This window comes from Zootoca vivipara, chromosome 3 (genome assembly GCF_963506605.1).
Source record: "Zootoca vivipara chromosome 3, rZooViv1.1, whole genome shotgun sequence".
Classification (NCBI taxonomy): domain Eukaryota; kingdom Metazoa; phylum Chordata; class Lepidosauria; order Squamata; family Lacertidae; genus Zootoca; species Zootoca vivipara.
Genome location: NC_083278.1, coordinates 119,139,171 through 119,421,237, shown reverse-complemented (window position 1 = coordinate 119,421,237; position 282,067 = coordinate 119,139,171). Strand labels below are relative to the sequence as shown.

At 49.5% G+C, this 282,067-nt stretch overlaps 8 protein-coding genes and 1 non-coding gene across 13 annotated transcripts; 6 read left to right on the top strand and 3 right to left on the bottom strand.

The window, feature by feature from the left end:
- Positions 1 to 21,462: 21,462 nt before the first annotated feature.
- On the top strand, positions 21,463 to 45,523 carry RAB10 (RAB10, member RAS oncogene family). Of its 2 annotated transcripts, none has more exons than XM_035110745.2 (6): positions 21,463 to 22,011; positions 37,755 to 37,815; positions 39,623 to 39,761; positions 41,163 to 41,252; positions 42,078 to 42,179; positions 42,987 to 45,523. In XM_035110745.2, the coding sequence occupies exons 1-6, from the start codon at positions 21,885 to 21,887 to the stop codon at positions 43,068 to 43,070; spliced, it is 603 nt and encodes a 200-aa protein (XP_034966636.1). In that variant the 5' UTR covers positions 21,463 to 21,884; the 3' UTR covers positions 43,071 to 45,523. The 2 variants fall into 2 exon arrangements, with proteins under 2 accessions (XP_034966636.1, XP_060129211.1); XM_060273228.1 differs by lacking the exon at positions 21,463 to 22,011 and adding an exon at positions 27,401 to 29,276.
- Positions 45,524 to 54,697: 9,174 nt separating this feature from the next.
- GAREM2 (GRB2 associated regulator of MAPK1 subtype 2) lies at positions 54,698 to 80,588 on the top strand. The gene is made up of 6 exons (XM_035110744.2): positions 54,698 to 54,812; positions 63,018 to 63,158; positions 71,906 to 72,036; positions 73,862 to 75,076; positions 76,593 to 76,759; positions 79,709 to 80,588. Exons 1-6 carry the CDS (start codon positions 54,698 to 54,700, stop codon positions 80,586 to 80,588), a joined length of 2,649 nt encoding a protein of 882 aa, XP_034966635.2.
- A 3,463-nt stretch (positions 80,589 to 84,051) lies between these two features.
- HADHA (hydroxyacyl-CoA dehydrogenase trifunctional multienzyme complex subunit alpha) lies at positions 84,052 to 108,017 on the bottom strand. Its single transcript, XM_035110742.2, has 20 exons — positions 107,852 to 108,017; positions 103,799 to 103,840; positions 102,076 to 102,146; positions 101,661 to 101,794; positions 99,260 to 99,398; positions 98,840 to 98,959; positions 98,620 to 98,722; positions 97,559 to 97,681; positions 97,313 to 97,431; positions 96,210 to 96,266; positions 93,541 to 93,650; positions 93,266 to 93,400; positions 91,645 to 91,816; positions 91,422 to 91,508; positions 90,172 to 90,312; positions 88,399 to 88,467; positions 87,925 to 88,120; positions 86,813 to 86,927; positions 85,561 to 85,706; positions 84,052 to 84,562 (listed from the first exon to the last, which is right to left on the bottom strand). The coding sequence occupies exons 1-20, from the start codon at positions 107,934 to 107,936 to the stop codon at positions 84,417 to 84,419; spliced, it is 2,310 nt and encodes a 769-aa protein (XP_034966633.2). The 5' UTR covers positions 107,937 to 108,017; the 3' UTR covers positions 84,052 to 84,416.
- A 168-nt stretch (positions 108,018 to 108,185) lies between these two features.
- On the top strand, positions 108,186 to 133,866 carry HADHB (hydroxyacyl-CoA dehydrogenase trifunctional multienzyme complex subunit beta). 2 transcript variants are annotated; one of them, XM_035110741.2, is made up of 16 exons: positions 108,186 to 108,366; positions 112,249 to 112,323; positions 113,020 to 113,061; positions 114,117 to 114,213; positions 118,756 to 118,800; positions 119,778 to 119,877; positions 123,149 to 123,236; positions 124,685 to 124,872; positions 127,498 to 127,678; positions 129,556 to 129,677; positions 130,721 to 130,800; positions 130,919 to 130,966; positions 131,859 to 131,946; positions 132,268 to 132,342; positions 132,954 to 133,118; positions 133,342 to 133,866. In XM_035110741.2, the coding sequence occupies exons 1-16, from the start codon at positions 108,201 to 108,203 to the stop codon at positions 133,375 to 133,377; spliced, it is 1,596 nt and encodes a 531-aa protein (XP_034966632.2). In that variant the 5' UTR covers positions 108,186 to 108,200; the 3' UTR covers positions 133,378 to 133,866. The 2 variants fall into 2 exon arrangements, with proteins under 2 accessions (XP_034966632.2, XP_060129199.1); XM_060273216.1 differs by having other exon boundaries at positions 118,753 to 118,800.
- A 1,258-nt stretch (positions 133,867 to 135,124) lies between these two features.
- Positions 135,125 to 154,468, bottom strand: ADGRF3 (adhesion G protein-coupled receptor F3). Its single transcript, XM_060273215.1, has 10 exons — positions 153,492 to 154,468; positions 149,466 to 149,609; positions 149,138 to 149,334; positions 145,214 to 145,405; positions 143,094 to 143,858; positions 141,029 to 141,655; positions 139,247 to 139,288; positions 138,121 to 138,168; positions 136,268 to 136,325; positions 135,125 to 135,167 (listed from the first exon to the last, which is right to left on the bottom strand). Exons 1-9 carry the CDS (start codon positions 153,664 to 153,666, stop codon positions 136,287 to 136,289), a joined length of 2,229 nt encoding a protein of 742 aa, XP_060129198.1. The 5' UTR covers positions 153,667 to 154,468; the 3' UTR covers positions 135,125 to 135,167; positions 136,268 to 136,286.
- A 27,512-nt stretch (positions 154,469 to 181,980) lies between these two features.
- Positions 181,981 to 188,301, top strand: LOC132591936 (sterile alpha motif domain-containing protein 12-like). Of its 2 annotated transcripts, none has more exons than XM_060273214.1 (4): positions 181,981 to 182,171; positions 183,939 to 184,113; positions 186,022 to 186,313; positions 187,794 to 188,301. In XM_060273214.1, the coding sequence occupies exons 2-4, from the start codon at positions 184,030 to 184,032 to the stop codon at positions 187,796 to 187,798; spliced, it is 381 nt and encodes a 126-aa protein (XP_060129197.1). In that variant the 5' UTR covers positions 181,981 to 182,171; positions 183,939 to 184,029; the 3' UTR covers positions 187,799 to 188,301. The 2 variants fall into 2 exon arrangements, with proteins under 2 accessions (XP_060129197.1, XP_060129196.1); XM_060273213.1 differs by having other exon boundaries at positions 181,990 to 182,171; positions 183,963 to 184,113; positions 187,794 to 188,296.
- Positions 188,302 to 189,835: 1,534 nt separating this feature from the next.
- SELENOI (selenoprotein I) lies at positions 189,836 to 257,298 on the bottom strand. 2 transcript variants are annotated; one of them, XM_035110738.2, is made up of 10 exons: positions 257,106 to 257,298; positions 213,902 to 213,970; positions 213,055 to 213,163; positions 209,425 to 209,499; positions 206,963 to 207,225; positions 201,121 to 201,229; positions 199,154 to 199,202; positions 197,856 to 198,036; positions 195,446 to 195,628; positions 189,836 to 194,272 (listed from the first exon to the last, which is right to left on the bottom strand). In XM_035110738.2, exons 1-10 carry the CDS (start codon positions 257,160 to 257,162, stop codon positions 194,150 to 194,152), a joined length of 1,218 nt encoding a protein of 405 aa, XP_034966629.2. In that variant the 5' UTR covers positions 257,163 to 257,298; the 3' UTR covers positions 189,836 to 194,149. The 2 variants fall into 2 exon arrangements, with proteins under 2 accessions (XP_034966629.2, XP_034966630.2); XM_035110739.2 differs by having other exon boundaries at positions 194,207 to 194,272.
- Positions 254,768 to 254,875, top strand: LOC118083278 (U6 spliceosomal RNA). Its single transcript, XR_004692357.1, has one exon. It is a non-coding gene; the product is annotated as a U6 spliceosomal RNA (small nuclear RNA).
- Positions 257,299 to 259,248: 1,950 nt separating the features above from the next.
- Positions 259,249 to 267,953, top strand: PBK (PDZ binding kinase). The gene is made up of 8 exons (XM_060273212.1): positions 259,249 to 259,330; positions 260,040 to 260,111; positions 260,761 to 260,857; positions 263,060 to 263,202; positions 264,461 to 264,630; positions 265,809 to 265,938; positions 266,815 to 266,985; positions 267,378 to 267,953. The coding sequence occupies exons 2-8, from the start codon at positions 260,054 to 260,056 to the stop codon at positions 267,581 to 267,583; spliced, it is 975 nt and encodes a 324-aa protein (XP_060129195.1). The 5' UTR covers positions 259,249 to 259,330; positions 260,040 to 260,053; the 3' UTR covers positions 267,584 to 267,953.
- The last annotated feature ends 14,114 nt before the right edge of the window (positions 267,954 to 282,067 follow it).

The window sequence follows — 282,067 nt, the reverse complement described above, 5'->3', positions numbered from 1 at the left end:
TTACCTTCCTGCTGCAGTGGTACCTATTTATCTACTTGCCCTGGCGTGCTTTCGAACTGCTAGGCTGGCAGGAGCTGGGACAGAGCAATGGGAGCTCACCCTGTCACAGGGATTCGAACTGCCAACCTCCTGATCTGCCAACCCAAGAGGCTCAGTGGTTTAGACCACAGCGCCACCCACGTCCCTATGCAACTGTATCCCCACTTTTGGGCCACCCTGTATGTGCAGAAGCTGCCCTGGGGCATTGGACCGTTTAGAATGGTTCTCTTCTTCTCTCCTAGAAAAGACTACACAGGACATGTTGTGTAAAGTTTAAAGATGGCACATGACTTTTACTTGGTGCACTTAAACATGCACCCCCATCCTCTTGGGGAGCTTCTCCTCCACCAGCTGCCCATTGGACGTGAGAGACTCCTCCAGGTGGGCGGCCAGCAGACAGACCCCCAGCAAGGTATGCCTCCCTTCTGTCTTGTATGCCTCCCTTCTGTCTCCTCTACTTCCCCTATGAAACCCCCTGTGTTGCATCCTCACCTCACCTCCCAGTTCCCTGGTCCCCAACTGCTTCCCAAGGCCCCCAGCCAGATTCCCAGGACTCCCCCTCATCCTCCCAGCTGCTCTCGTCCCAGACCCTCTCCACCCGTGGGATCCCCAAGGAGTGCCGTCAGACCAGCTGCAAGTACCCGGCCATCTTTGACAAGCCCAACGAGCCCTCGGCCGAGCTGCCAGCCAGCAAATACGGTCCCACAGTCCCTGCTGGGTGGCTTCTCCTCAAGTTCTGCCAGTTGATGGAATGAAGTTGATTCTTTGCCCCAGCTGGGCCTGGAAGCTTCCTGCCTCCTTATGAGGGTGCTGGGTCTCATCCCGAGGCAGGTGGGGAACTTCAGCCATGCATGTAACAGGGTCCGTCCTCCTGTCTCCTCGCCCCGCAGGGGTGTCACCACTTGCCTGTGAACACAAACCAAAACCTCAAAGCGGTTTACAAAACAGCAAAAGCAAGGAAATCAAGGGAAACTGACCCCCTATGAAGTAGAGATTAAAACCTGCAGCGGCATCTCTGAGCACCCACGCCCAGGGCGGGCAGGCCTACGTGGGGATGTTCATAGCAGGCGCTGAAAAGGACCCAAATTTGTACAAATGCAGAAAAGAGGTGTTAAGTGGCCAGCGCCAGTTCCACCAATCAAAGTGGCCACATGTGGGGGAAGGTTTATCAACTGCTTTTATCGCAATTATTTGCATGGCTTTAATAAGTGTGTGTGTTTCCACATCTGGACTCCGCAGATCGCCTTCTCTTCCAGCTGATCTCCCGGCCAGTGGCGCTCTGCCATTTCCTCACATTCCAGGCAAAGACTTGCGCCTCGGACCCCTGGCTGTGGCCTCCACCACCACCACCCAGGTTTCAGCCACAGAGGCCCCTGTTTGTTTGTTTAATTTTTATATGCTGCTCTGTACTCGGGGGGCTTCAGGGTGGCTCACAGAAAAGATCACAATACATAAAATAAAAATAAAAGCAGTTATCCAATAACACCCCCCCCAAAAAAAAACCAGCCATATTTTAAAAGGGTATAGGATGCCAATCAGGTCAACCAAAGGCCTGGTTAAAAAGGAATGTTTTTGCCCCATCCCACCCCAACCCTCAGCCTCTCGAGGGCCAGGGCAGGGGCGGGCGGGCGGCCCTCGGCGCGGAGCAGAAAGGCCGTCGGGGTGCGGGGAAGCCCGGGTTCAGCACCAAGGCCAGCGCCCGAGAGACGACCAGCCGGGCCTGCCTGCGCTGGGGGTCGAAGGGGATGCGCGCCGCGTGTGGAGAGCGCGCTGGTCTCAGGCGGGCGCCGATCCTGACCCCCGGCCGGGGGCCTTTTCTCTCCCGCCTCCCACCCCGCAGGGAGCCCCGGCACTTACTTGCGCGCACGAGGCACAGGTCGCAGGCAGCTGACCAGCACCAGCGCGGCCGCCGGGCCGAGGCACGCGGGGAGCGGAGCCCTTGCTCATGGAGCCCCCCGCAGTCTCCGCCGGACGGATCAGTGCCAGCGCCACGCTCCCGGCTGCGGAGCCTCCTGCTCTTCCGCCGCCTCGCGGCTCCATCCAGGCGGGCCGAGGAGTCCGCAGAGCCCAGCGGAGGAGCCCTGCCCAGCGGCCGAGGCCCGGTTCCGCTGCGGAGAGTGCCTCCGCCTCTCCTCTCCGCGGAGCCCGGGAATCCGGGCATTAAGGAACTCCCGCCGATGCCAGAGTCGTGGGGACGCTCTTTGGCGGGGTTCCGACCTGGCACCCTGTCCTGTGGGTGTCTTTCTTTAGGTCTCCCATCTCTGCCTAAAAACTTCCAAGGAAGGAGAGTTCACCACCACCTTCCGAGGGAGCCCGTTCCACTGTCAAGCAGTTCTTACCGTCAGAATGTTCTTTCTGTTACTTAGTTGGAATCTCCTTTTTTGTAAATTGAAACTTTTGGTTCGGGTCCTACGCTCTGAATCAGGAGAAAACGAGCTTGCTCCATCTCCCATGGGACAGACCTTGAGATATTTGAAGATGGCTCTCCTATCCCCTCTCAGTCTCCTCTAGGCTAAATATATCCAATTCTCTCAAGCGCTCCGGATAAGGCACAGTTCCCAGACCCTTGATCCTCTTGGTCGCCCTCCTCTGCCCACCTTCCAGCTTGTCAATATCCTTCTTAAATTGTGGCGCCCAGAACTGGACACAGGACTCCAGCTGGAGTCTGAGCAAGGCTCCTCGATCTGGAAACTATAGTTCTGTGGCTGCAGTCTAGAATAGCTTTAGTTTTTTTTAGCTGCTGCTTCACACTGTTGACACGTTAAGCTTGTGGTCTACTAAGACCCCTAGATTCTTTAAACGTGCTATGGGCAAGGCAGGCTTCCCTCATTTTATATTTGTGCAGCTGGTTATTTCTAAGTGTAGATTCTTACATTGTCCCAGTGACCTAATTGGCCAGGATGTTTGGGTCCCCTTGGACAGTCTCTAGAAGAGTAGAAATTTTGGTGAGATATACTGACGTCTCCCCAACATCTCAACAGGCAGGGATAGATCAGATCAGGTCAAATGATTTAGACATTTCATTCAGCTATAGCTGTAACAGGATTAACAGAGTAAGAAATAACACACACGAAGGAATAAAGCGTTCTGAGCTTCTCCTCAAATGCTTCGTTACTGTTGTTATTAAGTTATTTAGAGCAGTGTTTCCCTAAACTTGGGTCTCTAACTACAATTCCCATTATCCTTGACCACTGGTCTTGCTAGCTAGGGATGATGGGAGTTGTAGTCCAAAAGCAGCTGGAGACCCAAGTTTAGGGAAACACTGATTTGGAGCATTTGTGCCCTGCTCTTCGGCCAGAAAATTCTCCCAGAGTGGGCGGCTTACATAAAATCATAACAAAATGCTCCCCCTACCCAGAGGGTTACAATCTGAGCAAAACACAATGCACAAAGGAGCAAGGAGGAAAGAGGGACTCAGGCACCCATTTCAATTGGCCAGCAGCACAGTTCAGGCTTGCAGTGGTGTACGAACTTTTTTCAGAGGGCCAGATTTGATGAAGTGAAGGGCCGTGGGGGCCGACCAAAGTTGTTAACCTTTTTTTTAGGATTGAAGTTGTTGACCTTTTTTAGGGTTGGAGTTGTTGAAGGGTTTTTAGTATTTTACCCCAGGAAATAAACTGCCATAGGGGCCAGATTAAACAGACCGGAGGGCCAGATTAGGCCCCCGAAATGGACTTTGGACATGTCTGGTTCAGAGGCAGCAAGTCCCTGGTGGTGTTGCGCCTCCTTCTAAGAAGCCAGAAAGTCCTGCCCCCCCCCCCGCCTCGGACCTTCCTGGCTAGAAAGTGGAGCAGCAGCAGCACGGATCATGAATCAATAGGAGTATAGCATCTAGATCAAGGGAAGTAATAGTACCACTGTATTCTGCTCTGGTCAGACCTCACCTGGAGTACTGTGTCCAGTTCTGGGCAGCACAGTTCAAGAAGGATACTGACAAGCTGGAACATGTCCAGAGGAGGGCAACCAAAATGGTCAAAGGCCTGGAAACGATGCCTTATGAGGAACGGCTTAGGGAGCTGGGTATGTTTAGCCTGGAGAAGAGAAGGTTAAAGGGTGATATGATAGCCATGTTCAAATATATCAAAGGATGTCATATAGAGGAGGGAGAATGGTTGTTTTCTGCTGCTCCAGAGAAGCGGACACGGAGCAATGGATTCAAACTTCAAGAAAGAAGATTCCACCTCAACATTAGGAAGAACTTCCTGACAGTAAGAGCTGTTCGACATTGGAATTTGCTACCAAGGAGTGTGGTGGAGTTCTTTGGAGGTCTTTAAGCAGAGGCTTGACAGGCATCTGTCAAGAATGCTTTGATGGTGTTTCCTGCTTGGCAGGGGGTTGGACTGGATGGCCCTTGTGGTCTCTTCCAACTCTATAATTCTATGATTCTATGATTCTATGACCTTCCTGGCTAGAAAGTGGAGCAGCAGCAGCAGCACTTGGATCATGAAAATGTGGCACAGCCCTGACAGAATGGTCCCTGGCTGAATACTGTACAGGCTTTGTGTTTTCAAGCAGGAAACACAGAGTTCAGAGGGTGTGTGTGTGTGTGTGTGTGTGTGTGTGTGTTTGCCTAGTACTGTGCTGCGAAGCCCTTTCTTTGTAGTCAGCAGCAGAGAACATGATGCAGCAAGGAATGGATAGAAGAGCAACTGGAGCCTGGGCTTCTCTCCTGCTGGATTTCCCTCCTGTAGCACCTCAAACAAGGGCTAAAACCGGCTCTGGGGTGAGGAAGTACAGTAATCCCGGGCTGGCTGGCTCCTGCCTTTCGCTGAGGAATCTGAGTCACGGTGATGCGGCCCTGGGCACACCCAGCATTGCACAAACAGGGACTCCTCCTTTGCGCCGGCTGCAGTTTTTACAGCCTGGGTGAGATCCATGAAGCCAGAATCACTCCGAAGCAGAGCTCGGCTGCTGGGCCTGTGCTTGGGGCCCATTTGGCTATGCCAGAAATTCCGGAATCGCCACCTTCTCAGGCATAGGACAGCCGAGTGGCAGTGATGCGCCCTCCCCAGACCCCTGACCATGTCATCATCTAGGCTAGTTCAGCTATGGAACTCCCTGCCGCAGGAGGCTGTGGCAGCTACCAACTTGGATGGCTTTGAAAGAGGATTGGACAGATTCATGGAGGAGGAGGAGAGGGCTGCCAATGGCTAACCAGCCAAGATGGCTCTGCTCTGCCCTCCATGGTCAGAGGCAGCAATGCTTCTGAATCCCAGTTGCTGGAAACCACAGGAGGGGAGAGCTGTGTTTGAATCCTGCTTGTGAGTTTCACACAGGCATCTGTTTGGCCGAAGTGAGAACAGGATGCTGGACGAGGTGGGCCACTGGCTTGATGTGGAACGGCTTAGGGAGCTGGGTATGTTTAGCCTGGAGAAGAGAAGGTTATGATAGCCATGTTCAAATATATAAAAGGATGTCATATAGAGGAGGGAGAAAGGTTGTTTTTTGCTGCTCCAGAGAAGCGGACACGGAGCAATGGATTCAAACTTCAAGAAAGAAGATTCCACCTCAACATTAGGAAGAACTTCCTGACAGTAAGAGCTGTTCGGCAGTGGAATTTGCTACCAAGGAGTGTGGTGGAGTCTCCTTCTTTGGAGGTCTTTAAGCAGAGGCTTGACAGCCATCTGTTAGGAATGCTTTGATGGTGTTTCCTGCTTGGCAGGGGGTTGGACTGGATGGCCCTTGTGGTCTCTTCCAACTCTATGATTCTATGATTCTATGGTCTGAGCACATTTTACCTTTACCTTGCGGTTTCTATGCAACCCGCCACAGAAAAACCGGAGCCATGGCCAGAGCTTAAGGTGACAGCCCAGGCAGGCAGCAGCCCTTGAGGAAAGTGGGTGGAGCAGGGCTGTTGAGAGGCGTGGCCTGGGCAGAATCCCAGGGGCCACAGAGAGAGAGAGGCCTGGTGGGCCACATTCACCCCCCCCCCAAGTCTGATTCTGATTTTACATGCTGGCTAATCTGAGATTCCTATGTAGAGCTTGAAGCCCCAGTCCAGGAATGGCTGCCTGCCTGCTGCCTCACCCACCTCTTCCTCGCTGGTGCCTCCAGGGGCCACAAATCAGTAGCACCAGCGATGCTTCTTCCCTTCCTGATATTCTGTCCTGCTGCTGCCGCCCCTCGCTGGATGCACAGCGGGGGCAGGAGTGGATGGGAAGGAAGGGACAGGGGGACCGTATATTTGCTTTCTGGCACACAAAGGCCCCTTTCAAGTCCTCCTTCTGCTTCCTGGGAGAAAGTGAGGAGGGAAGAGCTGTGGCAAGAGGCACATGGCGAAAAGGTGTGAGGGGAAGTCATGAGACGGAGGAAGCATGGAGATGCCCAGGCCTACCAACGAGGAGGGCACCGGGCCAGCTGCCCTGACCCTCCCCCCACATGCCCGTGCTGTGCAATGGGTGCAGGTGGGGGCAAAACGGCACCTCCAGGGTGCAAGGTCATACAAACATAAGTCGAGCCTGCTGGGTCAAGCCAAAGCAGGCCAATCTTGTCCTGCATCCTGTTCTCACAGTGGCCAACCAGGTGCCTGTGGGAAGCCTGCTTGCAGGATCTGAGTGCGAGAGCTGTCTCCCCTCCTGGGGCTTCCAGAATCTGGTGTTTGGAAAAACTGATGATTGTGGAAGCACAGCATAGTCATTGTGCCTAGCAGCTATCAACAGCCCTCCCCACTTCCAGAAATTTGTGTAATTCTTTTTTAAAAGTCGTCAGTGCCTCCTGTGGCAGGGAGTTCCGTAGTTTAACCGTGTGCAGTCCTTCCTTTAATTTGTCCCAAATTTTCTAATGTCCAGCTTCACTGGATGTTCCCCAGTTCCAGCTCCAGAGAGGGAGAAAGACTTTTCTCTATGCACTGACCAATCTCCAAATCTTCCTTGTCTTTTCTCCAAATTAGGTAAAGGTAAAGGTAAAGGGACCCCTGACCATTAGGTCCAGTCGTGACCGACTCTGGGGTTGCGCGCTCATCTCGCATTATTGGCCGAGGGAGCCGGCGTATAGCTTCCAGGTCATGTGGCCAGCATGACAAAGCCGCTTCTGGCAATCCAGAGCAGCACATGGAAACGCCGTTTACCTTCCCGCTGTAGCGGTTCCTATTTATCTACTTGCATTTTGATGTGCTTTCGAACTGCTAGGTTGGCAGGAGCTGGGACCAAGCAACGGGAGCTCACCCCGTCACAGGGATTCGAACCGCCGACCTTCTGATCAGCAAGCCCTAGGCTCAGTGGTTTAACCACAGCGCCACCTGGGTCCCTACTATTTTAATTCTCCAAATTAAAATATCGCAAATGCTGCAACTGTTTTTCATAGGGGAGCCACTCCATCCCCATGGTCCTTCTGGATGCCCTTTCCTGAACCTTTTCTAACTCTTCCTCATCCTTTGAGGAATTGGCCTGGAATTCTCTGTCAAGCTGGTGGAGGAGGAACGAGATCCGTTTTGAGGATGGGCCTCCCTCCCTCCCTCCCATTGATGGGTGCATTTTCTCTGCTTCGAAGGCCAGGGGCTGAGAAGAGGTGGGTTGCAGGCGAGAAAGGGTCTCTTTGTGCCCATGACCCACCCACCCCTCCCTCGATTTCCCACTTCCTGGGTATATCCCTGGTGTCCGGGAAGGTTGCCTCAAGGTCAGCTGTGGGACGCAGCAGCTGGCAGAGGGCGGCTCTCTGGATGTGCAGAAATTAGCAACAGGGAAACAAAAAGCCTGTTGAATAATTGACTGGCTGCAACATCCAACCCAACCCCCCCCCTTTCCTGCCTTTTGAATGGGCTCCACGACTCACGGCACCTCATCGGACGGATGCCATGGACCGTGGCACTGACCTGGGGGGTCACGTTTCGGAAGCTCAGCCTCTCCATCCCAGGCAGAAGGTCTCCGCAGGGCCAGGTTACCCAACAGGCAGAGTAAGCAATGGCCTAGGGGCCCCATGCCTTTTAGGGGCCCTGAGAGAAAGGGTCAAAAGAATAGGGATTTGATCTTGAAAGAAAATTTCAACCCAGAATAATAATAATAATAATAATAATAATAATAATAATAATAATAATAATAATTATTATTTATACCCCGCCCATCTGGCCGGGTCTCCCCAGCCACTCTGGGCGGCTTCCAACAAAAGAATAAAACACAATAATCTATTAAACATTAAAAGCCTCCCTGAACAGGGCTGCCTTCTAAAAGTCTGGTAGTTGTTTTCCTCTTTGACATCTGATGGGAGGGCGTTCCACAGGGTAGGCGCCACCACCGAGAAGGCCCTCTGCCTGGTTCCCTGCAACTTGGCTTCTCGCGACGAGGGAACTGCCTGAAGGCCCTCGGTGCTGGACCTCAGTGTCCGGGCAGAATGATGGAGGTGGAGTATTAAGAGACAATCTGTGAGGGGGCCCTCAAGGTTTCAACCGCCTAGGAGCCTCCACAAAGTTTAATCCGGCACTGGGTCCCTGGTTCAATCCCCAATATCTCCAGGTAAGGCCTGAGGGAGATTCTCTGCCTGAGCGAGGCAGCAGTAAATTACAGCGTGCCGGTTGGGAGTCACCTCTTCTTTAGCAAAACCCGCTCAGCACAGGAGTGTCAAGCTGATTTAGTGTCAGGGACTGGACTGAGGGGGACTAAACGGAGGAGGAATGGTGGAGTGGAGACCCCCCCTCCTCCTCTTGAACCTTCCAGAGGAGAGGAAGGCAGTATTGATTTACAGCAGTAGTTTGAGGAAGGTCACAGCTCAGAGACAGGTGAACAGAAGAGTGGGGAGAGGTGTTGGGGAAAGAGAAGGGGGAGACAGAGACAGAGCAGCCAGCTGACACATTATCACTGGAAAGCATTCCCGACCCACCCACCCCCTTCTCCCAGAACCTGGCAAGCATTGAAACAGAGACAATTAGCCCCTGGCAGCCACCGTAAGGGGAAGTGCTGTTGCTAGGAAGGGAGCGGGGAGGAGCTCAGTTGGAGCAACGCCATTATCCGAACGGCTGCACCCTACATCTCTCTCTGTGATTCTTGAATAAATACATGGGTAAGAACGTCTTGTTTTTCCCATTTCTGGCATCCAGCCGTGAGGGAGGCGGATCAGATTCCCTTGAAGTCTAACAATGTCTTGCCCCCATGGATCAGTTGCAACCGCCTAAGTCCCCTCCTCTCGGGGGTTTCCCCCAAGCAATTGGAGACTGTGCATACATGCAGCAAACCTCTCCTCCACCCTTTTCATGCCTCTTCTGGTTCTGGGAGACAAGTGGGAGGGGAGGAGAGCTTGTCACAGCAGGAGGGGGAGACCCCCGTGACTCTTCACCAGCCGGACTCATCTCTGCCTCTGGGCCTCCTTCCTCCCACTTGCTGGCTTCAGCTTCTGCCTCCGATTCTGGACTTTGCTGGACATTTTTGAGAAATACTTTATACTACCTTTTTCTCTGTGTGTGTTGTGGGTTTGGGGAGGGGGTCAGTCTTGATGATGCTCTGAGACCTTTCCCGTCCTTGGAGTGCTGTGCTCAGTGTGGCTTCTAATCTAATAAAGATTCTATTGCAGAAACAGCCAGACAGGCTTCTTTGCAGGGGCGTAGCCAGGATGAAAATTAGGGGGGCCAAGGGGCGGGGCCAAGGGGCGGGGGAAGGGCCACAGTGGGGCAAGGAAAGCTCCCTTCTCCCTTGCCAGCTTTCCCTCCACCCGTCCCGGCGATCGCGGAGGGGGAGGAGGGGATCGGAGCAGCCCGATTTCGGGCTGCTCCGACTCCCGACTCCCCCTCCATGATCGGCAGGGGCGAGGGGGCGCCAGGATCAGCCCGAAATCGGGCTGCTCCGATCCCCTCCTCCCCCTCTGCAATCGCCGGGGCGGGTGAAGGGAAAGGCCCAGAGCTGCGCAAAGCAGTTGCCTGGCTTTCCCTCCGCCCGCCCCACAACCAGCCGGCTAGAAGGGACGTCTCCCTTCTCCCTTGCTGGCTGTGGGGCGGGCGGAGGGAAAGCCAGCCAAACGCTTTGCACGGCTCTGGGGCTTTCCCTCCACCCACCCCACAGCCAGCCAGGGAGAAGGGAGACAGCACCGGGCGGGCAGCAGGGCAGACTGGCCAGCGGCCCTGCTTCTATGGGGGGGCAACTGCCCCCTCCTGCCCCCCTGCCTACGCCCATGCTTCTTTGTGAGACAAAGACACTCAGGTGGCCATTTCAGTGTCCTCATCAGCATCCCAAAAGGAGGAGCAAGAGCTACAACTAAGTGATGGGGCCCTCCAGGCTCATGGGTGGGCCTTTCCTCCCCTCCCCCCTCATCTACCTGCCAGGTAGGAGAACATGAGCCAGAGTTTCTGGCTGTGGGCTGAGCTGCAAGCAGGATGAGAGCTGGAGACACAGAGACCTGCTTCCTCTGGGCTGGATCCAAAGCTAGGACTAATGGAGAAGCAAGATTAGTTGGGGTGTCCATGCTGCGAGCCCCTCCATCTTAGGCTCAGGTTGCAGATGAAACCCACACATCCTTAAAGGCACCAAAGTCTCTCTTGCTGCTCAGAGAGTGGGGTGACATGTAACTCATTTCTATATATCAATGAAGCGCTGTGATCACTTTGTTAAATGACTCCTCCTGCGGCAATTCCACCACCTGGCCCATCACCAGCACGGTGAGAGCATCCACCTTCCTTCCATCAGGTGGCATCATAGAATCATAGAGTTGGACGAGACCACAAGGGCCATCCAGTCCAACCCCCTGCCAAGCAGGAAACACCGTCAAAGCATTCTTGACATATGGCTGTCAAGCCTCTGCTTAAAGACCTCCAAAGAAGGAGACTCCACCACACTCCTTGGTAGCAAATTCCACTGCCGAACGGCTCTTACTGTCAGGAAGTTCTTCCTAATGTTTAGGTGGAATTTTCTTTCTTGAAGTTTGAATCCATTGCTCCGTGTCTGCTTCTCTGGAGCAGCAGAAAACAATCTTTCACCCTCCTCTATATGACATCCTTTTATCATGAATTGTATTCCTCCCTCGTCCACAGCACAGCATTTTCCCCGTTCGCAGATGACTGATGTCATTCTTGATAGAGATGGAGGTGTCCTTGCATGGAGGGATGGCTCATGATAAATGGGTGTGCGTGTGAAATGAATAAAGAAAAAAGGGGGAGGGAGGCTACAGCTGGTCATCCTTGGCAGCATTGGCCCACAAGGTCTACCTCACAAATGTAGGAGAGGCAGTGAAGACATACCTCCTAATAGAATCATGGAATTGTAGAGTGGGAAGGGACCCCAAGGGTCATCTAGTCCAACCCCCTGCAATGCAGGCATCTCAGCTGAAGCATCCATGAGAGATGGCCATCCAACCTCTGCTTAGAAACCTCCAAGGAAGGAGAGCTGTGCTCTTACTGCCCGAAAGTTCTTGCTGGTGTTTAGTCAGAATCTCCTTTCTTGTAACTTGAAGTCATTGGTTCAGGTCCAGATCAGATCCAGCTCTTTCACAGGTGGACTAAATTGGCACTATAGATCCGTATCACACAGGACACGTGTTGATGGGTTTACACATGGATCGGCAAACTAAGGCCCGCGGGCCGGATCAGGCCTAATTGCCTTCTAAATCTGACCCGCGGACGGTCCGGGAATCGCCAGATGGATTGCCAGCGCGTGGATTGCCAGCGCGCACGTTCTTTCCCTCTCCCTCACATGGCGGCGCCGGCAGCGCGTCCTCCCTCCTCCTGGCTTCTCCCTGGCCTGCCTAGGGGAGGAAGGGGGCTGGACTTTGTTGGTGGCAGCCCATCTCCGGAGCCCTTTCGCGCACTGCTCATCGTCCCTCCGCCGCTGCCACCAGCCCCTGCCACTCGCAAGACACAGAAGCCGCAGTTGGCTGAGTGACTTTCTCAGGTGGCCACCATTTAAAACAGCCTCTCTCTGGAGCCGTTTTGTGCGCCGCTCATCATCCCTCGTTTATTCCCCCCCAAAAAAATATAGTCCAGCCCCCCACAAGGTCTGAGGGACAGTGGACCGGCCCCCTGCTGAAAAAGTTTGAGGACCCCTGGGCTTACCAATGCCACGATGTCTGTGTTATCAACACAACCAGTCTTTTTGTGTGTCTGTGGCCACTGCTAATCGTGTAATTATCATTCTCGGTACTTCTCTGAATTTCCTTTCCTTCCTACCCCATTGTACAGCCCTCCTCTGCCAACCACACATGCAACTTAGAATAACCGCACACCTGATGAACTAGGCTGCAGCGGACAAAAGCTTACACCACAAGAAGATTCCTGGCCTTTTAAGATGCCCACAAGATTCCTCGTTGTTTTTGCAAAGCATGAAATACTCCGAGGTCAGCCCGGGACATTTCAACGTGCTGCTTTTGGTAAGGTAGATTCTCCCTCCATAAATACCATTTTGCTGACAGAATGCACTTTTAAACTCTTTAATCCCCTTGAGCAGGAATGCCGATCTGCTCACGCAGAGTCTGTGTCAAAACCCCAAAACAAGACAAAAGCCAGGAGTGTCTCCCTGACACACAGGTAACCTGCTGAGCTGGAAAAACACTTGGCTACGCGGCCGACAGCATCACATTCCTGGGCACCAAAATCACCCAAAGCACCGGGGAAAGTTCTGCCCAAGAGCATCAGAAAAGAGGCAGAACGAGGAACCCCAGCAGGACAGGCAAAAAGCCAAGCTTGGGTAATGAGGCCTCTTGCAAAAATCTATGGGGGTCGGGAACAGTTATTTTGCGATGTGACTTAGCTTCCAGTGGGGCATTGGAGGGTCCTGCTCGAGCACATGTCTTCTTGGAAGTCATAATGATCATATGTAGCATATATGAACATAAGATCCTGCTGGATCAGGCCAATGGCCCATCTAGTCCAGCATCCTGTTCTCACAGTGGCTGACCCTGACTAATAATAATAATAATAATAATAATAATAATAATAATAATAATAATAAATACCCCACCCATCTGGCTGGGTTTCCCCAGCCACTCTGCGCGGCTCCCAACAAAATATTAAAAATACAATAAAACACCAGAAACATCTAGAAATAGGATTGGAACACTCTCCCCCCACCTGCGGTTTCATTCTTATTCTAATTATTATTAAAATAACTGACATGTCTCCACAGGAGACATAATGAAACTCTTTCCCTGCTCAGGTCAGACCCCAACACACCTCAATTATATATGCTACAGTTGCAAAGTAAGACCTATTTGTTCTGCGGGGAAAGCACACCAGTGCAAGTAAATAAACAGGTACTGCTGTGGTGGTATTCATAGAATCATTGAATTATAGAATAGAAGCATTTCTTCTCAAACAGTGGAGGCAGGGCATAGCCATCCTGGCTAGCAGCCATCGATAGCTCTGTCCTCCTCCATGAATTTGTCGCATCCTCTTTTAAAGCCATCCAAGTGGGTGTGACCATCACAAACAGTCTGTGAGCACCTGGAAAGAAACTCTGTGACCACTAAAAGTCAGCATGGGTTTCTGAAAAATAAGTCATGTCAGACTAATCTGATCTCATTTTTTGACAGAATTACAAGCCTGGTAGATGAAGGGAATGCTGTGGATGTAGCCTATCTTGATTTCAGCAAGGCCTTTGACAAGGTGCCCCATGATATTCTTGTAAAGAAGCTGGTAAAATGCGGGCTAGACAATGCTACCATTCAGTGGATTTGTAACTGGCTGACTGACCGAACCCAAAGGGTGCTCATCAATGGCTCCTCCTCATCCTGGAGAGTAGTGACTAGTGGGGTGCCACAGGGTTCTGTCTTGGGCCCAGTCTTATTCAACATCTTTATCAATGACTTGGGTGATGGGCTTGAGGGCATCCTGAGCAAGTTTGCAGACGACACCAAATTGGGAGGGGTGGCTAACACCCCAGAGGACAGGATCACACTTCAGAATGACCTTAACAGATTAGACAACTGGGCCAAAGCAAACAAGATGAATTTTAACAAGGAGAAATGTAAGGTACTACACTTGGGCAAAAAAAATGAAAGGCACAAATACAGGATGGGTGACACCTGGCTTGAGAGCAGTACATGTGAAAAGGATCTAGGAGTCTTGGTAGACCACAGACTTGACATGAGTCAACAGTGTGATGCAGCAACTAACAAAGCCAATGCGATTCTGGGTTGCATCAATAGGAATATAGCATCTAGATCAAGGGAAGTAATAGTACCACTGTATTCTGCTCTGGTCAGACCTCACCTGGAGTACTGTGTCCAGTTCTGGGCACCACAGTTCAAGAAGGATACTGACAAGCTGGAACGTGTCCAGAAGAGGGCAACCATAATGGTCAAAGGCCTGGAAACGATGCTTTATGAGGAACGGCTTAGGGAGCTGGGTATGTTTAGCCTGGAGAAGAGAAGGTTAAGGGGTGATATGATAGCCATGTTCAAATATATGAAAGGATGTCATATGGAAGAGGGAGAAAGATTGTTTTCTGCTGCTCCAGAGAAGCGGACACGGAGCAATGGATTCAAACTTCAAGAAAGAAGATTCCACCTAAACATTAGGAAGAACTTCCTGACAGTAAGAGCTGTTCGGCAGTGGAATTTGCTACCAAGGAGTGTGGTGGAGTCTCCTTCTTTGGAGGTCTTTAAGCAGAGGCTTGACAGCCATATGTCAAGAATGCTTTGATGGTGTTTCCTGCTTGGCAGGGGGTTGGACTGGATGGCCCTTGTGGTCCCTTCCAACTCTATGATTCTATGATTCGTGGGGGAGGGAGTTCCATAGTTCAGCGATGGGAAGAAGTCCTTCCTTTTATCTGTTCTGAAAATTCAATGTTCACCTTCATTGGATGTCCACGAGATCGAGCATCTCCCATCCTGCAGTTCACAGAATCATAGAATTGTAGGGTTCGGAGGGACCTTGAGGACCATCTAGTCCAGGTCTGGCCCTCCAGCTGTTTTGGGACTGCAACTCCCATCATCCCTAGCTAAGAGGACCAGTGGTCAGGGATGATGGGAACTGTAGTCCCAAAACAGCTGGAGGACCAAGTTGGTCCATACCTGATCTAGTCCAATTCCCTGCAATGTAGGAATCTCAGTTGTGGAGGTGGAGTAGAGGACTGAAGGTAGCAGAGAGAAACTGTTGCCTATGGCTCCCAGTACGTTTCTGAGCACAGTTCAAAGTGTTGGTGCTGACCTTTAAAGCCCTAAATGGCCTCAGTCCAGTATACCTGAAGGAGCGTCTCCACCCCCATCGCTCTGCCCGGACACTGAGGTCCAGTACCGAGGGCCTTCTGGCGGTTCCCTCATTGCGAGAAGCCAGGTTGCAGGGAACCAGGCAGAGGGCCTTCTCGGTGGTGGCACCTGTCCTGTGGAACGCCCTCCCAACAGATGTCAAAGAGAAAAACAGCTACCAGATTTTTAGAAGACATCTGAAGGCAGCCCTGTTTAGGGAGGCTTTTAATGTTTAATTGTTTCATTTCATTTTTCTGTTGTAAGCCGCCCAGAGTGGCTGGGGAAACCCAGCCAGATGGGCGGGGTATAAATAATAATTATTATTATTATTATTATTATTATTATTATTATTATTATTATTATTATGGCGACTTAGGGTTGCCGTATTTCAAGACTGAAAAATCCGGACATATTTGTAGGTGGGCCATTGTTGAGCTCTGGGTGAGTTTCAAACCAGGGAGTTCCTGAATCATAGCTCAGTGTGTTCTAAAACATAAAAAAGCAAGATGTACCCAAACCAGGGAGTCATGTTCCAACAAGCCTGTTACATATTCTCTCTGTAGGTGGAGACTGTTCTGGAGGCACAAACCAGGAGCTGGATGGAGGTTTTGTCCCTGGTGTGCGGTCAAGGAAGGGAGAGAATGGATGTTGTGGGTATACCACCCATGCCGCTACCCAGCAGCCTCAGACTGTGGAATTTACTCCTTCAGGAGGCACTGGATGGCTTTAAAAGCTCTACCTCTCCTTTCCACCTGCAAAAGAGGCAGTGGAAGTGTCGGGCCATTGTCTTGCCTTGGTAATGGACTGGATGAAAGCCAACAAACCGAAGCTCGATCCGGATAAGACTGAGGCAAGGCTGTCTTAAGCATATGCGGCACTGGGGTGCAAAGATCCGTCCGGCACCCCCCCACCCCGGTTGCCCAATCTCAGGCGCTCGAGGGTGGAGCCGGCTGGCCGGCCGGCGCCTCAACATCTTGCTGGCTTGGTTGCCCCCCAATTCGCGGCGCAGAGCCACCTGCAGCAGAAGAGCCCGCTGCAGCGCTCTGACCAATGGGCGGGCTCTTCCGCGAACTCAACTCTCGGGCCCCGGACTCTCAGCCTGGCGCCCTTAAGAGCCCAGAGCCCGGGTGCCCCTCACCCCTAGCACCTATGGGTAAGACGGCCCTGGACTGAGGCACTGTTAGGGGGTGGTTCCCTAGACAAAATGGATGGGAGGTTGCCTGTTCTTGATGGGGGTCACACTCCCTTCTGAAGGGGCAGGTGCACAGCTTGGAAATACTACTGGATCCTTTGCGGTCGCTCTATTCGCAAAAGTGAAAATCCAGACAGTTTTGAGATTCTTCTTTTTGTGTGTGTCAAAGTTGTTGAGTTTTGGGGTTTCCCTGAACGTTTTCCCGGACGTATGGCAGCCCTATGAGGCTCAGGTGGCCTTGGCAGTGTGGAGTACCATCAGTCAACTTTGGCTGGTGGCCCAGCTACACCCCTATCTGGACAGGTAAAGGTAAAGGGACCCCTGACCATTAGGTCCAGTCGTAACCGACTCTGGGGTTGCGCGCTCATCTCGCATTATTGGCCGAGGGAGCCGGCGTATAGCTTCCAGGTTATGTGGCCAGCATGACTAAGCCGCTTCTGGCAAACCAGAGCAGCACATGGAAACGCCATTTACCTTCCCGCTGTAGCGGTTCCTATTTATCTACTTGTATTTTTGACGTGCTTCTGAACTGCTAGGTTGGCAGGAGCTGGGACCAAGCAACGGGAGCTCACCCCGTCACAGGGATTCGAACTGCCGACCTTCTGATCAGCAAGCCCTAGGCTCAGTGGTTTAACCACAGCGCCACCTGGGTCCCTTAACTGGACAGGGATAGCCCTAACGACTGTTGTCTATGCTCTGCTAATGTCCAGGTTAGGTTACTGTAGGTAGGGCTGCCTCTGAAGGCGATTTGGAAACTTCAGCTGCTGCAAAATTGTATTAGGAAGATTTGTAGCTGGCTGACTGACCAAACCCAAAGAATACTTATTAATGGTTCCTCCCCATCCTATATAATAATGTGCAAGTGTCTCTGCGTCCAGTATTCCCTGTGTCCCTGGGTTTGCGCTACTGCGCATGTGCCCCAGGGACACAGGGATTGGACGCAGAGACTGGACGCACACGCGCGTGCTCTCCCCACCCCCCACCTACCGTTTCGCTGCGGCTGCCAACCGCCGCTCCCGGCCGCACTAAGCGTTGGCGGTGGGGAGCTTGTGTGTGTGCGTCCAGCAAGGACAGGTGGAGGGGTGCGGAGAAGCGCTGCGCAAGCGCTTCTCCGCACCCCGGGAGTCTCCTTCCTGTCGGCGGCTGGGGGAGAGGAACGAAGGAGGAGAAAGCAGCCCTTTCTCCTCCTTCATTCCTGTCCCCCTGCCGCCGACAGCAAGGACAGGCCCGAACCCCGGGATGTTCTAGCGCCCGTTTATTGAACGGGCTAAATTACACTAGTCCTGGAATAACAGGACAAGTGGGGTGTTGCAGGGTTCTGTCCTGGGCCCGTTGTTGTTCAACATCTTTATAAATTACTTGGATGTGGGAATTGAGGGGATGCTCATCAAATTTGCAGATGACACCAAGGTGAGAGGGTTAGCTAATGCCACAGAAGACAGAATCAGGATTCAAAATGACCTTAACAGATTGGAGAGCAGGGGGCAAATGTAGAAAATGAATTTCAATAGGGACAAATGTAAGATTTTGGACTTAGGCAGGAATAACCAACTACACAAATATAAGATGGGGGTAAGGTAAAGGACCCCTGGACGGTTAAGTCCAGTCAAAGGCAACTATGGGATGTGGTGCTCATCTTGCTTCAGGCTGAGGGAGCCGGTGACACCTGGCCAGCCGGTAGCGCATGTGAAAAAGATCTAAAGGTCTTAGTAGAACATAAGCTTCACATGAGTCAACAGTGTGATGCAGCAGCAGCAAAAAAAAGCTAATGTTATTCTTGGCAGCATCAACATCAATTTCATGTCCAAATCATGGGAAGGAATAGTTCCACTCTATTCTGCCTTTGTCAGAAAACACCTAGAAAACTTTGTCCAATTCTGGGCACCACAATTTAAGGATATTGACAAACTGGAAGGTGCGCAGAGAAGGGCAACCAAGATGATCCAGGGTCTGGAAACCAAGCCTTGTGAGGAGCGGCTGAAGGAGCTGGATGTGTTTAGCCTCAGAAAGAGGAGACTGAAAGGAGATATGAGAGTCATCTTCCAATATCTCAAGGGCCACATGGAAGAGGGAACAAGCTTGACTTCTCCTACCCCTAGAGGGTAGGACTCGAACGCATGGCTTCAAGTTGCAAGAAAGGAGATTTCGTCTAAACTTTAGGAAGAACTTTCTGACAGTAAGAGCTGTTCGACGGTGGAACGGACTCCACGTCCCTTGGAACTTTTAAAGTACCTGTCATGTGTGCCTCAGCTGAGATTCCTGCCTTGCAGGGGGCTGGACTAGATGCCCCTTGGGGTCCCTTCCAACTCTACAGTTCTACCGGTATGAATCTGATACTGAGTCAGGCCCAGCACTAGGGAGGAAGGCGGAGCTCCCCTCGCGGCAATATGTTGCTTAATGAAAACAGAAATGCAATAAAATAGATACACAGTAAAAGTATTTTAAAGATCAATTGATTTTCAATTTGCTACTTAATGGGGCTGAGCTCAGGCGGACTTTGCGCCAGGCTTAACGCCACGTGTGCGAGAGTCTTGCAGCAGCACAAGTCTGAATATCTAATTTACATGTTACAGGTAGGTAGCCATGTTGGTCTGGATCGAAGTAAAATAAAAAAATTCCTTCAGTAGCACCTTAAAGACCAACTAAGTTTTTATTTTGGTATGAGCTTTCGTGTGCATGCACACTTCTTCAGATACCACCGTATCTGAAGAAGTGTGCATGCACACGAAAGCTCATACCAAAATAAAAACTTAGTTGGTCTTTAAGGTGCTACTGAAGGAATTTTTTTATTTTAATTTACATGTTGTTGTTGTTTAGTCGTTTAGTCGTGTCCGACTCTTCGTGACCCCATGGACCATAGCACGCCAGGCACTCCTGTCTTACACTGCCTCCCGCAGTTTGGTCAAACTCATGTTCGTAGCTTCGAGAACACTGTCCAACCATCTTGTCCTCTGTCGTCCCCTTCTCCTAGTGCCCTCAATCTTTCCCAACATCAGGGTCTTTTCCAAGGATTCTTCTCTTCTCATGAGGTGGCCAAAGTATTGGAGCCTCAGCTTCACGATCTGTCCTTCCAGGGAGCACTCAGGGCTGATTTCCTTAAGAATGGATAGGTTTGATCTTCTAGCAGTCCATGGGACTCTCAAGAGTCTCCTCCAGCACCATAATTCAAAAGCATCAATTCTTCGACGATCAGCCTTCTTTATGGTCCAGCTCTCACTTCCATACATCACTACTGGGAAAACCATAGCTTTAACTATACGGACCTTTGTCGGCAAAGTGATGTCTCTGCTTTTTAAGATGCTGTCTAGGTTTGTCATTGCTTTTCTCCCAAGAAGCAGGCGTCTTTTAATTTCGTGACTGCTGTCACCATCTGCAGTGATCAAGGAGCCCAAGAAAGTAAAATCTCTCACTGCCTCCATTTCTTCCCCTTCTATTTGCCAGGAGGTGATGGGACCAGTGGCCATGATCTTGGTTTTTTTGATGTTGAGCTTCAGACCATATTTTACGCTCTCCTCTTTCACCCTCATTAAAAGGTTCTTTAATTCCTCCTCGCTTTCTGCCATCAAGGTTGTGTCATCTGCATATCTGAGGTTGTTGATATTTCTTCCGGCAATCTTAATTCCGGCTTGGGATTCATCTAGTCCAGCCTTTCGCATGATGAATTCTGCATATAAGTTAAATAAGCAGGGAGACAATATACAACCTTGTCGTACTCCTTTCCCAATTTTGAACCAATCAGTTGTTCCATATCCAGTTCTAACTGTAGCTTCTTGTCCCACATAGAGATTTCTCAGGAGACAGATGAGGTGATCAGGCACTCCCATTTCTTTAAGAACTTGCCATAGTTTGCTGTGGTTGACACAGTCAAAGGCTTTTGCATAGTTAATGAAGCAGAAGTAGACGTTTTTCTGGAACTCTCTAGCTTTCTCCATAATCCAGCACATGTTTGCTATTTGGTCTCTGGTTCCTCTGCCCTTTCGAAATCCAGCTTGCACTTCTGGGAGTTCTCGGTCCACATACTGCCTAAGCCTGCCTTGTAGAATTTTAAGCATAACCTTGCTAGCGTGTGAAATGAGCGCAATTGTGCGGTAGTTGGAGCATTCTTTGGCACTGCCCTTCTTTGGAATTGGGATGTAGACTGATCTTCTCCAATCCTCTGGCCATTGCTGAGTTTTCCAAACTTGCTGGCATATTGGGTGTAGCACCTTAACAGCATCATCTTTTAAAATTTTAAATAGTTCAGCTGGAATATCATCACTTCCACTGGCCTTGTTATTAGCAATGCTTTTTAAGGCCCATTTGACTTCACTCTCCAAGATGTCTGGCTCAAGGTCAGCAACCACACTACCTGGGGTGTATGAGACCTCCATACATATTCTAATTTACATATTTACATATTGCTAATTATTATTATTATTTAATTATTGCTAATTAAATAAGCGCAGCGCAGCCAAACCCCCGCGGCGTGAGAACTCCGTCTCGCTCTGCGCATGCCCACTCCTCTTTCCTCCCCTTGACGTCATCCCCACGGCTCCTGAAGTTGCCCGCAGCTGACCAATCGCGGTCGAGGAGCCTCAGCCAATCCGGGAGGGACATGGGCGGGGCTTCTTCGCCTCATGTTTTCGAAAACCGGCCTTTTTAAGGCGGCGCATGCGCGCAGGAGACAAAGTGGGGGAACAGGGAGCGCCCGACAGCTCCCCCCCCGCGCTATGTCTCTCTCTTTCAGATCCGCCAGCTCGCGTGGCCGCTGGCGTCACTTCGCCGCTCTCCCATTGGAGGCGCCGAACGCAGCGTTACGTACGATGCGTGCGTGCGTGAGCAAGCCCTTCCCCGCCTTCTTTCCCTCCCCGCGCACGCCTAGAAGGGCCACGGGGGCGAGCCGAGGGGGGGGGTCGGTCTCCGCGCATGCGTCCGAGGAGCTCCGGCGGGTGAGGCGAGACAGCGAGAAAGCGCACGCCGGCCTTGCCCTCCGACAGCCTGCGGCGGCGTCGACGTCAACGCGCAGCCCCGCCCCCTCCGGCGCCTTGGCGAGAGAGGGTGCCAAAGAAAGGCAAGGAGGGGCCCGGCGGCGTGCGCGCTCCCGCCCGGCCCGCGCGTGCGCACACGGCGCCTCCGCCCAGTCCGCCCGCCCTCCCTCCCGCCCGTCAGTCAGTCAGTCGGCCCGTGCGTGCGTGCGGCCTGCTCCTCTTCTCCTCCGCCGCCTCCGGAGCGTGCGCGCGGGCGTTTCTGAGGGAGGGTATGAAGCCGGGCGCTGCCACCGCCGCCGCCGCCCCTTGAGGAGGAGGAGAGGCTGCAGTCCCCGAGCAGGAGGGCCCTTGCGCCGCCGCCTCCGCCCGCTCCGCCCAGGCTCGCCCATCCCGGCCGCCGCCTGAGCAGCCATTTTGTGCCTCCCGAGCGCCGTCCTGCGCTGCCGGGGCCCTGAGGGAGAGAGACCGAGAGAGAGAGCGAGGGCGGCGGCGGCGGTGCCCGTGAGGGGGGTCCGTGCCGGGCGGGGAGGGAGGCCTGTGGAGGCGGAGCCTGGCGAGGGAGGGGCGCGTGGCGCGGCGGGGGGGCCCCCATGGCGAAGAAAACCTACGACCTGCTCTTCAAGCTGCTGCTGATCGGCGACTCGGGCGTGGGCAAGACCTGCGTGCTCTTCCGCTTCTCCGACGACGCCTTCAACACCACCTTCATCTCCACCATCGGTGAGGAGGGGAGGGGAGGGGAGGGTGGAAAGGGGGAGTCCCCTCCCCGCCGCCGCCGCTGCTTCTTCCGGGGTCATGGCCCCTTCCCGCGGCCTCCTCCCCCGCTGGACTCCCCGCCGGAGGGGCGACCCTCGGCCACCGGCACAGTTGCTGGGGGCATCTGCCTGGGGGGAGCAGGATGCTGGGACTGGCCTGATCCCGCTTCGTGGCTCCCCCGGATGACTCCCCTTCTCTTCCGCCACCCCCACCCCTGTGTCTCCGTCACCATGCATCCCTCCCACCCACCCACCACCCTCCATCCTGGAAAGGTGGGCTCTCCCCCTCTCACCTCCCCACCTTGTTCCTCTTTCCACCATGCCTGCAGGACCACCCTCCCCATCCTGCTCCATATCTGTCAGCCTCCCAGCGTCATCTTTTGTTCCTTGTGCTGTATCTACTCCTCCCCCCGCTTGGCCCTTGTAGTCTTCATATAGTGTGTCTGCTTTGCCATGCTCTGGTCATAGCAACCCCGCCTGTCACTCTGGCTGCACAGCGGGATTATATTGGTCCAGCTTTGTTTTCTGAATGGGAGGTGCTGGAGGAATGCCCCTAATGCTTTGACCTGCACTGCACAGCAGCCTTTGACTCCTTTGCAGCCCTGCGCTGTTTTGCTCCCTTCACTCTCAGTTGGCACCTGCCCATCCAACGCTACATCTTCCAAAACACCAGGCTGACTTCTTGGAGTGACCTCAGCATCGTCTGAGGGCTCTTACTCATACCACACCCCCTAGTGTTAAGGCTACTCTTTGCTCATGGAGTATCACATTTTATGCTATTATCTGTGTCTGCTTCCAGCTATTGTGCCTCAGATGGAGGAATAGCTGACTATGAATACGGACTGTCAATTTCTTATCTTCAGAGGGGTGAAATTCTAGAAGACCTTTCAAAGAGAAGGTGTTGATTTCAGCACAGAGTAGTAGAAATGTGAGAAATATTTTAGGATTTTTCCAGTGCTGAGTTTGCTGTACTCTTAAGGCGATGGAGACTGTCAGGCTGGGAATGGGCGTGGAGGACTTACCAGAGACCAAAGAAGCATTATCTTGGAGACAACTGCTGCCTGCATTTTGCTTTGTTTGATGTCTTAACATTGCTATAGTAGATAGGTGTGGCTTGAGCCAACATTAATCCTACTGTCTGCTTTGAGCTATACCCAGGTTGTCTATATGCAGCGTAGATGGAAAACTTAGTACAGTACAGGAAGTCTTAACACTGGCCTATATAAATTATACAGATGCCCCCACCTGTTTTTTTAGAATTCACCAGGCTTGAGGAAGTTTGTGCGTTGGAGGAGAGGAAGCCATATTATATTGGAATCCCTAAGGGCATGCTTTTGGAATAATAATAATAATAATAATAATACCTTTATTATCAGTGTACAACCTGTGTACAGTGAAATTAACCGAGCCTCCCCCCCTTCCCCACAAACACTCAATCTCATTGCACCCTGTGTGCTTTGAAATCCTTAATGGGCTGGACTCAAGACCCAATACATTATCTGCCCTTGTTAGGGTTTTAGTCTTGTTTGAAGCGGATTTGTTGTTTTTGTATTTTTAACTGTTTTATATGCAAGTGGCCTTGAGATGGTGATTTAGAAGGTGATTTCTAAATCACTGTCAATAATGTTGGCAATTCTGATTCAGGAAATGAAGTCCCAGGAGCCCTAATAGAATATAAACCTGTTTGTTTCTCTTTCGCCCAGCCTCTCATGAAGATGCTTGCAATTTTTTCCTGTGGATAGGATATTTTTGCTGCACATTATTCTGACATTGGTTCAATTTAATTCTTTTGCAATCTCTGAAGATCAACAGTTTCACATGCTTTGCTTCCCTTATTATGCGAACTCATTTCCCCCAAGATCTCAAGTTACAAGCAGAGGTTTCATGGTAGTTCCTGGACAGGGCAGCAGTGCCTCACAGCAATACACTCCCAGGTCTCTGCTAGTTACAGCTCTGTGATCCTTGTTTAATATTTTCATACACTGCTTGTCATACAAACTGCACAAAACCTTTTATATTAAAACACAGCAGTCAATTTTACAATACAGTAGGTGGCAATCTGTCTGTCTTCTAGTCAAAGTATTAATCTGCTTTTTATGGCCAAACTCTCCCAAAGCGCAATGTACATAAGAAACATGCATAGATGCTTCAGATAGGTGTACAGTTATTATGAAAAACCTGCTCTGAATTTCACAAGCCTTTAACAGTCTCAAGGAAAGGCAGGAGTGAAGAGAGGATTTCAACACCCTTTTAAAAGCCTATATTTGAAGAGGCCAAGCACAAATAGCGGCTGCCCCCCAGGATGTTTCTGTTGCTTGCTGTCTCTCTTCCTTCTGCTTCCTGGATGGATCCTGGAGACAAACGTTGATACACTTCAGTCTACAAATTGTAAGACCCTTAGTTGCTGTTTAGGGTAGATTAATTAAGCTCTGATTATAAGGCTTTGCGCAGTAGTTCAAGTACTTGCTGAGCACAGTTACACACTTCAGTTCTTCTCCTGACATAAACTGGAAAGATGGGATTTGTGCTACTATTCTATGTGACCTTGTCCACTCATAACTCCAGGTTTAAATGTATTTCACTACTAAACTGCAGGGAAAGGTAGAAGACAATCATTTGTGAATCACTTACCTTGAGGAGGTTTCTCCCTCTCTAAGATTTAATTGATCAGAGTTGCACAGGGTTATACTCAATTTGCATGATAGTTAATATTTGATGTCTCTTATCAGGTTGCCTGTGTGTTATGAAGATTTGATTACTCCGTAAACACTTGCCTGTGGTGGGGGGATATTTTATCCGAGTTCTGAAGGTCAGACATCTTAGAGCTGTTTCACACACCGTACAGATGTAAACATGGGATTGCCCAAACAGGGAGCTGCAGGTTGTTGCGCCTTGATTAGGATAAACATGTTAACGCTTATTTTACATTTGCAATTTAAAAATATAATTTTATTATTTTATTTAATTACATTTATATCCCACCTTACTCCAAGGGGTTCCAGGTGGCAGACATAGTTCTCCTCCCAATTTTATCTTCACAACAGCATTGAGAGGTAGGTTAGGCTGAGTGGCAGGGACTGTCCCAAGGTTGCCCAGTAACATGGCAGCGTGGGGATTCAAGCCCTGGCAGAACTGGTATTGAAAAGAGCCCTGAGATGTACAGTAGTTGGCATTTTTTTCTTGCTCTGTGGGCTTAATTTAGGTCCTGTTTAAAGCTGGCGGTTGCTCTGCAGGCATCTGGCTTCACTGTTCTAAAATTGAACCATATTTTTTTAATGTTCAGTCTTTCTAGTAACTTTGTGTCAGCTCAGGCTTATAAATAGTCATTTGCAAGGTTGCCTGTGTCAAAAAGTCACCCAAAGGAGATTCTGAAGCATGGAAGTTGGTTTACAAAGGTCCCCACCCCTGTTTGGGGGGCTACAGATGGCTTCGTGTGTGCATGAGTCAATCTGGATTTCTTTCATAGAGATGGGACCATCAATCTGACAAACATTAGAGGTATGCTATTCAAACACTGAAGCCTGCAGTGAAGCTGCTTATTTCTAAGCCTAGTAGAAGAACACTAGGGTATGCGGGTGGCGCTGTGGGTTAAACCACTGAGCCTAGGGCTTGCTGATCAGAAGGTCGGCGGTTCGAATCCCTGTGACGGGATGAGCTCCCGTTGCTCGGTCCCAGCTCCTGCCAACCTAGCAGTTCAAAAGCACATCAAAGTGCAAGTAGATAAATAGGGACCACTACAGCGGGCAGGTAAACGGCGTTTCCATGTGCTGCTCTGGTTTGCCAGAAGCGGCTTTGTCATGCTGGCCACATGACCTGGAAGCTGTACGCCGGCTCCCTCGGCCAATAATGCAAGATGAGCGCGCAACCCCAGAGTCGGTCACGACTAGACCTAATGGTCAGGGGTCCCTTTACCTTTAGAAGAACACTATCTCTGTAGCAGTCATACATACAGTGGCAACTTTTCTGCAAGGTACACGGCTGGATTATCAAACATTACTCAGCTAAAAGTTTGTGCAGCTTGCCACTGTCTGCCTGCCAGTAGGTAAATCCAGGACACTTTCCTCCACCACCCCATACTTTGGTTCCTTCAGGCTTTGTGTGATGGCTCTTAAACAAGTCTTGACAGATTTGTTCATTCCCAGGTTGAGCAAAATTCAGAACAGGCTTACCCTATTCAGCAATGGCTGAGTTCCTACGCTTTCTAGTTTATTGATCTTGCACAATGAATAAGATGCATTTCTACTTCTGGGCAACGTTGGATCTTCAAAAATAAGGGCATGGTGCTTTTGGCAGTGTCGTGGCACACCTTTTAGCTTGCCAATAATTTAGGACACTTTGTTATTTTTAGTTGTGGTCCAGCTTCTATTTGAAAAGTAAATTGCTGAGGGGAGGGCAGATGACTTCAGTACCCTAGCTAGGAATACTATAAATAGCCTCCAGTGTGAAAATCCCCAAGTCATCATAACCTCCCTGAATAGAGCAGAGCATTTGTCTTCAAAGGCAAGATGTGACATTTAAAGTTATCCAAGAAAGCTCTATTGCACTACATGCTGAATAATGCTCTGAGTAGTGCTTATGTATTTGTGTGTTGATTGCAGCATTTGGTTTACCAATGTTGGAGAGAGCTCCTAAGAATCCTCTCTTCCCAGTCTGCTCCAACTGTCATGGGTTTAATTTGATTGGCAGGTGCCTGTTTAAAAGTGCAGGTGATGCTTTCGTGGAGCACTTCTGGGGTTCATTTGCCATGGGACATGCACATGGTCCTGGAACGTTTAGGGGTAGATATTAAGTTCCTATTTGCTTAACATGGTGCAAGTGCTCCTTGTTGGCAGCTGGTAAAACACACCAGATCTGTCACTTGACTACTAGCTTGCCATTCAAAAATTATTTCAGCTGGCCTGTGACACAGATCTCCTGCGTTGGCTGAACTACGTGGGGCTTCTGCGCATTACTACTCCTTGCTGGTATCCTGCTGGCTTTGTAGGTGCACATGATATGGAGCTGTATCTCTGCCTCTCTCTCTTTCTCTCTCTCTCTCTCTCTCACCAGCAATTTTGAGAGAGTCTGCCTGTGTGTATAAAAATCGTCCCAAGAGAGAATGTGATGAAATAGGATAGCTGTGCAGCCAAGAAGGAGCCATATCCATATCCTTAATGTCCAGAGCACCTGGCTGGAAAGAGCAGTTCTTTCAACAGCAGCAGTGCTCAGAGTTAACCAGCAGGCAAACTGAATATCTGTGGGAGTTTGTGCTACTAAATTAAAGATACAGTGGTGCCTCGCTTAACGAATGCCCTGCTTAACGAAATTTCCGCTTAACGAAAGGTTTTTTCTAGCGGTGGTTGCCTCGCTAGATGAATGCGTTTTACGAAAAATTCGTCTAGCGAATCGCGGTTTCCCATAGGAATGCATTGAAATTCAATTAATGCGTTCCTATGGGCAAAAAAAAATTCAATGCATTCCTATGGGATTCGCTAGACGAATTTTTCGTTATAAGAAAAGACCTGTGGAACGAATTAAATTCGTCTAGCGAGGCACCACTGTACTGTGTGGTTGGATGTGATACGTTTAAGGTCTTAAACTTAAGAAAGACGCTGTAGTCTTTTTTTCAACTTTGGGCATCCTGTATGGTCAAGGATGGATGTCTCCAAAATGCTCAAATCTGAATGTGCACTTCCCGGCTCAGTGGGCCAGTTCAGACAGTTTCCTAAGCCTAATGTGGTTTATTATCCTGGTTTGTTTGAGCTAACTTGGATTGGTTGGAGCAAACCGCAGTCCTTAAGAGTTGGCACTGCTTGGTGGGTGCTTTCACTTTCCTTGTATGCAAAGGAGGAAGAGTGGGAAGTGGGATTGCACAACCTGGGACTTTTTGCGACTCATACCCTGATCTTTCAGGAGTTTGGTCTGAATCAGACCAAAGTCTCAACAGCTGCAGCTCAACATCTGTCGGTATTCTTATTTTTCCTCTCTTGGTTTTCTTGCTCATATGACACTTTGTTCTGTAAGGGCCAGTGGTTTTTTCCAAGAAAAATAGGTAGGTGCTTGAACTTACGATGATGTTGATGTAGTAAATCGCTAGGTGACTCGGGGTAGCCCTGAACAGATGCCAGTTTGACAGCAACTGCGTTCACTGCCTGCAGAGGTGCTAAAAACTATGGCAATCTGTCTCCTTAGCTGATTTGGGGGGTCGTCCCTAGTTCTTGTGCAGGTCAAATGAATGCGCCCCCGCCTCCTTAGATTCAGACGGATGGCTAGGGCCTGGCACAAACACGCATGTGTGCAATAGTAGAGACCTGGCTGGAAAGCTTAAGGAAAAGTGTACACCCACACACACTTGCCAGCTTCCGTTTTTACTTGAAATGTCCATTTTGGGCATAAAGGCAAGAAATGGGCAAGGGGAGATGACGGCCCACCATGGCACCCGTCAGAGAGGAGCCAGAACTGCACTCTGGCTGAAAAAAAAGCCCCAATAAGGTCAGATTGGGAAATGTGTGATCGCAGGCATCCTTGCTACTGCCCTCCGTCTTGGATGGGTGCAGCTCTGTTTCATCCTGGTCCCGAATTGCTGCCAGCTCCAGCAATTCTGTGTGTGGTAGGAGGTAGAGGACACAGAATTTGCCACGAACACCCTTCTCACTGTTCCATTTTCCTTTGCACTCCCTGCTACTCCCTGGTTAGATGTGAAGCTCAGCAAGGCACCAGATCTGCTACAGCAGCCAGTAAGTGGGAAATGGTCCTGGTGACACCAGAGTGGTTCAAACTCCTTGCCAAAGTACCAAAAGGTTTGTTCAAACCTGCCCTTGTCCTCTATTCATTCTGTTCAAAACAACTCTTGACACTTTTCTCTGGCCTCCCAAAATAGCTGCTCATTTACAGGAAAAGGAATGATGATATTCAGAGATTGTGATTCCTTTAAAAATGTATAAATCACACTTTATATCAGGCAGGCAGTGACCCCTTGAAGTATTGTACACTATTTTGTTTTTTACAGTGAATTCATCTTTTTAACCGTCAATAAATACCAGCTGCCTTCTCTTCCATCTCAAATCCTTACAGGCATGGACAGTTGAGTTCCCTTTGGTGTCTTGAAAGGAAATTTCGGGACCAACCATCAAAATGGCTCAAAGAATGATAGGCCTTTGCAGCATACATTTTGTGAAATGTTGAAAGAGACTGTGAAAACCAAGAAATTGCTGTTAGCTCTTTTGGAGTGGAAGAATGGGAATACAAAAGGTAGAATTGTTGAAGAGGCCACAGTGAAACTTGCATTTCAGTGCTTGCATTTACTTATCTTATAAGATCTGATTAAACCCTCTTGTTAAATTTAATGGGCTATATGGTGTATTCTGAGTTTTGGGGGTATGTTAAATTATTCTCTGGATGACAAATTGCAGGATTTCTCATCCTCTGCTAGAATGCAGAATAAACCAGCATTTAAATTTGGTTTTTGGGTTCATCAATAGAGCCCCTTGAATATTTTTTATTAAGTGGCATAAAAATTATAAATATAAAACAACTGAAAGTTCTTGTCATGAAGAAAGTCACAGCATAAATCTAAATAAGATTTGTGTTGCTATATTTGACTGTCAGATACTATTTAGAAGTTACCTTGATATGTTTGAGCATTTTACCGTTCACTGCAAACTTGAACATTGATGTGGCAATATAGAAAACATGACCAAGTCCTTGGTTTCCCTTTCCAGATCTCTTAGTATTTAAGGGGGGAAGAGTTGTACGGTTTTGATGGAAACTAACCATTGAGAAAACAACCCACCAGAGTAGTGAGAGTCACAGCCAAGCCATTGCAGTAAACCTCTGGTCATCCTCGCACCCGAAACCCCCCACCAAGGTTTATTCTGTTTTATAGGAACGACCAGGGCTTAGTGGAAGGGCACATGCCTTGCATGTAAAAGGTCTCGGGTACAATCCCTGGCTGCTCCAGGTAGGCCTGGGAGAGACCCCTGCCTGAAGCCCTGGAGAGCCACTGCGAGTCAACATAGACAATACTGAGTTTTGTAGATCCCAGATCATAGAATAGTAGAGTTGAGGGTCATTTAGCCCAGCGTTTCCCAAACTTGGATCTCTGGCTCATTATGGGCTACAGTTTCCATGATCCCTGACCACTAGTCCTGCTAGCTAGGGATGATGGAAGTGGTAGTCCAAAAACAGCTGGAGACCCAAGTTTGGGAAACACTGATCTAGTCCAACCCCCCCCCCCCACAATGCAGGAATCTTTTGCCCAACGTGGGGCTCCAACCCATGGCCCTGAGATTTAAGAGTCTCATCATGCTCTACCGATTGATTGGTCATACCTGGGAGAGTTGGGTGGACTCTTTGTCCCCAGTGTAAATATCGAAGCTGAATTGTTGCTAGAGGCATAGAACAAGCCTTTAGTGACTGTGTTGGGAGAGGAAGGAGTCTGTTTTCCAGTTTTCATAATCTGAATTAATAGTGATTTTTACGAGATCCCTATCCATTTACTTGCAAAGTTAGATGTTGGAAAGGGTGCTACTTCATCGGCTGCTGCTGAGACCAATGCCAAGTGTGTTCAAGCTGTGATAGCATTGCAGTTTTTGTGGCAAACTGTTAACTTTTCTAGCTCTTCACGCTCCGGTGACCTTGGCGCCTTTTGCTTTGCTTGGATGTTCTCGGGCCCTCCCTCTCTTGACCATGGGAACTGATGCACAGTTGTCTGTGAGTGGTGTCCTTGGGCCCTGTGCAAAGCTTCTCCCTTTCTGGAACGGCTCGTTGCAACTGTGCTTTTTGTTAAGACCTCTGCAAAAAGTGGTATATTGCAGCAGTAGGTCACGATAAAAAAGTTTATCGAGGCATCACCTGCTTATGTGGGGGGGGGGTTACATTCTGGCCCCTGCATGCTTAAGTGAAATCACACAAAGTGGAGAGCACCCTCTTAAAAGCCTCTAAATGCCTATGTGTCCCTGATCTCCAGGTTCCTGGGAGGGTCTCTTTGTGAGCCACGAAGGCTCTCCAACTCTCTCCTCCCATTTCCTGTTAGGATTTTATTTATTTATTTCCTGCCCATATATGCAGTTGTGCGCGAGTAGAATGCCTAGAAGTGGGGTGTGTGTGTGTGTGTGTCTGCATTTGCCACAGTAGAACAGTGAGGTGCTGAGGATCTGCAAAGTTTCAGGAAGAACTTGATGGGCTGTTCGGGACTACCAAATGCCTCAGTTGTTTGAGCATAAAAAATGTGAGAAATGTCTTTGCGGATAAAATCTAAGGGCCCTCTCGTCCAGCAGTCTGTTCCCAGCAGTGGTCACCTAAGAAAGAGACCCTGAGGAGGGGGAGACAGTGGCCTCCTGCTTGCCTCTGGTTATCAGGTGCTGGAGACAAACTGCTCCTGAAGATGGAAGCTCTACTCACAGATATTGGGGAAGTACCGTAACTGCGATCTTGAAAACTACCTCTGCCAGAGGTAACCTCACCCTTTGGATAATGAGTTCAGTAAGTAATGCATCACTTGTGAAGAACTAGGTGTTGTTTCTTCTAGAGTGTGGTGTTTAATCCCGCTGTGCCATAATCTTGATTTATTTCCATATTTTAAAAAAGTGGTGTACATCTTTCCCATTGTTGACGTTCATACAATTTTCAGAGTAGTTTTTACAGTTATATCAAAAATTTCTGATTTAGAATCATAGAATCATAGAGTTGGAAGAGACCACAAGGGCCATCCAGTCCAACCCCCTGCCGATGGAAACACCATCAAAGCATTCCTGACATATGCCCGTCAAGCCTCTGCTTAAAGATCTCCAAAGAAGGAGACTCCACCACACTCCTTGGGAGCAAATTGTTTATCCTCCATTTGGATTGACTCGCTAACGTTGAGGGTTCTGTTATGGAGTTCAAACTACAAGAAAGAAGATTCCACATAAGCATTAGGAAGAACTTCCTGACAGTAAGAGCTGTTCGGCAGTGGAATTTGCTGCCAAGGAGTGTGGTGGAGTCTCCTTCTCTGGAGGTCTTCAAGCAGAGGCTTGACAGCCATCTGTCAAGAATGCTTTGATGGTGTTTCCTGCTTGGCAGGGGGTTGGACTGGATGGCCCTTGTGGTCTCTTCCAACTCTATGATTCTTCTGGGACGACGTGGGGAAGTATCTTCCTCTTGGCATATTCTGTAAACGGACATAGATGGGAGAATTCCAGTTTGAATCAGTTCTTCAAGTTGGGTGTCATCTGAATCGGGCATTGAGGCAGCTTCTCCTTGAGGCAAATCTTGTTGCAGTTATTCTAGATGGGTGCTGTTTACTATGTTAGACCTGAAGTGAATTATAAGCGGGGCATTGTTTCAGCTGTGAATATTCTGTGTGGCTCGCAGTGTGTTTGGATTCATGTTGAGGTTTTGTTTTTTAGAGCTTGTTTCTGGAATGTTGTGATTATGGGTGGACTAGATGACCCTAGGAGTCCCTTCCAACTCTACAATTCCAATTTTATTTCCTTGATCCTTCCCCCCCCCCCCCGCCGCCCCATTATTCACTGAAGTGGGTAGAATAAAGCTAGACCAGCTTCCCCACTCATCCAGCTTTTGTACATGAGTGTGTAAATTGCCCCTTTTAAATTAGCCAGATCAAAAGTTGTCAAAGGGTTTTAAATTATTTGGATACTTTTTAAAATCCCAAATGACTGTGGGCCCTGGAGAAAGGAGTTGGATCCAGGCTTTGGGTCAGCCACCCCTGCCTTAGGTTAGTAATTTTTGACCTTGGTGTGGAAGGCCATGCTTTGTCTATGATTCATTTTTCAGAATACTTCCTTTTTAATAGCACATATTTTTGTTTTGCTGACACCTATATGAGGGTGGGACCCAGGTGGCGCTGTGGTTAAACCACTGAGCCTAGGGCTTGCCAATCAGAAGGTCGGCGGTTCGAATCCCTGTGACGGGGTGAGCTTCCGTTGCTCCGTCCCAGCTCCTGCCAACCTAGCAGTTCGAAAGCACGTCAAAATACAAGTAGATAAATAGGTACCGCTCTGGCGGGAAGGTAAACGGCGTTTCCATGTGCTGCTCTGGTTTGCTAGAAGCGGCTTTGTCATGCTGGCCACATGACCTGGAAGCTATACGCTGGCTCCCTCGGCCAATAATGTGAGATGAGCGCGCAACCCCAGAGTCGGTCACGACTGGACCTAATGGTCAGCAAGAGTACAAGTCCCGTTAGGAGAACTGAAATGCTGAGCCCGAACGTAGCCAGTGGTCTCATGGCAGGACACATTCTGTCTCCTGCCACACTTGGCCTAAACTGCCTCTTCAACATAGTTTGGAGCAACTGCACAGAACATTGGCTGTATGTCCAAACACGAGAACGATTCTGTTCTGTTCAGAGTAAAGAATGAGTAAATGCCTTCCTGAGAAGACGTCCTTGCATCTGTTAGGCGTGGTTTGCAATGTTCAAATAAACTTGTGCATTGCCCCAGAGCAGTGCTATAATTTGTGCTGTTTCAGTGGTGCCATGGAACAGTTCTGAAGATGGCATCTCAGTGGAGCTGATCTGCGTCTCTCTCTTAGGTTAGAGCTGACCGGTTCTGCTCCTCCCCCCCCCCAGGCCAGAATGCTTGGATCAGGGCTGCCATCTGGCCTTCTTTGCAGTCCTGAGAGTCAGAGGCAGAAGAGGGAATTAAAACTATTGGTAGGAACAGCCAGTTCCCTCTTGAACCATGCTTGAGAAACTGAAGGTGGGAGAAGAGTTTTAGGTCTGCTAAATACTTGCCAGCTTTCATGCTACTGGTGTTGTAAGTATATTTTAGTTTCCACATTTCATCGGGCAGGAGAAACAATAGCTATTGGGTCAGTTGGACAGCACTGGAATCCCTTGTTGCCTTGCATCCAGCCCTGCAAATCTCTCTGCTATATCTTTCTTGTGAATGCATAGTGGCCCTGCTCTTTCTGCTAGGATCTTGGATCAGGCCAGTGCCCCATCTAGTCCAGCATCCTGTTCTCACAGTGGCCAGCCAGGTGCCTCTTCTGGGAAACCCCCAAGAGCACACCAGCAAGCACTGCCCACTGGCGATTCCCAGCCATTGGTTTTCAGTAGGGTTCAGCCAGCCTTCTGGGCTTGGGTGCGGTTCAGAACAGATATGCTAGGTGTGGCATATGCAACTAAATACACATTGGATGACTCCGATTAACTCATGCTGTACTTGTAGTAGACCTGTTGAAATCAACAAGTTTAACTTCCCAAATACATTGATTTTGTTGGGGTCTATTCTGAGTATCACTGATGTTGGATCACTCAATAACTTCCCTCGCTATAATGTGATGTTTTGACGCAACACATAATATGAGTGGTGTTTTATTGTTTATTGTTTATGTTTACTTGTTTAGTACACCGTTTGCTTAATTGTTCCATATCATTTGTTCAAAACCATTGGTTTTTCATGTAAATTATCAACATGTTTTATCTTAAATAAATAAATATTGCAGAAAATAATAGTATGCAACTATTATTTCTCTACATAAAATCTAAAATTTATGTTTATTAGTTCACAATTTAACATACTGAGAATGAGTCAAATTCCTATGTTTTCATCACTCGTAGTGAGGCAAAATTTCAATCTATAGGAGCAGGGTCTAAATATTAACCAATTTGTCCCAAATTTGAAATTTGACTATGTTTATACCATACGCCTGATATAATATCAAGGGAGGAAACATTTTCCAAAAAATGTTTTTTATGACCCACCCTAATGGGTACTCCCCAGCACAAAAAAAATTTCACCTCTGTGTTTGCTAGCAAAACTAGTGAAGGTCGGTTGTGGCACCGTTGCTGCTGTGTTTGTAGAAACCAAAAGAGAAACGAGGTTCACGTGAGGTGGTGCTCGAGGCCTTGGAGACATTCATTTAGGCTGGAACTGGAAGGAACTTATAGGCGTCCTTTATTCTATAGGTGTGCTTTGAGGAAGAGCAATAAGTTGTTGTTGTTCTACAGAGATTACTGGCAACTAAGGGGTGTCGCTCCTGTTCAGGGTTCCAGCAGCCAGAGGGTCCCTTTCAGGGAACTGCACCCCTTCCTTTAGTTTCCTTCCTGCCTTCTCTACCACCTCTCAGGCAGGCCGTCAGCAGGCTCTGAATATTTGTCTTTGTTGTGCTGTAAGCCTCAGGTCTCCTGGTGCCCCCCTCTTGTGCACAAGGATCAGCACTCATGTTGCGAGGCATCCTTACTTCCTAGCCTGGCTGCCTCATTGGCACACATGGTGTGCGCGTGAGCACTTCCTGCTCTCCTCACCACAGTGCAGAATCCCTCATATTTTGCATAAGCTGCTCCTGAACGTCCTGCAGTGATTCATATATTTTCTGAAACCCTGTAAGTTTGATTGACACTTGAGACAAAGTTGGTCTTGGTTTGGAGCGGGGGGGGGGAGGCGTGAGTGAGCGTATTGGAATGGCAGTTCAGCTTGTGACTGCTAGCTTGGGATTTCCATAGTGTAGCTCATAGAATCTTAGTTGGAAGGGACCCAGAGGGTCCTCTAGTCCAACCCCCTACAATCCAGGAATCTCAACTCAAGCATCCATGACAGGTGGCCATCCAACCTCCGTCCCAGTGATGCTGTTTCACTTCCAGTGTTCAGTTTGTTGCTTGCAGTAGAGGTGGAGGAACTCCCATCTTGCTCCAAGAAAGGAGAAAAACCCACCCCTGGTTCCTCCTTCCACCAGCAGTTGCTTGGCTGCAACAGCAGCTGCTTCATCAAGTTGTAGCAGAGGAAAGATGGGAAGCTCAACAACTTTCCACTCCTCCTCCTCCTCCTCTCCTTGAACTCTGCTCTGGTTATTGCAAGGACTCTGTAGACACAGGGCCCGAGCTGCCCTTTTCCTCCAGCCTTCCCAACCCCCTGTTCTTTTGCCATCATGCCCTTTAGGTTGCAAGGCTGAAGGCAGGGACTGTCTTATCTGATCTTTGTAAGCCACTTGGGGGAGCTTACACTTTCTCCCCATATGTAAAAGGTATCTTCACATGCTGGACTTCCCATATCGAGAAGGCCCTGGGCTTGTTTTCCATAGTTTGAAAGTTTGTTCGCCTTTACGCTGCCACTTGGTGTTAACTACTGCTGCTGCTCCAAGATCATGTTACAGCTCATTAAGATTTCACAATATTTTATCTATTCCCAGTAACCGCTATGCTCATATGCATGTAGCTTTGACATTTGCTCGTATTGCACTCAGATTCTGAGAAGGTTCAGGTTTTGGTTTGAGACCAATGTGGGCATTTTTCTAACAGGAAGCTTTTGCAAAATCTTGTGTTGGCTGTAATTCTGGATTGTAGGAAGGGTACTGTGGGAGAGCTGAAGCTGATAACCATAGTGCTCCTGATTTAGGTTCGTTTCTCATGATGCTACATGTTGAATGATGAATGCCAGGCCCTTAATCCTGGTACCTGACTATGATGTAGCCGCTGCATCCTGCACCCTTGTGAGCGGAACATATACATTCCTTTTGAACACATATAATTATTGACTGTTATCATTATTAAACTACCCTTTTATAGAAGTTCTCAAACAGCATATGCGCAAATATTTTTGTGGGTGCTTTGTGAGTCTACAGTATTTGGACAGCAGAGAGATTGTCAGTGCTTAAATGCATCTGTGCTTAAATGCAAATATGAATTGCATGAGAAATTGATGACTTCCTTTATTTATCATTTTAAAAAATTCACGTTGATGAAACTTTAAGATAATCCTGAAGAGGCAGAGGACCAGGATGAATGAGATTGACCTCAAATTGAAAATACTAAAATAGGACAAACTTTTTGTTTCCACTTCCCCTTTCCAACCTTTTGTTCTGAACCTGCAAAGCAGCTTCCAATAAATTAAACACACCCACCTATAATGAGCATAATAACCGAAGCAGAAACTGTGAAAACTTTCAGATTAACTCTCAGCAAATGATACAGAAGAAAGTCAGCATAATCAAAAAATTAGGAAAAGTCAGCCATGAATCAGAACCCCAAACACTCTAAAAAGAAGAGCATTTTGCTACCTCAAAAGGGCTACAGTTCAAGAGAGGCCGTGTGCATAGGCCTTAGCTCTGGACCCTCGTGTTACCTGGGCTGCCTGTGGCCCTGTTTTCACATGCTCAGAAACTCACGTGTTACAGAAGTATTCACAGAGAGAGACTCTGCCTTTATGTCCTGTATTAAATTTTTCTCCCGGCCCCAGGGTGGGTCCCATAATAAATCAAAAACGCATATGTAACTGTCAGGTCGCATAAACTAACATTCGCAACAGAGCACCTTAACTGTCTGTATGACAGCACAGCAAACAATAAAAATAAAAAATACAGACCACACCTCCTCATGTGCCTTATGAAAAGCCTGGGTGAAGAGACTTGACCTACTCTTTAACCTGGAAGTTGCTGTGTACTATAGCTGTTATTGAACTGCACTTATGCACAGCTTAAGGACTTGGAGGAATCTGCAAAAAGACAACTCAATTTCAGTATAAGTTGGAATAAACTATAGGCACTAGTCAAATGGCTTTGTAGCCTGAAGCACCAAATGCCATGTTAACAGGAATGGCCAGGAGATTGGCTAAAATGTAAGGTTATTTGCAGGTTGTATGGACTGGTGATTTGTGGCAGGTATAGAAGCAAGGTGTCAAGATTTCCCATAGTTTGGGGGGGTCTTTATGATGGATTTGCCATAATTGCACTTTTCAGTATAGCTTTTTTCTGGGCATGACATGACTTCTGTTGTTTCTTTTAATTTTTTAGGGATAGATTTCAAGATCAAAACAGTTGAATTGCAAGGAAAGAAGATCAAACTGCAGATATGGTAAAGTGGCACTTCAGAATTTGGGGGGGGGGTAATGATGATGCGAAAAGGGAGGGTGAGATGCTTTTCTTACTCTATCTGGCAATGTCAAGAAGTGCTCTGTGACTCTCATAGCTACAGTGAAAAGGGTTGATTAGCAAGGCAGTATGCAACATAAATAACATTCAGTGTGTGCCCTGTGACTAAATTGAGGAAGACAAGGCAATGAGAAGAGATCAGCCACAGCAGGGAGAGAGAGATCTTGCAACTCAGGCATTTGCAGGCAGTTCTTCTGCAGCCCCAAAGTCTCCCTTTGACCTAAACAGACAAGCATTTGGTGCAGCTTGCTTGCACTCTGTTCTTCCTCCACGCCTGGCCTAAAAATGCCTTGGGTTGCTCTGGGAGAGCCGGCACAGGTGGGCACAGCTGACCTGCCGTTAGGAATTCCCATGGCTGTGCTTGCTAGGTTTCCTATGGGCGATGAGATTCTGCCGTGGTGAGGGGGGGGGGGGCTTTATTGTCATGCTGTCTGGTGAAGGCATCTATTGGGCAGAGGGTGGGGGGGGAAGTATCTTGTGGGGGCTCAAATGGTAATGAGGGCTAGAGCTGGTTTTCATTCTCACAATATATCACCAGCTAAACATTGCAATATACTGATATATGAACAGTGCCTGAAATAAAGGATGGAGCTATGTGGAGGCATGGGCCGGTTTCACAGTTTCCCCCACATTGTGATTTTTGCATAGCGCGTGTACACACACCATGATTTGTGGTACATTGCCAGGTCAAAAATCATGAAACCGGTATCATGAAACCAATATTGCTTCTCCAAAGGGGAGCCACCAGGTGTCTTCGAGGGCAGTAGAGCATTGAGTGCTGAAGGCCCTTTGCGGCCGCATTTCTGTGCTTCCCCCTTGAAGTTTGGCTGCTGCATAATAATAATAATAATAATAATAATAATAATAATAATAATAATAATAATAATATTTATACCCCGCCCATCTGGCTGGGTTTCCCCAGCCACTCTGGGCGGCTTCCAACAGAAAATTAAAACACAATAATCTATTAAACATTAAAAGCCTCCCTGAACAGGGCTGCCTTCAGATGTCTTCTAAAAGTCTGGTAGTTGTTTTCCTCTTTGACATCTGTTGGGAGGGCGTTCCACAGGGCAGGCGCCACCACCGAGAAGGCCCTCTGCCTAGTTCACTGCAACTTGGCATCTCACAACGAGGGAACCGCCAGAAGGCCCTCGGTGCTGGACCTCAGTGTCCGGGCAGAATGATGGAGGTGGAGACGCTCCTTCAGGTATACTGGACTGAGGCCATTTAGGGCTTTAAAGGTCAGCACCAACACTTTGAATTGTGCTCGGAAACGTACTGGGAGCCAATGTAGATCTTTCAAGACCGGTGTTATGTGGTCTCGGCGGCCGCTCCCAGTCACCAGTCTAGCTGCCGCATTCTGAATTAGTTGTAGTTTCCGAGTCACCTTCAAGGGTAGCCCCACGTAGAGCGCACTGCAGTAGTCCAAACGGGAGATAACCAGAGCATGCACCACTCTGGAGAGACAGTCCGCGTGCAGGTAGGGTCTCAGCCTGCGTACCAGATGGAGCTGATAAACAGCAGCCCTGGACACAGAATTGACCTGCATCTCCATGGACAACTTTTGAGTCCAAAATGACTCCCAGGCTGCGCACCTGGTCCTTCAGGGGCACAGTTACCCCGTTCAGAACCAGGGAATCCTCCACACCTGCCCGCCTCCTGTCCCCCACGAACAGTACTTCTGTCTTGTACTTCTGCAGTGCTAGAAGTTTCTCTGCTTCTCTCCACAGGGACACAGCAGGACAGGAACGGTTTCACACCATCACCACCTCCTACTACCGAGGTGCCATGGGAATCATGCTAGTGTATGACATCACCAATGCCAAAAGCTTTGAAAACATCAGCAAATGGCTCAGAAACATAGATGAGGTGAGTTGTGGGGGGTGGGGACCTTAATGCTGCCCATTTCGGGAGCTGTGTGTGTGTGTGTGTGTGTGTGTGGCAAAAAGTCCCCCTTGGGGGAGAGCAGGGCAGGGTAGGTTTGCCTCAACAGAAAGTGCTTATGTTAAGAACACAAGGAAAGCCTGCTGGAAGTGGAGCAGGGCCCTCCTGCCTAGTAGCCTCCGATAGCCACCTCCTCCATGAAATTGTCTAACCCTCCTTTGAAGTACCATGTAGCTCTCCCTCAAATCTACTGCAGCCCAGGCAGGGCTGGCTTGTTACCTGATACACAAAATCAGTCCAGTGAGGCACGATTTGGACCTAGTGGCTGATGCTTAGGTGCCTTCACTTGGCCCCGCTCTCTGGAAGCTTCCTCCCATTCAGAGCTGGGAGTTGGCACCTGGAGGCCTCCTTCCCCTTCATTGGATAACTGGGCACATCAGAGCCATACTTGCCTCCCTGCATGAACTTGGGAGGTGGGGCAGAGGGGGTCGTGGAAATGGACTAGCATTGTAACAAATAAACTCTTTTTTAATGCTGTTTTGATAAAGTGAACCACCTTGAGTAGACTGTCCTCAAAAAGGTAGCAGGGAAATTATTTTAGAGACAAAGCACTAAATGGAGCAAATTGACGTAAAATAGTTTTTTCTCTCCCTATTTTCAAGACATTGGCCTTCTTAAATAATACATTTATTCTTATTACTATTCATAATTATAAATGTATTGCCCACTCTCCATTATTGCTGCATTGCAGGGGGTTGGACTGCAGCTCTGCAGTTCTATTATTCTGTGTTAACCGTTTGAAACAGATTATGTTCACAGGAGAAGGGTGGGTCCCAGAAACACACCTCAGGGGTCAAGGGTCAGGGGGTAGAGGTGCATCTTCAGCATTCACCAAAAGCTCCCCTGGGAAGGTGCCAGAGGTGCCACCAAGAAGACACTTTGCCAAGCCACCAAACCCCCAGCTTCTGAGGGTTAGGTAACTGCTTAACCTTAACACCCAAGAGGGTCTATGGGAATGGATGCAGTCTCCCAGATATTTGGGGTGTCAGTATTTGGGGGCTTTGGACACTAATGGTAGCACCTTGAATTGGGCAAGCTGTTTTAGAACAGGCTATGAGTTCTAAAGGCGACCCCAGCCAGTACTCTGACCACTGCACTTTGGACCTGTTGAAGTTTCTGATCCGTCTTCAAGGGCAGCCCCACGTAGAGCGCACTGCAGTAATCTAATACGGAAGCCGAATCGCACAACAATCCACCATTTATGATTGCATGGTTCTCCCAGATGCTGTTCTATGTGACAGGCCACTCAGCCTTGCTTTCTGGAGGGAGTAGGAGCCATGCAGTGAGGAAGAACTTACTGTGCTCTTCTCTGGTTCCGCCCTCTAGCATGCCAACGAAGATGTGGAGAGGATGCTGCTAGGTAACAAGTGCGACATGGATGACAAGAGGGTGGTGCCCAAAGCAAAAGGCGAACAGGTGAGTGGCAGCTCTGCTGGACTCTGCAGGTGGGGAGACCCCTGGGCTTGGAGTCACCTGTGGGCACCTGTCACCAGGTGGTCTGCCTTCAGGTTGGAGGTCTGTGGCTAATCTGCATTTGACACAGATTCCCACAGGCCCAGGCCGCTGTCTTAACTCACGTTTCAAAACCTGTTAACATTTGTTACGCTGAGTTGTCCTTTCGTTCTGCCCAAACACATAGGCCAGTCTTTGAAAAGTTTTGTGAATGTTCCTGTCTGTCTCCTCTTCCCCACCCCTTCAAAGCAGAGTATCCCCGGCTTCCGGAGGGAGCTCAGGGTTACCCTAAGTGGTTATGAGTTGCCTGCGGAACCTCTCTTTTGTCACCTTAAGTAAGCTAGCCCAGTCTTATAAGAAGAGCCGGCTGGATCAGGCGAGAGCCTCATCTAGTTGAGCATCCTGTTCTCACAGGGGCCCCCTGAATGTCCTCTCTGCACATCCTCATGGTGGTTCAATATCGGCTCCTTTGCTGGATTAGTTTTGTGTCTTTCTCAATTTTAGCAAGCAAAATAACCCAAGCTGGAAAAGGCCTCTGCTCACCCCACTGCGCTCACTTGAGCATCTAGCAGACACGCCACATATATCAAATGTTTGATGTTCTTGCATGCAAACTTCTTTGGGAACATTTCTATACTGCCTTGTCATTTTCTGTTGCTGAGGTTGAAGGATCTCCTCTCGCTGCTGTGAGGTGTGTTTGGGCCGCAGGCAGAGGCAGCCGGCCATTTCTGATATGCAGCATTTGCCATCCTCACAGGTTTGTCTGTTTGTTTTCCCTTTTTCCCCTAGATCGCAAGGGAGCACGGTATTAGGTTTTTTGAAACTAGCGCAAAAGCAAATATTAACATTGAGAAGGCATTCCTCACGTTAGCAGAAGACATTCTTCGAAAGGTAACTGCGGGCTTGGTTGCTCGGGGGAAGGTGGGGCAGGAGCTGAACAGGACAATGGGAACTGGACTGAGAGCCATTGAGGCTCAGGAGCACAAATGGGCCCCCAGTGGGTGCTTCTCCTTCCCTCCCCCCCCCCGACTTTTGCCTGTAGATGCAATATCGGCCTCCTGAGCCTGGATAGCTCATTGGATTAAAATGTGGTGCTGAGAGTGCCAAGATTGCAAGTTCAGTCTCCGTAAGGGACAGCTGCATATTCCTGCATTGCAGGGGGAGGACTAGATGCTCCTCAGAGTCCCTTCCAATTCTATTATTCCTTTCCCCAAGTATAATAGCCTGCACGGTTGCTATAGAAATCAGTGTGTGGCTAAATACCATGGATGTTGGTGCAGGAAAGCAAGGAAGAACTGCTTTATTTCAAGTTAGGCTACTGGTCCATTGCGATCAGTACTGTCTGCCCTGACTGGCAGCAGTGGCTCTCCAGGGTTTCAGGTGTGGCCCGTGATAGGCTTAGCTGGAGATGCTGCTGGCTGCACCTGGGACCTTCTGCTCTGCCAGGCCCAGCATCCCCTGAGAAACAAGCTCTTTGCCCATTAAGTACTTTCCTTCAGGGTTTCCCTAAATTTGGGGTCCCCCTGCGGCTTTTGGACTACACTTCCCATCATCCCTGGAAGTTGTAGTCCAAAAATAGCTGGAGACCCAAGTTTGGGAAGCCCTGCATTTGAACCCCAGTCACGGTGGTGTTGATGTTCACTGACTGAAGGAGCATTGCAATGTTGACTTAACCCCTGTCTTGCTGCTTTGTTGCAGACCCCTGTAAAAGAGCCCAACAGTGAAAATGTAGATATCAGCAGTGGAGGTGGCGTGACGGGATGGAAGAGCAAGTGCTGCTGAACGTGCTCCCCTCCTCGCCAAGCGCCATCTTCTTCTTCCTCCTCCTCCTCCTCCTCCTCTTGCTGTGGAATAAACCACTTTGCCCATTTTTAACCTTATAAAAAAATTTTTTTTTTGTTTTTTTTTTTGTTCCTCATCTTAACATGGCTCCACTCTTCCTTTGTTCTTCTGTTTCGGGAGAACTCGCTGACGATAATTTTCTGGAAACTGTATTAAAATCATGTCTGACTCTTTTCTTTTAATGTACCAGCTCAACTTGGCGTCACATCCTGGTTGTATTATAGCCCAATCTTAACATTAAAACTTAGAGCAAATCATTTCAGCTCCAGTCTGCAAATTGTACAAGAATAAAACTTAGCATCAACTGTTTGTTTTGTACAGCAGAGGGGTTTTGTTAATGAATACTGTGCTTAAGTCACCATGTTTGCATTGGCAAAAAAAAAAATCCATTCGCCTTGAGTATGTAAATGGGGTTTTATTATTTTGTCCTGTGCCTTATGTGGAAAGGAACTTTGGTTCCCCCCCTCCCCTTTTTCTTCTTCTTCTTCCCCTCTTCCTGCTCTGATGGAAGCAGGACGGGAGAGTTGCCACCCACACTTGACTACGCCACATTTAAACTATCAAACTCTCCTGTGATGACTTTACTGTGATCGATGTAGTGAATTGAGGGCAAGGGGGGTTAGAGCAAGAGATTCCAGTCTGCTTGGTGCCTCCTTCCCTGGGGAGGGGAAGGGGGGGGGCTTTAAATGCTGACCAGTTCCTGCTGCCATTTTCTTTCTCTCTAGCAATTTCCTCCTTATTTCCTCCCTCTCTTTCTCTCTCTCTCTCTCGCTTGCATGCCGGTTTTATTTTATTTTTTTATTTTATGGTGTGATGTGTTAAGAGGTGGCAATACAGTACGTTTGCCAAATTTAATTCGAAGCACTGATCACGGATTCTAGCTTTCGGAGGTAAAACGTGAACTATCTACTAACCTTTGTCTAGCAAACGTCAGGCCCGCTACTATTCCCCCCCTCCCTCCCTCCCTCCTGCGTAGTTATTGGGGTTTATGGTAATAATGGAAGAATTAATTGCATGCACTAGTTTTCTATGGAGGATGATGATGATGATGTGGCTGTTGTTGACCTTTATGTATGACTGTGCCAGGCGGTTCACAAATCTACAGCCCTTGACACAGAATTGGTTCTCTTTGCTGCTGCTCCAGGCAGGTGACTCGGTAGCCTAGTACATATTTAAGACGGGTGGGGGTGGGGGTGGGGGAAAGAGGGCAGGTGAGTCGAATGGTCACACCCCTAGAATGCTCTCCTTCTGTGTTTTGAGTTCTTCACAATAAAAAACATCCCTTGTTTACAACCCTGGGCAATTGTAACTTCTTTCAACGGGTGCGGAAGAACGGCTGCGAGCAAACGCAGCACCTCGTCTTTTCCCTTTTCCTGTGGCACGAGCAAACGGGCACACGCTCTGCTCTTGGGGGGGCCCTTGGGGCCAGGACTTGCTTTTCCAGTTTGCTGCCTTGCCTCTCGCTCCGGCTCTGCTGCGACAGGGCAGCCGCCTGGAAAGCGCGGAGAGGAGGGGTGGCCTTTGCTTCGGACAGAGCCGGAGTCAGGACAAGAGCTGGTTTCTCTAGAGGCACGTGCTGAGCGGGGTGCCTTACTGGGACTGCCTTCTTCCCACCGCCAAGCCTGCCTGCAAACCCACCGCGGGAGGGGGCTCTTGCAGCACAGTCTCTCCTGCGGCCCCCTCCTCCGCCTCCTCTCCCCCCACCCCATGGGTGCTCCAGAGGTTGGCTTGAGGGTGAACTTTTTTGCCCTTGTTTTTAGGAAACTTCCTCTACTAATTAAATCAGCTGGTGATGCTGATTTTAATTTTAATTAAAACCACACACACACACACACACACACACACACACACACGAAAGTGTTTGGAACTCTTGCCTTGCTCTGGTGTCACCTGCGTAGTAACTGTCCTTTCTCCTTCTCTCTCTCGCTTTCTCTCCTGTGTTGAGCAGTCTGTTTCTTCCCGTGCTTGTTAACCTCTCCCAGCTGAGTGGCTGTTGAAGCAAAGGCAAAATAACTGGGTGACTTGAGGGGACAAAACAAAAAAACAGTGCAGTTTTTTGTTCCTTGCGTAATGGTGTTATTGATTAGTGTTGTAAATAGAAAATGGCTGGCTACCTTCTCAGAGCTGCACTTTCTGACGTTATCAAGAGAGAGAGAAAAGGGAATGCGGAGTCTGCGTCGAAATCCTTTTTGTATAACCTTTGTTTAAAAACGTGCGCTTTTTTTATTTGCTTCCTGGGCCTGGCCCTCCTGTATGAGTCTCTTTGAGATCCTTTGTAAAAGCTGTGTTCATTAAGCACCAAGCAGTTAAAAAACAAAACAGTCCACTCTCTGGTACTACTAGCTAAAAATTCATATTCTACTTAACAAGTTAAATAAACTGAAATATTTCTAGCTGGTCTATTTCTGTTCATAATGACAAATGTGATGTGTGGGTTTTGTATGTTTCAGAGTATTTCCTGCAACAGCAGAAGGCCTCCCTCCTAGCTGGGAGTGTGGAACCCCTCTTGGCTGCCCCTTTTGGCCAGGGCATCTCTCCGCCTCTCACTGCCCAGCCGTGCTTCGGAAGAGTGCAGCTTCTTCCCACGATCCAGTTGAAGCAGCCTTTCCCCAACCTTGCGCCCTCCAGCCCCCCCCCTCAGCCACAGCCAGCAGCTTGCTCTTAGGGTGGTGCTTTGCCGTGTCTTCTCCAAGCCAAGCACTCCCCTTAGTGATGGCAAGACCTGGTTGTACTTCAGCCATGGAGCCCCCTTCATTCCAGAAGCTGAATCCAGTCCACAGAGCCAGCCAAATCTGGGCTTTGCGGGGAGATCGCCCACCTTTCCTCAAAGTGGCACTGCAGAGTTCTCTTCCTCCCCATTTTATCCTCACAACAACCCTGTGGAGTAGGTTAGCCTGGCAGGCTGCCTGGCTCAAGGTCACCCAGCAAGCTTCATGGCTGAGCAGATCCTTGAACCCTGTCCTCTCAGGCCCCAGGCCAAGACTAACCACTACAGTGTACTGACCTCTTGGTTCTCTCTGCCTTGCAGCTGGTGGGTCATTTCCCCTTCCTCCTTTTGCTGGTGTAACTCTTGGGACTTGACCCTCGATGGGCAGGATCAGCAGGTCTACTGATGGAATATGGACCACAAGGCCTGGCTTGTGAGGCTCCATCAAGGCCATGCTAGCATCTTAACGCCCTCCTCCTGCTTCCTGGCATCTTGCTTGCCTTGCCTCCCTGGCTTATGGGAATCTCTCCCCCCGGCCCTCTCCTGTTTAGTCACTTTTACAGACCTGCCCCAGAGCCCCCAGTGCAGGACAAGAACAGGAGATGACAGCTGGCGCTCCTGCATCTGGCAAATAACAGGATCTCCCAGTAGGACCTCCCTCTGTTGTACCACAATCCCCTGCTTGGCTGGGGAACGCGGCTGCTGGCACTACTTTCTTTGATAAATGCACAAATAAGCTATGCGCTTGACCCTTCATACAAATGAAATGGGGGGGAAATCATACTGCTTACATCTGTGGTTTCCAAACTTTGGGCAGCTGCTCCTTTGCTTCCATAAACTCATCCCCAGTGCCCCCTGCAGTAACAACGGATTGCACATTTATTCAAAATTCAGTTAAAACTATTTAGTTGAATTCAGCCAAATGGACGGACTTGATCCAGTGATGGCAGCTTTTTTAAAATCCAAGAGTCACTGGCACCTCCAGCGCCCCCCTGCCCCCTGCTTTCCTCTTCGAGCCCCCTAGGTCATCCCTCTGCCCCCCAGGGAGCGCTGCCACCCACTTTTGAGAACCCCTGGCCTACACAGCAAAACTTTCTGACTTTTAAACTGGTCTCCATACACCACATGCTTCCTTGAAGCTTCCAAATAGGCTTTGGATAAATTCAATTGAGCAGTCTACTTTGTCACCCACTCTGTTTTAGAGGCTGATTTCCAATATCTCCCATTCACAGCAGGAAGGTATTTGTACCTGGGGGTGAGGTTTTCAATGTAAAATCAGTGACTGGTTCTAATTGAAGCAGCTGGAATGTTTCAGGGTTTTTGCAGCTTCTCTCCAGGTACAGTAGCAGCCCTGCGGGGAATGCCAGCAAGATAAAATCCATTTACCTTCCTGTTGTGCTTGATCCCATTTTCTCATCTCCAGCACGCACCTGTCCCCTTCCGTACAACAGCATTTGCAACATTGCTCATATCTGCACTACTGACATTTCCATGGAAAAGTTGGAAGAGGCACCTCCATGTGAGACTTCCAGTTGGCAAATGGTTTTTGACCTATTGAGGCATTCTGGATTAGTTGTAGTTTCCGAGTCACCTTCAAAGGTAGCCCCACGTAGAGCGCATTGCAGTAGTCCAAGCGGGAGATAACCAGAGCATGCACCACTGGTGAGACAGTCTGCAGGCAGGTAGGGTCTCAGCCTGCGTACCAGATGGAGCTGGTAGATGGCTGCCCTGGACACAGAATTGACCTGCACCTTCATGAACAGCTGTGAGTCCAAAATGACTCCCAGGCTGCGCACCTGGGTCCTTCAGGGGCAACAGTTACCCTGTTCAGGACCAGGGAGTCCTCCACACCTGGCCGCTCCTTGTCTCCCTAAAACAGTTCTGTCCTGTCAGGATTCAACCTCAATCCATTAACTGTCCTCTATCCTCCATCTCCAGACATTCACACAGGACGTTCACCACCCTCGCTGGTTCCGATTCAAACGAGAGGTTTAAACCACGAAGGTGCCTGTCTGATATCAATAGGCAGGGAGTTCCAAAGTGTAGGTGCTGCCGCAATAAACGACCGATCTTTCAAATGTGGGATGAGTATTACGTGGCGCCCGTAGTTGTGCCACTGATCAAAGCGGTTGAGTGGGCACATTTGGGGGTAAGGGGATCTCATAAGTAAACTGGTCCTAAGTTGTAAAGGGCTTTATATCCGAACAGCAACACCTTGAACCTGGCCTGGTTGCAAATCGGCTACCAGTGCAGGTGTTCTATCCTGACAAGGCCTCTCACAGCAATGCTGCTACATTCCGAACTAACTGCAGCTTCTGCATCTGCCTTGTGCCCCATGACTTCCAGCTTGGCTGTGCTGCTGGATTCCTTCCGCTACCTCTAATGGTCTAGCCCTTATAGGCTCTGGTCATTCCTGACGCCGCTGATTGACCACTGTCGACAGCAATTCAGGGGTGAAGAATTGTCCTTGCTTTCTGCAGAATCTCAGTCCCACAGTAGAGGGCGCTCCTCTGCCATTGATCACAAGGCAAATGTTTGCAAAGGTACCGGTACTTCGGCTTCACATGGCTCATGTTGGGCTTCTGCTGAAAAGTGAATGGCTTGCAGTTCTGTTGCCCAGCCACACACCAACTACCTGCTGGAAATGTCCCCAGCCCGCCACTCAGGTCTGCAGATTGGCTAATGCACAGCGTACATGCTCAGAGGCACCCTTGTGCTGCTCTAGGGTGACCCAGTTCTGTGGCAACATCTTTCTTTATAACCTGTTCCAGCCCTGTTCGGTGGCAATTTTGCTTTGAAGAATGCAATAATTCATCCTCCAACAGAGAATTGCTTTTCTTGACATAACGGAGGGGAGGGGCCACTGGGGGGGGGAACATGTCAAAATATAAACAGAAAGAAGACCTATCTAATGAAGAACAGCAGAGATAATAAATAATAATAATAATAATAATAATAATAATAATAATAATAATAATAATTTATTTATACCCCCGCCCATCTGGCTGGGTTTCCCCAGCCACTCTGGGCGGCTTCCAACAGAAAAATAAAACACAATAATCTATTAAACATTAAAAGCCTCCCTGAACAGGGCTGCCTTCAGATGTCTTCTAAAAGTCTGGTAGTCGTTTTCCTCTTTGACATCTGTTGGGAGGGCGTTCCACAGGGCAGGCGCCACCACTGAGAAGGCCCTCTGCCTAGTTCCCTGCAACTTAGCTTCTCGTAGCGAGGGAAGCGCCAGAAGGCCCTCGGCACTGGACCTCAGTGTCCGGGCAGAACGATGGAGGTGGAGACGCTCCTTCAGGTATACTGGACCAAGGCCATTTAGGGCTTTAAAGGTCAGCACCAACACTTTGAACTGTGCTCGGAAACGTACTGGGAGCCAATGTAGATCTTTCAAGACTGGTGTTATGTGGTCTCGGCGGCCGCTCCCAGTCACCAGTCTAGCTGACGCATTCTGGATTAGTTGTAGTTTCCGGGTTACCTTCAAAGGGAGCCCCACGTAGAGCGCATTGCAGTAGTCCAAGCAGGAGATAACCAGAGCATGCACCACTCTGGGGAGACAGTCTGCAGGCAGGTAGGGTCTCAGCCTGCGTACCAGATGGAGCTGATAGACAGCTGCCCTGGACACAGAATTGACCTGCGCCTCCATGGACAGCTGAGAGTCCAAAATGAATTGTGCTCGGAAACGTAATGTGACTTTTCTCCTGTGTAAGTTCCTGCCTCAGCCTTTCCTCTTTTGCTGGTTGACACAGGAGGCGTTCTGCAATGTGTAAAAAACTGAGGTTGGAAGGAGGAGCTCAAGGAGGTGGGGGGGATCCTCAGATGCTTCAGATTCTGCAAAGCTGCTCCTGCTGTCTTGCAAAATGTTTCCCTAGGGCTATGTCTAGAAGAAGGTGACTACCCCAGCTCCCCAAAATACCACAGCTGGAGCAGGGATACTATGGAAGGCTGTTTTATGAGAACAATAAACAGAGAAAGACCCAAGGAGATAAAAAGATTCTGGCCTAAGGATCATATAATAAAGTTGGGGAAAATATTCATCAAATAAGACACTCTGTGGATTTTAAGATGGAGAAGCTGCAGGATTTAAGCTTCTGAAGGGCACAGAACTCTGCCTCCAAGGATAGGCACGTCAAAGTTCCTTGGCTCCTGACAGTAAGAGCTGTTCGGCAGTGAAATTTGCTACCAAGGAGTGTGGTGGAGTCTCCTTCTTTGGAGGTCTTTAAGCAGAGGATTGACAGGCATATGTCAAGACTGCTTTGATGGTGTTTCCTGCTTGGCAGGGGGTTGGACTGGATGGCCCTTGTGGTCTCTTCCAACTCTATGATTCTATGATTCTATGAATTAGTGGTCACTGACAGCCAGTGTAGCAATGAGAGTATCAGACATGACCTGGAAGAGACCAGGGTTTCAGGCCATCCTGAAGCTCCCTGGGTGGCCTCTCCGCCTCACAGGGTTGTTGTGGGGATTGAAAGAGGAGGGGGAGAGCCAGGCACACCACCTCAAGCTCCTTTGAGGAAAGGGTGGAAGACAAAGGCAAGAATAAATAACGGTCAGATCAGAAATTAGTTAAAGAACAGGAAGCAGAAATAAAGGGGAAATGCTCCTATATTAAATAAGAGTCATAGACCACCTTATGGCATAAAACAGACATGGAAACACCAACTCTGAGAAGAAGATCAATTCCACAAACTCCAAAAATCTCCATACAAATGCTGCAAACAAGCTAAATAATAATTATTTATTATTTATACCCCGCCCACCTGGCTGGGTTTCCCCAGCCACTCTGGGCGGCTTCCAACAGAAATATTAGAATACACTAATGTCTTAAAGATTAAAAGCTTCCCTAAACAGGACTGCCTTCAGATGTCTTCTAAAAATCTGGTAGCTGTTTTTCTCTTTGACATCTGGTGGGAGGGCGTTCCACAGGGCAGGCGCCACCACCGAGAAGGCCCTCTGCCTGATTCCCTGTAACCTGACTTCTCGCAGCGAGGGAACCGCCAGAAGGCCCTCGGTGCTGGACCCCAGTGTCTGGGCAGAACGATAGGGGAGGAGACACTCCTTCAGGTATAAAAACGTTCCTCTCTTGCCAGGCCCGTGGCCTTTAACTAAGGGTGGCCTTTTGAAAGTGGGTGGGATGTTTCTGATGTAGTTCCCACCCCCCACCCAGGCTTTGGCTTATTTTTATTATGATTAAATCTGAATAATGCCCTTCCTCTGTTGATCTTGTTATAAGAATTATGAGGTTATAATATATAACCTCAAAATGAAGCAGGGCAAAGGCTAATAGAGTTCTGTCAAGAGAACAAGCTGGTCATCACAAACACTCTCTTCCAACAACACAAGAGACGACTCTACACATGGATATCACCAAATGGGCAGCATCGAAATCAGATTGATTATATTCTCTGCAGCCAAAGATGGAGAAGCTCTATACAGTCAGCAAAAACAAGACCTGGAGCTGACTGTAACTCAGATCATCAGCTTCTTATAGCAAAATTCCAGCTTAAACTGAAGAAAGTAGGAAAAACCACTGGGCCAGTAAAATACAATCTAAATCAAATCCCTTATGAATACACAGTGGAAGTGAGGAACAGGTTTAAGGATTTAGATTTGGTGGACAGAGTGCCTGAAGAACTATGGATGGAGGCTCGTAACATTATACAGGAGGCAGCAACGAAAACCATCCCAAGGAAAAGGAAATGCAAGAAAGCAAAATGGCTGTCCAACGAGGCCTTACAAATAGCGGAGGAGAGGAGGCAAGCAAAATGCAAGGGAGATAGGGAACGATACAGGAAACTGAATGCAGATTTCCAAAAAACAGCAAGGAGAGACAAGAGGGTCTTCTTAAATGAGCAATGCAAAGAAATAGAGGAAAACAACAGAATGGGGAAAACCAGAGATCTGTTCAAGAAAATTGGAGATATGAAAGGAACATTTCGTACAAAGATTACCATAATCAAGGACAAAAGTGGTAAGGACCTAACAGAAGCAGAAGACATCAAGAAGAGGTGGCAAGAATACACAGAGGAATTATACCAGAAAGATATGGAGGTCTCGTACACCCCAAGTAGTGTGGTTGCTGACCTTGAGCCAGACATCTTGGAGAGTGAAGTCAAATGGGCCTTAGAAAGCATTGCTAATAACAAGGCCAGTGGAAGTGATGATATTCCAGCTGAACTATTTAAAATTTTAAAAGATGATACTGTTAAGGTGCTACACCCAATATGCCAGCAAGTTTGGAAAACTCAGCAATGGCCAGAGGATTGGAGAAGATCAGTCTACATCCCAATTCCAAAGAAGGGCAGTGCCAAAGAATGCTCCAACTACCGCACAATTGCGCTCATTTCACACGCTAGCAAGGTTATGCTTAAAATTCTACAAGGCAGGCTTAGGCAGTATGTGGACCGAGAACTCCCAGAAGTGCAAGCTGGATTTCGAAAGGGCAGAGGAACCAGAGACCAAATAGCAAACATGCGCTGGATTATGGAGAAAGCTAGAGAGTTCCAGAAAAACGTCTACTTCTGCTTCATTGACTATGCAAAAGCCTTTGACTGTGTCGACCACAGCAAACTATGGCAAGTTCTTAAAGAAATGGGAGTGCCTGATCACCTCATCTGTCTCCTGAGAAATCTCTATGTGGGACAAGAAGCTACAGTTAGAACTGGATATGGAACAACTGATTGGTTCAAAATTGGGAGAGGAGTACGACAAGGTTGTATATTGTCTCCCTGCTTATTTAACTTATATGCAGAATTCATCATGCGAAAGGCTGGACTAGATGAAACCCAAGCCGGAATTAAGATTGCCGGAAGAAATATCAACAACCTCAGATATGCAGATGACACAACCTTGATGGCAGAAAGCGAGGAGGAATTAAAGAACCTTTTAATGAGGGTGAAAGAGGAGAGCGCAAAATATGGTCTGAAGCTCAACATCAAAAAAACCAAGATCATGGCCACTGGTCCCATCACCTCCTGGCAAATAGAAGGGGAAGAAATGGAGGCAGTGAGAGATTTTACTTTCTTGGGCTCCTTGATCACTGCAGATGGGGACAGCAGTCACGAAATTAAAAGACGCCTGCTTCTTGGGAGAAAAGCGATGACAAACCTAGACAGCATCTTAAAAAGCAGAGACATCACCTTGCCGACAAAGGTCCGTATAGTTAAAGCTATGGTTTTCCCAGTAGTGATGTATGGAAGTGAGAGCTGGACCATAAAGAAGGCTGATCGCCGAAGAATTGATGCTTTTGAATTATGGTGCTGGAGGAGACTCTTGAGAGTCCCATGGACTGCAAGAAGATCAAACCTATCCATTCTTAAGGAAATCAGCCCTGAGTGCTCCCTGGAAGGACAGATCGTGAAGCTGAGGCTCCAATACTTTGGCCACCTCATGAGAAGAGAGGAATCTTTGGAAAAGACCCTGATGTTGGGAAAGATTGAGGGCACTAGGAGACGGGGACGACAGAGGAAAAGATGGTTGGACAGTGTTCTCGAAGCTACGAACATGAGTTTGACCAAACTGCGGGAGGCAGTGCAAGACAGGAGTGCCTGGTGTGCTATGGTCCATGGGGTCACGAAGAGTCGGACACGACTAAACGACTAAACAACAACATATATATATATATATATATAATTGTTCATAAAACATGTACATGAATGTACAGGCACATGTCTGAAGCAGCACAGGAAGACAGGCCTTTCTGACACCATTTTGACTCTCTCTGACCAGGTGTTCCTCTGCAAGGAAGAAGTGGGGTGGGGGGAAACTTCTCATTGTCTCAGGAATTAAAGTGATAATCCCTGGCATCCTGATACCTGAGTGCCAGACAAAAGGGTGTGATTAACTTGGCTGGGAAACAGGGAAATGTAAATATCTCTCAATTTTGTTGATTAGGTTTTGGGGGCAGGGGGCAGGGTCCAGACTGCTCAGATTACTGCCACCAGACCTCCCCTTTCATGATGTACCTATGATGAATCTAGGGAGGGGGGTCTTGGGCTACACCCCTTCTGTGACATATGGATGATGCTTCTGGGGGGTGGGCTGAAACCAATTTCAAATTTCTTTTTAAGGGCAAGACACCTCTGTTTGGTGTTCCTTCCTTGTTCTCCTGCGTGAGAGGAAGGACCCTGTTGCAACAGTTTTTATTCTTTAATAAACTGTACTTTGCTTTTGACAGCCTTAGTTTGGTCTCTGTCATTCTACGGCCAGCGGCAACATCGTGCCTGCTTGCCTGGATCCTTGGGCTCTCCCTGGGTCAGGATCCATTTCTCTGGGTTCATAGGAACCAGCTTAAAATTTTACTTCAATCTCAGAGTGGTTCACAAGAGAAAAACACAAAACACATACCGGTAATAAAAAGAACGACCCCTTCTCACAAACCAAAAGCCCCCCTCCCTCTCTGTGGGGGAGGGGTGTTTGCAAGTCTCTTTGAGCTGCTTTGGGCAAAATAAAACGACTAGTAATTTGAATCAATTGATTGATTAATGATGATGTAAGCAACGCAGGCATGGCATCCAAAGAGAAACTTGCTACGGTAATCCTGCGGCCCCTGAGCGCCCCTCCAGGCTGGGGAAGGGGCTTGTCGTCCTTTGCAGCGCCCGCAGCCGGCGTGCGAGGTCTCCCCTGGAGTAAGGGGCAGGGGCGGCGCGCGCGGCCGCGGCGTGCAAGCGGCCCCTCCCGGGGGCGTGCCTGGCCCATCCCATCCCGAGGAGCAGCCAGCTCGGCGGCAGCGGCGTCCGGAGCGCGAAAGGAGCTCGCCTGCTGCTGCTTCCCCGACGGGGCGGACGAAGCGGCGGCTGCTCGGGCGCGTCTCCGGCGGAGGGAGGGCGATGCCTCGGCGGCGGAGGAGGTCAGCATGGAGCGACTGGCGGCGGCGCTGGGCCGCATGGCGTGGAGCTCCGGGCCGCCGCTGCCGCTCGACCTCATCGTGGCCAAGTGCCGCCTTCCGGCGCTTGTGCGCCCCGGGCCCGGTGCGTCTCCGCGGGCTGCGCGCGCTTGGCACGGGGGAGGGCTGCTGCCTCTTTGGCACTTCGACGGAGTTTCCCCTGCAGCTCAGGAGCATTGCGGGGACGGATCCAGGAGCCCCGAGGGACCTTCTCCTGCGTAGCCCCTCGGGGCCGCCCCCCACCCCGGTGCTCGGAGGCTCCTGCCTCGCTTTCCCTCACGGCGAGGCTGCTTCGTTACGCGCGGCCCCCGACCCGAAGCGAGGCGCACGTCAGACCTCGGGGCGCCTCCGACGGGCGCGAACCGACCAGCAGCGTAGCAACGCGCTCTCGGCGGCTTATGTATTGATTGTATTGCATTCGTATCTCGTCTTTATCTCCAAGGAGCTGGAGGGGGGATTAAGGGTGGTCCCCCTCCTCATTTAATCCCCGCAGCAACAACCCTTCGAGGTAGGTTAGGCGGAGAGGCAGCGGCCGGGTCCCTAAGGTCACCAACCCAGTGAGTTCTATGACCGAGTGGGGATTTGAACCTGGGTCTCCCCCCAGGTCCTCATCCTACCTGGAAGATCACCATCTTTCCTCTCCCTCGTCTCCCTTCTTGGTTTTGCGCCAGGCGCCAAAGAGTCCCGTCCCCGCGTATATTTTACTTTGGGACAAGGCGACCCGTCAGTTCCTTCTGCCGGGCTGTTGGAGGAAGCGTATTCTCGTCTTGGTGGGGGGCTTCTGTAATCTGCTTTTTTCATAAGCCGCCTGGGTTTGTCTTTTTTTGGGGGGGGGCTGTGCCAATGTGAAACTTCGGCTTTGTAAACTGGTGCGTTTGTCTGTTGGGTGGGGTGAGAGGGGACGTATTAATGGTTTGATCGTGTCTCCTGCTAACTCTCTTTCTCTCCCCATGCCCTAGAGTCACCCGACTCCCTCCCGCTGCCCCACTTTCTCTCCCTGTGATTGCTGGGGAGGGTTTGCCCGCAGATGTCCGCCCTGCATAGGGAAAGGGGGGGGCGCTTTCCGTGGCAGGATGCCCGGCTGGCTTCGGGTTTTGTACACCGTGAGAAGAATGGGGAGTTGAGCCGTCGGTGGTGTCTTGCATACTAATGCGGTGGGGGGGGGGAACCGGCTTGTCTCTTTTCTGCCCCCCCCCCTTGCTACTGAATGAATTTCAGAAGCGGGGAAAGGATGGGAAAACAACAGCAGACGATACAACCTCTCCCCCCCCCACACGCCTTTCTCTTTCCCAAGCTGTCTGATTGCTGAAAAAGGAGGCAGCAGGATGAGGCCCTGGGCACTGTCCCCCCTCCGCCCCCAAGATCAAGGGAGACAGACAGATGTCACTTTCTGTGCCTGTTTGCTTGGGGGGGGGGAGAGAGGTGAGGGACTCCTCTCTTCTCTGTGCCAGCCTGGTCAGCTGCTTTTGTGGTCCTCTTGCAACCACAGAATTCCCAACCTCTTGTTTCTTCCCGGGCAAGCTGGCATGGTGGGTTTCTGCTGAGTTTATCAATTCCGTTGGCACACAGTTAAACTCTGGAACTCCCTCCCGCAGGAGGCAGTGATCACCACCAACCTAGATGGCTTTGAAAAAGGATCAGTTATTCACAGACAGCTTCTGATGCTTGAGACCTCGGCCAGAAGGGAGCTTCCCAGCAGGTATCCAAGGACCATAGAATTGGAGAGTTGGAGGGGACCCTCGAGGGTCATCCAGTCCAACCCCCTGCAATGCAGGAATCTCCGCTAAAGCACCCCTGAAAGATGGCCTTCCAACCTCTGCTTGACAACCTCCAAGCAAGGAGAGTCCACAACCTCCAGAGGGAGACCACTCCGCGGTCAAACCGCTCTCACTGTCGGAAAGTTATTCCTGATGTTCACTCGGAATTTCCTTGTCCTTTGAATCCACTGGATTGGGCCCTCCCAATGAGGAACGGCTTAGGGAGCTGGGTATGTTTAGCCTGGAGAAGAGAAGGTTAAGGGGTGATATGATAGCCATGTTCAAATATATAAAAGGATGTCATATAGAGGAGGGAGAAAGGTTGTTTTCTGCTGCTCCAGAGAAGCGGACACGGAGCAATGGATACAAACTACAAGAAAGAAGATTCCACCTAAACATTAGGAAGAACTTCCTGACAGTAAGAGCTGTTTGACAGTGGAATTTGCTGCCAAGGAGTGTGGTGGAGTCTCCTTCTTTGGAGGTCTTTAAGCAGAGGCTTGACAGGCATATGTCAAGAATGCTTTGATGGTGTTTCCTGCTTGGCAGGGTGTTGGACTGAATGGCCCTTGTGGTCTCTTCCAACTCTATGATTCTATGATTCTCCCCTCTGGAGCAGCAGAAAACAGGCTTGCTCCATCTTCCTTGTAACAGCTCCTCAGATATTTGATGCCCACGGCTGGAGCTTGTTCCCTTCCCAGCACAGGTGGTTTCCCCTTCCCTTGGGGAAAAGGTTTTAGGTGAGGAAGGCCAATGCTGGCAGGAGGAGGGTGGACTAGATGACCGCAGGCTTCCTCTCCACCTGTAGGATTGATAAGTGTCTCTTTCATGATATATGTGCAAAAGCTGTGGCGAAATGCACCCAATGGGTCCTGTGGTTAATATTTTGGGTTCAAAGGTTTGATGCTTAAGACTACTGGCAGAGGGGCCTTTCTAACATGCCCCCTGTTTTGTTTTTTGTTTTTAAATATATTTTAAAGACTTCCCAGGTTGGCAGGAGAGGAATTTCATTCCAGCTCCTTTCTTCCACCCAGCTGCCGGATTTCCAGTTTCCTTGTCACCGACTTGCTCCTATTTTTATATAAAGTTTTATTAACACTTTTCACAATACAATAAAATACAAGCTAATCTACACAGAGAATAATAAAAAGATTTTTGTTCTGTCCTCTTTCAAAGCCATTCGGCTTTGTAGCCACCACTGCCCCTTCCACACTGACCAAGTAAAAATACTTCTTCACATAGCACAGGGTTAACTGATGGAACTCATCACCCCATGATGTAGGGATGATCACTGACTTAGTCAACACCAGGCTTCTCGTCCTTAATTGGTTTCCCTTTCAAACCAATGACTGCTGAATTGAACCTCCAGGTTCCAAGACAGTCTACCCTTGAATGTGGATGTTGCCTATCTTGATTTCAGCAAGGCCTTTGACAATGTGCCCCATGATATTCTTGTAAAGAAGCTGGTAAAATGCGGGCTAGACAATGCTACCATTCAGTGGATTTGTAACTGGCTGACTGACCGAACCCAAAGGGTGCTCATCAATGGCTCCTCCTCATCCTGGAGAGATGTGACTAGTGGGGTGCCACAGGGTTCTGTCCTGGGCCCAGTCTTATTCAAGATCTTTATCAATGACTTGGATGATGGGCTTGAGGGCATCCTGAGCAAGTTTGCAGATGACACCAAATTGGGAGGGGTGGCTAATACCCCAGAGGACAGGATCACACTTCAAAATGACCTTAACAGATTAGGCAACTGGGCCAAAGCAAACAAGATGAATTTTAACAAGGAGAAATGTTTTTTTTTTTTTTAAATACATTTTATTCCAATTTTCCAAATTCAACAAATTAACAAAACCAATCTTTTATACAAAATCTTATATTCACATCTTTTACCTTGCTCCGCCGAGCTATGACTTCCCCCCCTCCCTTCATGCGGGTTTCTTGTTAATTCCTTTTTTTTGCAGTTCCTTTTTTAACATATTGGTCAATTCGTAAGGTTTATTTTAGTCCTGCGAGAGTTTTTAATGATCTACAGTTTTTCTCCATATAGTCCACATATTTACTCCAGTCCTTTTGAAACCTTGTCTCCCCCTGGTCACGAATCTTGCATGTCAATCTAGCATGTTCAGCATAGTCCATCATTTTTATCTGCCACTCCACAATTGTAGGTAATTCCTGTAATTTCCATTTTTGGGCTAACAAAGTCCTAGCTGCGGTTGTTGCATACATAAACAGTGTTTGATCTTCTTTTCTAATCTCTCCTCCTATTATTCCTAACAAAAATGCTTCTGGTTTTTTTGGAAAGGTATATCTAAACATCTTTTTCAATTCATTATATAAACTTTCCCAAAATCTTTTAACTTTTTCGCATGTCCACCACATATGATAAAATTCACCATCTTTCTCTTTACATTTCCAGCAACTTTTATCACCCATTCTATACATTTTAGCTAACTTAACTGGAGTTAAATACCATCTGTACATCATCTTATATACATTTTCTTTCAAGGCAGTACATGCTGTAAATCTTAAAGTTTGATTCCATAATTTCAACCACGCATCATATTCAATATTATGCCCCAAATCTTTTGCCCATTTAATCATCACTTCTTTTGTCAACTCATCTTTTGTATACCACTCCAACAACAGATCATACATCTTTGCCAAAAGCTTTGTTTTGCCTTCTAGCACTTCTATTTGAAATTTGGATCTTTTATCCTCAAAACCTATTTTTCTATCTTCTTTAAGCACATCATTTATTTGATGGTATTCTATCCATCCTAACAAGGAGAAATGTAAAGTACTACACCTCGGCAAAAATAAATAAAAAATGAAAGGCACAAATACAGGATGGGAGACACCTGGCTTGAGAGCAGTACATGTGAAAAGGATCTAGGAGTCTTGGTAGACCACAAACTTGACATGAGTCAACAGTGTGATGCTGCAGCTAAAAAGCCAATGCAATTCTGGGCTGCATCAATAGGAGTATAGCATCTAATTCTAGATCAAGGGAAGTAATAGTACCACTGTATTCTGCTCTGGTCAGACCTCACCTGGAGTACTGTGTCCAGTTCTGGGCACCACAGTTCAAGAAGGATACTGACAAGCTGGAACGTGTCCAGAAGAGGGCAACCAAAATGGTCAAAGGCCTGGAAACGATGCCTTATGAGGAACGGCTTAGGGAGCTGGGTATGTTTAGCCTGGAGAAGAGAAGGTTAAGGGGTGGTATGATAGCCATGTTCAAATATATAAAAGGATGTCATATAGAGGAGGGTGAAAGGTTGTTTTCTGCTGCTCCAGAGAAGCGGACACGGAGCAATGGATTCAAACTTCAAGAAAGAAGATTCCACCTAAACATTAGGAAGAACTTCCTGACAGTAAGAGCTGTTCGGCAGTGGAATTTGCTGCCAAGGAGTGTGGTGGAGTCTCCTTCTTTGGAGGTCTTTAAGCAGAGGCTTGACAGCCATCTGTCAGGAATGATTTGATGGTGTTTCCTGCTATGCAGGGGGTTGGACTGGATGGCCCTTGTGGTCTCTTCCAACTCTAGGATTCTATGATTCTATGATTCTATGAATGCCTTCATTCCCTGCTGGGGGAGGGACTTCCTGCTCGCATCTTGCTAGCCACTCTTGGATGGAAGCGTCCTGACTAGATGGGCCCTTCCCAGGCGCTCACCAGGAAGGGGCCCCCAATGGTCCTCTAGTCCAACCCCCCGCAGTGCAGGAATCTCAGCTAAAGGTTAGCATGGCGGGATACTGGCCCAGATTTGAATTGGGAAAGAGGTGTTGAGTGTGCAGGTCTCCTTGGTTGTTGGTGCCTCCAGGAATCTGCTTTCTTTGGTTTTGCTCAGCGAAGGGTTTTGCACTGTTGTTCTGTCTGGCTGAATGTGGGGTGCGTTGGCTTTTTAAACTTTCAAAATAAGCAGTGTGCGTTTCTCTCTCTCCCCCCCCCCCCTTTGCACAGCCTCGTTCCACCCCTCTGCAGCCCTACAAAGGGATCCTCTCCTCAGTGTGACGGCTGCCAAGGCTTTTGAGCGGAGCGGATTTCCCTGGTTACCGTGGCTGGCATGCGGGGAGGGGGGGTCCATTTGGGGAAGCGCAGAGGCCACAGCTGGCCTCCCAGCACCCCTTGGCTCAGCCCCCACCCACCCCCGGAGACCAGCCGTCTTACTTCTCCCGCAGAGAAAGCCCTGGGATCATAGAATTGTTGGGTTGGAAGGGAGCCAAAGGGGTCATCCAGCCCAACCCGTAGGGGCTTAAGGGAGGTGGGGCGGAGATCCTTCCTGGGTGGGCCATTCTGTGGCTAAGGGAGCCAGCATCAGAAAGGCACAAGGACACACACACCCCGCCAGCTGAAAGTGCCCATATGGTCACTGGGGGTGGTCTTCAGCAAACCATTCTCTGTCTCTCTCAAACCTTGTCTCCCCACTGCGATCCAGAGGTGACATTATTGGCCTGCCTTCAAGGGATGTTGTAAATGAAGTGTCTTGAACGTTCTAAAATCGTTTGTCGACTGGCGGTGGTGATGCCCAACTGAACGAAGGGCACGGGGCGCCCCTTGCAGTCCTTGAACTGGCCCATGAAATGGAAAACTAAAAGCAGGCATGCTTTAGCTGTGATTTCTGCTGCAGGGGGTTGGACTAGATGACCCTTGGGGGTCCCTTCCAACTCGGCAATTCTGTGGTTCTCAGCTGGACTTGAAGCTGGCCGTGGCTTTGCAGAGAGGCACAGGTTGTCTCCGAGGGTGGTGCCTCTGTTTCCTCAGGTGGGAGGGGCGTACCTCTGAAATGTTTGCCCACTCCTGCCTCCCCTCTCTCTCTGGGAGGCCTCCGTCCCGGATACGGTGTCAATAAGGCGGCTGTTGCAGGCGGGCCTTTGGGCTGGAGCTCTGGCCATTGAGCACGGACAAAGAGCAAAATGTTTCCAGGGCAACCTGCCTCTCTCTTGGCAGCCAGAGCCAGAGGCCTGCTCCCTTGGGCTTGGCTGGGGGGAGGAGGGGGAGGATGAGGGAAGAGCAATCCGGAGGGCTGGAGGGGAGGCCAGAGAGGCTGCTGGCTTGGCTACCTGTCCTGCCCTCCAAATTCTCCCTGTGCTTTCCTGGGAGGCTGGCCTCGGACATGGAGACAGATGGGTTTGCATGCATGTGGGCTTTGGCATTTGGCGTTTTAATAGCGGGCAGTCCCTTGCAAATGCCCCCTTCAGCCAGCCATGCAGCTGTCCTGCAACCAGGCAGCCCCCCCCCCCAGACTTCGGGCATGGAATAGATCTTCTGTGTGGCACCAATCTGCTTCCCTTAATGGTTTGGGGAGCAGCAGGGCTTGCAAAACTGGCTCGGTGGGGAAGCGCTAGTCTTTTTATCGGCTGGCTCTTTGTGGTATGAAAGTCCTTGTGTATTTTGTTGGATTCAGGGCAGAGGAAAGAATAGACTTTCTTCACGCAGTGCAGAGTTGAACTGTGGAACTCACTGCCACAGGAGGCAGCGATGGTCACCAACTGGGGTGGCTTTAAAAGAGGACCAGTCAAATTCATGGAGGAGGAGAAGAGGGCTCTTGGTGGCTTCTAGCCAGGATGGCTGTGATCTGCCTCCACAGATGGAGAAAGCAGTGCTTCTGAATGCCAGGAGGAGAGAGTTGTTCTTGTGCTCGGATCCTGCTCGTGGGTTTCTCATAAAGGGCATCTGGTTGGCCACTGTGAGAACAGGAAGCCAGACTAGATAGACCATTGCCTTGATCCTGCAGGCCCTTCTTGCATCCTCAATGTGCTACTAGTAATGCCTTTGGGGAGATGGGCTTGTAAAACTTGGTTGGAAAGGAACGTTATACTATAAAGGTGCTTTGCGACTGGTGAACTGAGCTGTGGTTCTCGAAACCGTGTGTCGTCATAAATGGCCTTTAAGGTGCTTTTCTGATCTTGCGCAGAGGGATTCTGTTGCATAGTGCTCGGTGTCCCAGAACAGGACCTGGGTTTGAATCCCCATCCAGCCATGAAGCTCCCCTGGGTGACGTTGGGCCAGTCACTGCCTCTCTGCCCAGCCTACCTCACAGGGCTGTTGTGATAAAATGAGAAGGAGACTGCATAAGCTGCCTTCAGCTCCTTGGAAGAAAGGTGGGATATTAATGTCGTAATTTGATTTATTATATTAATTAATCACCGTTGTCGTAATACTGCACGGCGACTGGGGAGGGAAGTTGCTGCCTTCTTGAGAGGGTGGCTGTCCCTGTTTGTGGGGTGCAGGGTTCGTGGAAGTCCCCCTTTATTTTCACAGAGCCATAGAGTTGGAAGGGACCCCGAGGGTCACCAAGTCGAACCGCCTGCAATGTGGGAATCTCTGCTTTTGTGTAAACCAGACCTGCCACCACTCAGGCAGCGAAAGCTGCTTCCAGAATCCCGAAAGGATTCTATTGTGGTTCCTGCATTGCAGGGGGTCAGACTAGATGGCCCTTGGTGGTCCCTTGCAACTCTGCAGGGAGACCCTTGGGGAGGGGACACATTGCTGGGACCCTGTGCTGATGTCTCTCTCTGTTCCTGCCACAGGAGAGTACGTGGAAGGGGTTAGTGACCAGGACGTGCTCCTTATCCACTCCTGCCGCCAGTGGACCACAGTGACAGCCCATAGCCTGGAGGAGGGACACTACGTCATTGGCCCCAAGATTGACATCCCTCTCCAGTATCCAGGTAACGGGGCAGGGGAGGGGGCACAGCTGGGGAAGGGGCCAGGAAGCCCCAGGGGCCCAGAACGTGGTGCAGGTCTCGTAAATAATAATAATAATAATAAATTTTATTTATACCCTGCCCATTGGCTGGGTGTCCCCAGCCATTCCTCCACAGATCCACCAGTCACAGGACGGTGATGCAGCAATAAAACTGCCAGCACATTTGCAAAGCTAAGCAGGGTCTGTTATGGTTTCAACTTGGATGGGAGACCGTGTGTTGAGATTTCCTGCATTGCAGGGGGTTGGACTAGATGACCCCCTGGGGTACCTTCCAACTTTGTCAGCCCGAATAGCTCAATTGGTTAGACCATGGTGCTGATAACATCAAGGTTGCCACAGATCATTGAGTGTCCCAGTTATATATATATTAGTTTGGTCCGGCTACATCTCCTCCACAATCCATCATTTGAGTTACCTTTTAGTCAGCAGCCTCAGGAATCGCGACGATAAGCCATTAAGCCTCCGCCAGCTGGGCTGATGGGATATCATAAAATGTTAGAATTGCTGAGTTGGAAGGGATCCCGGGGGTCATCTAGTCCAACCCCCTGCAATGCAGGAATCTCAGCTAAAGCATCCATGACTGATGGACTGCTTAAGAACCTCCAAGGAAGGAGAGTCCACAACCTCCAGAGGGAGTCCATTCCACTGCCAAACAGCTCTTTCCATCAGAAAGTTCTTCATGATGTTTATTCTGAATCTCCCTTCTTGAAACTTGAAGCCATGGGTTCGAGTCTTGCCCCCCAGAGCAGGAGAAAAGAAGCTTGCTCCCTCTGCCCTGCGACAGCCCTTGAGATATTTGAAGAAGGCTCTCCTATCTCATCTCGGTCTCCTCTTTTCCAGGCTAAACATCCCCAGCTCCTTCAACTGCTCCTCATCAGGCTTAGTTTCCAGACCCTTGACCATCTTGGTCGCCCTCCAGCTTGCCCACATCCTTCCTAAATCGTGGTGTCCAGAACTGGACACAGTATTCCAGAATAGAGCGGGACTTTGATTTCTCCTGATCTGGACACTAGATCTCTGTTGATGCAGCCTAGAATTGTATTAGCAATTGAGTTGTGGCTCAAAACATCTGTGAATCCTGCCTTGCAGGGGGTTGGTCTAGAGCAGGCATCCCCAAACTTTGGCCCTCCAGATGTTTTGGACTACAATTCCCATCATCCCTGACCACTGGTCCTGTCAGCTAGGGATCATGGGAGTTGTAGGCCAAAACATCTGGAGGGCCGCAGTTTGGGGATGCCTGGTCTAGAGTCTAGACAACCCTTTTGGTCCATTCCAACTTTGCAATTCTATCTGGAGGGCACCCAGTTGTGTACGGGTGGCCCAAAATTGGGCCACAAAATATCCCAGGTCCTCCCCCACCTCTGTGTTTTGTTGGAAGCCCCCCAGAGTGGCTGGGGTAACCCAGTCAGATGGGCCGGGTATAAGATAATAATAATAATAATAATAATAATAATAATAATAATAATAATAATAATAATAATAGGCACTGGCAGCATCACACGCATGGGGGCCTCTGGGTAGGTTGGCATTCAATGCTTGCTCCCTCTCCTCCTTGGTCCTGCAGGTGTAAAAATAATACCCAGAATAATGCAGAATTAAGGACATGCCTGGCCTAGTCCTGGGCTTGCAAGAGGTTGGAAAGAGGTGCCTGGTGTGGAAGGTCAGCGGGGTGGGGGGTGGAAGTGTTGGCGCCGGTCTGGAAGGCCCTGAACTGAGGAGGAGGAGGAGGAGGAGGAGGAGGAGGAGGAGGAGGAGGAGGAGGAGAGTGACCCAAGTGGGAGTTGGGAATTAACAGGGCTGAGATCATCCCCGGCCCTTAATGAGCCGGCTAAGTGCTTCCCATCTCTGGTAATGATGTGCAAGGATGAATAAATCATGGGAGCCCCAGCTAATCGCTGCTCCTTGGGGAGGGCAATGGGACAGGAGAGGAGGGGAGCCAAGCAGGGAAGCGTGTTAACCTGCTGGGCTGGCCCATTCATAAAATCGGAGCAGATGGTGCCAGGCAAGGGAGGGAAGAGAAGAGGCTTCTGGCTGCCCCCCCTGTCTGAAACACACAGAGAGAGAGACACACGGCCAGTTTGGGCTCGGAGGTGTGCAAATGGCTGTCCCTCACTAGAACCTGTAGACATCCCATGAAGCTGAATGTTGGGAAGATTCAGGGCAGATCAAAGAAAGTCCTTCTTCATGCAGTGCGGACTGTGGAACTCACTGCCACAAGAGGCGGTGATGGCCCCAACTTGGATGGCTTTAAAAGAGGATGAGAGGGCAATGGGTAGCTCCTAGCCAGGATGGCTCAGCCACCCTCCTGGATGCTCCTTGCTGGATCCTGTGCTCGGATCCTGATCGGTGCTCTAGCTTAGGGCCCCACTCTCTTGGGGGCCCCACAAAAATATAAAGGGGAAAAAACCTGGATGTACATTTTCAAAATATAAGATAAAAAACAAATAAAATAAAACCTATATACAGTTAGAGCTTAATAATTATTTCACTATTAATATACTTCTTAATTGTATTTCAGTTCAACAATTACTTAGATAAAATACATATTTTATTATGTGCAAATGGCTTTAAATACCTACGAGGTCCATAAATGACCACATAGCATATATTCAAGAAAAAACAGTGACCATTTATTGTTGACAAAGGACAGCTGGACATAGAAAGGGCCCCGATACCTTAGGGCCTCATCAAACCTAAATCCGGCCCTAATCCTGATTGCTGGCTTCCCACAGGGATCAGGTTGGCCCCTGTGAGAACAGGATGCTGGGCCAGATGGGCCATGGCCTGATCCAGCAGGCTCTTATTTGTTCTTGCATTCATGTGGGATGACAATACCAGGCAAGATTTGTGGGACTGGAGTCGTGCACCCCACAGTAATCTTGAGCGCCCCCCCCCCAAGCAAGCACCCACCTCTCCGAGGGAGGGGCTCCTGCAGACCAACGCTTTACTCTGGCAGAGCTGGGAGGTGTGTCTCCCCCCAGCCATGGGCCAATATGACCCAACCTGTGGCTAAATGCCTGAGGAACACCAGCTCTGCCTTGCTCTGACTCCTTGGGAGTCTGGCTGGGACAAAGCGGGGCAAATGGGGACGGACTGGGTGGCAAGTCTCTCCCCCCCCCCCAATCCCGCCTTTGCCCCTCTTCCAGCTGGTGCCACGACGCCCCCGCCTGCCTTGTCATTGCTCCAGCCTGTTCCCACATCTCTGCTTCCTTGGGGAGAAGACGGACACAGCTGTCTCCAGAATAGTGGGGGGGGGCCCTTCTCCGCTTCATTGCTGCCTCCCCCCCCCATCCTCATAGCAGCTTTCCCCATCTGCGCATCCTGTCTTCGACCGCCCTCCTTGTTTGCTGGAGTCGGGGGGGGGTGTGTTTTGCAGGAGGGGGTGGGCTCTGGAGACCGACATGTTTGCCTTTGCCTGGCCTAAGGCACAATCTTTTTTGGGGGGGGCAGTGAAAGTAAAGAAGGCTTTTGGCCCTGGGAAGTGGGTGCGAGATGCCTGGAATCGGGGAGTAGAGGCAACCTAGGACCTGAAGCCGGGGAGGGGAGGAGAGGGGGCTTCTCAACAAACATAGCCAGCCCCCCCCCCCCGGTTTCCCTGCACGGCTGAGTAAACCGTAGCCAGTTCCCACATCCTTGAAGCGAAGAGCTTTGTTCCTAGGGAGTCCCGGTTTTAGGAATCCAGAGGAGGCAAGAATCTCATTGGGGTGTCTGTGTGTGTGTCACAATTCCCTCCTGATACAGCGTCCTGTTCTCGCCTCTTCTGGGAAACCCACAAGCAGGATCTGAGCACGAGAGCAACCCTCCCCTGGCTTCCAGCATCTCATATTCAAAAGCATTGCTGCCTCTAATTGCGAAGACAGAGGAAAGCCAGTGCAAGGATTTACGTATAAGCTAAACAAGCTATAGATTAGGGCCCCACTCTCTTGGGGGCCCCAAAATAATTTAACCAAAAACAACAACACTGGATGTACATTTCCCAAATATACGATAAAAAAACAAATAAAATAAAACCTACATAGAGCAGCAGTGTTTTGTGTTGTGCAGGCTCCTATAATGTAAGTCATGGGCCCCGCCTGCTAGCCTGCTCCCTCAAATATCCCTGGTTTGCTCCTTTCTAAATAATAATAATAATAATAATAATAATAATAATAATAATAATAATTTATTATTTATACCCTGCCCATCTGGCTGGGTTTCCCCAGCCACTCTGGGCGGCTTACAACAGAAAAATGAAATAAAACAATTAAACATTAAAAGCCTCCCTAAACAGGGCTACCTTCAGATGCCTTCTAAAAATCTGGTAGCTGTTTTTCTCTTTGACATCTGATGGGAGGCCCTCTGCCTGGTTCCCTGCAACTTGGCTTCTCGCAGCGAGGGAACCGTCAGAAGGCCCTCGGTACTGGACCTCAGTGTCCAGGCAGAACGATGGGGGTGGAGACGCTCCTTCAGGTATACCGGACCGAGGCCATTTAGGGCTTTAAAGGTCAACACCAACACTTTGAACTGTGCTCGGAAACGTACTGGGAGCCAATGTAGATCTTTCAAGACTGGTGTTATGTGGTCTCGGCGGCCGCTCCCAGTCACCAGTCTAGCTGACGCATTCTGGATTAGTTGTAGTTTCCGGGTTACCTTCAAAGGTAGCCCCACGTAGAGCGCATTACAGTAGTCCAAACGGGAGATAACCAGAGCATGCACCACTCTGGAGAGACAGTCAGTGGGCAGGTAGGGTCTCAGCCTGCGTACCAGATGGAGCTGATAAACAGCTGCCCTGGACACAGAATTGACCTGCGCCTCCATGGACAGCTGTGAGTCCAAAATGACTCCCAGGCTGCGCACCTGGTCCTACAGGGGCACAGTTACCCCCATTCAGGACCAGGGAATCCTCCACACCTGCCCGGCTCCTGTCCCCCACGAACAGTACTTCTGTCTTGTCAGGATTCAACCTCAATCTCTTATCCGCCATCCATATATATAGGGTGCCCACATTCTGCATGGCAACATGGGCTAATGGCTTGAGATACCTATGAGGTCCATAAATTACCCTATAGCATATATTCAACAGACCATTTGTTGTTGACAAAGGACAGCTGGACATATAAAAGGGCCCCGTTACCTTCAGTAGCTTAGGGCCTCATCCAACCTCAATCCGGCCCTATTGTGGCTGGAAGCCATTGAGATCCCTCTCCTCCTCCTCCACAAATTTGTCTAATCCTCTTTAAATGCCATCCAAGTTGGTGGCCATCACTGCCTCCTGTGGCAGGGAGTCCCACAGTTTAACAATGTGCTGAGTGAAGTGGGACTTCCTTTGATTTGCCCTGAATCTACCAGCTGCATTGGATGCAGGCGCGGTGCTAGGGCTTTTTGCGCCCTAAGCAAAACACTTTCTGGCGCCCCCCGGGTGCATGCGTCATGACGCACACACGCCCCAGCACGCCTGCGGAGCTTTGCGTGGGGAGTGGGAGGCTGAGGCCGCCTCAACTGAACAGCTCACGCTCCCGGCGTGAAGTTCCGGAGGTGCGCGGGGATCGCTGGGAGCGCGAGCCTGGGGGCGGGGCTGCCTCCCCCAGCTCTCTGCTCCGCTGCAGCCTGCAAGACCCTGCTGATCATGCTGGCTGGCGGGCCCCGCTCGCCCTTCTGCCGCTGCCGCTTCTCTGCCGCTCCCCGCGCACATCCGGAACTTCTCGCCGGGAGCGTGAGCCTGGGGCCACCTCACCCGCCTTTTAGCTGTTCAGAGGAGGCGGCCCCAGGCCCGCGCTCCCCGCGCCCCTCCGTACAGCGGCCTGAGGCAGCACCGGCGGGCGGCGGTGGGCGGCCTGGTCAGCGCCCCCTCCATTTTGGCGCCCTAGGCCGTGACCTAGTTCGCCTTAATGGAAGCGCCGGGGCTGATTGGATGTCTGAGAGTTAAAGAATTTCCAAGCATGATGATTTCAAGGCCCACGAGACACACACACACACCCCGGGTAGTATGTCGGGGCTGCCCAGCGCTCCAGTTCTCGGAGGCCATTGGGGGGGACGGGACACAGCCCTGTGTCAGCAAGCTTAGCTGGCGGCTCCGGTTGATTGGAAAGCAATTGACCCATTGATCGGGACGTCTCTTGCTCGCTTCCTCTCTGTTCTGGGATGTCCGTGTCTCTCTCTCTCTCTCTGTCTTCAGGAATCCTTCTGGAGGCCGGGGGGGGGGGGGACAGAAGGAAGCCCTTCCGATAAACGTAGCTGTGTCCGCCTCTGCTGCCGCTGGGGGAGGAGGGGGGGGGCTGATTTAATTCATTATATTGACTCCCTGCAAAATAGGTGCAATGTGCTGGCCACGTTCCATGGGGATACCTCACAGAAGAGCATTGTCTTCAGCGCAAAGAGGGCTACAGAGCATGTGCAGAGGGACTCAGCCCCACTTTCAATGCACGTGAAATGACCGCCATCACTAGCCATCCTGTAGCCTTCTAAAATGTGGCTCTTTTCGGGGGGGGAGTGTTATTGGGTTGTTGTTTTTATTCTGATTATACGTTTTGATCTTTTGTGTGAACCGCCCCGAGACCTCCGGGTATAGAACGGTGTATAAATTCAATAAATATTAATATTAATAATAATAATCAGGGTTAGTAGCCAATGGTAGCCTTTCCCCGCCCTCAATTTGTCTAACCTACAAATTGCTGCTAACTATCAGGTGGCGCTGTGGTTAAACCACTGAGCCTAGGGCTTGCTGATCAGAAGGTCGGCGGTTCGAATCCCTGTGACGGGGTGAGCTCCCGTTGCTTGGTCCCAGCTCCTGCCAACCTAGCAGTTCGAAAGTACATCAAAATGCAAGTAGATAAATAGGTACCGCTACAGCAGGAAGGTAAACGGTGTTTCCATGTGCTGCTCTGGTTTGCCAGAAGCGGCTTTGTCATGCTGGCCACATGACCTGGAAGCTATACGCCGGCTCCCTCGGCCAATAATGCGAGATGAGCGCGCAACCCCAGAGTCGGTCACAACTGGACCTAATGGTCAGGGGTCCCTTTACCCTTTTTATCAGTACAGAACCAGATTAGTTGCGTGATACCCTTGCCCCACATGCGCCCACTTGGCCACATCCATCGGCAGCTCTGGCAGCGTTGCAGGGGCCCCACCTAAGACCCTCCCCACCCTTGCAGCACCTGCCCTTTGGAACTCCCTGCCTATTGATATAAGCCCTTCGCTGTACTTCTTTCAGTGCCTGCAAAAAAACATTTTTGTTTAGAACAGCCTGCTCAGACATGTAGAATGTGGATGCATGCTGTTATCCGTTTTTAGTTTATAGCTGGTTTTATTCTTTGAATGTTTCAATGAATTATTTTTTTACTGGTACCTTGGTTTTCAAACGTCTCCGTTGATGAACATTTCGGTTTTCGAACGCCGTAAACCGGGAAGTAAATGCTTCAGTTTTCAAACGCGTTTGGGAAGTTGAACGTGCCTCGCAGCTTCCCTATTGAGTTTTCCATTCTGAGACTTCCGCATTGAGTTTTTGGTTTTCAAACGTTTCGGAACTCGAACGGTCTTCCGGAACGGATTACGTTCAGAAACCGAGGTACCACTGTAATGTTATTGTTTCGTTCTCTTTGTGTTTATTTTTAAAAAAAAAACATTCAAGTTTGTGTATAAAAATGTATGAAAGAAATAAACAAGAAATAGATGGACCACAATGGCTGTTGGCTGTCCGCCCGGGTCAGAAGCATTAGGCCTCTGGAGAGCACTTGCCGGGGGCTAACACACTCCTGGCATTTTTTTGGGGGGTGGAACCAGCGCCGTCTTAAGCGCCCCTGTCGCCATGGTGCGCCGGATCTCTCCGGCGCCCTTCCGCCCCGTTTCCCAACGTGGTGAGCGGGTGGGCGCGGCGCTGCTGTGCGGCGGGCGGACGGGCAGACACAGCGTGATCTCTCCGGCGCCCTCCCGCCCCGTTTCCCAGCGCGGTGGGCGCCACACACAGCTGCGCAGCGGACCGACGGACCGGCTGGCCAGCGGGCGGGCGCAGCTCGCGGCGCCCTCCTGGCGGGCCGGCGCCATGGTGCCCTGCGCCACCGGGGGTCTACGATGAGCCGGCCCTGGGTGGAACCACTGTAGGAATCAGGAATGCTGAATAGAGCAATCTTTGGTCTGACCCAGCCGGGCTCCCCCTACATTTCCCCCCCAGAAGAATTGCAAGGAGTGCAAATGCAAGGAGGAGTTTTCCCTCAATGGTTATCAGCCATAAAAGTTTGAAGAGACAGCTGCATATTCCTGCATTGCAGGGGGTTGGAACCAGGGCCGTCTTAACCGTTGGCGCTAAGGGTGCACGGCACATCCTGTTGTGTTCCTTTGCTGGCTTTTCCGCTGTCGGTGCACAAATGACTTATGCTGAAGACAGCCCTGGTTGGAACTTCTACAATTCTATGAAGCTGAGCTTCCAAGTTCAAGGGCAGGATACTTCTCATCAACAAGGGGACCAAGTGCCCGTTATGTCAGGCTGTGGAGTCTCCTCCCTTGGGCACTGTCCACCGTTGGAGGCAGCGATCTGGGCTAGGCAAATCTGGGTTTGGCCGGGCCCAGCAAAGCATTGTTTCCTTTGGTGTTCCTCTTCTCTTCTCCTTTCCGTCTGCCAGCCTCATTCCTCGCCCTCGCCTGCTGCGGAGGAGGAGGAGATGCAGACCCCCTGAGCTGACCCCTGGAGCAGCAGGTCTCCCTTAACCGAGCTGGCGTGTGTTTCGCACCCTGCAGGGAAATTCAAGCTGCTCGACCAGGACAGGGATGTCCGGGAGCCTGTGCAGTACTTCAACAGCGTGGAAGAGGTGGCCAGTATATTCCCGGACAGGGTCTTCGTCATGGAGGCCATCACCTTCAGCGTCAAGGTCAGTGGCGCTTTCAGGGGACCGGGGGGGGGGGGAGATCTCGGTCCAGGGTGCAAGTGCAAAAGGGATGGAGGGGAAGCCCCTTCCGCTTTGAGAGGCAGTCCCTAAGTCAGGTCTCTCCATCTCTACTTGAAATCCCACCTCTTCGCCGCAGCAAAGAGCTGAGGCGTGTTGGGGATCCTTCCTGCCCCATAATAAGGTGGGGAAAGCGCCGCAAAACCTGAGCTGCTGGATTACAGAATTGTAAAATTGGAAGGGACCCCTGAGGGTCATCTAGTCCAGCCCCTTGCAATGCAGCAATTGCAGCTGCAGGATCCCTGACAGATGTCCACCCAACCTCTGCTTAAAAACCTCCAAGGCGGAGAGTTCACAACCTCTTGGGGGAGACCTTCAGGGCCAGATTTAGGCTGGATGAGGCCCTCAGCTCCTGAAGGGAATGGGGCCCTTTCTATGTCCAGCTGTCCTTTGTCAACAACAAATGGTCACTGTTTTTTTTGTGTTGAATATATGCTATGTGGTAATTTATGGACCTCATAGGTATCTAAAGCCATTTCACATAATAAAATATGTATTTTATCAAAGTAATGTTGAACTGAAATACATTTAAGAAGTATATTAATAGTGAAATAATTATTACGCTCTAACTGTATGTACGGTAGGTTTTATTTTATTTGTTTTTTATCTTATATTTTGGAAATGTACATCCAGGTTTTTTTTCTTCAAATTTTTTTTTGGGGGGCCCCAAGAGAGTGGGGCCCTAAGCTAGAGCTTGTTTAGCTTATACGTAAATCCGGCACTGGCAGACCTTCCCACTGTCTAACAGCTCTTACTGTCAGAAAGTTCTTCCTGATGTTTAGTCAGAATCTCCTTTCTTGGAACTTGAAGCCATTGGATTGGGTCCCACCTTCTGGAGCAGCAGAAAAACAAGCTTGCTCCATCTTCCTTGGTTCAGCCCTTGAGATGGCTCTCCTATCTCAGTCTCCTCTCTTCCAGACTAAACATACCCAGCTCCTTCAACCATTCCTCATAAGGCTTGGTTTCCAGAGCCTTGATGATCTTCTAGCAGTCCATGGGACTCTCAAGAGTCTCCTCCAGCACCATAATTCAAAAGCATCAATTCTTCGGCGACCAGCCTTCTTTATGGTCCAGCTCTCACTTCCATACATCACTACTGGGAAAACCATAGCTTTAACTATATGGACCTTTGTCGGCAAGGTGATGTCTCTGCTTTTTAAGATGCTGTCTAGGTTTGTCATTGCTTTTCTCCCAAGAAGCAGGCGTCTTTTAATTTTGTGACTACTGTCACCATCTGCAGTGATCAAGGAGCCCAAGAAAGTAAAATCTCTCACTGCCTCCATTTCTTCCCCTTCTGTTTGCCAGGAGGTGATGGGACCACACATGTGCTACTGGCAAGCAAGGTTTTCCCCCATCCTAGAATCATAGAATCATAGTTGGAAGAGACCACAAGGGCCATCCAGTCCAACCGCCTGCCAAGCAGGAAACATCATCAAAGCATTCTTGACATATGCCTGTCAAGCCTCTGCTTAAAGACCTCCAAAGAAGGAGACTCTACCCACACCCCTTGGTAGCAAATTCCACTGCCGAACAGCTCTTACTGTCAGGAAGTTCTTCCTAATGTTTAGGTGGAATCTTCTTTCTTGAAGTTTGAATCCATTGCTCCGTGTCCGCTTCTCTGGAGCAGCAGAAAACAACCTTTCTCCTTCCTCTATATGACATCCTTTCATATATTTGAACATGGCTATCATATCACCCCTTATCCTATATTTGTGCTTCTTCTCCTGGCTGACCCTCTTTTTCTTTCCAGGTGGTGTCGGGGGAGTTCAGCGAGGACAGCGAGGTGTACAACTTTACACTGCACGCCGGGGACGAGCTGACGCTCATGGGCCAAGCCGAGATCCTGTGTGCGAAAGCCGCCAAGGAGAAGTCGCGCTTCAACACGTTGTTGCGGAAGCTGGGCAAGGCGGGCGTCGTTGGCAGCGGGAGTGGCGCTGGGGCCGGGGGCGGTGCCGGGGGCGGAGTCGGCGGGGGCAGCCGCCCGCTGAAGGGCAAGATGCCCTGCCTGATCTGCATGAACCACCGCACCAACGAGAGCCTCAGTTTGCCCTTCCAGTGCAAGGGGCGCTTCAGCACCCGCTCGCCGCTGGAGCTGCAGATGCAGGAGGGCGAGCACACCATCCGCAGCATCATCGAGAAGGTGCGGCTGCCCGTCAACGTGACGGTGCCCACGCGGCCCCCACGCAACCCCTATGACCTCCACGCCATCCGCGAGGGCCACTGCTACAAGCTGGTTAGCATCATCTCCAAGACGGTGGTCCTCTGCTGCATCCTGCGCAGGGAGGCCGTGGCCCCCTTCCACTTCCTCCTGCTGACGGACATGCCCCGCTTCCTCCTCCCCGAGGGGGCGCTGTGGGGCGGAGGGGACGCCCGCCTGGAGAAGCTCCTCCGCGAGAGCGCCGCCCTCTGCCAGGAGTGCTTCGACCCCAACGAGTACTCCAAGGCGGTGCGCGAGGCCAAGGCGGACCTGGCGGAGGAGTGCGCCAGCCCCCGGCGCGTCCGCCTTTGCCTGCAGGGCTATGCCCGCGACGAACTGGCGCACTCCTTCCAGCGCCTCTCGCTCTGCCTCTACAGCACCTCCGGGGGCGCCCGCCAGGACCCCGCCTCCGGGGGGAGGAGCCAGAGGACTCTCCTACCTTCCCGCCAGGAGCACCACGAGGCCCTCTTCCCCGACGGCCCGGACACTGAGCGGGAATACACGACGCCCGACTGGACTGAGCCAGCCTTCCGGGCTCCAGAACTGCCCTACGAGGAGCTGTGGACCAACAACCAGAACCGCGGGAGCTACGCGGAGCCCAGCGGGAAGCCAGCCGGCCTGGAGAGCGCCAACCCGGCAGGCCAGAGAGACCTCATCTCCTTCACCGGCCTCGCCTCGCCCCTGGGGTCCCCACCATGCCAGCAGGGCCTGCTGGGGGAGGAGCCTGCGGGAGATGCCCCGCCCCCCGTCCCGCCCAAGTCTGATGCGGTAAGGGACGCCTTGGAAAGGGGGAGCAGGGATGTGGAGGAGCTCAATTGGATCGGTTTGGGGACACAGGCGCAGGGGGCGGGGGCGTTCACGACCCACGGGGACATATCCGGAATACTGCATTCGGAAGGAGTGTCCAGGCGGAAATTGGGAAAATGTCTGGGAAAATCCATTTGTATGGCAACCCATGTTGGCAGTGTTGTTTTTGCTGATCTCTTTTAAAAATAGCTCAAAAAACAGCAATATATCTTTATTATTGTTATTATTATTATTATTTATGATTTTTGTGTCTGGATTTTCACTTTTGGGTTGGGGCAGCTCTGGAGTCTCTCCCCCTGCCCCACCAGCTGTCCTGCAGAGCTTTGCTTATGGCCTAGTATTGGGGTTTTTGGCTAGAGGAGGTTCCATACCTGGAGAGTCAAGTTTTAGGATGAAATGACAGATTGCACAGAATTTGGCTCCCTGCGGTGAAAATGGCCTTGCCCCATTCCCTGGCCAGCTGCTTCCCTGCCTCCCATCTCTGGCTGCTACCTATGGGAATGTTAGGGATGTGGATTAGGATATATTATTAGATAGATCCTATCCAAGCTTGTGTTAGCAAGCTTCCAATATTAGCAGAGTGACATTCCCCTTTTGTGCGCAGCAAAGCATGTGCGTTAGATTCGCTAGAATCTCTATAACAATATTACACTTCCTGGCAAAGGTCCCCTTTGTCCCTCTTAAAAGAAATACACAACACAGTGTTTATAAAATAAGATAGAGTTTACTTACAGTTTCATCCTGAGTTACAGCATAATCTCAGAAAGGCAGGCTTGCTTAGAAAAGTTACAAGTATATATACATCTAGAGACTACTTAGTAAAGTAAGACTCCATTTGGTCTCACTCTTGGCTGCAGGCCTAGAGTGAGAACCATGCTAACTGGAGATTCTCTGGAGATGTGTTCCCATCGAAGGGAGGAAGTAGCTAAGAGAGAGAGTGATTTCAGGCTAGGGCTTTTGTCTAATCCAACTCATTTGCATGTCTGAGGGAACAGGAACTGACCTGTAGTCAGGTGTCCCTCCAGGTGAGTTCCTGTTAGTGGACACTCTAGGAACTGTTGTGACTTGTCTGCCCCAGTGTTCCATCCCACACTACCAGTCCAATATCTTATCAGTTGTGCGGAAAACCCAAAGAGGGATTTTGCGCACCTGCAGGCAAGATTGGGTTTTTGGCAAGGCAGAGATGCGGAATGAGAAGAAATCCTCTTGGATTTGGGGGAATTAATCAGGACACAATATGATCGGGCGAAGGGGTGGGTGACCCCTGAGTTTCCCTCCCAAGGCAAATGCAGAGAGAGGGGCTTTTAGGGGTGAATTAAATTAAAGTTGCTCCCCCCTTTGGGACTCTTCCTGTGCCCCCATTTTGAAGTGCGTGTTCTGCCTTTCTGATCGCTCTGGTCTTGGCTTCCAGCTGGCTATCACCACTGCAGAAAGCGGATGAATCTCTCTCTCCCCGCCCCCACTCCATCTTTTCCAGGTGAGAGAGGAGTGCCGCCTTCTCGTTGCACCCCCAGTGCCACCCCGGGGTGGCCATGTGCCAGCCGCTTCCAGCCCTCCGGTGCCTCTGCGTTTCCCGAAGCTCCAGGGAGCAGCTTCTTCTCCCAGCTCCAGCCTCTCCTACTATTCGCCTGGACTGCATGAAGGGTAAGTTGCTCCCCGGGAGAAGGGGGGGGGCTGAGGACCCTGGGCTTCTCCCCTCCCTCCCAGAGAGCTGGCTGGGGCTTCTCAGTTGAAACCATGCAAGAGCTCCGTGCTCCAGAGTTCTCCCATTCTCAGTCTTCCTTTGTGTAAGTTTTAGGACAGGGGTCAGCAAACTTTTTCAGCAGGGGGCCGGTCTACTGTCCCTCAGACCTTGTGCGGGGCCGGACAATATTTTTTTTTGGGGGGGGGAGAATGAACAAATTCCTATGCCCCACAAATAACCCAGAGATGCATTTTAAATAAAAGCACACATCCTAAACATTAGGAAGAACTTCCTGACAGTAAGAGCTGTTCGGCAGTGGAATTTGCTACCAAGGAGTGTGGTGGAGTCTCCTTCCTTGGAAGGTCTTTAAGCAGAGTCTTGACAGGCATATGTCAAGAATGCTTTGATGGTGTTTCCTGCTTGGCAGGGGGTTGGACTGGATGGCCCTTGGGGTCTCTTCCAACTCTACGATTCTATGATTCTATGATTCTACTCATGCAAAAACATGCTGATTCCCGGACCGTCCGTGGGCCAGATTTAGAAGGCGGTTGGGCTGGATCCAGCCCCCGGGCCTTAGTTTGCCTACCCATGTTTTTGGCACAAAGGAATGCCTGGTTATGAACCCGGCAAGGCCTTGAACCAGCCACCTGCCAGAGGCTCTGGACTACAATGCCCATGAGCACCAGCTCATGGGATGCTGGGAGTTGTAGTCTTTAAAAAAAAAGCTAATGCTCTTTTCGGCTGAATCAACAGAAGTCTAGTGTCCAGATCAAGGGAAGGAATGATCTCACTTTATTCTGCCTTGCTCAGACCACACCTGGAATACTGTGTCCAATTCTGGGCACTACAATTTAAGGAAGAGGTTGGCAAGTTGGAAGGTGGGCAGAGGAGGGTGACCAAGGTGATCAAGGGTCTGGAAACCAAGCCGTATGAGGAACGGTTGATGGAAATAGGTTATGTTTAACCTGGAAAAGAGGAGAGAGGAGAGCCATCTTCAAATACCGTACTTTTCCGTGTTTTTTTACTCTAAAATAAGGTTCAAAACCAGGACTCGTCTTATACATGGATAGTATCTCCCCCCCCCATTTTCTTAAATTAGAGTCCCCAAAAATAGAGGGTGTCTTATACATGGGGGCCTCTTATAGACGGAAAAATACGGTATCCTTGGAAGAGAGAGCAAGCTTTTCTCCTTTTTCTCCTGCTCCAATTCAATGGCTTCAAGTTACAACGCAGGAGATTCTGAGTGAACACCTGGAACTTTCTACCGGGAAGAGCTTTTCAACATTCGGGAGGTGGTGGACTCTCCTTCCTTGGAGGTTCGTAAGCAGAGGTTGGCTGGCCACCTGTCAAACATTCTTCAGCTGTGGTTCCTGCATTGCAGGGGTTGGACTACATGACCCTCAGGGGTCCCTTCCAACTCTATGATTCTATGATGGGCAGCAGATTGGTGCCAGCTGCTTTAAATGAAGCACTGAGTCAGGTGTTGGGGCTTCATGGGGATGTGGGGAGAGCCACTTGGTCCTGGGTCATAAGGCTGCCGTGGGCATGATCTAGGATTGGTGAAAGCGGCATTTCTGGCTGGTCCTCCTCTTGGCACAAAGGCGCCCCCACGTGGCCACAGACTTGGTCTCCTGAGACATTGCTCTGCCGGAAAGTTGCCACTAAGTTTGCTTTTGGGGGTGCAAAAATCCAGGTGCTTAAAAATATTGCTGCAGAGTTTGGAAAGACGCTGGACTTCTCCTGTCTGGGTGCTAGAAAATTGCGCCGGCTCTCAAGCTTTGCAAAAAAGGAAAAACAGCAGCAGGTGACCTTGGAAGAATTCCTGAGACCTTTAGTCCTGGAAGCGAACCTGTCTACCCTGCTGGGCCTTTAAGACATGGTGTAGCCAGGATTTTTGTGGGAGCAGGACTTTTGTTAGCAGAACTGACATGATTGGTCAGTTAGTTAAGTATTTCTGTTGTTTTATTTGATGAGGGAAGCATGCTTTAAGAGTCTCAGTTCTGAGTGCCTGTTAGTTCATTGAATCATAAAGGTAAAGGTAAAGGGACCCCTGACCATTAGGTCCAGTCGTGACCGACTCTGGGGTCGCGGCGCTCATCTCGCATTATTGGCCGAGGGAGCCGGCGTACAGCTTCCAGGTCATGTGGCCAGCATGACAAAGCCGCTTCTGGCAAACCAGAGCAGCACATGGAACGCCGTTTACCTTCCCGCTGTAGCAGTTCCTATTCATCTACTTGCATTTTGACGTGCTTTCGAACTGCTAGGTTGGCAGGAGCTGGGACCAAGCAACGGGAGCTCACCCCGTCACAGGGATTCGAACCGCCGACCTTCTGATCAGCAAGCCCTAGGCTCAGTAGTTTAGCCCACAGCGCCACCTGGGTCCCTCATAGAATCATAGACTCATAGAATTGTACCATTGGAAGGGAGCCCCCAAGGGTCCTCTAGTCCAGACCCCTGCAATGCAGGAATCTCAGCTCAGGCATCCCTGACAGATGGCTATCCAACTTCTGCTTGAAAACCTCCAAGGAAGGAGAGTCCGCCACCTCCAGAGGGAGACAGCTCCACTCTCCAACAGCTCTTACCATCGGAAAGTTCATTTGCTTCCAGGTTCCAAGTAATTATGGGGGAAAACAAAGTCTTGTGGCTTCCAGTGGCTTCTGCAAAGGGAACTCCTGCCTGGCTAACTTTTTGGAGTGAGTGGGTAAAGGCGATCTAGAACCCTGGCATAGCGTGGGGCTTGCCAGGGAGGCTCTGGGTGCAGGATCGTGGGGGGGGGGCAGACCAGGCACCCTCTGACCCCTGCAGAGATCCCCGTGCCCTGCCTGGCTCCAGCGCCGGAGGCTTGGTGTCTGTGAGCTTGCTATGCCTCTGACTTCTGGTCTCCCTTCTCCTCTCCTCTCCTCTCGCAGGTCGAGGCCGCAGAGTGGCAGCTGCTCCCCGTCTCCCGACTCCTACTCCCTGTACTGCTACCCCTGCACCTGGGGAGACTGCAAAGCAGGAGATTCCTCCGGCCGCCCGCTGGCCAGCCCCCCGGCCCAGCCTCAAGCCCAGCCCGCCCAGGGGTCCTCATGGTCAGATCCGTGGCCCTACAGCGACCTGAGCGTGGCCACGGGGAGGCCCACCACCCCGCTGCTAGGGGGCAGTGACACCAGTGCCCTCAAGAGCTACTGCAGCTTCCCCCGCCTGAAGCCTCCCCAGGCGCCTCAGAAACGCTTTGCCCCCTTTGGGGCGCTCAACCCTTTCTCCAACCCGGCCTCCTCCGAGTGGCTGGAGCCCCTCGAGTGGCAGAAGACCTCTTCCCCCGAGACCTTTGACCCCTTCGAGGCCACCGCTTCCTCCTCCTCCTCTCCGGAGGGCGAGCCCCGCTACAGCCCCGTGCCCCCGCCACGCCCTGCCAAGCAGGCCTTTGAGCCCCCTGAGCACGTCGCCCTCCGGACGCCCCTGGGCCCCCTGCCGCCCTCTGTCACCCGTGGCGCGGAGTCGGGTGCTGCCCCCCGCCTCTACCTGGCCCCGGGGGTCATCGAGGTGCCCCCCGCCCGGCTCAGCGGCGACGGCTCGCCCTGGCAGCCTCCGCCCGACCTGTCCGCCCTCTCTCTGGAAGAGGTCTCTCGCTGCCTGCGCTTCATCGGGCTCTCGGAGGACGTGGTGAGCTTCTTTGCGCGCGAGCGCATCGACGGCAGCATCTTTGTGCAGCTGACCGAGGAGATCCTGTCCGAGGACTTCCGCCTCACCAAGCTCCAGGTCAAGAAGATCATGCAGTTCATCAAGGGATGGCGCCCCAAGATCTAGAACCGGGTGGGGTGGGAGGAGGAGCCTGGGACGCCGCAGAGGGTGGACCTGCAGGCGAAGGGGGGGCGCTTTGCCTGGCAATGTGGGGAGAGGCCTCTGGATCTGTCGCAAGAGGGCAGTGGTGGTGGTGGGGGCACTTTGCGAACAGGTCTCCCCCACCCCAAAGAGCGCTGGTGGGCAGAGAGTAGCAAGGGCATGAATGGAGGGGTGGCTTGATCGGTGGGTGAGCATTAAGCATAAACCCAGTGGAAAAGGAAGGAAGGAGCCAGGAGGTTAAACTGTGGAACTCACTGCTGCAGGAGGCAGGGGTGGCTTTCAAAGAGGATTGGACAAATCCATGGAGGAGAAGGCAATCGATGTGAGGGCTCTGCCCTGCCCCCATATTTAAGAGGCAGCAATGCTTCTGAGTGCCAGGTGCTGGGAGGCGCAGGAGGGGAGAGGGCTCATGGTCAAATCCTGCTTATGTGATTCCCATGGGAGGGGCATCTGGCTGGCCACTGGGAGAACCGGTTGCTGGACCGGCTGGGCCATTGGCCTGATCCGGCAGGCTTTTCTGTTCATGAGGGTCTGAAGGAGGCCCACGAGTGTTTTGGGGGACTCTGCTTGCCCTGGCCCAGCGCTAGCGCATTGGCCATTCCTGCATGTGGTGTCCGGTTGTCCAATGCGGAGGGGAAGAAAGCAGTCCAAAAGTGGGCTGGGAGGAGTTCTGATGTGACCCCCATTTCTCACCCAGAGCTCCACCTTCATTTGGACCAGTGGGAGCCCCTCTGAGCTGCACAGCTCCCATTTTTATTCCACCAAACAGGCCACTCTTAGATCGGTCTAGGAGCTTCTCTGATTGCTGTGGGGCCGCCAGTTTGAAAGATGAGGCACACGGGGGCCAGGGAGCTTTTCTGCGCATGGGAAACAGAGGCAGTCGCCGACTGTGGTGGTGGCCCCCCCCTCCCTGGATGAGGGGAGTGTGGGAGGCAGTGCTTTAGGTCTACAGCATCAGGGGCCTGCCCCCCCCCCAGCATCCGCTGCCCCATGGAGCCAGATCTTCTCGTCCCCAGCTGGTATAGCGGTGGGAGCTTCTTGTGGTGAGTCTGGGGGCCCTGTCATTATTATTTATGAAATTAGCACACCGCCCTTCAGCAAGAGACCACAGGGCAATATACAGCCTAGAACACTAATTACGTAACAATAGTAAAAAAAAGGGGGGGGATACCTTCCCACAATCGAAAAGGCCGTAGATTTAACAGCCAAAGGCCTGGGAGAAGAGGGATGTTTTTGCCTGGCACCTAAAGATCTGTAGTGAAGGTGCCCTGGGGAGAGCAATCCACAGACGGGGAGCCACTGCAGAAAAGGCCCTGTTCTCGTGTTGCCACTCTCCGGACAGTTCTAGCGGAGGAACGCAAAGAAGGGAATCGGAGGATGATCGCTTTTTCCTACAGCTTCCCCCCCCCCCCCGAGTATTCCATTTTGGAATGCAGGCAAGGTGAGCAATTACCTGCCTGAATGCAATCTATGGGGAAATCTTGCTGCCTACGGAAGGGCAACATGCTCAGAAAGTTCCTGTGCGTCTTGAAAGAGGTGCCTTTGCTCGACATTGGATGGGAGATTCAACAAAAGCTGCCCTCGTGGATTTGGCTGCATTACACGGAACGCCGGAGCTGCTCCCCTCTTGCCTTCACCACAGACACTGCCTTCCCCCCCCCCACCTTTTAAAACAGGTCTCCACTGCCGTGAAGTCTAGAACCTCAAAGAATGAGTGGCAAACTCTCAGCTACAAACTCTACGTTTGGGCTGTGCGATTGCAGATGAATTCCCCAGCAACTCCTTCATTTGTCCACGGAGAGGTTTGGGGGCATTTCCTGCCTGTGCCAATTTATTTGCTCCTGGCACGAGGCAGCCAGAGTCCAGTGTGCCCCTCCCTGGCAGGGGGGCAGCTAACGGCACTTTAGCACAACCTGTGGGCAGCTGGGTTGTTTTCATCCCAAGCCCCTCTTGTAAGCTGGTGTGTTTCACTAATCCGGCCCTGCGGTTCAGCTCTGCTGCCTCCTGGGAGACGCTCTTGGCATCGCTCCCCCAAGAACGCCACTGCGACTTATTCCCGTAACTTCTTAGCAGAGGGCGGCGACTTCGGGGTTCCAGCCTGGAGGCCTGCAGAATGCTCGTCTACGTTTCGACTGCCGTAGTCAAATAAATCATTTATTTAAAAAAACGAAGTCGTGCTCAGGATGTGATTGTTTAATAGGGTTGCTTTAGAATACTGGGTGCGGCACCAACCATATTTGCGAGGGTGGGGGGTGTGAAGTAAGGAGAAATGGGACTGGCAGCGGGACAGCAGGAGCCCCCCAGCCCAGGTACAGTCCTTGCCAGGGGCATAGTGTGTGTGTGGGGTGTGTGTCAGGGGGGGCTGTGGCCATGGCTGCACAGCTTTGGGGGGGGGTTCAAACCAGCTGTCGTGGCAGCCCAGCCCGCTGCTCCTCTCCACCCACAAAGGGCCATGTTGGGCAGCCAGTATCCCCCGTGAAGTGGGCAGGCGGCTCAGCACAACCCCCTTTGCTCTGGTAGGGGTGGCATCACTCCGGCACCATTGGCGGTGGGGGCCGGGCTGGAGCCTCCCTGGTGCATCTGCTTGCCTGTCCTGGGGGGGGGGGGCTGGCAATCAACGCTACACCACTGGTCCCCGCTGGCAGGATCTGCATTGGAGGGCGGGAGACCACCTGGCAAGCTGCTGCAAGGAGGAGCCCACAGTGGGAAGCTGGATAGAGCAGGGGGAGAGCGCTGACAGAGGCAGGACCCATATCCTGATGGCATAGGCTTCCGAATTCACCCCTGGCCATCTAAGCCTTGGCAGCTGGAGATCTGCAGGAGCCCAGGGGTAGCTGGAGGCTGGCAGAAGTGGATGGGCCCCCATAGGGGTGGGGAAACAGGACGCAGCTGCCTGGCCAGCGTGATGACCCTAGGTGGGGAGGAGCCCTATGAGCTGGGTAAGGAGCCACGGCAACAATCCTGCCATAGTGCCCCCCATTGCCATTATGATGTGTTGCAGCCAAGCAAGGGGGGTCTAGGGAGAAAGGGGAGCCACCCGCACCCTCCCCACATGAGCGCACAGTGCAATTCGGACTCGGATAGGCTTTGTCTCCCCCCGTGGTTCCCAAGTACCGCAGGCCTCCTGTTTTTCAAAAGCCAAGCCATGAACCCCTTTGTTTTTGAAAATTTGGATATATCTATGGCAGTTTTGGTTATGTGAATGGTGCCCTGGACCCCCTGGGAGGGTTATGCAGACCCCTTGGGGAAGCCCTGGCGCTCCCCACTGAAGACGGCATTCCTGCCTAGATGACACTCTGGGTCGTCCCCCCTTCCAGGGACGCTCACCAAATCCAAGCCCCCTGGGAACTGGACTATGCTGATGGGACTACTCTGCGCCTCCCCTTTAGAGGTGAAAATTCAGCCACAAATAAATGACCAGAGCTCATCCGCAGAACAAGACGCTGGGGCTTTATTGTTAGGGGTTCTTTGGGTGCGGCTTACGACCACAGGCCAGTCCTGGGCCAGAAACAGCTGCCGTTGGTCCGAGACCCGAGGCCGGTGGTGGGCTTGGCAGGGCACCAGGCTGAGGCCGGAGAGAGAAGACCCTGGATTAATCGGAGGCTGCCCTTCAGCCTGACGAGGGGGTCGGAGCCAGGGTTGGGGAGACAGTGCCGGAGCGGCTAAGGCACTTGCGAGGGTTAAGACCCACAACCCCCTGAGCTACAGGCGGGAGACTCTCCTGCAGGCCTCCTGCCTCCCCCCCCCCTGCCTTTCCCGGGGGTCAGACGGACGGTGGTGCTGGAGGCATGTTCACTTGTGGAACTTCTTGCCGGAGTCCTTGGCGTGGTCCAGCAGCAACTGGCAAGGCGTGAACTGGCTCCCGTAGACGTCCTCGTACTTCCTCATGCGATCTACCAGCCGCTGGGCCCCGTAGAAGTCTGTGTACCGGAAGGGACCTGCGGTGACATATGGGGGGTGGTGGTTAAGCAAGGTCTCCTGTGCAAGTGGGGACCCCCACCACCCGCAGAGGGCTCTCCCCTGAACTGCAAATGTCCTCGCAGATCCAACGGCTGCAAGGTGCAAGACCTCCTCTCCCATAGGGGAACTGGGGAAACAGGAGGGGGGGCAAGAGGGACTGGAGGGCTCCCCATCTTGGTCACTGGAACCATGGGGCAACTAGACCGCCAGCCTGGCCCCCCCCTCCCCAGGGGTCAAGGCATTTCCATATGGCTGCTTCAAAATCCTTCATGCCCGCACAAGGGACTTATCAGGCTGCCTCCCTTCTTGGGAGACCCGTTTAGGGAAGTTTTTAATGTTTGATCTTTTATCGCGGTTTTAATATTCTGTTGGGAGCCGCGCCCTGAGTGGCTGGTATAAATAATATGATGGGTGGGGTATAAATAATAAATTTATTATTAGTAGTAGTACTATTATTATTATTAGGAGTGGGCAGAAGGCAACCTCTGCAGCTGACCCCAAGCTAGCAGCTGAGATAAGGCAACCCTGTTAGCGCCAAGGCTGCTGCTCTCAGGCCCAGGTCATTTTCGCAGCACAGAGTTAACCTGTGGAACTCCCTCCCCCAGGAGGCAGTGATGGCCACCAACCTGGGTGGCTTTAAAAGAGGACTGGACAAATTCAAGGAGGAAGAAAGGGCTATCGATGGCCACTAGCCAGGAAGGCTGTTTTGCCTGCATGGTCAGAGGCAGCGATGCTTCTTAATCCCACTTGCCCTCTTGGGCTCAAATCCTCCTTGCTGGCTTCCCCTGATGGGCATCTGGTCAGCCACGGTGAGAACAGGACGAGGGAGCCAAGGGGCTGTTGTCCTGATCCAGCAGGCTCTTCTTAAGCCAGCAAGTTTTCCTCTGAATGGTAGGCAGCCTAGCTGAGGACGAGCGAGCAGCGACTGGAGATACACAGTTAGCAGAAGCACGAACGTGTGCCTGGGCCTGCTTACCTCCCAGGCAGGGTGGGAAGCCCAGCCCGAACACAGCCCCGATGTCCCCCTCCACGGGGTTGCTGAGGATGCCCTCTTGCAGGGTCAGGACCGCCTCGTTCACAAACCTGGCCACCAGGCGCATCTGAATGTCTTCCTCCGAGGAGCTGGAGAGAGGGAGAGCAAAGTCGGCCATTAGACGGGGGGGGCGGGGGGAGCCAGGCAGAAGGTCCCCGGAGGCAGCAACTCCAGCTCAGGGAGCAGGGGAGGAGAAAGGCCACTGGGGTGAAGAGTTGGAGGGGGACGCCAAGAGTCATCTAGTCCAACCCCCAGCAATGCAGGAATAAATTTCCAACATCTGGTGGTTGAGACAAGGACAACCAAAGAACTCTCCTCTTCCACCCCCAAATTTGTTTTCCAAAATGATGGGGACCAGGAATGGATTTGTGTGTGACAGGACTGTCAAATGGTCCTGAAAACAAAGGCCCTGGGCTGAGTCCTGAACCCTCATACTGAATCCTACCCACCCACCCAAACTCCACTTTTGCACCTGGGTCCAGGGGAGGTATCCTCATTTTAGTAGGCTGAGGTTTTAGGTTACATTCACACGCAATGCAGTCGCATCTCAAGCAGCGGTTCGGTCGAGAGGGTTTCGCACGGACATGGAAAAAGTGCGTAACTGAATGCTCAGAACTGCCCCGTGGCTCGTGGGTGAGGTGGAGAGAGAGAGAGAGTCTGCCCACCACTCCCGGATCTCAAAGCCTTGAGAAATCCTTGCCCATTAAGTAAGGCAGGCAGCTTTAAAGCTCTTTCTTGCACCAGGTAACCCCGAGGGGGACCTGGCACCAAGAAAGCTTTAAAGCGCTCAACCTTGCCTGGGTTTAACTTGCACAGTCTCAACCGGTCTACCTTCGTGTATGGCAGAAATCGCGCATGTCAAACACACATGAAGATGCGATTGCACCGTATTGCTTTCTTCTAAGAAAGAAGCCTCCAAGTGATTTAGCACCAGGTAAATATATATATATATGTCTGGAAGACCTCCGACAGGACAGGGCGAGACTGGGAGAGGTCCTTCTCGACCTGACAGTTTGGAGAGCTGCTGCCAGCCAGAGTGGACAGAACGAGCCAAGATAGACCGCTGCCCCAACTCAGAATAATCCAGCTGCACCTGTTGGTTTGGAGTTGGGGAATTAGGGCAGACCAGCATCCTGGACCTTCACCCCGGAGCTCTCGTCTTTGCCTCAGGAAGGCCTTCCTTTTTTGAACTTACACTTCCGGCTTGGCGGGCACTTTGAACCTCTCCAAGATTTCGTCCATGCCGGTGTTGATCTGCCGTTTCTTTACGCCTTCCTGGTAAAGGTAGAAGCCCTTCCCGGCTTTGCGGCCTGCGAAAGAAGTTGCACAGAGGTGTAAAGGAGTGGGGAGAGGTGGGGGGGCCCCTCTGCCCCTCAAGGGACAGAAGTGAAATGGCTCAGGACCGCAAGACCTCAAGGACTTCCTCTCTCCATATGAACCTACCCAGACCCTGAGATCACCTTCTGAGGCCCTCCATTGTGTGCCTCCTCGAGCTTTGGAGGGTGGCAACACGAAAGCAGGGCCTTCTCTGCAGTGGCTCCTCATCTGTAGAATGCTCTCCCCAGGGAAGTTCACCTGGCGCCTTCATTATACATCTTTGGGCGCCAGGAAAAACATTCCTTTTTAACCAGGCCTTTGCTAATCAACATCCTATACCCTTTAAAAGGCGGCTTTTTTTGGGGGGGGGGTGTTATTGGATTATTTTTATTCTTGATGTTATATATTGTGGTTTTTATTGTGAATCAGCCCAAGACCTCCGGGTACAGGGCTGTATATCAATTCAATAAACGAATGAATGAATGAATGAATGAATGAAGTGTGTGGGCAGAGGAAGGAGGCGGCCTGGGAACTTCCTCCCACAGCCATTGATTCCAGGCTTGTTTGCAGAATTAAAGACTGAACCCGGAGACTGGGAGTCAGTTCAGAAGTGTTTGTATTGTGGGTTTGAAATGCATCCCTGTTTCTTTGCCGTAAGTCACTTTGAGCATGATTTTTTTTGGTGGAAAAGCAGCATAAAAACAAAACAAATGAGAGAGGCAGTGACCAGCTCCCAAACTCACCCAGTGAGCTTCACGGCTGAGTGGAGATTTGAGCCCAGGTCTCTCCCAGGTCCCAGTCCGACACCCTAATGGCCCTTTGCCACTCAACGGTTGCCCAGTGTGGTGACTGGGTGGGGCCGAGGTGGTCCCGGAAGAGGTTGGTTCCCCAAACAGAAGCCAGGAGGGTGTGTGGGTTCCTTGCCTGCTGTCGATACAGAAGTTCCCCTTGCGAGGAGTTCCAGAAAAAGGCCCTGGCTCAGACACTCACCTAGAAAGCCCTTGTCCACCATGGCCTTCATCAGCTCGATGTTGCCCCCTTTGAAGCGCTCGCCAAAGGCCTTGCCCAGGTCCTCTGCCACGTGCGTGGCCACATCAACGCCCACCTCGTCAATCAGCGTGGCAGCTCCGACGGGGAAGCCAAAGCCCGTGGACAAGGCGTCCACTTTCTTGGTGTCGTTGCCTTCCTGCGTGGGAGAGAGGGGGGTCAGCAGCGGGTGGAAAGCAGGGGGCACTTGGGGAGGCGGGGGGGAGGCATTGCTGCCAGTGATGTTGCAGAGGGGTGGGGGAACGACCGGGGAAGGGAGAGAGGGCAGAGGAAACCAAACGCAACAGCCGCTGTGCTGAGCCCACCTGCTTGCAAGTCTCCAAGTGCAGAGGCTTCTCCCCCCCCAAATCCACATCTCCCCCAAAGCACCATTAGGAAGATGCTCCAGAAACCCCACCCTTTGCAGCCGACACCCACCTGGAGGACTCGGATGATTTCGGCCAACATGGGCGCAAGACACCTGGTTGTGTAGAAGCCTGGGCCGTCCTGTGGGGGGGGGGGGAAGCAGGAAGATGAAGCTAGGAAGGGTTGTAGCTCAGGGGTGGGGGGGGGGCTGCCTTGCAAGAAGAAAGCGCCAGGATCAATCCCCAGGTGCCCTGCCTGAAACCCCGGAGAGCTGCTGCCGGTCAGTGCAGCTAGATGGAGCAATGCTGACGGCATGGCAGCTCCCTACACTGCTAAGCCCAGTAGTCTGCCAGTAGAGACTCTGTCCACCCACAGGACACTATTCTTGGTAGATGCAGAACCATCTGCTCCCAACACACCGGGGGGGGGGCAAGGGGCGGTCAGCTACTGACAGGGGCAAGCAATACTAACAATAAAAGAATTATCTTTTAATACATTTGCTATTCAGCTTCTTCGGCTAGGCCGACCCTCTTTTTAAGTGGATGGGGTGAAACTAGACTTGGGCTGGAAATTCGAAGCAAGCAAGGCTTCTTCTGTTCTGGAAAGCCTAACAATGCACAAACACCCCTGTAAGTAGGAGCAGGGGGGGGTAGACCTTGCCTGAAGTTGCTAGGGGGTTGCTACATCAGGGCAGGAGGGCGAGAGGGCGCTTTCACACCACCCAGCAGAGCAGGCACACTTCGGCCTGGGCCTCTGCAGAAGCTCCTGCAGCTCCTTCCTTGCCCTTGAGCAGATCGAGCAGGGCTTCCTCTTGCCTCGCCAGGGAAGTCTGACCCACCCAGTGGTTCCCAATTATTTTCTTGGTTCCATAAGCTCATCCCCAGTTCCCCCCACCCTAGCCTACACAAAGCATTGTTCAGAATAGCAGTGTCACCCACTAAGGAATCATAGAATCCTAGAGTTGGAAGAGACCACAAGGGCCATCCAGTCCAACCCCCTGCCAAGCAGGAAACACCATCAAAGCATTCTTGACATATGCCTGTCAAGCCTCTGCTTAAAGACCTCCAAAGGAGACTCCACCACACTTCTTGGCAGCAAATTCCACTGCCGAACAGCTCTTACTGTCAGGAAGTTCTTCCTAATGTTTAGGTGGAATCTTCTTTCTTGCAGTTTGAATCCATTGCTCCGTGTCCGCTTCTCTGGAGCAGCAGAGAATTTTCTTGGTTCCATAAGCTCATCCCCAGTTCCCCCCACCCTAGCCTACACAAATCATTGTTCAGAATAGCAGTTTGTGCCACCCACTAAGGAAGGCTGTTGGCATCCGTCTGTCTCGAGAGACAATGGAGTGAGCCTCTGGGGGTGAAGTCAAACTGCCACGTTAGCAGCCCTGAGCTGTGTGTCTGGAGGTGCTGGGCTGCCCAGACAACAAGACCCGCCTCTCAGCCTCACTGATGTCGTCCAAAAGAAAGCAGAGCAAGACTTTTGACACCTGCTGGGCTGCAGGAGTTGCCGGAAGGAGGCGTACAAGGCGCCATCCAGCCCCCTTAGGGACTCCACTCTGGATTTGCATGGGGTTCATTCCTGAGCCGTTTCTTCTCGCAAAGATGTCCCGCAAGGAGGTTTAGGGTCAGACTCTTCCTTCTCCTAGATGGGCTACCTTCCCAGGTAATTCCACAAAATGGATGAACGAGATCTGGCAATACCAGCTGCCCCTCAAGTGCCCCCTTGCCAACCCCCCTGCCTCTTAGCGTCCCCCCTGGGTATTGGAATCGCTGGTCTGACCTCTGCCCTTCTTGATCCACCTGGAAACTGCTCCCTGAGAACCAGAAGAGAACCGTGGCTCACCTTCACGACAATGATGACCTTCCCTTGCTTGAGGCCCACGGCAACGGCAGCGGCTGCCGTGTCCGGGGACGTTTTGTCTGTGGTGATGATCTCAAGGAGTTGCATCTTGTCGACGGGGGAAAAATAGTGCATCCCAATCACCTGGAGGACCAAGACAGGTAAGGTCAGGGCAGGATGAGGCACTCACAGGTCATGGGAGGAAAGGCACCCCGCAGCAGATTCATCGCCCGCAAGGCAGTGTGGTGGAACGGTTGGAGTGCTGGGCTAGGAGCTGGCAGGGACCAGGGTTCAGGTCCTCCCACTCAGTCACGAAGCTCATTGGGTGTGACCTTGGGACGGTCATGATCTCTCAGCCTAGCCTACCTCACAGGGTTGTGGTGAGAATAAAATAGGGAGGAGACGTACGTACTGTTCAGTTTCTGTTAATTGGTTCTCATGGGAAACTTACAGATTCTTGCTTCATACAATTAACTCAAGGCAGTGTCAATTTACTCTTGGCAGAAAGCCAAGGTCTGCCTGGCCTGGAAACTACTCTCTGATTGGTTAATGACCAGCACTGAACTCTTTTATCTAGGAATGCTAGCACAGTTGTTTCTTGTTGGGTGTTAGGAGTAGGAGTGCTGCGTATGGTTGGAGAGAGAGAGACAGATAGGATTTATTTTGCTTTGCATGCAGAAACTCTGCTGCTTTTATTTTCTTTTAATAAATCCTGTAAATAGTTATTCTGCGTCTAGCCGACTAGTCATTTCCACCTCAACCAGCTTCTGCGCTCTGCAGGAAAACTCTGCTACGTTTGGGCTAAAGCCACTAGAGCTATGCCTGACACTTCAAAATTCTAAGAGCTCCTTGGAGGAAAGGTGGGATAGAAATGCAATGAATGAATGATGTATGGCATAGGGTTGCAAATTAAGGCCCGCAGGCCAGATTAGGCGCAACTGCCTTCTAAATCCGGCCCATGGACGGTCTGGGAATCGCCACATGGATCGCCGGCGCACACATTCTTTCCCTCTCTCTCCGTCCTCCTGGCTTCCTGCCCTGCCCGGGGGGGGGGGGCTGGGCTTTGTTGGTGCCCCTTCACGCCCCACTCATCATCCCTTGCTCATTTTTATTTTTTATTTTTGCAAAATATAGTCCGGCCCCCCACAAGGTCTGAGGGACAGTGGACCAGCCCCCTGCTGAAATGGTTTGAGGACCCCTGAGGTATGATGGATGGATGGAGACAGCAGAAGGCAGCCATATCCAGGACTCACCTTTTCCGGCCTTTTGCTGGCGGAGGCGATCTGACCGATGGGGAGAGCCGACGTGTTGCTGGCGAAGATGCAGTGAGGGGGGACCAGCTGGGGGAGAGAACGCACAGGTTAGGTCCTGGGGAGGGAGGCATCCCCCTGCAGCCGAGGAGCACTTAAGGGCAGCCTCTGGAAGATGGCCCCGGTCTCTCATGCGAGTGGCCCCTCCGCCCAGCCTCCTACTCACCGCCTCCACTTCCTTCACCACTTTGTGCTTGATGCTGATGTCCTCGAAGACGGCCTCGATCACCATGTCCACCGTCCCAAAGTTCTTGTAATCCAGCTGCCCCGTCAGGCTGCTGAGGATCGTGTCCCTCTCGAACGTCGTCAGGCTCTTCTTCTTCACTTTGTCGTTCAAGCTGGGAAAGGAGAAGGGAGGCGGAAGGAGCCTTGAGCAAAGGCCTGGCTGGGGAAGGAGCCGGCCAAGTGCTGCGACCCCTCCGTCTTGCAGGGGGTTGGGCTAGATGACCCTTGGGGGTCTCCCTTCCAACTCCACAATTCTATAATTCTTATAATGAAGGAGGCTGGCCTGGTGCCCCCCTCCTTCTAGGTGTTCTCAGCTCTAGGCAAAGACTTCTCCATTTCCCCAGGCTCTGATTTTGGGCTCCGCTCTGAGTTTTTCTGTTTGGGGTCAGTTTGTGGCTGTGACGCCACACACTCCTGTCCCCTCCAAGTGCGGGGAAGTGAGAAAGGATGGGGGGAGAGAAGGGGGAACCAAGCCAAAGCAAGACCACACCTGAGAGAGGAACTCCTGGTGGTAAGTAAAAACAATATACTAAGCAGCATCCTCATGCTCTCGCCTCTTAGTTCACTTTTTAGCTTTGCAGCTTCTGGGATATTTTGTCAGTGGGCGAACGACCTCTGTGAGGGCACACACTGACCTCTGTGCAAGCTCAAGCCGGAATAGTGGAAGAGAGGACCCTCCACACATCAGAGTTAACCCACCAGCCCCTTGGCAGGGGGCAAACAGCTCCAGCCCCTCTTTTGTGGGAGAGGTAGGAGCTTTTAATGTTGAATAGATTATTGTACAGTGGAACAGTTTGGCCGCAGTTTGGGGATGCCTGAATTACACCCATGCTTCGGGTTAAGTACGCTTCAGGTTGAGTACTCCACGGACCCGTCTGGAACAGATTAATTCACTTTCCATTACTTTCAATGGGAAAGTTCGCTTCAGTTTATGAACCTTCAGTTTATGAACAGACTTCCGGAACCAATTACACCAGGCATCCCCAAACTTCGGCCCTCCAGATGTTTTGGACTACAATTCCCATCTTCACCGACCACTGGTCCTGTTAGCTAGGGATCATGGGAGTTGTAGGTCAAAACATCTGGAGGGCCGCAGTTTGGGGATGCCTGAATAACACCCATGCTTCGGGTTAAGTATGCTTCAGGTTGAGTACTCCGCGGACCCGTCTGGAACGGATTAATCCACTTTCCATTACTTTCAATGGGAAAGTTCACTTCAGTTTATGAACGCTTCAGTTTATGAACAGACTTCCGGAACCAATTGTGTTCATAAACCGAGGTACCACTGTATTTTAATATTCTGTTGGAAGCCGCCCAGATGGGCGGGGTATAAATTATTATTATTATCATTACTACTACTACTACTACTACTATACAGACCAAGTTCTTAAAGCCCAAAGCAAGAAATGAGCAGCTTTCCCTAGCCTGGAACTCCCCTGTCCCTCCCTACAGTGCTACATTTTAGACATGTAGAACTGCTGAACTGTCCTCAGCAACGAGGGAGGTGCGTTCTGCACATGCTCAGCTGCACCCCACCACTTCTAGGCCGCCAAGGAGCCTACCCTTTGTAGACCTGCTGCTGTCCTCTGCTCAAGCCCTCCAGGGCTGTGTCCTTCAGAATGATCTTCATCCCCTTGTCCATGGAGACCTGGGCGATTCCGGCGCCCATCAGGCCTGCCCCCAGGACGGCAAGGTTCCTGCAGAGAAGAGGAAGGCTTTTTTTGTGTGTGTGGGGGGGGAGGGATAAAAAGCGACTGACCACTGAACCTGAGCCTCTCCCCCGTCCTGCAGAGGCAAATGGGGGCCACAGATCTACCCCACCTGGAGCTGGACTTACTGGACGGGCTGCTTTGGCTGCCCAAACTTGTTCTTCTTGCACTGCACCTGTCCGTGGTATAGTCCTATCAGCGCCTTGGACTCAGAAGTCATCCCGAGCTCCCCGAAATTCTGCAGGGGAAGGGAGAAGAGAAGGCCGCGGTCAGAGGGCCTGCCCACCTCTGCCTCATGCCCCGGGGAAAGCAACGAGGGGGAAACGGACAGGCCCACCGAGGCATCAGCGACAGCGGAGGCCAGAGGGCGACAATGGCTGAGAAAGTCAAGGACTCGGAGAAGGACCAGGGATGCAGCTCAATCCTGTCTCCAGTGGGATGTTGACATTAAAGACCCAGGGCAGGAGCTCAAAAGAAGAGGCCTCTCTGTATGTCCCCAAGCTATCTGGAAATCTGCAAGCACAAATTTCCAGATATGTGAACACAGGCTTCATTTATACAGCAAATTCCGCAAGTGGACACAATATGCAATGTTTATATTGAGCTGCTTTCGCAGCCCCAGGTCCCCCACAAAAGGGAACTGAGCAGCCAAGGGGTACGAATAAAGAAAGGTGGCATTCTGGATCCAACCCTGCATCTCCCAAGGCAAACGAAACAGGGGGAAGTCAAGTGACAAGTGGGTGAACAGTGGGAAAGCCAGGAAGTGGCAAGGGGTGACGGCAAACCTCCCACACCAGTCACCCGGAACGAGAAGAACAGCAGAGGAAATGGAGTACTGACAAGGTGGATGGGGAGGGAGACTGGAAAAAGCAGGGGGCGCCTTTCCCCCATAACATTACCTTTCCGTATCTGGAGGCCGGCGGCTCAGGAGGAACGTCTGTCCAGCGTAAGTTAAGTGGTCAAGAGAAGCCAGCCACAAATTAGGACGCCCAAAGAGAAGGAGGCTACAAAGCTTGTTTGTCTGGGGGGGGGTCTGTGGAAGAGGGTGCCAGCCGGCCAGCCCAGCCCCATGTCTGCCCAGGGCAAACTGTACTTGGCCCGGCAAAGGTGGCCCCAATCCCCACTGTAATTATTCTTTTCAGTCCAGGGGCTTCTAAGCAGCGGTGAGAACGGCTCACTGAAGTTCAGGGTGAAGTGACCAGGGCCAACGGCTTCCGCGTTCAAGCCAAGGGGTCACCGAGGATGCCAGACACGATTTGCTACAGGGGCCAGACATTGGGGGAAAAGCTATTCCCCACCTCTTCCCTGGGACCGTTAAAAGGAGGAAGTGCCCTTTAAAAGACTGGTTCTGGCGTTCCCCTTAATGTTTTCGTGGGGAGTAATCTGCTGACCGAATATATGTGCAACAGCAGGAAATAATTAAACAATTCAATTCAAGCATGGAAATAGTGGGAGAGAGACCCTCTCATGAAGAGGTCCCCCCGGAGCCCAAAGAGGGTGTCAGTGAGAGCAGAGGAAACCTGGAAGAGACCTGACATGCAGAAGCCTTTGTTTCGGATGCTTGGCCTCCCTACCTAACAGCCAACGCAGGACCAGCTGCTTTCCCACACATCCTCCAGCCTCCGGCTTCAACTCTAGTTTCAGATATTTTGGGATACGGTATTTTTGGTATGGATAGAAGAGAGAATGGCAGAGAGGGCGTTTGAAGGGGGTTTAGAATAAGGTTACCAGACGTCCCTGTTTCCTGGGAACAGTCCGCAGATTTACAAATCAGCCCCCTGACAAAATCCATCTCTTTAGTAGGAAGTTGAAAAGTGTCCCCAGATTCACTGGGGAAAAAATCTGGTCACCTTAGTTTAGAAGGTGCCCCCCCAATTCACACGATTCTGCTTATGTGCGTGGGAGCCTGGAACGTAACCCCCGCATAAGTGGGGAGTCGCCTGGGCTTTTGTAGTATTAAGTTTTTGTTTGGTTTTTATGGTATTGAATTTCCATTGGTATGCTTGCATTTGTATTTGTGCTGCCTGGGGTGTCTTTTTCAGCTGAAAGGTGGCATATAAATAAACTGCAACGAAACAAAACAATTTTCTGCTCCCCTCCAGCAACAGCTGCTTCCCTTAAGTCACTCCAAATGGGAGCTTAAGTGAGCCATTTAGCTACCGCAGCCCTAGATGTTGCCATCATCTCCCCAAGCACTCCTGGGCTCCCTTTCTTTCCTTTTCCTACACACCCTGCCCCTCCTTGACCCATCACAGTGGCCTTGTATTCCCAGCCTGCTCTTGCCCTTCCGAGTCTTCCCAAGTCCCCCTCTTTGGTGTGGCATTTGGCACCGAGACAATGCTGTGGCTTAATGGGATGCCTAGGGACCCCCAGAAACCTCAACAGGCCCTCTGAGCACCCAGATCTTGTGATCAGACACCATGTAAAGAATGCAGGCCTTGCTGTGATTCGAACGGGATGCCTCTCGCTGAGAAGCTCTTGCAACCGTGAGGTGGGCATCCCCCTGGAGAAGTCCTAAGGGAAGGTTGCTAAGGGGGGAACCAAGTCTTCTTCTGAGCCTCCACCCCTTGCCATGAGAAAACCGGGCCAGCCGCAGATCAGGACTTCATGCAAAGGTGTTTTGTCGTTTGTGGTTTAAGTTGTTCGAGGCATTCAGAGGTGATATTTTATACAGCTTGCTGGCGAGGGTGGAGGGACCTGTTCTTACCTAACATTACATCTCTCAACGGAGTCCGTCTCCCTTTAAGCACAGACTACAAAGTTCAATGTTCAAAGTGACGGGCAATAAAAGGCTTACCTGGGATTCTGCAAGGTAGCCGGCTTCGTTGCCTTGCTCCAGGCCTGTCTTCACAACCTAAAGTGAAGAGGAACAACATCTTGGGTTATCTGAAACATTTCTATACTGCTCTTCGGTTTGAAACGTCTGGGGTGGTGGTTAACATTTATTTATTTCATACAATGTATGCGCCGCTTGATTGCAAAGCTGCCTACAAACACCCCCCCCCCCCAAGCAACAAAATTATCAATAAGAAGAACAACTTAAAACTTTCAAAAAGATAAAATAACAACAGACTCAAAGCAGATTAAAAACTCACATCGGTTTTCTAAATATCTGGGTAGGCTTGTCTAAACAAGAATGTTTTTAGCAGGCACCGAAAAGAGTACTGATATCTGCCTGATATCAAGAGGCAGGGAGTTCCAAAGGGTAGGAGTGGCTTGAGTGGGTGTAAATGCGGTAAGGCAATCTTGAAATTTTACAAGTGAAGAATAAAAACAGCAGGAAAGGAACGGAAAAGGGCAGTGCAAGGTAGGTGGGGTGGCGAGTGGATGGGTAGGGGCAGGAATGCCCCAGAGACCCTTTCAGCCAGTGCCAGCAAGGCACCCACATACGCTGGCAGACCTCCCCCTTCAGCTGGTGCTGATGAAGACAGACCCCGCAGCCCAGCCCTCGCTCATCCCTTCCTGCCTGCACTTCAGGATGGTGGGAATCATGATAAAAAAATCACTATGGAAGCCGGCGGGAGGGCCGGCTGTCTAAATGGCCAGACTTCTTAAATGCCACAGGAATCAAATGGAAAAGTATTAGACCAATGGAAATTCTGAGTCTGGGGGGGGGCATAGCACTCTGCAATCACCAGCCGCTGGTATTCTGAAGCATTGCTGCCTCCTAGAATTGCTGAGTTGGAAGAGACCCCAAGGGGCATCTTAATCCCACCCCCTGCCAATTGGCTACTGGCCATCCAAGCTGGGCGGGTCCTAGGTCAACTCGTCCAACCCCACCTAAAGGCAGGCAGGACTAGAGATGCCAGTGTTGTGCCACACGCAGGGCAGAAACCGAGTGGGCTCACACCCTGGCACAGACACCCCTCTGCCCTCCCTCGTGTGCACAGATGGCCTCACCTTGATGATCTTCAGGGGAGCCGGGTAGAGGCCTTTCGTTTGCTTCTGCACTTTCCCCTCCACCGTTTTGTAGACTTGCTGCCGCACGAAGGCAATGCCCATGGCATAGTCCGTCAGCTCTGCAAGGCAACGCAAAGCAGGTTCACGGGAGGAAACAGCCCAGGGGCCAAAGCTGCCGCCCGACTCCAGGGAGGCCAAGGGTCAGGACAGCTTGAACCCGACACCAGGCCAGGCCAGGCCACTCACTCTGCATCAGCCCCTTGTTCCTTTTCTGAGAAATGGTCTTCTTGGCGAGGCCTCGGGCAAAGGTGAGGGCCACTTCCTCCAGGTACTCCAGCGTCCGCTCCTCGGGGCTCTTGATCCCTGGCCCTGCAAAGGCAGAGGCGCTGTTTTAGCAGGAAGCAAAGATGCATTCAAAGGAGACAGCCTTCCTAAGGGAGAATCCTCTTAGAATTTTGAAGTGTCAGGCATAGCTCTAGTCTAGTGGCTTTAGCCCAAACGTAGCAGAGTTTTCCTGCACAGCGCAGAAGCTAGTTGAGGTGGAAATGACTAGTCGGCTAGACGCAGAATAACTATTTACAGGATTTATTAAAAGAAAATAAAAGCAGCAGAGTTTCTGCATACAAAGCAAAGCAAAATAAATCCTTTCTGTCTCTCTCTCTCCAACCATACGCAGCACTCCTACTCCTAACACCCAACAAGAAACAACTGTGCTAGCATTCCTAGATGACAGAGTTCAGTGCTGGTCATTAACCAATCAGAGAGTAGTTTCCAGGCCAGGCAGACCTTGGCTTTCTGCCAAGAGTAAATTGACACTGCCTTGAGTTAATTGTGTGAAGCAAGAATCTGCAAGTTTCCCATGAGAACCAATGATCAGAAACCGAACAAATCCTGCATCCAGCTCTGTCACTGGAGCCTTTGGTCGACTGTTAAGGCCGCCACAGACATTCCTAGACTGCAACGGCTTGACCACATGGCTGAATTACTGCAATGGTTGGCCCACCAGCTGGGGCAGAATGTGGTGGCGAGATTGCTCGTGGTAGCGGCTGCAGGATATGTTGCCCCCCTCCCAGCCTCTGGGGCTTTTGCCCCTGCAGGTGTTGCTGCCCTACAAGTCCCGTCGGCATCCTGGCCGCTGGCTGTTTTTGCCGGGACCGATGGGAGTTGCAGCTCAGCAGTGGTTCCCCGTACCTGCCTTGGGTGAGTTGCCAGCACCGCCGGGGCCTGCAATGTCCCAGACCCCGCTGAGCCAGGTGCAAGGCCACGGGGCGGGGGGGGGGGTGCACCTAGAAACATCTCCAGCTAACCTAGAGGATCCACCAGCTGGTCCACCAGCCCCATCTTCTTCGCTCTGTCAGCGCGGATGTTTTTGCCGGTCAGCATCATGTCAAAGGCAGCAGGAAGCCCCACCTGAAATGCGGAAGGAAATGAGTTTCGCATGCCAGAAGAGCAGGGGTGCTGGAAAGGCAGCCTCCCTCCCTCCCTCCCACTATGGGGTGGGCTGGGGTGGGATGTTCACCCACTCACCATCTTGGGCAGCCTCTGGGTGCCTCCTGCCCCTGGCAGCAGCCCCAGGAGCACCTCTGGGGTTCCCAGGACAGTCCTCTTGTCCTTGGTTGCTATTCTGTACTGGCAAGCAATGGCAACCTGGAAAGGGAAGGCAGAGAGTTTCCTGAATGCACAGTCAGACGGTTGCATTCATCTGGCTTAGGATGGTCAAGGGCTCTCCAGAGGTTTGGACAGGACCAGGCATTCCCAGCCCTGCGTGGAGATGCTGGGGACGGAGACCAACCAGGGCCTTTTGCACGCAGAGCAGCGGCTCTGGAGGCGAGCCAAGATCCTTCCCTTATGGCAAATGCAGAGAACACACGTCACACGCACACACCATTCTCCCTTTCATTTGGAGAAGAGAGCACAGGCTTTCCCGGCTGCAGAACTGCTCCCTACCTCTAGTCCTCCCCCAAGGCAGGACCCGCTGATAGCAGCAACGATGGGCTTTGGCGAATTCTCAAGCTTCTCCATCATCTTCTGTCCTTCCTGAGAAAGTAGAGTTATTTCTTGGCTGGACTGGCAGGCCTCAATCATGCTACAGGCAGGACAAAGAGAGAGTTTCGTGGCTGTGAACGAGGGGCACCGCCGCCTACCTTACAAAGTCACCTATCCTCTACCTCTGCAGAGAAGCAATTGAAGCTGCCTGCCCAGTGACCCAGGGCTCCTCCTTCACCCAACTCTGGGTGACTGCTGCTAGGGAAGGAGGTGGGTGCTGCAACTGGGCGCAACCGTCTCCTCGCCTTATCAGACTCTCTGCTGCAACACAGATCTGCTGGCCCAAACCCTGGTGCATGTGAGGGAGTGTGTGGTGTGTGTGTGTGTGTGTGTGTGTGTGTGTGTGTGTGTGAGAGAGAGAGAGAGAGAGAGAGAGAGAGAGAGAGAGAGAGAGAACTGGCCCAACCTCTCAGGGGACTTCCTTTCTGCAGGCATTTCCTCAAGAGTCAGGTTTTGTTCCTACAGGGTCCTAACATCTCACTTGTGAAGAGATAGCTACCTGTCACCAGCTAGACGCAGGTGCTACTGCTTTCGGTCCCAAGTATACCTCTGTGTAACCAAGGCTCTGCAAAACAGGCACCCTTCACCAGCCAACTATGGCGAGGGCACCAGCTGCTCCAATATGAAGCAGTGGCAAGCGGGGATCCCATCTAGGCCATTGCTTTGATTATGTCCTGTTGCTCGTCTTGTCCTGTTTGCTGTTGGGGTCTGACTCTGAATCTGTGAGAATCAGGGGAAGAGGCTGTGGGTTAGGCCCAGCAGCGTCAACTAGCATGGTGACAGTGTTAGCAATAGACACTGCGTTACTTTGAACTGTATGGGAGAGGAGCTTTTCCCTTCACTGGGAACTCTGGAAGAAGGGCCTCCGCTTACTCTGCTGATGCATCACACAGGCGGAGGTGTGGTAAACTACTGACTTCCACAACTCAACACCTACAGGGTCCCCTCCACCCCACCACCAAAATGAGGCTTGAAAACCAGCAGGACAGGTTGCTGTGTGTGTGTGTGTGAATAATTTATTAAGGTCGGAGACCAGCTTTTAAAACACATTTAGGGGAACAATCCCAAAGGACAAAACATTCATATAAAACTTTATACAATGATAACTGTCACAGTGGCCGGAGTGGGCTACTTCAGAGTAACGACGCTACGCAGCTCTGCATTTTATTCTTTTATTGGTGCTGCGTATTTACAGTGCTGAAGTCATTGCTATTTACACGGAGTGATGTGGTCAGTCGGTTTCAGAACCTCCGAATGGCTTTTGGCGCGTCTTTCTCCAACACAAAAGCTTTGGCAGACCCATCCTCTTTCCCCTCCTCTTTCTGCGTAATTCCGGAGTTGGGGGGATGGGTCTCCCCCCCTTATTCGCCCCTTCCTGTCCCACCTGGGACCCTGGCTCCTCTACCTTGCCTGAGCCTCGGACCCGACTTCCTGCTTCCCCACTGGCATCGGAACTCTCTCTGCTTTCCCCTGTGCTCGGGGATGGGCTTGAACTCAGGAGGGGAGGGACTTCGCGATATCCCCTGTCCCTCACAATAACATTAATGTTCATAGTTACAGGTAGGTAGCCGTGTTGGTCTGAGTCGAAACAAAATAAAAAAATTCCTTCAGCAGCACCTTAAAGACCAACTAAGTTTTTATTTTGGTATGAGCTTTCGTGTGTATCTGACGAAGTGTGCATGCACACGAAAGCTCATACCAAAATAAAAACTTAGTTGGTCTTTAAGGTGCTACTGAAGAAATTTTTTTATTAATGTTTATAAATACGGTGAGCGTAAAGATACTTAAAACTTTAAGATAAGCTGCCGCAGAGAACTGGCCCTGGGTCGCTCGGGGAACCAGGTTTAGGGACTTTTAAACGAACTAGTTTGGCTCAGGGGAAGGTGTATGTCTGCAGATCTGAACACAGAATCTGGCGACCGTCCGGGTTGTCTTCTGATCTTTGCCTAACAGGAGCAGATTGTATATTTGCTTTTCTGTGGGGTCAGCTAGCCTCACCAGCGTTTTGTGTTGTGTGTTTTGTGTGTGTGTGTGTGGGGGGGGGTGTCCATAACATCCAGTCCCATTGGCAAATGTGCCCACAGACCCGAAAAAATTGGGAAGCCATTCCCCAAAGCAGCCTTTGCCCGCCTGGTGCACCCCGATGTTCTGGACCGCAGCTCCCACTAGGGGAGGCTGTGGCTGATGGGAGCCCAGCACATCCGGAGGGCACCAAGCAGGCAAAGGCTGCCCCAAAGCACGTGACCGGTTTGCCCATTTCTCCACCCAACAGGACCCCTCTTCCCGCCCCGGTGGAGCTTACTTGATGTCTGCGCCAGCAATGAAGCAGCCGGGTTTCGACGAGATCAGGACGGCGCTACTGATGGCCTCGTTGGCCCATATTTCGTTCATGACGGCGGTGAAGTCCTCTTGCAGCTGCCTGGAGAGGGTGTTGACCTGGGGGAAATGAACAGGCAAGCTGAAGCCAAGGCAGGCAAAGGGCAAGCTCCCACTCTGGAAGGAGAACGGCCCTTGCTTGTCCCCGCCAACATGGAAGAGCGTCGGGAAGGCGGTGGCATGCCAAATGTCTTCTCGTAAGCAGCCGGCAGAACACCCTTCTATTTGGTCTTGCATACCATGTCCCTCCTTTCAATCTCCACGACTCCCAGGCACCCCTTTAAACCTCTCTGCACAGCTTAAACCGCTTGAGCCCACAGAGAAGCGACAGGAAAACCTACCTTGGAATTTGGAGAGTTGAAGCGCACCACAGCAACATCTCCTTTGATGTCATAGTTAACATGGCTTCTTGCTGGAGCGGGGGAAAAGAGAGATTTATAGGGACATTTCAATAGGGGCAAATGTCAGGTTCTGCACTTAGGCAGGAAGAACCAGATGTACAAATATAGGATGGGGGGGGACACACCTGGCTTACTAGCAGGATCGAGGGGGCTTGGTGGACCACAAGCTGAGCATGAGTCAACAGAGTGATGCAGCAGCAAAAAAAGAGAAAAGCTAGCGCTATTCTAGGCTGCATCAACAGAAGTCTAGTGTCCAGGTCAAATGAAGGAATAAGGTAAAGGGACCCCTGACCATTAGGTCCAGTTGTGACCGACTCTGGGGTTGCGGCGCTCATCTCGCATTATTGGCCGAGGGAGCCGGCGTATAGCTTCCAGGTCATGTGGCCAGCATGACAAAGCCGCTTCTGGCAAACCAGAGCAGCACATGGAAACGCCGTTTACCTTCTCGCTATAGCGGTTCCCATTTATCTACTTGCATTTTGACATGCTTTGGAACTGCTAGGTTGGCAGGAGCTGGGACCAAGCAATGGGAGCTCACCCCGTCACAGGGATCCGAACCGCCGACCTTCTGATCAGCAAGCCCTAGGCTCAGTGGTTTAGCCCACAGCGCCACCTGGGTCTATTCTGCCTTGGTCGGACCAAACCTGGAGTCCTGTGTCCAATTCTGGACACCACAATTTAAGATGTCGACAAGCTGGAAGGTGGACAGAAGAGGGCAACCAAGGTGATCAAGGGTCTGGAAACTAAGCCTTATGAGGAGCACTTGAAGGAGCTGGGGATGTTTAGCCTGGGGAAAAAGGAGACTGAGAGCAGATATGAGAGCCATCTTCAAATACCTCAAGGGTTGTCACATGGAGGATGGGCCATGCTTGTTTTCCCCTTGAAACAATGGCTTCAAGTTGCAAGAAAGGAGATTCTGACTAAACATTCAGAAAAACTTTCTGACTGTAAAAGCTGTTCGGCAGTGGAACGGACTCCCTTGAGAGGCGGTGGACTCTCGCTTTAGTGGAGATTCCCCGCATTGTGGGGGGTTGGACTAGATGACCCTTGGGGTCCCTGTCTAAGATTCTACCGTATATTTATTAATTCTCCATGCAGGACTAGGGCAGGGGCCACCAACCATTTTAGGCTCATGGGCACATCTGGATGCCGTGGGTGCCAGCCTCTCTGGTTATCACCGCCTTTGGACCTCACTGCTGCTGCTACCACCCAGCTCCCCAGAGAGACAGAAGGAGCATCATGTGCCCCTGCTGGCACAAACCCACTTAATGGAGAAGCAGAGCCAAGCGCTGTTTGAAATAGGAGAGGGGGCGATTGCTTCAAAGGGTGCTTTGCAAGGCCAGGGAGGGGATTTAGAGAGGTGGGGGCTGCACCCACCTGTCAATCATGTGACTTAATGACAGCGTTGTGTGACGACATGTGGGGGGGGGGCCTATCCACCTATCAAATTGGGCCTGCAAGGTTGATCCTGGAGGCAAAAAGGTTCCTCACCCCCGCACTACACTGAAGTCACTACGGTCTCCTTGTTATTACTACAAGGGTGAAAAGGGCAACCTGAAACACCGTCCCCCAGCAAATTTGCCTTCTCTGCCATATTTCTTTCAACCAGGACAGAACCCTTGTCATCGCCACCAACCCCCACCAGACCCAAGAACTGACTTACACTTAACAGGGGAGGACGTGCTGAGGTTTCGGCAGGCGTAACCTGAGACAGAGAGAGAGATTTCCGGAGTTACATTGGACCAGCAAATGAATCAGAACATTTCCCATCCCTGCTGGTGCCTTCAGGCAAAGTCTCTTTCTGAGTGAGGAGGCTCAGTTGAAAGCAGGGTGGATTTGATTCAAATCCAATCGATTTAAATCATGTTCTAAATCACTAGGCAGTAAGACTTGATTTAAATCATATTTTTACAGAAAGACTCATTCTTCTTGCTGGTATCATCTTAATATTTACAACCAGATGAAGGTTTCATTTTTGGAATAATAAATTTTCAGAGTAGCTTTCACAGTTATATCAAAAATTACTGATTTGGTTATAATATTAGAAATACATCGACAGATAATTATGAAATTATTGTTTTATTTGGACAACTTTTCTGCTGTACTTTATTGGAAGGAGAAAAATAATCATTTCCTTAATAACAATTTATTTAACTAAAACAATAACATTATGGCATAATGTATCCATGTTTGTTAACTGATATGGTTAAAGGTTTTGTTTTTTTAAAAAAACTTAGACTGAGTTTTAGCACACATGAAAAACTTAAAAGAAATCCTTATTGCCTGATGAATAGCCTTAGGACTATAACGTAACTTAAATAGAAAATTATATTTAAAAATATTTTTCTTCCAAAAGCATTTTATTTTTTAAAAAATCTGGTTTAAATAAAAAAATAATCTGGTTTAAATAAAAAAATCTGGTTTAAATAAAAAAAACTGATTTAAATCAAAAAGGACTTGAAAACTCAACATCGCTTTGCACATGGTTACACAAGCCTGTATGGCATGTTTGCCATTTCGTGGTGTTTGCTATGTGCCTTTTCCAAGCATGGCTTCCCAACATACATCTGGAAGTTTAAGCATTGCTAATTAAGTGAAACTCTGAAATTTGATCTGATCTATCCATTGTGTTAATAAGACACAGCAGCCCGTTCCAGAGGGTCCCAAGTCCATCTGAGGGGAGGGGGAGTCACACATCAGAGGCCAAATATGCTGCGTTGCGCAAGCCGGTCATGTGACCCAGCCCCAAAGCTGGAGGTGCGCCATGTCCTTTGGCCCACATTTCCAGAGTAGAAAGGAAAGGACCTTTCACCTACATCCTGCCATGCCCATAAATACCGGCACTTTGGAGGTTGGACACGGCACCTGATGAAATTGCCAGCAAGTCTCTTCTGGGGAGGGCTGGAGGACTCCTGCTATCTTGAGCAGAGCCAGCTCAGAAAGATGCCAGTTATGTTTCACATATTCTGTGCAGACGAAAATGCACTGCTCACAAATGCTTATTGGGATGTGAAAGACCTGCCCCTTTTTTGTCCGGGCGCTCGAGCTGGCATCACAAAAACCAAGCTGCTTCACTACAAAGGTCTCACCCACACTTTTGCTCGACCCAAATTTTGATACTATTTAATCATATTTTGTGTACAGATTATTTTCCCCCGGGGTCCAAAAACTTTCCTCTTTGTTCTGTCCCTGGAGAAAACCCAGTCTTGCCCACTGAAGTGGATCTTATCGGATACACAGAAAATCCAAAGAGAGATTTTGTTTAACGGAACTTCAATTAAGCAAGCAATTTCGAATTTCCGTAAGGCAGAGCTGCAGAACAGGGAGAAAAGCTGTCGGACCCTGGGGAACTTTTTGGGACACAATATGGTCAAAAGACGGGTCAAGCAACAGTGTGGATGAGCCTTTAGGCAGGCCAAATCAGACCTTTTCCGCAACACAATACAGAAGCGCCAACATGGTGCCTTTTTGCTACAAAGCCTTATACTGTTTTTAGGGTTGCTAATACTTACTGCTTCTCTGGCTGCTTATATACATGCGAGGTAGCAGGAAAGAGGATCATTCATCTCATACGAGCAAATATCATTAAGCTCAAGCCCAGAGCGGCTTATGAGCTTGCCACAACCTGACAATGAACTAAGAGGCTCCAGACTGTAGGCCATTTCATGGCAATCGCCAAATGTTATGTTGCAACACAGCGTTCGGTATGACTACATCAACCCTTCTCCCCACCTTGTTTTCCAGAAACTTCCCTTTCCCAGAAATACAAATGCTGGAGATCAAGGGCCTTTCCCATGCAGCACCAAATATTTCTTGTACAGTGGTACCTTGGAAGTTGAACAGAATCGGTTCCGGAAGTCCGTTCGACTTCCAAAACAGTTCGGAAACCAAGGCATGGCTTCCAATTGGCTGCAGGAAGCTCCTACAGCCAATCGGAAGCCGGGACGGATGTTCGGGTTCCAAAGAACGTTTGCAAACCGGAACAGTCACCTCCGGGTTTGCGGCACACGGGAGCCAAAACATTCAATTTAAACTCTGCAGAAACTCTGCAGAAGTGTGGGGTTGTTTGTTTGTTTGTTTTTAAGTTGCACTTTAGGAGGGTATGGCTTTAAATGCAACTGTAACAAAAAAACATACAGACCTGGGTACAGAGGAAACCTGGGAAACTGCACACATTTAACAGGATTAGAAAATGTCCTTCAATTTGCAGTTAACCAAGGCCTGGAAGATGTCCAGCATGTTCAGACAACAAAAGGATGAAATTTAGAAAGGAAGCAACCTGACTCTGCCCATACAATTAAGACCCCTTTTGAAGGACACATGGAGGTGAAATGATCTCCCCAGGTAGTCTAGACAGGCACCCACAATGCTTTTTTTTCTGATGCAAGGCAAATACTGTCCATCTCATTTTTCCAGAACAAGCAATCCTAAGACATGCACTTTTGGGGATCAAGCCAAAAGCTCCCTCTGGTCCAGGCACACTATGCACCCCCCTTAAGTGCCATGGGGGTTTCACAAGCAGGGTGTGAAGGAAACAGTTCACCCCGTGTGTCTCACACACACACCCCAAAAAAATTCCTCACAACTTGATACTCCAAAGAACACACAAAGCTACACTAGTCCTCAACTTCTTTCCTTGTGAACTTTGGTTGTGTGTTTTTTTAGCAGAGAGCTGTGAGGACTATCTGTCAGGGAAACACTCTGCTGTAACTGAATTTAATCTTTTTTGTTGAGAGAAAGTGCAGTTCCAAGTATCAGTTACTCAACTGGCAGAGAAGGAAGGTGTTGTCTTCATGCTCTCTTTGTACATTTCTCCAGTAGAATCTGTCTGATCACAGCTGGGTATGGAAAGCTGGATTATATACCTGCTTTGTCTGACCCAGCTACACGCCGGTCCCAGAATAGTAGAGTATCTTGAATGGCTTTAAAAGGGGATTACATAAATCCATTGGTAAAAGACCTACCAACAGCTATTAGCTGTGACAGCTGAGCAGAAACACCAGGTAAACCTTTCAGATTATGGGGATATTCAGCCAGGAAGGTCTGCAGCCTTCAAACCCTGCTTGTGGGCTTCCCAAAAGTATCTGGTTGGCTGTTATGAGAAACAGGATGCTGGACCAGAATGCACTCAAATCTGATACAACAGTGAGGCACTTCTACATGTCCCATAATCCTGCAGCACTAGCATGAATTCAAGGCCTCCTAGTTCCATCTGGGCAGAGCCCCCAAATTCTTTAGAATAGGAGAAGCTAAGGATTTTGATCCACTGGACATACTTAAGAGTTGGCCAATCATCCAAAGGCCAAATGTGCCTCTCATGCACATATACAAGGCCTGGCAAAGTCAGTCACCACATCACGGTGCTGAGCTGAAAGATTTCAATCTCTCAGCTCAGCTCAGCACCACATTTGGGTGCCCAGTTTTGCCCAAAACAGCTGACAGGCTCACCACCTCTGCTTTTGGAACAGTCACTCTTACGAAGCACCAGTCAAGGAAGAACACCGTAGGAAGGGAAGAGGGGGGAAGGGAAGGGGAGGGGGAAGGGCTGGAGTGGCAGATGACCTTCAGGGGACCCCCTGCCTCTCAGCAGCAGCAGGGGGCAGAGAACAAGGTCTGGAGGGTGCGGAGGGGGAGCGGGGCCCGGGGGGCCCTTCCCCGTCCCCTCCCCCCCCCGGGAGACGAGGCGTGGGCGCCCCCTCCCCCCTCTCCGCCTCACCTGAGCGGCAGCACCGGGCCCGGCAGTACTTGACGGCGGCCGTGAAGCGCGTGAGGCTCCCGATGGCCCGGACAGCAGCCGCCATCTTGGCCGAGCGCGGAGGTCGAGCGAGAGCGAGCGAGGCAGGCGGACGCGAGGACGGAGGGCGGGAGGCGGCCCTGGCCGAGGGGACGGGACGGGGCCTTCTGCGAAGCCCCGGCGCTTCTTCACCACGACAGGGGTGCCCTTGGCGGTGCCTGCTCGAAAACTCCCCCCACCCGGCCACCCCCGGCCCTCCTCCCCATGCGATTATTTGCTTCCCACGAAGGCGCGCTTCGCCCTTTCTTCCCGGGATTTCTTCCTCCGCAGAATGCGCTGGGGGAAGCGTCGCGTGCCGTCAGGCGGTGCCGTGGGCAACCCCAAGGAGCGGCCATGGAGGCCGGAGGGGGCTTTCCTGGCTGAGGCGCACTCTGAGGGGGCGTGGCCACGCCTGAGGGAGAGAGTCGGAGGGGCGAAGGAGCTGCCGGGCGCGTCAGGTGAGGAGGAGAAGGGCCGCCGGTTGTCTCCTTTGCTCTCCGAGCTCCGTGGGGCGCCGGGTTCGAGTCCTGACGGGGGAGTGGGTTCGGTGGGCGGGGCTTGGGGTGGGGTGGGTGGCGGCTGTGTGACCCGCTGGTTAGAGCCATGGATTGAGGGCCTTGGGAGGGGGAGGGGAGGGGGGCCAGGCCTCGAGTCCGCTCGCTGGGTGGTGACATTGAGCCGCCCTCTGCACCTCTTAGCTTCAGCCCCGTGCATTGCATCGCAGGGGGTTGGACTAGATGACCCCTGGGTCCCCCTTCCGACTCTACAGCTCCAGGATCCCTCACAGGGCAGTTGTGAAGGTGAAACTTGGGCGGGGGAGAAGAGCCGTGTTCGGAGCCTGGAGCTCCTTTGGAAGGAAAGGCGGGATGAGATAAAGTGGATCGGGGAGGATTTATGGCTCCCGATGGATTACCAGGGGCGACAGGAACACGACTGACGCCACCACCCCGTATTGTTGGGCTGAAGAAAGTGGGGTGGGGAATTTCGTGGGGGAAGGGAAGTGAGCTCAGTCAGCGCAGTTCTGGTACAGTACAAAAACTCCTGTCGTCAGAATTAAGGCCCTAAGAGAGATATAGGCAAACACGGCCCTCCAGATGTTTTGGGGCTACAACTCCCATCATCCCCAGCTAACAGGACCAGTGGTATGGGATGATGGGAATTGTAGTCCCAAAACATCTGGAGGGCCGAGTTTGCCTATGCCTTCCCTAAGAAGAGCCCCTGCAGCTGGATCAGGCCAAACCCCGGGGCCCATCTTGGCCAGCCTCTTGTTCTTGCAGTGGCCAGCCAGGTTCTCTAATGGGAAGCCCACAAGCAGGGCCTGGGGGCAGCCTTGATAGCCTTTATCCTCCATTTTTGTTAGTGTTTATATTCTGGTTGACAAAAGCCTGCCCTGGCACCTTAAAAGCTTCCAATACACTGGTCCGGAAAGACCTGCATTGGCTCACAGTACATTTCCGAGCACAATTCAAAGTGTTGGTGTTGATCTTGAAAGCCAACGGCCTCGGCTCAGTATACCTGAAGGAGCGTCTCCACGCCCATCGTCCAGCCCGGACACTGAGGTCCAGCTCCAAGGGCCTTCTGGTGGTTCCCTCCCTGCAATAAGTGAGGTTACAGGGAACCAGGCAGAGGGCCTTCTCAGCAGTGGCACCCGCCCTGTGGAAAGCTCTCCCACCAGATGTCAAGGAGATACATAACTTTCCAAGCGCTTCTGAAGGCAGCCCTGTATCAGTTATTTTTTAATGTATGATCCTTTGTTATGTTTTTTTATGTGCTGGAATCCACCCAGAGTGGCTGAGAAAAGTGGAACCCCAGCCAGATGGGAAGGGTATAAATAATTAGATTATTATTATTATTACAAACTTTGACAATGAGGAAAGGACATTCTACAATACAGAATGCTTCATGGCCTCTTTAGAACATTCAAAGTGCTTAATGTTCACAGTCCTATTGTCATACCGTGTTTCTCCGAAAATAAGACACCGTCTTATATTTATTTTTCCTCAAAAAACACACACTATGGCTTATTTTCAGGGGATGTCTTATTAAACACAAAGGAAATTCAAATGCAATGGCAAGGGTTTTTTTGGGGGGGGGGAGTAATTTAGTCCCAATCCCAATAGTTTAACCTACAAGGATAGGGTCCTGCTGGAGCCTGGTGAACAGCCTAGCAAGTCCCCTGTCCAAAGTGTTGTGTCAAAGTGGTGAAAGAATATACAATACAGAAATTAAAAACCGTTTAGCCATGGGGGGGGGGGAGATACCCACTTCACTACTGGGACTGATAATAGGTGAAGAAACCAGCTGCTGCTGCTGGGTCCTGCTGGCTCACCGTGGCGCTGCTGGGCGCTTTGTCGGCTCTGCAGCAGCAGTCGGTTCCGGGCCAGGAGCCGGCAGGACTCCTCCTCTTCCTCCTGCCGCAGCCGGCGTTGCTGCTGCGCCTATCACTATGTCTTATTTTCAGGGTATGGCTTATATTCCTTGAATGCTTAAAAATCCTGCTACGGCTTATTTTATGGCTACGTCTTATTTTTGGAGAAACAGGGTACTTACAACAGCCCTGTGGGGTAGGCAATTGTTGTTTTCCCCATGTTACACTCTTGGGAGAGGGAGTGGCTTACTTAACTACGGCCTCATGGCAGACATGAAATTCAGACCAGGGATTTTGTAATTTGTAGTCCAGTCTCCTGAACCGCCGCACAGCTCCAGCCTCACATGTTATGAAACTACCTGGGCTAGTAGTGTGGTGTGTGTGATTATTTTTATTTGGTTGTAGCTTAATTTTATTTGGTTGCCTATTTTCTTTATGGATAGTATATTTGCCAGTTTTGAAACTTGATGGATACTATGGCTCTTATGGAGAGCAAGGGAGGGCTTTGTGCTGATGGCAGATGCTGGAGGCCAAGAAGAAGCTGTTCATTTTGTTAATATTATGCTGGCACACAGGAAGCTGCCTTATGCTGAGGAAGATAGCTGGATCATCTAGTTCTCTGTTGACTGATAGTGTCTCTCCAGAGTCTCAAGTCTTTTCCAGTTCTACCTATAAATGTTGCAGATTCAGCCTGGGACCTTACACATGCAAAGAATATCATAGAATCATAGAGTTGGAAGAGACCACAAGGCCCATCCAGTCCAACCCCCTGCCAAGCAGGAAACACCATCAAAGCATTCTTGACATATGCCTGTCAAGCCTCTGCTTAAAGACCTCTAAAGAAGGAGACTCCAGCACACTCCTTGGTAGCAAATTCCACTGCCGAACAGCTCTTACTGTCAGGAAGTTCTTCCTAATGTTTAGGTGGAATCTTCTTTCTTGTAGTTTGAATCCATTGCTCCGTGTCCGCTTCTCTGGAGCAGCAGAAAACAACCTTTCTCCCTCCTCTATATGACATCCTTTGATATATTTGAACATGGCTATCATATCACCCCTTAACCTTCTCTTCTCCAGGCTAAACATACCCAGCTCCCTAAGCCGTTCCTCATAAGGCATTGTTTCCAGGCCTTTGACCATTTTGGTTGCCCTCTTCTGGACACGTTCCAGCTTGTCAGTATCCTTCTTGAACTGTGGTGCCCAGAACTGGACACAGTACTCCAGGTGAGGTCTGACCAGAGCAGAATACAGTGGTACTATTACTTCCCTAGATCTAGATGCTATACTCCTATTGATGCAGCCCAGAATTGCATTGGCTTTTTTAGCTGCTGCATCACACTGCTGACTCACGTCAAGTCTGGTTCCTGGAATGAAAGAAGATTAGGGAAATGGACGGGTTGAGCAACATGGTTATGAGCCGAACACTTATGGGGTTTTTTGTTGATGCATTTGACTTTTAATAAAGCTGAATTTCTTGTCTTGGAATGGTTTGAGCACAGTGTTAAACAACATAGGCTCTTTACAGTCTTAACCTGATGTGCAAAGCTATCATTTGTCATTTCTTAAACATGCTAAATGCCTGTTCAGGCAGAGATTTAAAACAAATAAAAACAAAGAGACAACTGTAGCAAACTCTGTTTACTGGGATTTACCAAAGACGTTGGGCTACTTTGCCCTTTGGGCAACATTGCTGCAAAATGCTGGCGGAAATCTGCAGTCATTTAATCTGTTTTGCATCTTTGCACTGTAGAGAAAGAGCCACATCATTGTATCTCAGGTTGTGGTTTCTGCTTGTCCAGTGATCTGTCCGAAGAATTGGCAGTGGCTTTGGAAAACAGGTGGGGGGGGGACTGATGACCTTGACTTTCCTGGACCGAGCATGTGAGCTGAATTGGCTGACCAACATGAATGTTGCTAACAAGCCAAGCAAGATAAATCACTGGCTGTCTAAACCCCACCCCCACCCCCATTTCAGATTCCAAAATGACATCCATGCTGACCTGCTCTGCCAGAACCCTTCCTGCTATCTCATCATGGGCTGCCCGACTAGGTAAGTTCAGCTGCTTCTGGTTAGGCACCAAATTTGTACAAATACAGTGGTACCGCTGGTTAAGAACTTAATTCATTCCGGAGGTCCATTCTTAACCTGAAACTGTTCTTAACCTGAAGCACCACTTTAGCTAATGGGGCTGCCGCGCCGCCGGAGCACGATTTCTGTTCTTTTTTTCCCTTTTTTTTACAAACCTGAAGCGTTTGTAACCCGAGGTACCAATGTATTAAAAGATTAGTCATAGTGGGTTGTAGCTAACTGTAACATTGACAGTATGAATCATTTATCTTATTTGAAGCTTTTGCAGCGTCTTGTAATTGTGTCTACATCTGTCGTTCTGTTTTTATACTTCATGTTTATTTCAAGCTGTCATAGAAAACTTGCACTATAACTAAACTAGGATGCCAATTGCCCTGCCTAAATTATTCCTTTTGTTTTAATGCCTCATCATCTGAACATCTCTGCCAGATTGCTTTATCTGTAAACCAGGACAATCAATTGCACAATAGGCCAGTTGCACATTTGGAAGTGATCTGAACTCGAAAGCACTGTAATCCAAATTGACTCCCGAGAAAAGCTGCGGCGTGATATTCCTGCCGCTGTTCCTTAGAGTCTCTTTGAGCTTTGGTAATTGAGATAATCTCTGGTGCTGTTGCTTTGTTCTTACACTTGAATTTTGTTCTGCTTTTCTTCCAGCTGTAAGATCCCTCAGCTGTTCGCCCCAGTTACAGACAGCAGGTAAACTAATAACATCACCAGTAGAGCAATCCTAAGGTGGAGGTGGGGTGGAGAACATGCTCTGTTGGAGAAATTGTCCTTCGTAAGCCCTGCCAGCTCATGCTGGCCAGAGCAGAAGGTGGGAAGAAGTGACATTTTCTTTTTTTCCTGCTGTGGTCTGGGGGGTTTGTTTTTTAATTCCCACCCACAGATGGCAAGCAGTGGCTGGGGAATAAACTACATCAACTCCAGGGCTCGTGTAGTCTTGCAACTACAGTAGCTTGGGAGTGTGTTGGAGGCTTAGGATCATACAGATCCCCGGTCAAACTTGGAAATAAATCCCACTGGTTGATTTCAAGTAAGTGTGTTAAGCATTGCAGCTCTCAGTTTATTCTGATTTGTCTTCTAAAAACAACAGCAACAAACTGAGAGCAGAGAAATCCTTTCTAGATCCAGCAATAGTCTTGTTTTGCCTTTTACATTCTTACAAAACTGTTAGGAATCTAGTTGCAACTCTCTGTGTGCTATTTGTCATTAATAATGAGTTTCTAGACAAATTTCAAGATTGCCCTAATATCTAATAGGCCATTTATTGTTAAGTTAGCAAACGTGTCCATAAAAGTTCTTTCTTTCTTTATACTGAGGTCCTTCAACTTTTTAACATTTGGGAGTAGGTATTAGCACTTTTCGGCGTTCATGAAGCTTTGTGTGTGTTGTTTCAGGAGTATGTTTTGCCAATAGATTGGGCATAGCTGAACACAAACCCTTGAATGCTTCTCAGACCGAATGGTGACTGTGATGGGGAATTAAACTCAGGTTTTATTTGAACCAGGGATGGAGAACTAGGGGCCCTCCAGGTCTTCCATCAGCCCCAGCTGGCACGGCCAATGGTCAGGGATGATGGGAACTAGACGCCAGCAGTATCCGAAGTGCCCAGAGTTCCCCCTTCTGGCTTAAACTCAAAAAGGGCTCTCGCTCAAAGATCCATGCATTCTTGCTTGCCTTTTAATAACAGAAACGTTGCTCTTGATCTGCACTGTCTCTATCAGTAGCCATTTATCGTTCTCTTTCCGCAGCTCAGCCCAAGACTAAAAAAACCTTGGCTAAAAATGGGGTGAAGAATATTGTGGTGGTGGATGGGGTTCGTATTCCATTTCTGCTGGCAGGAACCTCGTAAGTATTAAATGCTTCCTTGTAAAGTCTGGGGGAACCTGGTGTTGATGGAGAAAATGCCTGTGCAACTTACTGTTAATCAAAATCAACTTAAAGTTAACTGCAGATGATGCTCTCACTATCCTGGCATGTAAATAAGTGACTCGAGGAGACAGCTGCCATTGTCCTGTGCCCATCTGTAGAGCAGTGAGTGGCTGAAAAGTTATGGGGCGTTGCCAAGATTTACCAGGCAATGTCCACTTTTGCAGTGGACTTTTCTTCCATTAAGTAATTCAGTATATTTTCTTTCTTTTTCTTTTTTTCTTTTTAATTTTTTAAAATTTTTTAAAATTTTTAAAATTTAATTTTTTAATTTTTTAAAATTTTTTAAAATTATCTTTATTTCTTATTAAAAAATGACAAATCCGCACAGATCAACACAACACAACAAAGCATAACATAATCAAATCAATACAAATTCCGCCAATTATATACAAAAAGGGGAAAAAAAGAAAAAAGAAAAGTGGAGAAAGAAAGAAAGAAAGAAAGAAAGAAAGAAAGAAAGAAAGAAAGAAAGAAAGAAAGAAAGAAAGAAGGGGGGGGGAGAACAACAACAAAAATACAGATTAAAAAATTAACTTCCAAACATTTTAACATCAGTTCCCTTCTCACATGAAATTTCTACCAGGCTTCTCCCTTATCAATTGAATCCTATACCATATCTTATTTTCCTTATATTAATTAATTAATTACTCTATCAACTTGTGCATTTTAATCAAAACAAATCACCCACTTCGAACTTATACCTTCATTATAAAAGTATTCCTCCACATAACTCCACTCTGCTTTAATTTTTTGTTTGGGGACTCTCCCCGGCCAGATGGGCGGGGTATAAATAATAAATTATTATTATTATTATTATTACTAATTATTGCCGTCACCTTTGCTAAATTCATATATTCCGCCAATTTAATATACCATTCCTGTATAGATGGAACTTTATCTCCTTTTCAATTCTGGGCTACCAACATTCTGGCCGCTGCACACTCATATAAGAGGATGTTCCTTCTATCACTCGGCATGCTTTCCAGAATTAAACTTAATAATAAAATTTCTGGTTTTTCCCCAAATGTACATTTTAACATCTTTTTCATTTTATCATATACCTCTGTCCAAAATATACTAATCTTCTTGCAAGTCCACCAGCAATGAAAATAGTCCCCTACTTTCTCTCTACATTTCCAACATTTACAGTGGAACCTCAATTTATGAACACCTCGGTTTACAAATTTTCGGTTTACGAACGCCGCAGACCCATCTGGAACGGATTCATTCACTTTCCATTACTTTCAATGGGAAAGTTTGCTTCAGTTTATTAACAGACTTCCGGAACCAATTGTGTTCATAAACCGAGTTACCACTGTATCCTGATCATTTTTATATATTTTTGCTAATTTTGCTGGCGTTAGATGCCACCTATATACCAATTTCCACATATTTTCTCTTATACCCATACAGGCCGTAAAATTTATATCCTCCCTCCATAATTTCTCCCATTGGTTGCTGTATATTACCCTTCCAATATCCTGTGCCCATTTTATCATTGCATGTTTAACTTCCTCATCCTTCATTTCCCACTCCAGTAAAAATTTATAAATTTTAGCCAATGGTTTCGTGGAATTCTCAATTAGCAATTCTTGCAATTTAGTCTTCTTTTCCAATAATCCTATCATCTTATGTTTTTTGAAAATACTCTGTACTTGGAGATAATGCAGCCAACTTTGACAATATTGTTCAATCTGTTGATATGATTTCAATACATATTGATCATTAATTCTCACAGTCAACTCTTTATATGTTAACCATCTCCCTCCCTTAGGTTCATTATTCATTGCTGTCATTTCTAAAGGTGAAATCCACCATGGCACTTTGGGTTCTAATAATTTTTTTAATTCTTCCCATGTGATATACAATGACTTTTTAAATATATGATCCAAAAATGAATTATACTCCCCTTTTTTTTCTTTTAGCAGGTAAGCGTACCAGCCTTCTACATTCCTGAAGCCTTCCAATCTGAGCAGCTCCAGGTCATCCAACAGGAACCACTCCTTCATCCATCATAGACGTGCTGTGGCATGATATAGTTTCAGATTAGGGACCCCGCATCCTCCCCTTTCCTTTATATCAGTTAATATTCTGAATTGCACTCTCTCTTTCCCCCCCTGCCAAATATTTCTATGAAATTGCTGAGATCTTTCCTCCATATCTCGAATGTTTAATCATTATTTTAGTTTTTTTTATTATGAACTTTAAATCCCGCTACCTCTCCATAGATTGCTAATTTCTTTTTCAACTTAATTAATGTCTCCATTGGATCCTCCATCATTATTATAATATCGTCGGCAAAGGCCCTTAATTTATAATTGCTCTTACCCACCGCGATACCTTTAAACCATATTTAATGTCCCTTATCAGAAACTCTAACGACCATATAAACAACAATGGAGATAGCGGACACCCCTGTCGCGTTCCTTTAGATATTTCGAATTCTTCTGTTATTCTTCCATTAATGATCAATCTTGCTAATTGTTTACTATAGATTGCATTAACTCCTTCCATAAATCTGCCTGCTATCCCTAATTTCTTTAATGCTCCTTTCATGAATCCCCAAGCTAGGTTATCGAAAGCCTTTTCGGCATCCAGGAAGATGAATGCTATTTTCTTACTGGGGTTCCAATCTGCATATTCAAATAGGTTCAATAGGGTTCTTATACATCTTCCTTTTCGGTAGGAAGCCTTGTTGTTCCTGACTTATAACTCTGTTTAACACCTCTTTAATTCTGTTAGCCAATATTCCAGCAAATAATTTATAATCGATATTCAATAGTGAAATTGGCCTATAATTCCCAACCTCTTCTGTACTTCCTTTTTCTTTCGGTATCAGGGTTATATATGTATTTTGCCACGTCCTGGGTATTACCCCTCTTTCTAAAATATCATTTACTAGTTTTTCATACACCTCTGCCAATTCATTCTTAAATATTTTATAATGTTTCCCAGAAAGGCCATCTGTTCCAGGTGATTTCCCCAATTTAAGTTTGCCTATAGCATCTTCTATTTCTTGCCTCGAAACTGATTTATTTAATATTTCACTCTCTTCGGGATTAATGGAAATTCCCTTAAAATTGTTCAGATACTCTTCCAATTTATTTTTATTAATATCTTCCCCTTTATACAACTTCCTATAATATTTAACAAAACACTTCTGTATTTCATCTGGGTTGGTCCATCTCCTTTCCCCTTCCTTTATTGACGTGATTAACCTTTCACTTTGTTTTTTCCTCAGCTGCCATGCCAATAGCTTCCCTGATCTGCTTCCAAGCTTGAATGTCCTTTGTTTAGCCCACTTAATCCTATTTTCTATTTCTTCATCCACTAATTGTTTCAAATTATTCTGTAATATTTTTATTTGTGTTATTAAATTTGGATCTTTTGGATCTATCTCTTTTAATTCTATCTCTTTTTTTATTTTCTCTCATTTTTCTGCCTTTTCTTTTTTTATATTTGCTCTTTTGTTGTATATACAATCCTCTAATGAAGGCCTTGCTGGCATCCCAAACTGTTGTTAATTCCACCTCATGTGATACATTAATTTGGAAAAATTCCTTTACTAGCTCTCCCATTTTGTTTACAAACAAATTATCATCTAATATCCTATCATCCACACGCCATCGCTTGGCATTTTTGTCATTCTCTTTAAGCCTTATCATAGTTGGGTTGTGATCTGTTAAGGATTTTGCCATTATCTCGCATTTTTTAATATATGTTACTAGACCCGTCGATAACCATATTATATCTGTTCTTGAGGCCGATTTCTTTGCTCCTGAATAATAACAATATTTTCTTTCCATCGGGTTTCTAAGTCTCCATATATCTTTCAGTTCATAATTTTTGACTATCTGAATTATTATTATTATTTTGCAATTTCCCTCCTCCCTTCTTTACTTCATTTGTCCTATCCATCTTTGGCAATACCACTCCATTAAAATCCCCCGCTAATTCAGTATATTTTCATGGACCAGCCTTATGATCCAAAGCAGCACTCGTAGCAATGTAGAATTGCTTATAATTAGTTATTGGTTGGTTATATTATTTTGTCGATTAAAATTCAACGTTAAGAGGTTGCTGGTCACCTCATTTTTCTCTGTCCACAAACTAGATTTAATGAACACCCATATTAGAGTGCTTTGTAAATTGATAGTCATAGCCTTTTATATACTAACCTTTTATGCTCTTCCACATCTGTTTAATGTTCCTAACCCTTCTTTTAGAATCTTTAAGCTTCTTTTAGATTCTTATAGTCTTTTATATATGCCTTCTGTTTTAATAACTTTAGCTTTCCAGAATGGTTTTGCAGATTTTAAATGATTGTACCCCACCCTACTTATGCTGGTCTGTGACCGTAATAAAGATTTGATTGATCTGTTCATCCTGCACCGAGCTAAAAACAAAATCCTTGCATTGCTCAGGCCGTAATGTTTTCCTTTCCTCTCTAATCGTCAGGTATGCAGACTTGATGCCACATGACTTGGCCAGAGCTACACTGAAGTAAGTAGCGAGTTAATGGGTAAAACAACAACAACAATTGGATAGTTCCCCCCCCCCCTGAATGTAGGAGTTACTCTAGATTTACTTGGAGTGACAAAGCAAATATGTTAGTGGGCTAACATGGCTGCTATGAAAGCTGTGGATCTGGGTGTACACAGCACCTGGATCTCTGCTGCTGTGTTGTTGCTGAGCAAACAGGGTTGCCCTATTACAAACAGTGCAAAGTTGTTGAGCTTTTTCGGCAAAATCGCAAAATAAAATTGCCCCTTTTGAGATATTTTTTAATGGAAAACGGCACTGCCAACATGGGCAGCCGTATGTCCAGATTTCCCCAGACATTTGACCGATTTCCGCCCAGATGCCGGATAGGTCCAGAAAATTTGGGCGTATGGCAACCCTAAAGCAGGTTCATCTTCTAAACCCAGCTGCAACCCGACTCATGTGAAATGAGAAGGTGAAGGGGTGATACGATAGCCATGTTCAAATATATAAAAGGATGTCATATGGAGGAGGGAGAAAGGTTGTTTTCTGCTGCTCCAGAGAAGCGGACATGGAGCAATGGATTCAAGCTACAAGAAAGAAGATTCCACCTAAACATTAGGAAGAACTTCCTGACAGTAAGAGCTGTTCGACAGTGGAACTTGCTGCCAAGGAGTGTGGTGGAGTCTCCTTCTTTGGAGGTCTATAAGCGGAGGCTTGACAGCCATCTGTCAAGAATGCTTTGATGGTGTTTCCTGCTTGGCAGGGGGTTGGACTGGATGGCCCTTGTGGTCTCTTCCAACTCTTTTGATTCTATGATTCCATGATTCTAAGCAAAGCAAGATTTGAAACCCTGCATCGCAGGGGGTTGTACTAGATGACCCTTGGGGGTCCCAACTCTACGATTCTATGATTCTATGAAATAACCACCAAGAGGGTAATGCTCTTGGCTTGGCCTGCCTACCACTGATTTTTCCCCCTCTGACTTCTTCCCGCAGAGGCTTGCTGAACCGGACTGATGTGCCCAAGGAAGTTGTGGACTACATTGTGTTTGGCACCGTTGTCCAGGAGGTGAAAACCAGCAATGTAGCTAGAGAGGTATGTTAGATTATTGAAAGAAGCACTAGGCAAGCTACACAGCAGAACATCTCTCTGCGGCCGCTTGAATACCAGTTGTGTGTTTTATGAACGGGCGGATCATGGTGGGTGTCAACCTGTTCATTCCCTTTGTTAGGAACCCAGGAAGCTGCCTAGTAACAAGTCCTTGGTCCATCTGCCTCAGTATTGTCTACACTGACAGGCAGCAGTGGCTCTCCCCACCTTACCTGGAGAGGCTGGGACCTTCTGCTTGCAAGGCAGACCCTCTGCCACGGAGCCACGACCCCTCCCCTAAAAGAGAGCCCATATCAGCAGACTTTGAACTTGCCAGCTGGGATCCCCCTTTCGTTTTACAAAATATTCGATGTTGCCAGCGCGCCTGTCTGCGTACGTGTAGATTGTGAACTTTGGAGATCGTCAGTATTGATCAGCAACCCTTGACAATCCTCCACCAGTGACCTTTTGTTTTGCGCGCAAATGATCCCCGGTTTCTGACCGAGGCCAGAACGTCTTGCAATATCTGCACCTGCTCTCTAAGGCCAAGCAACCGCTTGTGTGGCTGTCTGGCAAGGAAGGCCCAATGCCATCGGACGCTGTGTAGAGCTGCCTGCTCCAGCCTGGCAGTGCTGCTCCAGGATCCTGCTTCATTTGCCGCAGCCTGCTGGCTCCCATCTCACGGGCTGCTCAGCCCAGCCCTTGTTTTTAATTTTAACTTCCAGCTCTGTCCTGAACTTTCACCCACTTGGCTGTATCTCAGGAGCAGCATTCGGTGGCAATGTGTATCCAAGCCTCCATGACTCAGGTGTTTTCCTGCTGTGTCATGGGGCTGCCTTATCCCGTAGCATCACGGAATTGTAGTGTTGGAAGGGAGCCAAAGGGTCATCCAGTCCAGCCCCCTGGAAATCCTCAGCCAGGCCAGTGGCTCACCTAGCCTAGGTCTGCTCTGCGGACTCTGGCTAGCAACAGTTTCCCACTACACCAGCCAGTGTGGTGTAGTGGTTAAGAGTGGTGGACTCATAATCTGGTGAACCGGGTTCGATTCCCCGCTCCTCCACATGCAGCTGCTGGGTGAGCTTGGGCTAGTCACACTTCACTGAAGTCTCTTAACCTCACTCACCTCACAGAGTGTTTGTTGTGGGGGAGGAATGGAAAGGAGAATGTTAGCCGCTTTGAGACTCCTTAAGGCAGGCATCCCCAAACTGCAGCCCTCCAGATATTTTGGGCTACAATTCCCATCTTCCCCGACCACTGGTCCTGTTAGCTAGGGATCATGGGAGTTGTAGGCCAAAACATCTGGAGGGCCGCAGTTTGGGGGTGCCTGCCTTAAGGGGAGCCTGGTCATAATTGTCATTAGGCTGAGCGCCATGACCTATTAACCATTTATGCAACTTCTTTTTCAAGATAAATGCAAGCATTGGTGGTGCAATCTTTTTTTATTTTTGTAAATTTGTTTATTTGGTTTTCAAATCAGAGTTTTACACTCACATATCCAACATGCAACATAAAAACAAGATTCCAAGGAATCTCTTGGACTTCGCTCCTCCCCTTTGTGGGTCCTATTATTAATCATTTCCTCTGCATCTTGTATAATAATTCAAATCTATTACCTCTCCATTATGTCCAAAATTCACCATTAAACTACAAGTGTTATTCCAGTCCTAACAGCTTTAACTCTTTACAATTGTTTTTAAGATAAATTATAATTTTTCCCCATTCCTTATTAAAGTTTTGGTCTTCCTGATTTCTGATTCTTCCGGTCATTTTTGCCATTTTTGGCATTGTCCATCAACTTGATGCAGTCAATCTTAATATTTTCCTCCTGACAAATGTAGAGTTTCCCCTTCTGTCAGCTTGATTTTAAATGTATGGAGTAAAAATAGGATTTATTTATTTGCTTCATACCAGGCATCCCCAAACTGCGGCCCTCCAGATTTTTGGCCTACAACCCCCATGACCCCATAGCTAACAGGACCAGTGGTCAGGGAGGATGGGAATTGTAGTCCAAAACATCTGGAGGGCCGAAGTTTGGGGATGCCTGCTTTATACCCCGCCCTTCCTCTCGAAGGAGCTAGAGTGGCAATTACATGTTATTTTATTCATTTTATTGCATTTATACCCTGCCTTGTTCTCCATGGAGCTCAAAGCGGCATACATGGTTCTCTCCCTCCTCATTCAATCCCCACAACAACCCTGTGAGGTAGGTTAGGCTGGGAGGCAGTGTCTGGCTCCAAAGGGTCACCCAGTGTCCAAGCAAGGATTTCAATCCTGGTCTCCCAGGCCCTAGTCCTGCACCACTGGCTCTCAATGTATATAACTTGTCACATTTTACGGATATTTTGTCTTCACCCTCAGACCAATAGTAGTCTCTTCTGAAATGCTTAAATCTTAAAGCGCAATTAGGTGAGTGCTCCCAGTGAACAAGCAGAGGCTCCAGAATGTGTGCTATGGGGCCAAATGGTTTCATCGGCCACTGCACTGCTTTTGAATAGCAACACAATAATAATTTCTGCAGGCTTCTTGTGCTAGCAAGTGGTTGTCTGTACGGACCCAAAGAGCAGATTCGCCTCCCTGCTCAGCCACATAATATGTCAAGTGGCCTTTGGCAAGACCCAGCTGCCCCTCACAAGATTTAATAATAATAATAATAATAATAAATAAATAATAATAATAAGTAATGATTTATTATTTGTACCCCACCCATCCGGCTGGGCCTCCCCAGCCACTCTGGGCGGCTTTCAACCAAGATTAAAATACATTAAAATGTCATACATTAAAAACTTCCCTAAAGAGGGCTGCCTTCAGATGTATTCTAAAAGTCAGATACTGTAGTTGTTTATCTCTTTGACATCTGATGGGAGGGCGTTCCACAGGGCGGGTGCCACTACCAAGAAGGCCCTCTGCCTGGTTCCCTGTAACTTGGCTTCTTGCAATGAGGGAACCGCCAGAAAGCCCTTGGCGCTGGACTTCAGTATCTGGGCAGAACGATGGAGGTGGAGATGCTCCCTCAGGGATACTGGACCAAGGCCGTTTAGGGCTTTAAAGGTCAGCACCAACACTTTGAATTGTCCTCGGAAACGTACTGGGAGCCAATGTAGGTCTTTCAGGACCATTGTTATATGCTCTCGGCGGCCGCTCCCAGTCCCCAGTCTAGCTGCAAAGTCAACTGATACACAAGTCACAGCCTGCTTCCCACGGCAGGAAGTGTTGTAAAGACAAGCTCTTTCTCAGCACTCTGTTTGCTAAGCTTTCTGCATTGTGTTCCTCTCTGTAGGCTGCCCTGGGAGCTGGCTTCTCTGACAAAACACCTTCCCACACGGTCACCATGGCATGCATCTCTTCAAACCAGGCGCTAACAACAGGTACCAATGTTGCCGGGGGGGGGGGCATGGTTAAAGAAGAAAGGGGCATGCAGCAATTGGCTTTAGAGTTGCAAAGGACCTGTAGGATGCTTCTCCAGCAGGAAGCAAGGCCTTGCCCTGGATCTCCTAAGTGGGAGTTCATTGCTCTCCGCTCTGTACTGAAACAACAGCCTCCTCTTTCAAAAAGCACCTGTTTTTCTTTCTTTATTTATTTTTTAAAAACTGTTAATGTTTGAACACATTTTGGCAAAAGCCAAAAATGCTGCTCTCTGGTAAGCAGCACTGTTTCTTCTTGTGGATTGATGACTGGACATGTGCCTGGTCAGTGGTTCCCAGGTGGGTGGTACCACCTCCTGGGGGTCAGTGGGATTACCTAGGGGAAGGCTAAGAGGCAAGCGGGGGGCAGGGGGGCACTGGAGTGGGCCCCTCTTAGCGCCTTGATCTCTTATTTACAACTGACCAGGCTGGAGCCCAGAGCGGAACAGCTTCCTTGCTTTGTTTTACTCTTCTTATCGCTTTCAATTTGATTTCCCTTTGGTCACTTTTGTATTTACAATTCTGATTCATCACAAGATGGCCAGCTGTTGGTAATGGCGGGTTTCACTGGATCAAGGTCTTCCATTTTGTTGAATCAATTAAACTAAATAGTTTTCATTGGATTTTGAGTAATTGTGCAATGGATTGTTAATGTTATGAATTTTATTGTGTTCTCATCTTCATCAGCAGGTTGTGCAGAGCGGAGTTCTGAATCATGCTTTTCATAGGGTAGGGTAGGGAGCACTGGGGTGAGTTTGTGGAACCAAGGGGGCAGCAGTCCGACAATGTTTGGGGACCACTGTGCCTGGTCCTATGGCAGGTTCTTGCCGCTGTGCCACTTAAGACATCAAATGGGTGGGATGTAACCGAGACAAAGCAGGAAGTAGACCAAGGAGGGTGAGCATGGAAGGAAGAAGGTTCGAAACAGCCCATAGAAACACACACCCCCTCCACTTACAATGGGAGCAACTAGGGGAAGAAATTTTCGCAGTTGCATTAGACACTGCGCTCAGTAAAAAGGGATGGAAATGGTAGGTGCTGAGCAAAGATTTCAAGTAAGAATTGGCAAATTGGTGTTCTGAATCTGGAAGACTGATAACTGTTCTGTAAATAAACGCTCTAGACGGACTGGGCTGGAGTCTGCGTAAAGAGGCCCTGAGGCCATTTCCCCCAGACCACGGCCACCTGCTGCCCTGCTGATATCGCACAGGGCAGGTAAAGATGTGGGTGCAAAGGACCCTCGGGAGCTTAAAGGGAGTGCCTGGCCATTCCTTGGCAAGTGGGAGCTCCCCCTGGGCAGGAACATAAGGGCAGGGGCAGGAGGGCATTTCTCACGCAGGAGGCGATGCTGCCTTTTCTCTTCTGCGAAGTGTGACTCCTCGGTGACGCCTCCTTCCTCCCAATCTCTGCAGGAATCGGTCTCATTGCATCTGGCCAGATGGATGTGGTGGTGGCTGGTGGCGTTGAGCTGATGTCCGACATCCCCATCAGACACAGCCGGAAAATGAGGAAGACGTTGTTTGGATTCTCGAGGGCAAAAAGCTTGGGCCAGAGGCTGTCCCTGATCGCCAGGATCCGTCCCGATTACTTTGCTCCAGAGGTAAACACAATGAACAAGGCTAACCCCCTTTCTCTCTCCTCCTGCTTGTTCGGTGAGGACAAAAAGAGGACAAACCAAGTGACATCAGGCCGGCTGGTGGCTCGTGGGGTGGGACAGTTGAGTGTCTGTGTCCTCTGTTCTTCACGTCTTCAGCTCCTAAAACAACCGTTAGTCTGGTGTTCAGTTCCCAGCACTCAAGGAAACCAAGAAGCTGAATGTTGGAAAATTCAGGACAGACCAAGTCCTCCTTCCCAGGAGTGCATATAGTTGAACCATGGAACTCACTTCCACAGGGGGCAGTGATGGCCACCAACTTGCCTTTAAAAGAGGGTTATACATTCATAGAGGAGAGGGCTTTCATAGAATCATAGAATCATAGAGTTGGAAGAGACCACAAGGGCCATCCAGTCCAACCCCCTGCCAAGCCGGAAACACCATCAAAGCATTCTTGACATATGCCTATCAAGCCTCTGCTTAAAGACCTCCAAAGAAGGAGACTCCACCACACTCCTTGGGAGCAAATTCCACTGCCGAACAGCTCTTACTGTCAGGAAGTTCTTCCTAATGTTTAGGTGGAATCTTCTTTCTTGAAGTGATGCTTCTGAATACCAGTTCCTGGAAACCACAGGAGAGGAGAGTTACGAACCTTCCTTAACAGGGCTGCCTTCAGATGTCTTCTAAAAGTCAAATAGTTGTTTATTTCCTTGACATCTGATGGGAGGGCGTTCCACAAGGCGGGCACCACCACCAAGAAGGCCCTCTGTCTGGTTCCCTGTGGCTTCGCTTCTTGGAGGGAGGGAACCGCCAGAAGTTCCTCGGAGCTGGGCCTCCGTGTCTGGGCAGAACGATGGGGGTCGAGACGCTCTAGGTATACTGGGTCGAGGCTGTTTAGGGCCACTGGCCTGGTTGGCCACTGTGAGAACAGGATGCTGGACTAGATGGGCCATTGGCCTGATCCAGCAGGCTCTTCATAGGTTCTTTTCTTAGGGGTTGAAGAAGTTCCCCTTGCCCGTCCCCAAACACCATGAGAACTGCTGTTGGGGAGGGCGCAGAATCTTGGGCTGTAGGGAAAGAAGCAGCTGCCAGTGAGCAGAGAGCTGTGCTTGGGGAAAGGGGAGGAGGAGAGACAAGACCAAGGCTGTCCATTTGTGGGTGGCAGAAAACACTGCAGTGTGTTGTGTTGGTGAAGGAAGCAAAAGGATGAGCTCATGTAGGGTCCAGAAGGAGAGATTGCCAGAGCTGGAGAAGCTGGCTGGAAGTGCTAGGAATGTTAAAACTGCAGGTGTTTGTGGGAAAAGGAGATGATGATAATAATTAATAATAATAATAATAATAATAATAATAATAATAATAAATTTATTATTTATAACCCGCCCATCTGGCTGGGTTTCCCCAGCCACTCTGGGCGGCTTCCAACAGAAAAATAAAACACAATAATCTATTAAACATTGAAAGCCTCCCTGAACAGGGCTGCCTTCAGATGTCTTCTAAAAGTCTGGTAGTTGTTTTTCTCTTTGACATCTGATGGGAGGGCGTTCCACAGGACAGGCGCCACTACCGAGAAGGCCCTCTGCCTGGTTCCCTGCAACTTGGCTTCTCGCAACGAGGGAACCGTCAGAAGGCCCTCGGTGCTGGACCTCAGTGTCCGGGCAGAACGATGGGGGTGGAGACGCTCCTTCAGGTATACTGGACCGAGGCCATTTAGGGGCAGTTAGACAACAGGGCTGGGGGGAAATATGGAAGAAACGTACATTGAAAATGTTGTCTATAAGAATAAAAGAGAATTATTATAAATTAGTTTGGAGACAGTATTTAACACCAGTCAGGTTAAATCAAATAAACAAGGAATATTTGGTGTTATGTTGGAGGGGATCCCAGGAAATGGAATTATCTATACATGTGGTGGGGGTGTGAATATGTTAACAAATAAATAAATGGCAAAGGGTGTTTAAGGAGATAACATAAATCACTGGGTTAAAGCTGACCAAAAGTCCAGAGGTGGCATTATTATCAATTTCCGATGGGGTGGAAGGTTCACAGGCTAGGAAGGACTTGCTTGCAAATTTATTGACAGCTGCATGAATTATTATAGCTAGGAAGTGGAAGGGGCAAGCAGAATATAAAATGGAAGAATGGTATAAAGAGGTGTGGGGTATAGCTATTAACGATAAATGAACATGTGCCATTAAGGTAAGATGGGGAATATGTGGGAGAAATGATTTTGAGAAGATATGGAAGATGTTTGTAGAATTTGCACTGTTACAATGGAAAGGGGTCAAACCATTGCAAGAGGTGTTGAAATTTTGGAAGGTTGCCTAGTTACAATGGAATGGTCTCGGTGGTGGGGTGCACATTATTATTCTTATTTATTTATGATTATTTGTGTTGGCGCAGTCTGCATGTAGCTCAGGGGTAGAGCATCTGCTTTGCAAGCAAAAGGTCCCAAAAGGTCAGTCCCCGGTGGCATCTCCAGGTGGGGCTGGGAGAGACCCCCGTCCCAAACCCTGGAGAGCCACTGCTGCCAGTCAGTGGACACAATACGGAGCAAGGTACCGGGCGCCTTGATTTGGTACCGGGCGCCTTCCTAGGACCAATTTTCAGCAAGCCCTCTCTGGCTCCCCCCAGCTCCCCGCCGTGGCCGAGTTCTCCACCAGCGAGACGATGGGCCACTCGGCAGACCGCCTGGCAGCCGCCTTTGCCATCTCACGCGTGGAGCAGGATGAGTATGCCGTGCGCTCCCACAGCCTGGCCAAGAAGGCCCAGGACGAAGGGCTCCTCATTGACGTTGTGTCCTTCAAAGTGCCAGGTACCATGGTGGGGGGGGGTCCTGTTGGGAGGAACCCGTCCGTGGGCAATGCATGGGGTGTTGCTTGGGAACTTGCAGACGGGGAGGGGGGGGAAGAGTATCTCCTGCAGGAGGGAGAAACCCAGTTCCCTTCCACCCACACCCAGTCGCTAGAGCAGTGTTTCCCAAACTTTGGGGGGGGCACTGCCCCCTTGGTTCCATAGACTCATCCCCGGTGCCCCCTACCCTATAAAAACCATTAGTAAGAATTGTGGTTTGCATGGCCCACGAAGGAAGATAACACAGTAAAATTCAAAACAATAACAATGAATTGCATAATTTATTTGAAACCCAATTAACACTATTTAGTTTGATTAATTCAACAAAATTGATGGACTTGATCTAGTGATACCAGCCTTTCAGAGCCTGAGAGTCATTTGCACCTTCAGCGCCCCCTGCCAACCCCTTGACTCTTGGTGTCCCTTAGGAAACCCCCCCCCCCGGTGCGTGTGTGACACCACCCACCATGGGAGCCACTGTGCTGGAGACTTCCCTCCCTTCCTCTTCACCCTTCTTTGGTTCTCTAGGTTCTCTTAAGACCTGAATCTTAAATATCCCTCCCTTGCACAGCTGCACCCAAATGGGAAGAAGAAGCACTTTTGCCATTCTCTTCCCCCCCCCCCCAGGCAGGGGTGTTTAAGAACCACAGCAAGAGCAGCCCCCCCCCCCCCCCGGGCAAACCTGCTCAAAGAGCCACGGACGTTTTGACGTGGTGGGTGTTGTGATGCAGCGAAGCATTACATTTATTTATTGCATGTGCACCCCACCTTTTTCTCCAAGGAGCTCAAGGTGGCATGCAAAGTTCTCTTCCCTATTTCATCCCCACAGCAACCCTGCGAGGTAGGTTAGGCAGAGAGGCAAGGACCGGCTTCCAAGGCCATCCAGGGAGCTTCATGAGATTTGAACCCTGTTCTCCCTTGCCCTGGGCTGACACTAACCACTAGGCCACACTGGCTGTCACCAGAGTACATCCAATTCTCTGATGTGAATCAATGGGCAGCTTTCATTCATCTCCTTGTGAGTCGCTGCAACATAAAATCGCAGTCTTGAAGTCGATACAGCTGAATCTCAAGCAGCACACCAATGTCTAGCATTAACTTGTTCAAAAGCTACCATCACATGGGTAGCTTGAGTCCCCATTTTTTTTTCCGTTTAAAAGTTCTTTTTAAATTTTGTGTTTTAACCTGATGAGGTCATATAAGCAAAACCACAGGATGTTTTCTCCTGGAAAGGTTGCAGCAAGTCAGTTCAGCAGACCACAAACTAGCTAGCAGCCTTTGGTGAAAGCTTTTGGGCGCCAGCTTGTTTCTCAGTGTCACAAGCCAAATACCCTCGTCCCCGGACAGAAGCTTCCCTTTTCCCCCTCCCTTCCTGCTACCTTCTTAAAGAAATTTGGGTTTATTTGCTTTAAATCAAAGTGTTACCCTTTGCAGTGGCATCTGGGCTACATAGAGCAACGAGCCAAGAGGTTTTCAGTGATGGGGTTGACATCTCTGGCAGTGATTGGCTAGGGTGCTTGGTTGTCACAGAAGGGGGGGCTTCTATCATTTGGCCGACTTTGATCCTGAATCTGGGTGTACCCCTTTGGCTGCTGTGACCCCAGGCAGCGGCAGAAAGTCCTAGCGAAAGGAAGGGCTTCTAGGAGCAAAAGGGGTGGGGGGGGTAGGGTGGGGATAGGGAAGAGAGGGCCTGTAGGTATGGGAGAGGTTGGTGAGGAGAGGGTATCCTTGGGCACCACAGAAATGAGGAAGACTGAAGTTTATATACAGGTTTGAAAATAGCTAGCCAAATCTCGGGACGCTGCAGGGCTCTAAAAATCCTTGGTTCTGCTTTGTCAGGCAGGGAAACGGTTGTGCGGGACAACGGAGTCCGCCCGTCAACGATGGAGCAGATGGGGAGGCTGAATGCTGCGTTTGTCAAGCCTTACGGGACGGTCACAGCCGCCAACTCGTCTTTCCTGGTAAGGCACCACACGCAGCGACATTAGAACAAGGGATTTCCAGCTGTGCTAGAATCGCGGGAATCATCGGCCCGAGTTGGAGGCAGCAATGCTTCTGAATACCCAGAAACCTCAGGAGGCAAGAGCAGCTGTCTTGTGTTCGAATCCTGCCTGCAGGTTTCCCCCAGGCATCTGGTCAGCTCCTCTGTGAACAGGATGCTGGACAGGATGGGGCCCCATGGGCCTGATCCAGCTAAAGGCTCTTCTTGCATCCTTGGAGCGCTCTGTGGCCCAATATTTAGCTGATCTGTATTAATATGTATATGATTTAAAATAGATAGATAGATTGGGCTAAAAGAGGTAAAAGAATTTGACTTTGGAGAGAGAGAGAGAGCGCTGGCTTCTGGTTTGCCAGCAAACTACAACTGGCTCTGTGCAGACATACAGCGTCTCTCTTTTGGCCTGTCCCCAGGGGGGCAGGGGGATGGGAGGAGAGGCTGCCAGTGCCTGGCACTCACTTGCCTGCTGCCAGCCTGTTGCTTGGCATTGAACGTGAATGGAGCATAATCTCTAATCAGGCCCGGCCGGGATGGCCTACGTCATTGGGGATGGGAGTTATGGCCCAACAACAGCAGGAAGACCACCTCGGCTTTCTCTCCCCCCCCAACCCTTCCTGCATTAGGCCCTATGTATCAATGCCCCCCACCAAATAAATAAACAGCTGTCTCTCCCCTTCCTTGGCACCACAAGCCAGAGGGCTACAGATGCAGGCTGACTGGCTGCCTCTTTGAGAAGGAAGCTTTGATCTCGGCATGTCATAGAATGACAGTGAGTTTTAAGCCCCCCTTTTGAATTCCCGAGATTGAAACTCACTAAAAAGCAACACCCTTCTCCCGATTGTGATTGCTGCATTGCAGGGGGTTGGGTTGGGTGACCCTTAGGGGTCGCTTCCAACTCTACAATTCATTTGTAGTGCAGCTGAATAGAGACACAGGCAGATTGTGGGGGGTTGGGGTGGGGTACCTGCTCTCGGCTGACGGAATATTCTTGGCTCCTTTTCCCAGACCGACGGGGCCTCGGCGGTGCTGGTGATGTCCGAAGAGAAGGCTTTAGCACTGGGGTACAAACCAAAGGCCTACCTCAGGTACGCGGGCACCCACCTTCTGCTTTTCCACGCCATCCCTTTTGAAATTGTGGCAGGCCTTTCCCTCTGCTGTCTCCTCCCTCCAAGAACCCCCAACTTACTTGCTTTTCTCCCTCAGGGATTTTGTGTACGTCTCCCAGGACCCAAAGGACCAGCTCCTGCTTGGGTACGTTGCAAATGGTTGTTCCTCTCAGTTCTGCCCTCTCCCAAAGCCTCCTGGCTACATCCTTTCCTGGTTTGCATGGTTCTCCCCTTCCTCATTTAATGCACCACAACAACCCTGTGAGGCAGGTTAGGCTGAGAGAAGGCAGCGACTGGACCCAGGTCACCCTGTGAGCTTCATGGCTGAGTGCGGATTTGAACCCCGGCCTCCCAGCTCCTAGTCCAGCACTCTAACCACTAGGCCACACTGGCCCTCAGTGGGCAGTTCCGATATTCCTGGGGCGATTGGGGCTGGGCAGTTTGCAGGCCCTGCAAGTAGCAGGGGACACTCATCTCTTGGACTCTTGGGCATGCATGGTGAGCCCCTTCTGCTCTCTGCGTGGGGTAGGACCCGTGGGGTTGACATCAGCCCCATCCCAGAGTCATTCAGGGGAGGCGGCCAAGTTAGAACAGGTAAATGCTGATGTGTGGCAAGAAATACCAGTTTGCCAACAACACCCGCGCCCCAGTTTGGGTGGCTGGATTTTGGATCTGAGCCTTGCAGAGGCCTTGAGGGAGGGGGGCAAGCCTGAGTCCTGGCAGCTCAGAGGAACTGCATAAAACCTTATTGCACTTAGGTGTGGTTCTGGTTGGGGTGTCACGATTCCTCCTGCCCACCCACCCCCATCTCAGTATTGCAAACCTAGTGCCTTGTAGGCCTTAAACAACTAAAAATAGCCCTGAGCATCTTAGCAGAGAATGGGGTGCAAATTCAACACGGAGGGGCTTCCTGGGGGCTAGCAAGACGGGCAGCTGCCCCCAGAGCCAGCCCCTGCAACCCTCCTCCCCAGGCGGGCAGCTCTCTCTGCACACACAGCCCATTCTGAATGCCAATCTCTGTTTTGCTCTCCTCCCAGGCCAACCTATGCGACGCCCAAAGTCCTGGAAAGGGCCGGCTTAACAATGGCAGACATTGATGTGTTTGAATTCCACGAGGCCTTTGCAGTGAGTATTTCTGGAGAGGGGAGGCAGAGAGGCGATAGGACAGCCGTCTTCAAACATCTGAAGGGCTGCCGCATACAGGGTGGATCAAGCTTGTGGTCTCCTGATTCAAAGGGTGGGACCTGAACCAGTGGTCTCCAATGGTGGACCCTCCTTCCTTTGAGGCTTTTAAAGAGGTTGCGTGACAGGGATTCCTGCCTTGCAGGGGGTTGGACTAGATGGCCCTTGGGGGATTCTTTCCGAGCCTATATTTCTAGGACTCTTATCTGTTTTTGCTGTTTGCTGCCCCAGAGCATCATCCTTCCTCTCCCTTTTCCCTCCTAGGGGCAGATTCTAGCTAATTTGAAAGCGATGGATTCGGATTGGTTTGCCCAGAACTACATGGGCAGGAAGTCTAAGGTAAGGGGCCGATGTTGGCAGTTTCGCTGTGAGTGTGTGTGTGTCCCCTCCTCCTTTATAGCCTGCAAGCAGGATTCGAGCACAAGAAGAACTCTCCCCTTCTGTAGTTTCCAGCAACTGGGATTCACACACATTGCTGCCTCCATGAACACATCTAAATCTCTTGAGGACGACTTCCGGCTGTTGTAGCAACTGTAATGCACTGTGCTTGAAGCTGTGTGATTTTTAATGTAGTTTTATTGCTTCTTTTATTTATTTCATTGTATTTTATTGTATTACACAGTGAATTCTATGGAACTCAAATTGAACATGTGCTTACCGGCACCCCATGCACCAGCTGAATGAAGCTGGGAGGCCACTGGTGGCCTGAGGACCACAGTTTGGGAACCCCTGAACTCAATACCCAGTTTTCAAGGCCAGGGCTTTCCCTTCCCACTGCCCACGGCTTGCCAGATCTGGGAGCGTTTGCTCCTTTGGAGGTCCTGATGTGGCCGACCTGGAAGGACCCTGCCCCCTTGATCTTCCGCCAGGAGCTGATCCTTCCCCCGCGTTGGTGGTGGGTTTGGTAACTCGCACTCAGGGCCCTACTTTCTCTCGCCTTCTCCTTGCAGGTCGGCACTCCCCCTCTGGAGAAGTTCAACAACTGGGGCGGGTCCCTGTCCCTGGGACACCCCTTTGGGGCCACTGGCTGCCGCTTGGTCATGGCTGCTGTCAACAGGTTGAAGAAGGAAGGAGGACAGTATGGCCTAGTGGCCGCATGTGCCGCTGGAGGACAGGTAAGCTGAAGGAGCACCACCACGCCCTCCCAGTGGGACTGCCGCCTGCCTGCCTTTCCGTCGGCACAATCTCAGCCCTTGCCGGGTCTTGCTAAATAGCAGCCTTTGCTGTCCTCCTTTCCCAGAAATCCCAACCCCTTCCTCCTTCCTGCCTCTCTGTGGGAAGGGAGAGGTTTGTTCCTCTTAATGAATAAACCCTTTCCTGTTCCTCTTCTGCCTGCAGGGCCACGCTATGATTGTGGAGCGTTACCCACAGTAGCCCCATCCAGGACTGCTGCTAAGGCGGAGAGCTCTTCCTCTCGCCCTTCCCGCCACATCCGTCCCACTTCAATGCGCTGATGCAAGAGTCCCTCCCTGGTCCTTCCTCGAAAGGACACCCAACGGCCTTTGTACATATTTTCTAGCAGCAGGTGGACCCTCGGAAGTCCTGCCTCCTCCGTAGAGGGGCTTCTGCAGTTTATCTTCTGAAATGCAAGACACTTTCCCCTTTGATTCTTGCATGAGAACGGTAAAGATTTGGAGTGATCTGACTCCGAAAGCAAGAGGAAGTCCAGCGATGAATGGTTCAATTTTAAAAGTTAAGTCTGTTGCCGTTTTTTTAATAGGGTTTTCGATCTGAACTGCAGTCAACAAGGATATTTAATTTTCCCCAAGGGGGGGGGGCTCATCACAAAGAAGTGGACTGTTAACAAAGATGGAGTGCTTGTGTCTCCACACCTGTGCCTTAATAAATGAGAGATACAAGGTGCGGATGGCGAGTGTGGGTCTATTCTCTCCAGTGATTTCCACAGTCCTTGAGGGGGCAGGCAGCCTGCAGCAGACCCCCCCCCCCACTACCAATATTACAATGGGGATTCATCAATACTCAGGTTTCTTGGCTCCTACAGGGATGATATTGCTGGGCAAAATACGCACCAACCGAGTGGCAACAGCGGCAGGGTCGACAAAATAACAAAGTCATCTTCAGTATCTTTGCTTGCTTTTATTTACAATTATATACACCACACTCCTCTACTCCATTCCTCTCATTTCACAATACATCACCACCACCACCACCCATGAACCATTTGGGTAGCTTAAATACGGAATTCAAAATAGTCAATTACCCAATCACATGACAGTAAGCAAACTCTACCTTCAATTATTCAAATTAGCAAAAGCTCACAGGTGTGTTAATATTCAGATCAAGGTTACAAACACACATCTCTGTGTAGCACCATTGACCACATCAGTCTTAAAGGAAAAACCTAACAGATATTGGCTCATTGGGGGGGGAAATCTGTTTGCTTCAGCCATTATTATACCCAACCATTCCATCCATAGGGGTTCAGCTATTCTTCTACCATCATTTAATTCTTGCAAGCGCTTACAGTGTTATTCATTCATTTATTCATTCATTACATTTCTATCCCCATTTTTTCTTCAAGGAGCTGAAGGTGGCACACATGGCAGGTTCCCCCCTCCTAATTTAATCCCCACAACAACCCTGCGAGGTAGGCAGTGACCAGCCCAAGGTCACCCCGTGAGCTTCACAGCCGAGTGGGGATTTGAGCCCTGGCCTCCCAGGCCCAAGCCCCACATGCTAACCACTATAAAGCAGCTGTTTTAACACCAGCTTGCTCTTTATAAAGTTGTTAAATTTATATACTGCCTTCATCCATAGATATCAGGTCGACACCATAAAAATGCAAGATAAAAACACAAAATATATAAGGGGGAAAAAACTTGATAACTGCCCCTCCATGCACAAAACACATTTCAAAGGATATAGGAGGATAGTCAGCCAAAGGCCTGGTTGAAAGGGAACATTTTCACCTGGCACATGAAGGTGCCAGGTGGGCCTCCCAGGGCAGAGCATTCCACAAACTGCAGAAAAGGCCGGTTCTTGTGTTGTCCTTCTGAAGTCCCACTGCTGGGCTTGGTGCTCCTGGTTTCCCACATTTCATAAAAGGAACTTTTGCTCCTGGTTTCCCAAAGCTGCAATATGTTTTTGACGGGGGGGGGGAGTGGCAAGCCGAGAGCCATTTTCTACTGCCAAAAGCTGTGGGGCTGGAAGAATGGCAAGAATTTGTTTTTTACTTTAAAAAAACACACAATACACAGCCCTCTTCTGTCTTCAAAGCCAGCTTTGCTCTCTTAACTTCCAACCCTACACCCAAAGCCAGGCATCTTGTTTACAATCCAAAAAGGGGGGGCTTTGTACTGGGCCCCCAGACTTGAGGGACGACTCAATAGATTTGAGATTTGCAAGGGAGATGTGTAGGAGAGTCACTGCTTTGATATCCCTTTCTTTTCCTCCAAGGAACTGAAGATGGCATACACAACGACCCTGTGAGGTGGGTCTCCCAAGCCCTAGTCTGCCTCTCTATCCACAACACCACCCTGGCTCTCAGTGTCTAATGATGGTTGCCAACCCCAGGTGGTCATAGAAAGGAGAGGAGCACCCTCTGCTTCTCAGGGTGTGATCATCTCTGCGTTGAGAGAGCTTAGCCCTCTTCCTTTGCCCAGCTGACTTCCAGGCAGAGCAGAATCGCTCTGCACCTTTTACCAGTCAAGCGCCTTGAGGGGAGTTGAGCTCTGTCGCTGCACCCCTTTATAATAATATATTATTTTCTACCCCTCCCATCTGGCTGGGTTTCCAACAGGAGGTTAAAAGTACATTAAAACATCAAGTCATTAAAAAACTTCCCTAAACAGGGCTGCCCTCAGATGTCTTCTAAATGTCATAGAGTTGTTTATTTCTTTGACATCTGGTGGGAGGGCGTTCCACAGGGCCGGCGCCACCACCGAGAAGGCCCTCTGCCTGGTTCCCTGTCACTTGGCATCTTGCAAGGAGGGAACCGTCAGAAGGCCCTTGGAGGTGGTCCCTGGTGTCCGGGCTGAACAATGGGGGTGGAGACGCTCCTTCCGGTATACTGGACCGAGGCCGTTTAGGGCTTTCAAAGTCAGCATCAACACTTTGAATTGTGCTGTGAAACATTCTTGGCTGCTGTGAGCTTCAAAGAAGGGTAGGGTTCTCAAACTGGGCTGGCTCTGCAGGCCTTGCCTGCCCACATACCCCCCTGAAAAGTTGTTCCTAATGACATGGAATCGGCTACTCTTAACAATTCGGTTGGCCGGAGGAGACCCCCACCCCCCTGCTTGCTCACCTGTGCAACTTCCAGCCTCTCAGTTGCTGAGTTTGGAGTCCAGCGTTTCGCTCTTGGTCTGTGGACCCAATGGGGAGAGACAGGAGGGTGAGTAAACCAGCCCTACCATTTTACTGTTGTCCCTGGATTCCACCTGGCAGCACCCCAGGAAGCAGTGGGGAGCCCCTGCCTTGGCTCCACTGTCTTCCCCTGCCCCCCAAAGCCCAGGGGTGAGAGAAGGTGCTTCGCCCAGCAGCAAGGAGGACAGCCGAAGAACCTGATGGCTCGGGCCATCTAGTCGAGCATCCTCTTCTCACAGTGGCCAAATACTCGTAAGAAACTAAGACGGACTTGGAGGTTCTGTAAGAGCATAGGAAGAGTCTGCTACATCTTATTCAACATCTTTATCAATGACTTGGACGATGGGCTTGAGGGCATCCTGAGCAAGTTTGCTGACGACACCAAATTGGGAGGGGTGGCTAATACCCCAGAGGACAGGATCACACTTCAAAATGACCTTAACAGATTAGACAACTGGGCCAAAGCAAACAATATGATTTTTAACAAGGAGAAATACTTGGGCAAAAAAAAAATGAAAGGCACAAATACAGGATGGGAGACACCTGACTTGAGAGCAGTACATGTGAAAAGGATCTAGGAGTCCTGGTAGACCACAAACTTGACATGAGTCAGCAGTGTGATGCAGCAGCTAAAAAAGCCAATGCAATTCTGGGCTGCATCAATAGGAGTATACAAGGGAAGTAATAGTACCACTGTATTCTGCTCTGGTCAGACCTCACCTGGAATACTGTGTCCAGTTCTGGGCACCACAGTTCAAGAAGGATACTGACAAGCTGGAATGTGTCCAGAAGAGGGCAACCAAAATGGTCAAAGGCCTGGAAACGATGCCTTATGAGGAACGGCTTAGGGAGCTGGGTATGTTTAGTCTGGAGAAGAGAAGGTTAAGGGGTGATATGATGGCCATGTTCAAATATATGAAAGGATGTCATATGGAGGAGGGAGAAAGGTTGTTTTCTGCTGCTCCAGAGAAGCGGACACGGAGCAATGGATTCAAACTGCAAGAAAGAAGATTCCACCTAAACATTAGGAAGAACTTCCTGACAGTAAGAGCTGTTCGACAGTGGAATTTGCTGCCAAGGAGTGTGGTGGAGTCTCCTTCTTTGGAGGTCTTTAAGCAGAGGCTTGAGAGGCATATGTCAAGAATGCTTTGATGGTGTTTCCTGCTTGGCAGGGGGTTGGACTGGATGGCCCTTGTGGTCTCTTCCAACTCTATAATTCTATGATCCGGCCAATGGCCCATCTAGTCCAGCATCCTGTTGGCTGGCCATATGCCCGTGGGAAGCCTGCAAGCAGGATCCGAGCACAAGAGCATCACTCTCCCTTTCTGTGGCTTCCAGCACCTGGGATTCAGAAGCATCGCTGCCTCTGATTGTGGAGGCAGAGCAGAGCCATCCTGGCTAGTAGCCATCGATAGCCCTCTCCTCCTCCTCCACGGATTTGTCGCATCCCCTTTTCAAGCCATCCAAGGTGGTGGCCGTCCCTGTCTCCTGCAGGATGGAGTCCCACAGTTTATGAACTGCGTGAAGAAGCGTGCTGGCAAGGTTTTTGATGGAGCTGAGCCTCTGGAAAAGCTGTAGAAAAGGGTTGTGGTGAGAAGAAGCCCTCGAGGCTTCTCCAGAGGGAGAGGTGGCTGCAAGTGGCAGGTGAGCGGATCCTGTATAAACAGGAGGCTGAAGAGCAGGGCACCAGCAAAAGATCCACAGCCTCCAAGCCTGGACACCAGGCAAAAGGGGAGGTGGCAGTTCATTCCCAGCGAAGGCAGGGAAGTGGAGGCCAGCTGGGACCTTGCTTACCTGAGCTGCAGGTGACTTGCGCAGACGCTTGCAAAGCGCTCCCCTCACCTGCAAGGAAGAGGCAATGACTCCTGAAGCCATCGGAGGAACACGCATTGGACAGTCCTGGCCACAAACACCCACCCACCCTCTGTTAGGGAGTTTTTGCAGTATGAACCAGCATACCTTTCACCTCTCCATTTACATGTCCTGTTCTGGGAGTCATTGGCCCAAAGCGGCAGTTTCCATCACCTATTTTGTGATTGTAAGTTGCATGGGCGTACCCAGTGAGGGGTGGAGGGGCAGCTGCCCCCCCCCAGAAGCACAAAAAAGTACCGTATTTTACGGACCATAACCCCCACTTTTCCCCTCCAAAAACTGAAGGGGGAAAGTAGCTGCGGGTTATGGAAATCGGGCTGTTTCCACCCCCTCCGTGGCTGCAGCCAGTGACAGGAATGTGGGGGGGGGAGGAGCAGCCTGAGCTGGGGGGGGGGCGGGCGGATGGGAGCTCCTTCCTTCCTTCCTTCCTTCCTTCCTTCCTTCCTTCCTTCCTTCCTTCCTTCCTTCCTTCCATCCTTCCTTCCATCCTTCCTTCCCCCCTCCCTCCCTCCCTCCCTCCCTCCCTCCCTTCCTTCCTTCTCCCTCTCTCTCCCACCGCTTCCTTCCTTCCTTCCTTCCTTCCCTCCCTCCCTCCCTCCCCTCTCTCTTCCCCTCTCTTGCCCCCCCCTCTAGTTTTGATCCTGGGTACGCCCCTGGTAAGTTGTCTTAAACTGTTTTCAAAGTTCTCACCTGCCCTGGGGAGTGAATGATCACCCACAGCGTGTTTTTTAAAAAGGAGCAAAATCAATCGGGTGGTGCTCAAAGGCAGCAAGCGGCCTGAAGAGACCACTTGTGGGTCACAGCCCCTGCCCCAAAGATGTAGAAGAAGCTTCCCCCCCCCTAAGTGCATCTCCCACCCCCATTGTGGGTCTCGGTGACTGGCGCTTGGACTGGCAAATATCCTTCTCTCCTGTAGGCGATGCAGTCAGAAGCCCCTCAAACTTTGTGCTTGGAACAGCCTCCACACCACACACCCCTCCAGGTCTCTGAGACCCTCCTGGTTGGAAAATAAACCCACTGCCAATTGGGGGAGGGGGGTGCTACTTACTTTCTTGTCCATGAGGCAGCCAAAAATCAGAATGAAGACCCCCTGTAACAGAGAAGAATGTTGCTTAGTGAAGACCCTTCAGCGGTCTTAAAGTACTTCAGAGTCTGCCCTCTGGAGAAGCAGAAAACAGGATTGTTCCCCCTTCCATGTGGCATCATTTGGGATATTTGAAGATGGCTCTCCTATCTCCTCTCACTCACCTCTTTTCCGGGCTAAACATCCCCAGCTCCTTCAACTGTTCCTCATCAGGCTTGGTTTCCAGACCCTTGATCATCTTGGCCACCCTCCAATGCCCACCTTCCAGCTTGTCAATAGCCTTCTTAAATGGTGGCACCCAGAACTGGACACAGGACTCTAGGTGGGTGTCTGACCAAGGCAGAATAGACTGGGACTATGACTTTTCTTGATTTGGACACTAGACTTGATGTAGCCTAGAATAGCATTCGCCTTTTTTGCTGCTGCATCACATGGTTGGCTCATGTTCAGCTTGTGTTCTGCTAAGACCCCAAGATTCTTTTCACATGTGCTGTTGTCAAGCCAGGTGTTCCCCCGTCCTATATTTGTGCATCTGGTTCTTCCTGCTTAAGTGCAGACCCTTGCATTTGTCCCTATTGAAATTAATTCTGTTAGTTTGGGCCCAGTTCTCTAATCTGTTAAGATCATTTTGAATTCTGATTCTGTCTTCTGTGACATTCGCTCCCCTCCCAATTTCATGTCATCTGCAGATTTGATGACCATCTCTCAGTTCCTACATCCAAGTAATTTAAAAAGATGTTGAACAACAACAACGGGCCCAGAACAGAACCCTGCGGCACCCCACCTGTCACTTTTTTCAAGGATAACGAGGAGTCATTAATGAGCACTCTTGGGGTTTGGTCCGCCAACCAGCTACAAATCCACCTAACAGTTACCTCGTCCAATGCACATTTTACCAGCTTCTCCGCAGGAATATGATGGGGGAATGTGTTGAAAGTCGTACCAAAATCAAGATACACTACACCCACAGCATTCCCCTGATCCACCAAGCTGATAACTCTTATCAAAGAAAGAAATGAGATTCATCTTGCAGAACTTAGAATCATAGAATCATAGAGTTGGAAGAGACCACAAGGGCCATCCAGTCCAACCCCCTGCCAAGCAGGAAACACCATCAAAGCATTCTTGACATATGGCTGTCAAGCCTCTGCTTAAAGACCTCCAAAGAAGGAGACTACCACACTTCTTGGCAGCAAATTCCACTGTTGAACAGCTCTTACTGTTAGGAAGTTCTTCCTAATGTTTAGGTGGAATCTTCTTGTAGTTTGAATCCATTGCTCAGTGTCCGCTTCTCTGGAGCAGCAGAAAACAACCTTTCACCCTCCTCTATATGACATCCTTTTATATATTTGAACATGGCTATCATATCACCCCTTAACCTTCTCTTCTCCAGGCTAAACATACCCAGCTCCCTAAGCCGTTCCTCATAAGGCATCGTTTCCAGGCCTTCGACCATTTTGGTTGCCCTCCTCTGGACACGTTCCAGCTTGTCAGTATCCTTCTTGAACTGTGGTGCCCAGAACTGGACACAGTACTCCAGGTGAGGTCTGACCAGAGCAGAATACAGTGGTACTATTACTTCCCTAGATCTAGACGCTATACTCCTATTGATGCAGCCCAGAATTGCATTGGCTAACTTGTTTTTGAGAAACCCACCTACCAGTTACCTTGCTTCCGAGCCAACCTGTGTGGCAGCACTCTGACACAAACGCGCGCACACAATTACCTTGGCCCCTCCACACCCACCTGGAGCGAATTGAGGATGGTAAACATGTAATGCGTGAATTGCGAGGCGTCCGTGGTCATTGTGATGACACCCAGTCCCCACGTCAACCCGAAGGCGGGCGTGAGGATGAGCAGGGCCTTGAAGATGCTGACCAGAGCCTTCCACTCCTCCCCCTGGGGCCCCTCGGACACCGAGGGCCTCATGAGTTTCAGCAGCACCACAAAGAGGATGAGCGCGTTGGCCGACACGACGGCCAGGATGGGCACGGAGAAGGCGTAGATGGCTTTGCTGCGAGAGGAGAGCCAGCAGACGGCCTCCTGGAGGTAGCCCCCCTGGGGGAGGAAGGCGGCCACGGTGGCTGCGGCGATGGTGAAGGGGCACAGGTAGCCCAGTGAGACCATGGCGGGCAGGGCGGAGCGGGTGCTCAGCTGGTGGAAGACGAAGACCAGCTGGTGGAAGAGCATCAGGGCCTGGACCAGCATCCAGAAGAAGGTGGCCAGGTAGCAGAAGTGGGTGAAGAAGGCGGCCGCCACGCACAGCTTGCTCTCGGGGTCAGCCGCCAGCTGAGAGGCGCCCAGGAACCAGAAGCTGCCCATCAGCAGAGACAGGGCGATGTTGACCAGCGTGGTGTAGCGGAAGTAAGCCACCTGGGGAACGGGAGAAGGCTGGTCAGGACGAGAGGGGGCCAGGCGGGCCTCAGGGGGCCATGGAATCGCAGATTTGTAAAGTTGGGAGGGACCCCCAAAGGTCATGTAGCCCAACCCCGCAACGCAGGAATCACACCGCTGAAGAATCCCTGATAGGTGGCCATCCAACCTCTGCTTAAAAACCTCCAGTGAAGGAGACTTTAATAGTGCTGTGCTGTTTTTTTTAATTGTCTGCATTTTAATAGGTGTGCTTTTTATATTGTTTAAATTCTATTGGAGTTTAATTACTTTTTAATGATTATCTTTGATATGTTTTTAGCTTTTTGTACTTTAGCTGTGCTGTTTAACTTTGCACTAGTCTCCTTGAATCCCAGACTGTGAAAAAGATGGGATATTATTATTATTATTATTATTATTATTATTATTATTATTATTGATTGTAATGCATTGCAGAAGCTTGGAGTAGATGACCCTTGTGGCCCCTTCCAACTCTACGATTCTTTGATAATAAGTGGCTTGGCTCACTTGTTTGAGTCACCCAGAACAGCTGTGCTGCACCTCCCTCTAAAAGGTGCCCTTGCTGTCCATTTGGACCTGGATTTTGCCATTTGAGAGGTGAGGTGGGAGCAGGGAGTTCAATAGATTAAGTCTGCACTGCATGGAGAAGGACGGTCTTTTATTCATCCTGAATAATCCAGCTTTTCTCCATCCACCGTCTCCCTGCCATGCACGACTTTAAAAAAACCTTCTACCATGCCTTTCCCCAATGCCAGATTGACGTATAAGCTGAACAAGCTATAGCTTAGGGCCCCACTCTCTTGGGGGCCCCCAAAAAAATTTAAGGGGAAAAAACCAGGATGTATATTTCCAAAATATAAGATTAAAAACAAATAAAATAAAACCTACATACAGCAACAGTGTTTTGTGTTACAGGTAGGTAGCCGTGTTGGTCTGAGTCGAAGCAAAATAAAAAAATTCCTTCAGTAGCACCTTAAAGACCAACTAAGTTTTTATTTTGGTATGAGCTTTCGTGTGCATGCACACTTCTTTGAAAGCTCATACCAAAATAAAAACTTAGTTGGTCTTTAAGGTGCTACTGAAGGAGTGTTTGGTGTTGTGTAGGCTCCTATGATGTAAGTCCTGGGCCCTGCCTGCTAGCCTGGTCCCTAAAATATCCCTGGTTTGCTCCTTTCTATATATAGGGTGCCTACTTTCTGCATGTGCAAATGGCTTGAGATACCTATGAGGTCCATAAATGACCATATAGCATATATTCAACACAAAAAACAGTGACCGTTTTTTGTTGACAAAGGACAGCTGGACATAGAAAGGGCCCCATTCCCTTCAGGAGCTGAGGGCCTCATCCAGCCTAAATCCGGCCCTACCTTTCCCCCCCTAACTCAAAATCCCCGAACGGTGCAGCCTGTTTGCCTCTCACCTTATTCTTCACCACCGAAGTCCAGACGAGGTAGTAGATGGCGAGGGTGGCGACGAGAGCCAGGATTGAGGCGCAGACCCCAAACGTGCCCAGGAAGGTGAGGGCGAAGCTGTCGGGCACAGGATGGGCCGACATGAGAATGGAGAAGGAGGTCAGGTGGCGGCAGCTGCACTTGGTGGTGGTTTCGTTGCCGGAGGCCTGGCACCCCTCGGTTGACCAGCCGCCGACCCTGTCATGTAGGCTGTGGTCCCAGAACACACACTGCGCCACCCTCTCCTCCTCGTCCTCCTCCTCTTGCCCTCCGCTGGTGCCATTCCAGTGGCCAAAGGTCATCTCCACCTCCACCTGCGAGACGCTCCCGTTGGAAGCCGTCACAGAGTTGGACATCACTAAGCTGCCCAGCCTGGCCTTGGGGCCACAGCAGCCTGGCAGGATTCTGCCCAGCTTCTTCAGCACCAGGCTGGTGACGGTGACGTTCTGCCCGCAGCGAAGCAAATCCTCCTCCCCGATGTGGACGCGGAGAGGGGGGTCCGTGTCAAAGCCCCTGTTGAAGTCCTCGAACTCAGGGCCCATCTGGGAGCTTTGGAGCTCAATGTTGGGGAGCGTCAAGTTGTACGGGCTCCCCGAGGGTGGCAGGAGGAGGCTGGCGAGGTTCTCGATGGATTGCAGGAGCTTGGAAGCGGCTGACGGGCTCAGGGCTTCCACCGCAGACCACTCCGGCCCCGGGGCTACGTCGAGCATCGTGTTGGCAGCAGCCAGCAAATTCTGAAAGCAGAAGGAGGCATTTCCTCATCAACCTTGGTCACGCTTAGAATTAAGGAAGAGTTGGACGGGACCCCTAAGGGTCATCTAGCCCAACCCCCTGCAATGCAGGCATCGCAGTTAAACAATCCCTGGCTGATGGCCAAGTCTTGCAGTGAGAGGTGGTCAAGGAATCAGTGAGGGAACTTTCCCTGGGGTGAGGCTGGGTGCTCAGCGAGAGCCTCCCTCCCTCCCTATTCCAGGGTGCCCCACTGAGACGACTGGCTCCTTATGTATGTATTTAGTTCACAAAATGTATTTAGTTCACAGCATGATTGCTATCCTCCTCCAAAGCAACTACTCTATTCCGAACTTAAAAATGGAAAGCGTAATGCTGGTGGTCAACAAAAGAGGTTCAAAGACTCTCTCAAGGCAAATATTTAAAAAAGTATAAACCCTGACAACTGGGAAGCACTGGCCTGTGAGCGCGCCAGTTGGAGAACAGCCTTTATCAAAGGTGTCATAGGCTTTGAAGACGCTCGAACTCAGGACACAAGGGAGAAACATGCTAAGAGGAAGGGACGCTTGGCAAATCCACACCGTGATCAACTCCCGCCCGGAAACCAATGTCCCCACTGTGGAAGGACGTGTGGATCCAGAATTGGCCTCCACAGTCACTTACGGACCCGTGTTTATGGAAGACAATCTTACTCGGCTACGAGGGATCGCCAAAGAAGAAGAAGAAAACAAACAAACAAAAATGAAAGCATTTTAAAAGCAAGATAAAACAATAATGTTATCAGCAAGATAAATTAACGAACAATAATTTAAAACTTTCAAAAAGTTAAGGAAATGACAGACGCAATACAGATTAAAACGCACTCCAGCTTCCTAAACATCTGGGTAGGCTAAACGAGAATGTTCTTAGAATATCAAGAGGCAGGGAGTTCCAAAGATTAGGTGCTGCCACACTAAATGTTATTACGAATGCATAATAATAATAATAATAATAATAATGATAATTTTATATGCCCCCCCTCTCAGTGTTGCACCTGTAATTGTGCCAATTCCACATTTTAACACTGTAGATGTCTAGTATGTAGGGAAAGGTTATCTCTTGGGTAAACTGGTCCCAAGTTAAGGGCTTTATATGCCAACAGTAACATATTGAACTTGGCCCAGTAGCCAATCAGCAGTCAGTGCCGATCCCTGAGGACAGGCGTTGCTGTGCTGACAAGGCCTCCCACCTGCCAGCAATTGTATTGCAGCATCCTGCACTAATTGCAGCTTCCGGATCAAGCCCGAGGATAAGCCCCACGTCGAGTGCTTTGCAGGAATCCCGCCTGGAAGTCCTTCCCTCCCTGGGTGCTGCTACTCACAGACACAGCGCTGGGCTCCAGGCGCATCTGGGCTCCCAGAGCCACCTCCGAGATGATGTCCATTGTGTCGAGCACAGCCAGGAGGTCCCGGGGGTTTCTGCCCTGGATGTTCCCGGACTCCGTCTCCACCTTCAGCCAGTCTATCATCCAAGGGACCTCGGTTTGGGGGCTGCCCAACCCTGCCTGGAGCAGCTGCACACAAGCAGAGCAGTGAGAGCATTAGACCGAGGGCGGCTTCCTATGGAACTCATTGCCACTGGATGCCACAATACCCACTGGCTGTTAAAAAAATATACAAGCTGGAACATGTGCAGAGATGGGCGGTCGAGAACACAAAGGTTCTGCAAACCGAGCCTTATTGAAGGAGTTGTGGATGTTTTGCCTGAAGAAGAGGAGGCTGAAAGGAGATATGAGAGCCATCCTCAAATATCTGAAGGGCTGTTGCATGGAAATCGCTTGGAGGTGTTTTTTCGTTTTATTACAAGCTCTGCTGAAAAATGTAAAAATCATTACCAACCACAAACTGTTGGCAAACAGGACAAATGCATATTCAGATGTTTAAAGCCTTGTATGCAGTAGTAGTAGAAGTAATAATAATAATATTTCCATCCCACCCATCTGGCTGGGTTTCCCCAGCCACTCTGAGCAGTTTACAGCTGTTGTGACTGAGAAGGAGAGGAGATTATGGTTAATGAACGACATAGATCAAGACCACACAGAGTGAAACCTCTCTTGCCAACTTTGCTGCCACACACACCCGGACAAAACTATTACTGGCCCCAACAACATCCAACATACCATCTCAGGACTATTTAATTGCTCATCTTCTAACATTGTGTATGCCATCAAATGCCAACAGTGCCCTTCAGCTCTCTATATTGGACAAACAGGCCAAACCCTACGCCAAAGGATAAATGGACATAAATCTGACATTAGGAACCACAAGACAGAGAAACCAGGAGGAGAACACTTCAATCTCCCAGGACATTCTATACAAGATCTCAAAGCAGCAGTTTTATTACACATACTTTTTATTAATTTTACAAAATACAAAAAAAAACACGGTACATACATAAACACCTTTTCCACCTCCTTCCTACCCACCCACATGGGTCCTCCCCTGCCACAGAAGTATCCCATGTATGTGAACAGTCAGAGATGGTCCATTTTATGCTTGGATTTCTGTCCTCCCCCTCCCCTGACCCCAAAGCCCCCCCCTGCCACCAGGGAGCTCCAGCAAACCAGGGCAGTACGCAGGAGGCCATCCATCCAACCATCTATTGTCATACCAAAAAAAGAGAAAAAGAGAAATAGGAAAAAAGAGAAAAAAGAAAGGGCAAAAAAAGAGAAAAAAACAATACAAAACAGAAAAAAATTTCTTACATTCATAATTGTTAAACCATATTTTGTGGGCTTCCCCTCCCCCCCCTTCCCCGGTTTTCATCCCTTTTTTATCATCTGCAACAGTTTCTTACTTTATAAAAATACACCTTTGTATCTTATACAACTTATAAATCAATTGTTAACATTTTCATCTAATATTCAACTCACTGAAAAATCAAACTCCCATTTTATCTTCCCGTGCCTAATTTTTTCTCCCTCTATAAGCCTCCATATTTTCGCATTTTTCCAAAATCCATTCACTTTTAAAACTATAACTATTCTCAATTTAACCTTACATCCCCGATTACCGGCTCCACCCCCCCAATCCAGCAAATTCCATAATCAGCAGACCAGTTATAAACCTGTTAATCCATCCTTATAATCACAACATCACTTTCCCTTCACCCCACCCCCTGTTTACAGTCTTTTGCCATCCAGGCCACCATACAGGACCCCTGAATTTCTTCTCTTCTCTGCATATTTTTTCCTTCTTCCCTGTGGGCGTTCTGGAGTTCCAATAATACCAATCGTGCCCCCCTCAAAAGCAGGGCACTCCATCCAACTTTTTGTAGAGTAAAGTCATCATTTTTTTCGTGGTGTGCTTCATTTTGTGTTGAATCATCACAGTCCTCATCTTCATCTTTTCCTTCCAAATCACAGTCACCATCATTGTCATTCTCACATTCATCTTTTTCAGTGTCAAAAGCTTCATCTTCTAAAAAATCATATTCTGCCATCACCATCTGAAATTTTTGCTGTAACTCTTGCCGTCGTGTCTCCTCTTGACATAGCTCTATTCTTGTTTCCCACATTAAGGTCAAAACAGACCGCTGGAACTCAGGGGAACACTTTTTTGTTGACATAGTTCAATCCTGCCAAGGTCAAAACTTGTCACGTGGGGTGGAATATGATCACAGTTTATTTTCTCAACTCCATTTTAACAAGCTGGCTGCATTCTTCAAGTCTTATTAACAATAAAGTTCGAACTCACATTTCACAAACATTTAAACCAAAAAAGAAATTATTACAGAAAAATTTCAGGAACAGACTGGAAAGAGAAGTTCCTGAATTGGAACTCATTACCAAGCTTAAAACCATGGAGCCACCTGGGATGAATAAAGACATTGGATTCTTATCTCATTATGCATGATCAAGCTTTCTTTAGCACCTCAGCCCTTGCTCCCCCCCCCAGGACCAATTGCAGTCATCAGCAGCTATTAACAGCCATCTACAGGTTTACTACTCCCATCAGCCCATCACCCATTCCCACCCCACCCCCACCACCCTCTGTATATACATAAGGGTCTGACTCTTCTGTTTCAGTGTATCTGAAGAAGTGTGCATGCACACGAAAGCTCATACCAAAATAAAAACTTAGTTGGTCTTTAAGGTGCTACTGAAGGAATTTTTTAATTTTACTTTCTTTGTTATTCATGAGTTAAGCATTGTAAGTGCTAGATGCCACATATCTTGGGTCCAAGTTCCCACAGTGGGGGTGGGGTGCTTCCACCCCGATTGGAAGCAACTATTTGTCTCACAGCTGCCATAAGAAGTAAGACCAACCTTTTGGCTCAGCATTGGGACTGATATTGTTTCCCATTGATAGCAGAGCTAACCTGGGAACAGGTACAACAGGTTGGCCTCTAATGATGGCAGAGAACAAAGGCAGACCATAGAATCATAGAGTTGGAAGAGACCACAAGGGCCATCCAGTCCAACCCCCTGCCAAGCAGGAAACACCATCAAAGCCTTCTTGACATATGCCTGTCAAACCTCCGCTTAAAGACCTCCAAAGAAGGAGACTCCACCACACTCCTTGGCAGCAAATTCCACTGTCGAACAGCTCTTACTGTCAGGAAGTTCTTCCTAATGTTTAGGTGGAATCTTCTTTCTTGTAAAATAAAAAAATTCCTTCAGTAGCACCTTAAAGACCAACTAAGTTTTTATTTTGGTATGAGCTTTCGTGTGCATGCACACTTCTTCAGATACCCTTTCTTGTAGTTTGAATCCATTGCTCAATGTCCGCTTCTCTGGAGCAGCAGAAAACAACCTTTCTCCCGCCTCTGTATGACATCCTTTTATATATTTGAACATGGCTATCATATCACCCCTTAACCTTCTCTTCTCCAGGCTAAACATACCCAGCTCCCTAAGCCGTTCCTCATAAATACTGTAAATAATACGCTGTACAGGGCTTGGTATAACACAAGAGCGTTTAACCTGGCCTGGTAGCACATGGGTGCTCTCTGCCCATCTCAGTTAAAGAGAAGCCCAGAAGAATTCGACAAGAACATTGGCAGGATCATTGTAATAACCTGCAGTTTCATAAGAGTGTATATTGTAAGAAGATGAATAAAAGAGCAAGTTAGGTTAATTTGGATATGCAGAAGATATTAAAAATAAATGTAAGGAACCGCAGAAAGAAGGGAAAGGAAGTCATGTTTTGAAATGTCAAAATGATTGTAAAATCAGTGAAATTTATAAATCTGAAAAGTATATATATATATAGGGGGGGGGAGCCCAGAAGAATCCACCCCTTACCTGGGCCTCGTACAACCCAGACAGCAGTCGGTGATTTGTGCAGCTGTCTTGGACATATTCCCAGGTGCCTCCAGGTGAGCAAGACCGGAGCATCTTTCCATCGGTCCCCTCGGGACACAGGAGCTCAGCCACCTGCCCCGCCTTTGTGGAATCCCACCTGCCTGTCGAGTTCTCGCTGGGGCAGAAGCGATCTCCGGCTGTGGCACAAGAAACATACATGCACAGGCAGGAACAGCCTTCGTGGAACACGTCTAGCTCTCAAAGGAGCGGCAGAAATGCATAGACTCTCTGGCTGCCAGTTCCCCCACCTCCCCGTCTCCCCTGTTACCTTGAATCGGGCCCACCGTCACTGTAGTCTGCACAGATCCAAGGTGGTCACTTTCAAATGTGCACTGATAGGCGGTGTCACCGCTGGGGCAGGAATTCAGGGTGAGGAAGTAGCAGAGCGGGTCTCCGTTGCCCCCCAGGCGAACTGCGGAGAGAGAGGGGGCCAGATGCTCAGGGTAGGGAGGGAGGGAAGGAAGGAAAAGATCTGGCAATGGTACAGCTTTTTGGGAATTCCATTCCACCCTTGCTGCAGGTATGTGGGATTGTTACATGTTACATGTCTGTTTACAGTCCCGTGAGCGGAACATCCACTCTGTATTGCTTTTGTTTTCTCTCTCCGAGAAGAACGACAAGGAGAGGCCATGTTTTTATTTGTCCTGATTTATGTGTAATAACTGATTGGTTCAAAATTGGGAAAGGAGTACGACAAGGTTGTATATTGTCTCCCTGCTTATTTAACTTATATGTAGAATTCATCATGCGAAAGGCTGGACTAGATGAATCCCAAGCCGGAATTAAGATTGCCGGAAGAAATATCAACAACCTCAGATATGCAGATGACACAACCTTGATGGCAGAAAGTGAGGAGGAATTAAAGAACCTTTTAATGAGGGTGAAAGAGGAGAGCGGAAAATATGGTCTGAAGCTCAACATCAAAAAAACCAAGATCATGGCCACTGGTCCCATCACCTCCTGGCAAATAGAAGGGGAAGAAATGGAGGCAGTGAGAGATTTTACTTTCTTGGGCTCCTTGATCACTGCAGATGGTGACAGCAGTCACGAAATTAAAAGACGCCTGCTTCTTGACAAACCTAGACAGCATCTTAAAAAGCAGAGACATCACCTTGCCAACAAAGGTCCGTATAGTTAAAGCTATGGTTTTCCCAGTAGTGATGTATGGAAGTGAGAGCTGGACCATAAAGAAGGCTGATCGCCAAAGAATTTATGCTTTTGAATTATGGTGCTGGAGGAGACTCTTGAGAGTCCCATGGACTGCAAGAAGATCAAACCTATCCATTCTTAAGGAAATCAGCCCTGAGTGCTCACTGGAAGGACAGATCCTGAAGCTGAGGCTCCAATACTTTGGCCACCTCATGAGAAGAGAAGAATCCTTGGAAAAGACCTTGATGTTGGGAAAGATGGAGGGCACAAGGAGAAGGGGATGACAGAGGACGAGATGGTTGGACAGTGTTCTCGAAGCTACGAACATGAGTTTGACCAAACTGCGGGAGGCAGTGGAAGACAGGAGTGCCTGGCGTGCTATGGTCCATGGGGTCACGAAGAGTCGGACACGACTAAACGACTAAACAACAACATGTGTAATAAATGTGTAGTTTAGTATAGTATCCACGCCTGGAGCCTGATCTCTTGTGTGTTTGCTCTGCTGAGAAATATGTACTCTTGCATGCATATCAGCTGGAGTCGCAGGCGCACGTCGGAGGAGGATGACTGATGGATCTCCGCAGTGGCAAGGCTGAGAAGGGAGACACTCCGGCTGGGGCCAAGAAAGGTGGCTTTCCATCCCACAGTTCCGACACAGCTATCACGGTGAAGGGGACTTCTAGCCATATTCTGCCTCCACATCGCTGAGCATCAGTTTCTGGAAACCGCAGGAGGGGAGAGTCCCGTTGTCCCACTATGGTCCAGTTTGTGGGTTTCCCATAATGGGCACTTGGTCAGCCCCTATGAGGACAGGATGTGGGCCTGACCCTGCAGGCTCCCCTTATGTTCTTTGGGGTTGCGATCCAGGAGGCAAAGTCACACGGGAACAGGGGCGGATTTAGGTTGGATGAGGCCCTAAGCTACTGAGGGTAACGGGGCCCTTTATATGTCCAGCTGTCCTTTGTCAACAACAAATGGTCACTGTTTTTTGTGTTGAATAGATGCTAGATGGTAATTTTTTATATGGTATCTAAAGCCATCTGCACATCACAAAATATGTATTTTATTAAATTAATTGTTGAACTGAAATACAATTGGAAATGTACATCCAGGTTTTTTCTTCCTTTAATTTTTTGGGGGGGACCCAAGAGAGTGGGGCCCTAAGCTATAGCTTGTTTCGTTTAGACGTAGATCCGGCACTGCAAGGGAACCTCATGGTCAGCCAAGCAGCCTATGTTCATACCCTCCAACACTCCTCAGATGAAATTGACCCTCTTCGTCTCCCCATCTTTTGTCTGCCCCCCATGCCTCCCCCAATGTAATCCAATGGAGCAGTCAAGTGCAATATTACATGTTTGGCTAGAGTGGACATGCAGGGGATGTTGGTCCAGCCAGTTTGAACTTCCTGTTACACCTGGTCTGGAGCATCCTTCCTTTGCAGGTGACCAGTAGGTGGGCGTGACCGTATCGGACCTGGTAAAAGGCCAAGTCACATAGCCACCCTCCCTTCTTTTTCATCCTGCCTGCTTCCTGCTTCACCTGGACTCTACCTGGGTTAACTCCCATATGGGGTAAACCTGTTTATACCTACATGTATTTGTAACTTTAAGCCTAAAGCCTGCCTTCAGGGATCACACTGTACTCTGATTGTAAGTAGACTTATTTTCGTTACTTATGAATAAGACTGTTGCATCTTTACTCATTTAGGAGGGATTCAAAAGGGGTCTTGCCGGGAATAATAGAACATATCTCAATCTGGGCAAGCCAGATGGAATTGCTTATTGTCTTAAGAAACTCACACGAGTCTGCAGCCCGCTTCCTGATGTGCGATAGGGGAATGCACTCTTGCTATATCAAGAAACTTGCTAGCGCAAGTTAGGAAGGATAATATTAATCAACATATCCTCTCCTGCTACCCACAACATTCCCACGAGCATTTCCTCCACCACAGCACCAATGGGACACAACACATACACCCTCCACATTTTTAGAAAATCAAGGCTCAAAAATCATGGATTCAAACTACAAGAAAGAAGATTCCACCTAAACATCAGGAAGAACTTCCTGACAGTAAGAGCTGTTCGGCAGTGGAACTTGCTACCAAGGAGTGTGGTGGAGTCTCCTTCTTTGGAGGTCTTTAAGCAGAGGCTCGACAGGCATATGTCAAGAATGCTTTGATGGTGTTTCCTGCTTGGCAGGGGGTTGGACTGGATGGCCCTTGTGGTCTCTTCCAACTCTACGATTCTATGATTCTATTCTATGATTCTATGATTCTAAGGCTCCTTGCGCCCTGCTCTGCTCTGTGCTGGGTGGCAGTGGGAGAAAAGGGGTCCTTCCGGGATCAGATCAGAAGCTGTGATGGCTTTGATCATTCCGGAACTCTCCCTGGGAAAAAGGGACACTTGGAGGGCATGCTCAGTGCCTGGAGGGTATCCGTGGCCACTGGCCACAATGGCTTTGTTTCCCCATGGCTGTTGGAGGCAATAAATGCCGCCTCTAAATGCTGGCAAACCCAAGTGGGGAAAGTTTCTGCTGCGCTCAGGTCCTGCTTGCTGGGCACCCGGTTGGCAACTCTGGGGAGGGAGTTCCACAATTTGGGGGCCGCCACCGAGAAGGCCCTTATCTGGGCCACACACATGCACGAACTTCCGAGGGGGGAAGGACTAGCATGAGTTCCCCCTCTGCTATCTTAACACCCTTCTTGCGAGGTTGCATCACCCCCCCATGCACCCACAAGACCCCTGCAACCAGCAGAACTGGCCTTACTTCCAGTGCCACATTAGAACTGTTTCCCACTTGCAAGAACTTGGTTGTTGAGCGTGGCAGCACCTACACTTTGGAACTCCCTGCCTATTGAGATCAAGCAGGTGTCTGAAAACATCTTTGTTTCAACTGTTTCCCAGATGCTGAGAAAGTTGAGAATCTTAATCTGTTTTAGTCTTTTAATTTTTGTACGTTTAAAAGCATTGCATCCCCCCCCCCCGTTTTATCCTTTTGTAAACCACTTTGAGTTTTGCTCGCTGTTGTTTTTTGTTTACCGTCAAGCCGTGCATTAATTTTATGAAATAAACAAAACAGCTGCGCGGAATGCCCATCCCAGGCTGACAGGCCTCACCAGCCGCTCCCTCTCCCCCCCCTCACCCACCTGGGTCTGGGGCACCTGGATTCCAGGATGCTCTGAGCTCTCCTCCTCTGTTCCGGATGCAGCATTGCAGAGTCAGGCCCTCGGGGGAGCTGCAGTTCATGGAGAGCTGCGACCGTGTCCGGACGAGGTCTGCCGCGACGAGGGGAACGATCACCTCCTTGGTTATCTCGTGCATGGCGTTTTCGTACAAGTAGCGGCAGATGTATTTTCCTGTAGGAGACACGTGTCAGAATTGGGAGCCAGAATCCTAGAACTGCAGCATTGGAAGGGGTTCCCCAAGGGGCATCTTGCCCAACCCCTTGCATGTCAGGCATCACAGCTCTTGGAAGTTCTCTCCTGGTGTGGAACTGGGAATCACGGGCCACCCCTGCGTATGGGCGGTGTCCTCGGCTCCAGGTAAGATCCTGCACATATTTAGGAACGCCAACGCCCCTTAGCAGATGTCAAAGAGAACAACTACTACCAGACTTTTAGAAGACATCTGAAGGCAGCCCTGTTTAGCAAAGCTTTTAATGTTTGATAAACTACAGTACTATGTTTTAATCTTTTGTTGGAAGCCGCCCAGAGTGGCTGGGGAAACCCAGCCAGATGGGCGGGGTAGAAATATTATTATTATTATTATTATTATTATTATTATTATTATTATTATTATTTTATTACAGTGGGACCTCAGTTTATGAACACCTCGGTTTACGAATTTTCGGTTTACGAACGCCGCGGACCCATCTGGAACGGATTAATTCACTTTCCATTACTTTCAATGGGAAAGTTCGCTTCAGTTTATGAACACTTCAGTTTATGAACAGACTTCCGGAACCAATTACACCCATGCTTCGGGTTAAGTACGCTTCAGGTTGAGTACTCCGCGGACCCGTCTGGAATGGATTAATCCACTTTCCATTACTTTCAATGGGAAAGTTCGCTTCAGTTTATGAACGCTTCAGTTTATGAACAGACTTCCGGAACCAATTGTGTTCATAAACCGAGGTACCACTGTATTATTATTATTATATTACCACTGTATTGATTTTTGTTGATTATTGGGGGGGGAGCTGCCCCCTCCCTCCCTCCCCCCGGCTACGCCCATGCACAGACACATATTTTGACGGAAATCATTCCTTCCCTAGAGAAAGGGAAGAGCAATACAGCACCAGCCCAGTCTGGGGAGACGGAGGAGAGCCTCAGCTCCACTTCGGAGCCATTCTGCAGCAGAGTCACTTGAGTCCCGTTGAAGATTTCCTTGGCTCCCTTGGAGCCGAGCAGGTAGAACTTCACCTCCGTGGCTCCTTCCTCCAGGCTGAAGGAGAGGGTCAGGTCTTCGTCCGCCTCACCAGAGGCCACTTCAGGAGGCAGCTGTTGGCTGTCTGCAACTGGAAGAGACGGGGTGTCAGTGTGACACAGCTGTTAGACTGAGTGTCGGACTAGGAGAGGCCCGGGTTCAAATCCTCCCACTCGGCCAGGGAGCTTCCGTTGGGCGACACTGGGCTAGTCCCTGCCTCTCTCAGCCTAGCCCACCTCGCAGGGCTGTCGGGGGGATTAAGTTAGGAGGGGAAAGAAGCATTCTATTCCTCTCCCCCTCCCCTTTAATTACCATTATTACTAATTATTCGTTTTATTTGTGTGTGTGTCCCGCAACAACTCAAAGCCGCTTACAAATAAACACAAAACATAACATTAAAACCAGCCTTAACAATTAAAGCAAAGGGGGGGGGAATCCAACCACTTATTTAGTTATTTATAAAGAGGTTTATGTACTGATGTATCACAAAAATATATCACGGTGGTTTACAACAATAAAAAAAGCAGGCAGTGGAATCATAAAAAGTCAAAAACAAGTTAAAACATCAATTAAGCATTGTGGTCTCTTCCAACTCGGCAGCTTGGAGTGCAGCGACTGAGGAAGGAGCAGAAGGGCTGCTGCCTCTTGGATTTGGGTGACTGTCCAGGCTTGTGTGGGTGTTTGTTTCTGGCTGTGACCTTGTTTGTTTCTGGCTGTGACCTTTCACCTAGAAGTGTGAGTCAGGAAGTTCAGGTGATTAGCTGTGGGCGGAGCTAGTCAGAGCTTGGAGTGCAGCGACTGAGGAAGGAGCAGAAGGGCTGCTGCCTCTTGGATTTGGGTGACTGTCCAGGCTTGTGTGGGTGTTTGTTTCTGGCTGTGACCTTGTTTGTTTCTGGCTGTGACCTTTCACCTAGAAGTGTGAGTCAGGAAGTTCAGGTGATTAGCTGTGGGCGGAGCTAGTCAGAGCTTGGAGTGCAGCGACTGAGGAAGGAGCAGAAGGTGAGCTGAGCTTGGGAGACACTCTGTAGGTTTTGTGGTTTTGTCTTTTGGGGCTGTGTGTGAGTAAGTTTGTGTGCTTATTTGTTTTCTTACTTGTTTGTGTGCTTGTGCTGGTTTTCTAGGGCTGCTGCCTCTTGGATTTGGGTGACTGTCCAGGCTTGTGTGGGTGTTTGTTTCTGGCTGTGACCTTGTTTGTTTCTGGCTGTGACCTTTCACCTAGAAGTGTGAGTCAGGAAGTTCAGGTGATTAGCTGTGGGCGGAGCTAGTCAGAGCTTGGAGTGCAGCGACTGAGGAAGGAGCAGAAGGTGAGCTGAGCTTGGGAGACACTCTGTAGGTTTTGTGGTTTTGTCTTTTGGGGCTGTGTGTGAGTAAGTTTGTGTGCTTATTTGTTTTCTTCCTTGTTTGTGTGCTTGTGCTGGTTTTCTAGGGCTGCTGCCTCTTGGATTTGGGTGACTGTCCAGGCTTGTGTGGGTGTTTGTTTCTGGCTGTGACCTTGTTTGTTTCTGGCTGTGACCTTTCACCTAGAAGTGTGAGTCAGGAAGTTCAGGTGATTAGCTGTGGGCGGAGCTAGTCAGAGCTTGGAGTGCAGCGACTGAGGAAGGAGCAGAAGGTGAGCTGAGCTTGGGAGACACTCTGTAGGTTTTGTGGTTTTGTCTTTTGGGGCTGTGTGTGAGTAAGTTTGTGTGCTTATTTGTTTTCTTCCTTGTTTGTGTGCTTGTGCTGGTTTTCTAGGGCTGCTGCCTCTTGGATTTGGGTGACTGTCCAGGCTTGTGTGGGTGTTTGTTTCTGGCTGTGACCTTGTTTGTTTCTGGCTGTGACCTTTCACCTAGAAGTGTGAGTCAGGAAGTTCAGGTGATTAGCTGTGGGCGGAGCTAGTCAGAGCTTGGAGTGCAGCGACTGAGGAAGGAGCAGAAGGTGAGCTGAGCTTGGGAGACACTCTGTAGGTTTTGTGGTTTTGTCTTTTGGGGCTGTGTGTGAGTAAGTTTGTGTGCTTATTTGTTTTCTTCCTTGTTTGTGTGCTTGTGCTGGTTTTCTAGGGCTGCTGCCTCTTGGATTTGGGTGACTGTCCAGGCTTGTGTGGGTGTTTGTTTCTGGCTGTGACCTTGTTTGTTTCTGGCTGTGACCTTTCACCTAGAAGTGTGAGTCAGGAAGTTCAGGTGATTAGCTGTGGGCGGAGCTAGTCAGAGCTTGGAGTGCAGCGACTGAGGAAGGAGCAGAAGGTGAGCTGAGCTTGGGAGACACTCTGTAGGTTTTGTGGTTTTGTCTTTTGGGGCTGTGTGTGAGTAAGTTTGTGTGCTTATTTGTTTTCTTCCTTGTTTGTGTGCTTGTGCTGGTTTTCTAGGGCTGCTGCCTCTTGGATTTGGGTGACTGTCCAGGCTTGTGTGGGTGTTTGTTTCTGGCTGTGACCTTGTTTGTTTCTGGCTGTGACCTTTCACCTAGAAGTGTGAGTCAGGAAGTTCAGGTGATTAGCTGTGGGCGGAGCTAGTCAGAGCTTGGAGTGCAGCGACTGAGGAAGGAGCAGAAGGTGAGCTGAGCTTGGGAGACACTCTGTAGGTTTTGTGGTTTTGTCTTTTGGGGCTGTGTGTGAGTAAGTTTGTGTGCTTATTTGTTTTCTTACTTGTTTGTGTGCTTGTGCTGGTTTTCTAGGGCTGCTGCCTCTTGGATTTGGGTGACTGTCCAGGCTTGTGTGGGTGTTTGTTTCTGGCTGTGACCTTGTTTGTTTCTGGCTGTGACCTTTCACCTAGAAGTGTGAGTCAGGAAGTTCAGGTGATTAGCTGTGGGCGGAGCTAGTCAGAGCTTGGAGTGCAGCGACTGAGGAAGGAGCAGAAGGTGAGCTGAGCTTGGGAGACACTCTGTAGGTTTTGTGGTTTTGTCTTTTGGGGCTGTGTGTGAGTAAGTTTGTGTGCTTATTTGTTTTCTTCCTTGTTTGTGTGCTTGTGCTGGTTTTCTAGGGCTGCTGCCTCTTGGATTTGGGTGACTGTCCAGGCTTGTGTGGGTGTTTGTTTCTGGCTGTGACCTTGTTTGTTTCTGGCTGTGACCTTTCACCTAGAAGTGTGAGTCAGGAAGTTCAGGTGATTAGCTGTGGGCGGAGCTAGTCAGAGCTTGGAGTGCAGCGACTGAGGAAGGAGCAGAAGGTGAGCTGAGCTTGGGAGACACTCTGTAGGTTTTGTGGTTTTGTCTTTTGGGGCTGTGTGTGAGTAAGTTTGTGTGCTTATTTGTTTTCTTCCTTGTTTGTGTGCTTGTGCTGGTTTTCTAGGGCTGCTGCCTCTTGGATTTGGGTGACTGTCCAGGCTTGTGTGGGTGTTTGTTTCTGGCTGTGACCTTGTTTGTTTCTGGCTGTGACCTTTCACCTAGAAGTGTGAGTCAGGAAGTTCAGGTGATTAGCTGTGGGCGGAGCTAGTCAGAGCTTGGAGTGCAGCGACTGAGGAAGGAGCAGAAGGTGAGCTGAGCTTGGGAGACACTCTGTAGGTTTTGTGGTTTTGTCTTTTGGGGCTGTGTGTGAGTAAGTTTGTGTGCTTATTTGTTTTCTTCCTTGTTTGTGTGCTTGTGCTGGTTTTCTAGGGCTGCTGCCTCTTGGATTTGGGTGACTGTCCAGGCTTGTGTGGGTGTTTGTTTCTGGCTGTGACCTTGTTTGTTTCTGGCTGTGACCTTTCACCTAGAAGTGTGAGTCAGGAAGTTCAGGTGATTAGCTGTGGGCGGAGCTAGTCAGAGCTTGGAGTGCAGCGACTGAGGAAGGAGCAGAAGGTGAGCTGAGCTTGGGAGACACTCTGTAGGTTTTGTGGTTTTGTCTTTTGGGGCTGTGTGTGAGTAAGTTTGTGTGCTTATTTGTTTTCTTCCTTGTTTGTGTGCTTGTGCTGGTTTTCTAGGGCTGCTGCCTCTTGGATTTGGGTGACTGTCCAGGCTTGTGTGGGTGTTTGTTTCTGGCTGTGACCTTGTTTGTTTCTGGCTGTGACCTTTCACCTAGAAGTGTGAGTCAGGAAGTTCAGGTGATTAGCTGTGGGCGGAGCTAGTCAGAGCTTGGAGTGCAGCGACTGAGGAAGGAGCAGAAGGTGAGCTGAGCTTGGGAGACACTCTGTAGGTTTTGTGGTTTTGTCTTTTGGGGCTGTGTGTGAGTAAGTTTGTGTGCTTATTTGTTTTCTTCCTTGTTTGTGTGCTTGTGCTGGTTTTCTAGGGCTGCTGCCTCTTGGATTTGGGTGACTGTCCAGGCTTGTGTGGGTGTTTGTTTCTGGCTGTGACCTTGTTTGTTTCTGGCTGTGACCTTTCACCTAGAAGTGTGAGTCAGGAAGTTCAGGTGATTAGCTGTGGGCGGAGCTAGTCAGAGCTTGGAGTGCAGCGACTGAGGAAGGAGCAGAAGGTGAGCTGAGCTTGGGAGACACTCTGTAGGTTTTGTGGTTTTGTCTTTTGGGGCTGTGTGTGAGTAAGTTTGTGTGCTTATTTGTTTTCTTCCTTGTTTGTGTGCTTGTGCTGGTTTTCTAGGGCTGCTGCCTCTTGGATTTGGGTGACTGTCCAGGCTTGTGTGGGTGTTTGTTTCTGGCTGTGACCTTGTTTGTTTCTGGCTGTGACCTTTCACCTAGAAGTGTGAGTCAGGAAGTTCAGGTGATTAGCTGTGGGCGGAGCTAGTCAGAGCTTGGAGTGCAGCGACTGAGGAAGGAGCAGAAGGTGAGCTGAGCTTGGGAGACACTCTGTAGGTTTTGTGGTTTTGTCTTTTGGGGCTGTGTGTGAGTAAGTTTGTGTGCTTATTTGTTTTCTTACTTGTTTGTGTGCTTGTGCTGGTTTTCTAGGGCTGCTGCCTCTTGGATTTGGGTGACTGTCCAGGCTTGTGTGGGTGTTTGTTTCTGGCTGTGACCTTGTTTGTTTCTGGCTGTGACCTTTCACCTAGAAGTGTGAGTCAGGAAGTTCAGGTGATTAGCTGTGGGCGGAGCTAGTCAGAGCTTGGAGTGCAGCGACTGAGGAAGGAGCAGAAGGTGAGCTGAGCTTGGGAGACACTCTGTAGGTTTTGTGGTTTTGTCTTTTGGGGCTGTGTGTGAGTAAGTTTGTGTGCTTATTTGTTTTCTTCCTTGTTTGTGTGCTTGTGCTGGTTTTCTAGGGCTGCTGCCTCTTGGATTTGGGTGACTGTCCAGGCTTGTGTGGGTGTTTGTTTCTGGCTGTGACCTTGTTTGTTTCTGGCTGTGACCTTTCACCTAGAAGTGTGAGTCAGGAAGTTCAGGTGATTAGCTGTGGGCGGAGCTAGTCAGAGCTTGGAGTGCAGCGACTGAGGAAGGAGCAGAAGGTGAGCTGAGCTTGGGAGACACTCTGTAGGTTTTGTGGTTTTGTCTTTTGGGGCTGTGTGTGAGTAAGTTTGTGTGCTTATTTGTTTTCTTCCTTGTTTGTGTGCTTGTGCTGGTTTTCTAGGGCTGCTGCCTCTTGGATTTGGGTGACTGTCCAGGCTTGTGTGGGTGTTTGTTTCTGGCTGTGACCTTGTTTGTTTCTGGCTGTGACCTTTCACCTAGAAGTGTGAGTCAGGAAGTTCAGGTGATTAGCTGTGGGCGGAGCTAGTCAGAGCTTGGAGTGCAGCGACTGAGGAAGGAGCAGAAGGTGAGCTGAGCTTGGGAGACACTCTGTAGGTTTTGTGGTTTTGTCTTTTGGGGCTGTGTGTGAGTAAGTTTGTGTGCTTATTTGTTTTCTTCCTTGTTTGTGTGCTTGTGCTGGTTTTCTAGGGCTGCTGCCTCTTGGATTTGGGTGACTGTCCAGGCTTGTGTGGGTGTTTGTTTCTGGCTGTGACCTTGTTTGTTTCTGGCTGTGACCTTTCACCTAGAAGTGTGAGTCAGGAAGTTCAGGTGATTAGCTGTGGGCGGAGCTAGTCAGAGCTTGGAGTGCAGCGACTGAGGAAGGAGCAGAAGGTGAGCTGAGCTTGGGAGACACTCTGTAGGTTTTGTGGTTTTGTCTTTTGGGGCTGTGTGTGAGTAAGTTTGTGTGCTTATTTGTTTTCTTCCTTGTTTGTGTGCTTGTGCTGGTTTTCTAGGGCTGCTGCCTCTTGGATTTGGGTGACTGTCCAGGCTTGTGTGGGTGTTTGTTTCTGGCTGTGACCTTGTTTGTTTCTGGCTGTGACCTTTCAACTAGAAGTGTGAGTCAGGAAGTTCAGGTGATTAGCTGTGGGCGGAGCTAGTCAGAGCTTGGAGTGCAGCGACTGAGGAAGGAGCAGAAGGTGAGCTGAGCTTGGGAGACACTCTGTAGGTTTTGTGGTTTTGTCTTTTGGGGCTGTGTGTGAGTAAGTTTGTGTGCTTATTTGTTTTCTTACTTGTTTGTGTGCTTGTGCTGGTTTTCTAGGGCTGCTGCCTCTTGGATTTGGGTGACTGTCCAGGCTTGTGTGGGTGTTTGTTTCTGGCTGTGACCTTGTTTGTTTCTGGCTGTGACCTTTCACCTAGAAGTGTGAGTCAGGAAGTTCAGGTGATTAGCTGTGGGCGGAGCTAGTCAGAGCTTGGAGTGCAGCGGCGCGCGCCTAGCGGCGCGCGCAGTTTGACCCATCTTTTTAACCTAGGGCGGCAAGTCTCATACGTTTGCTAGGGGGGACCTAGGCCTCTTCCTCTTTCCCCCTTGACCTCAAGGTTTTCAAGATGGAGGTGGAGGGAACAACCATTGTCACCTGCAATTCCTGTGCAATGTTTGTTTTCTTGCCAAAGGATGTGGGTAGCTACACCTGCAACAATTGCAAGTTGGTTGCCCTACTAGAAAACAAGGTTGCCCTTCTGGAAGAGAAGGTGCAGCAGCTTCAGGGGCGTGTATCTACGCTCCAGAGAATTAAAGAGCTGGAGCTTTTCTTGGATGCAGCAGAGCACACTGTCTGCACCAAGGAGGAGACAGGGGATCTCCCTGAGGAGGAGGTCAGTTCCCCAACACAGCAGCCAGATGTATGGAGGAACGTGACTCATAGAAGTAGAAGGCCCAGGGATCGCTCTGAGTGCTTAGAATTACACAACCGTTTTGAAGTGCTCATGGAAGACGAGGAACAGACTCCACCTGAGGATCTCTCCCTCATCACAGTTGATGAGGAATATGAAGACGAGCAACCAAGTCAGTCCTCTGGAAATATGCAGGTAACCTTGGAAGGGACAGCACATAGAAGAATCCCAACCAAGCCTATGAAGAGGCGTGTAGTGGTGATTGGGGATTCCCTACTGAGGGGTACAGAAGCAGTGATCTGTGGGCCTGACAAGATGTCTCGAGAGGTGTGCTGTCTACCTGGGGCCAAGATCAAAGATGTAACAGAACGGCTGCAAGGAATCATAAAACCCACCGACAAATACCCCTTCCTTTTGGTGCATGTGGGAACCAATGACACTGCAAGCCATAGCTTACAGAAGATCAAAAATGATTATGAGGCTCTGGGCAGGAAGTTGAAGCAATTAGATGCACAAATTGTCATCTCTTCTGTCCTCCCAGTTGAACGACATGGCCCAGGGAGAGAGGGAAAAATAGGGGAAGTGAACAACTGGCTTCGCAAATGGTGCAAACAGGAACGGTTTGGATTCCTAGATCACGGTCCGCAGTTTCTTGAAGATGGACTTCTGGCAAGTGATGGACTGCACCTCACAAAAGTTGGGAGGAATGTTTTTGCCACAAAACTCAAAAACCTCATCAGGAGGGCTTTAAACTGACTTATGTGGGGGAGGGAGACAGTGGTCCTGAAGGTAGGAGTCTATCAAATGCTGAAGATGATCATCCAAATGTCAAGGACCAAATGGAGCAAGCAGCATGCAGACCTAGTGGTGGGACGAAAATATCCTTAAATAAGAGACATGGGGGAATGATCAACGGTCTTCAATGTCTGTATACTAATGCACAGAGCATGGGAAATAAACAAGATGAACTTGAGCTCTTGGTACAGCAAACTAAATATGACATAATAGGCATCACTGAAACCTGGTGGGATGAGTCTCATGACTGGAATGTAGTAATAGAGGGATACAATCTATTTAAGAGAAATAGACCAAACAGGAAAGGAGGAGGAGTAGCTTTATATGTTAGGGATATGTATACCTGTGAAGAGATCCAGGATTTAAAACTTCAAAGCCAAATTGAGAGTATCTGGGTCAAAATTAAGGGAGAGAAAAACAACAGTGACCTCATTGTGGGAGTTTACTATAGATCCCCAAGCCAAACTGAGGACACAGATGATGCCTTCCTGGAACAGATGGCCAAGCATTCCAAAGGAAGTGAGATAGTAGTAATGGGGGATTTCAACTATCCTGATATTTGTTGGATGTCAAACTCAGCCAAGAGCATAAGGTCAAACAGATTCCTCACTGGCCTTGCAGACAACTTCATTGTCCAGAAAGTGGGAGAAGCAACAAGAGGATCAGCCATTTTAGATCTGGTCCTAACCAATAGTGATGACTTGGTTAGTGGGGTAGAAGTGGCAGGATCATTAGGTGGGAGTGACCATGCTCTTCTGGAGTTTATTATCCAGCGGAAAGGAGCAACCAAGCATACTAAGGTCCAAATTCTAGACTTTAAGAAAGCCGACTTCAGAAAACTTAGGGAAACGCTGGGTGAAATCCCATGGACAGTAATACTAAAAGGGAAGGGAGTTCATGATGGTTGGGAGTTTGTTAAAAGGGAGATATTAAAAGCACAACTTCAGGCAATACCAATGAGACGGAAACATGGAAGGTGCCTAAAGAAGCCAGGGTGGCTATCTAAAGAACTTTTGACTGAGTTAAGATTTAAAAGGGATATGTACAAAAAATGGAAAAGGGGGGAAATCTCCAGAGAGGAATTCAAACATATAGCCAGCACGTGTAGAGACAAAGTCAGAAAAGCTAAAGCACAGAATGAACTCAGGCTCGCCAGAGAGGTTAAAAGCAACAAAAAGGGCTTTTATGGGTATGTCCGTAGCAAAAGGAAAAACAAGGAAACAGTGGGGTCACTCAGAGGAGAAGATGGTGAAATGCAAACAGGGGACAGAGAAAGGGCAGAACTCCTCAATGCCTTCTTTGCCTCAGTCTTCTCCAAGAAAGAAAACAACGCCCGACCTGAAGAATATGGAGCAGATGATTCAGCAGGGGAAACACAGCCCAGAATAAGTAAGGAGGTAGTACAAGAATACTTGGCTAGTTTAGATGTATTCAAGTCTCCAGGGCCAGATGAACTACATCCAAGAGTATTAAAAGAACTGGCAGAGGTGATTTCAGAACCACTGGCAATAATCTTTGAAAATTCCTGGAGAACAGGCGAAGTTCCAGCAGACTGGAGGAGGGCAAATGTTGTCCCTATTTTCAAAAAGGGGAAAAGAGAGGACCCAAACAATTACCGCCCAGTCAGCCTGACATCAATACCAGGAAAGATTCTAGAGCAGATCATTAAGCAAACAGTCTGTGAGCACCTAGAAAGAAACTCTGTGATCACTAAAAGTCAGCATGGGTTCCTGAAAAATAAGTCATGTCAGACTAATCTGATCTCATTTTTTGACAGAATTACAAGCCTGGTAGATGAAGGGAACGCTGTGGATGTAGCCTATCTTGATTTCAGCAAGGCCTTTGACAAGGTGCCCCATGATATTCTTGTAAAGAAGCTGGTAAAATGTGGGCTAGACAATGCTACCATTCAGTGGATTTGTAGCTGGCTTACTGACCGAACCCAAAGGGTGCTCATCAATGGCTCCTCCTCATCCTGGAGAGTAGTGACTAGTGGGGTGCCACAGGGTTCTGTCTTGGGCCCAGTCTTGTTCAACATCTTTATCAATGACTTGGATGATGGGCTTGAGGGAATCCTGAGCAAGTTTGCAGATGACACCAAGTTGGGAGGGGTGGCTAACACCGCAGAGGACAGGATCACACTTCAGAATGACCTTAACAGATTAGACAACTGGGCCAAAGCAAACAAGATGAATTTTAACAAGGAGAAATGTAAAGTACTACACTTGGGCAAAAAAATGAAAGGCACAGATACAGGATGGGAGACACCTGGCTTGAGAGCAGTACATGTGAAAAGGATCTAGGAGTTTTGGTTGACCACAAACTTGACATGAGTCAGCAGTGTGATGCAGCAGCTAAAAAAGCCAATGCAATTCTGGGCTGCATCAATAGGAGTATAGCATCTAGATCAAGGGAAGTAATAGTACCACTGTATTCTCTGGTCAGACCTCACCTGGAGTATTGTGTCCAGTTCTGGGCACCACAGTTCAAGAAGGATACTGATAAGCTGGAACGTGTCCAGAAGAGGGCAACCAAAATGGTCAAAGGCCTGGAAACGATGCCTTATGAGGAACGGCTTAGGGAGCTGGGTATGTTTAGCCTGGAGAAGAGAAGGTTAAGGGGTGATATGATAACCATGTTCAAATATATAAAAGGATGTCATATAAAGGAGGGAGAAAGGTTGTTTTCTGCTGCTCCAGAGAAGCGGACACGGAGCAACGGATTCAAACTACAAGAAAGAAAATTCCACCTAAACATTAGGAAGAACTTCCTGACAGTAAGAGCTGTTCGGCAGTGGAATTTGCTGCCAAGGAGTGTGGTGGAGTCTCCTTCTTTGGAGGTCTTTAAGCAGAGGCTTGACAGCCATCTGTCAGGAATGCTTTGATGGTGTTTCCTGCTTGGCAGGGGGTTGGACTGGATGGCCCTTGTGGTCTCTTCCAACTCTATGATTCTATGATTCTATGAACTCTATGAACTCTATGATTCTATGGCCTGCCTTTGTTCTCTGCCATCATTAGAGGCCAACCTGTTGTACCTGTTCCCAGGTTAGCTCTGCTATCAATGGGAAACAATATCAGTCCCAATGCTGAGCCTAAAGGGTTGGTCTTACTTCTTATGGCAGCCGTGAGACATTGTGGAAGGAGGCCTGGTGGAATAGAAAGGTTCTCAGCAGGCACTTAAAAGCTGGCACAGAAGGTGCCTGCTGAATTCCCAGTGGCAGAGAGTTCCACCGGACCAGGCCATTGACACCAAAGGTTCTATTTCATGAACCTGGCTGGGTAGTAAGTGGGCAGCTGGTGCCGCTGCTTTCACAATGGGGTCCTATGTTCCCGGACAGAAGTCCCGCAGCACTCTGCCCCAGGTGGAGCTTCTAAGCGAGACCCAAGGGCTGCCCCACCCAGAGCGCATTGCAGTGTACTGACGCCGCCACACCAGGAGGAGGGGGCCTGGTGGGGTTTTGCTTACCTGTGGCCGCCTCCAGCAGCGGCAGGCAGTAGCCAGGGTCTTCGGAAGTCCAGCGGAGGCAATCGCAAGGGGGAGAGAAGACCAGGGAGGCCGCAGCCTGGAAGAGGCCCCCACAGCCCTGGAAGCGAGAGCAGTTGCTGTCGCTGTACTGGTAGCCAGGGAGACAGCGGCAATTCCGGCTGTAGCCAAACACCATCATCTCCCACTGCCGGGGGTCACACTCTGGGGGGGAAAAAGAAGGAGAAGGAGAAGGAGAAAGGTGGGCTCTCCTTCCTTGGAGGGCTTTAAGCCAGGGACGCTTTAGCCGAGATTCCTCCATTGTAGGGGGTTGGACTAGAGGACCCTTGGGGGTCCCTTCAAACTCAACACTTCTATGATTCTGTGCTTTGAAAGCAATGAAAGTCTGAACAGAGACCTGCCAAGGTCACGGCACTGGAGGCAACGCTGTGAAGGGTCGTTTTGCATACATTTAAGCTCTAAACTGAATTGTTACAGGCATACTTGCCACGTTCCATTGCTGTTTAATTCCAACATTTGCATTTCCCCCTTCAAACTCATGTGCATATATACAGGTGAAACTTGTAAAATTAGAATATCGTCGAAAAGTGCATTTATTCCAGTAATGCAACTGTCAGAGGGCCTGGTATGGCTACTCTAGAGTAACGACTCCAGCATGGTCTTTTAAGGTTTTTATTAAGTGCTGATTATTTACAGTGTTCAGAGCAGTAAAAATGCATCCTTAAGGTGAGGTGTCTGAACTCCCGAATGGCGATTGGCGCGTTTTCTTCCAGCACCACAGCTTTGGCAGACCCAACCTCTTCCCCCTACGTTTGCGTCGCAATTCGGGAGTTGGGGGAATTGGCCTCCCCCCTGTGCGTCCAACTTCCTGTCCCACCTGAGGCATGGGCTCCACAACCTTGCCTGAGCCTCGGACACCACTTCCTGACTCTCCGCTGGAGGCAGAGCTCTCCTTACTCTCTCCCGCGCTTGGGGATGGGCTGGAACTTAAGATGGGAGGGACTTCCCTGTATCCCTCGTCCCTCACATCCATCCCCCTCCCAGGCTCCTCTCCCCCCCTTCCTAGTGGCTCTCCGCTTGCTGGGGACGAGTGAAACCCCAAGAAGTCTGTGGCATCCGAGCCTGTGGGTGTAAAAATTTCCCCCCAATCCTGCGATCTTTCTCCTTCCCCCTGAGAAGACGGGAATCCCAAGAAGTCAGTGGCGTCAGAGCTGGTGGGAGTAAAAATGTTCTGCCAGTCCTCTCCTGCCTCTGACGTCGTTGACCTCGGTGAAACCCACACCTCTTCTTCCGTGTCCTCAAATTCCGCTTCCCATCTCCATGGAGAGCTGCTGCCTGCTATCCCTTCCTCCTGCCCCTCCCCCTCTCCCTCCCTTTCCATGTGCCAGGGCTTGGGCCTGTGGGGGAACAGGGCGTGGAACTCTTCTACTAAAAATTCCTCAGGTACTTCTGTGGCCGGTATCCACTCATTGTGGGACGGCGGAGTGTCCTCCCATGCTATCAGGTACTCCAGCCCTCTCACCCCTCTCCTTGAGTCTAAAATCTCAGTTGCCTCATTGAGCTGACGGGCGTTTCCCGTCTCCCCTCCTCCCTCTGGAGGCTGATCGCTGTCCCTGAACCTGGTACTTTCCCTGTACGGCGACAGCAGCGATCTATGAAACACTGGGTGCACTCTCATGTCCTCCGGCAGTGCTAGCCTGAAGGCTACCGGGTTGACCTGTTGCGTGACCGTGAAGGGGCCCAGCCTCCTGGGTGCTAACTTCTTGCATCGCCCCCTGGTGGGAAGACCTTCCGAGGATAACCAAACCTTGTCCCCCACCCTGATGACCTCTCCCGGTCGCCTGTGGCGATCTGCCCCCTTCTTGTACGCTTCCTTGGCCCTCTCCAAGTGTTCTCTGAGCTGCTGGTGCACCGTCTCCAGGTCCTCTGCCCAATCCTCTGCCTGTGGGCCCTCTTCCTCCTCCTCCCCCTCCCTCTCCGGGAAAGATCTGAGGTCGCGCCCGTAGTTGGCCTTAAAGGGCGACACCCCTGTGGAGACGTGCACCGCATTGTTGTAGGCAAATTCTGCCAGTGGCAGGCGATCCACCCAGTCCGTTTGCCTCTGGCTGACGTAACATCTCAGGTACTGCTGCAGAATGGCGTTGACCCGCTCCGCCTGTCCATTGGTTTGCGGGTGCCTAGCCGTCGACAAGCTGACCTCCACCTGCAGGAGGTTCATGAGCCGCCGCCAGAACCTGGAAACAAATTGGCGGCCACGATCCGAAATAACCCTTAAAGGCAATCCATGCAGTCTGAATACGTGGTCAACAAACAGTTTGGCCGTCTCTTCTGCCGAGACCGCCCTGGCACACGGTATAAAATGGCACATTTTGGACATGAGGTCCACCACCACCAACACTGCGGTCTTGCCCCTGGACGACGGCAGGTCTGTGATGAAGTCCATGGACACTACTTCCCACGGCCTGTGCGGTGTGGCTAAGGGCTCCAGCAAACCTGCTGGTGGCGCTCTGACCACCTTTGCTCGCTGGCAGGTGTCACATCCCCTTACATAATCCCGAACATCCTCCCGCACCCCTGGCCACCAGAAGTGTCTCATGACTAGGTGAGTGGTTTTGTCCCTTCCAAAATGACCCGCCGTTGGGTTGTCGTGCATCTGCTTGAGGGCCTTACCTCTCAGCTGTTTGGTTGGCAGGTACAGGGCTCCCTTGTAAAAAAGCAAACCCCTCCTTTCCTCAAAGTCTTTGGCCTGCTCCCCCCCCCCCTCTCAGTTCTCTGAAGATGCGGGTGGCAAATTCATCAGCTGCTGTCAGTGCTGTGAGTTCTGCCTCGCTCACCACTGCTGCTCCGCAGGACCATGCTGATGGGGGGAAAATATGCCTGGGTGCCGGTGGCAACTCCTCCTCCATGTACTCTGGCTTGCGGGAGAGGGCATCCGCCCTGACATTCTGCTCTCCCGGGATGTAGTGGATGGAGAAGTTGAAGTTCGAGAAGAACTCTGCCCACCGTATCTGCCGCTGGTTGAGCACCCTGGCAGTTCTCCAGAACTCCAGGTTCTTGTGGTCTGTGCACACCTGGATGGGGTGCTTGGCGCCCACCAGGAAGTGTCGCCAGTGCTGGAACGCAGCGTGGATCGCGAGAAGTTCCCTGTCGAACACTGTGTAGTTGCGTTCCGGCTGGGTCAGCTTCCTGGAGAAGAAGGCACAGGGTCTCCACTCTCTGTTGGCGTCCAGTTGCAACAGAATCGCTCCCAGAGCCTTGTCCGAAGCATCTGTCTCCAGGCGTAGGGGCGCATCCTGCACCACGTGGAACAGGTGCTGGTCTGAAGCGAATACCCTCTTGAGGCTTTCGAACGCTGCTTGCGCCTCTGGTGTCCACCGGAACTTCCGCTTGCCTCTCAGGCAGTCGGTGATAGGAGCCGTGACGCGAGAGAAGTTCTTGATGAACTTCCTGTAGAAGTTCGCGAAGCCTAGTAGGCGTTGGGCATCTTTGCGCGTCCTGGGGCTGTGCCAGTCCAGGATGGCCTGCACCTTGTCCTTGTCCATCGCCAGCCCCTTGTCTGAGAGCTTGTAGCCTAGGAAGTCCACTTCTTTGGTGTGAAACTTGCACTTCTCCAGCTTCACATACAGGTGGTTGTCCTTCAGGCGCTGCAACACCTCCCTGACATCCTTCACATGCTGCACTGGGTCATTGGAGTAGATAAGGATGTCATCCAGAAAGACCAAGCAGTTCTTGAAGAGGAGGGACCCCAGGACGTGGTGCATGAAGGCCTGGAAGCATGCTGAGCCCCCTTGCAACCCGAAGGGCATCACCAGATATTCAAAAGAGCCCAGAGGCGTGAACATCGTGGTTTTCCATTCATCACCCTCCCGGATCCTAATCAAGTTGTACGCCCCTCTTAGGTCGAGCTTGGTGAAGATCTTGCCCCTGCGTGCCGCTGTCAGGAGATCATCCACTCTGGGCATGGGGAAAGCCACTGGCTCTGTCACCGAATTCAGCCGTCTAAAATCCACCACCAGACGGCGCTGTTGCGTGTCTTTCTTGTCCACCCAGAAGACCGGGCTGCCCCCTGCTGCCTTGCTTTCTCTGATGAACCCCCGCTTGAGGTTCTTGTCGATGAAAGCGCGCAGATCCTCCAGTTCCTGATCTGACATGGCGTACAGCTTGGCTGGGGGTATAGTTGCCCCTGGCACCAGGTTGATCTGGCAGTCAAAAGGCCTGTGTGGGGGTAGGTGGTCGGACTCCGCTTCGCTGAAGACCTCCTGCAGGTCCCAGTACGGCTTGGGTATTGCCTCACCCCCCTTGACGTGCATGGTGGCCACCGTGGCTATCGGAGGCCCCTCCCCTGGTTGGTGCTGCATGCAATGTTCCAGACAAAAGTCCGATCCAAAAGTGATGCATCTCTGGTGCCAACTTATGGAGGGGTCGTGGCGCGTCAGCCAGCTCATGCCCAAGACGATGGGGGGGTCTGAGATGGTTGTGACGTTGAAAGCCAGTGTCTCTGAGTGCCTTCCCACCGTCATTCTCATGGGGGGGGTTTGATGCGTGATGGCCCCTCCCAGCAGCTCTCTGCCGTCAATAGTGGCCACGTGCAGGGGAAAATCCAGCTGCAGAAGTTGGATCTGGTGCTCTTCCGCAAAGTTTCTCGAGAAGAAGTTGGCTGAGGCACCACTGTCAATTAAGGCGAGGACTGTCAGGGGATAGCCATTTGGGAGCGTGAGCGTGACTTCTAGAACCACTCCTGCTCTGGGAGGGGTGGGCTGGCTCTGCTCCTCTCTGTGCGGGTGGGCGGGCGGGGGCTGTTGTCTGCTGACTGTGCCTGGCTGCTGCCCCTTGTCTCCTGCAGCCAGGCTGTCTCGTTTCCCTGCTGTGGTGCTGCGTCAGCTGGGGAAGGTACAACCGTTCCCGCCTTTCCTTGCCACTCTCTGCGATGAGGGCAGTCTCTGACGCGATGCCGGGGGGAGTTGCAGAGAAAGCAATTCCCGCCTCTTCCCTCCTTGCGTCTTGGCGCCGCCGGGGTTTGAAAAGCCCGCGCGCGCGCTCCTCCGATCTCCATCGGTTCCGGCTCTGGGCTTGGCCTGGGCGGGTGTGGGGGCGGCCCCTGGGGTGGGGTTTGGTGATGTGGTCTGTCCTGGGAGCGTGGGAACCAAGGTTTTGCTGCGCGCGTCGCTTGTTTGTCATTCCATCTGGATTCCTGTCTCACCCCCACCGCTAGCGCCGCTTTGCTTAACTCATCCATAGTTCGCGGTTTGGGACCTCTTGCCAGCTCATCCTTAACGTCTGCGTGCAAACCCATGTAGAAGGCTGATTTCACTGGCTCACTTTGCAGATCCCACCCCAGTTTGTGCACCAGCATGGTGAATCTCGCCCAGTAGTCCCTAACTGTCGATTTTCCTTGTGTTAAGTTATGAAGCTCCTCTTTAGTGGCCTCCATTTCACTGTCACTAGCGTACATTATTTTTAAAGCTTCTAGAAATAATTTTGCGTTCTTCATGCAAGGATTTTTTTGCGCGATGAGCGGTCTTACCCATTCTCGGGCGGCCCCCGTCAAATGCTCTATGATAAAGGAGACTCTGTGCGCGTCATCTGGGAATTCTGCTGCATGCAATTCCAGCGCATAATTTATTTCTGTCTCGAATCCTAGGTACTCCCTAGGGTCGCCGCTAAACTTGGTGACTAGGCTCTGTCCCCTTCTCACTTGGACTAGCTGCGGCTGGGGCACCCCCCCACCTCTAGCGGCTTTCTCCTCTTCCAACTTTTTCTGTAGGTCCAAAACCATCACCCTTAGCTGTTTCTCAGTCTCCTCTTTTGTCCTCACCTGGTCCACCAGCTTGTTCAGCTCCTCCTGCGCCCCTCGCGCTTCCTCCTGAGCGGCATGCAATTGCTGCTGTGCGTGCGCTGTGAGGTTCTGCAGCTCCTGCTTCGCTGCTTCGGCCTCCAGCCTCCAATGCTCAGCCTCTTGAGCGCTCATCGCTGCACTCCAAAGTAGCCAAAAAAAGATTCGGGAGTTGCTGTCAGAGGGCCTGGTATGGCTACTCTAGAGTAACGACTCCAGCATGGTCTTTTAAGGTTTTTATTAAGTGCTGATTATTTACAGTGTTCAGAGCAGTAAAAATGCATCCTTAAGGTGAGGTGTCTGAACTCCCGAATGGCGATTGGCGCGTTTTCTTCCAGCACCACAGCTTTGGCAGACCCAACCTCTTCCCCCTACGTTTGCGTCGCAATTCGGGAGTTGGGGGAATTGGCCTCCCCCCTGTGCGTCCAACTTCCTGTCCCACCTGAGGCATGGGCTCCACAACCTTGCCTGAGCCTCGGACACCACTTCCTGACTCTCCGCTGGAGGCAGAGCTCTCCTTACTCTCTCCCGCGCTTGGGGATGGGCTGGAACTTAAGATGGGAGGGACTTCCCTGTATCCCTCGTCCCTCACAGCAACTTACTATTTTTTCTTTTTCTTTTAATTTTTACAAATGCTTTCTTTTGGAAATTCCACAGTAATAAAACAAATAGTTACAATAATACAAAAATAAACAAAAATAAACATTGCTATTACATTTCATTAATTACATCCCATTTATAATTGACCCACCTAACAACAAATAATTGCAATTACAACAAATAAAGGCTTGACATAGCTTGCTTTGCATGTCATGCATCTATCTCATATATTGGTTTCACCTTTAAAGTTGCGTTACTGAAATAAATGCACTTTTTGACAATATTCTAATTTTCCGGGTTTCACCTGTATCTGACAACTGAGGATTCACAGCCTAACCCTAACCCTGCCCACAACTAGCACTAACGGGAGTTATAAACATATAGTAGAATAAGATGAGTAATCTATGGTGTCTGCAAAATGTGGATGAACAAAATGTGGATAGAAACACCACCAAAGCATTCTTGACATATGTCGGTCAAGCCTCTGCTTAAAGACCTCCAAAGAAGGAGACTCCACTACACTCCTTGGAAGCAAATTCCACTGCTGAACAGCTCTTACTGTCAGAAAGTTCTTTCTAATGTTTTAGGTGGAATCATCTTTCTTGTAGTTTGAATCCATTGCTCCGTGTCCGCTTCTCTGGAGCAGCAGAAAACAACCTTTCTCCCTCCTCTATATGACATCCTTTCATATATTTGAACATGGCTATCATATCACCCCTTAACCTTCTCTTCTCCAGGCTAAACATACCCAGCTCCCTAAGCCGTTCCTCATAAGGCATTGTTTCCAGGCCTTTGACCATTTTGGTTGCCCTCTTCTGGACACGTTCCAGCTTGTCAGTATCCTTCTTGAACTGTGGTGCCCAGAACTGGACACAGTACTCCAGGTGAGGTCTGACCAGAGCACAATACAGTGGTATTATTACTTCCCTTGATCTAGATGCTATACTCCTATTGATGCAGCCCAGAATTGCATTGGCTTTTTTAGCTGCTGCATCACACTGCTGACCCATGTTATTATTATTAATTGAATTTATATACTGCCCTATACCCAGAGGTCTCAGGGCAGTTCACAGAAAAGATCAACATAAAAACCACAATATATATAATCAGAATAAAAACAACAACCCAATAACAACCCCCCCCCCAAAGAGCCAAATTTTGAAAGGGTATAGGATGTCCATACCCATGCGAAAGGCTGGACTAGATGAATCCCAAGCCGGAATTAAGATTGCCGGAAGAAATATCAACAACCTCAGATATGCAGATGACACAACCTTGATGGCAGAAAGTGAGGAGGAATTAAAGAACCTTTTAATGAGGGTGAAAGAGGAGAGCGCAAAATATGGTCTGAAGCTCAACATCAAAAAAACCAAGATCATGGCCACTGGTCCCATCACCTCCTGGCAAATAGAAGGGGAAGAAATGGAGGCAGTGAGAGATTTTACTTTCTTGGGCTCCTTGATCACTGCAGATGGTGACAGCAGTCACGAAATTAAAAGACGCCTGCTTCTTGGGAGAAAAGCAATGACAAACCTAGACAGCATCTTAAAAAGCAGAGACATCACCTTGCCGACAAAGGTCCGTATAGTTAAAGCTATGGTTTTCCCAGTAGTGATGTATGGAAGTGAGAGCTGGACCATAAAGAAGGCTGATCGGCGAAGAATTGATGCTTTTGAATTATGGTGCTGGAGGAGACTCTTGAGAGTCCCATGGACTGCAAGAAGATCAAACCTATCCATTCTGAAGGAAACCATCCCTGAGTGCTCACTGGAAGGACAGATCCTGAAGCTGAGGCTCCAATACTTTGGCCACCTCATGAGAAGAGAAGAATCCTTGGAAAAGACCCTGATGTTGGGAAAGATGGAGGGCACTAGGAGAAGGGGACGACAGAGGACGAGATGGTTGGACAGTGTTCTCGAAGCTACGAACATGAGTCTGACCAAACTGCGGGAGGCAGTGCAAGACAGGAGTGCCTGGCGTGCTCTGGTCCATGGGGTCACGAAGAGTCGGACACGACTAAACGACTAAACAACAACAGGATGTCCATCAGACCAACTGAAGGCCTGGTTAAAAAGGAATGTTTTTGCCTGGTGCCTAAAGGTGTGTGATGAAGGTACCAGGCGAACTTCCCTGGGGAGAGCATCCCACAGAATGGGAGCCACTGCAGAGAAGGCCCTGTTATCGTGTTGCCACCCTCCGGACCTCTCATGAAGGAGGCACACAAAAAAGGGCCTCAGAAGTTGATCTTACCAGATAAGGCAAGCCTGGAGATATAGAGTCAAGATACAATAATCCCAACCCCTTGAGGACTAGAAGCTTGAAGCAGATAGAGAGCAAGATGGTTTGTGAAGGTGACTCTGGAACAGCCCCAGGAGGCTCTTTCCTTTACTCACTGGTAGTGATGTCCAGGCTGGCGATGCTGCTTGATGTGCCAGCTACCTCCCGGGGGACGCTCACGGTCTGGAGGAACTGCTGCACCTCCACAGAGTCCAAGGGCGCGGAGGACCCTGGGGAGAGCTTGAAGTAGGCAGCGCCACGGATCAGGCCTGGAGGAGAAAGCAGACAAGCGTGGACAAGGCAGAACAACGCCTCTGCCCCATGAGAGCAGAGCCAGTGAGTTGTAGGGGGGGGGTCCTGCCTCAGCATCCCCCACCCCGGGTGGCCCCTGGGCTTCCTCTGTAGACACATGTCAACCCCCTCACTTGGGGGGTAACAGATCTGCGCGCTTAATGGGGTATCAAAAAGCGCCGGGCTCCTTTTTGCGGGGAGGGGGAATTGTTACACCTTTTCCTTGACGTCAGCAAAAGGCATTATAAAGGGGGGGCGCCGGTAGAGTTCCCACAAGCCACGATCGCCCCTCGTGCGCTGTAGCAGCGACCCTAAGGAGCAGAGACGTTGCAGCAGCAGCAGCAGCACCATTCCACCGTTGCTTCCCGGCTCTCGTGCGCTCTTCGCCTCCTTTCTTCGCTCGCTTTCCCCGGGAAAGAGCCTGGGGCTGCCTCCTCCGCGCCTGTCACTCAACAGCTGTTGAGCGGCTTCAGGCCGCTCTCCAGAGGCACACACGCACCTCAGGATAGCAGCCTGAAGCCGCTCAACAGGTGACGGGCACAGTGGAGGCGGCCCCGGGGGGCAGCAGGCAGGCTGGCCAGCGCCCCCTCCATTTGGGTGCCCTAGGCAGCTGCCTAGTTTGCCTAAATGGACGCGCCGGCCCTGCCGTGGGTAAGTCAGCGCAACACTTCTTATTGCAACAGGCTTTGGGGGACAGATTGCTTTTTAAGAAATGGCTGGTGGGGCTTCGATGTTTTTCTTGTAATGAATGACCTGCATGCTTTAATACATTGTGCGTGTGTGCGCGCATATATTCGACACTTGGGCACAGAGCTGGATGTAGGTTTGATGAGGCCCTAAGCCATGGGTAGGCAAACTACGGCCCGGGGGCCAGATCCGGCCCAATTGCCTTCTAAATCCAGCCCATGGACAGTCCTGGAATCAGCGTGTTTTTACATGAGTAGAATGTGTGATTTTATTTAAAATGCATCTCTGGGTTATTTGTGGGGCATAGAAATTTGTTCATTTTTTTCTCTCCAAAATATAGTCCAGCCCCCCCCCCCACAAGGTCTGAGGGACAGTGGACCGGCCCCCTGCTGAAAAAGTTTGCTGACCCTTGCCCTAAGCTCCTGAAGGGAATGGGGCCCTTTCTATGTCCAGCTGTCCTTTGTCAACAACAAATTGTTGCTGGTTTTTTGTGTTGAATATATGCTATATGGCAATTTTTATGGCATCGAATGCCATTTGCACATAACAAAATAGTATTTTATCAAAGTGATTGTTGAACTGAAATACAATTAAGAAGAAGTATGTTTTTTGGGGGGGCCAAGAGAGTGGGGCCCTAAGCTTCTTTAGCTTATACGTAAATCTGGCACTTCTTGGGCAGGAAGAACCAGCTGCACAAATATAAGATGGGGGACACCTGGCTCGCCATGTGAAAAAGATCTAGGGGTCTTAGCAAGCAGACCACAACCTTCATATGAGTCAACCGTGTGATGTAGCAGCAAAAAAAGCTGAAATTTGAGACGCCAAGTTCTGCCTGCATTGCAGGGGGCTGGACTGGATGGCCCCCGGGGTCCCTTCCTTTTCTAGGATTGTGTGAGACCTTATGCAATGTGGGTGTTTTGATTGGGGGCGCATGCCTGGGCAGAGGGAAGCAAGGAGGTCGGAGGTGCTTCTCTGGTCTTCAGCAATGTGCCTTGGACTCAACCTTTGACTCGAAGGGCAGCGGTTGGGGGGGGGCTCTGTTTGGCCAGCCAGGGGCAGGATCCAGCCGCCTCCACTGCCCCAGCTCAACCCACACGGAGTCCAGCCCTGCCTCTGAGGGTCCCTTTTTACTCACCAGCTTCTCTCTTGACTCGGGGCCCACAAGAATCGACACCCTCCGTGGGACGTCTGAGGCACTAGGAGGAAAGAGAGGCAACACTTTAAGGTTGTGCCAGAAAGTGGCCTTTTGTGAACTGGAGCCCAGTTTCACAGATGCGCAAAACATTGGGGCCACATATACTATACATTTAAAAGTGAGGGGACACAGGTGGCGCTGTGGTCTAAACCACAGAGCCTAGGGCTTGCCGATCGGAAGGTTGGCGGTTCGAATCCCCACGATGGGGTGAGCTCCCGTTGCTCTGTCCCAGCTCCTGCCAACCTAGCAGTTTGAAAGCACACTAGTGCAAGTAGATAAATAGGAACCGCTGTGGCGGGAAGGTAAATGGCATTGCCGTGCGCTCTGGTTTCTGTCATGGTGTCCCATTGCGCCAGAAGCAGTTTAGTCCTGCTGGCCACATGACCTGGAGAAGTTGTCTGTGGACAAAAGCCGGCTCCCTTGGCCTGAAAGCGAGATGAGCGCCACAACCCCTTTGTCGCCTTTGACCGGACTTAACCGTCCAGGGGTCCTTGACCTTTTACCTTTATGTTACATTTAAAAGCACATGCCCCCACCCCCACTCCCAAAAACAATCCTGGGAAGAAAGTCCTTCTTCACGCAGTGCATAAACTATGGAACTCCCTCCCACAGGAGGCAGTGATGGGCATCTGGTTGTGAGAACAGATGAGCCGCTGGCCTGATCCAGCCTTCTCTTCTTAACTATGTCCTAACTATGGTTTAACCCTCAGAGAGCTACAATTCCCTGCACCCTTAAACTACAGTTCCCAGGATTCTCGGTGTGTGTTTGTGTGTGTAGCCTCCATCTTTCCCCTCTTCCATGGGGTGTGTGTCTCCCTCTCCAGTCCATGTTTTGGGACCTACAAGCCTTCCTTGCCAGCCTCATTGGGATCACGACTCTGCTCACACAGACTCATCAACCTGGAAGGGAACACATCCCTACATGAGTAAATCTCAGAGAGCAAACATCCTTTGCAGGAAGATTTACATGTGTTTCTTCCTGGCTCCTGGAAGGGCAGGATATGTCCCCCCACCCTGCATGCAAAACTCATTTTTTTGCAGAAGAGGTGGGGCAGCACTGGTTGGGGGGAAAGGCCTGGCATGTTTTCCATGGGGCAATGCTTGAAGGGGGTCAAGTGGGGGGAGCAACTCCTGGTTCTTGTGAGGCAGCATCCTCTCTAAGGTGGCTCTGGGCTTAGCCACAAGGTTCTGAAGGCTTCCCTTCTCTGCCCCCATAATCCTGGGGATGGGTGCTCTGTGAAGCCCTCCAGCCTGCTTCAAGGGGTCCCCGTTTGGGATCACTCTCTCAGCACATCCCACCACCAAGCCACAGCCCCCCAGGATGGTTGGGGGAGGCACAGCCACTCCGGTTAAAATGACCCAAAGTTTCGTGGTGAGAATAACGTTGCTTCCCCTCCGTCGGCTCCGAAGCCCTTGGCCAGCCCCTGCACACATCTTTTTTCTTTTAACAGTCCACCCCCCCCCCCGAATTTCCAAGTTATTAACAAATACAAAAGAGAGAAGAACAAATTTCTCAAGCATATACGAATAAGGGATTCATCAAAAACGCATTTCATAGAATCATAGAATCATAGAATCATAGAGTTGGAAGAGACCACAAGGGTCATCCAGTCCAACCCCCTGCCAAGCATACGGTAAATATAACAGCAGCAGCAGCAACAACAACAATTCACAGCAGTGACTTTGGCATGTGAGATCATCGAGTACGGCAATTTTAATCAAAATTTGAGATGTAGTAGGGGTGTTTGTTTGTTTTACAGAATTGTGGTGATCAGTCGTGGAACAACCCCATTGAAGAAGATTACTGGTTGCCTAGACCTCATTACTGGTTGCAAAGGGCCCCCCCCCGATAACCAAGTTTTAGGACCCCCAAAACGTAGGGGTAGAAGAACACCCTGGGGGAGAATGAATGCAAGAGACTTACCGCGGGGGCTTCACCTCCATCCCAAGCAACTCCCAATACCAAGGGCAGGCAGCTTGCAAGCAGCACAGAGAGGGAAGGGACCATTGCGATGTCTGCGTGGTCCAGCCTGGCAGAGAGCATCCTTGGCCAGGTGTCCCCAGGAGGCCGCACCTGGTATCAGGCATGCAAATGTTTGGGCTGGGTATCCAAGATCCAGACAGGATGCAGCCGCAAGGCTTGTGTGCTCAAGGTGGGAGCTCCTTGTAGGCGAGGCTAGAGCACAGGTGTGAGTGATGGGGGGGGGCAATGGCATTGGAGCCAGGCTGGGCTTGGCAAAAGAGAATATAAGAATATAAGCCGAGCCTGCAGGATCAGGCAAAAGGCCTATCTCGCCAACATCCCGGTCTCACACATATCATCTTATTCTCTTTTATAGCCCTCCTGTGGGAGGGAGTTCCACAGTTTAACTCTGCAGGGCGTGAAGAAGTTCTTGCTTTTATCTGTCCTGGAGCTTAAAGTATTCAGCTTCATTGGATCTCCAGGAGTTCTGGTGTTAGGAGAGAGGGAGAAAAGCTTCCCTCTATCCATTTCCCTCTATCCAAGAAAGCTGTGCTTTCTTGTCGTGCATTCCAGCTTGCCTTTTCTCTAAACGGAAAAATTCCAAACATGGTGAGTCTGTAAGTGACTGTGGAGGCAATTCTGGATCCACACATTCCTTCCACAGTGGGAACATTGGTTTCCAGGCAGGAGTTGATCCTGGTGAGAGTTTGCCAAGCGTGCCTTCCTCTTAGCACGTTTCTCCCTTGCATCCTGAGATTGAGTTTTTTCAAAGCCCATGACACCTTTGGTAAAGGCTGTTCTCCAACTGGAGCGCTCGCAGGCCAGTGTTTCCCAGTTGTCAGTGTTTATACTGCATTTTTTAAGATTTGCCTTGAGACAGTCTTTAAACCTCTTTTGTTGACCACCAGCATTATGCTTTCCATTTTTAAGTTCGGAACAGAGTAGTTGCTTTGGAAGACGATCATCAGGCATCCGCACACTATGACCAGTCCAACGAAGTTGATGTTGAAGAATCATTGCTTCAACACTGGTGATCTTTGCTTCTTCCAGTACACTGGCATTAGTTCGCCTGTCTTCCCAAGTGTTGTGTAAAATTTTTCGGAAACACCGTTGATGGAATCTTTCAAGGAGTTGGAGATGGCGTTTATAAGTGGTCCATGTTTCACAAGCAAATAGTAAGGTTGGTAGTACAATAGGTTGTGTGAGGGGCAAGGGGTATCGCGAAGCCCCTCCCCTCCTGAGTTCCAGCCCAGCCCAGAGCACGACTGAGAGCAGGGAAAGCTCCAGCTCCAGTGGGGAAACAGGAAGTGGGGTCCAAGGCTCTGGCAGGGTAGAAGAGCCAGCGTCCCAGGTGGGACAGGAAGGAGGAAAGAGGGGGGGCAGACCCATCCCCCCAACTCCGGAACTTTGCAGAAAGCGTCGGGGGAAGAGGATGGGGCTCCCCAAGTTGTTATGCTGGCGCAAGACGCGCCAAAAGCCATTCGGAGGTTCTGATGAAAGCTGAAAAGATGTGTCTCTGTAAATAGCTCTACCTTTAGCACTGTAAATACGCAGCACCAATAAAAAGATAAAATGCAGAGCGGTGGAGAGTCGTTACTCTGAAGTAGTCCCATCCGACCACTGTGACAGGTTGTAAATAAGCACTTTGGTTTCCCTGCGAATGTCCCGGTCCTCAAACACTCTGCACTTCAATCGGGAGAAAGCTGCACTCACAGAGCTCAGGCGATGCTGGATTTCGGCATCAATGTTGGCCCTTGTGGAAAGGTAACTGCCTAGGTAGGAGAAGTGATCAACATTTTCCAACGTTACACCACTGAATTGGATTTGTGGCGCTGCACAGAGGGGTTATTTTGTACTTGTTGGTGCAGCACTTTGGTTTTTTGGATGTTGAGTGATAGGCCAAGCTTCTTGTAAGCTTCTGCAAAGATATTTAGGATGGTTTGGAGGTCATCCTCCGAGTGTGCGCACACTACGTTGTCATCAGCATACTGAAGCTCTATGACGGAGGTTACGGTAACCTTACTTTTTGCTTTCAGCCTGTTCAGATTGAAGAGCTTTCCATCTGTTTGATATATGATTTCTACTCCGGCGGGGAGTTTCCCGTCGACAAAGTGTAGGATCATGGCAATGAAAATAATGAATACAGTTGGGGCAATAACACAACCCTACATTTATTCTGTAGTGATTATAGCAGACCATAACTCAGTCGGCAGAGATGTGCCTGTTTTTGGAAATTTTGAATAGGGTAGTTGCTTTGGAAGACGATCATCAGGCATCCACAAAACATGACCAGTCCAACGAAGTTGATGTTGAAGAATCATTGCTTCGACACTGGTGATCCTTGCTTCTTCCAATACACTGGCATTAGTTCGCCTGTCTTCCCAAGTGATGTGTAATTTTTTTCGGAGACACCGTTGATGGAATCTTTCGAGGAGTTGGAGATGGCATTTCCACTATGACCCCAAGTTCATAGTGAAAAGCCTGCCCTTCCGGCTAGGCTTCCCCAGCCACTCTGGGTGGCTTACAACATATATAAAACATAGTAAAATAACAAACATTAAAAAAATCTCAATACAGGGCTGCCTTCAAATGTCTTCTAAACGTTATGCAGTTCTTTAATTTTCCTTTGCTAGCCCTGGGTGCATTTTAAATGTTGGAGGTAGTCCATGTTTCTGGAAAGTGCAGGAGGGGAGAGTTGCTCTTGTGGTCAAATCCTGCTTGCAGGTTTCACGCAGGCGTCTGGTTGGCCGTTGTGAGAACAGGATGCTGGACTAGATGGCCCCCCTTTGGCCTGATCCTGCAGGATCATTTAAATGGCAGTGCCCACAGCTTTTGGATATATAGTGCAGTAATAAATAAGAGAGCTCCTCTGAGAATGAGCAGAGGGCCTTCTGCTCCTCAGGGATTCCTCATGTCTGTTCCTCAGACATGGAGTTTTGGATAGTGCTGTGCCTGGTTGGGCTATTCACTTAAACATTGCCCCATCATTAAAAGGGATGTGATATTGTGTGCTCACACATGTGGGTGTGTGCATTGAAGACTCTGCATGAGTGAAACTCGGATGCTAATCTGTGTCCGATTAGGCAAACTTTCACATGCCGGGAGAAGAGGAGGAGGAGGAGGAGGAGGGGAGCCTATTACCACATTTCTGCAACACTTGCTCTATCAGGAACACAAAAGGGCATGTCTTTGGCTTGGCAGAAAGCCAGGAGACAGAGTCCTATCCTGCCTGGGCCTGAACTCCAGGGAGGAGCATGCAGAGGAAGGCAAAACAGCTGAGATCATTTCCGAGGCAGGTCTGGAGACGGGCAGGAGGAGATCTGCGGTGGGGGGCACAGCCGAACGAAGCCCCCGGAGCCTTTGCTGGGGACGGATGAGAGAGCTGGAGTGGGGAGCCAGGTGAGTTCACGGGCTGCAGGCTGTCAGGACCAGGTGCTCAGCCTGAGTCCCCCATGATAACAAGAGCAAGGCCATTTCCCACATCTATTTTTGGCCCTGGAAATGTCTCCGGAACCAGCTGGGCGGCGAGAGGCTCCTCTGCAGAGGCCCCTCCCTCAAATGCCGGGGCTTCATTTCATTTGGCATCTTAGGGCAGCTCAGACGGCCCCTGGGCTCCCGAGGGCTGCTTGAGACGGATGTGCGGCTCAGGACAACCTGTGCTGCGCAGCCTGTGATATAAGAATTTTAGGGTCTCACATATAGAAGATCTTCATAAATGAAAACATAATAGATCAGGCATCCCCAAACTGCGGCCCTCCAGATGTTTTGGCCTACAATGCCACCCCTGTAGCCCAAGTGGTGGAAGCCAAGTGAGGAAGCCTGATAGAGTGCTTATCAGAGTGGCTCGTGTTTGACTAAGGCGTTGGGTGTGAAGCAGGGACCAGGCGGTGGTCTAATAAAACGTTCCATGGAACAGGAAGGGGAAAGGAGAAACTTGACCCTGCCTACGGTAGCTGAACTGTGGAACTCCCTCCCACAGGAGGCAGTGAGGACCACCAGCCTAGATGGCTTTAAAAGAGGATTGGACAAATTCATGGAAGAGGAGAGGGCTCTCGATGGCTGCTCGCCACCATGGCTGTGCTCTGCCTTTCACAGTCAGAGGCAACAACACTGCTGAATGCCAGTGGCTGGAAACTGCAGGAGGGGAGAGTTGCTCTTGGGTTCGGATCCTGATAAGGGGTTTCTCAACATTGGGGCATTTGGTCAGCTGCTGTGATGACAGGAGGCTGGACTAGGTGGACCACTGGCCTGATCCAGCAGGGACTTGTTATGTTATAATATATACGCCATCTCCAACTCCTCGGAAGATTCCATCAATGGTGTCTCTGAAAAGGTTTACACATGACTTGGGAAGACAGGCAAACTAATATCAATGTACTGGAAGAAGCAAAGATCACAAGTGTCGAAGCAAGGATTCTTCAACATCAACTTCGTTGGACTGGTCATGTTGCGCGGATGCCTGATTCGTCTTCCAAAGCAATTACTCTACAGTATTCCGAACTTAAAAATGGAAAGCGTAATGCTGGTGGTCAACAAAAGAGGTTTAAAGACTGTCTCAAGGCAAATATTTAAAAAGTAGCATAAACACCGACAACTGGGAAACACTGGCCTGCAAGTGCTCCAATCGGAGAACGGCCTTTCCCAAAGGTGTCCTGGGCTTTGAAGACACTCGAACTCAGGACGCAAGGGAGAAACGTGCTAAGAGGAAGGCACGCTTGGCAAACTCTCACCATGATCAACTCCCGCCCGGAAACCAATGTCCCCACTGTGGAAGGACGTGTGGATCCAGAATTGGCCTCCACAGTCACATATGGACTCACTATTAAAACCGTGTTTACGGAAGACAATATTCCTCGGCTACGAGGGATCGCCAAAGAAGAAAGAAGATTATGTCAACCATCAAAAAGAGACTGGAGTGGCTGGGGCAATCCAGCCAGATGTGCAGGGTATAAATAGCATTATTATTATCATCACCACCACTGATAAGCCAGAATTTCACTCACTGGTTGAGACTGCTTTAGAGGGGAATGTTTGGCAGCGGAGATGGGAGAGGGGTCCCCCCCCCTTTTTAGCTCTCTCTGTTACAGCCCTTTGCATTTACTCCAGCCTCTGATGGGGGACAGCTCAGGTGCCTCTTCTTCCACCCCTTTATCTTTCTCTGCTTAGATCTCTTTCCCGCCTTGTCTGCAGGTAGCCCCCCGCCTGCCCCCGCCAGCCTGCAGCCTCCGACCCCTGCCTCTTCCCCCGCAGGGTCCTCATGGAGACCAGTCCCAGGAGTGGCTTGGCGGGGGTCCTGAATGGCCAGGCAGCCCAATGGGGAGAGCCCACAACTGCGGACACGGTGAGTGCCTTTATTCTACGCCAACCTCTCAACGCAGCCCTCCCTCGGAACCCCACCCCCCCAATTTGGACTTTGTCAAACCGCCCAGCCGCTGAGAGTGAGCCTTTCCATGGCGATGTCCTTCAATGCGGCACGGAGTTCGTCTACGGAACTCCCTGCTGCAGGAGGCAGTGATGGCCACCGACTTGGCTGGCTTTAAAAGAGGACCGGGCAAATTCAGAGAGGAGCAGAGGGCTATCGATGGCAGGGCCCATGAGGCAAGGTGAGACGACCACCTCGGGCAGCAGGACCCACCGTGGCAGCAAATTCGGCCTCCGAGGAAGGCATCGCCTGCTACTGCTGCTTCCATGGTGACAGCGAACGCTGTGGTGCGCTCCTTGGAGACTGGACCTGCCTCATCCTCTGGGGTCTCCTGTGGGCTGGACGCGCCCTGTCTGATTCGGAGTGGGCCTCTTGCCTCTGCAATGCCCTCTGATTCAGCCGTTGGGTAAGGCTGACTTTACCTCCCTCTCTTGTTCCTGATGTAGACCTTCAAATCCCCCTTTCCCCCCTGGAGGGAGGGGGCGGGTTTCTTTTGTGGTTCGCCTCGGGTGCCCAAATGCCTGGGAGACTGCTCTCGCACTCAGATCCTCCTTGCGGGTTCGCATCACGGGCATCTGGGCTGGCGCAGTGAGAACTGCGAGACTAGATGGGCCGTTTGCCTGATCCAGCTGGTTCTACTTATGTGCTTAAAGATCGAGCTTTGCTAAAGTGGAGGATGCAGGGTGTGGATTGCAAACCAAAAATAATTTAGGGGGTGGAGGTGGCGATAAATCATAGAACTGTAGTGTTGGAAGGGATATGAGGGTCATCTAGTCCAACCCCCTGCAATGCAGGAATCTCAGCATGCAGTTCCCCTCCCAATTTGGAACCCTACTGAACCCAACTTAGCTTTGCAATTGTGCTAGCAGTTTTATAGCTCCTATTCCTGCTTGATGTATTACATGTGTCACCCTGACATCTTTATTATTTTGTACAGATATTTTTCTTGAGCAGGCACCCCCAAACTCGGCCCTCCAGCTGTTTTGGGGACTACAATTCCCATCATCCCTGACCACTGGTCCTGTTAGCCAGGGATAATAATAATAATAATAATAATAATAATAATAATAATAATAATAATAATAATTTATTATTTATACCCCGCCCATCTGGCTGGGTTCCCCCAGCCACTCTGGGCGGCTTCCAACAGAAAAATAAAACACAGTAATCTATTAAACATTAAAAGCCTCCCTAAACAGGGCTGCCTTCAGATGTCTTCTAAAAGTCTGGTAGTTGTTTTCCTCTTCGACATCTGTTGGGAGGGCGTTCCACAGGGCAGGCACCACCACCAAGAAGGCCCTCTGCCTAGTTCCTTGTAGCTTTGCTTCTCACAGTGAGGGAACCGCCAGAAGGCCCTCCGTGCTAGACCAGGTATACTGGACCGAGGCCATTTAGGGCTTTAAAGGTCAGCACCAACACTTTGAATTGTGCTCGGAAACGTACTGGGAGCCAATGTAGATCTTTCAAGACCGGTGTTATGTGGTCTCGGCGGCCGCTCCCAGTCACCAGTCTAGCTGCCGCATTCTGGATTAGTTGTAGTTTCCGAGTCACCTTCAAGGGTAGCCCCACGTAGAGCGCATTGCAGTAGTCCAAGCGGGAGATTACCAGAGCATGCACCACTCTGGCGAGACAGTCTGCAGGCAGGAAGGGTCTCAGCCTGCGTACCAGATGGAGCTGATAGACAGCTGCCCTGGACATGGGATGATGGGAGTTGTAGTCCCAAACAGCTGGAGGGCCAAGTTTGGGGGTGCCTGTTCTTGAGAATAAATAGAAATAAACAAGCAAAACACTCAATTTTTTTTACTTTACCAAACTTCTGCCCTACAGGGCTTGGAGGAGGACTTGGAAGAGGTGGTCGAGGTGAGGCGGCCAGTGGCCCAGTGGACTGTCTCGGAGGTCTGCTCCTGGCTGAGCCGAGGGTCCCTGGGGGCTCAGGGGAAGCCCCTCCTGGAAGCGGCACACAGCCACGCCATCTCCGGAAAGGCCCTGCTGCGCCTGACGAACGAGACCCTGGAGCGCATGGGGGTTGCGCCCTGGAGCCTGCGGCAGGAGCTGCTACGCCAAGTCCTGCACCTCCGCATTCAGCAGGAGATGAAAGACTTGCTGGACATTACAGGAGGTGAGGAAGGGCACCCAAAGCAGGGGTGGGTGGGGAATTTCACGGGTGCCCCATAACTGTCCCCACCTGCTGGGTGTTGTCAACTCCTTATTGGGACTGGAAAGGAAGCAGAATGTGTAGGGTTGGGGGTGGTGAGATCGAGGGCATGGGTTTATTTAATAAAATTGATCCCCCACATGTGAATTTTAATTGAAAACTTAAAATTATAAGGGGAAAATGACAGAAGGAAAAATAAGAAAGAAAACCGGGGGGGGGGATACCAGGGGATAAAAAAAGAGCATTTTGCAGTATCAGTGCAGACATGGAACATGAATTCTGCAGAATATTGCTCAGGGTTAACAAAATACACATTTGGAAAGGAAAATTCTGCAGCGAAAGCCAGTACAGTGGTACCTCTGGTTACGAACTTAATTCGTTCCGAAGGTCTGCTCTTATCCTGAAACTGTTCTTAACATGAGCGCGCCTCTCGTGGCGTGCAATTTCCGTTCGCATCCCAGGGCAAAGTTCGCATCTGGGAGAAACTACTTCTGGTTTAGCGCAGCTTGTAACCCGATGCGTTCGTATCCAGAGGTACCACTGTATGCTGAATGCGAGGGGGATCCATTTATCTTAATTCCCTTCCTTTTGTATCATGTGTACAACTGTAGGAAAACAGCTGTAAGGAAATGTGGCAAGATAAAATAAAATAAAAAAGCAGGGGTGTAATAAAATTTATACACTCTTAGATTATTTAAAAAGACCCTCAAAGTGGCTTACAAAACAGACAAAACAATGAAATGATCAATAAGAAAGATTAACAACACTTTGGAGTGTTTAAATAACAATAGGCTACAAACAGGTTAAAACTCGCATCAACTTTCTAAGCATCTGGATAAAAAGGTAAAGGGGCCCCTGACCATCAGGTCCAGTCGTGTCCGACTCTGGGGTTGCGGCGCTCATCTCGCTCTATAGGCTGAGGGAGCCGGCGTACAGCTTCTGGGTCATGTTGCCAGCATGACAAAGCTGCTTCTGGCGAACCAGAGCAGCGCACGGAAACGCCATTTACCTTCCCGCCGGAGCGGTCCCTATTTATCTACTTGCACTTTGATGTGCTTTTGAACTGCTAGGTTGGCAGGAGCTGGGACCGAACAACAGGAGCTCACCCCGTCACAGGGATTCGAACCACTGACCTTCTGATCAGCAAGCCCTAGACTCTGTGGTTTAACCCACAGTGCCTCCTGGGTCCCAAGCATGTGGATAGGCAGATAGTTTTAGTGGGTGCCGAAAAGAGGAGAGGGAAGGCGTCTCCCTGGTGTCAATAGGCAGGGAGTTCCAAAGTGCAGGGGCTGCCATGTTTAAGTCTGAGTTCTTACAAATGCGGAGCAGGTGTTCATCGCACCTGTAGCAGTGCCAGTTCCACCGATGGAAGCGTTTTAATAAGCTGTCTTGCAATATTTCTGAAGGAAACTGAACCATCCCTTCTCCGTTCTTCCACACACAGCGTGATCAAGGGAGGTGAGCTGCTCTGTCTGGGATGCAAAAAAAGGAGCTCGCTTTGGTGCCAGCCTTTCGCCGCAACTGGACCTCCGAGCAGGACGGTGGAGCCCAAAGTCCAATGCCAGGCCAGGCTTCAAGGACTGTAGAATGGAAGGAGCTGCTTTGCAGTTGGGACTCAGCAGTTTGCAGCCCTGGGGGCAAAGGCTTTCGTGGCAGAATGTGGGTTTTCTTGGGGAAGGGGGCTGCCCCCCCCCATGCCTGTAGCCTCCCAGGGGCCTCCTGCAAACATCTGGTCAGAGGAGGATGGCCCACGCTTTGTAGGTGAGGCGAAGGGTTGCAGCTCAGCAGCGGAAGGTATGCTGTTTGCCATGCAGAAGGTACAAGGCTCAACCCCTGGGAGCTGCAGGCTGGGGGGGGGGATTCCTGCAGAGATTCTGCCAGTCAAGGTGGGCCATACTGTGAGCTGAAGATGGAGATGAACTCTCCCGGTGTGAGCTGCCCTAAGCAATAAATCTCTTTGTTTTAATGAACAAGGGAGTTGACGTGAGTTATTTCACAGGCATGAAAAGTTGGATAAAGCTTTCGCTGCTACGGACTGTTATCTAAACTTAGGAGGAAAGTTTTCTGGACGTTTTAAAACAGAAGCAAAGACATTTGTGACGGAGCGTACTGGGCGAGTATTTTTTGCAAGTGTCTGGAAGGAACACAGCTAAAGTTGTTTGTAGGCAGATAGATTTCTCTGCTATCCTTCTGTCTCACAAAGCTGTGTTCTTGATAATTGCCAATTAGACAATTGGACAATTGGAGTTAGGTGGACAATTGGACAATTGGAGTTAGGTGGACAATTGGATAATTGGAGTTAGGTGGACCAGGGGTCTGACTGATTTGCCAAGATGTAAAACAACAAAACTGTTGTTCAAGAAAGTGTTTTGTCATTTTGAATCCAACCAGGACTTGCTTCCCGGAAGCCCAGTATGATGCTACAAATAAAACAGATACCGTACGTCACCTGTTTCCTGCCCTGAAAAATTAAAATACCTTTTATTACAGTGCACCATACAAAAATATTACTTTAGAATATATGAGGCTGAGTCCTTGCGTGTTTAAATTTACTGTATCTTCACAAGCTTGAAGCATGCACGGACTGTTGCTGGAGCTGGGATGTTGTGCTGCAGTTTTGTTCAGCCACAAGGTGGCGAGCGAGAGAAAGAAACCAGCAGGCAGAGAACATGGACGAGTATTAGGGACCAGCACTGCGTTTGAGGCCTTCTCGCATCTCTGCTCCCCTATCCTAAAAAGGCACCCCTACAATTAAATTCATAGGATGCTAGATTTGGAAGGGACCCCAAAGGTCAATTAGTCCAACCCTCTCTGGCCAGGACCCACCAAGGTCCCTTCGCAAATTCCTCTTTGGTCTTCGCCGTTGTCTCAAAACCCACTCTGCTGATCCTCAACCTCCTTGGGCAGCCTTTGAAAGGCATTTGACTCTGCATGTAGCACAGGGTGGGCGCCACCACCGAGAAGGCCCTCTGCCTGGTTCCCTGTAACTTCGCTTCTCGCAGGGAGGGAAGCACCAGAAGGCCCTCGGAGCTGGACCTCATTGTCCAGGCTGAACAATGGAGGTGGAGATGCTCCTTCAGGTGAACACACCTGAAGCTCCCGTTGGGCTAGGGGAACACACATGACAGAGATGGCAAACACTTTCCAAGCAGCAAGACAAGCTATGAGCCACCCTCTCTCTGGCTTCCCCCAAGCCCAGAACACAACAGGAGCAAGGATCTCGCTTGGTGGCTTAGGACCAGGACGTCTGAAACAGCATTTCCCCCATATGAACGAGCCCAAGTTTTGAGATCTTCAGGGGAGGCTCACTTGGTTCCAAGGGCAACTCTGGAACACTCCTCCTAGAGAAGCCAGACGGGCTCTCTCCTTGTCTTTCCACCGTTAAGAGAAGATCTTGTTCCGACAGGCCTTTCTTGGGGAACCCCCCTCCCCAAACTGCTTCCACGGCAGAAACACCCACAGAGATGAGGAGACAGAGATGTTAAAAAGCTTGGGAAATTTTTTAATTGAAGTTTTATTTCATAATAGGTTCTCTTTTTTGAAGCTTTGTTGTTTCCGTTTTTAAATACAATAAATATTCACCAATAGCATTTCATGGAATGGAATCCAACTCCATTTGCAAGACTGTCAACCTCCAACAATGTACATATGAGACAGACATGAATCCTGATGGAAGCGTGAAGAAAGAAGGGGTTGCGGGGATATCTGCCGTGAGAAATGTACAGGTTTCCTATTGCAATTTTCTTTCACTAATAATAATAATAATTATGGTCTGTACAGTCCGTTTGCTTTGACGCAACCCAGCCCTTGGCAGAGTCTGGCGCAACCAGTGCTTTGCAGAATAGCGGCCGGAGAGACCCTCCTTTTGTCCGAGGAGGGTCCTTCCTGGCAGAGAGCACCAACGAAGGCAGAGGCAACCTGCGGAGGCCCAAGGGACTGAACATTCGCCCTCATATTTAGCGGGGGGCAAAAGAAGCAGCGATCAAAGCCCCTCATTCAAAATGTGACCCCCCTCCACCCCAGCACAATACAATACATTGGAGAGAAGGAAGGATTCCAACCTCGCCTTTCACGTGATAGCTTAAAAATCAGCTTCTAAAAAAAAGGGAAGTCGCCAGGGCCACAGAGACCCAGAAGCTAAACTGGTACAAAATGCATGCATGGTTCGTTCCTGGTCCCAATTGCCTGCACTTTCAGAGTAAGGCTGTAATGCAGAGAAAAGGTTCCGGCTACTTTCCTCCCCAACCGCGAGCGATCTGAAGTGTGCCATTGCCCTGCTCTGGAAGCCTTCCAGGTGTGTCTGTCTGTCCTACCCAGAGAAACAGACCAACCCAAGATAGCAGTGGGGCCCCTTTAGTGGGGAGATCAGAAACAGGAGTATCTAAGTTAGGGGCGGGGAACCTTGTGGTGGGGCCCATATCTTGCTGGACTCCTGCTCACATCACTCTAGACCGCTGACACAAGTCCAGCAAGATTGGGGAGGGGGCACACAATTATTCCCCACCCCCCACCCCCTGCTCTACGTTATCACAAAATATCTTACTTCCTAGGAGCGCTTTTCAAATGAAAACGACACTTTGGAATAGCTGCCCAGCCCCTCACACATAAGTGCACGCCTACGGCAGTGGAGACTCATGTGCCGAACACCCTGCTCTGAAATCAAGGCGAGGGGACAGCCGAGGAGCCAGCTCTGATCCATCTTATTCATGCCTGCAGTTGGGCTTGGGGTGGGGGAAGAGGTGCTTCTTCAAAGCACAGGGACTTTCTAGATCCAGACCTCTCTGCCTGCCAGGGAGTTGCTGAGCAACGGGGAACGCTGGTCGTGTCTCCGTGCAAACCACTGCTTGGACCAAAGGTCGCCACTACCAAAGCCTGAATCTTTCGGGATTGCAGAGTGCTGATTTGGGGTGGGGTGGGGTGCTAAGCTGCTCCCTGCAGCTCCTTTGCCCAGGCCTCCGGAGAACTGCTTCCGAGGTGCGTCTTAAAAGGTCGAGCAAACCAGCAGCACATCCGCAGCTACCCAGGCAGCAGTGAATCAAGGCAGAGAAAGGAAGATTTTGCTCTCAGAACGTACAAAAACACGGGGCAGTTATTTCCGACGGCAACAAAGGACTGCAAAATGTGGAGCGAGTAGTTTAAGGAAGTGTCACGGGCGCTGCCTCAAATGCCCCTTTTAGTCGCAGAGGGAATATCGGGAGGAGGAGGCGGGTTCGGGTTCAGAGAGGACTCCTCGAAGCGTTTTTACAATCCCTTCCCGAGAGTGGGCAGGGAGTGGCAATGGGCACACAGTCACCTCTTCAACATGCAAGGCCTTTATTTGAGATGAACACACACACACACAAAACCCTCTGATGCCACCAACACCTGAGACAGAAATAATAATTGTTCCATGGCGCATCGGAGTTCCTACCAGATTGCCAAATGAGCTTTAAACAACAAAGATGACGAAACAGCAGAAATTAAACCCGTCCCCCCAGTTTCTGCAGCTGAAGATGCTACGCTGTGCTCCCTTTAACTTGGACAACTACTTTTCCAACATTCTGCTTGAGACAGCCGACCTTTTCCTCAACTTGAGGCAAATCTTCTTAAGGCACCAGGTTCCTTATTAAGAAGCCTAGATAGGTAAGGGAAACAGAACCGGGTTCCTTTTGAGAGGCGACAGCCAAGCAAAGCCTGCCTTGGGAACGGCCAGGAAGTTAACACCTTTTGTCCATTTGTCCACTCAGTGCTAGCCTGCCCCCCCCCCCCCCGGACATGCATCCTTGGAGCATGGAGCATGTTCCCAAGGCAGCACTTCAAGGAATGATCTAGTGAGTCACATCATTATGGTTCGTCATAGGCAGGCCTAGGATGCACATCGCCCCGACTTCACTTCAAAAAGCCGTCATCTCGTCTTATGCCATCAGGGCCTGTGCAATTTCGCCACCAGTTACTGTCAATTTGAGAACCCCTGCTTCCAAAGCAAGGAGGGAAAGTGAAGAGGAACTCGTGTTCTCACAATGATTCATTAGTCAAACACACACACACAATAAAGGAGACTCTCCCTCTGACTCAGCCGCCTCCAGAATTGGAAAGCGGCCTGGGGTGGGTCTAACTCAGTGCACCGTTTCTTGAAAAATTATCAACTGATTGCTGCATTTCATTTCGGCTGTGATAGCGTCAAGTATTCAAAGCACGTCTCCATTCCTCTGTACACCCAAAATTTTCTGTGCAAAATCATTTAATTAAAAAAAAAGCGAGCGAGAGAAAAGTCTCCCCAAATCCCCATCTCTGGTTCACCTTTTACAGCCATGAAAACATTCACCAAGCGAAGAATTTCGTCCTCCATGCCCATTGGCCAGAGCTCTTTCCTGCTGCTTTTTTGAGAGGTGCATCACTAAGGGTCAGAACAAGCTCTTCCCTTGCTCATTAATACGCCAAAAGAAAAAAAAAAGAGGCATTTAAAGTCAGGTGTGAGAAGAAAACAGAAAAGAAAAGGATCTATTTACAAGGAGCAGAGAGAGGAAAGAGCTAAGAACTGGCTCCTGGATTTTTCACATTGCTTGTTGACATAATGATTTCAGCTTACAAAAAGAAATGTTAAATAGTCATTTCCCAATTCCCAATTTCTCTCTCTCTCTCCCCCCAGAGTGGAATGTGTCATCCACAAGAGGTGGCTGCCCCCTCTCATTTTAGAAGCAGAAGCCATAAAGCAGCCCCTGCCCTGGAATAACGTCGGAACATCCTTTGCTTTGCTTGGGTTTCCTCCGGGTGCCGCCGTTCCAAGAAAGTTGGGTTTAGGCAGCACCCTTCATACCAGGACGCACGGGCATACCCCCCCCCCCCACCCAAAACACAAATACAAGGCTTGTTCATGAAATCAAACGGAAGAAGGGAGGGGGAAATCAGCGCCGACTTCACCACCACACGGTTCAAGCAGGGTTAGGGTAGCTGAACACAACATTTCCAATTGGAGAACAAACACAGCGGGAAGCCACCTTCATCTACTAGAGCTGGGCATGGAGGCAAACACCGAGCTCGGCTGCCGTTTCGACGAAAGGAGACCTGGATTCTTTCCTCTAGAGGGAAGCAGAGCTGCATGGAATGGACCCGCCCGCCCGGGTTCTACGCCTGACAAAACGGTTCTTGGAAACGGATGGTCGCCGTCCCCCCCACCCCGACAGCGAGCGCAGAGGCTATCCCACAGAAGAGTGCTGCTTGCCACAACGTAATCCTGTCGGAAAATGTGGAGACGGCACCTGACGAGTTCAACATCTGGTCTGGCCATGTGGAAGCCACAACAGGGGAATGGAGGGAGGAGGAGAGGAGGGGATGGAGGGATAATATAACCGACATATAATAGTCCTGTTTTCACTGTGTGATTACTGCCACCAAGGCCCCTTACTTAAAGCAGCTGATTTGTTCCAGCCACACACAAAAACCCTCTTGCGTGGCTGGGTCCATGGAGAGCGGGCCACGTTGTCTCAGCGTAAGCTGAAGATGTGTTGCGGCAATCGTGTGGTTTCAGAGACACGGCCAGCGCCCCTGTCTGTGGTTTTTTGGGGGTCTCCCTCGAGAGTTCTGGGTGGCATGAACCCATGCTTGGTCTGGAGGCTTCATGCTGGTTCAGCACATGCTTGCGGTGGTTCAGTCGTCGTCGTCCCCAAGCCACCTGCGCATCCGTGGGAGAGGGGGGGGGGGGAGAGGCAGGGCAAGAAGGGTCCGTCCCTCTGCAAGGCTGCCAGGCCTCGTTGCTACCCAAAGTGGGTCAAATTTAGTTCCGTGGTGATGGCTGAAGTGTATTTACACGGGCGGCTGCGTTCACAGAGGCCCTGCAGGCGGTGGGCCGACTTTCTTCTCTCCCGCCTCCACGTCTAGTCAATCGGAGCTGGGCTTTCGTAGCGAGAAGGGGCGGATGTTGAAGTGCTTGCTCAGCTGGCTCACCTGGGAGGGGGAGAAAGCAGAGGTAGAGAGAAGGGGCAAGGTGAGGGGGGCGGGTTGCAGGAAGGCAGACTCCTGACCGTGGCCCCCTCCCCTCCAAGAACCATCTTTCCTTCTCCTCGGCCTGCCTTTTAGTTCTACATATAACGTGCCTTCTGCCAGACACCTCCACTTATCCCCCCTCTGCCCACCAATTTCCCCCGTATCATTTTCCTGCTGTGCTCCTGGGTCAAAAGACAGGGAAGCAACACCTAAGCTGTGATTCCTGCCTTGCAGGGGGTTGGACTAGATGGCCCTTGGGGGTACCTTCCGAGCCTATAGTTCTAGGACTCTTATCTGTTTTTGCTGTTGCTGCCCCAGAGCATCATCCTTTCTCTCCCTTTTCCCTCCTAGGGGCAGATTCTAGCTAATTTGAAAGCGATGGATTCGGATTGGTTTGCCCAGAACTACATGGGCAGGAAGTCTAAGGTAAGGGGCCGATGTTGGCAGTTTTGCTGTGTGTGTGCCCTCCTCCTTTATAGCCTCCCCTTTGCCTTGCCTGCAAAATGGATGGGGCGTGGGGCGGAGGCAACATTGTTGAGGAGGAGATGGTTGGAGCTGGATCAGTGGCTCCTAAACCTTTTCCCCAGGACCACTTGAAAAGTGTGGAGAACATAGAACGTAAGAAGAGGCTGCTGGATGAGGCCCACGGCCCATTCTAGCATTTCTATGACCTTCCCTCCTGCTTGCTCAACAGCTAAGAAGAAGGGATAAGATAGCAAGCAGAAGCAGTTAATATGTTATAAACCAGAAGGGGAAGTCGGGGGAAAGGAGGTAATCTGGAATTTATTTTGTGATTATATTGTCAGATGTGATTATGTTAAAAACGTAAAACCCAATAAAAACTTTTAAAAGAAAAAAGAATGGGCTGGGTCGACAGGTGAAACCACCCAGGGTCTGTTGCAGAAGAAACAAGGAGACTCTGGCGGCATTTTGACCTCTGCCTGCCAAACCGCCGCTGGGTCCCTTGTCAAGGCTCAGGTGAAGAGGCCAGCCCCCAGCTCAGCTTGCCTAGGAGACTCTGCTGCCGCAGGAGCAAACCAAAGGTGAGCCCAAGCCGTCGAGAAGAGATGGGAGGCCTTGGCTGGGCTCTGCGGCGAACTGCAGCGGGCAAGGGTGGCGCCGAGAATCACTTACCACGCCGACTCCGTAATGGATGTGCGCCACGGTGATGAAGGTGGTGAGCAGGTAGAGGAGGAAGGTCTCGCTCTCCGGCAAGGCGCCCGTCAGCACCACGAAGAGGACCAGGGCCAGCGGGAAGAGCATCCAGTTGATAGGCTGGCACCGGGTGCTGCTCATCTGGCAGACGATCAGGCGGCACTGGGAGGAGAGGAGGAACAGCTGGTAACGGAGGACCAGGATGGCAGGAGAGGTCCGCCCAGCACCTGCCCGCCCCCCCAAGGCAAGGCAATGCTCCAATCCATCCAGGGCTGTTTCCTGGAGCACGGCTGAGGGTGCTGCTCTAGAACTTCACCGCTCTAGGGCTACTGGCAAAACTCTACTGCTGCAGCGTGGACGGATCCTCTGGAACAGAGACTCAGTCCCACAAGTGGGCAGGAATCCAAGGGCAACGCTGGAGGGCAGGCAGCCCAAACACCTGCTGGCACGGAGATGCTTTCTGCACAAGCAAACCCATATAGTCTGACCCCTGTGTTTTCCTCCCTCATGGGCTTGGATTGATGGACTACTTGAAATGAGGCTGCACTTTAAATTTTAATACTGTATTTTAATCTGTATTTTAATTCATTGTTTTTATGTTTTATTGTAATTCTGTTGGTGTGAGCCGCCCTGAGCCCGGTTCTTGACTGGGGAGGGCGGGGTATAAGTGGAAGTTTATTATTATTATAGTTGTCGTGGGGAATCTGGGAGGCTCTGCTCCTTGCCCCTTGAGCAAACTCCCCAGTACAGGTAACCTGAAAAGTTAGACCAAGGATAGGGAAGTTTTTCCTTTTAAAAAAGAAGGGGGAAAAAAAAGAGGGTCTGGCTTTTCCTAAAAAGCTTCTTCCTTAAAAAGGTCCACATTTTCTTTTGGCAAAGGGTGTTTAAGGAGATAACAGAAATCACTGGGTTAAGGCTGACTGAAAGTCCAGAGGTAGCGTTATTACCAATTTATGGTGGGGTGGAAGGTTCACAGGCTAGGACAAATTTATTGACAAATCACAAATTTATTGACAGCTGCACGAATTATTATAGCTAGGAAGTGGAAGGGGCAAGCAGAATATAAAATGGAAGAATGATATAAAGAGGAGTGGGATATAGCTATTCATGATAAATGAACACGTGCCATTAAGGTAAGATGGGGAATATGCAGGAGAAATGATTTTGAGGAGATATGGAAGATGTTTGGAGAATTTGCACTGTTAAAACGGAAAAGGGGTCAAACCATTGCAAGAGGTGTTGAAATTTTGGGAGGTTGCCTAGAATGGTCTGGGTGGTGGGGTGCACATTCTTATTCTTATTTATTTCAGTCAGCGGAGTATGGGACTCTTAATCTCAGGGTGGTGGGTTCAAGCCCCACATTGAGCAAAAAGATTCCTGCATTGCAGGGGGGTTAGACTAGATGACCCTCATGGTCCCTTCCAACTCTGTTGTTGTTTAGTCGTGTCCGACTCTTCGTGACCCCATGGACCATAGCACGCCAGGCACTCCTGTCTTGCACTGCCTCCCGCAGTTTGGACAAACTCATGTTCGTAGCTTCAAGAACACTGTCCAACCATCTCGTCCTCTGTCGTCCCCTTCTCCTTGTGCCCTCCATCTTTCCAAACATCAGGGTCTTTTCCAGGGAGTCTTCTCTTCTCATGAGGTGGCCAAGGTATTGGAGCCTCAGCTTCAGGATCTGTCCTTCCAGTGAGCACTCAGGGCTGATTTCCTCCAGAATGGAACTCTAACTTCCAACTCTACAGTTCTATGATTCTATTATCCTATGATCCTCAGCGGATAGCCTTCCAGGGGCCATTGTACCACATGACTCTTATTTATGTATTTCATAAAAATTAAGACAGTGCTTGATTGGGGGGGGGGCAGAATACAACAATGCTTTAAAACAAAACAAAAAAAACTTAAAATACTGAAACAGATTAAAATCCACATCAACCTGTCTATCATCCAGGTAGGCTTGTCTAAACAGGAATATTTTTAGCAGGTGCCGAAAAGTACAGCGAAGGCTCTGCTTGATATCAACAGGCAGGGAGTTCCTAAGGGTCTCGTGTGGCGCCTCTTGCAGGGCAAAGCAGTCTCCTGGGGGAACTCTTGCGCAAGGAGGTTAGAGTCCAGCCACAGGGAAGCCAGAGGTTTCGACATGCGCATCTCGCCACTGGAGGAGGAACTGATTACAGCTCAAGGACGTAAGGGGAAGCCAGGGGGGAAATGCTGGAGGAGGGTTGGGGAGCAAGCCCAGAGAGGAGCGTGGCCAAGGGAGATGGCTGAGGGCCGGGTAAAGAGGGCTGGGGGGCCACACCCAGGGTTCCCCACCCCTGAGGCAAAGCAGCTTTGCTCCTGCCCCGCCAAGCCCCTCTGCGCGCGCGTCTTTGCAGCAGAAGGAACTTACGGAAATGTTGGCGAAGGCCGTGCCGACCATGAAGTAGAAGAGGCGGGGCTGGGTCTCCAGGATCTGCGTCGGCGAGTGGAAGATCCAAATGGTGCAGAGGATGAAGAGCAGGACCGGCGAAAGGAAGGGCAGCATCGCCTCGTAGATGGAGTGGTGTTTCAGGGTGTTGCTTCTGTAGGCTCTGAAAGGCGAGAGAGGCGTCAGCAAGATCGCCCCGCACTAGCAAGAGGTCCCCTGCAGGAGCGTTGCTGGTCAAGAGCTGGTGAGGCTCGTTTGACAACAAAAAACCGAGCCTTTACTGTCACCCGCCCAGTCCTGTGGAACTCTCTGCCACTGGAGACTGAGCAGGCGCCTTCTGTGCCAACTTTTAAACATCTGCTGAAAACTTTTCTATTCTGCCGGGCAATTACAAATGCATTCTTCTGCAATGGTTAACTGATGTTCGTTTTTAACTTTGTATGGTACCACTTTGATATTTTAAAATGACACAGCGGTATACGAGTCTTTCAATAAATAAAATTTTCAAAAAAAAAATGTGGGGGGGAGGGAGTCCTGAAAGGCATCTGGGAGCACCATCAGACTAACTCTGAAGGAGGCAGAACCCGATATAGTTCTTCCAACGGGGCCTCATCTGCAGGGCTGCAGTGTGGCCAGCAAAAGGAAGATGGGGAATGAGAAGCAGAGCCCCCTCCATCCCCATCAGGCCTCCTTTCCCCTCAAAGGTCACCTGGGGGCAGCCAGTGCCTCAGTGGGAGACAGAAAAGCAGTAGGGCTCATTCCACCAGCTCTGCTGGAGGTCCAGTTCCTCCACCGGGCACCTCCTGCCCCTGAACTGGGCCAGCCAGTCATTAGAGGAACAACTATTTAGAATTCGGTGCCTGAGTTTTCATTTTCCTCTTCCCTCCCTGTCCCTTTCTCCTTGCGTGTCGTGGGTTTTTTTTTAGGAGGGCAGTATAAATCTGCGAGACAGTCTCGTTTTGATAGTACGTAAGCGCCACTGTGAGCCTTCCTGGCTGAAAAGAGGGGGCACAAAATGCTCAAAATAAATAAAATAAAATACATACAGGAGGCCAGGCTCTGTCCAAGAGGCCTGGCCCAGCTGGTTCAGAGAGAGGGCCCAGCCAATCTCTTGGCTCCATAGTCTCAAAAGCAAAGGCTTGCCCCTGGCATCGCTTGTGCCCACTTTGCTTTCTCAAAACTCTCCCCACTGGGGAGACACTGAGGGGCACTGACCCCCCAGCAGAAGTGGGGCAGCCAACCGCATGGGGCCCTGACAACCGAGCTCAGACAGGACTTACTTGTAGTAGTTCAGCAGGCTCATGGGAAGCGTCACAGTCAGCGCGCAACCTACGGGAGAGAGGAGGGCCAGGTTACGACTCAGAGCACGCGATTCCCTTCACAGCAAAGACAGGCGCAGCCACACAGCAAAGTCTGTTCCACAACCCTCACTTGGATCTGTAACAGCAACTTGAGGCAGGGGAATGCGAGGAGTGTCTCCGAAAAGGGGAGAGCAGCTGCTGGTGAAAAAGGAAGCTTTTTCTGGGCTGGTGGGATGGCTTAGCAGCGTCACATCCTGCACTGCTGGCCACTTTTATCATTCGTGGAAGAATGCAACTGCTTCGTTCTGTTCTGTTAATACTCAGCGTGTTGTGAGTTGCCCTTGAGGACCAAAAGGCAGGCTATAAAAATAAATACAGTGGAACCTCAGTTCTCAAACCGCTCGGTTCTCCAATGTTTCCGCTTGAACGTCAAAAACCTAGAAGTAAGTGCTCCGGTTTTCAAACGTTCCTCGGAACCCGAATGTCTGACACAGCTTCCGAGCTGCAAAAAGCCAATCGGAAGCCGCACCTCGGAATTCGGATGTTTTGGAAGTCAAACGTCTTTCTGGAAAGGATTATGTTTATAATAATAATAATAATAATAATAATAATAATAATAATAATAATATTTATACCCCGCCCATCTGTCCGGGTTCCCCCAGTCACTCTGGGCGGCTTCCAACAAAACATTAAAATACAGAAAATACAGTTTGACTTCCGAGGTTCCACTGTACTGCACATTGTGACTGTTTGGATTTCATTTTGTTAAACAACACTACAGCAAACCCCCCCAAAAGCTGAATCAGTGCAGCAACTTCCCACCCTGTAAATCTATCTGTTGAATGCTTTTATCATTGCATTCTACCTTTGAAGGGGACCCGGAAACTACAACTAATCCAGAATGCGGCAGCAAGACTGGTGACTGGAAGCAGCTGCCGGGACCATATAACACTGGTCCTAAAGGATTTACATTCAAAGTTACAGGTAGGTAGCCGTGTTGGTCTGCCGTAGTCGAAACAAAATAAAAAAAATTCCTTCCAGTAGCACCTTAGAGACCAACTAAGTTTGTCATTGGTATGAGCTTTCGTGTGCATGCACACTTCTTCAGATACAATTCAAAGTGTTGGTGCTGACCTTTAAAGCCCTAAATGGCCTCGGTCCAGTATACCTGAAGGAGTGTCTCCACCCCTATTGCTCACCCAAGACACTGAGGTCCAGCTCCCGGGGGCCTTCCGGCGGTTCCCTCACTGCGAGAAGTGAAGTTACAGGGAACCAGGCAGAGGGCCTTCTCGGTGGTGGCGCCCGCCCTGTGGAATGCCATCCCATCAGATGTCAAGGAGATGAAGAACTACACTACTTTTAGAAAACATCTGAAAGCAGCCCTGTATTGGGAAGTTTTTTGATATTTGATGCTTTACTGTGGTTTTATAATTTGTTGGAAGCAGCCTAGAGTGGTTGGGCCAACCCAGTCAGATGTGCGGGGTACAAATAAAATCATCATCATTGTATGCTTTGTGGCTTATTCATTATTTTGCATTTTATTTTATAGGAATCAGAGTTGGAAGCAACCCCCAAGGGTCATCTAGTCCAACCCCCTGCAATACGCACTCTATGTAACCTTACCCAGGACCTTAAGATGAAAGACCAAGAAAAAACAAACAGCACATAAAAAGCTAGGCAGATTTTTTACTTACGTTGTAATTATACAACACATTTGCCCCAGACTGGCCTCAATGAAATCTTGCCACTATCCACAAGTCCAGAATACCTCGTTGATCTTAAATAGGGTCTAAAATTCTGGAGCAAGCAGTTTCTCAATTGTGACCCTTGTGTACTCCAAAGAAAGGGGGTGGGGGGAGCACATGGCGAACAAAAGAAAACATAGAAGGGCCAACCTGGGATTATGGCACCGTATGGTATTAGGAAATTTTAAAAGACAGGCTTACCAAAGATCATTGCAGTGAATAGGTCTCTATACAAGAAATTGAAGAGGAAAGGGTTGTACCAGGCCTCCACGCCCACAATAGACGTCACAATGTACACGATGGAAATGGTCTGAAAAGTAATCAGAGAGAGAGGCAGAATTGCGGCATCTGGAAAGACTCATCCGGCCAGCTGGTGTTTGGATAGAAGGGCTTAGTGATCAGAAAGCTCTTAGCCATGTTATGACACTGCCAAAAGGAGCCCGGGCTTATGCCCCTGGGGTGGAAAAACAGTCCCCGCAGAGCCAGTTCCCCCTCTCCATCCCACCCTGTCCCTACAAATGCACCCCCAGTGGCAACTGCTGGCTGCAAACAGAAGACCCCAAAACCTGCCCGGCTTGCAGCTCCCCTGGGATGTGCCAGCTGAGCCTGGTGGGAGCTGAAGCCTGAAAAATCTTGAGGGTGCCAGCTTGGCCACGGCTGGGATAGTCACCCGCAGCCTCGGCTGGAACACGGCTGGGATTGTCCTGGTCTGTATCACAGGTTTGCCCTTGCAGAGACCGTCACAACAATGTGAAGTGGTCTCTGAAGAGGCAGGCAGGCACACACTTCTTTATAAAGGTGCTAGGAACCATCCAGCCACTCCTTTGGGTTCTTGCTTTTGGTAAGAGGTTGTTTTTAACCTGATTCACCTCACTTTCCACCACCAGACTTGCAGGGGAGAAAGCGGGACAGGGCTTCGATGAGAGGAAACCAGGATTCAAATCCCTACTCAGTCACAATGCCCACTGCCTGGCGACTTCATGGGAGGGGTGGATAGAAAACCACTTATATTGGTCCTGAGCTTTTTGAAGAAAGAGATCACAGAGCTGGAAGGGATCCCGAGGGTCATCTAGTCCAACCCCCTGCAATGCAAGTAAAGCATCCATGACAGAGGGCCATCCAACCTCTGCTTAAAAACCTCCAAGGAAGGAGAGCCCACAAACTCCCGAGGGAGACCGATCCGCTGCCGAATGGCTCTTACTGTCAGAAAGTTCTTCTTGGTTTAACGTAATTCGCAAGGGCTGGCTCAGAAGATGTAAAAACACACTGCACAACCCACAGTGCTCCTAGGGTTGTGCTCTCTGGCCCCCCAAGGGCACCACTTCAATGCCTTCCTGCTTGGACAGGGATTTGAGCCCGAAGTATTAGCCCTCTGCGGGAGTTAAGTCCCATGGGCAATTTGCACAGCCTGAAAAAGTTACCGTATTTCCCCCCCCCAAAAAAAAATAATGTGAAAAATTAGGGGGTGTCTTATACATGGGGGCATCTTATAGACGGAATAATGTGGTAACTCCCTTGAGAGGGAGAGATCTGAATTCATTCGAGTCTTAAGAACATAAAAAGAGTTTTGTCGGATCAGGCCCAAACGGGCCCATCTGGTCCAAAATCCTCTTCTCACAGGGGCCAATGAGATGCTCCAAAGCAGGCATAGGCAAACTCGGTCCTCCAGAGGTTTTGGGACTACAACTCCCATCGTCCCTAGCTAGCAGGACCAGTGGCCAGGGATGATGGGAGTTGTAGTCTCAAAACCTCTGGAGGGCCGGGTTTGCCTATGCCTGCTCCAAAGGGAAATCTATCTGTAAGCAGGACCAGGGCACCACAGCAACACTCTCCCCTTCTGCAGTTTCCAGGAAGTGGTATTTCCAGGACAGAGGCAGAACAGAGCCCTCCATGGCTGCCTCCTCCTCCATGAATTGGTCTCATCCTCTTTTAAAACCATTCAAGTTGGTGGCCATCCTTGCCTCTTGTGGGAGGATAATTTAACTCTTGAAAACACACAACCAAAGGGGGACAGGAAGAGGGACACTTCAAGCTGCTTCTTCCCTTTTGGCTCAGGAATGAAATTTGCCCCAAGTGCCTTACGTTCCCACCTGCAAAATCTATTGACAAACGCAGGTACACCCTCCCCTCTTCTCCCGCCCCAGTGCAATTTACGGGACAGCATCGTGCAGAGGTCTCTGCTCCGCCACGGAAATGTTCAAGTCCAAGTCAACAAAACCTCTCAGACGGGAAACATCCGGGGGCAAAGGGCCCTTCCAAGGCTCCAGCGTGGTGAGAGGCTGTTCAGAAAGGGATCAATGGTCGTGGGCTGGGGAGGGGAGGGGAGGCACAGCAGGGAAATGCCAAGAGGGAGAGAAGGCAGAAGCTGCGTGCCTGCAGATGATCACGGGAGGCAGAGATGGTCAAAAGTTGTTGTTGTTTAGTCGTTTAGCCGTGTCCGACTCTTTGTGACCCCATGGACCAGAGCACGCCAGGCACTCCTGTCTTCCACTGCCTCCCGCAGTTTGGTCAAACTCATGTTCGTAGCTTCGAGAACACTGTCCAACCATCTCGTCCTCTGTCGTCCCCTTCTCCTAGTGCCCTCAATCTTCCCCAACATCAGGGCCTTTTCCTAGGATTCTTCTCTTCTCATGAGGTGGCCAAAGTATTGGAGCCTCAGCTTCAGGATCTGTCCTTCCAGTGAGCACTCAGGACTGATTTCCTTAAGAATGGATAGGTTTGATCTTCTTGCAGTCCATGGGACTCTCAAGAGTCTCTTCCAGCACCATAATTCAAAAGCATCCATTCTTCGGCGATCAGCCTTCTTTATGGTCCAGCTCTCACTTCCATACATCACTACTGGGAAAACCATAGCTTTAACTACGGTATATGGACCTTTGCTTTTTAAGATGCTGTCTAGGTTTGTCATTGCCTTTCTCCCAAGAAGCAGGCGTCTTTTAATTTTGTGGCTGCTGTCACCATCTGCAGTCATCACCTGGAGAAGGAACTGGCAAGCCACTCCAGTATCCCTGCCAAGAAAACTCCATGGTCAAAAGAGGACTGGACAAACTCATGAAGGAGGCTAGCAATGGGTACTAGCCAGGGTGACTCTGCTCTGCCTCCACAGTCGGAGGCAGCCAGTTGCTGGAAACCACAGGAGGGGAGAGGGCTCTCGTGCTCAGGTCCTGCTCGCTGGTTCCCCACAGGCTCCTGGTCAACCACTGTAAGAACAGGAAGGTGGACTCGGTGGGCCAATGGCCCAATGGGGCCCAGCAATTTCTTCTTGTGAGCACAGCTGACCGAGATGCTGGTGGCTGGCAGAACACATTGTCCTCTTCCTCCCCACTCCAAGGCAACTGCGCCTGCCAAGTAATTAAGTCAGAGGGACTCTGCAGATCTTAGTCGATGAATGTTGACTGCTTTGGCTGACAGACTCCTCTATTAAAATGTGGAGCAGCAGGAAGGAAGGAAGGAAGGAAGGAAGGAAGGAAGGAAGGAAGGAAGGAAGGAAGGAAGGAAGGAAGGAAGGAAGGAAGGAAGGAAGGAAGGAAGGCAGGAAGGAAACCACAGATGCCACAGACATTTGAGAAGCGACTGCTGTGTCGCAGTGGAAGGAAGGCAGAACAGCCTCTTCCAAGATGTTGCCTCTTGCCTGGCAGCTTTGGAAATTAGCTTCCATTCCTCAGCTGCCTGGCTTATCACTGGCACAAATAAAAAACTGATCCAAAGTGTTGTGAAATCAATAGCCCCATAAAATGTTGCAGCCCTATTCTTTGCACTTCATTCCCTTCTAGTGCAAACCCAACTGACCGGAATTCCTTGCAAGAGACCTTCTTGCACTCCAAGTGCCTCCGCTGTACAGTGGAACATCGGTTTATGAACACCACGGTTTACGAATTTTCGGTTTACGAACGCCGCGGACCCAGCTGGTATGGATTAATTCACTTTCCATTACTTTCAATGGGAAAGTTCGCTTCAGTTTATGAACAGACTTCCGGAACCAATTGTGTTCATAAACCGAGGTGCCACTGTAACTGTTACCCGCGATGTTTTATTTTCATTTATTTCATAAAAATTTATACACCACTTGATTGCAAACCAAACTAAAATACCTCAATGTGGTTTTAAAAAAAGATAAATCAAGGAAATCAAGGGAAAACATTTTAAAACATACAAGAAGTTAAAATACTAAAACCTGGTTAAAATCCACACCAGCTTTCTAAAGATCTGGGTAGGCTTGTCTAAACAAGAATGTTTTTAGCAGGTGCCAGAAATAATACAGCGAGGGTGCCTGCTTGACATCAATAGGCGGGGAGTTCCAAAGATTTCCATGGCCATTTTGTAATCTTTGGAGGGGAACACTCTGCCATTTCCAAACCAGCAAAGCAATAAGCAGGCATGGCTTGCTCAAGCTGGCCTGGGGCCGATCTTTAGTCTTTCCCGGCACTGAAATTCTGTTGTCACACTGACTAGCCCAAGGCAACCCTCCTTAAGAGGAGGCGCACTGTGCCACTGTGACAAACACTCCACCCACTCTGAGTGCAGCAATGCATCCTTGGAGGCGCAATAACTACACAGCCCTCCCGTCTTTCCTCTCACCTCGCTCGCTGTCACAGAAGCAGCCCGAGAGCCGGTTTCCCGCTGCGCGTGGCTCTGGCTCTTAGAATCCTAGAGTTGGAAGAGACCACAAGGGCCATCCAGTCCAACCCCCTGCCAAGCAGGAAACACCATCAAAGCATTCTTGACATATGCCTGTCAAGCCTCTGCTTAAAGACCTCCAAAGCAGGAGACTCCACCACACTCCTAGCACGGGCTCTGGCATTCGCTCCATAACACGCAGCGACTTTCCCCCTTCCGCTTTAGGAGGGGGAAAGTGCGTGTTATGGTCTGAAAAATACGGCGAGTGTTTCTTTTCAACCCTCTTCCTCTCAAATGAGCTCCTTCCCCACATTGGGTTTCACAACACCAAAAAATAAAAATAATAAATATACTCAATTGTCAAAACAAAACAGCACATGAAAAACAAACCAATAAAAGTAAATCCACATGCAGGAAAAGGTTATAGGCAGCCACTGCAGTGTAGTGATTAGAGTGCTGGACTAGGACCTGGGTTCAAATCCTCCCACACTGAGAGCCAGTGTGGTGTAGTGGTTAAGAGTGGTGGACTCGTAACCTGGTGAACCGGGTTCGCTTCCCCGCTCCTCCACATGCAGCTGCTGGGTGACCTTGGGCTAGTCACACTTCTCTGAAGTCTCTCAGCCCCACTCACCTCACAGAGTGTTTGTTGTGGGGGAGGAAGGGAAAGGAGAATGTTAGCCGCTTTGAGACTCCTTCGGGGAGTGATAAAGCGGGATATCAAATCCAAACTCCTCCTCCTCCTTCACTAGGTGTGACTTTGGGGGCCAATCACTGCCTCTCAGCCTAACCTATACCTCACAAGAGTTGTTGTGGGGTAAAACGGGGAGGAGGAGGAGAGCTAGAAGAGGGAGGCTACAGGGAGGACTGGAAACCTTTTGCTGAATATTTAAAGCATTACTGTAAACATGTAAAAACACAGGAAGGATTTCAATGAAGAACATCAGCGAAATATTTGTTGGATAATATTGTGGAGAAGTTAGGACACAGAATAACCATAATACGAAGAAATTTTAGAAAACATGGGAAAACCATGGAGGGGGTGGAGGGGAAGTCAAATCTGAAATGAATGTGATTTGGGAAAATACGTATTAAATTTGTAAACTTTGAAACCTAAAAAACCCCAAAGGAAGCCTATACAGTCGTGCCTTGGTTCCCGAACGCCTTGGTACTCGTATGTTTTGGCTCCTGAACGCCGCAAAGTGACTGTTCTGGTTTTTTAACACTTTTCAGAAGCCGAACGTCCGACATGGCTTCCAATTGAGTGTAGGAAGCTCCTGCAGCCAATCGGAAGCCGTGCCTTGGTTTTCGGACGGTTCTGGGAGTCGAACGGATTGAGTTTGAGAACCAAGGTACCACTGTAAATGAAATAAAGGAAATAAGCGAAGTGGGAAGAGGGAAGCGGAGGGTCAGGAAGCGACGCACTTACCACCTGGCTGATGTCGTACCCCCAGGGCAAGAAGAGAACCCCTGTGTTGTACTTCTCCCAGTGGGAGAGGATGAAGGAGAAGAGGACCACCCACAGGAGGAGGTAGAGGACGAAGACGCTGACGCCGTTGGGGCCCCGGCCGAAGGTGGAGTAGACCGTCACCACGAAGAACATGCAGGCCCAGCTGTCCAGGCCGTGGTCAAAGAGCTCTCCCAGAGGGGTGCTGGACTGCGTGCGCCGGGCCTGCTTCCCATCCACGCCATCTAGAAGGGGGGAGGGGGATAAGGAGAAGCGGGGGGGGTGTGTCAGAGGCATGGGTCAACTCCCTGCAGCCTGCATCTCTCGCAGTCCCAGTGGCTGGCTGGGAGGAGAGAGGCACAAGCCAAAAAGCCAGAGCTTGTGCTAAAGAATCTGTGTTTATATGTCGGAGGGCCATAGATCAGGGGTAGGGTGTCTGCCTTGCAAGCAGAAAGTCCCGGGTTCAAACCCCACTGGCATCTCCAGGTGCGGCTGGGAGAGACTCCTGCCTGAAATCCTGGAAAGCCACTGCTGCCGGTCAGTGTAGGTAATACTGAGCTAGGGGGGGCCAGTGGCCTGACTCTGTAGCTTCCTGCGCTCCTAAACAGAATCAGGACTCAGTGGATAAAGCGCTAACCGGACTTCTCTTACAGCCATGTTCTGGGAGGGCTTAGAAGGCGCGAACGTGAACGCTTGGTACAAGAGAGGGTGGCATGGTGCCCTTGCGGAGAAACTGACCCACAAATTGAGACAGGCAGGAGGGACAAAGCACAAAGAGACCTTTGTTGGAGAACGGTGGGGATTTCTTTCATTCACAAGCCCTCCAGAAAACCAAAGCCTAGTCTCAAAGATTTATAGTAGCTTGTGGATCGGTTAATAAGAATATATTTAACACATATATACTGTTGTAAGCTGTGGTGTTTTCATAATGAATCTTTTGTTGGGGGGGGGCTCTGGGGAAAATATAAAGTGTGTGTGTGTGTGTGTGTGTGTGTCTGTGTGTGTGTGTGTATATATATATATCACATCATTTAAGAGTTAAGGACGATGAACCCCTGGCCACCTCTGACTGAGCAGTGTCTTCTTTCAAGGTGTGCTTCTAAGAGCAGCTTCAATACAAAGGGGAAAGCAGAGTCCTCCTTGCAATATACCCATTGTTAGAGGAGGGCTATGAACACCGTGGTGATGGAAGGGGGCCCCTGGATAGAATCGTAGAGTTGGAAGAGACCACAAGGGCCATCCAGTCCAACCCCCTGCCAAGCAGGAAACACCATCAAAGCATTCTTGACATATGCCTGTCAAGCCTCTGCTTAAAGACCTCCAAAGAAGGAGACTCCACCACACTCCTTGGCAGCAAATTCCACTGTCGAACAGCTCTTACTGTCAGGAAGTTCTTCCTAATGTTTAGGTGGAATCTTCTTTCTTGTAGTTTGAATCCATTGCTCCGTGTCCGCTTCTCTGGAGCAGCAGAAAACAACCTTTTCCCCTCCTCTATATGACATCCTTTCATATATTTGAACATGGCTATCATATCACCCCTTAACCTTCTCTTCTCCAGGCTAAACATACCCAGCTCCCTAAGCCGTTCCTCATAAGGCATCGTTTCCAGGCCTTTGACCATTTTGGTTGCCCTCCTCTGGACACATTCCAGCTTGTCAGTATCCTTCTTGAACTGTGGTGCCCAGAACTGGACACAGTACTCCAGGTGAGGTCTGACCAGAGCAGAATACAGTGGTACTATTACTTCCCTAGATCTAGATGCTATACTCCTATTGATGCAGCCCAGAATTGCATTGGCTTTTTGAGCTGCTGCATCACACTGCTGACTCATGTCAAGTTTGTGGTCTACCAAGACTCCTTGATCCTTTTCACATGTACTGCTCTCAAGCCAGGTGTCTCCCATCCTGTATTTGTGCCTTTCATTTTTTTTGCCCAAGTGTAGTACTTTACATTTCTCCTTGTTAAAATTCATCTTGTTTGCTTTGGCCCAGTTGTCTAATCTGTTAAGGTCATTCTGAAGTGTGATCCTGTCCTCTGGGGTATTAGCCACCCCTCCCAATTTGGTGTCATCTGCAAACTTGCTCAGGATGCCCTCAAGCCCATCATCCAAGTCATTGATAAAGATGTTGAATAAGATTGGGCCCAAGACAGAACCCTGTGGCACCCCACTAGTCACTACTCTCCAGGATGAGGAGGAGCCATTGATGAGCACCCTTTGGGTTCTGTCAGTAAGCCAGTTACAAATCCACTGAATGGTAGCATTGTCTAGCCCGCATTTTACCAGCTTCTTTACAAGAATATCATGGGGCACCTTGTCAGAGGCCTTGCTGAAATCAAGATGCTAGTCGTTTGGCCCCAACAACTGCTGAGACCACTGTCGCAAATACCCCCTTCTATCTATCGCAGGCACAGACACAAAGATACAGTAAAGAACCGGCTTTTACCTAGCGTGTAAGCCATGAAATTGAGGAGGCCCACCATGACCCACACCTTGTTCGGAACGTGCTGCTGATCGGGTGCTGTGGAAAGAAAACCATTTTGAGTTTGCTGCACAATCATTATTGGTATTATGATCATTATTGTTATTATAATAATTATATATTATACTAGCTGGCCCTACCACGCGTTGCTGTGGCTCATCCCTGTGATTTCTCCCACCCTGTGCCGACCCATGGCATATCCCACCCCCTCCCCGGCTTATCCCTGTGATACCACCCCTCTGCCCCGACCCATGACGTATCACTCCCCCTTCTCCCCCCACCCCCGGCTCATCCCTGTGACTGGCCCCACTGTGTCCTGACCTATCCCGTCCCCTCCCCCAGGCATGTCAGTACCTCCATTCGGCCTAGTCTGTAAAGGCTTCAGCCTAGTATGTAAACGGGAGCCAAGGTGCTGTTGAGAGGGAAGGTTTTATAGGTGCAGTACCAGTGTAGCCGCCGCTAGAGGGTGCTGGTTTGTAACCTGGTTCTTTTCCCAGCATGCACTTTTGGCTGAGAGGTGCATTCTGGAACAGGGTTTTTTGGGGGTTTTACCTGGCGGAGGTGCGACATCTGTCTTAGCAAACTTTCCTATATCCTTCGGACATTCGCATGTGATGTGTCAAAATCGGTCAAGCGGTTTTGGTGAAAAGTGGAAACACACCCACATGTCCTTCTTACGTTTTTATATATATAGATTTGTATGCCGCCCTTCATCTGAAGACCCAGGGCAGGGGTCAGCAAACGTCTTCAGCAGGGGGCTGGTCCACTGTCCCTCAGACCTTGTGGGGAGCCAGACTATATTTTGGAGAAAAAAATGAACAAATTCCCAAGCCCCACAAATAACCCAGATGCGCATTTTAAATAAAAGCACACATTCTACTCATGTAAAAAACCACTGATTCCCGGGCCGGATTTAGAAGGCGGTTGGTCCAGATCCAGCCACTGGGCCTTAGTTTGCCTACCCATGACCCAGGGCTTCACAACCTGCCACCTTTGTATGTGTCAAGAAGCCAATGCTCACCCGTTTGCACCCAAGCCTAAGAGGAAGGCCGCCCACAGAAGCTGGACTGCGGGCTCAACTCTAGAGCCCAAGTGGTGTTCTCAATTCGCGTTTGACATTTCTGGGACCAGAACAGGAAGATAACCCCAGGGGCCTAAAGCCTGCGGAAGCCTACAAACTGAAGCTTTCACTTTCAGCCTTGTGCAGAAAAGGCTGTGTTGGCCCGTGAGAAAAATCCCCAAATGTGTATTAAGGCAACGCTTTAACGGCCATTACCTCTACACCAGGGTTTCCTAAACTTGGGTCTCCAGCTGTTTTTGGACTACAATTCCCATCAACGCTGACCACTGGGTCCTGCTAGCTAGGGGTGGTGGGAGTTGTAGTTCCAAAACTGCATATAGAACTATGCAGGCAAGAACGAGCCGTCTCAGGAACAGTTTCTTCTCTAGAGCGATTTTGGCCTTAAATGGAAAGCCTGGACTTTGAAGTCATCTTATTTTACTTGTTATTTTGTATTATATTTACTGTTTTTAATTAGGTTTTGTAATTTTGGATTATGCGGAATGCTTTATCGGAGTGGATGTAGCAACCGAGTAATTTCGTTGTTCCCGCAAGGGGACAATGACAAGAAAGATATCTAATGACAAGAAAGATATCTATCCATAAAACCAGCTGGAGACCCAAGGTCGGGGAACCCTGATCTAGACCAATTACCTGTGGGAGCCATACTAACTGCATTGTGTCCTCTCCGTTCACAAACACAGAAGCACAGAGGGACTGAGAATCTCACTACATTGCTTCTCCGCCTTGGATTGTCTACGTTCCCCAGAAACACGACTGCTAAAACTCAACACCAGCATGACAGGTGTTGCATAGGACATGGGTAGGCAAACTAAGGCCCAGGGGCTGGATCCGGCTCAATCGCCTTCTAAATCCGGCCTGCGGATGGTCCGGGAATCAGTGTGTTTTTACATGAGTAGAATGTGTCCTTTTATTTCAAATGCATCTCTGAGTTATTTGGGGGCCGTAGGGATTTGTTCTCCCTCCCCCCCCCAAAATATACTCTGCCCCCCCCCAGGTCTGAGGGACAGTGGACTGGCCCCCTGCTGAAGAAGTTTGCTGACATACAGGGAGGGGCTGGATCCCTGCCCAAGACTGAAGAGGCATCGGAAATGAAGGTCAGGATAATAAATGGGTTAACTGGAAACATGCAAGAGAAATGCTGCAAGGACTATCCAGGACAATTTACTGGGAAAATTCCCCGAGATGTCCCTGTGAAGGACGATAAGGAGGAGGCCACACAAGCAGCAGCAGCAACAGGAGCGGCCGGCAGGAGATGGGGCTTGTATGTGTTTTAATTTATTTATAATAATATTTGTATACCGTTGTAGAACAGAAAAAAAAATATCAAAGCAGTTTGCAGCAATAAAACCATTAACACATTGCAATAAGAGGTTTAAAACAGACGCCAATTAACGATTGCCGAAAGGTGCCTTCTTAATTGCCTGCATCGGCCTGGCAATTCAGTTTGGGGCAGGGGTTTAAAAGTTACAACAGAAGGTACCCGCTGAATCTCTAGTGGCGTTCAAGGTCATTGTTGTCAATCAAGCCTCACCGACTTGTGGGACGACCAATGATGCTCAGAGGCCAAAGAACAGGTATCTGAAGATCCTGGTATCTGAAGAAGTGTGCACGCACACGAAAGCTCATACCTATGGCGAACTTAGTTGGTCTCTAAGGTGCTACTGGAAGGATATTTTATTTTTATTTTGACTGCGTCAGACCAACACGGCTACCTACCTGTAACAAAGAACAGGAGACACCTCCAGGGAAGGCCCAGTACAGGACCACAACACTCCTGGCAGGGTTTCGACAGAGAGCTCTGTCTAGGCCATCAGATAACGGGTGATTATCACCTCTGCAAACTGACAACTCCCTGCTCATGCCAGCCAAGGGCAGAGTCCTGGAGCTTATCATCCAGTTTGTAAAGAGGTTTCCCAGCAACACCTCCTCCCAGCTGTCAGGTTTCCAAGGCTAGAAGGCAACTCCCTAGGCATAGGTACCACAAACACCCCGGCATTCCCAGCCAACCTGGATAGGATCCTACAGCTGTAGAGTCGGAAGGGACCCAAAGGGACCTCTAGCCCAACCCCCTGCAATGACGGGGGCTAGGACTATGGCAGCAGTTCAAGATCTGGCCAATGGCTCTGGATCTGGCCAATGGCTCATCCAGTCCAGTGCCCTGTTCTCACAGCGGCCGACCAGATGCCCATTATGGGGAACCTGCAAGCAGCATTTGAGCGCAAGAGCACCAGCCCTTCCCAGCAGCGTTGGCAGCCTTTAGGCAACACCCAATACTCTGCTCCCCTTTAGATGTGTGGGGTGACGAGACAGCCGTGGGCCATTTCCCCCCCCCCCCTGCAGTCCAGAACTGAGGTTTGAGTGTGTCACTGTAGACACAAGGAAGTCAAGATGCCTTCAATGCGCAGAGACAGAGTGAAGAACATGCACCATCTCCGCTCGTATCACTTTCATGCCCATAAATGTGTATACAGCGTTTGCTGTTCCTGTTGTTTAAAGAAAAACGGTCTTACCAGATGCATAAAAGTCAGGGTCACAGTATGCCATGAGGAAGAAGTTGAAGACAAGCAGGAGGAAGCCACTAAACGTTATCAAGTTTGGGGCCAGCCACATAGGGAATATCTGTGAGAAAACAGCAAAGACACATGCAGAAAACCCACATTAATTGATCAGCCATGTACAGTTGACGTTTAGGCAGGAGAAGAGAGACTCCCCTTGAGAGTTAGGGTGACGTTCGTCTTTCTTGCTTATCCTTCGTGCGGCAACACAAAAAGGACTCCAGGACATGAGTGTAGCTAATAATAATAATAATAATAATAATAATAATAATAATAATAATTTATTTATACCCCGCCCATCTTGCTGGGTTTCCCCAGCCACTCTGGGCGGCTTACAACAGAAAAATAAAATAAAACAATTAAACATTAAAAGCCTCCCCAAAACAGGGCTGCCTTCAGCTGTTTTTCTCTTTGACATCTGATGGGAGGGCGTTCCACAGGACAGCCGCCACCACCGAGAAGGCCCTCTGCCTGGTTCCCTGCAACTTGGCTTCTTGCAACGAGGGAACCACCAGAAGGCCCTCGGCACTGGACCTCAGTGTCCGGCCAGAACGATGGGGGTGGAGACGCTCCTTCAGGTATACTGGACCGAGGCCGTTTAGGGCTTTAAAGGTCAGCACCAGCACTTTGAATTGTGCTCGGAAACGTACTGGGAGCCAATGTAGATCTTTCAAGACTGGTGTTATGTGGTCTTGTGCATCTCTGGTGACTTCTCCCCCAACAGGGATGCCAACAGGTCCACTTCAAGCTTCAAGAAAGCACGCTCGACAGGGCACGGAGGGAGGCAGGAGGGCCAACTCACCTTGACTACCGTGTTCCAGAAGGGATGCATGACGTACAGGGAGAGTGGGTTACTGTCCACAGCGCTGTACTGTGAAGGAAACAGAGAGGAGAGAGAGGTTAGGCTGGCGATTTTCTAACCCAGCAAGATTCTCTAGAAAGAGCTACAGAGAAATACCTAAATGCATATTTGTGCCATGCTTTTATCAGGCCAACCAAAATGGCATCAAGGTGGCCGGCAAGCTTTTGAGTCCTCCAGAACAATCACTGGAGCAGCAGTTTCCGAACTTTTCCGAGAGACCAAACTCATCCCCAGTGCACCCTGTCCTATAGGAAGGAGCTCTTATTCGGGACAGGGGTTTGCACAACTCCCGGACGAAGGCAGTAACCCAATGAAAACCCAGACAGGAACAATGAGCTGCACACTTATTTGAAATCCAATTGAAACTATTTAATTAATTCAACAGAATGGATGAAATTTAATGAAGAACAAAGATTGAGAGAGCAAGGGTCATTGTTTTCACTTCCTGATTTATATCGCAAAATGCCCTGTGGTCCTCAGGTTTAGGATGGAATAGAAATTTTATAAATAATAAAAATAACTTGATATAGTGACACCAGGTTTTAAAAATCTGATAGTCTTTTACATCTCCAGACTCCCCTCCCCGCATCTTAGCACACACACACCCAAGGTAATCCCACAGCCCCCCAAGGGATGGGTGGGTGATACGGCCCGTTTTGGGAACCACTGGGCTAAATGATAAGCAAAGCAAGGGGTGGGACAGAGGGAAAAGACGGTAGGTGCAGGGTGCAGCTGGAGGGAACAGGCTGTCAAATGAAGCTCTCTTGGATCTATGCAGGGATCAGGCTGTCCCCAAAACGTACTGGGGGAAGCAAGCATTACGATGGCAGACTCCCCACTTCTAGGGAACTGGCCTGATCCAGCAGGTTCTTATGTTCTTAGTGAGAGATGCACACCAAACACCAGCTTCCCCCAACCTGGTGCTCTCCAGGCCAACACAGCCAAAGTGGCCAGCGTTGATGGGAGCTGTATTCCAAAAGAAAGCGATGGCACAAGGTTAGAGAAAGCTGGGATAAAGCATGGGAGGAGAGGGCAATTCTTCCATTGTGGTGGGTGCCAAAGGCATGTGCCCACCCCCTTGGCAGAGGCTGCTTTTGGGAGAGTGTTCTGGCTCAACCTGCCTCCACAGGCCAGAAACTCAGCCACATACACCTGCACTTTTGAAGTCTCCTAAACACACCAAGGTGCTGCAATAATCCCACCCCATCTCTCTATATGCTTCCAAGCACCCTCCCCCTCTCAAACGTCATGTCGTGCCCCAGAAGCACTTGGGGAAATGGGCAACATCAGCCAGAAGGTCAGTTTTGCTCTGCAATAGCCGCCTGCTTCAGGCCGGCAGGGCGAGTGATGCCTTGCTACGCTGCTGGGTCTCCGGAGTGGCGTCTGGCCAGCCTCCCTGGCACCTGACTCACCAGCTCCGTTCCGTTTCCAAGGACGGAACTACCAAGCGATTTAGGAGGTAATGAGATTTCATTTAATGGCAGAGGGGCACTTGGCAGATTTGTTCAAATCCCATTATCTCTATCCTTCTTGCGGAAGTCGGGAAAGGCTGCTCCCGAGCATTTGGAGTAAGTGGAAGGGATCCCTCAAGCCGAGTGCTTTGCTTTGCCTGCGCTGTAGCAATTCCAGTATTTTGGCCCTGCAGGAAGGGCTGCAAACATTGCGCCTTGACCTATGGCAGACAAGAAGGAGGAAGAGCCCCTTTCTGGGTCTAGTGAGCCACTGCTAATGGCCCAGAACACAAGAAGGCAACCTGTCAAACATTTAGCATCCTGTCTGCAAAGCCAAAAGGCTTTGCTCTAGTTGGCTCCATACCTCCAGCTGAGCAAAGCTCTCTTCTGAAATCTATTCTTTTCTGCAGGTAAAGGAAGGAGGGGTGAGGACCTCCTTTGCCAACCGGCTGTTTTTGCCTACAACTCCCACCAGCCCCAGATAGCAGGAGAGTTGCTGTCAAAAGCAGGTTGGCAAAGGCTGGGTTAGAGCCTTAAAGCTGTTTGTATACTCAGGAATTCAGCACCACCAGCAAACCTGGAGTTTATTTTGTTGATTATTACTTATTATAATTGGGAGGGGTGGCTAATACCCCAGAGGACAGGATCACACTTCAGAATGACCTTAACAGATTAGACATCTGGGCCAAAGCAAACAAGATGAATTTTAACAAGGAGAAATGTAAAGTACTACACTTGGGCAAAAAAAAAAAAAATTAAAGGCACAAATACAGGATGGGAGACACCTGGCTTGAGAGCAGTACATGTGAAAAGGATCTAAGAGTCCTGGTAGACCACAAACTTGACATGAGTCAACAGTGTGATGCAGCAGCTAAAAAAGCCAATGCAATTCTGGGCTGCATCAATAGGAGTATAGCGTCTAGATCAAGGGAAGTAATAGTACCACTGTATTCTGCTCTGGTCAGACCTCACCTGGAGTACTGTGTCCAGTTCTGGGCACCACAGTTCAAGAAGGATACTGAGAAGCTGGAACATGTCCAGAGGAGGGCAACCAAAATGGTCAAAGGCCTGGAAACGATGCCTTATGAGGAACGGCTTAGGGAGCTGGGTATGTTTAGCCTGGAGAAGAGAAGGTTAAGGGCTGATATGATAGCCATGTTCAAATATATCAAAGGATGTCATATAGAGGAGGGAGAAAGGTTGTTTTCTGCTGCTCCAGAGAAGCGGACACAGAGCAATGGATTCAAACTACAAGAAAGAAGATTCCACCTCAACATTAGGAAGAACTTCCTGACAGTAAGAGCTGTTGGGCAGTGGAATTTGCTACCAAGGAGTGTGGTTGAGTCTCCTTCTTTGGAGGTCTTTAAGCAGAGGCTTTCGATGGTGTTTCCTGCTTGGCAGGGGGTTGGACTGGATGGCCCTTGTGGTCTCTTCCAACTCTATGATTCTATGATTCTACTTACTATATTTATTTATACTCCACCTTTTTCTCCACAGAGCTAAAAGTGGATTGCATGGTTCTCCCTCCATTTAACCCACACGAGAACCCTGGGAGGGGGCAGTTTGGGCTGGGTGACCCCCAAGATGCTGCTCCTGGTCTCTTGGTGAATAGGAGACCAGCAGCTTCTCCTATCCGCTGAGAGGCTGCTGTCGAGGCGGCATTGAGGGGGCTGGTGAGAAGGCGGCCAAGGAGCATGCTACAGCCGCTGTTGTGGCAGCGAACAAGGCATTCCTTGGTTGCTGGATCTGCCGCCCCTGTGGATCCTGCTGCCTGAGGCGATCGCCTCACCTTGCCTCACGGGTGGGCTGGCCCTGTTACTTTTCATGGTTTCTTTGGCAAGGAGCAGACCACGAGGCCAGGTTGAGACGTAATGGTAAGCCAGACCAGGACAGCATCAGGAGCAAGGGAGGAGGGAAAACCCAACCAGGACACCCAAGTCTACAGTGCTTAGCAATTTGCTTCATATGTGTAATTTAAAGAGGTCACAGAATTCTGCTTACTTTAGAGAAGAATGAGGGTTATAGTGGCGTTAGGTTTGAGTTTTTCGTACCACTGCCACCAGTGTTTACACACAAACAAGCCCTGCCACAGATCAGTCCCACCTTAATATTTGTAATTTTGGACAGCACCAAGGATTAGATGAAGATAATAATCCCATTCATTCTTCCCTTGACAGCTCCTGCTGAGATGCAGCCCCAGACCATTCACTTCTCAATTGTTTGGGCTTTTAAGCACCAGAGTGTCAGATTACTATTATGGGAAGTACTGAATAGGAGGCGGAGGAAGAAAAGCAGGCTGGGTGATCTGGGGTCTGGGACGGAGCAATACTAGAGGGAAGGCTGGCTTGATGGCGCAATCTTCACACCAGAAGATAATCAGATCAATCTTCAAACCTGAAGGCAATCAAGAGCAAGTTTCAATTTAATCAATTAGTAGGAGTAGGCTAGAATAACCCTAAACTTAGTTTACAAAGCCAAACAATCAGGTCACTTACTATTTTGCAAGTGAAATAAAAAAAATCCTTCAGTAGCACCTTAAAGACCAACTAAGTTTTTATTTTGGTATGAGCTTTCGTGTGCATGCACACTTCTTCAGATACACTGAAACAGAAGTAACCAGACCCTTATGTATATTCAGAGGGGTGTGTGTGTGTAAGGGTCTGGTCATTTCTGTTTCAGTGTATCTGACGAAGTGTGCATGCACACAAAAGCTCATACCAAAATAAAAACTTAGTTGGTCTTTAAGGTGCTACTGAAGGAATTTTTTTATTTTGCTTCGACTCAGACCAACACGGCTACCTACCTGTAACTATTTTGCAAGTGGTTGGTACAAGGTTAGGCTAAGCATGCCTCTGTTTAGAGCAGGGGTCAGCAAACTTTTCCAGCAGGGGGCCAGTCTACTGTTCCTCAGACCTGGGGAAGGCCGGACTATATTTTGGAAAAAAATATGAACGAATTCCTATGCCCCACAAATAACTCAGAGATGCATTTTAAATAAAAGGACACATTCTACTCATGTAAAAACATGCTGATTCCCGGACTGTCCGGGGGCCGGATTGAGAAGGCGATTGGGCCGCATCCGACCCCCGGGCCTTAGTTTTGGGACCCCTGGTTTAGAGTGAGTTAGTGCATGACTACGACTCCTAACCTGAGCCATCAGCCCAGGCCTCCGTGAAGGAACCTCCTTGTCTTTCCTCCTGAACATAGAGGCTGCCTTCAGCATTCGTCATTTGAAGCGGAGGCCACTTCACTCTCCCCAATGACAGCCCCAAAGATATACGAGGTAAACTTTGAGGCAGTTTAGGCTGAGAGGTGGTGGTTGGCCCAAGGTAAGCTTCATGGCTGTTATAATTTTATTAGGGTGCAGACACATAGCAGACACACACTCCACAGAAAACCAATCCTTTGCCCTTCAAAATTTAGAAAATATTCCCTGAGAAAATTCCACTTCATTTGATTATTTGGGATGAGCAATCCCAAAGCCATCTCTGTTCATCTTGGAAAACCTTTCCCAATAGCTCTTTCACTTGCAAATCCTTCCCATTGGTCTGGCAAGTAACCGTTAACTGCAAACCAGATGTGCCAAATGAGCATCTTTTGTGTATCGATAGGTATTTACCATTTCAAAGGAATGGCCCAGACTAGCCAGGAAAGCAGGCCAAGATCCTAAAGATGCCAAATCACACAGCATTCCTTTGTCTTACACATACTGCCCTTTTTCTAAGCTCAGAAGCTAGGGAAGGTATCATCCATAACCTTGTACAGTTGTACCTTGGTTCTCAAATTTAATCTGTTCCAGGAGTCTGTTCAACTCCCGAAACGGTTCGAAAACCAAGGTGCGGCTTCCTGCAGCCAATCAGAAGCCGCGGAAGACGTTCAGCTTCCAAAAAACGTTCCCAAACCGGAATACTCACTTCCAGATTTGTGACGTTCAGGAGCCGATTTGTTCCAACACTAAGCCGTTCGACAAGCAAGGTACCACTGTGCTGTGTTGGAGTCAAGGGCATACCTGCCAAGTTCCTGCCGGAAAAATAAAGGATCGGCAGACCGGAAGTAGCGCTGCCGCCATTTTGGAACTGGGCAGAGCAGCATCGAAAGTCGCTTCTGAGCATGCTCTGCCCAGTTCCAAAATGACCGCCACGTCGGAAGTCGCGCTGCGGCCATTTTGGAACTGGGCAGAGCAGCATCGAAAGTCGCTTCTGAGCATGCTCCGCCCAGTTCCAAAATGGCCGCTGCACCAGAAATCGCTTCTGTGCATGACCAGAGACTCCAGACATGCACAGAAGGAGCCTCCCCCGGCCGGTAAGTAAACCGGGGGAAAACAAAAAAATCTGTTTTTCCAGCTGAGAATGGCTGGAAAAACGGGGGTTTCCCGGGGAATACGGGAGACTTGGCAGCTATGGTCAAGGGGCCATGTTAACTCCATTTCTGGCTGGAAACTAAGGCAGACCTGGTGGACAAAAGGTTCCAGCCTCCAGTTTGGTGGAGGAACTTCCAGCCTACGAAAACTCACGTCACAATAAACTAGTTCATCTCCATCACAGCCAAGTGGCTCATTTTCTCTAGAAGCACCATTGATTAGTTACAGTTCTGTGCTCCAGTTTGAAAACAACACACTTCACCTAGAGAAGTAAACTAACAGTTTCTGCTTCCCCTTCAGAAAACAGCTTTAGCATGGTGCTACTTAAACTGTCTATATGCCAGCCTTGCCTAACTGGGTGGTCAGGACTACGACTCCCATCAGCCCCAGCCGGCAGGTCTACGACGGTCGAGCCTGATGGGAGTTGCAGTCCAAAATGTCTGGAGGGCACCAGGTTGGACAAGGCTGGCACAGTTTCCAGAGAAAGGGACTTTCAATGCAGGGGCATTTTCTGGCAATGAGGGGTGGGGAGGGGGAGGAGGAGGAGGCAGCTGGCTGGCTGGCTGGCAAGGTCTGAAGTTCACCTGGCAGGAGGGAAGGTATTTGGGACACAATTACTGGTGTAATCTTTAGCCTGGATATCACGTAGCCTCCGGTCCTATTACAGAAGCACCTGCTCTGGTTTCAGAGCCCAGCCGCTGCCAAGAGAACACAAGATACCTGCAATTCCAGCCTACAAAGAAAGCACCTGAGCACGGCCCTCAGTTCCTTTTCATGAAGTTTATTTTGCATAATAAAAAAATTCCTTGAGTAGCACCTTAAAGACCAACTAAGTTTTTATTTAGGTATGAGCTTTCGGGTGCATGCACACTTCGTCAGATACACTGAAACAGAATCAACCAGACCCTTATTTATATTCAGAGGGTGGGGGTGGGAATGGGTGATGGGCTGATAGGAGTGGTGAACCTGTTGATGGCTGTTAACGACTGCTGATGACTGCAATTGGTCCTGCGGGGGGGGGGGGGAGCAAGGCACAAAAGAAAGCTAGATCATGCATAATGAGGCACAAAAGAAAGCTAGATCATGCATAATGAGATAAGAATCCGATATCTCTGTTCATCCCAGGTGGCTCCGTGGTTTTAAGCTTGGTAATGAGTTCCAATTCAGCAATTTCTCTTTCTTGTCTGTTTCTGAAATTTTTCAGGAATAAAACAGCTGCTTTGAGATCTTGTATAGAATGTCCTGGGAGATTGAAGTGTTCTCCTACTGGTTTCTCTGTCTTGTGGTTCCTGATGTCAGATTTATGTCCATTTATCCTTTGGCGTAGGGTTTGGCCTGTTTGTCGAATATAGAGAGCTGAAGGGCACTGTTGGCATTTGATGGCATACACAATGTTAGAAGATGAGAAATTAAATATTCCGAATGTTGGATGTTGTTGGGGGAATCGGCAAGGTTTACCTCGCCTGGGCTGGTCACTCCAGCGGAGATCCCTCTGTGGGCTGGATCGCATGTGCGCAATTTCCGGCGCCGCGGAAGCGAGTCCCCACGCTGTGCTGTGCCAGTTTAGCACAGTGTGCGGGGACTCGCCAAGCGGGCGGCTCGGTTCAGGGGTGGCCGGTTAAACGACCCCCATGCCGCTTGTGGCCTATGGGCCTTAGGTTGTCGACCCCTGGTCTCAAAAAAATAAAAGAGCTTGATTTCTTTGTCTCATCAATGAATGTTCTCCAATTCTGAGCAAATTACACACCAGTCTTCTTTGCTGTACGCGTGTATAATTCGATAACTCTGACATTGTTTTCGTAAGTAATTGTTTCCCAAGCACGGAGCCTGCTTTTTCCAGAGCTGCTGAACACTATGTTGACGTCTTCATCCAGCTATTCACGCCAACCCCAAGAACCTGCTCCTGGACCATCATCACCACTGGTTCAAACCCCACAAGTGAGCATAGGCAACTCCCCATCTGAGAACGACTGGCATGTGCGCAGCAGTTTCGGCATTGCAAGGGGGCGGAGCAGGGTGGGATTGGTGCCTCAGAATGCAACACCTGTTAAAATGAGGAGTTGCCTATTTGTGAAATTTAAGATTGTTTTTTTTGCCTCGACGTGCATAACTTTGCACTTGTTTACATTAAATTTGCTGCCCCATTTACTCACTTTGGAGAGGTCCTTTTGGAGCTCTCTTCACAATCCTTTTTTCTCTTTAAGAACCCGGAACCATTTAGCATCATCAGCGATCTTAGCCACCGCGCAACTCACCCCCAGCAAAGGAGAGTCCACAGCAACTCAGAAGAATAAATAATTACAGTATATCACAGAGGTAAGGATCATTAGAAGTCAATGAAAAATCATGCCAATCTCCTCTCTTATTTATAAAAGCATTGGCTACAAAACAGCAAATATAAAAATCCAAGTCTATTTTACTGGGGGCATGGGGGGGGGGATTATATTCCCCTGCAGAAAAACTATAAATATTTCACAGTAAATGCAGACCTTTGCTGTTTCAATGCAATTTCAAGTAAGCCTTATGCAGTCTCTCAAAGTGTAGCTTTGAGCTGAGCTTCAAACGGTTTTATTCTGTCTCTGTAATAGGGTATTGTTCTTACCGGTTGTTGTTTTTTTTGCTTTAATTAATTTGTATTTAAAAATACTGCAGAATTGATTTTGCAAGCCTCTGAGAGAATTTATATTGATGGGCAGCCATATCAAGCAAAGCAAAGCAAAGCGCTGTTCCACAGCCAAGTGACAGAAACTGCCTTTTGATGAGGCTTCCTCCCAGCTATCATCTCTCTGCAGAATTACGAGCGCTGCAGAGCTTCGAGGCTCAAGTGTCTCTTGCTCAAGCCTGCCCTACAATAATGCCCCTTCTAATTAGCCACGTTCAATTACTAAGCCCATTATAAATCAGCCAGAAGCAACATTTTCTTTAGTCGGAAGACAGCAAAACCAAACCTCTCTCGGTCAGGATAAAAACACAAGTCTGTTGGTAGATATATGCAACCCTTTCAAAGGATTAACATTTCCCAAAGCATCTCAGGGCCAAATGGAAGGTTAACTTGAGCCCGTGCTGACGTCTGAATTCAAAAACATGGTAACAGTACCCCTCTCCTCCATCTAGAGCAGGCATAGGCAAACTTGGCCCTCCAGATCTTTTGGGACTACAACTCCCATCATGCCTGACCACTGGTCCTGTTAGCTAGGGATGATGGGAGTTGTAGTCCCCAAACACCTGGAGGGGCGGGTTTGCCTATGCCTGTTCTAGAGGCTGCGGCAGGGGTCAGCAAGGTTTTCCAGCTGTGGGCCGGATCATTCCCACGCATTATTGTCCGTGGGCTGGACATGCGTAGCGCGATGTCGGAAATTGTGCCTGCGCATGTCCGTGGCGCCGCAAATTGCGCCTGCGCAGAAGTGATTTTTGGTGTCTGGGCATGCGCAGACGCAGTTTCTAGTATCTGTGCGTTCGCAGATGCAATTTCCGGCACCACTTGGCAAGTCCCCGTGCCGGTTTAGCACAGCATGCAGGGGACTTGCCTAGCAGGCGGCCCGTGGGCCGGATCCAGCCCATGGGCCGGAGGTTGGCCAACCAGATGTCCACGGAAAACCTGCAAGGAGGATCACAGCACAAGAGTGTTTCCCTCTGCTGTGGTTTCCAGCAACTGTTATTCAGATACATTGCTGCCTCTGAGTGTGGTGGCCCGGCCCAGCCATCATGGATATTGGCCATGGATTGACTTACACGCCTCTTTGAAAGCCATCTAGGTTTCTGGCTTTCGCCGTCACCTGCACAAGTGAGTGCCACAGTTTAACTCTGTCCTTCATCCGAAGATCACAGGGCAGTTTACAACACAAAGGCACAAAATGCATAACGTAACAGCAAAACAACAACCAGCCAGTATCAAAACTATCAACCCACACTCCAAGTTCTAAGCTAGGAAGGGGTACCCATGGGCTGGATGCTAAACTATGGAACATTTTGCATTTGACCGTAGGCCTGGATTGCGGCAGGTGTGGACTACCCTTATTAGGGATCTGTTCCTGTAAAAATAATTAGACTATTTGCAAGAGTGACGCCTCTGCTTTGTACCCCTCATGTATCTGGAGTTTAAGTGAGGACCACTGCAAACAATCCAAAACAAAATAAAACAATTCCTTCAGTAGCACCTTAAAGACCAACTAAGTTTTTATTTTGGTATGAGCTTTCGTGTGCATGCACACTTCGTAAGATATCTTAGTTGGTCTTTAAGGTGCTACTGAAGTAATTTTTTTATTTTGTTTCGACTCAGACCAACATGGCTACCTACCTGTAATCCAAAACAAGTTCCCACTGGCTCCCGTTTTTCTTTTTCCAACACAGAATTGGAACTACTCCAGGCCTGGCCTTCATTCTAAACCTGCTTGGAACTATATTAATACACACAACCCTTCTATAGCTGCTGGCAAACAACGCATGTTGGCTAGGGTGAAGGATTTCCAAGAAACTCTGCGTTTCCAAGGCAGGTTCCTTGCCCCTTTGGATAGAAACCTGGGACTGAAATGTGTGTGTGGCCTGAGGGAAGTTTCAGAAGGCAGAGGCTGCTGAATGACAATTTCAAGGAGCCAGGGTGCTCCAAAGAGGAGGGAGGCAGCCTTGTGCAGGAGGAGGAATTATGGGGTGCAAAGCTTGCTGTGCATGATCCACTGCTTATGCCACTTGTTCTCTGCATCACCACATCCAGCCCATCTCTGTGCAGCCAGATGCCACTCTCTGGCCTCCCCAGGTACAACTAGGTACAACTCTGCCCCGTAACCTCATCAGGCATCACTGGCTTTTGCCTGCAGAATTTTTCGTGAAAAAAGAAGAAGAGAGAGATGCATTTAGCCCAGCACTTTGTTGTTGTTTAGTTGTTGAGTCGTTTCCTACTCTTCGTGACCCCATGGACCATAACACGCCAGGCACTCCTGTCTTCCACTGCCTCCCGCAGTTTCCTCAACTTTATGTTGGTAGCTCTGAGAACACTGTCCAACCATCTCGTCCTCTGTCATCCCCTTCTCCTAGTGCCCTCCATCTTTCCCAACATCAGGGTCTTTTCCAAGTGCCCTCCATCTTCTCCTAGTGCCCTCCATCTTTCCCAACATCAGGGTCATTCACAACCCACACCTGATGCAATGCAAGAGGGGGCCTCCTCCTCCTCCTCCCTAGGGGAGAAGCTGCTGGATTCCCTTTCACCCCAAAGGGAGACGGATGGGGAGAAGGCGGCTCTTGCGCGCAAGTGAAGCAGCCCTGCCCAAAGCCCTGTGGCGTTTTTCTCTGGGGCTGCAGCACATCATGCTGGCCTCCTAACATGTCAGCAAGAGGCGGCAGCGGCTGGCAAGCTCGAGGGAGAGCCATTCCCAGATCTCCGTCCTTTGTGCGCATTGCAGAAGCACACCAAAGCATTGCTTGAGCTGCAAGGCTTTCATCATTCCGCTAGGATCCCAGAGGAGAGCAGAGGAGAGCTGTCAACGTGCTCGCTGAAATGCAAATTCTGGACTAAGCCAATCCCCTCCGTTCAAAGCTCTCTCTGCCTGGGAAATGGCTTCAATTGTGGCCCCATTTAGATTCACACTCCAGAGTCGCCTTTGTTCAACCTTGCTCACTATTTTGCAAAAATGTAGATGCTCCTAATAAAAGGTGTGCTATATCACTGTGGCTACCTGTCGTTTTTGTTTTGCCTCTTTTTCGGAGACCTGCAAAATATGTTTGCTCTGCTGGATCTTTTTGCAAAGGATAAAACGTGCTGCTTTTTATTTGTCGTCTGTCAAACCGTTTTAGATTTCACTGCTTGTCATTTTTTTAATGGATTGCACTTTGCTTTTCAACTGTTCGAAATGCTTTATAAATCAGCGTAGCATAGAAGTAGCATTAAAAACATGCTAAATAAAAATTAATTTAGCCTTGAAAGCCAAGGTTTGAGTCTTCAAAATCCTCCTTTTCCACCGAGTGCTGTTGCATTCATGGCCTGCTTGTGGTCTTCTTCTCAGTCACTGTGGGAAGCAGGAAGACTATACCGGTCTTTGGTTTGATTCAGCGGCACTAGGCTCTTCTTAGGAGTAAGGCCTGTGACAAGGCAAAAGCAAAGATCTCTCCAGGACTGCAGAGAGCAAAGGAATGGTGTCTGCAGGGGCTGCTTCCCCTGTGTTGCAACTCTAGGTAGGTCAAGAACAGCCAAGGCGGTCCGAACCTTGTCCCAGGTAGGTGAAGACCACAAACAGATTTCATTAGAGGCCTCTGGGTGAGAAAACCTAAGTAGTAGTTCTGTACAACCTCTGCGAATTGCCAAGCTGCTGCTGCTGCTGCTTCTCACCCTTCAAGCCATACTGATAGAACCATAGAATTGTAGAGTTGGAAGGGACCCCATATCGCAGTTTCTGGGATATGGAAGCTAGGAGCTAAATGGGACCTTAAACCCCGGTCATGGGCACAACGACGGAATGTCTAGGCACGCTTTTTTATAACAAGAATAAAAGGTAAAGGGACCCCTGACCATTAGGTCCAGTCGTGACCGACTCTGGGGTTGCAGCGCTCATCTCGCATTATTGGCCGAGGGAGCCGGCGTACAGCTTCCAGGTCATGTGGCCAGCATGACAAAGCCGCTTCTGGCGAACCAGAGCAGCACATGGAAACGCCGTTTACCTTCCCGCTGTAGCGGTTCCTATTTATCTACTTGCATTTTGACATGCTTTCGAACTGCTAGGTTGGCAGGAGCTGGGACCGAGCAACGGGAGCTCACCCCGCCACAGGGATTTGAACCGCCGACCTTCTGATCAGCAAGCCCTAGGCTCTGTGGTTTAACCACAGCGCCACAAGAATACAGTGTTGAAAATGAATGAACTGCAGCTAATTTCAAATGATCTAGTCCAGGGTTGGCCAACTCCCAAGAGCCTGCGATCTACTTACAGAGTTAAAAACTGGCAGTAATCTACCCCCACTTTTTGGGGTTCAGGTCAAAGTTGTTGAGCTATTTTAGGGAGGGGGAAAGCCCCGCTTGGGATTCATCTAGTCCCATCTAGTATGAGAGGTCATACCTTTAACCAGTTCAGGCTATTTCTTCCATATGGAAGCCATCAACAAATTACACTGCCACATCTCTCACACACACGGGTGGGGGGGGGGGAAGGAAGGGAATAAATTAGAATATTTTATTGGATGTGGCAAGCTCTCTGTGGCCATGATCCAAGGAGCCACTTCAGGCACACTCAAGGGTTTGAACATGCCCAGCAGGACTGCAGTTCAAGCCAACACAAACGCCCTTGCCATGCCATGAAGTGCTTTTGCGTTCTCTGTCCTAGGGTGGGAATACCACCATTGCAAATCCACTCACGACGGCTGAGAACACTTGCCTACCTTACTGAAGTGTTTTAAGGGTTACAGAAATAACCTGAAGTGCGCTGCATAAATGCCAAGCATCATAATTCATCCTGAAATAGACGGGCGAGCTTGCATCGCAGCTCACCCTTGTCTGAAGGATGCTGCATCTAGGCTGCATCTGCCTGAACTTTCACGCAACGCAGATCGATAGAGGATCACTGATCAGAGCTTTCGGGATACAATTCTGTGCCAGCATTCCCATATCCTTAGTGTTTTCTAAGAATGCTCTGAGTCAGAGCCACTGATCCTACAAGCCGGTGTCAAAGCAAACTGGTCTGCCACGAATATGGACTGAAAAACATATCGGCTATATATTAAGTGGACGGCTATACCACTCTGCTCGCTGGAGCAGTTTAGCACCATGCAATGTGAATTTGCTGGCCCAACCATTCATTTCTTTTGAGGGGGAGGCAAGCACCATGGAGCCCGTCCCACATGCGTATCAGACTCCCATCCCATATACACAATGGGTTGTATTCAACTAGGGTTACTCAGAATACACCCACTGAAATTAACGTAGAATCATAGAGCTGTAGAGTTGGGACCACGAGGGTCACCTTGTCCAACCCCCTGCAGTGCATGAATCATTTTGGCCCCGAATGTTGGGCCCGAACCCACAACCCTGAGATTAAGAGTCTTGTGCTCTGCCGTCTGAGCGACCTGGGAAGGCCCTCGCTAGATGCATTAACGTCAGTGGGTATACACCAGGCTTAGGCACTCCTCAAACTACTTTGGCCACCTCATGAGAAGAGAAGAATCCTTGGAAAAGACCCTAATGTTGGGAAAGATTGAGGGCACAAGGAGAAGGGGACGACAGAGGACGAGATGGTTGGACAGTGTTCTCTAAGCTACGAACATGAGTTTGACAAAACTGCGGGAGGCAGTGCAGGACAGGAGTGCCTGGCGTGCTCTGGTCCATGGGGTCACGAAGAGTCGGACACGACTAAACAACAACAACAACAGGCAAACTCCGGCCCTCCAGATTTTGGGACTACAATTCCCACCATCCCTGACCACTGGTCCTGTTAGCTAGGCATGATGGGAATTGTAGTCCCAAGCATCTGGAGGGCCAGTGTTTGCCTATGCCTGGTATATGCCAAGTAAAACCTACAGTTGAATGCCAACCATAGTCATGAGACAAGAAAGAACATCTTCCATTTTAAATCTGAAATGACATTCCCTATATTTCTGAAATGACACCTTGGCCAATACTGGGGGCTTCTTTTTCTTACCATGCCCTCAAGCCCAATCACCTTTGTTGAACATAACATGGAGATGAGTTCGTCGAAGCTTGCTACCTACTTTATAAGCTTTGAGCTGGTCCTCCTCAAGGAGCATTATCCTGTTGATGGTTCAGATTTGTTTTTATCCCAATGGACCAACACATTTTGGACCGAGCAGAGGAGGAGAGGAGACCGGGGGCAACATGAACTCAGTCAACCCACAGTTGCAAGGAGGCAGCTTGACTGCTCTGGATACTACCCAAGAAAGTATTTATATCTCACTGACTACGACTACTAGCAACCTGGAGGAACTTGTGTTTCAGGTATCAGGTGCCTGGCGGGCCCTGAGTTGACCACGCCAGACGTCACATGCTCCCAAGGCATTTCATAGTATGTTATTGTGGTTGCAGAGTTTTAGATGGCACACAGGGCCAAAATAAGCACAAACCTCTAAAAAATAATGCCCTTTCCTGCAAAACCCTTTAATTTTTTTTTAAAAAAACGCCCCTTCATCCTTCCAGCTGGGATACAGAACACAAAATGAAGCGACCACATCATAAGGAGCAATGCTTCTGAATACCAGTTGCTGGAAATGACAGTGGGGGCGGGGCATCAAGAGTGTTAATAATAATAATTTATAATAATTTATTATTTATACCCCGCCCATCTGGCCGGGTCTCCCCAGCCACTCTGGGCGGCTTCCAACAGAAGAATAAAACACAATAATCTATTAAACATTAAAAGTCTCCCTGAACAGGGCTGCCTTCAGATGTCTTCTAAAAGTCTGGTAGTTGTTTTCCTTTTTGACATCTGTTGGGAGGGCGTTCCACAGGGTAGGCGCCACCATCTTGAAGGCCCTCTGCCTAGTTCCCTGCAACTTGGCTTCTCGCAACGAGGTGGAGACGCTCCTTCAGGTATACTGGACCGAGGCCATTTAGGGCTTTAAAGGTCAGCACCAACACTTTGAACTGTGCTCAGAAACGTACTGGGAGCCAATGTAGATCTTTCAAGACCGGTGTTATGTGGTCTTGGCGGCCGCTCCCACTCACCAGTCTAGCTGCCGCATTCTGGATTAGTTGTAGTTTCCGAGTCACCTTCAAAGGTAGCCCCACGTAGAGCGCATTGCAGTAGTCCAAGCGGGAGATAACTAGGGCATGCACCACTCTGGCTAGACAGTCTGCAGGCAGGTAAGGTCTCATCCTGCGTTCCAGATGGAGCTGATAGACAGCTGCCCTGGACACAGAATTGACCTGCGCCTCCATGGACAGCTGTGAGTCCAAAATGACTCCCAGGCTGCACACCTGGTCTTTCAGGGGCACAGTTACCCCGTTTAAGACCAGGGAGTCCTCCACACCTGCCCGCCTCCTGTCCCCCACGAACAGTACTTCTGTCTTGTCAGGATTCAATCTCAATCTGCTAGCCGCCATCCATCCTCCAACTGCCTCCAGGCACTCACACAGGACCTTCACTGCCTTCACTGGTTCTGATTTGAAAGAGAGTTCTTGTGTTCAAGAAGAGCATCTGCTGGATCAGGCCAATGGTGCCCCTAGATGCCCATTATGAGAAACCTCCAAACAGATCATATCTATCTACCACTCCCCAATTGCAACCTCGCCGCCCTCTTTTGGACCAGCTTACGTTTCAAAGGTAGCCACCAGCCAAACACATCCAAATGCCTCTCCCACATCCTTAGGCCTCAACAATCGAAAGACATCGGGTCAAATAGCACCCTGGACGCCTCCACTAACGGAACTGCATTGAATGTGGGGACCTGAAACTTGGCGCAAGAGATGCAAATGACATTCTATTGAAAACGACTTGCGAAAATGTCACAGGATGCCGCTGAGGGCTGAATGGACATATCTCACTGGATATGTCCCGTGAGGAGAGACTGCGCCAAGCTCCTAAACACCTGGGAAAGGCAGTCACCATTTTCCTGGGAGTGCCTACACACTCATGCCTGGCCATTTGTGCTAGGGTCACATGCAAACCAGGTGTGTGAGAGAAATTAGTGATACGAGAAGAGAAAAATTATGTGGGCTTCCTGATTTGTGGTCCAGGGGTCTGTGAGCTTCATTCAGGTGGTCCATGGTGTGTCTGGGGATGCACAGTTGAAGGCAGGAGATTTAATTTGTTTGGGGGTGCTGTGCGCACCCCGGGAAATCCGTAACTAGAGCTGCCACTTCTGCGCATGGCACGCAGAGCGCTTCTGTGCATGTGGCGAAACCTGGAAGTACCTAAAGATTCTGTAACCTGGAGGGTGCGCAACATGAGGTACCACTGTATTCATATTTATTTCCAACTGTATTTTTTATTGCTTCCTTCATTTCTTAGATTGTAACTATGAGGTTAGAATTTGAACTCAACGGAACTTAAATTTCAACGCAATAGACTACAATATATAATCGCGTCAACAGCTACAGTCATCTTCACATCCCAAATGGTCAAACGCCTGGAAACGATACCTTATGAGGAACGGCTTAGGGAGCTGGGTATGTTTAGCCTGGAGAAGAGAAGGTTAAGGGGTGATATGATAGCCATGTTCAAATATATAAAAGGATGTCATATGGAGGAGGGTGAAAGGTTGTTTTCTGCTGCTCCAGAGAAGCGGACACGGAGCAATGGATTCAAACTACAAGAAAGAAGATTGCACCTCAACATTAGGAAGAACTTCCTGACAGTAAGGGCTGTTCGGCAGTGGAATTTGCTGCCAAGGAGTGTGGTGGAGTCTCCTTCTTTGGAGCTCTTTAAGCAGAGGCTTGACAGGCATATGTCAAGAATGCTTTGATGGTGTTTCCTGCTTGGCAGGGGGTTGGACTGGATGGCCCTTGTGGTCTCTTCCAACTCTAGGATTCTATGATTCTATCTATGATTCTAACTGGGACTCTGAAAGAAGCACCAGCCACATCAGATGGAAAAATCACCCGGCCCAGAGTCCTCCGAGATACATCTGGATCCATCAGCCTTTGGAACCACACCATCCTAACAGGTCCCCACCCCTTGCGGAGGAAAAAGGCTGCTGAAAGCCTAAACCTTGGCACTGGTCTGACAATGACGAAGGACTGTGTGTTAAAAAATCTCCATTTTCCAACACCCTTCCCTCTTCCCTGCCTGAGAAAAAGCAGATCAATAGGGTGTCCTGCCACATGCACCAACCCGATAACGCATTGGGACAGCGCCACGGTTGTCATGGCAACCACAGAGTGAGCCACTCTGTTCCCTAGGACAGCAGTTCAGGGGCATTCAATGCCACATCCAAGACAATCTCCGCAAATGAGTGCGAAGGACACTCAGAATCCCCAACCTGTTCCCAGAGCCCAAGACAAGGGACAGACACTCAGAGAGCTGGCAGCCTCCTGGAAAAGAGGCAGGAAGGGGCAAGGGGGATGCCTCTAGACCACCAGCGGTTCCCAATCTCCCCAAATTTACTTGGTAGGGTTGCCCATTGATTCATTGCCACATGCATTTTGGACCTCGTGTCTCTGGCAGTCGCCAGTTTTATGAATTTTAACAATGGCCAGTATGCCTCTTTTATAATCATTACTGGGATCCAGAAGCATTGCTACCTCTCGCCTACGGACTCACTGCTAAAACCATGTTTATGGAAACAGGTAGGTAGCCGTGTTGGTCTGGATCGAAGTAAAATAAAAAAATTCCTTCAGTAGCACCTTAAAGACCAACTAAGTTTTTATATTGGTATGAGCTTTCGTGTGCATGCACACTTCTTCTGAAGAAGTGTGCATGCACACGAAAGCTCATACCAATATAAAAACTTAGTTGGTCTTTAAGGTGCTACTGAAGGAACATGTTTATGGAAGACAACCTTTCTCAACTACGAGTGATCACCAAAAAAGAAGAAGACGACAACAACTGTGGGGGCAGAGCAGAGCCACCCTGGCCAGGAACCATGGATAGCCCTCCATGATTTGCCTGATTGTCTTTTAAAGGCAACTTGGTGGACAATTCACTCCTGGGGGAGAGAGTTCCACAGTTTAACTATGCTTTGTGTGAAAGACTTCCTTTTGTTTGCCTTGAAATTTCCAACATTCAGCTTTGTTGGATGTCCAAGACATCTAGTGTTATGAGAGAGGCATAGGTAAAGGTAAAGGGACCCCTGACCATTCGGTCCAGTCGTGACCGACTCTGGGGTTGCGCGCTCATCTCGCATTATTGGCCGAGGGAGCCGGCGTATAGCTTCCAGGTCATGTGGCCAGCATGACAAAGCCGCTTCTGGCAAACCAGAGCAGCACATGGAAACGCCGTTTACCTTCCCGCTGTAGCGGTTCCTATTTATCTACTTGCATTTTGACGTGCTTTCGAACTGCTAGGTTGGCAGGAGCTGGGACCAAGCAACGGGAGCTCACCCTGTCACAGGGATTCGAACCGCCGACCTTCTGATCAGCAAGCCCTAGGCTCAGTGGTTTAACCACAGCGCCACCTGGGTCCCATGAGAGAGGCATAATTAAGTGTAATAATAATAAAAATAATAATAGATATTATGGACCAACCTGGCATTGGGAAGCAGATTCAACAGTCCCGAAGGCTGGCAAGGCCTCCAGGAACCATTGGGGGGTGGGAGAGATCAGAAGAGTGAAAAGGTTTAAGGTCACCAATCACTCTTATCCTAAACCGGCCTGATAACCATAGTCCCCACCTGTGATCACACCAACAGGAATACACCTCGCCAAGCTGCCATGTAGACCTCCAAGGCACATGGTTACAACCGCAAGGAAAAACAGAACCAGTTGTTAAAATGATTGTGGATGTTTTTCATGTGGGCTGGCCCCATTGCACACCTGGAGCAATTTAAGGTGGGTGAAGCTTTGGAAACTCAAGATATATATAGGCTACGCACTAAATAGCTCCTTAAACCAGGGTTACAGTTGCCAAAACGGAATGCCTAGTTGCCATTTGGGGGCCAGACGGCTCAAAAGCCATATTTTTCAATATGGCTTTTTGAAATTCGTTCTGTTTGTGCAGGTGAAATATCACAGACAGAATTCTAGAGGAGATGTTGCTAGTGTGTTGAAACAGGCCAGAGTCAAGGATTCCCAGGCGTTGCACCTCCAGACAGGAGAGTCCTCAGGCAGCATCCTGGCACCTGGGCATCTTTACTTGGTCGCAAGTGACCAACAGCCAGGTGGGAAATGTGCCTTGGCGCCTGGCTAATTTCAAACGCTGGATGGGTGCAACGCTGCTATAAACCTATTGTCTTTTCCACCTCTGACACAAAGCCTGAAGTGCCTTTGCCTTGAGCTACTTTTGTTGTTGTTTAGTCGTTTAGTCGTGTCCGACTCTTCGTGACCCCATGGACCATAGCACGCCAGGCACTCCTGTCTTCCACTGCCTCCCGTAGTTTGGTCAAACTCATGTTCGTAGCTTCGAGAACACTGTCCAACCATCTCGTCCTCTGTCGTCCCCTTCTCCTAGTGCCCTCAATCTTTCCCAACATCAGGGTCTTTCCCAAGGATTCTTCTCTTCTCATGAGGTGGCCAAAGTATTGGAGCCTCAGCTTCACGATCTGTCCTTCCAGGGAGCACTCAGGGCTGATTTCCTTAAGAATGGATAGGTTTGATCTTCTTGCAGTCCATGGGACTCTCAAGAGTCTCCTCCAGCACCATAATTCAAAAGCATCAATTCTTCGGCGATCAGCCTTCTTTATGGTCCAGCTCTCACTTCCATACATCACTACTGGGAAAACCATAGCTTTAACTATACGGACCTTTGTCGGCAAGGTGATGTCTCTGCTTTTTAAGATGCTGTCTAGGTTTGTCATTGCTTTTCTCCCAAGAAGCAGGCGTCTTTTAATTTCGTGACTGCTGTCACCATCTGCAGTGATCAAGGAGCCCAAGAAAGTAAAATCTCTCACTGCCTCCATTTCTTCCCCTTCTATTTGCCAGGAGGTGATGGGACCAGTGGCCATGATCTTGGTTTTTTTGATGTTGAGCTTCAGACCATATTTTGCGCTCTCCTCTTTCACCCTCATTAAAAGGTTCTTTAATTCCTCCTCGCTTTCTGCCATCAAGGTTGTGTCATCTGCATATCTGAGGTTGTTGATATTTCTTCCGGCAATCTTAATTCCTGCTTGGGATTCATCTAGTCCAGCCTTTCGCATGATGAATTCTGCATATAAGTTAAATAAGCAGGGAGACAATATACAACCTTGTCGTACTCCTTTCCCAATTTTGAACCAATCCGTTGTTCCATATCCAGTTCTAACTGTAGCTTCTTGTCCCACATAGAGATTTCTCAGGAGACAGATGAGGTGATCAGGCACTCCCATTTCTTTAAGAACTTGCCATAGTTTGCTGTGGTCGACACAGTCAAAGGCTTTTGCATAGTCAATGAAGCAGAAGTAGACGTTTTTCTGGAACTCTCTAGCTTTCTCCATAATCCAGCGCATGTTTGCTATTTGGTCTCTGGTTCCTCTGCCCTTTCGAAATCCAGCTTGCACTTCTGGGAGTTCTCGGTCCACATACTGCCTAAGCCTGCCTTGTAGAATTTTAAGCATAACCTTGCTAGCGTGTGAAATGAGCGCAATTGTGCGGTAGTTGGAGCATTCTTTGGCACTGCCCTTCTTTGGAATTGGGATGTAGACTGATCTTCTCCAATCCTCTGGCCATTGCTGAGTTTTCCAAACTTGCTGGCATATTGGGTGTAGCACCTTAACAGCATCATCTTTTAAAATTTTAAATAGTTCAGCTGGAATATCATCACTTCCACTGGCCTTGTTATTAGCAGTGCTTTCTAAGGCCCATTTGACTTCACTCTCCAAGATGTCTGGCTCAAGGTCAGCAACCACACTACCTGGGGTGTACGAGACCTCCATATCTTTCTGGTATAATTCCTCTGTGTATTCTTGCCACCTCTTCTTGATGTCTTCTGCTTCTGTTAGGTCCTTACCACTTTTGTCCTTGATTATGGTAATCTTTGTACGAAATGTTCCTTTCATATCTCCAATTTTCTTGAACAGATCTCTGGTTTTCCCCATTCTATTGTTTTCCTCTATTTCTTTGCATTGCTCATTTAAGAAGACCCTCTTGTCTCTCCTTGCTGTTTTTTGGAAATCTGCATTCAGTTTCCTGTATCTTTCCCTATCTCCCTTGCATTTTGCTTGCCTCCTCTCCTCCGCTATTTGTAAGGCCTCGTTGGACAGCCATTTTGCTTTCTTGCATTTCCTTTTCCTTGGGATGGTTTTCGTTGCTGCCTCCTGTATAATGTTACGAGCCTCCATCCATAGTTCTTCAGGCACTCTGTCCACCAAATCTAAATCCTTAAACCTGTTCCTCACTTCCACTGTGTATTCATAAGGGATTTGATTCAGATTGTATCTTACTGGCCCAGTGGTTTTTCCTACTTTCTTCAGTTTAAGCTGGAATTTTGCTATAAGAAGCTGATGATCTGAGTTACAGTCAGCTCCAGGTCTTGTTTTTGCTGATTGTATAGAGCTTCTCCATCTTTGGCTGCAGAGAATATAATCAATCTGATTTCGATGCTGCCCATTTGGTGATATCCATGTGTAGAGTCGTCTCTTGTGTTGTTGGAATAGAGTGTTTGTGATGACCAGCTTGTTCTCTTGACAGAACTCTATTAGCCTTTGCCCTGCTTCATTTTGAACTCCAAGGCCAAACTTGCCAGTTGTTCCTTTTATCTCTTGATTCCCTACTTTAGCATTCCAATCCCCTGTAATGAGAAGAACATCCTTCTTTGGTGTCATTTCTAGAAGGTGTTGTAGGTCTTCATAGAATTGGTCAATTTCACTTTCTTCAGCACCGGTAGTTGGTGCATAAACTTGGATTACTGTGATGTTAAAAGGTCTGCCTTGGATTCGTATCGAGATCATTCTGTCATTTTTGAGATTGCATCCCATCACAGCTTTTGCCACTCTTTTGTTGACTATGAGGGCCACTCCATTTCTTCTACAGGATTCTTGCCCACAGTAGTAGATATGATAGTCACCCGAACTGAATTCACCCATTCCCTTCCATTTTAGTTCACTGATGCCCAGGATGTCGATATTTATTCTTGTCATCTCATTTTTGACCACATCCAGCTTACCTCTATTCATGGTTCTTACATTCCAGGTTCCTATGCAATATTTTTCTTTACAGCATCGGACTTTCCTTTCGCTTCCAGGCATATCCGCAACTGAGCGTCCTTTCGGCTTTGGCCCAGCCGCTTCATCAGCTCTGAATCTACTTGTACTTGTCCTCCGCTCTTCCTCAGTAGCATGTTGGACGCCTTCCGACCTGAGGGGCTCATCTTCCAGCGTCATAACTTTTATATGCCTGTTGTCTTTGTCCATGGAGTTTTCTTGGCAGGGATACTGGAGTGGCTTGCCAGTTCCTTCTCCAGGTGGATCACGTTTAGTCAAAACTCTCCACTATGACCTGTCCATCTTGGGTGGCCCTGCATGGCATAGCTCATAGCTTCTCTGAGTTATTCAAGCCCCTTCGCCACGACAAGGCATTGATCCATGAAGGGGCATTGATCCATGAAGGGGTTGAGCTACTTAGAATCATAGAATCCTAGAGTTGGAAGAGACCACAAGGGTCATCCAGTCCAACCCCCTGCCAAGCAGGAAACACCATCAAAGCATTCTTGACATATGCCTGTCAAGCCTCTGCTTAAAGACCTCCAAAGAAGGAGACTCCACCACACTTCTTGGCAGCAAATTCCACTGCCGAACAGAGGAAACCAACCCCTTAAATTATGCACAGTCGTTGCAGATGGAAGCATGGTCTAAATTCCTTCCTTGCTGGAGTCTGCAAAGTTCAAGGAGGTTTGGGTTGCAGCAGCACAGAACTGCAGGTGGGGTGGGGGCAGGGAGAAGGAGCACTGCATGAATGCCCTGGGGTGCCTTTAGGGGAAACACTGGGAACTTATTTATACTCTTGGCCCATCTAGCTCAATACTGTGCACACTGATAGGCATCGCTTCTCCGGGGTTTCAAGGCAGGGGTCTTTTTCTCAGCCTTATTTGGGAGATAAGACTGATCACTGAAGATTTGATGCTTTTGAATTATGGTGCTGGAGGAGACTCTTGAGAGTCCCATGGACTGCAAGAAGATCAAACCTATCCATTCTTAAGGAAATCAGCCCTGAGTGCTCCCTGGAAGGACAGATCCTGAAGCTGAGGCTCCAATACTTTGGCCACCTCATGAGAAGAGAAGACTCCCTGGAAAAGACCCTGATGTTGGGAAAGATGGAGGGCACTAGGAGAAGGGGACGACAGAGGACAAGATGGTTGGACAGTGTTCTCGAAGCTACGAACATGAGTTTGACCAAACTGCGGGAGGCAGTGGAAGACAGGAGTGCCTGGCGTGCTCTGGTCCACGGGGTCACGAAGAGTCGGACACGACTAAATGACTAAACAACAACAACGTTTGGGAGGTGCTAACTAGGCAGGGCCGTCTTTAGCACATGCAGCGCCAGGGTGCAAAAAACTGCCCAGCGCCCCCAATTTTATTTTTTTGGGGGGGAGGCCAAAGGCCCCTGCAGATGGAAGGAGGAGGTCAATCTCTGCAGAGGCTGGAGAGGGAAGCTGCGCGCCTCATGTGAGTAGCGTGAGTGCGCTGGGCAGGCCTCTCGATGGTCTGCCAATCCCAGGCGTGCAGGAGGGCAGAGCCGGCCAGCTGCCTCAGCGCCCGCAGCAGAAAAGCCTGTGGCGCTCCAATGGGCTCTGCTGCGCCCGGCAGTGGCTCTTCAATCCCCTGACTCTCGGCCTGGCGCCTGGGTGCATGCAAAGCAAGTGCTCTACCTCTGAGCTACAGCCCTTCCTCAAGGCTTTCTGCAAACAACTGAGCTGCTCTCAAAGTCTGAATGCAAGCTGCAAACTGCCCATCAGACAAGTTCCAGTAGCAGGAGGAAAAGAGAAGGACACAAAGAAGTTTTCAGACGTCTGATAACGCCATGGTTGCAGGTTCGAGCCCCATATAGGCCACCTGTGTATTCCTGCATTGCAGAGGGTTGGGCGAGATGACGCTTGGGAGCAGGGTGGATAAAAATAAATTATTATTTTTTTTTAAAAAAAAAATCGATTTGTTTATTCAAATCAGATTTTCAAATTAAAATGCTTTTGGAGGAAAAATCTTTCTAAAGATAGTTTTCTATTTAAGTTACATTATAGTCCAAAGGCTATTCATCAGGAAATAAGGATTTGTTTCAAGTTTTTCATGTGTGCTAAAACTCAGTCTGTTTTTTAAAACCGTTTAACCACATCAGTTAACAAACATGGATATATATGCTATAATGTTATAGTTTCAGTTAAATAAATTGTTTAAATTGTTATAAAGGAAATGATTATTTTTCTCCTTCCAATAAAGTACAGCAGAAAAGTTGTCCAAATATAAACAATAATTTCATAATTATCTGCCTATGTATTTCTAATGGTATAACCAAATCAGGATTTTTTTATAAAACTGTAAAAACTACTCTGAAAATTTATGACTCCAAAAACGAAACCTCCAGCTGGTTGTAAATATTAAGATTATACCAGCAAGGTTGAACCGTTCTGTAAAAAATGAATTTAATCAAGTCTTACTGACTAGTGATTTAAATTGTGATTTAAATCAATTTCATTTAAATCAAATCTTTCCTGCTTGGGGGTCCCTCCCAACTCTATGATTCTATGACATGTGTGTCTCATGTTAAGGTGATTACAGAATATGATATATTAGTATTGTGATAACCAGCCGGTTACGTTTAGGGTGGTGTGAAAATATTGTGTACGTAGCCCAGGTTCATTGTTGTGCATTGGCTGAGCTTTCTAAGAAGTTTGGATACACTGATTTAGAAAAAGACAAGTTATTGGGAATGTTTCATTTTCCTCATGATGAAAAGGAAGACACTTTGCTATTTACAATATCAAAACAGAAAGTATGATTAGAGATGCATGCAGCAACGCTGACTGAATAAAGTATGTAAAAAATAATTTGATTCCCAGAGGCCTCAGGATCCCTAAGGCACCTACATTACTTCTCTCTTTTTATTACTTCATGGAATTGTTACTTCTCTCGTTTGGACTGATACTGAACTTTATAAGACTATATATTATGTGACTGATTTGGGCGTTATGTGTGTCTCATGTTAAGGTGATTTACAGAATATGATACATTAGTATTGTGATCATCAGCCAGTTACGTTTAGGGTGGTGTGAAAATATTGTGTATGTAGCCCAGGTTCATTGTTGTGCATTGATAATGCTTAGCAGAGCATGTGTATATGCACAGTCTTTAAAGCTCCGCACGGCACTTCATACAAGTTTGGGTTTTGGGAGGTTGCAGCAAAATCTAAACTAAAATCACCTTGGCAACAGCATCCTTCGACTGACGCCAGAGGACCTGATGGAGGCAGGAGCTGAAATGCCTGACTGTTAAAATTTAATCTCCGTTTTGTCAGCCACTGAAATAAAACAAATATTTGAAGTTCCTACGTGGAAATCATTCCGTTTCCACCATGATCAAAGGTATTTCCCTGAGCAAACGGCAGCGAAGCAGCGCAAGGGACCTTGAATAGATCCTGGCTCATCTCTCGATTGAGAGGAAAGAATTGCACAGGCAAGCTGAGGAGGACACCAGTTTTGTTATTACCTGCTCCTTTTTGCATCCACTCACGCACAGCAGTTCTAGCTAGCAGCCCCCCCCCCCCCCCCGTCACTGAGGTCCAGCTTCCTCAGGAGATGCCGCAGACTGTTTCCCAACCTAACGGTGAACTGAGGATTTTTATGCTGTGGCTCTCCTCCCCTACTCAGCAGCCACAAGCTCACCAGGTGAGACCTTAAGACTGGTCAGCAAGAAAACAGGTCCCTCCTGCAAGGAACTTACAAATAAAAAATGACACAATCGCAATGTGCTGCAATGTGGAAATAGCAAGCACAGCGCAATGTACCTTACGGGGAAATAAGTCCAGCTAAGCAGCTACCCTGAGGCTGAGACCCTCCCTGCCTGCAGACTGTCTCGCCAGAGTGGTGCATGCTCTGGTTATCTCCCGCTTGGACTACTGCAATGCGCTCTACGTGGGGCTACCTTTGAAGGTGACCCGGAAACTCCAACTAATCCAGAATGCGGCAGCTAGACTGGTGACTGGGAGTGGCCGCCGAGACCACATAACACCAGTCTTGAAAGATCTACATTGGCTCCCAGTACGTTTCCGAGCACAATTCAAAGTGTTGGTGCAGACCTTTAAAGCCCTAAATGGCCTCGGTCCTGTATACCTGAAGGAGCGTCTCCACCCCCACCATTCTGCCCGGACACTGAGGTCCGGCGGTTCCCTTGTTGCGAGAAGCCAAGTTGCAGGGAACCAGGCAGAGGGCCTTCTCGGTGGTGGCGCCTGCCCTGTGGAAGGCCCTCCCATCAGATGTCAAAGAGAAAAACAGCTACCAGATTTTTAGAAGACATCTGAAGGCAGCCCTGTTTAGGGAGGCTTTTAATGTTTAATTGTTTTATTTCATTTTTCTGTTGTAAGCCGCCCAGAGTGGCTGGGGAAACCCAGCCAGATGGGCGGGGTATAAATAATAAATTATTATTATTATTATTATTATTATTATTATTATTATTATTATTATTATTCCCGGAGCTTCTCAGAAGAAGAGCAGCTTATACTGTACCAGGGGTAAGCCAAAACTCTCCTCGCTATTTGTGGGCCACAAATGGGGAACGGGGATTTTGCCAAACCCTCTGCAGGGGTCCCCTGCAAACATTTTAACAGTTGCTCCATCTCCTTGATCATTTTGCTTCTCCTTTTTGCAGCCTTTCCCAGGTCTGCGATGTCTGTTTGAGGTGAGGCGATCAGAACAGTACACGGTACTTATCATCCCCATCCAATTCCCCTTGTCCAGGCATGGGTAAACTCGGCCCTCCAGATGTTTTGGGATTACAACTCCCATCACCCCTAGCTAACAGGACCAGTGGTCAGGGAAGATGGAAATTGTAGTCCCAAAACATCTGGAGGGCCGGGTTTGCCTATGCCTGCCCTTGTCCCTCTCTAATGAAATTTCCTTATTGCTTTTGCGCTTTCAAGCTTGCTGGACTGGGGGGAGGGTGATGGAGGCGTCCTGCCTGCCTTCCCAGCACAACGGGGCCCACCCAGGCTCCTTCGCTGCCTGGCTTTCAGCTAACAAAGACAGCTTTATCCCAGCATGCAGTTAACCAACTCGAACTATGCATGCTTAATGACACTATGGACCATTTTATTGTTCCACGGTTTGCTTTTTGTGCACTTATTGTTCCTGCTCTGTTTGCAAAAACCCTCCTGGGCGCATGGATTCAATGAAAGGCAGGACAGAGCAAACACTGTGGCTAGACAGTAAAAAATAAGAGGCAGCAAGCTACCTACCGACAGAAGGAAGGCAGGACATTAGGGCACAAAATCAATTCAGGAAACCCATTCTATTCTATCCAAGGAGACGGAGGCAGGTGGGCTGGGCAACAGAGGCAAGGAGATGGACAAGAAGAGAGTGAAAAGTCACACTCACCTCCCTTCTCTGATCACCAGAACACCCCCCCCCCCAAAAAAAACCCCTCTCTGGCTACAGACATTGACAAGAGGATCACCAATCCGGTAGCTTAGCCCTGAAAAAACCCATCATGCTTCACACAGGATTTTTCACACTTGACACCCAATTCGGAAAAGTAGCAATCTTGCAGCACACAAAAAGGAATTTCCCAAATGGGCCCCCATAAAGTCAGAGCAGAATGGTGGGGAGGTGCTGGTCACCAGCGCAGATCTGCTCATAAATTAAAAGTCAGCCAGGCTGCCTAGCTAATTACAGCTCACTTAGCAAGAAAAGGGCCATTTACTGCAATGTACCTCTGGCTGCTTGTTCACCTAAGAACACTCCCCCAGGGAAGGCTCATTGCTCAGTGGGTGGAGCGTCTGAATCGTACCCCCCCCCAGGTTCAACCCACACCATCTCCAGGCAGATTCCTTGTCTGAAACCCTGGAGAGCCACGGCAAGTCAGCGCTGAACTAGATGGAGCAGCACTCTGACTCAACAACAGGTAGCTTCCTAGGCGCCTTTGTAGGAACAATATCCAGGCAGGGCTAGAAAAGTCCCTGGAAAGAAACCCTGGAAAGCCACGACCAGCATTCCCTGACCTGTTCCTCTGCAGCCGTTGCTGCACTGCAGTACCCACCAGCCCCAGCCAGGCTCACCAAAGGATCATGACATTGTGCAGCCTAGCCTTCTGCAGTGCAGGAATCTCAACTGAAGCTTCCATGGCAGGGGACCATCCAACCTCTGCTTAAAAACCTCCAGGGAAACAGAGTCCAGCACCTAAACATTAGGAAGAACTTCCTGACAGTAAGAGCTGTTCGGCAGTGGAATTTGCTACCAAAGAGTGTGGTGGAGTCTCCTTCTTGGGAGGTCTTTAAGCAGAGGCTTGACAGCCATCTGTCAAGAATGCTTTGATGGTGTTTCCTGCTTGGCAGGGGGTTGGACTGGATGGCCCTTGTGGTCTCTTCCAACTCTACGATTCTATGATTCTACCTCCCGAGGGAGACTGTTCCACTCTCAAACAGCTCTGACTGTCAGAAAATTATTCCCGGTGTTTAGTCGGAATCTCCCTTCTTGCAACTTGTAGCCATAGGTTTGGGTTCTCTACCTTTCAGAGCAGGAGAAAACAAGCTTGCTCCATCTTCCATGGGGCAGCCTTTCGGGTGACTATCCTATCTCCTCTCAGTCTCCTCTTCTCCAGGCTAAACATACCCAGGTCCTTCAACCGCTCCTCATAAGGCTTAGTTTCCAGACCCTTGGTGGTGGAGTCTCCTTCTTTGGAGGTCTTTAAGCGGAGGCTTGACAGCCATCTGTCAAGAATGCTTTGATGGTGTTTCCTGCTTGGCAGGGGGTTGGACTGGATGGCCCTTGTGGTCTCTTCCAACTCTGTGATTCTCTTGGTCGCCCTCCTCTGCACACCTTCCAGCTTGTCAACATCCTTCTTAAATTGTGGTGCCCCAAACTGGACACACGTCGATACAGCCTAGAATAGCATTCACCTTTTTTGGTGCTGCATCACAAGGTTGGCTCATGTTCAGCTTGCGATCTACTGAGACCCCCCAGATCCTTTTCACACACGATGGGCGTTGTCACAAGTTGTAGTCTAGCATTATCTGGAGAGCCACAGGTTCCTCGCTCCTGGTTTGTATTCCTGCTCCACATGAGGCACTCAAGGTGGCTCACAAGAAGATGAAAGACACACACACACACATCAATCAAGAGGCACACTACAAAAAATTCCCAGGAGACAGCAGACAATATAAATCAAATGCTGCCAAGGAAACATCCTTCTTAAATTGTGGTGCCCCAAACTGGACACACGTCGATACAGCCTAGAATAGCATTCACCTTTTTTGGTGCTGCATCACAAGGTTGGCTCATGTTCAGCTTGCGATCTACTGAGACCCCCCAGATCCTTTTCACACACGATGGGCGTTGTCACAAGTTGTAGTCTAGCATTATCTGGAGAGCCACAGGTTCCTCGCTCCTGGTTTGTATTCCTGCTCCACATGATAAAAAAAAATTCCTTCCAGTAGCACCTTAAAGGTAAAGGGACCCCTGACCATTAGGTCCAGTCGTGACCGACTCTGGGGTTGCGGCACTCATCTTGCATTATTGGCCTAGGGAGCTGACATACAGCTTCCATCATGATGTCATGTGGCGTGCTTTTGAACTGCTAGGTTGCCAGGAGCTGGGACCAAGCAACGAGAGCTCATCCCATTGTGGGGATTCGAACCGCCGACCTTCTGTTCGGCAAGCCCTAGGCTCTGTGGTTTAACCCACAGCACCACCCGCATCCTTAGAGACCAACTAAGTTTGTCACTGGTATGAGCTTTCGTGTGCATGCACTTCTTCAGATACTTCTTCAGAAACAGGCTGCCAGAAAAGTCAAAGAAGAATAGACTCTAAGAGCCAACCGACCAAAGGCTTGCCAGGACAAAGCACTTCATCTTGGAAGGTCACCAGGAAAGGAGACAAATGCATCTCCAAAGCTCAGGCAGGGCAACTGAGAAGGACCCACCCTATCGCCCTGCCAGCCTAAACTCTTTCCTAGCACATGTTGTGTTGGCCTAGGACGAAGAAGCCAGCCGCAAACAGCATTAACTCGCAGGGCCGACGACAGGCGGCCACATGGCCACCAGAAGGACACACACAAAATCACCAAAAGAAAGCCAAGTCAATAGGCTGGTGCAATCGTACCATCATCTCTACAACCACCCTGCCCGCCCTTCAAAACCCACATTGACCCACGTTGGCCTGGGTCTGCGGTTTACAGTATTACACAATGCAGCTGAACTATTTGTGTGTGTGTGTGTGTGTGTGTGTGTGTGTGTGTGTGCGGAGGAATGGGACACCTCAATTATAATCTCAAGATAGCACATGCCGATCCGCAGGTGGTTAAAAGAGCTTGCTCCTTGAGTTGCAGGGAAAGTGGCCCTGCCCTGCCCTCCCTCCCTCCCTGGCTAGCTTTCAACCCCAAGAGGGATTAAAGAAACACCTGCAGCATTGCCAACAGCTTCCTGTAACCAAAAGCTACAAAAGAGGCAGTCCCTGACCCAGGCCATCTCCTTCCCCAACTATTAGGCATTGTAAAATAAAAAAATTCCTTCAGTAGCTCCTTAAAGACCAACTAAGTTTTTATTTTGGTATGAGCTTTCGTGTGCATGCACACTTCATCAGATACACTGAAACAGAATCCACCAGACCCTTATGTATATTCAGAGGGGTGGGAGTGGTAAACCTGTAGATGGCTGTTAACGACTGCTGATGACTGCAATTGGTCCTGCGGGGGGAAAGCAAGGGCTGAGGCGCTAAAGAAAGCTTGATCATGCATAATGAGATAAGAATTCAATGTCTTTGTTCATCCCAGGTGGCTCCATGGTTTTAAGCTTGGTAATGAGTTCCAATTCAGCAACTTCTCTTTCCAGTCTGTTCCTGAAACTGTTTCCAGTCATTAACAGTCATCTACAGGTTTACCACTCCCATCAGCCCATCACCCATTCCCCCTCTGAATATACATAAGGGTCTGGTGGATTCTGTTTCAGTGTATCTGACAAAGTGTGCATGCACACGAAAGCTCATACCAAAATAAAAACTTAGTTGGTCTTTAAGGTGCTACTGAAGGAATTTTTTTATTTTGCTTCGACTCAGACCAACACGGCTACCTACCTGTATTAGGCATTGTATCACCATACAGTATACGTAATCTTCTCTCCTCCCAAGTCTTACACAAGCATCCACCGCCACCTCCCCTCCTGCCCCCAAACACAGAAGCACCCATCAGCCTTGCTTTCAGATGTGAACGTGTGATATATTTGCCATAGAGCAGTTCATACGTTCTTAAACTGTGCTTGCAATCTCCTCCTAGCTTCCTGCTGTCCAGGTCCCAGGGTGGTTGCCAACGTCTCATTCGTTTCCCTCCTGCAGACCAAAGGATGCTGTCCCTTGGAAATCTTGTACCACAGGTCAAGCGTATTAAGGACTTTAAAAAAGAGCAATTTCTATTTGCCACTGTGCGCCAGTTCCACAGTCCTGGGATCCTCACTCCGTTCGCCACAAGACTCTCACCTATCCATCGCTGCATCATCTTCCCCTTCCTCTCACTAAAGACAAGAGTCAGGACTTCCAGTAATCCCAGCAGCATAGACTACGGGGTTCTCTTCTCTCCACTCCCCCCCCCCCGGCCACCCGCTTTTCTGCCTTACACCAACTACAACTCCCACAGCAATGATTTGCTCCACATCAAAATAACTTGCTTGGTGGTGGAGGAGACACACATGACCTTCTCTGAACTGCAAACTGAGATGAAATCCAACAGCCAGCACAACTTCGTCTGTGTTAACACCTTCCTGGGTTTGGAGAGGGCAGAGTAGGGGAGGATTCATCCTACCAAGCGCTGTTTTCTCAAACCAGCTGACAGTTGTTTTGCTGCCCATCAAGGTAGCACGCTAAGGGGAGCAAATTATTTTTAGTCCTGCAGACCCCAAGCGAATGTTAAAGAGTGCCGTAGATGAGATTGCAGTACTAAACTGTAAGAAATGCAGCGGCCACAAGCCAGCCCCGTATGTCTGATGTTATGGGATGGGCATCTTAATTCAACGTTTACATTTGCGGCTTTCATACACCCAGGCGGCAAGTGTCCCTGTGTATCTTTCTGAAGTACGGCCACCCTGCTCCTTTCTTCCCTTCATCAAGGGCAGAAGCTCAGTAGGAGAGCATCTGCTTTGCTGAAGGTCCCAGGGTCAAGCCAGGTAGAACTGGGAATGTCCTTCATCTGTATAAGGCCGCTTCCTGCTCCTACGAAAAAGGCGCAGTTTCAGAATGTGTTTTTGTGCTGCTTTCCCTGGCATCTGTCCACCATGTGCACAGATTCCTATGTTCCTAAGTGAACAAGGATTTATGTCTGACGGAGCCATTACTCAGCCTGCATGTTGGCCCAGTCCTCGTATATCCAGAAACCGAAGACAGGTCTCCTTCTAAAAAGGCTAAACATTTGTGAAGGGGTCTAGAATATCACTTAAGTGGCCAGGCTCAGAGCCTCGCTCGCACAAGCCAGAGTTTCTAGTTTCAAGGCAGCTGCAGGATCGCCTCCAGGGTTGAAGAGGCGTAAACAACGTCTCCAAAACCAGAAATGACCACTGAAGTGTTCTGTTTAGCATCACTGTAATGCAGGAGAGGGAACATTGTTAAGAAAGTATTTATTCAAGCAGTGCACTCCTGTAGGCAGGCATGGCCACCAAACTGGATGGCTTCAAAAGAGGATTAGACAAATACATGGAGGAGGAGAGGGTCGGACTATATGACGCTTGGGGTCCCTTCCAACTCTACAGCTCCATTATTCTACCCCTTCCTCTTGCTAAAAGATTCCAAGCTCTTAAAAGGCAAAAGCTCGGTGTCCCAATTCCACAGAGGCAGGGATTCTGAGCCCTGACAATGCACAGGTTTTCGCTGTTGTGATATAAAGGTAAAGGGTAAAGGGGCCCCTGACCATCAGGTCCAGTCGTGTCTGACTCTGGGGTTGCAGCGCTCATCTCGCTCTATAGGCCGAGGGAGCCAGCGTTTGTCCACAGACAGCTTCCGGGTCATGTGGCCAGCATGACAAAGCTGCTTCTGGTGAACCAGAGCAGCACACGGAAACGTCGTTTACCTTCCCGCCGGAGCGGTTCCTATTTATCTACTTGCACTTTGATGTGCTTTTGAACTGCTAGGTTGGCAGGAGCTGGGACCGAGCAACGGGAGTTCACCCTGTTGCAGGGATTCGAACCGCCGACCTTCTGATCAGCAAGTCCTAGACCAGGCATCCCCAAACTGCGGCCCTCCAGATGTTTTGGCCTACAACTCCCATGATCCCTAGCTAACAGGACCAGTGGTTGGGGAAGATGGGAATTGTAGTCCAAAACATCTGGAGGGCCAAAGTTTGGGGATGCCTGCCCTAGACTCTGTGGTTTATCCCTCAGCGCCACCTGGGTCCCTGTTGTGATATACCCAGCCTCATATACCTGGGGCCAAAGTACACATACCTTTGGGAGGAAAGGTGAGAATACCTACACTGAATTTGCTCTGCTACAAGTTAGTCATTATATTTATTTTATAGCTTGGGAATTGCTTGACTTAAGCGAACAGCTTTCCAGTATCGCAACCTAAGAAAACCATGTCAAATGCAGGCAGATTTTTGGGTGCGGATTGAACAGAGAACACGGATACCAAGGCATGAGAAGCTTACTGACCGAACCCAAAGGGTGCTTATCAATGGCTCCTCTTCATCCTGGAGAGTAGTGACTAGTGGGGTGCCACAGGGTTCTGTCTTGGGCCCAGTCCTATTCAACATCTTTTTCAATGACTTGGATGATGGGCTTGAGGGCATCCTGAGCAAGTTTGCAGATGACACCAAATTGGGAGGGGTGGCTAATACCCCAGAGGACAGGATCACACTTCAAAATGACCTTAACAGATTAGACAACTGGGCCAAAGCAAACAAGATGAATTTTAACAAGGAGAAATGTAAAGTACTACACTTGGGGGGGGGGGAATATGAAAGGCACAAATACAGGATGGGAGACACCTGGCTTGAGAGCAGTACATGTGAAAAGGATCTAGGAGTCTTGGTAGACCACAAACTTGACATGAGTCAACAGTGTGATGCAGCAGCTAAAAAAGCCAATGCAATTCTGGGCTGCATCAATAGGAGTATAGCATCTAGATCAAGGGAAGTAATAGTACCACTGTATTCTGCTCTGGTCAGACCTCACCTGGAGTACTGTGTCCAGTTCTGGGCACCACAGTTCAAGAAGGATACTGACAAGCTGGAACATGTCCAGAAGTCTCCTTCTTTGGAGGTCTTTAAGCAGAGGCTTGACAGGCATATGTCAAGAAGAATGCTTTGATGGTGTTTCCTGCTTGGCAGGGGGTTGGACTGGATGGCCCTTGTGGTCTCTTCCAACTCTATGATTCTATGACTCTATGATTAAGGTACTGCTGCCACATGCTTATCTTGGTTTTCTCAATATACTTCCTGATAATAAGAGGCAAAAGCTGCCCCGTGGAAAGCCATCGTTTCACACAGCATTCAGCTCCGCTTCGGCTTCTCTGAAACCTCCCACTCATTCCAGCAACAGCTTGTTCTCATGTCCAAGTGAATGAAGCGAACTGATCGCTCCCCTTAAACTCTCCGCCCAGAGGCATCGAGCCGGAAACCGGAAGAGTAGAGGACTTTGCACCCTGGAGAAGAAGTAGGACCCACAGAGCCAGGGTCACAGGACGGCAGCGCGAGCCTCACGCAAGCTCCAGCTTGGACTCTGAACGTTAAGAAGCCAGGGCTGCCACACAATGCCTCTTTGTTTTTGGAGCGTGCAAAGGCATGCATGAGAGGGCAGGGAAATCCCTTGCTTACCTAGAACCCCTGAAGAAAACAGGCAGCCGAGGAAGAGACAAACACTGGGCTGTCTGCTCTAGAAGGCTGCTTTGCTCCCAGGAAGTTTCACTTAAGAACATAAAGAGGAGCCTGCTGGGCCAGTCCAACGGCCCATCTAGTCCGGCGGCATCCTGTTCTCACAGCGGTCAAGCAGATGCCCCAAAGGGGAGCCCACAAGCAGGATTCAAACACAAGAGCAGCACTCTCCCCACCTGTGATTCCCACCAGCTGGTATTCTGAAATATAGGGCTGTATCCAACAAAGTGAGAAGCGGAGCTCGCTCCATCAGTGACAGGCCAGCTCCATCAGGCACCTCCTGGCCCTGAACTATGCCAGCGGGTCATTATAGGAGCAAGTGTTTAGAACAGGGGTCGGCAACCGCTTGTGGCCCATGGGGGGGGGTCATTTAACCAGCCCATGGACCCCTGCCGCCTGCTCGGTCAGCTCCCGTGTGCCGTGCTAAACCAGCACGGAGCAGAGCAGGGGCCGCCTTTCATGACGCTGGCCGGCTTTCCATTGGCGGCAGGAGCTGGCAAGCTGCGCATGCCTCCTCCATGCCGGAAATAGTTTGCGCATGCGTGTGTGCACGCACGCACACACACACACCGGCCCACCGTGCCGTCTGCAGGACTGTGAACCGGCCCAAGCCACAAAAACTTAGAATCTGCTGCCTGAGTTTTCATTTTCCTCATTCAGCCCTGTTCCTTTTTCCTTGTGTGCTGTGGGTTTTAGATTGTAAGCCGGTGGGTAGGGACTGTCTTGTTTCAATTGGGAGCCTTTGGGGCTGAAGAGCGGGGTGCCAAACGCTCTAAATAAATAAACAAGTCATGTATATTAATTTCAAGGAGTCTACTCTGAGTAGGACAAGCCCGGGCTGCCACTCATGCTGCTGTCAACAGTGGAGTTTGACGGGGCTGTTGCAATTAAAGACCATCAGCTCAGTGTCCCCAGGATAACCTCATATGAGTACAGTATTCAGTTTAAGCTCCAACAGGAAAACCCGGAATCAACTCTTTAATGGAATCTTGCAGCGCTCGAGTCATTTGCAAAGGAGACTGCGCAGACCCACCTGCTTGGGGCAAGGTTCTACCCCCCAGCAGACACAGTGGGGAGCTGGGGGAGGGGAGAGAATCCTGCCCCACTCATTAAACCACAATGCAATTTAGTGGCAAAAAAATCAACACGGAGTACAGCGGTACCTCGGGTTACAAACGCTTCAGGTTACAGACCCCTCTAACCCAGAAATAGCACCTCAGGTTAAGAACTTTGCTTCAGAATGAGAACAGAAATCGTGCTCCGGTGGCGCGGCAGCTGTGGGAGGCCCCATTAGCTAAAGTGGTGCTTCAGGTTAAGAACAGTTTCAGGTTAAGAACGGACCTCCGGAACGAATTAAGTTCTTAACCAGTGGTACCACTGTAACTTGAGCACCAGTGAAAGGGCTGGAATTTCCCCCCCCCCATTACAGTAGTACCTCTGGTTAAGAACTTAATTCGTTCCGGAGGTCCGTTCTTAACCTGAAACTGTTCTTAACCTGAAGCACCACTTTAGCCAGGCTTCCTCAAACTCAGCCCTCCAGATGTTTTGAGACTACAATTCCCATCATCCCTGACCACTGGTCCTGCTAGCTAGGGATCATGGGAGTTGTAGGCCAAAAACATCTGGAGGGCCGAGTTTGAGGAAGCCTGACTTTAGCTAATGGGGCGTCCCGCTGGCGCTGGCGCACCGCCGGAGCACAATTTCTGTTCTCATCCTGAAGCAAAGTTCTTAACCTGAGGTACTATTTCTGGGTTAGCGGAGTCTGTAACCTGAAGCGTTTATAACCCGAGGTACCACTGTACCTCGTTTTACTAAATAAAATGTTCCACTTTTAGAAATGCCTTGTTTTGTGGAATTAATACCGGTACGTTAAATAAATAAATAAATAAAGAGTACAGCAGTCAAGTTGGACAATCTGAAAGTTGTGATTCATTTTTCCAGGTGACCAACCCTTGAAAGCATTCAATATATATCGCACACTAATGTGTTTTATGAATGTGTGTGAACACTTGGGATTGGATGAGGGAAGCATTACGTTACAGATAATCTAGACATGCCAGTTGGATTGTGTCTTATTCAAAATTCCCAGAAGCATGCACATCTCTGCCGACTGAGTTATGGTCTGTTATAATCACTACAGAATAAATGAAGGGTTGTGTTATTGCCCCAACTCTATTCATTATTTTCACTGCCATGATCCTACACTTTGTCGACGGGAAACTCCCCACCAGAGTAGAAATCATATATCAAACAGATGGAAAGCTCTTCAATCTGAGCAGGCTGAAAGCAAAGAGTAAGGTTACCGTAACTTCCGTCATAGAGCTTCAGTATGCTGATGACAACGTAGTGTGCGCACACTCAGAGGATGACCTCCGAACCATCCTAAATATCTTTGCAGAAGCTTACGAAAAGCTTGGCCTATCGCTCAACATCCCCAAAACCAAAGTGCTGCACCAACAAGTACAAAATAACCCCTCTGCAGTGCCACAAATCCAACTCAGTGGTGTAACGTTGGAAAATGTTGATCACTTCTCCTACCTGGGCAGTTACCTTTCCACAAGGGCCAACATTGATGCCGAAATCCAGCATTGCCGGAGCTCTGCAAGTGCGGCTTTCCCCCGATTGAAGTGCAGAGTGTTCGAGGACCGGGATATTTGCAGGGAAACCAAAATGCTTGTTTACAAAGCTATTGTACTACCAACCTTACTATATGCTTGTGAAACATGGACCACTTATAAACGCCATCTCCAACTCCTCAAAAGATTCCATCAATGGTGTCTCTGAAAAATTTTACACATCACTTGGGAAGACTGATGAACTAATATCAGTGTACTGGAAGAAGCAAAGATCACCAGTGTTGAAGCAATGATTCTTCAACATCAACTTCATTAGATTGGACATGTTGTGTGGATGCCTGATGATCGTCTTCCAAAGCAACTACTCTATTCCAAACTTAAAAATGTAAAGCGTAATGCTGGTGGTCAACTAAAGAGGTTTGAAGACTGTCTCAAGGCAAATCTTAAAAAATCTACTGTAGTATAAACACTGACAACTGGGAAACACTGACCTGCAAGCACTCCGATTGGAATACAGCCTTTACCAAAGGTGTCCTGGGCTTTGAAGAAACTCTATCTCAGGACACAAGTGAGAAACGTGCTAAGAGGAAGGCACATTTGGCAAATCCACACCGTGATCAACTCCCGCCATGAAACCAATGTCCCCACTGTGGAAGGACGTGTGGATCCAGAATTGGCCTCCACAGGCACTTACGGACCCATTGTTAAAACCGTGTTTATGGAAGACAATCTTACTCGGCTACAAGTGATCGCCAAAGAAGAAGAAGACAGAATAAATATTCAGATTTTCCAGAAATCAGGTTTTGTTAACAGAATGAATTATTAAATTTGTGTGCATGTGCACCGACTTATCCTTGCGAAAGTACTATTCTGGCTGTCCTAAAATGGGCCACGGCGGGAGCTTTATAAATCTTTCTAGACAGGCTTTTGGGTATACTCCCTGGTAACGAAACCAGTGAAAATGAGGTCAGGAGAGAGGGACAAACAACTGTGTTGTGTGTCTAATGAAAGTTTAATCCGGACAGCCTCCACCTTCAATGGAAATTGCCTACACATTATCTGTTTTTTCTTGGTGACCATCACAGTTATAAGCTCCAATTTCCTGCCTGGAAAAAAAATTGATTTTGTCCTCAGGCAGCTGAAAGTTCCTACCGTAGGTCTTCTGTTATTTGCTTTGTAATTTGCTTTCTTGGAAATCTAAACTGAAGCCCCACACAAACTACAATTAGGTGGTTAGCCTGTTTTGACAGGGAGAAAAGAATTTTAACAGGCTGCAGCACCGTGATTATCCAGAGCCGAGACCTTTAAATCTGCTTCTGATCCAAGTCACTGATTCTGGCTCCTGCATCTAGGAAGGATATTAGAATATAGAAGGTGGGGAAGGTGGAAACAAGGGCAACCAAAATGATCAGAGGACCTTCTCCACATAATATATACACAGCTAAACTATGGAATATGATACTCTTAAGATGTTGCAACCACCATCCACTTTGATGGCTTAAAAAGACATTTAGGGAGCATCATGGAGGCTAAAGCTATCAAAGGCTACTACTCAAAATGGCCATTTATGAGCTCCAGTGTCAGGCCCCCTGAAAGATAACAGAAGAAAACAGGATTCTGGACTAGGTGGGCCTTTGGTGTGATCCTGCGGGGTTCGTCTCACATTCTAAGATCATTATCAATGTGCAGACATGAACTCCTCCTGTTGACAAAGAGGCTGCGTTCCCCCCCCCCCAAAAAAGGCTGCCTCTCAGATAATCAGCTCGTTCCTATACATAACTCTCAAGAGCAATTCAGAAATCTCAAGTGACTCGGCCCCCTCAAGTTAAGCCGGTAATAATCAGGCCACTCCAAATCCACGGCTACTGCAAAAATTGCAAGGCATGCAGGTAACCGTGTCGGCACCACGGAGCAATGTTCAAAACTGGGAAATCTCTGTCTCTTATTGAACCAGCTTCTATAATTAGAGAAAGGAAGTCTTGACCATTTGAGTCTCGCATATGGCAGAAAGGTGCAGATGGAAGCAAAAGGTTTATTCCCAAGGGGGGCAATCTGTACCAGACAAGACAGGGTGCCTTCCTATGCCCAAGGTTCAGCAACTATGACCATGCAAACTGAACGTGATGTGGGTGAGCACTCAGAGGTGGATTTTTAGAGGAATAATTTGTGCGGAAAACCACAGTCCCAACGGACTGCAGAACCATGGTGACCGGCTAGCCGTTCTGACTGCAAAACTCTCCTACTGAAAGGAAAGACTGAGGCATTCTACCCCAAGATTTAAAGAAGTAAACAACAACAACAAGAAGAAAACACTCTCCCCCCCCTCCAAAGCACCAGAAAAATTAAGAACTGTATATAAATGCATTTGCTCAAGGGGACAACAGCAGGATAGAAAAGTGAGGGGCATTGAGCAAACCACTCATACGGTATATAGGGCAGCATGAATTTTAACCTCTGAGGACATTTATCATCATCATCATCACCACAAACATTTATGCTGGCCCTCACCTTGGTGTGCAGGGAGGATGGAAACAGGAAGAACAGTAAGCGGTTGGGGGGGGAGGAGAACGAGAAGGGGGGAGCAGACTGGGGACACAGAGAAGCAGTTGGTTACACGTCCCCCTTGTATTTCTCCAACCCCAATCCCCAAAATATCATCAGGAGAGTAACAGACATTTGTAAGAAAATCTGTTTTGCAAACTGAAATGGTTTCTTCCACTCAAACCACTCATCTACAAGGATGCACAATTGTTGACTAGCCTTGTTCCCGAAAAAGGGGGGAAAAGGGTGACAGCCAGCCTCTGCCTCGGGACAGTTTGTGCCTAAGCAAGCCCCACCCCAATCTCATTTTCCAACAAGAGCTAGGAGGCCTGTGCTCGCTTCGGCAGCACATATACTAAAATTCGAACGATACAGAGAATGATTAGCATGGCCCCTGCGCAAGGATGACACACAAATTCGTCAAGTGTTCCATATTTTTAGTTCAAAACAATAAACGCTTAGCAAAGGGGGGGGGGAAGAGCAGGAGGCCTTCAGCTAGCCTGTGTGGTCCTCTCTTGGGCAATGTGCTCCAGGTGTCTCAGCCACATGGCTGCCAAGCAAGACTCCAGCCTCCCTTTCCCAGGGAAAATGAAGCCACCAATTTGGCTGCCACTCAGCCAAGGAGCCCCAAGATGTTCAGGATGATATTTTTATCCCAAATAGCTCAAGGGGGCATATATGGTTCTCCCCTGACTCATTTAATGATGATCTGAGCCCCCTTCACAGCCTTGGAGCTGCAAAAGTTGGTGGTGATCAGCCCTGGAGTTTCATAGGCATCTCTACCCCGCTCCAAGATTGGGAGGAAAGGCAGCAGTGGTTTGGCCACTCCATTGCTAAGAAAGGCAGTGTGGTGTAGTGGGTAGAGTGCCAGACCATGACCTGGGAAAGCCCACTTGGCCATGATGTATCATAAACACACACTATATCACAGGGTTGCCATGAGGATACTGACAAGCTGGAACGTGTCCAGAAGAGGGCAACCAAAATGGTCAAAGGCCTGGAAGCGATGCCTTATGAGGAACGGCTTAGGGAGCTGGGCATGTTTAGCCTGGAGAAGAGAAGGTTAAGGGGTGATATGATAGCCATGTTCAATATATAAAAGGATGTCATATAGAGGAGGGAGAAAGGTTGTTTTCTGCTGTTCCATAGAAGCGGACACGGAGCAATGGATTCAAACTTCAAGAAAGAAGATTCCACCTCAACATTAGGAAGAACTCCCTGACAGTAAGAGCTGTTCGGCAGTGGAATTTGCTCCCAAGGAGTGTGGTGGAGTCTCCTTCTTTGGAGGTCTTTAAGCAGAGGCTTGACAGGCATATGTCAAGAATGCTTTGATGGTGTTTCCTGCTTGGCAGGGGGTTGGACTGGATGGCCCTTGTGGTCTCTTCCAACTCTATGATTCTATGAGAATAACATTGGGAGACATAGGTACACCACCTTGTGCTCCTTGCGGAAAAGGTGGGCTATCAATAGTGGGTCATAATCACTGTCCCTCTAGCTGAGTATTGTTGACACCGACAGGCAATGTCTTTGCAGGACTTTGGACCATGAGTCTTTTTGAGCCCTACTGGAGAAGATGGGGACTGAAGCCACGACTGCTCTGCCACAAAGTTGTAACTACCAGCCACACCCTGCAATCTGCGCCTTGCCAAAGGAAAGAACATTTGGTATTGCTTGAACTAAGCCGCTGAGATTTTGCAATTTCACCCTCCTCTCCCATTTATTCCCGCGTGGCTCTCTCACCAGATGCAGTCCTGACAGTCAGCACATGTCTGGCAAACTTAAAATAACAGTAGGAGGAGAAGTATGCATGTCGCCCCTTTGGGGAGGTGAAAGGTCCCTCTTAAACTTTGGCACCACAGGGCTAAGAAGGGGAAACCTGAATCCCAAAAGTTGTCCCAGGGGCTCTGTGTGGAGACCCTTGCTCCCTGCAGGAGAGGATTCTCATGTGCGTGCAGCTGCCCCCTTACACTCTCTTCCCACGTGGGAATCCAAACCGGGGAATCATTCATGGGAATCTGCCCTACGATTCTATTTCGTGCATGGCATGGGGTTGGGCTAGATGACCCTTGGGAACGTTCCTTTCCAACTCTACCATCCTATGGCTCTACGCTGATCAAGTGATTGGGGTCAAGGAGCTCAAGGGGGCGCCCATGACCCCCACAACCACCCTGCGAAGTAGGTCGGGCTGCGAGGCCCAAGGCCGCCCCCAGGGAGCTCCGCAGTCCAGCGGAAGGGACCTGAGCCCGGGTCTCGCCCGGGTCCTCGCTGGACCCCCGAACTGCCCCAGGGAACCCCCCAAGCGGCTCGGCCCACATTGCAGCGCAGGCACGCCAGACCCGGCCAACGCGGGGCAGCTGCGCACTCGCGCCCGGCAGGTCTTTCTTCTGCATGGCCGCCCAGCAGGGAGTTCCGCAGACACCCTGCCCGGGCGCGGGGGCCCTTTCCCTCGCCGACCCTTTGAGGCCAAAGGCAGGGGGGCCGGCGAGGGTGGCGGAGGGAGGAGGCCCCGGCGGGAGACGCAGAGGCCCCTCGGCCGCGCCACGAGAGGAAGGGCGGGTCCCGCGCGCAGCAGCAGCAGCAGCGCCTCGGCCGCGCCCGGGAGAGGAGGAAGGGGGTCCCCGAGGGTCATCCAGCCGGTCCCGCGCCCGCCGCCCCCTCAGCGCGCCCACCTTGTACTTGTCGAAGCCGGCCAGCTGCTCGGCGCTCACGTACTCGTAGCCGGACATGGCGGCTGCTGTCGGAGAACGAGAGAGAGACAGAGAGAGAGACGCGCCTGCCCGCCGTAACAGGCGCCGCCGGGCAGCTCCTTCACAGCGCGCACGCCCGGCTTCGGGAATGAGCGACGCGGCCCTCCCTCGCCGGCTTCCGTACCTCGCCCCGCCCCCGCCTTCCCGCTCGCCGCAGGAGATCAGCCCACCCGTGACGTCAGCAAGGCGCTGCCCTCCCTCCCTCCCTCCTTTCCTCGCTCCAGCGGAGCCATCTTGGAAGAGGCAAGGATGACAACCTCCAACGCGCGCCATCGGCCCACCCGTGACGTCAGCGAGGCACCTCCCCGCCGCCTGCATACGCGAGACGGCGGCACGCCCAATGGGTACCGAGCCCTGTCACTCAAGGCCTGGGGTCCAATACGGCTCCTTTAATTCTTCCCGGTCCTTGCCTTCCCTATTGATTGATGGGCGGCTCCCTCCCACCCACTCTGCCTGGAAGCTTCTGATTGGGCGGGACTCGGGAGAAACCTACGGAGGGCTGCAGGCACCGGGTTGGAGGCTGCGGACGGCTGTTCTCTACTTGCGCCCGCCTCCCTGCCTCCGTCTTTCCGCCGCCCGGCCGGCCGGAAGGGGCGCTCTCCCTCCGTTTGTGCCGAGGCTCCGTTCTTCTCTGCCCTCCGCTGCCCTCTTTCCTCTACTGCGGCGCTTCTGGCTGAAATGCGAGGGACTTTTTGCCCCGCATCTCCATGGGCATTCTGCCACCCTTTGGGAACACGCAGGCCTCCCCAGCGTCTCCTGGCCCGAGTCCTGGGTTTTAATGTGTATCTTTTTTCAACCCGACGGCTTAATGGCGCGCTTTGATTCGCGCTGCTTCTACTGTATTGCAATGCTTTAGCACAGGCATGTCCACCAGGTAGATTGTGATCTACTGGTAGATCTTACAAGAAAGAAGATTCCACCTCAACATTAGGAAGAACTTCCTGACAGTAAGAGCTGTTCGGCAGTGGAATTTGCTGCCAAGGAGTGTGGTGGAGTCTCCTTCTTTGGAGGTCTTTAAGCAGAGGCTTGACAGGCATATGTCAAGAATGCTTTGATGGTGTTTCCTGCTTGGCAGGGGGTTGGACTGGATGGCCCGTGTGGTGTCTTCCAACTCTATGATTCTATGATTCTTTGGAAGAAGCAAAAAAAAAAAAAAAAAAAAAAAAAAAAGTAAAACAACAACAACTTTGGCTTTCTATAAAAGCTCCACAACTTTGGCTTCCTACAAAAGCTGAACAACTCTTGCTTCCCAAAACTCAAAAACTTTGGGTAGATCACTGCTAGATTTTTTTTATGACAATGGGTAGATCACTGCCAGTTTTTTTTAATACTGTGTGTAGATCGCAGTCTATTGGGAGTTGGACGTCCCTGCAGTATTTCCCACCCTTGGGTCTCCAGCTGTTTTTGCACTACAACTCCCAACATCCCTAGCTAACAAGACCAGTGGTCAGGGATGATGAGAATTGTACCGTAGTCCCCAAACAGCTGGAGACCCAAGGTTGGGAAACCCGGCTGCTTTAGAGCGATTCGGTTGCGCGTTTCCTTTGGGAGGGAAGATGGGCCGCGAGCCTGATACAGAGGCTGGTCACAGGAAAGGCACATCATCATAGTAATAATTTTTTATACCTTCTAGTTGCAGGCAGGTAGCCGTGTTGGTCTGAAGCATCTGAAGAAGTGTGCATGCAAAAGGAAGCTCATACCAATGACAAACTTAGTGGGTCTCTCAAGGTGCTACTGGAAGGATTTTATTTTATTTTATTGGTTTTTTTATACCTTGTCCCTTCATCTGGCTAGGTTTCCCCAGCCACTCTAGCCGGCTCCCAACAGAATGTTAAAAACACGATAAAACTTCTGTTACAGGAATGTTTATAAAGGTTGGGGTGTTACTTACTCCCCTCCTGCACCCAACCCCCCTTTCATTCATCTTTTCTTTCTTTCTTTCTTTCTTTCTTTCTTTCTTTCTTTCTTTCTTTCTTTCTTTCTTTCTTTCTTTCCTCTCTCTAGCTCCTCCCCTTTGGCCCCGCCCCTCCCCCCCCCGCTTCCTGAGCCTGCCTCGCCGGCCACCGTCGTCCCCTCTCTCGCTCCCGCCAAGATTCAAACGGAGGCAGCTGGGAAGGGGCCAGTCAGTCGGTCTCCGGCTCTTCAAGGTGAGGGGGCGGGGGTCGCAGAGGGAGGGAGCCCCCGCCCAATGACCCTGAGGAGGGGGCGTCCGGCGATCCCCCCCGGCTTTAAATTAAACGCTTGGGGGGAAAAGCGGCCCCAGGACGTCGCCCCTCATTTCCCAAGGAAGAGGGGGTCCAATGGCGGGGAGTCCTTGGATTGCGCAGGACCTTTGGGGGCTCGCAAGCCCTGGCCCCTAACTGCCCCCCCGATCCTCCCAAAACTCCCCCGCAGCTTTTTATTTTGGGGGTTGCAAAGGACCCTGGCTGGGGGGTGGGGCGGTTCGTCTAGGGATTTCCTCCCTCCCCCGTCGAAATTAAAAATCTAGAAGAGGCACTTGAGGGGGAGTTTTTCTTAGGATTGGGGGGGTCATGTGAGGGTGTCGAAGTGGGGTGCAGTGGGTTTGCACGAGCCCCAGTCCTTACAATCCCACACCCCAAATGCTCCCAAAATTCCCCTGCCCCCAAGCCTTTAATTTTTATGATTGAAAGTTGTTTAAAACTGCTTTTAATTTCGCGGTTTTAAGTGCCCTAACCCATCCTGGGAACAGGTAGGTAGCCGTGTTGGTCTGAGTCGAAGCAAAATTAAAAAATCCTGGGAACTTAGGGTTGAAGGGTGGGTAAATATTGGCAATGATAACAACTGTGGGGAGAGCAATTGGGACTATTGTAAGAACTCTTCTTTCTCTCCCAACAGAATAATTCTCAGCCATGGATGCAGAAACTGCTTTCAAGACCCCCAGCAAGCCACCTGGGGGGAAGAGATCAGGTGAGGCTATGCTTTGTCAATGTGTGTTAGGGAGTGTTAGGGGCAAAATTGGGTGCTCATCTTAACTATAAATGTTTCCCTCTAAAATAACAAGATGAGAGAGTTTTCAAAAAATATATATTAAAAGATGATCGAAAAAGCTTCCTTAAGAGCATCAAGTCTTTTTGTCATAAGACAGTCTTTAAAAGAATCTTTAAACATCTTTATAGATGTTTCCCTCTATGCTAGAGATGGGGAATCTGTGGCCCCAAATCTCTGAGCACTGGTCATCTTGGCTTGCATTCATGGGATTTGGCATCCAGCCACATCTTGAGGGCCACACAGCCCCCATCCCAGCTGTAGCTCCCATAAACCTCCCTGGCAGAAGCAGTTGAGATGTTTTTGTTTTGCTGCTGCTGCTGCTCTTCTCCTCCAGGGCAGTGAGTGAATGGCCTCTAAATATTGGGACTAGAAGGATTCAAATGGGGTGTTGCCATACCTTGCTCTGTTTGAAAAACTGTTGTAACAGGAGGGGGTTTGCCATCCTTAACAAGGGGAAGAAAGTATCAGGTGCGTTACTGTTCCGTTGTATATGGAAAACACATGGAGTGGTGATTTTTTTCTTGCATGTCTAATAACAAAAGCAACATCTCTGTTTTTGCAAATACAGGGCAGGGTAGCTCTTCACCCTCAATAACTATTCCAGCCTCTCCCTTCATGCAGAAGCTTGGGTATGGAACTGGAGTCAATGTTTATCTTATGAAAAGGTAAGTTGTCTTAAAGCAGCATTTCTCAACCGCTGTTCCGCGGCACACTAGAGACGCTGGCTGGTGTGCGGCGACGAGAAGGGCGATTTGCATTGTCACGTGCCTGGCGGCCGCCAATATACAACACTGACCCGCCGGAAAGGAAGCCGGCCGTGTCACGACGCGGAGCGAGCGCAGCTCTCAACAGCCACCACCACGGGAGGGTGGTTTTAGACAAACTTAAAGAAGCTGGCTGGATGAGCTCAACCTGAAACTTGCTGAGCAAAGGATTGTGCTGGCAGAGAAATCAGCGGCTTGTGAAGCCTTATTACAGGAGATTGCAACCAACACAGCAATTGGCAAGTGTTTCTTACAGTCATAATTATATAGTCAATATAGGGTGGCACAGAGTTAAATTTTTTAACTTTTTTAATGGTGGTGTGCCTCGTGATTTTTTTCATGGAACAAGTGTGCCTTGGCCCAAAAAAGGTTGAGAAACACTGTCTTAAAGGACGGTGGGGACTTCAAGCAGCAAGACTGAGATTGCTGAGTGGAGTGGATTTATGCTGCTGGGGGCTGGGAAAGAAGATGTATTTATTAAATACGCATCTTGCCCCTTCCTCCCTAAGGAGCCCAGGGCACATTGGTGTTAAAAACTCAAAATAAAACAAGTGCAATTAAAAAAACAAAACAACTACTTCTAGCAACAGATACTCTCACAGGTAGTAATTTAAAAGCTGCCAGGAATATTTGGTTTAGTAAAGCACCTAACTGCCAGATTCAGGGTAGAGAAGGCGGTCTCCCCTGGGTCAATATGCCTCTTGGGGTGAGTTGTCTTTCCCTGTGGCTCAGATGCTGGAAACGCTTGTCTGTTGTGCAGGCTCATTGATATGGTGCCTCCTGGCTGTTCTTAATATGTACTGCAATCTGGATTGGCTGAGGGTCTGAGGCTGACCAGGGTGGATTTGATTTAAATCAAACTGATTTAAATCACGATTTAAATCACTAGTCAGTAAGGCTTGATTTAAATCATAGTTTTCTACATAAAGACTAATTCTTGCTGGTATAACTTTAATATGCAAGTAGATGAAGATTTTTAGAATAACAACTTTTCATATTAGTTTTTTATCCCCAGTTTAATGGGTTATTCATATTTGGACAACTTTACTGATGTACTTAGGAAGGGGGAAAATAATCATTACCTTAATAATAACAATTTAAATAGATTTATTCAACTGAAACAATAACATTACAGCATATGTTATTTGCTTAAACAAACATCCATGTTTGTTAACTAATTTGGCTAAACAAAAACAAAATATATATATTTTAAGAAACTTAGACTGTCAGCCCAGCCTACACATGAAAAGCTTAAATACTGTTCACTCCAAACAATCAGAAAAATATTGTTTCTATTCTATTCTTTGAACTTCTTCAAACTTAGCACTGAAGGGGTTGTTTCTGTATTCATAGGTTTGTAGAACAATAGGATTAAGGTCTTTTTCTCAACTCTGTCCATGTTATAACATTTTTGCTGTGAAGAAGAGGCATGTGATCTCTGTTGAGTCAAATTCAGTTTTGAGAACTGCAAAAGTAAACCAAGCACCTGTGATAATATCTTGTAGGCAGAGAAACTGCCCAATAATCTTATAATCTTACAAAAACCTCTGGAAGAGCATGACATTGTGAATGGATTAATGGAATTTATTTACCAAAAAAATTAAACATATACAACCTTATTCTACATAATTAAAAAAACTAATCTTTATTTCATGATGGAATAACCTTTGGATGGTAATATATTTTCCTCAAAAAGCATTTTATTTAAAAAAATCCAATTTAAATAAAAAAATCGATTTAAATCAAAAAAATCCAATTTAAATAAAAAAATCAATTTTTTTGATTTTTTTTAAAAAAATCATTGATTTTTATCCACCCTGAGGCTGACACATCAAAGGATTTCTGGGCTGATGTGAGGGTGTATTTAGAGACATATTATAGTAAAATTAATTCTGGATTTGTCAGCGTACCTGATCTAGGGTTGGGGTAAGAGAAATATGTGCCGTTTCCTCCTAAACGTCATCATACTATAGCCTCGTGATTAAAACTGATTGAATCTGCTACCTCAGCTATCATCAGAGTAGAAGAAAATGGACGTTCCTGTGGTCCAAGTAATCTGGTTTGGCCAGATCCCCCTCTCTGATTTCCATAGTTTGTTCCCAGGTCCCCCAAAGGTATCTCTTGCTCTCCCTGGGCTGTGAAGAAAATCAATCTCAAATGTGACGCCACACGGAGAGATACGTATCAACAAATGCTGACTGAAGAAGCCAAGGTTCTAAAAACCCTTCAGCACCCAAACATTGTGGGTAAGCTTTGAATGGGGGGGATGGGGGATCCTCATTCAGACCCATTAGCCAGAGGCGGTTTTCCCCAGGCTGATATTCCCGAGGTTCCATTTGCCTATCTGCGGACATGCAGGAGCCTGCAGCCTCAAATGGTCCAGCCATAACTGGCATTAAAGAGTAGGGTCCACTGTTCTGTCCCATGGGAATGTAGCAGTGGGCAGGGTGGGCAGTTGTAGACCAGCTGCGGACTGCCAGGCTATGGCATGTTGAAGAAGCCTGCATTTAAGCACGTGAGGACGGGGCCGGCGCTGTTCCTGCCAATGGGCTGGAGGTGGCTCTTCGAAATTATCCAGGGGTGTCCAAACAGCTTTTGTTCCCTAGCTGTAAATTGTGAATAAGGCACCTGCCTCGACTAGCGGCTAGGAATTGCAAAGCAACCTACGAACTTGCCTGTCTATTGAAGTGATCTTTAAATGCCCTTCCACGTTCTCCGCCATCTGAGTTAAAATGGGTGATGAGCTGAGAGCCTTCTTGATGGCGGTACCCGGTTTATCTCCCTAGGGAGGCACATGTAGTTGCAAAATTTTTATCCTTATTCTCCAAGGTGTACTTTTAATGCCATTACAGTCGTACCTAGGTTCTCGAACGCCTTGGTACTCATACGTTTTGGCTCCTGAATGCCGAAAACCTGGAAGTAAGTGTTCCGGTTTTCAAGCATTCTTTGGAACCCGAACTTGTGCAGGAAGCTCCTGCAGCCAATTGGAAGCCACGCCTTGGTTTTCGAATGTTTTTGGAAGTCAAATGGACTTCCGGAATGGATTACGTTCAAGAACCAAGGTACGACAGTATAATAAATACAGTCATACCTCGGTTTAAGTACGCCTCGGTTTGAGTACTTTCAGTTTAAGTACTCCGCGGACCTGTCTGGAACAGATTAATCCACTTTCCATTACTTTCAATGGGAAAGTTCACTTCAGGTTAAGTACAGACTTCCAGAACCAATTGTGTACTTAAACCGAGGTACCACTGTATGTGTTACCTTTTATCTTGTTTTTGAAACAGTGCTAGAAGCTTTATCAATAAAATAGCAGTGCTGTACTTGAACATGGGGGAAACTGTGTAACAAGGATACAACCTGGTTTCCCCCCGGCTGAATGCCAATCCAGTTCATTGAAGGTTTACATTATTCCAGGTTGGGAATAACTGCAATGTGGGCTGGCATTAGATGGAGATCGCTTTTCTGGCCCGTAAACAAATGTCTGTGCGCTTGTCTTTGAAGGCTATCGTGCGTTTGCTGAAGCTAAAGATGGGAGCATGTGCCTTGCCATGGAATATGGGGGAGAAAAGTCTCTCAATGACCTAATTGAAGATAGGAACACGAAAAAGCTGGGGCCCTTTCCGGCTGCGACCATCCTGAAAGTTGCCCTGCACATGGCAAGGGGCCTGAAGGTAGGTCTGTGGAGGTTTTGGCATGCGATGCTGTAGCGACGGGAGAGTCATTGGTCTCAAGAACGCGAGCTTGGCTAAAATGCTACTCTGGTCATGCCATGGCCCTAGCCACCAGCAGGGCGTAGGACGGGATCCACGACCGCCGGATCCCTTAAGGGGATACCCCTATAAGAGGAGGGTTGGATGATGGCCACAACCAGTCCTCAAACACACCAGACAACTCCATATTCCAATGCCTAACCGCCAAATACCGAAGAAGTTGTGACGAATTGCTACGAGGCAGGCGAAAAAACCAAGAGGCCAGTGCCAATTAGCCAATTGGATAAAAAACTCCTACCAGGACCCTTTGGGCAACCAAAGGCGACCAACCGAAGTCCATAGCAAGGTCAAAGCGAACATCCTAACTAAGGGAAGACCTAAAGGGTGGGTGGGTGGGAGATCCGATGGGGAGCAGCGCGAAAAGGGGCGATCTGGAGGCTGCCGCGTTCTTTTAAAACAGGTAACCCCGCCCACAGGCTGACCCTATTGGCCAGCCACGTCCCTGAACGCGGCAGCATGAATAGGTGGAGCAGGGGGCCAGACACGCCACCCTGCTCAGCGCGTAGAGCGGGTCCCGCCCGCAAATTCCCCCCTCCTGGAAGAGGAGGGATCTTTCAGGACGGTTGAGTAGGGATGACTTGACAGGAATTTGGCAGAGGTGTCCTGAGGAAGTCAGTGGGGGGGTGGGGTTACAGTTAGCTAGGTGAGTTATCTGGCTTGTCACCCACTGTATGTTGGTCACATGCCTTTCTAACATTTCTGTCTCTTGGCAATGCTGGCACCATCGCAAGCCGCTTTAACTCATTGAAATCACTTACTGACGCTATTCGTGCCCTTTGAAGGTGTCACATTGCAGGATTTTAAACTCGGGTGCCTACCAACATCCACATTGCTTAAAGGTGAGGCCTTTCCAAGATGTGTGGTCCAAGGATCCTGAGTGAATTAGGGCAGGATCCCTCAAAGCAGGGGGCCTTGAACTCTCTACCCTTCGCCTTAACGGTGCCTGGCACTTGAGGCGAAAACTTGAGAGGCATTTCCTGAAGAGAGACTTGCGTTAAAGCCCACACCTGTTCTGAAATTATCTTTCAGTTCTTATTCCCCTTGGTAGCAAGGCACTCATCCTCATCTCTGACTTTCAGTATCTACACAACGACAAGAACTTGCTTCACGGTGACATCAAATCTTCCAATGTCGTCATTAAAGGGGACTTTGAGTCAATAAAGATCTGTGACGTGGGTGTTTCACTGACTCTGGATGAGAATATGATGGGTATGTGTGGCGTCTTTTAATGTCCTAATGGCTGCTGTCTCAATGGCCAAGTCCTCTTTGCTGCATCTTCCCTTCTGCTTTCTGCCCCTGGATCTCTGCGTCTGCCTTTGTTCTGCTTTACTCTTGGCAACTGGGAGGTCATGAGGATGGCTCTTGAAATCTTGATTCGGATCTTTATCATCATACATAATAAAAGCTATTTTTAGCCATCTCACCCCTTGCTTTTTCCTGTAAGACCAATTGCCGTTGTCCACAGGTTTACCATACCTATCAGTCAATCACCCATTCCCACCACCCTTCTGAGTAATACCCCTTCCCACCCTCTCTCTCTAGGTATACGGCCTTAGTCCTGTATACCTGAAGGAGCGTCTCCACCCCCATCGTCCAGCCCGGACACTGAGGTCCAGCGCCGAGGGCCTTCTGGCGGTTCCCTCATTGCGAGGTTACAGGGAACCAGGCAGAGGGCCTTCTCGGTAGCGGCACCCGACCTGTGGAATGCCCTCCCATCAGATGTCAAGGAAATAAGCAGCTATCTTAATTTGAAAAGACATCTGAAGGCAGCCCTGTTTAGGGAAGCTTTTAATATTTAATGCTGTATTGTTTTAATATTCAATTGGGAGCCGCCCAGAGTGGCTGGGGAGACTCTGCCAGATGGGCGGGGTATAAATAATAAATTTATTATTATTATTATTTAAGGGCCTGGTGACTTGTTTCAGTGTATCTGAAGAAGTGTGTATGCACACGAAAGCTCATACCAATGACAAACTTAGTTGGTCTCTAAGGTGCTACTGGAAGTATTTTGTTTGTTTGTTTCGACTACGGCAGACCAAAACGGCTACCTACCTGTAACTTGATTTGGATTATGTTTCCATGCAGTGAGTGACCCAGAAGCTCATTATATTGGCACGGAGCCCTGGAAGCCCAAGGAAGCTCTTGAGGGAGATGGCATCATCACCGACAAGGCTGACATCTTTGCATTTGGGCTTACACTCTGGGAAATGATGACCCTCTCGATACCTCATCTTAACCTGGAGGAAGAAGATGAAGGTGAGTTTGTGCTTCCTTTTGGTCCAGCCGAGTGCAGACTTGCTCATGAAACTGGCTTTCTGTTGGACCAAGCTTTCTATGTATGGTCTTGGGGAGCAGGCTCTGGCCTAGGGACTTTTGGACATTATTTTACAGCCCAATATTTGGAAGGTTTAATACAACTTTTACTCAGTTGTACTTATTTAACATTTCCAAGTGATAAGAGAAAGACTTTTGTGTGTGTAAAATTTGCATTTTACAAAGATCCTCAAGTGATTTAATTTTGTGCCTTTCCTAGAGCATGCTCCTTCTATCCCCTTTCTCTCCTCCTTTGATACCAGCATAACAACCGCGAGGGCCTTTATTTCATCTGGTGACTGGCTTGCTCTGGCCTGTTTGTCATGTCTCTCTAGAGTCTTCTTTTGATGAAGATGACTTCGATGAAGACGCCTATTACGCCGCCCTTGGGACTCGGCCACCACTCAACATCGAAGAGTTGGATCCTTCCTATCAAAAAGTCATTGAGCTGTTTTCTCTCTGCACTATGGAGGAGCCGGAAAAGCGCCCTGCAGCTGCACATATTGTGGGTGTTTTGGAGGCGGAAGGATCCATACAATAAGTGCCCTCTTAAACAACCCTGCACTATGGCAGTTAGTTTCCCGCAGTTTTATATTAGAACTGGGGGCTTTTGACAAGGTTTCATATCAAGCTATTTAGACGCTGACTGTAAATATTCCATATTCCACAAAGTTGTGTCTTAAGTGACACACACACACACACACACACACCTGATAAGCTGATGCTTAGCAGCCTTGTAATTAGTTTTTTAGTATTGTAAATATAAAGCAACTTGGTCTTTCAATTCCCTTCCCTGCTCCTCCTCTTGTTCTGGTTGTGTTTGATCTTGACTTGTACTTTTCTCTTATGAGTAAATATCAGAACATTTGTGGCTATTGAAATAAAACCTTTCAAACTTGTCAGTTTGGCACAAAAAGAAAATGCCTCTTTCCTCTGGCTGTTTGCACCAATTCTCCTTCGGTGTGGCCACTGATTTTACGCTGGGTTCTCTTGTCTAATGCAGCGTTTCTCAACCGCTGTTCCGCGGCACACTAGTGTGCCGCGAGACGCTGGCTGGTGTGCCGCGACGTGCGATGACGAGAACGGCGATTTGCATTGTCACATGCCTGGTGGCCGCCAATAATCAGCGCTGACCCGCCGGAAAGGAAGCCGGCCGGGTCACGACGCGGAGCGAGCGCAGCTCTCAACAGCCACCACCACGGGAGGGTGGTTTTAGACAAACTTAAAGGAGCTGGCTGGATGAGCTCAACCTGAAACTTGCTGAGCAAAGGATTGTGCTGGCAGAGAAATCAGCGGCTTGTGAAGCCTTATTACAGGAGATTGCAACCAACACAGCAATTGGCAAGTGTTTCTTACAGCCATAATTATATAGTCAATATAGGGCGGCACAGAGTTAAATTTTTTAACTTTTTTAATGGTGGTGTGCCTCGTGATTTTTTTCATGGAACAAGTGTGCCTTGGCCCAAAAAAGGTTGAGAGACACTGGTCTAATGTAAAGTCAGGTCCCTCTGCATTCAACTACTTGTTGGGCTAAGGATCAAGACAGTCTGGGCTTCATTCCCAGATGAGTCCAAAGCTCCAAGGAGCTTGTGAGGTAGGAAATTGAAATCCAGCACCTTTGTTAGTATACTCCCAGTTTTTCTTACAACATGCTTGGGGGGGTCAAAGCTAGACAAGACAGCTGAGATGGTGGAGTTGAGGCTTAGATTGGTTAATTACCGAGGAGGAATTGGGAGAAATATTGGAGTGTTCCTATTCCAGATCATTCATGTAGGATGGGATAGAACTCTGCAATGGCAAACAAAATGGCATGACAACCATACAGGCACACGACGTTTAGCTGTTTATATGCTGATGCCATAAGGCTCTGAGCCCAGATGGGGAAACTACGTAGTGTTTGGTACAGAATAGTGGACATAAAAGCAGTGTGGATTATAGAAGACTATCCCACCTCATGCACAAGACATCTGAAAGGATTCCATGTGGGGATTAAGACCATTATATTAAAGATATTCTACTCTGATAAACCCAGAGGCAGACTCCTTCATTTGAATCTGACACAAACCCCTACAAGAGATGATGTTCCCACATAAAAAATGCATCATAAGCTGTTGAGTCTAACAGGTGTATTTGTGATGTTAGTATTCTATCATCTCAATGGCATTGTTGTGCATCCACTTAGAGGAGTAAAACAAGTAAGAGCTCATTGGTGCACCAACTTCCTGAAAATTGATGAAAGCAATCCCCTGCCACTCCAGGTTGAGTTTTATTTAAACCTTCTGGCAAAAGTCCCATTTTCAGCAAATAGGCTGTATGTGTAGCAGAATATTAGCTCAAGGCCATAGTGAAAGGGATAGCTGGGAAGCTTCCTCTTAGGTGATAAAGATAAATTACATAACAAAGCAAGGCCCCATTTCCAGCTTTTGTAAATCCATTTCAGTGAGATCAACTCCCCTTTCAATTTCAAGAGGCTTGATAGGATGTGTTTGCCCATTGTGAATCTTTTCCTTCTGTCATTTAATTACAAGTACAGTGGTGCCTCGCTAGACGAATTTAATTCGTTCCATGGGTCTATTCTTATAATGAAAAATTTGTCTAGCGAATCCCATAGGAATGCATTGAATTTTTTTGAAAAATTTTTTTGCCCATAGGAACGCATTAATTGAATTTCAATGCATTCCTATGGGAAACCGTGATTCGCTAGATGAATTTTTCGTAAAACGAATTCGTCTAGCGAGGCAACCTCTGCTAGAAAAATCCTTTCTTTAAGCGAAAATTTCGTCTTATAGGGCGTTCGTTAAGCGAGGCACCACTGTAACTCCATTGTCTCCCAACAGATGCCACTACTAGTAGAAACAGAATGATGCACAAAAGAGCAGAGGTGGGCCTACTCCCAAGTTTGTGGGATCTAGTTTCTTTCCTACCCCAGGACCCCGAAATTATCAACTAGAGCAGAGTGCAAGGACATGGCTGAAGCAGGCAGACACAGAATCATAGAACTGTACAGTTGGAAATTCTATTAATAAGATTGTGGTCCAACCCCTGCAGCAGATACAATGAAGAATTACGGACGGTGTCACTGAGCACAAGCTCAGCCCAGTAATTCATGATCAACATCAGAATCAACCCTACATCTTTTCACACAAAAATCTACACCTGGTTCTCTTCTCTATCTCCCTGACCCCACATTCTCTTAGCAATCTAATCAGCAAGGGGGGGGGGGAAGCTTTTCTAATGGGCAAGGGAGGGAGCTTTTCAGTTCTTTTCAGCCACTGTTACTCAAGTGGAAGTCTCTGTGCCTTATAGGCTTTACATTTCTGGAGCACGTAGACTAGAAAAGCATATAGAAAAGACAATAGTGTAGTAAGTTAGCTATCGATTGTTTTCATTACAAGTGAAAGTGTTAGGGCAAAATCTGGGTGCAAAGCAGCCGGACACCCAGCACGTCAGGCGAGGGCCTGCGGTGATTGCGGACAGCAAAGGAAGGAGGCCAGCCAGAGGTAGAAGCAAAAACACCAAGGTTTATTGCTGCGCAGCAGGTTCAATGCAGAGAATGAACCCCGAACAAAAGGTTACAACAACTTTTAAAGGTTCTCAACATTTCCCATAGAACACTGCAGAAAGTGTCATACATACATCATTGATACATCATGGACACGTCACGAAAGGGGAAGGTACAGAACACATTTCCATATGGGTAAACAAGTTTTATGGCCAAGGGGTTGACAGACGACCCCTTGATGGGTTACTCGATGGCCCAGGCATTGAAATCTCCAGGAAGATGAGTATTGGTGGATGTTCCAGATATGCACAGACAGGAGGTAACAAAGGAACCCTAGAGGGGAGGATATTCAGGGATTATACCTGATGGGTTTGTGTACAAGGTGGAGGGGACATTTTCCTGTGTACGTGACTCCGCGCTTTGGGGATTATGTCGGAGCCTGGGGTCTTGGAAAGGCCTTGGTGTCTGTATCAAAATATCGTTGGTTCCGAAGGAATCCATGTTTGCAGTGATTTTATATGATTTAATAAAGATTCTTGAGTTCCCCTATCTGGACTTGCTGTCTCGTTCATTGCCTGGGTAGCTTGGATACATTGTAGCAAGTTCTAATTGGATTACCAGCTTCCGAAGGTTCGAAGAACTGTCAGTGATTGTTCTCCTGTCATCGCCTTGTCAGAGGCTTACTCAAGCGTGCAGAGCTAGCTGAGCTAGGCTCTGCAGAGAGATTGCAATCATCTGATTGGCCAAGACGCAGCGGACAGGAGAAGGGGGTTTCATTCATAATTTTCGCTACACTCATAACTTGGTTTCATTCATGGGTTTGTGACAGTGTTACTATCATATAGAAAGGGTTATACAGGGGAGAGGGAGAAGCGGGAATGGAGAGAAGCCTTTATTTTGACAGGGCTCATTCCCATGGGTTGTGGGTTTACTTGTGGTGTGCCTGTGGGGACGTGGCCTAGCCTGGCGGGGTCATCTTGGGGTCCACTTTGGGGTCCAAACTAATCCTCGTTTGGTTGCCCCCCCCCCCGTAAAATTCCCTAACAGTCGCCCACTCGGAGATAGATTCGTGACGAGTTCTAAAAGAACCACGAATCTTTTCTCCGCACCCCCTTGCACCCCCTCTGGCTATATTTCAGTGATTTGGTATTCACCTTCCCCAAGATGTCGCATTTGGACATATTCAGGGAAAAGACTGGTATTTGGTGAATAGGCTCTCAGTGGGAACAGTTGAGGGGGATTTTTCTCGGGAAGGCAGTGGAGTAGGGCACAACAAGGATTAGCACAATGTAAGGCACAGCAACACATAGACACACACAAAACACTAATAACTAATATTGAAATAATCACCTTAAGTATAGACCTTACCCATCCTAAGTTGGGGAGCCAGCCCCATAGGTCAAAGTCTGAGAGTCCCTCATGTTGAATCGCTTCAAGTTGTCCTGCCAGTTTGTGGATGTTGTTTAGGTGTCCGGTTATGTTTAGGGTTTGGTCTGTCACGAACGTGCAGCATTCAGAGCCAATCAGAGCACAGGTCCCACCCTCACTGGACAACAAGAAGTCCGTTGCAATTCTGTTCTGAATCGAGAGTTGGCGTACCTGTGACAGTTCTGTGGTGAGGGAGTCCGTGATTTGTTCTGCTTCCTGCATGAATTTCAGAAGTACATCAGTAAGTTTAAGGATGTCCACATGGTTGGAGCCCGCTCCATATGCAGGGAATAATGCCCTGCCCCATGTTTCACCGTTGGCTGCCACATCGGAGAGATCTGAGAGGGATTTCTGCCCTCTCCTGTTCCTTTGCCTTCCAGCTGGTAAGTTGTAAGTGACTCGGATTCCAGGCACGATGTATCCGATGAAACAGGAACCAGACATGTGGGGGCTCACCCAGCTGTATGCGCGATGCCCACATACCCAGAATAACCCTGAGAGGTAGGATTCCATCCTTCCGGAAGCGAAGGGCCGCAGGAGCAAGGGGTTCGGGTTGTATGTAGAGTTTTTAGAAGGGCGGCCAATCACCGCGACCCATGCCATTGAAAGATTGGGGTAAATGTGGGAACCTAGATGTGAGGAGATTGTCACCTGTCCAGAAGCATGGAGCTCGAGGTTGGTGGTGCAGGTGCTGGTACCTATGTGGGCCCCGCCACCGGCGAAAAGTCGGCAGAGGGGGCCCTTAGTTGGACCCGTGAGGTACAGGTACTGATGAGTCAGGTTCATAGCGGTAAGATTCCAGGATGTCATGTCCCCGGAGCGGAACTGTTCTAGGGTGACAGGCACTGGTACCAGGGGTAGCCCTTGCCGCATGTGGCTTGGAGCATGGGCGCAAATCCAACAGTCTTGTGGAGGGGCCTCCTTAGCTACCTGGCTAAGGAGTTGGAGGTAAGAGTTCTTGCCCCAGGAGGAGAGCAGATCAGGCTCCTCAAGAGTGGAGTATTCACCGAGCTGTCTAGGAGCCGTTCCGATAGGATGGAGGGGGTCAGAGGTGCTTAGGAGGGTCGTATTCTTGGCGATTCCCCCACATCGCTGCGGTCCATCGTGGTCCCACACTGGGGAATTGTTTGAAGATCCTACAGGGTGGTACCAGCCTTCAAGGTATTCCCCTCCTTTCCAACCCTGTGTGTAGCCCAAGTTCCATAGACAACAGAAACGCCTTAAACAAACTCCCTGTAGCTGTGGTTTCTCCGGCTTCGGGGTCAAGAGGAGGCATTGGAACCCAAATATCAACCTTTCTGATGGATGGTGGTTGTCTGTGTAAACGGGTTGGGCACCTCCCTTATCCATCTCGGTCCAATTAGGGTAGCGGAGGATGTCCCTTTGCCCGTAGAGGAAGTATGATCCATTGGTACAGTGAAGTCGGTAGTACTGCTGTTCCATGGTGAGATTTGCAGATCCAATGCGCTGGTAGTTCCGGTCCCGTATGAAAAGTTCCCAGTATTGGGTCCCACTGAGCCTTGGGACCAAGGAGTGACGAAGGAGGGTTCGGGATTCCGGGAGGCAAAAGTTGAAGTCGCCCACTCGGTCCGGGTTCTGGTTGCCTCCAAGGTCTGCAGTATGGTAGTCAAGAAAGCGATAGTCCGTCTGCAGACCGGAGCACTGGTCTGATAAAGGCATGGTAGGTGGGGCAAAGAGGAGGAGGATGAATAAGTGAAGGGTAGGTTCCATGTCCAGTTCACGAGTGTTTGGCCTGCGTAGGGGTTGTTTAACAGAAGGAAAAATAAGTGGTTGTTGGGTGCCAGAGACGGGAGTTGTCAGACTAGTCAGAGGAGAACAAGCTGTCAAACCGTGGCGGAGAAGAACGAGCGGCTGAGAGCTGTCAAACAGGAGCTGTCAAAACGTGGCGGAGAAGAACGAGCGGCTGAGAGCTGTCAAACAGGAGCTGTCAAAAACGTGGCGGAGAAGAACGAGCGGTTGACAGCTGTCAAACAGGAGCTGTCAAAACGTGGCGGAGAAGAACGAGCGGTTGACAGCTGTCAAACAGGAGCTGTCAAAACGTGGCGGAGAAGAACGAGCGGTTGACAGCTGTCAAACAGGAGCTGTCAAAACGTGGCGGAGAAGAACGAGCGGTTGACAGCTGTCAAACAGGAGCTGTCAAAACGTGGCGGAGAAGAACGAGCGGTTGACAGCTGTCAAACAGGAGCTGTGCGTCGGCAGGAAGCAGGAACGAAGAGAAGCGAAGCGATGGCTGGAAGCAGGAACGAAGAGAAGCGAAGCGATGGCAGGAAGCAGGAACGAAGCGAAGCGAAGCGATGGCAGGAAGCAGGAACGAAGCGAAGCGAAGCGATGGCAGGAAGCAGGAACGAAGCGAAGCGAAGCGATGGCAGGAAGCAGGAACGAAGCGAAGCGAAGCGATGGCAGGAAGCAGGAACGAAGCGAAGCGAAGCGATGGCAGGAAGCAGGAACGAAGCGAAGCGAAGCGATGGCAGGAAGCAGGAACGAAGCGAAGCGAAGCGATGGCAGGAAGCAGGAACGAAGCGAAGCGAAGCGATGGCAGGAAGCAGGAACGAAGCGAAGCGAAGCGATGGCAGGAAGCAGGAACGAAGCGAAGCGAAGCGATGGCAGGAAGCAGGAACGAAGCGAAGCGAAGCGATGGCAGGAAGCAGGAACGAAGCGAAGCGAAGCGATGGCAGGAAGCAGGAACGAAGCGAAGCGAAGCGATGGCAGGAAACAGGAACGATGGCGTCGTCGAGGGGGTATCACTGGCGTTTCAGGCGCAGCTTGATTGCGGTGGGGTCTGGGACAATTTCCGAAGTCCAATTGTCCCACAAAGGCGTAGCGGCAAGGTCTTCCTCAGGTCCGGTCTGTAGAGCCCGATCTTGGCCCCGATCGTCAGGTCCGGTCTGTAGAGCCCGATCTTGGCCCCGATCGTCAGGTCCGGTCTGTAGAGCCCGATCTTGGCCCCGATCGTCAGGTCCGGTCTGTAGAGCCCGATCTTGGCCCCGATCCGGGTCCGGAGTTGGGAGCAAGGGAGGCGGGTCAGGCTCGTTGTCCTCTAGGTCAGCAGCTGGGAGGGTTGGAGGTTTGTCAAAGGTACAGTCCTCCCCCTCCCCGTCCCCAGAGTCTGACGGTGGCTCGGCTTTCTTGCACCTGGTGTGGTGCACCCAGGAGCTCTTCTCCCCTATTTTTAAAGCGGTAGGTGAGGTGAGGAGAATTTGAAAGGGTCCCTCCCAGGAGGGTTGAAGTGTCTGCTTGTGGTAAACTTTCACTAAGATCCAATCCCCTGGATGGAAGGAATGGGCCGGAACATCTATAGGCAGATTCTGACCCTCTACAGCAGCGTAGGCATGGAGTCGCCGTAATTGCTTCTGGAGTTGGACGACATATGCCGTGAGTTCCGCTTCCCCGGTATCCAACTCAGCAAGCGGGAATTGTGTGGTATAGACTGGTGGCGGTCTCCCGAATAGGAGCTCGTATGGGGATAGTTTTAGAGCTCTTGTGGGAGCACATCTAATGTTATGTAGAACTAGAGGTAGTGCGTTCACCCATTTCAGCCCCGTTTCACTGCAGAGTTTTCCAAGTTGCAACTTGACTTCTTGGTTTATACGCTCTACTTGGCCAGAAGACTGAGGGTGGTAAGGGGTGTGTAGTTCCCACTTAATTCCGAGTGCCTGGGCAACATGTTGGGCCACCTCTGCAGTGAAATGGGTTCCTTGATCGCTGTCCAATTTACGGGGGATCCCATATCTAGGTATAATTTCGTGGATGAGAGTTCTAGCGACTACAGAGGCCGTCGCCCGTCGGGTAGGAAATCCCTCTACCCAATGGGAGAACTTGTCTACAATGATTAATGCGTGCTTGAATCCCTGGCATGGTGGTAGATCGATGAAGTCTAATTGCAGGGTCTCAAAGGGGACGAAAGCCCACGGTCTAGCTCCTGGGGGCCGTTTAGGTTCCCGTTTCGGGTTAAAGTTTTGGCAAGTGATACAATTCTTGGTAGCTGCTGCGGCCGCGGCTGCAGTCCCCGGCGCATAGCAGTACCTTTGTATGAAGTCCGTTATCTTTCCCTTTCCCCAGTGGGTCTGTTGGTGAAGTGTCCTTGCGAACTTAGGCGTCCAAGCCTTGGGTAGAACTATTCTACCATCCGGCAAAGTCCAAATCCCGTCGATTTCGGACGCACCGATAGAGATCCACTTTGCCAGTTCTTCATCAGTTATGGCCTGATAGATATCTTTCAGGTTTAAATCAGCTGGGAGTTGGATGCACTGAAAGTCCATTCCCTCTGAGGGAGGTTGGAGTGCAGCCATTTGGGCCGCTCTATCCGCCCGGCTATTCCCTTTGGAGATGGGATCCCTCCCTCTCGTGTGCGCTTTGCAGTGAACAACAGCTATTGCCTCGGGTAGGTGGATAGCATTCAGGAGCCTCTCTACCAGGGCAGCGTGCGATATTTGGGAACCCGCCGCTGTCAAGAAGCCCCTTTGGAGCCAGATTTGCCCCGTGGTGTGCACCAATCCGAAGCAATACTTGCTGTCTGTGTAGATGGTGGCCCGTTTGCCTTCACTAATTTCACAGGCCCTGATGAGGGCTACAAGTTCAGCCGCTTGGGCACTATACTGCGGACTTATTGGGTTGGCTTCTATTATTTCAAAATCCGTGACCACTGCATACCCCGACTTCCTTTCCCCGTCTACAATTTTGGAGCTGCCATCGGTATACAGAATTAAGTCCGGATTTGGCAGGGGAAGATGATCTAAATCTTCTCGGGGTTTCTCTGCCTGACGGACTATCTGGGCGCAATCATGGTGTGGGGTGCCATCATCTGGTAGTGGTAAGAGGGTGGCAGGATTGAGGGAGGTAACTCGTTTGATAGTTACATTCGAAGGGGTCAGAAGTAAGGCCTCATAGCGGTTTAGTCGCGAGTTTGAGAAGTGGTGCGAACCCTTCATTGTTAGGAGAATGGACACCGCGTGCGGAACATGTATGGTGATTTCATGTCCTAATACAGTTTCCTGAGCTTTCTCAAGGAGTGCGGCTGTTGCAGCTATAGCACGGAGACAGTTGACAGTTCCCTTAGCTGTGTTATCCAGCTGAAGACTGTAGTAGGCTACTGGTCTTTCCCTATCACGAAAGGGTTGTGTGAGGACCCCTGATGCAACTCCCATTTGTTCGTGGACATAGAGATTGAAAGGGATACGGTAGTCTGGGAGTCCCAAAGCGGGAGCTGAGCGGAGTTCCCGTTTTATTCGTTCAAAGGAGGCATAGGCTTCCTCATTCCATTGGAGTTTATCGGGGTGGTCCTGTCGGGTCATGGCTGTCAGGGGCTTGGTGAGTTCAGCATAACCCGCTATCCATGATCGGCAAAATCCAGCCATCCCTAGGAACCCCCTGAGCTGTCTTTTCGTTTGAGGTAATGGGATTTTTGTGACTGCCTCAATCCTGTCAGTAGCTAGGCTTCTAGTGCCAACCCCCAGGATGTGGCCTAGGTATTTCACCTCTTGTTTGCAGAATTGCAATTTCTTAGGTGACACCTTGTGTCCCTTATGTGCCAATTCCATGAGCAGGTACTTGGTGTCCAATCTGCATGCTTCCTCACTAGTAGAACACAATAAAATATCATCTACGTATAAGAGATAGGTGGATCCCCCAGGAAGGTTCACATCCTGCAGATCTTGGTGGAGGACCGCAGAGAAGATTGCGGGTGATTCAACATATCCCTGGGGTAGCCGAGTCCAGGTTAGTTGACCCGGTCCCCATGTAAACGCAAATAAGAACTGACTTTCTGGGGCCACCGGGATGCTAAAAAAAGCTGAGCACAAATCCGCTGCACTATACCAGGTCGTGTCGGGCGGGATGGCGTTCAGGAGCGAGTTCGGGTTGCCTACGACGGGGTGGCGAGGGATCACGAACTGGTTCACCAAGCGGAGGTCCTGAACAAAGCGATAACGGACAGGTGCGCCTTCCCCTCCCGGTTTTTTGATTGGGAGTACCGGGGTGTTACAAGGGGAGGCGGTGTGCACCAGTATTCCTTGGTCTAGAAAGTCCTGTATCATTGGCGTGAGGCCGTCTATAGCCTCTTTAGGGAGCGGGTATTGCTTTGTGCAGGGGAAAGGTACGTCAGTGCGGTAGGTAATTCTGACAGGTGTAGCTGACTTTAGGAGTCCGACCGAGGTAGATTCGGTGCCCCAGAGCCAAGGGGGCATTTCTAGCTCGAGTTCAAGGGGTAAGTCCGGGAATTGGTGGCCCATTTTCGCCTCCTCCACGATGCCTTGGAAGGCTAGGAGGGACTCTTCAGGGAGGTGTAGATAAATCCCTTCCTTATTACACTGAATGGTAGCTCTCAACTTGCAGAGAAGGTCCCTGCCTAACATGTTAACCGGGCTGTTAGTCAAAAGGAAGGTATGTTCTGCCAGCAGGGGTCCCAACCTTACTTTAGCTGGCTCAGAAAGGGGACAGGTTCGGGGTATCCCATCTAATCCAAACACTTTGCGAGTTTCCCTTCCCGGTTTGAGGTGACTGTCCGACAAGGTAGAAAAGGTGGCTCCCGTGTCCAGCAGGCAATCATAGGATTGTCCGTCTATGTTAAGGGTACAGACTGGGTCCTCAGGTGATAAGGCGAGGACCGGGCAAAGTGCGGAGGCTTGAGTGGGATACCCGGCTGATTGTCAATAATTCTGCCCTCCGGGTAGCAAGGATTGGGTTGAAGGAGCTGGATTAGGCTGGTACGAGCTTCCATACTGTGGAGCCTGTGTCTGATACCCTGAGAGGGGCCGGGGGTTGGTGGCCTGAACGTTTTGTCGGTTTCCAGAATTAGGGGGGTACCGCTGTCCTGAGGACATAGGTCCGGGTGCCGGTTGGTGTGGGAAGGTGCTGGTAGGGGGGTTTCCGTAGGGAACTTGTGACGGGTAGTAACCCGAGCCAGAGAGGTACGGACAGAACTTTTTGATGTGGCTTTCTTCCCCGCAATTGTAGCACCCCCCTGTGTTGGGTCCCCACGGCCTGGGAATTACGGTGGTGCGCCTCCTCTACCTCTTCCCCGGGCCATGCCTCTTCCCCGGAACCCCCTAGGTTCCATGTTGAGGGCCAATACCTTCTCCTCCTCAGCTGACCCTTCTCGCTTGGTTTTCTCATCTCGTGAGTTGAAAATGGTCTTTGCAATGGACAGAATTTCGCCAATGGGCTTTCCATCATATCCTATCTGGAGGTTCAGGGCCTTCCTTATGTCTGGGGTGGCCTGGTCCTTGAAGAATCCTTTAACTATAATTTCATGCTCGGGACTTTCTGGGTTTATTCCACCCCATGTTTTTATCGCAGTTGTTAGTCTACTGAAATAGTCGGAGGGGTGTTCGTTTTGTCCTTGCTGGACCGCTTGGACCTTGGTCCAATTGACTACCCGTTTCCCGGCCGCCCGGATCCCTTCTAGGATTGCCCTGGTGAAAACCTCTAGACACCAGGTATGATCTGGATTGTTATAATTCCATGAGGGGTCATTTCGCAGCACGGTGGCTGTGAGAGGTGCGACGCCTCCGGGTCGGTTAGGTTGAAAGTCAGGGAGATTCAAGGCTTCACCTGCCTTGGCTAAGATGTCTGCCTTCTCAGCCTCGTTAAAGAGGGAGTTCAGGAGTACCTGAACATCTGCCCAGGTAGGGTTATATGAAGAGAAGATGGCGCTGACTTGCCGGTGGCATTTATCGGGGTCATCTCTCAGGGAAGGCATCAAATTAGACCAGGTAACAAGATCAGTGGTGGCGAATGGTCGGTGAGCGTACACCATCCTAGGTGGACCGTCAGGGGCGGAAGGAGGGATGGGTAACTCTCGTAGGGGCATCTGTGCGTCCCCTTGGCTGCTAGGACCGGCCCCATCATTTACTGACGTTAGCTTGGACTTTGCCTTTAACTCTTTCTTAGTCTTTTCCCTTTGCGCCAAGGTCGAAGCCCTGGCTGTTCTTCCTTGCCCTTCGCTGCCACTCATTCCATCATCAATTTCACCCTCACTGCTAGTATCTTCTGAGGTGGCCGTTGGGTAGTAAAAGGGCAAAAGGGACTGATCGAAGGAGTCGCTGTCATCTGCTGGGTCCTCATAAGGAGGGGGTGGCGGCAGATTCCTTTGGGACCTAGGTCGGCGGGCTTTGGATTTCAAGACCGCTAGGTGTCTCGGATTTCCTCGTCCTGAGCAATCCGGGACCGTTCTCTCGGCGGCTTCAAAGAGACTTAAATATTGCAGCTGCCGGGGCTTTTCTTCCCTTAAGTGCTTCTTTAAAATCTTAATTCGATCCACGTTAAAGGATCCCTCCGGTGGCCAACGGAGTTCAGGTCTTGTAGTCGTAGTTAACTTTGGCCAGGAAGCCTGACAGAGGTCTTCCAATTTTCGCTTTGAAAGGGTTGCATGTCCTGGAAGTTGACTCCAGCGGGCTAGCACGAATTCAAGGGGAGAGTCGGGGTCCCGCTGGGATAGAGAAGGCGTCCTCGAAGCCTTCTTCCCAGAGGGAGTCCGCTCTGGCTTCGAAGCACAAGTGCCCATTTTAAAGGGTTTTCTGGTGAAAGAAAGGAGGACGGATAAAGGGTAAGGGCTGGGTCACTCTAACGTCTAGATTTTTAACAGGAAACAATCTATCCTATCAAGTTATACTTTTCCCAAAACTCCTGCGGGTTTTCCTTCCCACTCTGCCGTGTCCCCCTAGGCTTCCGCTAGGCTCTTCCCTCCTGGCAACCTCCTACCTATCTCTACAATCTGAAGAAAGAAGAGAGTCCTACTGAACGCCCGCGAGATGCGGTGCCAGATCGGGTGCTCTCCGGATAGAGTTTGCGATCCGGAATACCCCCCTTGCTTTCAGAAGCGAGTTCACGCACGACACGCGTGTTACGTGACTCGACTGGTGCGGCTGGGGTAGAGACAGTGCAGGAAGGCTCCAACCAGGTGGTTGGAGGGTGGAAAAAGAGCTCTGGCCCCTTGCTTTCGCTGGAGATCGTGCCCCAACGGTGCGGCTGGTCAGAGTCCCCCACTCTCACCTGGTCCCTTGCTTTCACTGGAGATCGCGCTCCAGCGGGGCGGCTGACCAGCTGAGGGGGGTTCGAGGAAACAGGGATAGAGCTCAGGACTCCCGTTCGAGTCGAGCGCGGCACTCGGTCCGAAGAGAAAGGCAGAAGGTAAGATAGGTAAGAGGGCAGAGGATTCAGTTGCCAGGAGATACCACCCGCTTCCCACCAGTGCACTGGATTTAACCTTATACTCACACACCTCCTCCTGAGAAGATCCCGGGATCGATGAGGTTGTCCGGCCGGTCCCTGGTTTTGCTCCCTGGCTGGGTCCTTCGGGGACCTGTAGATTACCGCCCGGTTGGTGGCTGGAGGTCCGGAAGATCCCCACAGGCAAAAGGTGCCTGATGCCGGCTTGAAGACCTCAGGGCCCCCGGTCAGCAACTCGGGAGAACCGCAGGTCCCTGTTCGGGCGCCAAATGTTAGGGCAAAATCTGGGTGCAAAGCAGCCGGACACCCAGCACGTCAGGCGAGGGCCTGCGGTGATTGCGGACAGCAAAGGAAGGAGGCCAGCCAGAGGTAGAAGCAAAAACACCAAGGTTTATTGCTGCGCAGCAGGTTCAATGCAGAGAATGAACCCCGAACAAAAGGTTACAACAACTTTTAAAGGTTCTCAACATTTCCCATAGAACACTGCAGAAAGTGTCATACATACATCATTGATACATCATGGACACGTCACGAAAGGGGAAGGTACAGAACACATTTCCATATGGGTAAACAAGTTTTATGGCCAAGGGGTTGACAGACGACCCCTTGATGGGTTACTCGATGGCCCAGGCATTGAAATCTCCAGGAAGATGAGTATTGGTGGATGTTCCAGATATGCACAGACAGGAGGTAACAAAGGAACCCTAGAGGGGAGGATATTCAGGGATTATACCTGATGGGTTTGTGTACAAGGTGGAGGGGACATTTTCCTGTGTACGTGACTCCGCGCTTTGGGGATTATGTCGGAGCCTGGGGTCTTGGAAAGGCCTTGGTGTCTGTATCAAAATATCGTTGGTTCCGAAGGAATCCATGTTTGCAGTGATTTTATATGATTTAATAAAGATTCTT

Excerpts from the sequence above, each read along its gene's own strand:
- RAB10 (XM_035110745.2), top strand. The coding sequence starts at position 21,885 with ATGGCGAAGAAAACCTACGACCTGCTCTTCAAGCTGCTGCTGATCGGC. Across the intron at positions 37,816-39,622 it reads AAGATCAAACTGCAGATATG|GGACACAGCAGGACAGGAAC; the intron begins GTAAAGTGGCAC and ends TTCTCTCCACAG. Across the intron at positions 39,762-41,162 it reads GGCTCAGAAACATAGATGAG|CATGCCAACGAAGATGTGGA; the intron begins GTGAGTTGTGGG and ends TCCGCCCTCTAG.
- GAREM2 (XM_035110744.2), top strand. The coding sequence starts at position 54,698 with ATGGAGCGACTGGCGGCGGCGCTGGGCCGCATGGCGTGGAGCTCCGGG. Across the intron at positions 54,813-63,017 it reads GCTTGTGCGCCCCGGGCCCG|GAGAGTACGTGGAAGGGGTT; the intron begins GTGCGTCTCCGC and ends TTCCTGCCACAG. Across the intron at positions 63,159-71,905 it reads CATCCCTCTCCAGTATCCAG|GGAAATTCAAGCTGCTCGAC; the intron begins GTAACGGGGCAG and ends CGCACCCTGCAG.
- SELENOI (XM_035110739.2), bottom strand. The coding sequence starts at position 257,162 with ATGTCCGGCTACGAGTACGTGAGCGCCGAGCAGCTGGCCGGCTTCGAC. Across the intron at positions 209,500-213,054 it reads CCCTGACTTTTATGCATCTG|CACCCGATCAGCAGCACGTT; the intron begins GTAAGACCGTTT and ends TTCTTTCCACAG. Across the intron at positions 199,203-201,120 it reads ATTCACTGCAATGATCTTTG|GTTGCGCGCTGACTGTGACG; the intron begins GTAAGCCTGTCT and ends TCTCTCCCGTAG.
- HADHA (XM_035110742.2), bottom strand. The coding sequence starts at position 107,936 with ATGGCGGCTGCTGTCCGGGCCATCGGGAGCCTCACGCGCTTCACGGCC. Across the intron at positions 102,147-103,798 it reads CACGTCCTCCCCTGTTAAGT|CAAGAAGCCATGTTAACTAT; the intron begins GTAAGTCAGTTC and ends CCCCCGCTCCAG. Across the intron at positions 101,795-102,075 it reads TCAACTCTCCAAATTCCAAG|GTCAACACCCTCTCCAGGCA; the intron begins GTAGGTTTTCCT and ends CATTTCCCCCAG.
- PBK (XM_060273212.1), top strand. The coding sequence starts at position 260,054 with ATGGATGCAGAAACTGCTTTCAAGACCCCCAGCAAGCCACCTGGGGGG. Across the intron at positions 263,203-264,460 it reads TCAGCACCCAAACATTGTGG|GCTATCGTGCGTTTGCTGAA; the intron begins GTAAGCTTTGAA and ends TTGTCTTTGAAG. Across the intron at positions 265,939-266,814 it reads TCTGGATGAGAATATGATGG|TGAGTGACCCAGAAGCTCAT; the intron begins GTATGTGTGGCG and ends GTTTCCATGCAG.
- ADGRF3 (XM_060273215.1), bottom strand. The coding sequence starts at position 153,666 with ATGCACGAGATAACCAAGGAGGTGATCGTTCCCCTCGTCGCGGCAGAC. Across the intron at positions 149,610-153,491 it reads TCCAGGTGCCCCAGACCCAG|TTCGCCTGGGGGGCAACGGA; the intron begins GTGGGTGAGGGG and ends CTCTCTCCGCAG. Across the intron at positions 143,859-145,213 it reads TGGAGCCCAGCGCTGTGTCT|AATTTGCTGGCTGCTGCCAA; the intron begins GTGAGTAGCAGC and ends TTCTGCTTTCAG.
- HADHB (XM_060273216.1), top strand. The coding sequence starts at position 108,201 with ATGCGCTGGGGGAAGCGTCGCGTGCCGTCAGGCGGTGCCGTGGGCAAC. Across the intron at positions 112,324-113,019 it reads ATCATGGGCTGCCCGACTAG|CTGTAAGATCCCTCAGCTGT; the intron begins GTAAGTTCAGCT and ends CTTTTCTTCCAG. Across the intron at positions 129,678-130,720 it reads CCGCCAACTCGTCTTTCCTG|ACCGACGGGGCCTCGGCGGT; the intron begins GTAAGGCACCAC and ends TCCTTTTCCCAG.
- LOC132591936 (XM_060273214.1), top strand. The coding sequence starts at position 184,030 with ATGGAGACCAGTCCCAGGAGTGGCTTGGCGGGGGTCCTGAATGGCCAG. Across the intron at positions 184,114-186,021 it reads AGCCCACAACTGCGGACACG|GGCTTGGAGGAGGACTTGGA; the intron begins GTGAGTGCCTTT and ends TCTGCCCTACAG.